Source organism: Bubalus kerabau, chromosome 16, assembly GCF_029407905.1.
Source record: "Bubalus kerabau isolate K-KA32 ecotype Philippines breed swamp buffalo chromosome 16, PCC_UOA_SB_1v2, whole genome shotgun sequence".
In the NCBI taxonomy this organism is placed as follows: Eukaryota; Metazoa; Chordata; class Mammalia; order Artiodactyla; family Bovidae; genus Bubalus; species Bubalus kerabau.
Window position 1 is genome coordinate 54410965 of NC_073639.1, and position 288358 is coordinate 54699322.

At 44.0% G+C, this 288358-nt stretch overlaps 1 protein-coding gene and 1 long non-coding RNA gene across 2 annotated transcripts; one reads left to right on the forward strand and one right to left on the reverse strand.

Moving 5' to 3' along the window:
• Positions 1-1676: 1676 nt before the first annotated feature.
• On the reverse strand, positions 1677-226141 carry LOC129629744 (transmembrane protein 132B). Its single transcript, XM_055549950.1, has 8 exons — positions 225252-226141; positions 170705-170851; positions 78076-78262; positions 37986-38129; positions 9518-9723; positions 7014-7284; positions 4643-4834; positions 1677-3287 (listed from the first exon to the last, which is right to left on the reverse strand). The coding sequence occupies exons 1-8, from the start codon at positions 226139-226141 to the stop codon at positions 2139-2141; spliced, it is 3186 nt and encodes a 1061-aa protein (XP_055405925.1). The 3' UTR covers positions 1677-2138.
• An 11345-nt stretch (positions 226142-237486) lies between these two features.
• On the forward strand, positions 237487-242069 carry LOC129630181 (uncharacterized). Its single transcript, XR_008703588.1, has 3 exons — positions 237487-237601; positions 241091-241156; positions 241954-242069. It is a non-coding gene; the product is annotated as an uncharacterized LOC129630181 (long non-coding RNA).
• Positions 242070-288358: the final 46289 nt, after the last annotated feature.

Genomic DNA, 288358 nt, shown 5'->3' on the forward strand with positions numbered 1-288358 from the left:
AATATCTTATAGGGGGAGCAGGATTCATATGGACAGCTCTGTTTCCATTAGCATGTGAATTTCTCTCCAGCCCTACAGAGTCAGTTTTGAGCAACCTCCCCACCAAGTCCTTTGAAAAGCAGAGGCAGCTTCCTTTGGCTACCAGAGCAGCTCTTCCTACAAGGTGTCAGCCATCTCTTTCCAAACTCCTTTGGAAGCCAATACCTGGGTCTCCTGACTTCATTTCCCAATCAAACTGGAAGATTTGGGCAACCTTACCAGCTTCAGTTCCTAATCCCCATTTTAAACACAAGAGCAACTGAAAACCAGCCCCCAGAGGTCAGGCAGTGCATCACTGATAACTTAGGCGTGGTTTATAAATGTACTGTAGTCCTGTGGGCAAGAGACACATGGAGAATGCTATGTCTGCCATGTCATGGCTGGAGGAGGCTAGTTGTCATGTTCCTGTCCATGGAACCCTATAAGAGAACCACTGAATCACACCTTATAAACAGCCCAGCCAGCAGCCATCGAGAGTCAAGGAACTGTTTCAACACCTCCTGCAGGTCCTGGCCATGTTGGGTCTTTAAAATTCTACTTCTCTGAGATGCAAATGGTTCAAGAAAGCTTGGAATGAGGCATACTCATCCAGAGTCTGTTTTTCCAGCCATCACATCCTAACAGAATGTTGCCACAGTTCCCTAATCTGAACTTCTTGCTCTGCTTGAGACCAGGCATGCTGTTCTTTGAAAAACATTATTTAAAAATTATGCAGGAACCATGCTTTTTTCTCTCTCTCTCACTTGCCATTTCAATTTCCTAATAGCTATGGTTGTTCATCACAACTGCTTCTCAAGCTTCTGGAATAGTCATTTATTTTATGAATTTTGGGGTAGAAAAAAAAACCATTGCTTTTCTTGATTAATGTACACCCTGTATAGGTTTTACCTCTGCCAGAGTCATGACTAGGGATATAGATATATATGTTTATATATGAGCTTTTTCGGTGGTGGGGTGGAAATCATTGAATGGGTATATTTCTATGTATTACTAAGTTGAAACATCATTCCACTTACTGTTCTAATAAAGTTTTGCTCTGGTTAAAGAAAAGTTTGGTCTGAAGGTACTTTCTATGCAATTTCCTTTCTGTGCGTATCATTTCTAGACCTTGATTTCAGTTTGGATAACAAACAGTGTCGACCACAAAGCATTAGTATCAACACAACTATTTTGAGGACTGCTTTGCCCTCGGAAATGCACTCCAAGAAGGAGGTCCTCATGACTCCTGCAAGCAGAAGATAAAAGGTTCACAAGTTCATAATTTTTCTCCAAAGTTTTTAAGCATCATGTAGAAAACTCTAAAGAAGATGGCCCCCCTCACAGTACATCAACATTTTAAGTAAAATCCCACGTCCCTATCTGAGACAACAAAGTTCAACCACAAAAAAAGGAAAGACAGCGTGAGGATTAGCTTCTTAGCTATTGCCCCTAAGTGATGAAGTGTGGAAAACTGGAAAGACCCTGAACTCCCGCACAGACACCCAGGAAATAACAGGATGTGCCAAATCGTGGGGACTAAAACTCATATGTAAATCAAACAGATCTCAGAGAAAAGAATGGCATCTCTTGTCTTCATGTTTCAAAAAGAATTGCAGAGGTCAAAGGAACCAGGCGCGAGTGCAAAGATATATAAAAATAATGAGCAATGCTCGTAACAAATATGGGCGGCTACATTCAGCATCTTTCAGGTATGTCCAATCTCAGGCCAAGGGCAAGAAATGTCCACTGTGCTTTAAAAGGTCTAGGAGTAGAAAAATCAAACCCAAGTCTTTTCTAATTCCACGCGGCTGTTTTGCCACGAGATGATTAACAATGTCTGTGGGGTCAGGTTTATTCTACTGGAACTGAGCTAGTACCAGGCAGCAGATAAAATCATTGTCTTAGAATTTCTCTAGGACCCACATGTGGCCGACTCAGAGACATTGCCTAGCTTCAAACCCAGCTGCCTTTGCTCTCTCTGATACCTGCTTAGAAAGGGATCCCGCCAGACCGCCACAAATGAAGCTCTGTTAAATCATCCCCTATTGCTGATCAGACTCACGGCTCCACCATTCAAAAAACAGAAGGCATAAAGGTGAATACAAACATGAGAAAGGAGTTCACATCTGGTCCTGCAGCCTCTCCATGTAGTCTCTGAAGCCCTGGGACTCCCCCAGCCCCATATCTGGGCAGACCCATTGGATGTTGTCATCACTGTCAAACAGGATGGAGTTGGTATAGGGGCCGCCGTCCTCTGGGAGGATGGTGGTGTAGGAAGTAAACTTGACCCTCTTCCTCTTGGGGCCTGTGGAACTCAGAGGGTCGTTTTTCATGTCCTTCTCATAGACATAGTCAGAAGGTCTGAGCAGCTGACTATGGAAAGTCTTCTGGGAACCACCGTTCAGAAGGAAGTTCCTCTCCTCGAACTGCAGCCCCCTGTCAATCATGGTGGTGCACTCCTCCGACGGGAGGGTCACATCCACTGGGTTCTCTAGAAGCTCCACGTCATTCCCCAGCCAGACCCAGTCATGGGAATGGGGGATGTTGCCTTGCTCGCTCACGGCGAATCTTTTGTGTCTGTATTTCCAAGCAAATGCCACACAGTTGATCAAGAAGACCAAGATGGCTAGGCAGAAGACGCAGAGCAGGGCGTACATGCCAATCTCCAAGTCAGTAAGCCCCCTGGAGGTCACCGTGAGGTCACTAGGATTATGGGGTTCCGGTGACTTCCCTTGAGCGGGGAAGCTTGTGAAGGCATCTGGACCACCGCTCTTGAGCATCTTCTTGTCTTTTCCTTCCATGGGAGACTGTGGGGTTGTGCTTTTGTTGGTATGTTCCTCATGGCCAACAGAGGCACCATGCTGGAACCACTCCTGAACTGCTCTCTCCTGGTTTCCCTCACGATCTATGGTGTTACTGAGGTGGTCTTTATATTCCCGGTTTATGCCCTCAATATCGTTGGTGCCTCCTTGGTGCTCATCAATACTGGGCTCAAATTTGACCTTGACGTTCCCTTTCCCCACGGCAAGAATGCTCTTCCTCTTGGTCTTCTGACAGGGCTCACTGATCATCATTTCCAGTTTAATCAAGGGCCCTTGCCCTTCCCCCTCTGCAACCACAACTGGCCATTTGGACTGAAGGCTTGCCTGGACAGATACCACCATTTCATCCAAAGATGAGACAGTAACTGAAAAATCCTTGGGATCGTAAATGTCTAAAGGTGTCACCGAACCATCGCTGAACAAAATCCAAGAACTGACGATGGCTTCCTAAGAGAAATGAAACCAAAGCATTGTTATAATCGGGTTCCTTCAAAACTTGCAAATGTAAATATGATTTTCTAAGTAATATTATTTAAACATACACACTAAGAATTAATTTCTATGTTTTATCATTGTGAACAGCTCTTGGCTTGCCTGGAACTGGCATGAGCCGTAAGCCACAGCTCTACTAATGTAAGAAATAGACAATATGCTTTAGCAAATGCATTAAAGTGTATTTTACAGTAAGTCCCCTGCATATGAACTTTCAAGTTGTGAGCTTTCAAAGATGCAAACGTGTTCGCATGTCCGGTCACCCAAGTTAGTTCTTGTATCTGGCATATATTGTCACGTGCATGCCTCCTCTACACGTGGCTGTGCTTCTGTGCACTTCCGTGTGCAGCACTGTATAGAGTACAATGGTACAGCATCTTTATTCAAGTCCAGGATGTCTGAAAGCAAGTGTAAAAGCAGAGGCAGTGATGTAGCTGGTACTGTACTGTATGATTAAAAATGTTTTCTTTACTTTTTGCTTGTTTTTTATGTATTATTTGTGTGAAAAGTATTATAAAATGACTGCCTTGCAGTACTATATAGCCAATTGTGTTAGTTGGGTACCTAGGCTAATTTTGTTGAACTTAGGAACAAACTGGACTTATGAACACACTCTCAGAATGGAACTGGTTCGTATGTATGGGACTTACTGTAATTTACCTCATGCCAGACAACAGAATTTGACTTTGACCCTTCTAAAAACATTCTGAAAGATCAAACAATTTATCTGAATCAAATTCAGGTGCAACTAATCAGGCGCCTGCTCAAGAGAATATTGCTTTGAACTTTCCTTATTAGGAAGCCAATGCTGACGAAGCAAAACATGGGCTGGCTGGACATGCTTATGGAAGGATGCATCATAAGACCAGTTTGCTTGAAGGGCACAGTGCCCTAGGATCTTTATCAATGACATGTCAAAATTTAAAGAGGCAGAGAGTTTGAGAGTTGGCAATCATTGTCAACAGTGGCGATTGGATGCTATGCTTGTTCAAGTAGCTGAAATGAAATTTCCAAGTGTCAATAGGCACCTTCTTGGGCAAAAGTAAGAATATGGGAGCCTTTGGTGGTCTAGCAGCGAACTGTGTCTAAAACAGGTAAGGCTGCTCTAAAGCAAGAAGAACATATGAGGAAAATGGGTCTAAGACATTGAGTACTTTTCTTAGAGACAGGACAGATTGGATAAGAAATAGGAAGCAGCTTCAAGAATCACCAGTCCCAGTTATGAGTGCTCTATTTATCTCCTTTGCAAGATGTGACAGAGAAAGAAGCGGTCCCAATCATCCAGCGACAAAAGGACTCTGGTATCTCACCTGCTGTGGGGCCTGAAGAACATCCTGGGCAGCTGCTGTTGAGATGATGGCTCTTTTGTCCAACCTGTGAGGCTGCAGGGAGAGAGACAAGCCGGCCACCAGCTGCACACCCAGGTCCGCGATAGTGACCCGGTCATCCAGGACGGTCACGGTCTTTTCAGCCAGGATGGAGTCAGAGAGAGGCGACAGGACCTGCAGAGTCAGTGGGAAACCTCAGTGTCTGCTCCTCACACCATTCACAGCTCCTGAACTGGTGTTCCCACCAAAGTGTTCTCCTAGTGTCCTGTGACATGAGTGTATGTAGCGAAATCATGTATGTGAGCAAGTCATAGTGTGTGCGTGCTAAGTCATGATCCTGTTCAATTACGCTCTCCAAGTGAAGGGGTTTTAAGTACAAATATCATCTTGGCCCATTTTCTTTCCTTTGATTCATATCATGATAACAGTACTGTATTTTTTTAAGCCTGATTTAATTTAGAGGCAATAACTAAAAATTGCCTACCTTGGTACTAGGCACCAAAGACTGACTGACATTTTTCCAACAAATAATATTTAGTTGTGAAAATGGCAGAATTGTAGTAAAAGCTCTTTAAAAGGTTGGTGCTCAGCCGTCTCTTCCTACTCCTTCCAGTGGGCATTAGATGTTCACTATGGACCACTCACCCCTGGAGAAGGGAATGGCAACCCACTCCAGTATTCTTACCTGGAGAATTCCATGGACAGAGGAGCCTGGTGGGCTATAGTCCATGGGGTCGCAAAGAGTCGGACACGACTGAGCGACTAACACACACACACAAGGACCACTGATCATCATTGTGTGGGCTGCCGTGTCATCACTGGATAAACCAGGTGAGCAAAGTGGGAAAGAGAATCTTACTCTCCTAAGAAACCATTTTTCTTAATTTACCATCTAGCTTGCAAGCAGGTAGTGGTGATGGTTTAGCCCAGCCTGACCCATACTTTGATTGCAGCCTTGCAGTACCCTGAACTTGGTACCCCAAGCTCACCTGGACTCCCAACATTCAGAACTCTGAGTTAATAAATTAGTGGTGCTTCATGCTGCAACCCACTCCAGTACTCTTGCCTGGCAAATCCCATGGACGGAGGAGCCTGGTGGGCTGCAGTCCATGGGGTCGCTAAGAGTCGGACACAACTGAGCGACTTCACTTTTACTTTTCACTTTCATGCATTGGAGAAGGCAATGGCAACCCACTCCAGTGTTCTTGCCTGGAGAATCCCAGAGATGGGGGAGCCTGGTGGGCTGCCGTCTATGGGGTCGCACAGAGTCGGACTGAAGCGACTTAGCAGCAGCAGCAGCAGCATGCTGGAACGTGTTTGATTGCTTTGTTACACAGCAACAGGAGAGTGATACAGAATGTAACACTGAATCCAGCTTTGTCAAAAACTGACTTGGGCAACACCTAAAAATCTGACTTCGTGAACTATGAGCAGTAACTTTTTAATTTGTTATTAAAAAATATGCTGCATTCTTTCTGCAGAATGATCCTGTCCACTGGCTAGAAAATAGTTTTACTGTTACTATAGTAAAGTGGAGAGTAGTTTTTATTATTTTTAGTGCAATACATTTTAAAATTTTTTTGTGTCCACTGTTCAAGGTAAAATATAGCTAAATGGTTAATGCTCAAGTTGAGGAAAATAAAACTAGCTTTCATAGGTTCTACTGTCTTCTGTTAGTGACACATAAAAAGTAAAGGATCACATTAGGGGAAAAATTGCTTAGACTGTGTGTTAAATTTAGCTTTGATAAAAGAAATGAGATATTTTTTCTCAACTCTCTAAAAGGCAAACATTTTTCTTTGATTATTCTTCGAGGTTTTTATTTGCTACTCTAGACAATAAGATTTGAAAATGACTTTGACCTTCTTTGCGGGGAAATACAATATAATTTTATTATCATTACTTTATATTTTTCAATTGTTCTGTGAATTTTTGTGAATTCTATTGTCTTTTATAAAAATATTCATTTATTTAGTTAGTTCATGGGGTCTTAGTTGCATCATGTGGGATCTTTCGTTGGGGCACAAGGACTCTCTAGTTGTGGCTAGTGGACTCTGGAGCCCACAAGCTTAGTTGTTCCAATTCTACTGGAATTCCAGTTCCCTGACGAGGAATCGAATCCATGTTTCTTGAACTGCAAGGCAGATTCTTAACCACTGGACTATCAGGGAAGTCTCTTAGGAAAAAAATGTAACACAAAATTTAATTTGAGTTTGAACTGTTAGAATTAATGAACCCTCTATCACTGCCCATAAATCTTTGATGCACACACATGCTATCCTCCAGCATCTGCCTGGACACTTATCAACACAGACCAGGGTTGGGGGAGGTGGTGAGTGCTGGGTGCCCATACCTGCACGGTGGTGATGCCTGGCTCCCGGCCCACCAGGGTCCTGCCATCCTGTATCTGAGCGATTCTCGGCTCTTCCACCTTCATGAAATCCATCACGAGGTCAGTGATGTCAAACTGCCAGTCAGGGCCCAGCATGTAGCTCAGCTGACCCGAGTCAGGGGACTCGGCCACGAACTGGGTGAGGACGCGCACGAGGGCGTGCTGGTACTGCAGAGAGCACCCTCTCCCCTTCTTCTCCTCATCCTCCTCATCTTCACTGTCTCGGGTGGGCCTGGGACACACACACACAGCAGAGCCAACGTCACCCTGGTGAAGAAGGGTCTCCCCTACCTCCTTGTCCAGATTCCACATGACTGATGCTTCGTGTGAACTGGATTTTCTTCCTGCCAGAGCTGCTCACCAGCAGTCACCCAGCATCTGCTGCTTCTTTCACTCCCGGACCCTTTGCGGTGGTCACTGAGCGTCGCACGTGCTGCCACAGGCTCGGAACACAGAAGCCCAGCACGGCCCCACCTCACCCGCCCAGGGCTAGGGGATCAGCGCCGCCCAGGCTGAGCTGCTAACATAACTGAAACACGTCTGACACGCACATCCTGACATCTCCTCTTTCCTCAGCGCCCCGGCCCTTATCCCTGTCCTGACACAAGTTCTGCTCCACTTGCTTGCCCACGACCTGCCCTGAGAAACCCTCTCTGGCTTCACTACTTCACAAACTTCCCCTCGAGATGAACCGGTCCAGTGTCCCTTATGAGAGGACCTGGCTTGGTGGCTGCTGACGGGTCTGCAGGGCCCTCGGTGGACCGGGTCTTGTGTCAGGGGAGAGAGGGGCAGAGACTCATATGTCCTGAGTTAGAATACGTGCCGGGTCCTGCCTTACCTGCTCCTGTAAAGTGAATAAATGCTATCTTTAGAGCTCTGACTGCTGCAGGGTGTATCATTTCACTGAATTCTTGGAACAACTCTATTCAGTCACTCTACTGTCATCTCCAACTTGTAGATGAAGAAACAGGAAGAGAGAAGTTAAGTAACCTGACCAAGGTCGCACAGCTATACACGGGAAAGTGAAAGTGAAAGCCGCTCAGTTGTGTCTGACTCTTTGCAACCCCATGGGCTGGCTGTAGCCTGCCAGGCTCCTCTGTCCATGGAACTCTCCAGGCAAGAACACTGGAGTGAGTAGCCATTCCCTTCTCCAGGAGATCCTCCCAACCTAGGGATCAAGCCCACGTCCACCACATTACAGGTGGATTCTTTACCATCTGAGCCACCAGAGAAACCCAAAAGCAGAAAATCCAGAGTGAAAACTCAGTGACCTTATGCCAGAGTTCACAGCTTAGCCATTGCACTGTGCTCCACTAAGGATGGTTGACATTTACAAGCAGGAAGCTGAGAATGGATAATGCAGGAAAGAACACTAGGGCAGGGGGAATAGAGCTCTTCCCTAAATGCCAGGCCTTGTGCTGTGCGCTTTTTATGTGTTGCATCATTTTATTGAATCCTAGCAACTATTCTCGGAGAAGGCAATGGCACCCTACTCCAGTACTCTTGCCTGGAAAATCCCATGGACAGAGCATGGTGGGCTGCAGTCCATGGGGTCGCTAAAAGTCGGGCACGACTGAGTGACTTCACTTTCACTTTTCAGATTCATGCATTGGAGAAGGAAATGGCAACCCGCTCCAGTATTCTTGCCTGGAGAATCCCAGGGACGGGGGAGCCTGGTGGGCTGCCATCTATGGGGTCGCACAGAGTCGGACACGACTGAAGCGAATTAGCAGCAGCAGCAGCAACTATTCTATGAGGTAGGTAATATGACAGTAAACCCACTACATACGAATGAGTTCCGTTCCAAGAGGGCATTCGTTTAAGTTCAATTCGTTTGTTAAGTCCAACTACATTAGCCTAGGTACACGACTGAGACAATGGGCTTTAGGGTAGCTTACTGTAAGAGGTTTATAACACTTTTCCTGGAAATAACTCATAAAAACAAACACAGAAAATAAAGAAAATATGTTTAATCTTACAGCATAGGACCTTGAAAAGTAGAGTAGTGCAAAGTAGCGGCTGGCCCTCCTTAACAATACCAGCTACGTCACCACCGCTTCTATGCTCGCTTCCGGACATCCTGGGCTTGAGACAAAGAGCCTGTACTACTGTACTGTATACAGTATGCAAAAGCACAGCCACGTGTAGATGTGCCCATGTGGCAACGCTGCCAGACACGTGAACTACTTTATGGGACTGGACTATCGGACGTGCATTGGCATCTGTGACAGTTCACAACACGAGGGTTCGTATGTAGAGGGCTTACTATCTCCATTATAATTTCCTCCTGTCAGAGTAAGGACCCAAGTCAGACCCATCTTAACTCTGTTCCCGTTACTACCCACTGTAGATGCAGTTTTGCTGGAGCCTCAGTCCCTGAGGACGTTTTGCCTCAGAGCTGAGCCCCGGGAGCCTCAGATCCACAGCCCCCTCTGAGGGTCACCCCCTCACGCTTAGTTCCTCACCTTCGATTGGAGGCCACCGGGATCCTCCATCCTTTGATCTGGCTCAGCTCCGTGTCTGAGATCTCAACCTGCAGGGGGAGTCTGGGCACCCAGACCGTGACTTCTAACTGGGAGGTGAAGTGCTGGTGGGTGAAGTTCACGATCGTGTCCACTTTGCTCTTCATCTCCTTCCCATTCACAAAGATCGAGTCACAGCCGTTGGAGACCTTGGGGGAGGGGACAGAATCGCCAGATGCATCAGCAGAAAAATCGCATGTGCAACCTGACAGTGAAAGTTCATGAACCACAACAGCTCTGAGCTGTGAGGCCCCGAGACAACCAGGAGAACGTGGCTTGAACAAAAGGTAATTTGTAGGCACTAATTGGTGGCAATGCTGATAAATAGACTCCAGGAAAACCATTCTGTATTACAAACTACTGACAAGTAAAACCATAAACATAATTTAATGGCGTTCCATAACCTTTGCTGCCTTTTCTGTGTGTTTTTTCCCTTCTCCTCACCTCTTTTATGTACTCAAACCACCACTAATCAAACCCCAGGTGCAGCATATTTCACTAGTGTGCAGTATCTGAAGATGTTTAAAAGGTATCCATATGTTACTAAAACAACACTTCATGTGAGCCGTAAAAGGAATTTTTTTTTTTCTGAAAAAACCTAGAGAGCTTTGTACTAGATTAAGACCCTTGTAGAAAAACACACTCATGAAATGCATCAGAAATGTGGATACAACTATTTTTGCCCATTACATTTTGCATTAATTTTACGGGATGGAGATGAGGATGTGGCATTCTGCTATGGACTTTTGACTCAGCACGTGGGGCAGGCACCCTTTTAACATGATGCATTCGCAAGTTAGGTATCAGACAAGGTAAGCCCCCACGGCTCTTCACATCTTCCAGGGAAGCAAGGAAAATGTTGATGGCTTTCTTTCCTAGACCATCAGAAGAATGAATGTCTTTTACGTATCTGAGTGGGGAGGGGGAGGAGATCACTTTATGGGCAGAGGACACACAAGCAACAATCAGTTTAGCACAGAATCACACACCTGCCAGGGGCCCGCAAGCTTCATTTTACAGATGACGAACCTGAGGCCACGTGATGCGCCACCGGCTCAAGGCCACACACCACTTTCAGGGACACTGGCCTGCTGGCAGTGGTCCCCGGCTCACCTGGAGTGCCCCCAAGGGGCCTGTTTCCCAAGCCACAAATGAAGGCTCACTCATGACCTTCTCTTCCTCGCCTGAATCGGTACCTGCGACCCAGCCTCCCTTCCCAGCCCCAGGGCACACGTCCAGCTGCTTCCTCCACGTGACCAGGTGAACGGCCAGAGCAGTGCCGGCAGCATCAACGTGCAAACTCTAAGAGCAAACCTCCACGTTGCTTGCGATGAATTATCACCACCTGTCCTCTCCCCCTAGAAAAAGGACATCAATGTGTATTTGCTTCCACAGGAAGGAAAAGATGAGCCTGGTTCACGGTGGAGAGAAATCAAAGACTGAGGAGAAAATAACTAAAATGATGCTTCCATCCTTACATCAGAATCACAGACACAGGTCCCTGTCATTTCCACCTCACCATGTCACTGATATCTCTGGGAATCTTTAAGCAGAATTAAGCAAGGCCAGTAATAGGAAGATGGGATGAAACCACAGTGACACTAACCTGACAACCGTGGGTTACAAAGCAATAAACAGGGGTACTGATGGGTAACTACGCATCAGGCTGAGTTCATTCAGGGAGCACTTTCCCACCCTGTCAGAGCTTAGCCCTCCAGGCTCCCCTGACCTCCAGGCTCCACTACTCTGAGCAGCAAAAATTCTGCCCCCAAATGGCAGTGGAAAGTGGCAGCTAATGTGTCTCTCCCCCTGAAATTCCAGTGGGAGTCGGAAAAGACATTTCCATCACTTTTCAAAGTGTAAAAGAATCCACTTCGCCTATCTCTCTCTCTTTGTCTGCTTTACCTCCTAAAGGAGAGAACAAAAATGATGAACCAAGCAAGTCAGCTGTCTTTTAAGGCATGTTTGTGGGACATAAATCTGTATTGTTGTGCCTAGGATTGTAAAGCGAGCAACCAGAGTAAGATTTTCAATTAAAGCAGAAAAACGAGTGGAGAGCTGTGTTTTTATTTTAAAGTCCTGTGAGGCCGACACAGTGCTGAGCCAACTGCCCTTCCCTGGGTGGCAGACCTGTTTTAGAGAAACTTCTGCCTTCCCTCCAGAGCACTGCAGTGAAAGACATACAATAAGACCCCTAAACATCCCTGGACTCAGTGGCAATAGCAGACCTCTCTCAAGAGAACAGGGTTCCTCACCGACACGAACGCTGCGATGGATGCGTTACAGTTCTGCCCTCACTTTCTCCCAGCTCAAGGGGGCCTCACCCATTGCCAGAACTTTCCTCAACCTACCTCCCTCCAGTACAGACCTCAACTCTCCTGAATCTGCAGGATTATTATAACCTATGTGAGATGCACGTACGTTGTGTGTTTCCTCTAGAAGGAATGGTTTAGTATTTGTTAATTCAGTGTTTGCAGGGACTTTATAGGACATAACTAGTGTAAATAACGAAAATCGATTGCAGTAGGGATCTCTTATGGGTATAGGAACTCACTGCCTGTGAGGTTCCTCCTCTTCTCTGGAAGCATTAATCCTCACAATAATTGCATGTGGCAGGCACCATGACCTTCATTGCACCGAGACTGAATCCAGTGTCAAGAAAGGGAACATCACTTCCCAGGGCTTTGCTTATGTGTGTAATGATGCCAGCCAGCCCTCAGGACTGCTGACACCTGCTCTTTCCTCTGCCTGCTCACGCCAGTCCCCTCTAGAGACTTCCCTCGCTACACAGGACAAAGTCCAAAATCTTGATTACAGCTTACAAGACCTAAGGACATGGTACTGCCAACTTCTGCAGGCTCCCTTTGCATTCCTCTCCCTGCCCCCTGCACAGGCTCTTCCCTCGTGGGTCATGGGTCTTCTCTCCCTGGAGCTCTCCTGAACTTATTTCCAACTGAACACCTTGCCACCACCTTCCCATGACTGAATGACTGAGATCTGTTTGTCATTCATGTCTGAGGCAGATATAACTGTTGTCTTGGGCCACCCAGTCACACACTAGCACCCCTGCCCCATCTCACACACACACACACCTTCCTCTTTTCCGTCCAGCCAATCATAAGAACAGGGCTTGCTTGGTGGCTCAGTGGTAAAGAACCCACCTGACAAAGCAGGTGACACAACAGGAGATGTGGGTTCTATCCTTGGGTCAGGAAGATCTCCTGCAAAAGGAAATGGCAACCCACTCCAGTGTTCTTGCCTGAAAAACCCCATGACAGAGGAGCCCATGGGGTTGCAGAGCTGAACACGACTGAGCGACTGAGTACAGCACTATGTTAGTTACTCTGGATTGCTCTGGGTTGTATTTTATAATGTGCTTTTCAATATTTATCACTCTCTGAATGCTCCTGGCTATTTTTCATTTGTTTCTTGTCTCTGTTCTCCACCTGAAAGTAACCTGCTTGAGGCCATGGACCTGTCTCTTCTCATCTACTGTGTCTCCACTTCCAGCACAGAGGTGACATTTAGAAAGTGTTCAATAACTAGATGTTCAACGTGATTATGTCACCAGCTTCCTCTGGGTCCCCTTCATTCCTCTGCTCCATGAGTAGCCTGAATCTGGGTAGGAAGGGGGGCGAGGTGGTGTGCACCAGGTTATCACATTAAGGATATCATGAGAGGAGGCAGACAAGGAGAAGAAACCTAGTCCAAATGCTCAGGAGGTTGAGGTAAAAAATCTGATAAACCTGGATTTCCAGTGATGAATTTGGCCTTTGGGCTAGGAACTGAAAGGGAGATCTCTGTGTCATGTCACATTGTAGAGGCATGTGTGTTGGGGAAGCAGACAGACAGACACTGCAAGGGAAAGATCAGAGTCAGGTTCCTACCGCTTATCGTAAGGATACCCCCAGGGCTCTCTGAGGCCCTGAAGCAACACCAAACGCTGTGTATTCTAATGTAAGAAGAGCTGAGGACGGGAATGTGCAGACTGAAAACAGCAGTTCGTGCCATGTTAATCTGTGAGCATGGGCCAGACGGCTTGTCAATGTCATCACAGGAAGGCTGCCTCTAGAGGTTCTTTGCTCTACTGTCAAATTACACTTCTGCAGTTACAGTACTTTAGAGTAATAGGGGCAAACAGGGGTCTCCTAGCGTAAATAGTTTTCCTTTGGGTATCTTGTAAGATACACCATTGGCTTCGTTTTCTATTTAGAAAAGAAGCAAGAACTGAGTCTGTGTATCTGCACCCTCCCCGAGTCTGCCACACTGTTGATGTATCTCTGTCTACACCATAGAGGCTTTATAAGGCTTCCCTCCTGACCTCTCCCCCCACCTGGAGAAATGAGTTAGAAGGAAAAAAAAGTCACACAGTCAAGAGTAATGGCTGCAGTCTACTTCCTTGATGACTTGGCAAGAGCAGTTTAAGAAGCGTAAATGGTGTTTGTTTTAAGCTGAATAAAATAAAGGGTGCCTTCTGCAGTGCTGTTTATAAAGAAAATAAAAATATTCTGTATGAAATGCCTAGTTCAATATATAACAGTGCACACAAATGAAACACCAGGAATCATAAAATAAATTTAAATAAAATTTAAGGAAAGGGAAATATAATCAGGAAATAATATTTAGTGAAAACTGATGGAGTTAAAATTATATGGACACACTCATTCTAATTTTATAAATATATGTTATGTGTGTGCATTACTGAAGAATAAAAAGATTTGAATAATGGGGGGAAAGCTATATAATAAAAGAATATATTTCACAAATCATAATAAGTGCTGAATTCCATATGAAGATAACTTTAAACTATGCAGCTCAGGAGGATCTAAAGGATACCCCATTAGACAATCCTGACATGGAAATATTTACAGATGGCAGTTCTTTTGTTCGGGATGGAAAGTGTAAAGCAGGTTACGCAGTGGTGACTGCTGAACAGGTTTTGGAAGCAAAATCTCTCCCCCAGGGAACCAGTGCTCAGTTAGCGGAGCTTGTGGCTCTGACCCAAGCTCTAGAGTTAAGCAAAGGGCAGCGGATGGGCCTGATAACCTACGTGAGTCTTCTTCTGCTGACTCCAAAAATCCTGAGTCTGCCGTTTGATCCTCATGACAATGCCTTTCTGTCCTGGGCTCACTCCTATGCTGCATTCCACAGTCGGTCTAACTGCTGGGTCTGTGGAGCACTCCCCTCTTCATCAGTGGAAGGCTTCCCGTGGTGGACATCTCCACTTCACGGAAAAGACTTTCTCCAAGTCTGTGAATACCTTCGACAACAATCACATGCGATGCCTCTTCTTCATCTGATGACATCTACCAACCCTAAAATGGACTAGTGCAACTCGTTGCACTTTAACTATGGACATAATATGACTTTAAATTTTGATTCTGAATGTTGCGTTTTTGCTGTTTGCTCCCTGCATCTGTAAGTGTATAACTGGGTTTGTTTCTAGCCGCATGAAAGCTTTTAAGTTACAAATGGTTGCTCAAACTCCTACTACTGCTGTAGCTTCCCCAACTACTATTTGGGGCCCCTGGATCAGATATCCTCAATATGAGGATTAGAAGAATATGTTGCCTCACCAATTTAGGGATAACGCCCCTTGTCAGCTTGGAAGCAGTTATGGAACGAGAATGACGCCCCTTTTCCCTAAGCAACATCAGATCAGATCAGATCAGTCGCTCAGTCATGTCCGACTCTTTGCGACCCCATGAATCGCAGCACGCCAGGCCTCCCTGTCCATCACCAACTCCCGGAGTTCACTCAGACTCACGTCCATCGAGTCAGTGATGCCATCCAGCCATCTCATCCTCTGTCGTCCCCTTCTCCTCCTGTCCCCAATCCCTCCCAGCATCAGAGTCTTTTCCAATGAGTCAGCTCTTCGCATGAGGTGGCCAAAGTACTGGAGTTTCAGCTTTAGCATCATTCCCTCCAAAGAAATCCCAGGGCTGATCTCCTTCAGAATGGACTGGTTGGATCTCCTTGCAGTCCAAGGGACTCTCAAGAGTCTTCTCCAACACCACAGTTCAAAAGCATCAATTCTTCGGCGCTCAGCCTTCTTCACAGTCCAACTCTCACATCCATACATGACCACAGGAAAAACCATAGCCTTGACTAGATGAACCTTTGTTGGCAAAGGAATGTCTCTGCTTTTGAATATGCTATCTAGGTTGGTCATAACTTTCCTTCCAAGGAGTAAGTGTCTTTTAATTTCATGGCTGCAGTCACCATCTGTAGTGATTTTGGAGCCCAGAAAAATAAAGTCTGACACTGTTTCCACTGTTTCCCCATCTATTTCCCATGAAGTGGTGGGACCGGATGCCATGATCTTCGTTTTCTGAATGTTGAGCTTTAAGCCAACTTTTTCACTCTCCTCTTTCACTTTCATCAAGAGGCTTTTGAGTTCCTCTTCACTTTCTGCCATAAGGGTGGTGTCATCTGCATATCTGAGGTGATTGATATTTCTCCCGGCAATCTTGATTCCAGCTTGTGTTTCTTCCAGTCCAGCGTTTCTCATGATGTACTCTGCATAGAAGTTAAATAAACAGGGTGACAATATACAGCCTTGACGTACTCCTTTTCCTATTTGGAACCAGTCTGTTGTTCCATGTCCAGTTCTAACTGTTGCTTCCTGACCTGCATACAAATTTCTCAAGAGGCAGGTCAGGTGGTCTGGTATTCCCATCTCTTTCAGAATTTTCCACAGTTTATTGTGATCCACACAGTCAAAGGCTTTGGCATAGTCAATAAAGCAGAAATAGATGTTTTTCTGGAACTCTCTTGCTTTTTCCATGATCCAGCGGATGTTGGCAATTTGATCTCTGGTTCCTCTGCCTTTTCTAAAACCAGCTTGAACATTAAGATTATATAACAATAATGTATCCTGCCTGAGGACAGTCTCTGGATTAAACCTTCTGGCTAATTCTGTTATCTTAAAATGTAAATTATGGGAGTAGACCTGGTCTTTACAAGGATGTATCCTGCCTGAGGACAGTCTCTGGATTAAACCTTCTGGCTAATTCTGTTATCTTAAAATGTAAATTATGGGAATAGATCTGGTGAGGTCTTTACAACCTCCAGACATTCTTTGGATTCACTGGGGAGTATATAACTTCATTGCTAACACTAGCAAGAGGGTACTCTTTCTGCTCCCTTCTGATGCCTATGTCAGAAGCTTTCTCTATCTCCTTTATACTTTAATAAAACTTTATTACACAAAAAAAAAAGAAAAAAAAACATTTTTCAATTCAATTGTCATTAAATCAAACATTTTGTATTTATTATCAAGTTGAGCAAATGCATTATGTCTGAGGAGCAGAGGGTACTCAAAAAATATTTATTTGACCTTGAGGGTTTACATCTCCAAGAAATACAAAAAAAGAAAACCAATAGCTATCATGTATTGAGTGCTTACTAGCATCATGCATATTTTCTTTTTTAGAACTTTACATAGGATGATAGCCATTGATTCCTCTGAATACCCTGTTCATTAAGTGTTTTGTCCCTACATTATAGATGGGGAAAATCAGGCCCAGGACAGGCACCTCCTGCAGGGATCACAGCTGGTGAGGGGGCAGAGGTCCTCTGAATGGGGGCAGTGGGCTCCTCACATTGTGTGTTAGCCTCATCATACAGCCCATAGAAGGAGGGCCTGATTGGGAAAGACGAGACCTAAATACACACACTGGGACTTTTTTATGACCCTCACCGAGGTGTAATTTCAGTTCAATGCACAGTCCATTTGGAGGGTACAGCTGGATGAGTTGGGTGGTGCGTGCACCATGAAACCACTGCCACACTCAGACACAGAATACTTCCACCATCCCAAAAGATCCCTGGTGCCCCTTTTGGGCCCATCACTCCCTCCACGCTGGCCCCAAGCCACCAGTGATGTGTCATTAAGCAGGAGGTATGGATTAGTTCAGACTAGCTTGATAGTTAGTGCTCAAGTCCAGGGTGAGGGAGCTGGAAGCAGCAGCTCGGTGCCTCAGACTGAAGGCCAGTAACCTGGGTCTTCATCCAACCCTTCCCTTCATGACACTGAATAAGTCACTCTCCATCTCCAGGCTCAGATGCCCCACTGGTAAACTTGAGGGTACTTGAAGTTTCCAGCTCGTACACCCTCCCATCCTATCAATGGAGGATGGAGAGAGCAAGCTTGGAGACCCAGTGTAGTTTGACATAGCTTTTCTCTGTCACAGACCTCTCATCTGTAAAATAAGGATAAATCATTCATTCGTTTGATAAATATGTATTTAATGTCAGTGTAGACCCAGGCACTGTCCTAGGTGCTGAGGATAGAGTGAAAAAAATACAGTCCCTACTCTTATGGAGCTGACCGTCCAGTGGAGGAGACAGACAAACTTGACACACATGGATATAAATGCAATACTAGAGAACTCTTCAAGAAAATTGGAGCTACCAAGGGAACATTTGATGCAAATATGGGCACAATATAGGACAGAAAAAGCAAGGACCTAACAGAAGTGGAAGAGATCAAGGAGAGGTGTCAAGAATAAACAGAAGAACTGTACAGTGAAGGTCTTAATGATCCAGATAACCACAATGGTGTGATCACTCACCTAGAGCCAGACATCCTGGAGAGTGAAGTCAAGTGGGCCTTAGGAAGCATTACTATGAGCAGAGCTAGTTGAGGTGATGGGATTCCAGCTGAGCTATTTCAAATCCTAAACGATGATGCTCTTAAAGTGGTGCACTCACTATGCCGGCAAATTTGGAAAACTCAGCAGTGGCCACAGGACTGGAAAAGGTCAGTTTTCATTTCAATCCCCAAAAAAGGTAATACCAAACAATGTTCAAACTATCATACAATTGCACTCTTTTCACATGCTAGCAAGATTATACTCAAGATCAGATAGCAAGATGGGCTTAAAGGGAAAATCACACAAGTTAACAAGACAGTGATGACAGGACTCCCTGGTAGTCCAAGAGCTAAGACTCACTGCCCGCAAGGCAGGGGGCCTGGGTTTGATCCCTGGACAGGGCACTAGATACAACATGCCGCAACTAAAGGTTCTGCATGCTGCAAAGAAGATCGAAGATCTGATATCTGCAGCCAAGACCTGGCACAGCCAAATAAATAACTAAATAAACATAAATGTTAAAAAAAGAAAAACAGTGATGACAGCCCAGTTAGAATTTCCTGTTCTGTTCCATCCCATCCCGTTTCAGCTCACTGCCCTTTGCCCTGTGCCATTTCATTCCAGTCCATTCTGTTCTTCACTTTTCATAAAATGCGGGTGAGATCCCATAAACATTGGCCCTTAATCTGAAAAAAATCCTGCACTTGGGTATTGTGGGAAAGTGATCCTCTACCCATTTTACAGATGAGGAGACTAAACCTCAGTTAGGTCATCTAGCCAGTAATGGAGGGCCAGGGTCCCAAGCGACACGTTCTGACCTGACACTGTCCTTTTCTTTTGGTCAAACAGTTCCTATAGTAACCACTGATCCCCTCTCTATATTCAGTTCATTCTTAGCTTTCACTTAAAGCATTACTTATAAAATCAAGAATAAGGAGCCTGGCTTATCCTCTGCTTGATAAAAATCAAAAACAAAATCATGTCAGCCACATTCCAGTTTCAGTTCAGAGATGTAGTCAGCTGAAAAGAGCACTTCTCCCACCCTTACCAAACTGCAAATTAAAAACTTTTCTTGGCACTTCCCTGGCCGTTGGTGGTTAAAACTGTGTCTTCCAATGCAGGTGGTACAGGTTCCATCTCTGGTCAGGGAGCTAAGACTCTACATGCCTCTGGGCCAAAAAACTAGAACATAGAACAGAAACAGTATTGCAACAAATTCAACAAAGACTTTAAAAATGGTCCACATCGAAAAAAAAAAAAAAAACGTATAAAAAATAAAAACTTTTCTCAAACACATCAGAGAACTGCTGAGGCAGGGCTATAAACTAACCTGGAATCTAGAGAAAGACACGTGCCCACAGGGAGAAAGAGAAATGAAGTCTTTGCTTCCCCAGGGCAGACTCTGCTAGAAGCCATGTAAGCTAGAAAAAAGAATCCAAGTGACAAATTGTACTGACTTAAGAAAGGCCCGGTAGGGGCTCGTGTGAGAGGGTTGAGCTTTTATAGCCTGTAAATACACGGGAGCTTGTACCCACTGGCTTGCTTGGTGAATTCCATCAGCTACTTAGGGAAGAGCCAGCAGTGGCCCCGGGGCATCTCTTGTGTCATTGGCTCCGAGCGGAACAGCAGCCACTGAGGAAACTACACACTCCCATATCCTCTGTTTCCTCTACAAGGCAAAAGTCTCAGTCTTCAGGCCACAGTGTAATAAAAACTGCCATTCCGAGCCCTTAGGGGATTCTGTTGTATCTAAAGTAATCAGTTTGAGTTAAATTTAAGCTGCTTTATTAAAAAGAGGCCTGCATCATGACTCTTGCAAAGAGCTATGTGCTTGTGACGACTAAGTTACCTCATTAAAGTTTATCCAATAAGATTTATACAATAAGATGCTCTAGAACAGGGAATTCCCTTGCAGTCCAATGGTTGGAACGTCACACTCTCGTTGCTGGGGGCCCAGGTCCAATCCCTGGTTGGGGAACGTCATGCTTGTGCTTAGTTGTGTCCAACTCTTTGTGACCTGTGGATTGTAGCCCACCAGGCTCCTCTGTCCGTGGAAATTTCCAGGGAAGAATACTGGAGTAGGTTGCCATTTACTTCTCGAGGAGATCTTCCCGACCAAGGGACCAAATCTGTTATGTCTCCTGCGTTGGCAGGTGGGTTCTTAACCACTACTGCCACCTAGGAACTAAGACCCCACAGTGCAACCATTAAAAAAAAAAACTCTTTTTTCAGAAAGAACAAAGCTCTAGGATGGGGTTTGCAACCTTTGGGATCTAATGCCTGATGACCTGAGGGGGAGCTGGTGAAGTGGTAAGAGAAACAAAGTCACAGTAAACGTAACGTGCCTGAAGCACCTGGAACCCTCTCCCCTCCCCCCTCCCCAGTTCAGCTCAGTTCAGTCGCTCAGTTGTGTGCAACTCTTTGTGACCCCATGGACTGCAGCACGCCAGGCCTCCCTGTCCATCACCAACTCCTGGAGTTCACTCAGATTCAGTGATGCCATCCAGCCTTCTCATCCTCTGTCGTCCCCTTCTCCTCCTGCCTTCAATCTTTCCCCCACCCCCTAGTCTGTGGAAAAACTGTCTTCCACAAAACTGGCCCCTGGTGCCAAAAATGTTGGGGACTGCTGCTCTAGGACATAACAGTGCTCCTGTCCCCAGGGTTTTCCCAGACTCTGCTAGACTTTCCTGGATCAGAGGCATCCACTTCTCGGAATCATAACTGTCTATCCCTTCCCTTCAATAAGTCAACATAACCTCTTGATCGTCTTTTTTTCCCCCAGAACATTACTGAATTGGGCTTAATAGCACTGTGTGGCTCTGAACAGGTAACATAATCAGAGTTTCTGCTCCTTCATCTGTTTTTTCGGTTGGTCTTCACCAGGCACAAATAGAGCATTTGCCTATAAAACACCTCATGCTTTTCTTAATGGCTCACACAAATGGCAGTTGGGTTTTAAAGTGAACTGAAGCAAAATTGCAACTAACCAGTATTACACAATAAAAGCCCTATTTTCATTCACTGCTAAGTCACTTCAGTCGTGTCTGACTCTGTGCGACCCCATAGATGGCAGCCCACCAGGCTCCCCGTCCTGGGATTCTCCAGGCAAGAACACTGGAGTGGGTTGCCATTTCCTTCTCCAGTGCATGAAAGTGAAAAGTGAAAGTGAAGTCACTCAGTCGTGTCCAACCCTCAGCGACCCCATGGACTACAGCCCACCAGGCTCCTCCATCCATGGGATTTTCTAGGCAAGAGTACTGGAGTGGGGTGCCACTGCCTTCTCCATTTCATTCACTAGGCACAGAATTTAAGATTTTTAATATAAAGAATATGCACAGTAACATGTATGCATATGAGATACACACACGTGTGTGTGTGTATATATATATATATAGCATATAATTGCACAGATGGGCAGTATATGCATATTTAACTCTGTGCCCAGAACCCTTGAGCAATTTATAGTGTATTGGTTCTCTCTGTGTACTATTATCACCTACACTTTCTGTAAATGTATCTTCCAGTTCTTATAACATTTTATTAGCCAAGGGCTTCTCAGGGGTCATAATTCAGTCTCTAACGTCTTCCTGAAGGCCAGAGGTCAATGACACCATCACCACTGATTTGCTTAGCCACCAGAAGAAGGCATCACACATCTCTGGAAGATGTGGAGACCCTTACCATTGTGCCCGGGTGCCCCACAGGTTATGCCAATATATACTGATGAATACATGACCAGGCAGAGTAACGAAGGTAATCAGATTAGAAGATGCACAATTTCTACCCATATATGTGTATATGGATACATGTGAAGGTAAGCACATGATGTTATTTGGGGCCAAATGCATATAATTGTGGGGCTTCCCCAGTGGCTCAGACGGTAAAGAATCTGCCTGTGATGCAGGAGACCCTGGTTCAGTCCCTGGGTCGGGAAGATCCGCTGGAGAAAGGAATGGCAGCCCACTCCAGTATTCTTGCCTGGAGAATTTCAACATGAAATTGAATTCTCAGGAGTTCATATTATAAAAAAATGAAAAGGTGCTAAGGCGCTTCAGTCATGTCTGACTCTTTGCGACCCTATGGACTATATAGCCTGCCAGGCTCCTTTGTAAATGCAATGCTCCAGGCAAGAATACTGGAATGGATTTCCATTTCCTTCTCCAAGGGATCTTCCTGACCCAAAAATCGAACGCACATCTCTTATGTCTCCTGCATTGGCAGACGCCTTACCACTAGAGCCGAAAAAATGAATATGCAAAGTCAAATTATTCTCACAAAGATTTCCAGGAGACAAGTCCATGGATCCTGACTCAACCAACCTTCTGTATGTCCACATATGTACATTCATAGACTATGAGTTAATATATGAATGCTTACTTCTCTGCCTCTGAGATCATAAGGCAAGTCTTTTGAGGACAAGCATGCTGTCTTACTCAATTCTCTGCAGCCCAGGCTCACGGCACAGGGCCCAGTACCTTGTAGATGTACAGGAACTGTGCAGAATAAATGAGAGATGAAGTGCTCTGCTCATATCTGCTCATATCATACAACAGTAACAGGCAGGTCTTGTGAGCCTCTCCCCATCCATCCATCATGTCCAGCACCATACTGAAGGCCTCCACTCTAAGGAGACTCCCTCATTCACTGTCAAGGTCTGATCATGAGGCTTTGCTCTCAGACTCATTTATTTTTGTTAATCCTCTTTTCATGCAGATCAATCTCATTTTCCTAGTCAGATCACGGCTGGGACATGTCAGTTCTTCATCCTTTCAAAGCAATGTGCCCAGCGCCCAGCCCAGAACTGACTGATTATCTGGTCCTCCCAGTAAGGGCAGATCTCGGGGCCAGTGTGAGCAGAATGGAGACCATTTCACTTCTTTCCCTTCCCAGATCATCCGAAACACACTCCTCCTTACAGAATCTTAAAGTCTTGGTGCTACAGAGACCTCAGAGAATGCAACTCGGCAGCCTGGTGAGGATGAGGATCCATCTCAAAGGCACAGAGAGCTCAAAGCGCGTCTGAGGTTAAAACTCAGTGATGATACGCACTGAGGTCCAAGCAGGGCTCTGAGGACACAAAGCAAACCCAAGAGTCCTTGCCCTTGAGAAGGCATGAGTGGAGAAGGGAGATGCCTATGCAAAACACTGTCAACAGCAGTGACTGTTAGGACAGTAAGATTTGTTTACAAGATGCTCAGACCTCGCTGGTTGCCTCAGGTTCACCAACCTTCAGCTCACCTTCATCCGAGATGCCCGGGACACCCCTCCACTGCAGACCCACTGATGCCCTGTCAACTACAAATTGGTACTTGCCAACAGCATGTGCCATCCACCTGTGTGTGTGCTTGCTAAGTTGCTTTAGTCATGTCCGACTCTCTGCGACCCTATGGACTGTAGCCTGCCAGGCTGCTCTGTCCACGGGATTCTCCAGGCAAGAATACTGGAGCGGGTTGTCATGCTCTCCTCCAGGGGATCTTCCTGACCCTGGGATCAAACCCGAGTCTCTGTGTCTCCTGCACTGGCAGGCAGGTTCTTTTACCACTAGCGTCACCTGGGAAGCCCGCCATCCACCTCTACAAGTATTAAATCGTGCTGTTGCCAATATTCAACACCCCTGAAAGGAGTTCAGGGTGGAGAGCAGAAATGAGGCACTCTGTATTTCAGGGAAAAACTGGCAGGACAGGTCTGATAGTTAGATGTTTTTCAGGAGCCAATTTTATGAGCCCAATTCTTGTACCTCCTCATATCTAGAAAAGCACTAGAATCTTTCATGGTGATGACCGTTCCTCATGACTAGGTACAACCTTCTAAAAAAAATGTGTGTTTGACTGCATGTGTACCCCCTTCACCAAAATCACACTGGTGATTTTGACCTCCCCCTGCACCCCACCTCTTTGGAGCAGTTTCTCAGAGCTGTCTGAGGTGCTGTCTCCCGGGCTACAGTCCTCATTTTGCCCCACATAAAACTTAACTTGAGACTTTTTACTTCATGCAATTTTTTAAAGTTGACACTCGCTTCCATCCAACTTCATCTTCCCCCTCGTCAGTCAAGCTTCACCACTCAATGACTGCATTCTGCTAGTCAGGCTGCTTCCATGAAGAAATAACAACATTCTGGCTCTTTTCCACTAGGAGAAAAAAATCCCCATCTGAAGCATATTCGACAAGGTTTGATTCTACCTCGACAGACAAGTGCTTCCAAAATTGTGCCCCTTGTCAAAACCACACCAGCAAATTAGGCCCAAGATTACGGTTTGTTGAAAAGTTTAGCATATGCTTCTCTGGGGAATGTTTTCATTTTAGCTTTGTAGCCCTCGACATTGGGAGATTTTTCAAAGCACCACCAACACTTGTGAGTTTAGGAAAAGATCCAAGCGCTTCCTATGCATCAAACGGTGGCCCGGGAGGGATGAAGAGCTGTTTATCTGGTAAGAGCCCAGCATATGGTGCTGCTCAGCCTCCTGAACCAGCTCGGACAGCAGACACTGAACCTGGTGGAGAGAAGCACTCTGAATGAGGTTCCGCTGGCACACAGGCTGGAGTCACAAGCTTAGGTGTCCAGGGTTTGCACAGCAATTAGTCACATAAAAGAAAGGCATTTTGGCAGGATAAGCATATTCTCAGGGGAATGAGAAATCTGCAGGGTTTGTGTTTTCCAAGCTGATTTTGAAAGTACTTCTGAAAATTTCCCTGAGAAACTTTTGTATCAAAGCATGCTGTGAATTGGGGACTCAAGGTATAAAAAGTAGTTGAGAGGGTTTTTGTTTTGTTTTGTTTTGTTTTGTTTAAAGTCTCTGAGACTCCAGGGGAAGGGAAAAAGAAAATGCCAACAATGACCTCATCACCAATTCCTCCAAAATCTGAATGTGGAAAAGACAGGGGATGAAAGGCCCAGCCTAAGATCTGGCAAAGACAGGATTGGCTCAGCGCTGCCAAGGAAAGGCTGGGTATCCAGACTTCTCAGAGGAGATTTTCTGAGAAGGACCGGCGACTCAGAGCCTAGCCAGGCTGAGCCAGTCACAGAGGGAGGGGAGAAGCGCAGCAATGCCTCGGTAGCACAGGAGTCCCTGGAATTCATCCCCTTGATCAACTCGGAGTCCTTGCCAGTGTGACATGGGCTGATTAAAATCCTGGATATAAAAATTTCCAGACTGGTAAGAAAACACAGAAGTAGCCCCATGGCGAAATTACAGCTGTTCTTAAATGACTCTGCCTCACGAAAACCTCTACCTGCGTGAGCAATAAATTACAATAATTGCATCTAATACATTGGTCTAATACATCTCACTTAATACAACTTATTTATCTAAGATATTTGTAATAGAATTCAGTTTATCAATATAATTCACACACCCCGTTTTTTTTTTTCAGCACAACTAGCCTGGGATGATGGAGCTTCTGTGGAGGCTGATGGGGGTTGACGCAACAATCCAATCCCTTTGGGCCCAGGGAGGTGACATAAACAAGGAAAGGAGGTCTTCTCTGAAAGACAGAAAACTCGGGGATTATGAAAAACTCGAGGGAGCACCCCAAGCCCTGCTCAGAGGGGTTAGCCTCCCACTCCCCTGAGCCTTCCACTGCCTCGCGGGAACGTTAGGGCTGTGTGCAGAGACCTTCTGACTTTGCAAGACAAATGGAAGATCCAGGGTTCTGTGAAATTTACTCATGTTTGAATGTTGACATCTAAGAATACATTTTAAAAATACTTTGCTCTGTGTGGGGGCTTGTCTTGGGGACTGTATTTGCCTCAAAGCCTATCATTTTATGGGATTCCCAGGTAGCTTAGTGCTAAAGAATCCATCTGTCAATGCTGGAGACTCAGGTTCAGTCTCTGGGTTGGGAAGATCCCCTGGAGAAGGAAATGGCAACCCACTCCAGTATTCTTGCCTTCGAGAATCCCATGGACAGAGGAGCCTGGAGGGCTCCATGGGGTCACAGTCAGACACTGACTGAGCACGCAAGCACTATCACCTTATGACCTTTGGCCTAAGGACATCCTGATACAGATGATAGTGAGACAGGAGATAGGTAAGCTCTCGGCTAGATACTTACAACTGGCCTCCTGTTCACTACTCCTGGGGTGAGAAAAAGATGGGCTCCAGGTTGGACACTCACTACCAGCCCCCTGTTTACATTTCTTGAGGTAAGAGACAAATGGGCTCCTGGTTACCTTTTTGTGGCTGGACTCTTGTCTACATTTCAAGATCTACACTTTATACAAGAAACGACAACAGGAATAGGGTGGATAACCAGACACTGGGTGCAAAAGAAAGGAGCCAGACCCTATTAGGAGATCAAGAGGTAATACATTTTCCATGCTTGGGGCAAGGGAGATGCTACACGTGTGAAAAAGTCTTCCCAGGGTCAAAAAGGCAGGGGGGTGCCAGACCATAGTAAGTCTTGCTATTTTCCTCCCATATGCCTTTGCAATGAAATCCATCTTGACTAAGAGGTGTGTGAGCACACCCAGGGGAGGGTCCTGAGACAAACTAGCCAGGGAGTCAAAGAAGATGGGGCTTTCCAGATGGTACTAATGGTAAAGAACCCACCTGCCAAAGCAGGAGACATAAGAGACGTGGGTTTGATCCCTGGGTCGGGAAGATCCCCTGGAGGAGGGCATGGCAACCCACTCCAGTATTCTTGCCTGGAGAATCCCATGGACAGAAGAGCCTGGTGGGATACAGTCTATGGGGTCACAAAGAGTTGGACACATCTGAAGCGACTTAGCATACATGCATGCAAAGAAGATGACTCAGCAAGAAGAAGACTCCTCCCCTTAGAAAGGATTTTAACTTCCCAAAGGCTCAACTCAAGCAACTCTCATGCTGAGTTTACCCATGGATATTTCCACATGTACTCTGCTTTTCTAATACATAATATACTTTCCTCTATGCCTTCTGTCTTCTTGTCTGATTCCTCCTTTCAGGGTAGACTAGGATTGCGACTTAGATTCCAGTCCCTGGCCCCTGTCATTTAACAGTTAGGATTCCTGGTTTCCACCCAGACGACCAGGGTTCAATTCCCAATCAGGGAGCTAAGGTCTTGCTTCCAGCTGCTACTTACTGCTATGTCTCCCCGAAATCAATAGGATGTAGTGCAATGGCACAGAAATACTGTGTTTTGCTTCTTTTTCCTCCAATATATCAGATTTTACGGTCCATATCATGGCCTTATTAGCATCATGCTCCTCAATTCTTATGAAAACATTTGCTAGTTCCCCCACAGGCTTTATCAGAAATAGGAAATAGGTTTGTCTCACTTGCCAATTCAAATCACTCCACAGTGGCTGCTCAAGGGACCTCTGCTCAAGAAGAAGCTGGGGCTGTAGAAGGAAGGAGTGCTGGGATGGATTAGTGATGTCTGGACTGGCACATGCTAGGGAGTGGGGTCCTACTACATGTTTTGCTTATTCTATATTATTTACATCCTGTTTATGAAACCAAAATCCTTTGGCCCAATGTCCTTGACCAAAGTCCCTTCTGTCTCAACCTGGGCCAGAATGCAAGCACTGGTATCAAAGTGGAAAATCCTTCAAGATTCTCGCCACTATTCTGTCAGTCAAGAAGGCTGTCAGAAGCACATGCAGGGACTTCCCTGGTGACCCAGTAGTTAAGACTTCGCCTTCTAAACCAGAGGATGCGGGTTTGATCCCTGGCCCACAGCTAAGACCTGATGTAGCCAAATAAAATCAAAATAAAAAAGTTCTTTTTAAAAAAAGCCACAGGGAAATCCACCGTCCACACGAGTGGGCTTCAGACACGCAGCCAGTCTCAGCACACGGCCGCGGACTACTCTTCCTACAACTGTGCACCTAGGAAAAGAAGTCATCAGCGTGTAACCCAAATAGTTATCAAGTGTCAGACACAAAGGATGTTAGGAAGTCATGGATACATTCACCTCTCTGAACACATCCCTTGAGGAGTGACGTGGCCAAAATCCTTGATGATGGAAACTGCTCTCGTGTCCGGAGCATTAAAAGATAACTACATTAGGGCAATCGCTTTGGGCTGGGGCCTTTCATTTTAAAAAGAGCCCGTTAAACTGAGCTTTAGAAGTGGTCAAAAATATCTGAAACATTTGAAGAGGGGCCCTTTAAGAAGGTTAAGGCAACTCTGCAGGGAGAAAGAGGAGTCAAAAGCAGAGCTTTGAAATCTGAGATCGTCTCTTAACATTTCAAGTTAAACCTGAAATGTTTCCTTGGCAAATTAATCCAAGAGCAGTGTAGAAGGAATACACTGAGTATAAGAATATAAATGATCGTTTCCTGCTGGAAGCCCACTGCTCTTGAAAATGGATTAGAAGAGATAAGAGTCCATTTGTTTAATAGGTGGCTACATAATCCAGTGGATTCCCAAGGGGTGTAGTGGTAAAGAATCCACCTGCCAATGCAGGAGGCACAAGAGATGTGGGTTCTGTCCCTCAAGTCGGGAAGATCTCAAGCAGGAAATGGCAAACTGCTCCGAAATTCTTGCCTGGGAAATCCCATGGACAGCAGAGCCTGGCAGGCTACAAGCCATGGGGGTCACAGAGAGTTAGACATGACTGAGCAACTGAGCAGGTGTGCAAACACACGTAATCCAGACCATCCAGTCCCAGGAAAACCCCATTCCATTGTTTCTGGCTAAGACAGAATTTGTATTTCCACCAACTGCTAACAGCAGAGTTACTTTCCCAAAGTCCATATCAGACTAGGGATAAGTATCAACAAAGCAGGAATAAACTGCTCTTGCAAGACGCCTGCATATTCAGGGGACTCTCCGAAGTTTTTTCTCATTTGTGCCCATCAAGTCTGTGCTGTACTAGTCGTTTTTGGCTGAGGAAGTCCATTCTAGCTCTTTCTGGTTGGATTTTCTCTTTAAATAAACATTTATGCATTTATTTGGCTGTGCCAAGTCTTAATTGCTGCATGTGGGATCTTCCATCTTTATTGCGGCATTGGCATATGGGATCTAGTTCCCTGACCAGGGATCGAACCTGGGCCCCCTGCATTGGGAGCACAAAATCTTAGCCACTGGATCATCAGGAAAGTCCATGGATTTCTTTTTATGTTCACCAGTTTCCGACATGAGGAAATTTCCCTGTACACATTTGAAATGTTTAAGAGAAAAAGAGGCTACAGTTTAATCTTTGGAAGATAATCTTAACCTCATGATATGCATAAAATAAGTCAATGTGCAGATAATCTCAAAGTAGAGGGGAGAACCCTGCCCCTGAAATAAGCACCCTAACCACTCCAATGGGGCTAAGTTCCCTGTGAAATTGGGAAGCTATCTGTAAAGCCGAAGCTGAGAACCCAGACTCAGAGTCAAGCTGCCCAAAGTCAAACCCCAGCCCTGGCACTTCCCAACTGGGTGCCCTCATTTCTGCAACAATAATTAAATGCCCCATGCATCGTTTTTCTTAGATGGGTAACTTCTGAAGTTTATTTAAATGGGTGAGGAGGGACATCTAGGGCTGTGGAGTGGGAAGTACAAACTATTGAGTATAAGACAGGCTTCAGACTTCCCTGGTGGTCCAGTGGCTAAGACTCCACACTCCCAGTGCAGGGGCATGGATTCAATCCCTGGTTAGGGAACTAGATTCCACATGCCACAACTAAGAGTTTGCAATGCTGCAGCTAAAAGATTCAGTGTACTGCAATGAAGATAGAAGAGCCCTTGTGCCCCAACTAAGACCTGGCACAGACAAATAAATAAATAATTTTTTAAAAAAATATAGGCACAAGGCTGTATTGTACCACACAGAGAATATAGCCAATGTTTTGTAAATGGAAAGTAACTTTTTAAAATTGTATAAATTAAAAAAAAATTTTAATAAATTGCATTAAATGATTTGAGTTTCTCCAGGAAACTCAATGAATTTAAATATAAAGCTGATACATTCTGCCCACCATCAAAACTCCTGGTAGGAGCTGAAATTGTAAACCAAGCTCCAAAACATCAAGGATAAATGTAGGAGACAGAGGCACTATAGCCATAGTTGACCCTACTTGATACTGATGATACAGTCACAGACCCAAGACCCCAGTGAACCCCCAGGACCTTGCCCTGGGTAGGGCCTGATGGAGAGGAGAGGTGAGAGGTGGCCAGCAGACGAGAAGGAAGCATGCGGGCATGTTTACTGAGGGAGGGAAGCCAGTAGGCTCGCAGACCTACCCTGGCTCATCCCAGGGTTTCTCCGCGTGACGCCAAAACAATTCCAGAATGTCAGTTCTTCATTAGAGATGCTAAAGACAGAAAGGAACAAAAGATCTAATTAATATTGAAATCAGAGTGATGCTGATGGAACAAAAGGTTGGGGATGCAGCAACAGCTATCCTCTGGCCAACAGGAAATATACGACACATCTCCCATCAGGAAGAACAATAAAAGTCCAAATTACCAGCATAAAGAAGGACGAAATTAGGCAATAACATCCAAGCTGCCTGACGGCTTATTCTTAGCTGCCTGGCTCCTGGTGATGGGTGAAGGGAAGGAAATTCATGCCCAGAAATAGAAGAACAGTGTTTTCTGGAGGAAAATTTGCCAAGCATCGCTGAAAGAGAGAAATGGGCTTAAACTGCTCTGGGATTTCTCTCCATCTCCTTCTGATAAAATTAGGATCCATCTGAGGGTTTCTCTGGAAGCTTGTTGGAGCCCATGGCAGACAAGGACCCTTTCAAGGTAAGTCAGTGCAGAGACTGTTCTGAACCCACTTCATCAACATCGTGGGGTCCTCACAAGGTCCTCAATCTCACTCTCACCTGTGACTGGGCCCCATCTTTCATTAGTGAACCTGCTCCTACAGCGCAGGACACACAGAGGTGAGAACGAGAGACCCCGGGCATTTGCACATCTCTTTCCACTGGATGATGTGCCAACATTGAAAAGTCAAAAATCTTGCATAAAAATCTAGATTTTCAGAAACATCTGTCTTTAATTCTGTCTTTAAATGATAAGAAGTAGGAAGGGACTGTTTATCTACTTTTCTGCACCATAAATTTGGACACGAAATGGACTAATATTTATGCACAACCTAGACACTTAAAACTTCTCCAGCCTCAGTTTTCTGGGCTGTAAAATGGGATAATACTGGGACCTACTCTGTGGGGCTGCTAGGTACATTGCAGGCTATAATGTGTTTAAAATCAGGGGAACAGAGTCTGGCCTAGGGTCACCACGGGCTGTGGTGGGTGTCACTGCTCCTTCTAACAGACCCTTCAGGGCAGGAAGAGAAGTAAGACATGGACCTGCCTTCAAGGGCCAAACCTGCCCCCTGCACACGGACGCACAATGCACCGAGTCCCTAATACACACGTCTACAGAGGGGACAGAAGCACAGAGGTGAGGACTGCGGCGGTGGCGGGGCGGGGGGCATGGATTGGAGATGCAGAACAGCAGGAAGAAGGTGGCAGCACAGAGCAGACCCACGTCCAGAAGACAACTGAGCTTTCTCCAGGTACAGGCAGTGGCGGAGGGTTGCTGGGCCCAGGAGGCAGCATGAGCACGGGAAAAGATGCACAAAACCACACAGAAGAAGGCAGAAATGAGAGATGGGGAGAAACTAAGTCTAGATGTATCTCTGGATACACCTTCACCTGAAGTCATCATGGCTCTTTTGGTTGCACGTCAGTGTATTAATATTTCTCCCTTTCGGCCTAAGACGGTTGGATTTGCATTTCCACTGTTGTTGTTGTTTAGTAGCTCAGTCATGTCCAACCCTTTGCAAATCCATGGATTGTAGCCCGCCAGGCTCCTCTGTCCATGGGATTCTCCAGGCAAGGATAACTGGAGAGGGTTGCCATTTACTCCTCCAGGGGATCTTCCCGACCCAGGGATTGAACCTGAGTCTTCTGGGTCTTCTGCATTGGGAAGCCCTGAATTCCTATTACTTGCAACCAAAACAAAGCAAAGCTCACCAATGCAGAATTTCATCCCTGGCCTGCAGATCCCACTACCTACCACACCTGTCCAATCCTGTCCACCTGAATCGTTATGTCTCTGGCTCAGTGGCATCAATGCACACCACGTCTCTAAGGAACATGTTCAGGACATGCCCACCCTGCCACCTCATGCCTCTGTGAATCCAACCACTTAAGAAAATCAGGTCACACAGCATTTTGCAGGGGCTACGTGATAACCTAAGAAATGCAGCTGCTCTCTCAAAGCTTCCTGCGTTCTCCAAAGGTAACATTGGGCTCTGTTTAGTGACCCCACACCAGCAGCAGAAAACTTTATGTTTTCTTTTCAACAGCACATCCGCTGCCTACCCTTGCCCTTTGCAGACCAAGCTTGGAAATAAAGACCTTCCCTGGGGCAGAGAAGGCTTTAAAATGTTAATTCCCTTTTATGAGGCCTTTAGCATCTCATTATTGCAAGTCCAGCTGATATCAGAAGGCTGGAAACTTAATTATTGCAGCCAAAAGTTGGAGGGTACTCTCTTCAAGATCAGCGTGAGTTTACATTGATTTCTCTCCAAGCGTGAATGAGTTCATCGCCTGCTGGTGACGTATGCCAGGCTTCTGTGGTTCTGGAGACCACAGCTCGCTGACAAACAATACAGCTACTGACACATGAAAACAGGAGGCCATCACTTAGTCAGGAAGATAGACACTCAAAGATTAAATCATAATTACAATGTGGAAATTGCATTTTTCTTCCTTCCTCTGAAGACCTTTAAAGAAACTTAGCAAAGAACAGAAAATGTGTTGTTTCTGAAAGCATGTTGCTGCTGCTCAGTTGCTCAGTCATATCCGACTCTTTGCAACCCCATGGACTGTAACCTGCCAGGCTCCTCTGTCCATGGGATTTCCCAGGCAAGAATACTGGAATGGGTTGCCATTTCCTCCTCCAGAAGACCTTCCCGACCCAGGGATTGAACCCATGTATCTTGCATCTCCTACATTGGCAGGCGGATTCTTTACCAATGCATCATCTGGGAAGCCTTTCTGGCAGCATAAAGACCCCCCAGAGCTGTCTGGATCTTAATTTTCAGAATATGTCACTCTACATGGGGGTTGGAATTGTGACCCCAAAATGATACATCCATGTTCTAGCCCCCGGCACCATGAATGTGACCTTATTTGGAAACAGGGTCTTTTAAACATACTTATTTATTATTTATTTTATTTGATGTGCCAGGTCTTAGCTGAGGCACCTAGGAGCTTTGATATTCATTGCAGCATACCAGACCTAGTTCCCCAACTGGGAAGCGAGTCTGGGGCCCCTTGTATTGGGAGCTTGGAGTATTAGCCACTGAACCACCAGGAAAGTTCCTGGAAACAGGGTTTTGGCAGATATAATTAACCTAAGGATCTTGAGATGAGATCATTCTGAATTACGATGGCCCCTAAATCCAATGACAAGTGCCCTTACAGGAGAATAAGGTCACACGGAGACACAAGGGCAAGACATGTGAAGACAGAGGCAGAGACTGCAAGGATATGGGTACAAGCCCAGGAACACTTGGAGCCACCAGAGGCTGGAAGAGGCCAGAAAGGATCCTCCCCTCGAGCTTCTGGAGGAAGAGAGGCCCCGACCACACTTTGATTTCAGACTTTCGGCCTCCAGAACTGTAAGAGAACAAATTTGTTCAAGCCACTGAGTTTGTGGGAACCTATTATGGGAGCTACAGAAAACTAATACATGTGCCAAAGAGACTGCAGATGTAACTGAGAAAAGAACCTTGAGATGAAAGGAGTATCTGGGTTCATGGTCTCCAACCTTTTTGGCACCAGGGTCCAACTTCGTGGGAGACAATTTTTCCATGGACCAGGAGTGGAGGGGGTGGTTTCGGATGATTCAAATGCATTACATTTGTTGTGCACTGTATTTCTAATCTAATGTTGCTGCTGGTCTGATAGGAGATACCGGTTCTGGGACCCAGAGGTGAGGAGCCCGGAGCTGGGTTATCCAGGTGAGCCTAAAGGTCCTTATTAGAGACAGGCAGGAGGGTCAAAGTCAGAGAAACAGAGGTGATGATGGAACCAGTGGTCAGAGAGAGAGAGATTTGAAGATGCTACAGTGTTGACTTGGAAGAGGGGGCCATAGTCGGGAAATGCAGGCAGTCTCCAGAAGCTGGAAAAGGCAAATAGATTTTCTGCTAGAGCTTCCAGAAGCAAGGCAGCCCTGCCAAGCAACCCATTTTAGGGTCCTGACCTCCCATCCTATCAGATAATAAATGTGTTTTGTTTGAAGCTACTAAGTTCATGTTGATTTGTTACAGCACCAAGAGGAAACGGATACATAGGCCTTCCAGGTTATGAGGATGGAAATAAGTCTTTCAAATTCAGAAAAAGTCAATTATCAACTGACTTCATGATGGGAAAGCCATAGGAATGATACTTTGAATGATACTTTGCTACTAGCTCATAAAGGTGCTCCCCATGGAGTCAGCATCTGAATGGACATCACCTGTCTGAAAGCTTACCAACCTCCCAAACTCACTCACTCTGCATTATTTTTATTTATGTTGAGCCCAAGTAGTTCCCTATTGACTTCCACTCTTGGAACCTAAAAAGCACAAATCTCCTCCGTATTCCAGAGGATGGTTCTCAAAAGACTTCAAAAGAGCTGTCACATCCTCCTCGTCACCTCTCCCGGGGCCTTTTCTTCTCATCACCGGGCTCAACACTCACGCTCCTTCAATCATTTCTCCTGCGGTTTGATCTTAAGGACTCTCAGCCCCTCAGACACTGTTTGACAGAACACAATCCAATTTCCAGGCTTCCTCTTATGCCTAGAAAGACATGGACTTCTCTATCAGAGTGACAAGGGACATCTATCATCCGTGACTTATAGAGACCAGGGGACAAGAAGTAGTTCCCTTTCCTCTGAAACCTACTATCAGAAAACCAACAGTACAAGTGTGGTGAGAAATCACAGACGTCCATCCACCTCCGGCAGGGAGACGAGAGGAAGGGGTGGAGTCTGTGGTGATTTGGGTGCAAGGGCTTACACACAGGGGTGTCCGTTGGTCACTTCCAGGTCAAGGGTCACAGGGAGTAGTGTGGGCCCAGGGCTATCTGACCTTGTGAATTTCATAAGAACTTGGAAATCCAGATGTCTATACAATTAGCCAATTTTTACAGGGTGGCAGAAAATTTAATAAGCACACGCACACCCCTGAATCAGATACAGCCTCCAGTCTGCCCACCTGGGACCTCTGTTCTGGGGTCCCACACCCATTAATGCCAACAAAAATTGTATCAACCTGTGGCAGTCTCTTCAGACAGGTGGTTCCATAGGGAATTAGAGCCGTGACCTTGTAATACCTTTTAATGGAGGTTAATCTGTAAAAATGCTGAATCACCATGCTGTACACCTGAAACTTGTATCATATTGCAAACCAACTATACTTCATTAAAAATACAGTTGGTTCATCAGATCTCACTGTGAACAAAAGCGCCACGGTTTCTTGCACACACACACACACACACACACACACAACTAATATGCATCTTCTATTTTTTTTTTAACATGGAAGGAGTTGTCAGCTTACAATGTGACATTGATCCCTTCCAATCTTGCCAAGGTTCCAGCCCTTCAAAATTCTTTATGTTTTCAGATTCAGTTCCCCCAAAGTCCCAAATCAAAGAAGCCAATTTGGACATCACCACAACTTACACCTTTCTAAATTCATTTTTTTCTCCCTTACCCAAGTCATCATGCTAACGCTCAGAATTTCCATCACATGACGATCTTTGGTGAAACCTGCACAACTTTCCCTGGGGAGTCACAGAGTCTCCTGGACCGTGAAGAAGTGACACGGTGACCTCCACAGACCAAGGGTGTCTCTCCCCGGAGTGTTAAGGCACATCCACATCGTTGGGGTGCCCCTGGTGATGCTGAGGCCAGAGGACAGCTCCGAGGCTGACACTGTAACCTTAGTGCTGTGACAGAATGTGTGACAAATGTGGACACGAGAGCTGTGACCAGTGCATCACGGCCACTGAATGAATCCCCCTCCACTGACCCAGGCCCCAGAATCTGCAACAGAGCCCGGGCTCCCTACAAAAAAACGTCTTATGGCAGCCCTGAGCTTCATGACGTGCACCCTCTGGTTTGCCAAGATCAGGCCACAGTTTGCTAGATGGAAGCCCCATCTTCATGTGGCCACGAAAGTTATAGTTGAACCAAAAACTACTGCCTCCCAAAGCAATTCCCCTATCAGGCTGGGTGGAGGATACTTTTAGTATATTTCTGGGAAGGGGAAATAACCAAGTATAAGGCAACAACGGGAACCACAAACTTGGCCTTGCCTATGTAAGGTAGAGCTCTCCAGGACAGGAGAGTGAGGGTCCTGCACCGGGGGGCTCCACACCAGGCTCTCAAGAAGGGATGTGGCTGAGGGGACTACAGAGCTGAGCCATCTGTTTGAGCCCATGGTAGCATAACCACACAGATGCCATCTCCAGGTGCCATCACTAATGTCTCCCTTCTGGAATGATGAGGAGGGGGATGGTAAATAACATGCGTTATCAAAGGCAACCAAGGACAATGAATCAGTATTTTTCATTCTCCACAGATGAATCTGTATGACTTGGCTCAGATCTTTCTAGATTCTGAATATAGAAGGCTTCAGATTTGTTTAATCAAACCTGCCCATGGAGTCCAAGACCTGCCAGGATTAAAGATTAATTTTTTTCTTAATTTTAATTAGAACTCACATCAATTCTTCCTTATCAAAAAAGCCATCTCTGGCATAAGGCACAGCTTCCTGCAGGTCACCATGAGAAGGAATCAAGCCCTCCCAGATCTTGTCCACCACAGGGAAACCCTTGCAGGATTTTCTGTCTACCTCAAAGTTCTTCAGATGGAGACCAAGTTTCATTCAACCTCTGAACAGCAGCCAGTAGAATGGAAAGAAGGCAGAATTCAGCATTACTGTATTTTTTTAAATTAATGAAGACACAGGACCTAGGAGCTCTCTTAGCAGCTTAAAGGAGAAAGGATCTCTCTAAAGATGGAAGTCCTTTCTCCTGGGGTTCTGAGCTGCAAAAGGAAACTGCCAACCAGTGAGCCAAGAAAAAATTGGCAGAAACTCTGAATTCAGTGATTTAAACAGACCCCTGCAAAGAATATGGAGAAAAAAATCATGGGCTGGTTCCTGACTGTATTTGGAGCCATAAATCCAGCTAATTGGATGGAAAATGCAGCAGAAATAATCCATGACCAGATTCTCCAAACTGTGAGCTATGTCCCACTGATACCCCAGTGAAGTTGGGGGCACATGGATGGACTTTTTAAAAAGTTAATCATCATTTATTTTCATGTATATTAAGGAAAAATTAGTACATCAAGCTAATTGGTTTTACAATGGATTTTATTGTCTTCTAATGAGACATTTAAGATATTTAATGTTGAAAAAGTAAGGCATTTAAAGAAAACATGTTGAGTAAATTACATTATTTGGCACAGGATGTTGGCAAAAATTGAGAAGATGGCAGGTAGATTGCTAAACTTCGGAAAATACTGTCCTGTGAGAAAAAGGAGAAAAGGGGCCCCCTCCTCCATCCCGGGGGAGGGAAACAGTGCGCCCAGCTGTCTCTGATCCCAGGCAAGTCCCTGTCATCACTCACTCCCTCCTCAGCACCCTTATCACTCCATCCTCAGCATCCCCATCATCCCCATCAGCACCCCCCTCACTCCCCATCAGCACCCCCCTCACTCCCCATCAGCATCCCCATCACTACCCCCTCAGCATCCCCACTGCTCCCCATCAGCACCCCCATCCAGGTTCTGCCCTTGGGAGCCTGGGATGCTCAGAGCACCATGTGACAGAATGGGAAGGAAAGGCCCAAACGCCTGGGCATCTGGAAGTAAAACCCACTGTACCTTGATGACGTCTTCATCTGCAGACCTGCATTCCACAGCCTCTGACACGTCCACCACTGAACCATCCTCTTGAACCGCCACCACCTTGACGGGAACTGAAACAGCCTTTCCAGTGAGAATGGCCGTGTTCAGAACCTCCGAGTCCTGTGCGAGAAAGAAGAGGACCCGTGTCAGCCGCAGGCATGCCCATTAGTCCCAGGAGGAGTGACCATCAAGCCACCTCCAACCTTAGTAGTTGCTCTACAATTTAAAAAACTGTCTGTGCCCTCCAGACACCCCTCACACACACGCAAGCGTCCTTTTTGATACTGGCCAAATCTTTGGTAAACGATGCCGTATTTTCAGAGCTTATTCACATAATGAACACAGCCTTCATTTTAGTTTCAAATCAGGAAAGACAGCAGCACACAGAGCAGAAGAGAACTGGAAGCAGATTGTAAGCCTCCACACTCCTGAGCTGACCACCAACACCATCTTTCCTCAAACCACTAAGCACCCCCAGAAATTTCCCAGCCAAGCTCAGGTATCGTGAAACCAACACCATGTTAATTTCTCTCCTCCTCTGACATCACTCAAAGTTTTGTAGGTTCTGTCTTCCTAACTTGTCTCCCATCTGTCAAATTCTTTATTTATTTTTTCCTTTTTTAAATTGCGGCGGCATTGGGTGGTGAGGGGGCTTCTCTAGTTGTGGAGCACTCAGGCTCAGTAACTGTGGTGGACGGGAGTTTTAGTTGCCCAGCCTCAGATGGGATCTTAGTTCCCCAGCCAGGATCCAACCTGTCCTCTGCATTAGCAGGCAGATTCTCAATCACTGGACCACCAGGGAAGCACCCCCCCTCCATCTGTCAATATCCTGTCAACCCCAGAATCAGTTCCTCCATGGAAGGAGAATCCCCCCACTCAGTCAACTGCCACTGGCCCCTAACTGACCTTCCTGTGTCCACAGTCTTCACAGCAGTTGGAGATAATCTTTTTTTTTAAGTTTTAATAGAATTCAGATTATTTCTCTCCTAGATTAAAACTCTTTGAAAGCATCCTAGGGTTCTTAAGATGAAGTCCAAACTCACAGATGTGTAGGGACCTGACCCTCGTCCACCTCCCTAGTTCCCTCTTTCCCCCTTCCTGCTGTCCGTCATCACAGTCAAGCCTCACAGAGGTCTTTTCTGTTCTTCCAAGAGTAAACCCCATTCATGCCTTCTGCCCTTACATACGCAGAGCTCTCCAACCCCAAACACACCTCACTGTTGCTTCCATCCTTCAGCTCTCAGCATATATGTCCACTTCTTTGGAGAAACGGGGCTTTTCTGCCTGCTACAATGTGAGCTAGCACCGTATTATCATCTGTCGTAGCATCTAGTCTGTCCTGCAAGGTAATAACCGCAGCTGTCACTGTATATTTATTTTGTGTTTACGTTTTAATCTCTGGCTACTCATTAAGTTGTGAACTCCCCAAGGGTCCCGCTCTCCTATCAATGAATGTGACTTGGAAGGTGCTGACCCACGCCGTTAAATCAGGCTTCACAAATGAGCAGATGAACCAAATGTGGTCCATCAAGGTATTCTAGGCCCATGTCCACAAAGACTGATTCAAGATTGAAACCCAAAGGAAATCAGAGACAACAGAAAGGAAAAGAAACAGATTCCTGGGAAAGATTTCTGGGTTCCTGAATCCAGCTTCATCTGGGTCTGTTATCTTTGGAAATTTAGAGATACAAAATAAACTGTTTTATTTAAGCCAGTTTTAATTGGGTTTTTATCACTTGCAACTGAAAGTCTTGACTAATACACACGAGTTTAGACACCATGTTGGGCTCTAGGGAAAGAGACAAGACAAAAATAAATATCAGTCTCTACACGGAAGAAGCTCACAGCCTTTAAAGACATTATAATAATTTTCCCAAACTGAGTTTCAAGGTAGGTGACTTTATGTTTCATAACAAATCACAACCAATCTTCAGAGATTGTTGCTTTTATTTCAAATACATTTGCAACCACAGTTCCTTCTTTAGCTTTCTCATGTGTGGCTGAGATGTTTGCAACCATGTTTTCCAGTGTCCACCAAGAAACAGCCTTTCAAAAATCCCAAAGGCAGCGTCTACCTGCCTCTGGCACAATGAGAAAGCAATTTGTCTTCTTAAATATTACATTTAAATCATCCCCTGGTGCCAGAGATTGCTAAAAATTCACCGTCTATCAAAATGCAACTCTTTCATTCTGTTCCCATTTGTGCCAGCTCTAGGTTTTATGTCTTGAGAGCATATTTATATTCCTTTATGAAGGTAAGTTTCCATTAATGTGGCACATTAGTGTGGCATCTATAAAAATGGCTAAGTAAGGACATGTGAAAAGTCCTCTGTGAAAGAAATTTAAAAATTGGCCAAAAGAGTAAAAATCCACCTTTTCAGAACTCTGGAAATAAAACAAAGGCTTGTGCAGCCAAGAGAGCATTTATTCAAGAAAAATGGCTGAATCTTGGTAAAAACAGAATTTTGTGGCTTTTTAACTTGATTTACTCCCATTCCCTACTGTCCAGCTCAGTAGTAGCTTTGAAAAATGACAACCCACTTTCACAGAAAAATACCACTATCTGAAAACCACGGAAGAGAGCAGACCAGGGACGGAGATCTTTCAAAACTTCATTCCCAAAGAATTACCATTACCTGACTTGTCTGGTATTTCCTAGAAAATTTCATTTGCAAAGCTTTTTGTATCTGACCTGACTCTGAGTTCATTCCCTGTGAAAAGCTTTTTACTAAAGGTATTTGTTTAAAGCAATTACAGGCAATTAGTTAATTTCATAGCTAGCTGCCTGAAGCAGTGCATAACAGTTGTGACAAACAATAGATTCGTCAATAACTTTAATAAGAAAAGATGAGGAACAGAATTGCCAGAGGGGCTCTGAAATGCTAACACATATTCTGGGGAATCTGTAAGACCATGCTTATACATAGGGCTGTGTGCATGCCCAGGAAGACCTGAGAAGGCCCTCAGCTCTTGCCCTTGGTTGATTTTGCCATTATAGAGAAGCAGGAAGTGAAAGCTAAGGCAGAGCCGTCTAATGCCTGACTGAGGACTGAAAGTGTGTCCCAGCACATTCAAAGAGACCCTTGTGGGATTTCCCTGGTGATCCAGTGGTTAAGACTCTGCCTTCCAATGCAGGGGGTGTGAGATCAATTCCTGCTAGGGAATTAAGAGCCCACATGCCATGTGGGTGTGATCAAAAATCAAAAAACAAAAATTTTTAAAAAGAGGCCCTTGGTAAAGATTGTGCTACTTTGATTCCAGATGCCTAAGGGAATCTCTGCCCAATCACTGGCTGACCACCAAGCTAACCAAACAAAGAATTCAGTGGCCACAGGCAACAAAGAATAGAAACTTTACATAATTTGTTCACAAAAGTCACCAAACAACTACTACCACAACTACTACACAACAACTATAACAAACCTAGGGAAGGGTGGCAGCAACATAGATGGACCTGGAGATTGTCATACATAGTGAGGTCAGAAAGAGAAAGACAAATACCATATGATGTCACATATATTCAATATCTTGTATTATAATAACCTACGATGGAAAAAATCTGAAAATATATACATAAAATTGAATCACTCTGCTAAACATCTGAAACTAACATAATATTGTAAATCAATCATACGTCAATAAAAAAATTTTCTTATCCATATGTTAGGTAGTTAGAATAGGAAAAAGGAGTCCAGAATGGCAGTGGGTAAAAGACAAGGAAGGGAAAAGCCCTCGAAAATAGAACAAAGGAAGGTCCGAGGACCTGAGTGAGGACCTCAGGTGGAACAAACAGCACTCCTGGTTAGCCCAGTTCACATAGGACAGGCTCAGGGGGAGGAGAAAAAAACATATAAAAAGAGGAGCCAAAAGGCCGGGGGTCTCTCTCTTCTCTCTGTGTCTTTTGGGTCGGCATGCCCTCATGCCTCAAGGATGTATTTTCCTTTATTTTCTAAATAAAACTGAGCTGCAACACAGAGCTGTAACACTGATCTGCCCAAGAGCTGTGACAGGGCCTGTCCGAGGGCTTTAACGCTGGTCCATCGCTTTTGTTGTGATGAGACAGAACCAAGGAAATTACACACTCCCCTGACACATATATACATACTGAAACAGAATTTTTGTGTAAATCTCAAGGGAAAGTTGATGGGCTTATAAAAACATCTAATGCTTTCTCAAAGCTTCTCATCTCACTTTTTTTTTTAAGAATAAAACTCCATTGTTTTCAGCTATGAAAATCTAGGAGTTGTATATAACTTTTCAGCACATTATTCTGACTATATACTCTCAGACTAAAGATAAAAATAACTGTAAACACATATTGAATTCCAGTTAGGTTTGTTTTCCACAGTAGTATGGTTCAGCAGTTCCAAAACTACTTTAGTGTACTCTAGGACGGAGCAAATAATGTATCTTGGATAATGAGAGCCAGGTTTCTCATTGCTAGAGAAGTTGAGTTTAAAAATGGAAAGAAGAGTGAATTGTGTGGTCATGAGTCGGAATTAGAAACACCAGCATGAACTCCTGGGGGAATGCAGGTGTAGGTACATTTATATGTATATAAATGTAGGTATGTGTATGTATATGGTTTTTCTAGTTCCATTCGCTGAGAGAACTTAGATACAGGCAATGATGGTTTAACAATCAGCACACCTAGTAAAGTGATGCTTAAAATTCTCCAAGCCAGGCTTCAGCAATACGTGAACTGTGAACTTCCAGATGTTCAAGCTGGTTTTAGAAAAGGCAGAGGGAGGAACCAGAGATCAAATTGCCAACATCCGCTGGATCATCGAAAAAGCAAGAGAGTTTCAGAAAAACATCTATTTCTGCTTTATTGACTATGCCAAAGCCTTTGACTATGGATCACAATAACCTGTGGAAAATTCTGAAAGAGATGGGAATATCAGACCACCTGACCTGCCTCTTGAGAAATCTGTATGCGCGTCAGGAAGCAACAGTTAGAACTGGAACAACAGACTGGTTCCAAGTAGGAAAAGGAGTACATCAAGGCTGTATATTGTCACCCTGCTTATTTAACTTATATGCAGAGTACATCATGAGAAATGCTGGGCTGGAGGAAGCACAAGCTGGAATCAAGATTGCTGGGAGAAATATCAATAACCTCAGATACGCAGATGACACCACCCTTATGGCATAAAGTGAAGAACTAAAGAGCCTCTTGATGAAAGTAAAAGAGGAGAGTGAAAAAGTTGGCTTAAAGCTCAACATTCAGAAAACTAAGATCATGGCATCCGGTCCCATCACTTCATGGCAAATAGATGGGAAAACAGTGGAAACAGTAGCTGACTTTATTTTTATGGGCTCCAAAATCACTGCAGATGGTGATTGCAGCCATGAAATTAAAAGACACTTACTCCTTGGAAGGAAAGTTATGACCAACCTAGATAGTATATTGAAAGCAGAGACATTACTTTGCCAACAAAGGTCTGTCTGGTCAAGGCTATGGTTTTTCCAGTGGTCATGTTTGGATGTGAGAGTTGGACTATAAAGAAAGCTGAGCACAGAAGGATTGATGCTTTTGAACTGTGGTGTTGGAAAAGACTCTTTAGAGTCCCTTGGACTGCAAGGAGATCCAACTAGTCCATCCTAAAGGAGATCAGTCCTGGGTGTTCATTGGAAGGACTGATGTTGAAGCTGAAACTCCAATACTTTGGCCACCTGATGTGAAGAGCTGACTTATTGGAAAAGACCTTGATGCTGGGAAAGACTGAGGGCAGGAGGAGAAGGGGACGACAGAGGATGAGATGGTTGGATGGCATCACCAACTCGATGGACATGGGCTCGGGTGAACTCCAGGAGTGTGTGATGGACAGGGAGGCCTAGCGTGCTGCGGTTCATGGGGTCACCAACAGTCAGACATGACTGAGCCGCTGAACTGAACTGAGACCCAGATTTTAGTTCTAAACATCATTCAAGAAAGGAAACAACTCCTTAGAGAAATGGGTGATTCTAGGACTGAGGGTCAGAAAGTACCCAGACAATGAGCCTAAAGTATATTATCCACCCAGAAGGTAATAAAGTGATAAAACAAATATCAAAAGACCCAGGGAGACAGCTTGAAAGGCCTCCAGTGGCCAACCTGGAGCAATTTTATAACACTACAAATAATTGTAATTGCAAATCATAATAATATAACTTATGTGTAATATGTAATAAGCTATTGAATCCATACTGATATAAACAAACAGAGAAGAAAGAAAACATCACCCATAAGGTAAAATTCCAACTAGTACATGCAAAAAAGAATGATGAAATTAGACTATACCATCGGGCAACCACCATTTATTACTATGATTGTAGGAATCACTATTGATGCTACTGATGATTAAAAGTATGATAAGAGAGAGGATATTTGTAGAGTGTAAATGTACCTCTGTGCAAGAGACTTATTCATTTCAAAGAGAAAAACAGTAACTTTGTGTACCGAAAGTTAGATACATCACATTATCCACGTGATCAAAGATAACATCACTACTAATGAGATAAAGAGACATCATATGTCCTGAAGAGGAAGCAACATTTCCTGTTCTCCTCTCCACAAAAAAAGTGACTCTAATAATGAAGAAACAGCAGACAAATCCAAATTACAGAGCATTCTACAAAATAGCTGGTCTGTATATTTCAAGTATATCATAGCCTGAAAGACAAAGACTAAGAAACTTCCATATTAAAGGAAAATAAGAGACACAACAAAGGTATATGTGATCCTAGATCAGATCCCCAAACAGAAAAAAAATACGTTTATTTTACTTTAATAAGTGTTGGTGGGACAATCGATGAAATTGATTAAACATAGTATAATTGATTAAACATAGTATAATATGAATTGGCATCTAATAACAAAACAGCAGTACAGAGTAGTATCTGGTACATTGTAAACATTTGATAAGTATTAATTGCTCTTACTAATCTCATATAATCCTTAAATATCCCTATTGAAGGATTACTATTTTCATTCTCATTTTACAAACAGGGAAACGAAAGCTAGAAGTTCAGTTCAGTTCAATTCAGTCACTCAGTCATATCCAACTCTGTGACCCCACGGACTGCAGCACATCAGGCCTCCCTGTCCATCACCAACTCCTGGAGTCTACTCAAACTCATGTCCATTGAGTTGGTGATGCCATTCAGCCATCTCATCCTCTGTCGTCCCCTTCTCCTCCTGCCCTCAATCTTTCCGAGCATCAGGGTCTTTTCCAATGAGTCAGCTCTTCACATCAGGTGGCCAAAGTATTGGAGTTTCAGTTTCAGCATCAGTCCTTCTAATGAATATTTAGGACTGATTTCTTTTAGGATGGACTGGTTGGATCTCCTTGCAGTCCAAAGGACTCTCAAGAGTCTTCTCCAGCACCACAGTTCAAAAGCATCAGTTCTTCAGTGCTCAGCTTTCTTTATAGTCCAACTCTCACATCCATACATGACTACTGGAAAGTGTTCCTCATTTTGGCCAGAATCACTCTTCTGCTGAGCAGCTGGGGATGTGCCTGCTGCCCAGGCTGCCTTCTCAGCTCTCCTCCCAGCCCCTCACCTGTGGGATGGAGCTAACAATCCATTTTTTGGCTTCACTCAAAAGCTTTAGGATATAAGATGGATTTGTAAAGCCTTAAAGGATGTTACACAAATGTGAAGATTACATTTTAGGAGAAACAGCCAAGTAGCCCCAAAGCCCCAAGCAATGACCATGTGTGGCTTCTGGTATGTTCCATTCCAGCCTCTCCCCCAGCTTGTAAGGTTCTGAGTCACACTCTTGCATCCTCTGGTCCCTGGCACAGGGATGCCAGTCTCTAAACAGGACTCTGACCCTATTCTGTGTTCAGATACCTCAACTGCTGACACCTAAAACGGCAAGACACGTGTAAACTTCGCTCAGAGACAAGCAAGATGTTGACTCCAACTGAAAGGATGGTTTTCTATCCCACTGTTGTATTATAAAACTCTGAAATCAGCCCCATTCTTCCCCTCTTGATGGCTATTTTTGGATTCTGATCATTTATTATCCAGAAAGTAGTTAAGTGATTTCAAAACCCAGCTCTTCATGAATCCCTGAATAATATGAGGATAGTTATCTCAAACGGGATAACACTCAGAGAGGGTCAATAAAATGTGTGTCTGTGAAAACACTCTCCAGGCATCTCTTGGGTGGGAGCTTTGAGGGAAGAGGCCAAAATTATTTGGAAGGAGCTTCTATCAGGCATCACCCAATGGCCAGGGCAACCTCATTACACCAGGCAACCAAGAGCATGATGTGGAAAATGCTACTTAATGTACATGATCAGGGGCCACATACAGGGAAGATGGTTTGTGCAGTGGGTCTCACAGTCATGTTCACCGTCAGGCCTGACACAACAGGATATCAGTGGGGGAATCCCTACATCTTCGTGTAAGGAGGGAGGTTCTACAAGGAATGGGGACTGAGTCCATTAAAGCCAGGAAGAGACGAAACTCCATGGGATGGGGAGCAGGTTTCTTTTCTTCCTGTGACCCCCTGCACTGCCTGGGGTGCTGTAAGATAGAAATGTAGCTGAAACCTTCCAAAGACAGTCAAAGAGAGAATACACAGCTGTGGAACAGAGCAAAACAGAGAGTAAGAAAGAGAGAGAAGACAAAGAAAACACCTAAGTCTGAAGAAAGCCAGACAGACAGGGTGCGACAGCACACGCGCAGCCTGGAGACACAGAGACAGTCGTATCGAGAACGCGAGAGGCAGGCAGGGAGACAGACAGGGCAAAGAGGCTGAGTCCCACCCTCAGGCTCTCCTGCTTCTTCTGCTTCCCCCGATTCAGCTGGGTCCTGTTTACTCACACCTCTCAGCTCCAACACTGAATAGTAATTATATGTGTTTTCTCCAATTCATTCCTCTACTTAACTATTAGCACTTCCTTAATTATAACTGTAACGTGTAAATAGTGTTTCTTTGTTGTCTGGGGCATGGAGGCTGGGGGACCTTCTCATCCAACTTGAGCTACATTAAAATTTAACACAACTTCCATTTGCCAGAAACCCAGCAAGCAAATGACATCTATTCAATTAAAATTGAAACCAGATCTAATGGTACTAGTGAGATAAACTGTTCCCCAAGTAAAGCTTAGTGCTGGGGCTTTCCTGGTAGTCTAGTGGTTAAGACTCCATACTCCCAATGCAGGGGGCATGGGTTCAATCCCTAATCAGGGAACTAAGTTCCCACATGCTTCATGGTATGGCCAAAAACAAAAACTCCAAAAGATTCTGACACCAAGAAATTTGCGAAGACCAACCACACCTCCTCCCTTTTTAGTATAATAGAAGTCTGAATTTTAACTCGGGTAATTTGGTTCTTCGGGACTCTCAGTCGCCATCTTCTCAGTCTGCGGACTTTGTGAATAAAGTCTCTATGCTTTGCCCCAACAACTCATCTCTCTACTTATTGACCTGCCATATGGCGAGCAGTATGAGCCTGGACTTGGTAACATGTGTACCTTACATATTTCTGCTTGTTTAATTCACAGAGCAAATCTGTGAGCAGGAACTCTCATCTCCATTTCACAGATCAAAATGCAAACGCACAAAAAAAATACACTTGAATTTCTATTACTACATTTTTGACTAATAGAGTAAGCATCTCATTATACTATAGAGATTATACTACTAAACCCCAGAAAGCCTCACTCTCAAGTCTGCACCCTTATCCACTGTGTTATTTACTTAGTAAGAATAATATCTACAGCAAGGACCCAATATATAGAACAGGGAGAGATCTATAAGGCAAAAAAAAAAAAAAACCTGTTTATATATATGTAAACTGAATCACTGTGCTGTACACCTGAACTAACAACACCAAATATATATACATTAATTAAAAATAAAAATAAGTAAACACAAAAATTTTAAGATGAACCATAAAAATAGAATATAGCAATATGAAAATCATAAAACACCCCATGTCAGTAGAATGCTGAGCAATTCACATGTCCTGTCTCACTAATACTCAGAGGGAGGGTTTTTTTTTTTTTTGACTCTTCTCTCCCCTGCACTATTCAGTTCACTTCAGGTCAGTTCAGTCTCTCAGTCGTGTCCAATTCTTTGCAACCCCATGAATCACAGCACACCAGGCCTCCCTGTCCATCACCATCTCTCGGAGTTCTCTCAAACTCACGTCCATTGAGTCGGTGATGCCATCCAGCCATCTCATCCTCTGTCGTCCCCTTTCCCTCCTGCCCCCAATCCTTCCCAACATCAGAGTCTTTTCCAATGAGTCAACTCTTCACATGAGGTGGCCAAAGTACTGGAGTTTCAGCTTTAGCATCATTCCTTCCAAAGAACACCCAGGGCAGTTCTCTTTTAGAATGAACTGGTTGGATCTCCTTGCAGTCCAAGGGACTCTCAAGAGTCTTCTCCAACACCACAGTTCAAAAGCATCAATTCTTCCGTGCTCAGCTTTCTTCACAGTCCAACTCTCACATCCATACATGACCACTGGAAAAACCATAGCCTTGACTAGACGGACCTTTGTTGGCAAAGTAATGTCTCTGCTTTTTAATATGCTGTCTAGGTTGGTCATAACTTTCCTTCCAAGGAGTAAGCATCTTTTAATTTCATGGCTGCAGTCACCATCTGCAGTGATTTTGGAGCCCAAAAAAATAAAGTCTGACATTGTTTCTATTATTTTATTTTATAGAAAGTACCACAAATTGGAAATTTTTTTAACTCCTTTACTTGCTTATGATCAACCTCATTCATTAAAGCTTAATTCCTGGGCTTCTGTTTCCACTTATGACTCAGAATTGCTCCATCTGCTGAAACTAGAAAATCAGATAAAATACATAAAACAACTGTCAATTAGAAAGTGGGCAGAAATTTTCTTTAAAAAAAAAATAAGGTGAGTCCCTTGATTATCATAGGGAAATAAATTCAAATAAAACTCTACAGTTTCATTGAGCTGAGAAAACAGAAATTAGAGTTCAGAGAGGTTGAAGCAACTAGAATTTGTGAGACAGGTTATCAGAGAGAAGGGGCTGCTGTACAGAGAAAGAATCCTTGAGATCTGCAGAGGGGGGCACGCCCTGGGGTCTCTGACTCACTATATCATCCTTAGGATCCATAGGGGATTGGTTCCAGCATCTTCCCTCCCCAGGACACCTAAATTTGTGGATGCTCAAGTTTCATATAAAATAGCAGAGTCTTTGCCTATCAACATCTTCTCATGGATGTTAAATCATCTCCATATTACTTATAATACTCATTACAATGTAAGTGCTATGTAAACAGCTGCTGATGTGCAGCAAATTCAAGTTTTGCTTTCTGGAAATTTCTGGATTTTTTTTTTCAAATATTTTCCATTCGAGGTTGGTTGAATCCAGGGAAATGGAACCTGCAAATATAGAAGGCTGATTGTACTCGTCTGTGTATGCAAGGCCAAGGAGATATTTTCAGAAAGCAGTAAACTGAACAATTTCAGAACTCACATGGAGCTGAAAAGAGTCCACATCCCCACCGGCCAGACTGGAGAGCCTGCGGTATAAGAGGCACTGGACAGAATGCTCAGAAGGGTCAAGCAAGATAGCAGGGCTAAAGCACCCAGGTAAAGGCTGCTCTTGACCTTACCTAAGAAAGCTTAAAGGCAGCCAAATGAATCAAATTTATCTGCAAGAAACTTAACTGGGTTTCCCTGGTGGCTCAGTGGTAAAGAACCCACCTGTCAATGCAGAAGACATGGGTTCGATCCCTAATCCAGGAATATCCCACATGCCTTGGAGCAACTAGGCCTGTGTGCCACAACTGTTGAGCCTGTGCTCTGGAGCCCAGGAGCCCCAACTACTGAGCCCATGTGTCCTAGAGCCCGTGCCCCGAAACAAGAGAGGCTACTGCAGTGAGAAACCCGTGCACCACAACTAGAGAAACGCTCACACAACAACAAAGAGCCAGCACAGTCAAAAATTAATAAATAAATAGTATTGTTTTAAAAAAATAGAGCCATGTTTCCCAAGTTATTTATTTTTTTAAAAGAAAGAAATTTAACCACATGCCAGAACAAAGTCAGCACCATTTAAAGGAATGTAGCAAGACCCAGCACTCAACAAGGTAAAAGTCACCCAGTATGAAAGGAAATCAAAAGGTATCAAGCAGGACTTCCCTGGTGGGGCAGTGGGTAAGATTCCGTCCACCAATGCAGGGGACGCAGGTTTGATCCCTGGCTCAGGAAGATTCCACATGCGCATGTACCACAACTACGGAGCCTGCCCTCTAGAGCCCACAAGCTGCCACTACTGAAGTCCTTGCACCCAGAGTGTGTGCTCCACAACAAGGGAAGCCACGAGAAGCCTGCAGACAGCAACAAAGAGTAGCTCCCACTCACTGCAACCAGAGAAAGCCCGTGTGCAGCAGCGAAGGCCCAGTGCAGCCAAAAATCAATAAAAAAATATTTTTAAGATGTATCAGCTAACCAGGAGGAAAATCAATGAACACAAAAGACTCAGAAATTGTGACAATGATGGAGTTATGAACATGGAGTGGGGGGATTATACATAGAAAATATTAAAGTTAAAAGACAATGGAATGACTATTGAGTGCTTACCCAAGGTAAATGAAAACTTATACCCTACACCAACATAGACGATTTATTCATAAGAGCCAAAAGCCAGAAACAAGTCACATATCCATTAACTGGGGAATGGATAAACAGGTTATGGCATAGCCATATGATGGAATAACATTCGGCAACAAACCACTGACACACATGAAAATATGGATGAACTGCAAAACAATAAAAGAAGTCATATATACTGTATAACTCGACTAATTTAAAACTCTGGGGGAAAACAAAAGGCAAAATTATAGTGATAGAAGGTAGATCAGCAGTCACCAAAGATGTGGTAGGGAGAAAATTGGTTACAGAAAGACAAGAAGGAACGTTGGGGGCTGATGGAAATGTCCCATCTCTTCATTGCAATGGTGGTGACCTAGTTACTCCCGCTGCTGCTGCTGCTGCTGCTGCTGCTGCTGCTGCTGCTGAGTCGCTTCAGTCGTGTCCGACTCTGTGCAACCCCAGAGACGGCAGCCCACCAGGCTCCCCCTCCCTGGGATTCTCCAGGCAAGAACACTGGAGTGGGTTGCCATTTCCTTCTCCAATGCATGAAAGTGAAAAGTGAAAGTGAAGTCGCTCAGTCATGTCCGACTCTTCGAGATCCCATGGACTGCAGCCCACCAGGCTCCTCTGTCCATGGGATTTTCCAGGCAAGAGGACTGGAGTGGGGTGCCATTGCCTTCTCAGAGTTACTCCTAAAACCTATCAAATTATAAAATGAGTTTTACTGAACATACACTTTATCCCTCAAGAAACATAGCAAAAAACTAGATTTCATTTTCTGATTGCTCACTGCTGCAATGGCCTATGTGGCTTCTGACCTATGTCCCTTGGGAAAGTCACTGAAACTCATTCAGACTCAGTTTCCTTATCTGTCAAAGGTGGTCAATAACTGTACCTATGCCTCAGGAAGTAGCCATGAGGCTTAATTAATGTAACACATTTAAAACACTTGGAACACTGCTTGGCCCTTGGTAGCTGCTCAGTGAAGCCTAGTTATTGGTTTTATTACTTCCATCTTATTTTTTTTTTCATGGAGAAACTTCACTCTTCCTTCAATACCCTACCAAAGAGTTATCTCCTATGCAAAGCCTCCCCAGGCAACAGTCCCATGTAAAAAAAAAATGCTGACTCCTCAAACATGTCCCAGGAGTGCCTTATAAATGCATCCTCTTGATGCTGGAGAAGACTCTCTAGAAAAATCCTGAATATTCACTGGAAGGACTGATGCTGAAGCTGAAGCTCCAATAATTTGGCCACCTAATATGAAGAGCCAACTCATTGGAAAAGACCCTGATGCTGGGAAAGATTGAAGGCAGGAGGAGAAGAGGTTGAAAGAGGATGAGATGCTTGGATGGCATCGCTGACTTAATGGACATGAGTTTGAGCAAACTCCAGGAGATAGTGAAAGACAGGGACACCTGATGTGCTACAGTCCATGGGGCTGCAAAGAGTCAGACATGACTTAGTGACTGAGTAACAACAGAGTTTTCTCCTATGCAAAGCCTCCCCAGATGACAGTTCCCTGTAAAAATTAACTGTTTTCTCAAATATGTCCCAATTCAGTTCAGTTCACTTGCTCAGTCGTGTCCGACTCTTTGTGACCCCATGAATTACAGCACGCCAGGCCTCCCAATAGTGCCTTATAAATGCCTCCTCTTCACGAAGTTTCCTAGGTCACATGGCTATCTCTTGGATGTGCTTTTGTGTGTGTTTTGAATGTGCAGAGTCTGGCATCAGCCTAACGTCATTACAGATGTTCGAACAAACTTAATAAATACCGATTTATTTAGTATTTACTGGAACTCTAGGCTACACAGGATGACTTGGGGGAAGTGTAAAGCAGAAAGTCACCTCCCTGGAAAGACAAAATCCGAATAGTTTTATCGGCACTTTAACCCTGAGTCCTCCTATCAAGAATGAAAACTCACTTTGGAAGAACTTATCTAAGAAATTTTCATGAACTCTGTCTGTCAAGAAGAGAAGCCACATGTCATCATAGGTCACCACATGACCCCAAAACCCATATTTTTTTCTCAAAGCATTTTAGAATTTCTAAAGGCTGAAAGAACTCAGTGAAAATTACATCCCATTCTCTGTATTTTCCACATTGAACCTGACAAGAGGAAATGTGTGATGTCAGGATAGAAGCCATTCTTTCAATCTATTTGATAAATTATTCACCATCTTTCCCTATGTAAATGCATTAAGATTAACGTGTAAAACAAGCAGCTTACTATATTAAAATTCAAAGTCACTCTGAAGTGTTGCCCCAGCATTTACGAATTAGTGCCCCCGGACTCAAATTAATGGAACTGCTGGCTGCAAACCTATCTTTGCTTTCCTAGTTCCGTTATATCAAATCCAGCTGCCTTGTCTCTTTGCCTGAATCTTTAAGGCCATACTGGGCTTGTATTTGTTTTCGAGTGCTGCCATAACAAATTACCCCAAACCTGATAACTTAAAATAGCAGAAATTAATTCTCTCACAGACCTGTCAATCAGAAGTCCGAACTCAACATGTTGGCAGGGCTACACTCCCTCCAAGGCCCTAGGGCAGGACTCTTCCTCACCTCTTCCAGCTCTGGGCAGCTCTAGGCACCCCTTGGCTTGTGGTAGCATCACTCTAATCTCTGCCTCCACCTTCACATGGCCAACTGTTCTGTGTTTCTTCTCTGAATCTGTGTGCCTTAAATCTTGCTCTTTTTTCCCCATAAGAACATTGGTTTCTGAATTTACCGGCCAAGATAATCTCTTCTTGAGATGCTTGATTTAATTACATATGCAAAAACCCTATTTCCAAATAAGGTCGCAATAACAGATATGGGGAGGGGTCAGAACCTGGACATATCTTTTAGGGAGATACTGTTCAATCCACTACCTGGCTTGTCTCTTGTTGCACTGTTGAGTGTAGAAAATAAGGTGACCGGCCCCAACCTTTATGTTACAAGGAAAACAGTGACAAAACTCTGGCCCTCATCTGTATTGAGAAAAGCTCAAACTTTCTCATTCTTTAACAAACAAATCTCTTACTACTTTGGGAAAACCAGTAGGGTGGGTTTTCTCCCCACTTTCATAATAAATTCAAATTTCAAAACAAGCAATTGTCTATTGCCTACACCCCCTTACCTCTAAGCAGGAATCATAATATTCAGTACACACACCCTAGAAGATCATAAAGTTTCATTTTTGCTTTCAAAGAATCAGAAAACAATGCTGGGACATTTCTAAGAGAGAGAACCAGTATTAACTCAGAGGTCCCCAGAAAACCACTTTCCACTGTGTGGTGCAGGGGACTCAGGTTCAATCCCTAGTCAGGGAACTAAGATTTCACATGCTGCAGGCAACTAGGCCCACCTGTCCCAACCACTGAGGCCAAGTACAACTAGAGAATCTGGTGTGTGGCAGTTAAAGACCCCACATGAGGCAACGGAGATCTCATGTGCCACACCTAAGATCCGATGTCACCTAATAGATAAATAAATATAAAAAGAAAGAAAGCTGCCTTCCACACCAGTGATGTCAATGCACACACTTCACTGGCTGGGACACAAGGTCTAGGCGGATGGAAGTTCTGAGATGCTGTTGTACAACACCGTGCTAAGGCTATGCATGAGCAGAAAGTGATCAAACAATGTGAATGATGAAGTGGCTGGTGGCTCTGCCTGTCTCCTCCAGAAAAGAAAAATAAGCATAGTCATGAATTTTTGTTTGTTTTGTTGTTTAGTTGTTCAAAAGGGAGCAATTTCCTTCAGACTTGCTTGCGCATATAAATTCTTCTCAATTCCTTTTGAAAGGGGTTCCCTAGACAAGCAGTTTTCAGTATTGGTTTGAGCTTATCCTATTACTAGCCAAAGAAAAAAATCTATGCCTTTACTTGACACTTCAATTAAGGAGCTGTTTTTGATACTGGGAAAGTGGATGAAGCATGACTTAAGCAAAGAGACAGTTACTGAACCCAGTAATTTAGAACATGCAATGTTCACTGAAGCCCAGAGGTAATCTAATTCCTACATTGATATGTCATAATGGATTTTGGAAATTATTTTTGAAGTGCCACTGAAACCCCAAAGAGAGACAGAACAGAGTGACTTATTATTCCAGGAAGAGGGATACTGACCATGCCATAGCACTGGTCCCCAAGTGAGCTCTGATTCTCTTCCATCCTAGGAACTTGACCACTGACTCCTCTCAGCTTCTAATCTTCCCACAGGGCTGATGGACCTCTCCTTCCAGAAATGCATCCTGGGACCCAGGTATACAGCCAATCAGCATCTGGCATTTCTCCTGCCCCAACCATTGGTTCAAGGACTGGCACATGATCCCTGGCTGGTCCAATCATATCAGGCTTCTATAACTAGTAAACAGTAGTCTCCTGGCTGATCCAAAGCCTTTACAGACTGTGCTGTAAACTTCATTTCATGCCTCTGAATTGAGACTGACTTCCTTGTGTTGTGTGTAAGAAGGTGGCAGGAAATGAAGTCCTTTTCAGTGGCTTCTCACAAATGGAGCCAACCACATGCTCCCCTCTCTTATTTGCATGTAGACTCTGAAACAATGTAGTCAATACTGGTCTAAATACAGTTACTGCCTAATTAAGAGAGGGATCCTCACTTAGGACATCAGTCTCAATTAGAGATCAAACCAATACTCTCATGCATAACAGAGCCCTGGGGTTACTGCATGGTGGGCTCTAATCAATGTTTTCTCCTAGTTACACTTGACATTTCCCTCCCCTGAAAGTAATTGTGACTTCACTTCCATAGCACCCATGGCATTCACACCACCTTTACGTCAAGAGATTCACAGCTTCCCTGGGAGGTAAGCAGGGAAGTTAGGACCATTTCCATCATACAGAGGAGGAAACTGAGTCTCCAAGAGGGCACCTGGCCTGCCCAAGGTCTCAGAACTGGTTATGAAATCTTCCCAGAACAGGAACCTATGCCTTCTCTTCTGGGGTGATATTTCTACTGGGGCACTTTTGTAATTACTTATTTCAGTAAGGGAAAGGGTATATTTGCAGTGTAGCACTGTAGTTAAGAGAATACTGTGATAGAATACTATCTCTCTTTCTTGATCTGGAATCCTGGACCTTGTACTTCCTGAATGGACTTGGATAAATGATTTATTTTCTCAAGATCCCATTTACTGAATGTCTGCCTACTGGTTCTAGCAATTACTAAGGGAGAAGGGTTAAAACCTCCAACTATAATTGTAGATTTATTTATTTATCCTCTCGGTTATAAAAGTTTTTGCTTTATGTATTTTGAAGCTTTGTTACTGAGTGCCTACAGGCTTTAAAATAAAGAGGATTCCAAATATGAAGACTGGACTCCATAACCTCAGCAGGATGATACAGATAAAGGTTGCAGACAGGGATCTCAAATGCTTATTTTCCTCAACTGCTGCATGCATCTTTTTGTCACAGTGAAACTGACTATCATGCCTCCTTCCCCTGAGACTTGGTCCATGGAATTGCTCAAAGGGGAAGTTCCAAACTGTAACAGGAATGATTCCGCTCATCCAAAAAGACTGAGATGGATAACAATTCAACTCAATCTTTTATATCTTCACAATTATCTTCTCAAGCACTCCTTTTTTCTTCACAGTCACTTAAGTTAAATGCTTCAAAGCATGTGTTGACAAATGTTTGACAACATCAAAACAATGGCTTTTTAAGGAACAAAGCCCAAATCCTTTTTCAAAGGAAAGAAACTTTCTGTAATGGTAAACAATCAACCCCATTTTGACATGTAGACGTCTGAATTTTCCAATGAGGAAACCACAGAACACTGAACTTGCTAGATACCTAAGAAATTAGCTCTTCCACTCCCCAATCATGTTGCCAACATTGTCAAGAATGAAAACATACGGTGTTGGCAAAGAAGAGACACAACAGACCCTTTCATATGCTGCTGATGGGGATATGAGCCTGGAAATATCATTTATAATTAACAATCCACAGTTCTTTGACTCAGCAACCCCAGTAATAAGGATCTGTAAAAAGTTATTTGTTGCACTACTGCTTGTACTGCAAAAACGTAAGGCAAGAAAGAAAGGAAGGAAGGAAGGAAAGAGAGGGAGAGAGAAAAGGAGGGGGGAGTGGAAGGAAAGGAAAACAACCTAAATGTCTAACAAAAGAAGAATGATTAAATAAATGATGCCCATCCTATGAAATATGATGTGGCTATTAAGGAGGAAAAATGTTTGGGGTCTCTATAAATTGGCCTACGGATAAATCATGATATTACAAAGAAATATGCATAGAATAATTCCGTTTCTTTGTAGCTTTATTCTTATATCTTGTCATTTGTAGGAAGGGACACTAGGAACCAGTATCTAGATCTGCCCAGGACAGCCTTGTAGGTGGTATCTGGGGAAGAGAGTAGAGAAAGTCATCTGTATTCCTTGAGACATTGCCTTGGGGACCACAACCACTCCCGTGTTCAGCCACTGGTATCCAAGCAGCATTCCCCAAACCATGGTCCTTCATGCGTAGGCCTTAAATGTCTGCCATCGTCATGCGCTGTAGTCAATATTTTTTTGACTCAATTCACATTTTACAGGATTTTTACTTAATCATATTTTTAAAAGGTGTTTTCTTTTTATATTTATTTTATTGAAGTATAGTTGATTTACAACCAATGTGTGTTAGTTTCTGGTGTACAGCAAAGCAGTTCATATATATACATACATTCTTTTTCATATTTTTCCATTGTGGTTAGTCACAGGCTACTGAATACAGTTCCCTGTGCCATACAGTAGGACCCTGTGTTTCACCCATCCTACATGTAATAGTTTGCATCTGCTAATCTTAAACTCTCAGTCCACCACCCCTCCCTCACCTCCCTTCCCCACAAGTCTGTTTTCTACACCTGTGAATGTTTCTGTTTTGTAGATTAGTTCATTTGTGTCATATTTTAGATTCCAAATATGAGTGATATCATGGAATTTTTTTTAAAAGATGTTTTTTGTAACATAAATGGAAAGGGTCAGCATTACATGCCACAGGTAAAAAGAAACAAAACTAAATATTCAGGGCTGGAGTATAACCTTTAAAATTGTGAATTGCTATGTTGTACACCTGAAACTTATATAATATTGTATACTCACTGTACCGCAAACCTAAAAAACAGCTAGTCCTCGCTTTGCAAAGTTCCATTATGCACAGATGTCAGTTACCACAGTTTAGTCAAATAACCTGAATCTCCCCTAAAACATGGTTCATTTTTCAGTTACCAAGATCTCCTCCATTCACCCGAGTAAATGTACCACGTACAAACTTCTAACCAGCTCTTTAAATTTGCCAGCTCTTCAGCTCACAAATCACTACATAAACAAACAGATGGATATCATGATGAGTGACCAATTACATCAATTACTTCACAGTCTGTTGGTGACTGATAACTGTGCATCTGTTATTCAGTTCATACCCAGACAGCGAAGTATGAAAGTGTGCTGTTTCCTCGTCTCTCAGTGATAAGACCCCCTACCAAAATGGATCATCAAAAGGTGGGATGGGTCAACAGAGATCAAAGTGCAACACAGAAATGAAAAGCATTGATGCTGAAGGTAAAATGAAAATAAAATGTGGATGGAATCATAGAAGAAATACCTGGGTGATGCGGGCAATGTTGACACTATCAGAGTCAAGAAACTAGAGCTATGCAGTTAGAGGAGCTTAATAAAGGTGAATATCAACATAAATGAAAAAAGTAGTTGTAACAAAGAGATCAAAGATGCCACAGAGGAAATGACACCAGCCAACCAACCCCGCGTTAAAGAAATCTCAGAGATCTTTCACAGCACTGAAAGTGCAAAGGATAAAATGTGAGAAGCTGATTCAAGACCTAATGAGTGTGACAATCTGTCAAAGCATGGAAAAGATGCTCCCTTCAAATCCTAAGTCGAACAATGAGAAGATAAACGCTGCTCAAACTGCTCTTGATAAGTTTTATACAAAGAAATAAAACACTTTCTCAATGTTGCTACTGCTTTAAATTACCAATGTACCAAATCAATATTACTTTTACTGTCTTTTTTAATTTCCCTATATACTTTCTAATCAACAGTGAGAGTGTTTTTAATGTTCTGACAAAACTTTTTAAAGGTCACAAAACAAACACAATTTCGCCCATTGATTAGTAAGATTGCTTTGCATGGTTTCAGTCTGCTGGGTCATTGACGTGGTCTGACACCACCATGAAAAGCCAGGGCTACCTGTAATTAAAACAAAGCACTATTATTAAATGACATTTGGATACTGTTGCCTGTCCAGGGCTTTGGCAAAAGACTCACGGTTTTCCTAGTAAAAATGAGCAAGTTCCTAAAGAATTGTTAAAAAATAGTAGAATCCAAGTGAGACTTGGTTCTTGACCTAATCAAAGGTTGAAAGAACTGAAAGGAAATCATTTTCTCCTTATGTTATTCGGTTTTATTTAACATGCTGTTCATGCCCTATGTACACTCACTTACTTGTTGGGATGTGTCTCTAGGAAGCCTTCAGCTGTCACCTTTCCTTCTACAGACCCTCCCCTCCCCCACACTGTCCAACCTCACCTGCCACCATGGTCCTCATCAACCTTCAGAGCCTCCCCGGGGCCCTCAGCAGATCTGCTCACCCCCATCCATTATATGCTCTTGTAACAACACCCTAGACTTGCCCGTTACAGCACCTGCCACAACTGTGATCACATAACCAAGTACGTCCTTGGTTGTTTCACAAGTGACTTCCTGGTTAGGATGGAAGGGCGACGCTTTTGCTCCTTTCACTCTTCATTGCATCCCACAGGCCTTGCCCTGGGGCTGACATAATAGATGCTCATTTAATATTTGGTAAGTGTTAACGGGCTTCCCTGGTAGCTCAGCTGGTAAAGAATCCACCTGCAATGCAGGAGACCCTGGTTCGATTCCTGGGTCAGGAAGATCCCCTGGAGAAGGGAGAGGCTACCCATTCCAGTATTCATGGGCTTCCCTGGTGGTTCAGGCTGTAAAGAATCTGCCTGCAATGCAGGAGACCTGGGTTCGATCCCTGGGTTGGGAAGATCCCCTGGAGAAGGACATGGCAATCCACTCCAGTATTCTTGCCTGGAGAATCCCCATGGACAGAGGATCCTGGCGGGCTACAGTCCACTCAGTCACAAAGAATCGGACACAACTGAGAAACAAGTGTTGAATGAATGACGAGTCTGGATAATTGCAGGAAATAATACGTTCCCTAAAAAAACATTCACTGCAGAAAAGCTATTGTTAATCCACAGAGAGCTTGACGCAAATTAAAAGATGGTACCTCATCCATCCTTCATAAAATTATAATATACAGATTTTGTTACAGTGAGGCACTTTACTGCCATCTGCTATACAACTGTCCTACTTAATTCCCAACTCTGCAATGTCTGGGGTGTGGATGACATGGCTGTGGCCATGCCCTTGAGCAGTAAGCAACCTGGACAACCTTACTTGCAGTCCTGAGCATGCTCAGGCTGGGAAGCTACTTGGCAGGAGCGGAGCCTGAATCCTCTTCTACAGCCTGGATCACCACATGCCCCTCTCCCAACCTCTCACAGAAGAGTGTGCCCATCACACCCCAGGAAATCCAGTTATTTCCATCAACTGATACATTTCAGACTCTAAAACCACAGAAAAGGATTTCAAATAGCATGAAATGAAATGAAGCAACAAAGCCACTGATCCAGAAGCTTATCTACAATGTGAGGTTAAACCATTGTCCAAGAAACAGATACAGAGAACCTTATAGAGAAATAAAGTAGTGCCATTTCAAGAAAAGGAAGCTGAGAAAAAGGAAGGAGGCCCATCTGGTGGGGTCTCTACAAGCACAAGGAAGGGCCTGAGCGCGTGATGAGGCGGTTTTTGGACGTGTTACTTTTGGTTTTCTTACAATGAGATTACATCACAGCAGGAGTCTCAGGGGCCCTGCTCTCCTGGGACCAGAGCTCAGAAATACACTGACAACATGAAGATATTTTTTAAAAAAGGAGCCAAGGACTTTCCTGGTGGTCCAGTGGCTAAGACTCTGAGCTCCCAATGCAAGGGGCCCGGGTTTGATCCCTGGCCAGGGAACTAGATCCCACATGTCGCAACCAAGAGTTTACATGCTGCAACTCAAACTCCTGGATGCCTCATGAAGATCAAAGATCCCACATGTCACTACTAAGGTCTAGCACAGCCAAATAAAATAAATAATTTTTTAAAAAGGTGCCAGACAAAAGGTGGGGCCAATTTACCCTCATCAAATCTCAGTCTAAATGACTCCTCTCTCCATCTCTGCTGAGAAAAAAAAATCCAGTCCTCCCAGGAGACCACTGAACCTCCAGAGTTCCAGTCACTGGCTTTAACCCAGACTGGATTCTTCTCTTCATTTCCATTTCTGTGGGAAGTTGAAGCTATTCAACATTTTCATCGGGAGCTTAGAGCCCGCATCAAATACAGTACTATGATCTAATAAAGGACTCATTATTTTTTTGCTCATAGTCATCTGTGAAGGAAATTATACAGGTTATTTTATCAGATGGTGTTTTAAATGAGCTTGAGTATACATAGATAATGCAAAGTGACAGGAGCTATTACTGAGAGGAATTCACAAGAAATTGAGAGGTTATTTCTCCTTCGCATGTAGGAGACTGGAGCGAGAGGCAGAAAAGAAAATCATTTGTCCTTTTGTGGCAAGGAGGCAGAAGAAACAATGTTCCAGTTCTCAGCCCAGGCTGCAAGGCACTGCATTTATTTCTGCTTGTCCTCTATTTTATTATTGATTTTATTGAAATATAGTTGATTTACAATGTTGTGTTAATTTCTGCTGTACAGCAAAGTGGTTCAGTCTTACATTTATACATTCTTTTTCATATTCTTCTCCACTATGCTTTATCACAGGATACTGAATATAGTTCCCTGCGCCACACAGTAGGACCTAGTTTTTTATCCATCCTCTATGTACCAATTTGCATCTGCTAATCCCAAACTCCCAATCTATAACTCCCCACCCCTCCTCCCCCTTTGCAACCACAAGTGTGTTTTTGAAGACTGTGAGTCCGTTTCTGTTTTGTAGGTAAGTTCATTTATGTCATATTTTAGATTGCACAAAGAAGCAATATCTTATTTGTCTTTTGTCTGATTTACTTCATTTAGTACGATAATCTCTAAGTCCATGCATGTTGCAGCAAACGGCATTACTTCTTTATGGCTAAGTCTGCTTGCCTTCCTGTGTCCATTGTGGCCATGAATAGAACAGAGCTAGGCTGGTCCCTAGAGCTAGACTTCCCTGGTGGTTCAGATGGTAAAGCGTCTGCCTGCAATACGGGAGACCCAGGTTCAATCCCTGGGTTGGGAAGATCTCCTGGAGAAGGAAATGGCAACCCACTCCAGTATTCCTGCCTGGAGAATCCCAGGGATGGAGGAGCCTGGTAGGCTACAGTCCATGGGGTCGCAAAGAGTCGGACATGACTGAGTGACCTCACTTCACTTCACTTCATGGCCCAGAGGTACCCCCTGAAACCACCCCAGCTGAACTGTCCCCCCCAAGCCCCATCACCACAGCTGTCCAGCCACTATATGAGTGACCCTAAATGACTGTGGTTTTAAGCCACTAAATTCTAGGGAACTTTATTACACAACAGCAGCAAACCAGTCCAACTATAAAAATTTTTTTTTAAATGGAAAGGCTAAAAAGTAAAATACGATCATCTCTTGTTAAAGACCACATAGATGCACAGAAAAGAAACTAGAATTAGATGTGTCACAACACGCCTCTAGGCAATGGGGAAAAAAGATGATTTTATTTTCTTCTTTATAAGTGTCTCCGTTTCATGAATGCTCTTTGATGAGAAAAAATATTGTGAAAAGTGAAATTATTTGCCTGACTCAATTCCCTCATCACTTATATGAAAGACACAGAAAAGAGGTTTCATTCTGTGCTAGAAAAGCAGTTTAGTGGAAAGGAAATATGCTCTTGGATCAAAAACTCAGGGCTTGGTTTCTTCTTTTTTTTTTTTTTATTTTTAAACTTTACATAATTGTATTAGTTTTGCCAAATATCAAAATGAATCCGCCACAGTTATACATGTGTTCCCCTTCCTGAACCCTCCTCCCTCCTCCCTCCCCATACCATCCCTCTGGGTCATCCCAGTGCACCAGCCCCAAGCATCCAGTATCGTGCATCGAACCTGGACTGGCAACTCGTTTCATACCCCAACCCAACCCTTAATCTGCCTACAAGATACATCTCTGAGCCACAAAGCAGTAAAATGAGATCAAGGCATTTAACAGGATGGTTTTAAGGATTAAGGGTGGAAAATGTACACAGAAAGGCCATATAATGATAAATCAGAGTAACTCAGCCTCTAGGTGTGAGACCTAAGAATCCACATTTTAAAGTAGCTCCCTGGGCTTCCCTGGTGGTCCAGTGGTTAACAATCCACATGCCAATGCAGGGGCACAGGTTCGATCACTGGCCCAGAAAGATTTCACGTACCACATGGCAACTAAGCTTGTGCATTACAACTACTGAGCCCGTGTCCCCTACAGCCTGTGCTCTGCAATAAGAGAAGCCCTCACGCAGCAACAAAGACCCAGCGCAGCCAAAAAAAAAACTTTAATAAAAAATTTGGGGGGCTTTCCAGGTGGTGCTAGTGGTAAAGAATCCGCCTGTCAATACAAGTGACATAAGAGACGTGGGTTCAATCCCTGGGTCGGGAAGATCCCCTGGAGAAGGGCATGGCTACCCACTCCAGTATTCTTGCCTGGAGAATCCCATGGACAGAGGAGCATGGTGGGCTACAGTTCATAGGGATTGCAAAGAGTTGAACATGACTGAAGCAACTGAGAACACACATACAAATAAATAACTTAAAAAACTAGCTCCCCATATGATTTCGAAACTAAAAGAGTAAGAATCTTCAGTCTAAATCATAAAGTATATGAAAAAGAAATGGTGTGATTAGTTTTGGGCGTATGTTATACTCTAGTAAAGCTTAAAGATAATCATGCTTTCATTCACTGAAAAGGTAGCCTAAAAGGATCCTGCAGAAACATATTTAAACATGATCAATCAAATAAGAATTGGTTATGGGAAATAAAAATTAATGTCTCTTGGTGTTAATGTTGTTGTTGCTGTTTAGTCAGCAACTATACCCAACTCTTTGCGACCCCATGGACTGTAGCCTGCCAGGCTCCTCTGTCCAAGGGAATTCCTAGGCAAGAATAGTGGAGTGGGCTGCCGTGTCCTCTTCCAGGGGATCTTTCCAACCTAGGGATTGAACCCATGTTTCCTGCAGTGGCAGGCGGATTCTTCCCCACTGAGCCACCTGAGAAACCCTGATGTTAACACCTAACCATATATGGTAATATATCAATCAGAGTCCAGTCAGGAGACAGAAACATCAGTCATTTGATCAGGAAAAATTTAAGATGGAAATGTCTTTTTTTTAACTTTTTATTTTATATTGGAGTATAGCCTGTTAGGGTGCTTCCCAATGGTGCTAGTGGTAAAGAACCCTCTGCCATTGCAGGAGACATAAGAGACGTGGGTTTGATCCCTGGGTCGGGAAGACCCCTGGAGGAGGGCATGGCAACCCACCCCAGCATTCTTGCCTGGAGAATCCCCAGGGGGAGAGGACCCTGGCTGGCTACAGTCCATGGGGTTGGAAAGAGTCGAACACGACTGAAGCGACTTAGCACGCCTGCGCATAGCCTGTTCACAATGTTGTGATGGTTTCAAGCAGACAGCAAGGGGACTCAGCCATACAAACACTTGTATCTATTCTTCAAATTTCCCTCCCAGATGGGGATTTCTAACTAACGAAAGGTGGGTAACTTAAAAAAAAAGAACTCTAGAGAACATAAGAAGGCAGATGTCAGCCCTAGAGACCAGCTCTAGATCTCAGGGAGGGTGTCCAAGAAAGGGTAAAACATGAAGAGCACCCCCTCCCCAAGTCTCCGAGGTTGAGATTCAGACACTGCAGAGGGTGTGGCTGCAGCCCACTGGCCGGTGGAGATTGTACTGAGTGCCATGGGTAAGGTGGTCCCCAGTAGGTGAGCAGGAAATCACCCACCCGTGAGTCAGTGAAACTCCCTGGACAGTGAGCATCGCAGGGTCTTTGCATGATGCTGGGAGCTGTACCAGGGGATGGAAACAAGACCATATCGCAGTTAGAAAGCCCTGTCCCCTGGTACATCTTGCCCTGCCTCTCCAGTGGCCACTTCTGGAAAAGCCCAATATTACACCATCTGACAAAGGCAAAAATGTTTGCACAGTCCAGCTCCAAGAGGCCAAAGCAGGCAGAGAAGGTCAGAGTAGGAGCTGATGGGCATCAAAATGAAAACTGGCATAGGGCTTGCTAAATGTTCTTGAAGGTTCAGGAGCCTTTGTACTCTGAATTTCCCTTCATCTCTTAATATAACAATATGATACCATTTATGATGTTAACTTTCCCTATTCTGGGTGTTCTAAATCTATGATCACTCCTGGGCATATTCTCAGAGAAAACTATAATTCCAAAAGATATGTGCACCCCAATGCGCACTCTAGCACTACTTACAATAGCCAGGATATGCAGGCAACCTAAATGTCCCTCAAGAGATTAATGGATAAAAAGGATGTGGTACATATATACAATAGAATACTACTCAGCCATTAAAAGGAACAAAATTGTGCCATTTGCAGAGATGTGGATACACCTAGATACTGTCATGTAGAGTGAAGTAAGTCAGAAATATAAAAACAAATATCATATAGTAAGACCTATATGTGGAGTTTAGAAAAATGGTACAGATGAATCTATTTGCAAAGCAGAAATAGAGACACGGATGTAGAGAACAAATGTGTGGATACCAAGGTGCTAAAGGAGGAAGGGGAAATTAGAAGATTGGGATTGACATATATACACTGTATAAAACAGATAACTCATGAGAACCCAGAGAACTCTACTCAGTGCTCTGTGGTGACCTAAATGGGAAGAAAATCCAAAAAAGAGGGGATGTGTGTATATGTATAGCTGATGCACTTTGCTGTACAGCAGAAACTAACACAACATTGCCAAGCAACTACACTCCAATAAAAATTGTTAAAAGAGTCTATGATGAGTGAAACGGACCTATCGGAAAAGGTTTCCTAAATGGTTACACTAGTTCATTTCAGCAGAATCTCAATTTTTAAGAAAGGAGATGAAAACAGAGATGTTAAGGAATGTGCTTAACATCACACAGCAAAATAGGAATGAACTAAAAAGTAAAATGTGTCTCCCAGGCCAATGCTGAAGACCTTCGATCATCTCTGGGATCTTTAGTTCAGCATAATAGAGTGACCAAGTGTTCCTGAGGGATTATAGAAAGCTCTGGGCCGTGTCCCCATTGAGCACAGGGCAGAAACCCATTGTCAAGGAGGGCTGCTGCTGACCTGTTTCCCACCTTCTCACCTCAATGAGCAGGAACAAGCACAATTAGCTCCTATCTATGATGCCTGTGCCATGTACAAGAAAGCTCTCCAAGAACTGTTTGACTTGCACAGCAGTGGGACCTGAAAGGCAGGCTGAAACCTAAGAGTGTAGGGGGGTCCACAGATCCAGGAGGCAGATTCGCTGAGAATCAATAGCCCTCATTAATTCCAGAGATTAACCCAGAAAACACCTGCCAGCTGTTTCAACACATTGCTTATTGTCGTAACAAGCATAATTAATCTCCACGATGATAAACAATACATCACAGCAGCGGACAAAGTCTTAATGCAATGATGTTTTCAAATATAGCTGATACCCAGTCACCTCTTCTGAGAAACTTTCCTGGGACTAACCATTTCCCATTATGTGGAGGCAACTTTAAAGGGGATGTTGGGTGATGACAAATGTAGCTGCTTGTCCGTACTTTATTCGTAACTTGTGAGGAATTCCAGAGTCCTCGAACTGTTTTCTCACAGGGCAACAGAAGGAATTAGCTTGAGGGCTCCCCAACAAAAAGGACACTTGCAATTCCGCTCCTTGATAATGTCTCAGCACTGTTCCTGATGTATGCCCCATTCCATCCGGCCTACACCTCTGCAATAACTGCACAGCAGATCTTCAGAACTTATTCATTTTGAGTAACTAAACTTTATATCTGTTAACTGCCTGCCTGCATGCATGCATGCTCAGTTCTGTCCAACTCTTTTTGACCGCATGGGCTGCACCCCATGTAGACTCTTCTGTTCATGGAATTTTCCAGTGGGTTGCCATTTCCTACTCCAGGGGATCTTCCCAACCCAGAGATCAAACTCTCCTGAGTCTCCTGCATTGGCAGGTGGAGCCACTTAGCCACCTCAGAAGCCCCCTAAGTAGTAATATCCCATTTCCTCCTCCCTCCAGCCCCTGGCAACTACCATTCTACTCTCTGTGTCTAAGAGGTTGGCTATTATAGATTTCTCATCTAAGCAGGATCATGCATTATTTTTCTTTCTGTGAACAGCTTATTTCACTTCACGTCATGTCCTCCTGATTCATCCTTGTCATTGCATATGACAAAATTCCCTTCTTTTTTAAGGCTATTAAAAAATATTCCATTGCATGTGTACACCACTTTATCCATTCATCTGTCAAGAGACATTTGTTTCTAGTCTTGGATACTGTGAATAGTGCCACAATGTACATGAGAGTGCAGGCTTCTTTCTGAGATCCTGTTCTTTGTTTCTGTTTGCTTTGTTTCAATTTTTCCTCTCTGGGTTTTATCACTAACGCCTAGTCTCCTGATGTCAGGGTCTTTCCTTCAGATGTAAAGATCATGATCCAACTGGTTCAAGCCCAATCCCACTGCACTTTGGGGATTAGGGTGAGGGAGATGGGAGGAATGAGCCCCGTTCTCCTGTCCCCATCTCCCTCTTTGTTCTCACACCCACTTCCCATCCATTCACGTGTGAACACAGTCCTGCAGGAACTGATGTCAAGCTTCCTGACCTGTGGCATCAGAAGCACTGTTGCAGGTACCATGGAGTTTTATAAACGTGTGACTGTGTGCCTGTCCTCAGGAGGCTGATGATCCCAAAGAGCCCGTGGAACCTGGGGCTGGGGGCTGGGTGAGTTCCTGGCTGTGACTCTTGCTCTTTCCCTGTCCCCATTCACCTGGGAGATGCAGACTGAAGGCCTTCTCTCTGGGGACGATGCCTTTTCATTACCAGCAACTTCTCTTTGGCTCTGACATGTAACCACCCGGGTGGCGGCCCATCACCACCCCGGGGGAGACGTGGCAGCGTCAGCCCCACCTCGAGTTCTGTTTCTTCTCTCCTCCAGGGCCAGAGGAACAGAAGGTCGGGGGCCAGCACACCATGTGGAGGCAGAAGCAGGGCAGCTCTTCCTGTGTGGACACCCCGAACTCCCCGCGCAGCTGTCTCTCCGACGGGATCTCTGGGTAGCCCCAGGGGACCACAGGGAGCTCGGAGATGGACGTGAGTCCCAGGTGGAATGCAGCCCTCTCCAAACTAGACCGCCTTCCATCCAGTCCGATTTCTCTGGATAGGACAGTCCCTGAGGCTGACTCCATCAGCGAGCTCCCCTCCTGCAGAGAGAGCAGGACCTCATAACCTTCACCAGCCAAGGGTGGGCATCTCCTAAAGTCAATGCTCATTCTGGAAAAATGGAAGAGGAGGTCGGAGGGGTGGGTGGCCTGAGGTCCACAGCACCCCGTCCCCTGGTCTTCTCTCAATGCCATGCTCCTTTTCTCAGAAAAGAACCACCAGCTTCTCCTGCTGAGTCTAAATCAATAAAAGCACAATTACTCCACCCAAGGATGTCAGGGTTTTAACTTGGTCTTTCATTGCAGTATAGAATATTTTGTCTTTTGTTAAAGCAATTTCACACACACACACGTTTCTGTTCTTGGTCAGAAAGCCTTTGCTGACATCACCAGTGCCAAGAACTGTCTCCCTTATCCGTCCCAGCTCCCTCCCCAGTGCCTGGCACACAGGACTCTGGCAGGCGTGTGAAGGAATGACTGACAACCTACCCCTTAAATCTGAACCGCGTTCTACAGTTTCTAAAGAATGTTGGGATTATGGTGGATGGACCATCAGACTAGATTTATCCTCTGCTGCTGCTGAGTCACTTCAGTTGTGTCCGACTCTGTGCGACCCCATAGACGGCAGCCCACCAGGCTCTCCCGTCCCTGGGATTCTAGATCACATTAAAATGGGAATAAAGGAATAAAAACATTGCAGTCCACAGCAACAACAGAAAAAGGCCATCAGTAGATAACGGACCCGCACCATCTCTGAGGATGGAAAGAAGCAGATGGCTGGGGTAAGAGATGAAGCAAGCAAGACTAGCTTCCCAGCATCAGAATTAACAAAGGAGACACACAGGAACCAGGCTCCACAAAGGTTATCAACGTTACAGACGTTAACAATGTAAAACTTACAAAACCAATAATATCCAGATGGGGAAATGGCAAGAAATCTCAGAGAGTTATTCCTTCTACTTTCCAATTAAAGAGTTGACATCACTGGCTAAAATTGTGTTGTGGAAGAAACAGAGGTGGTGTGGTGATGACGGTGGAGATGACAAGTAGCATTTTTAGTAATACTAATAATAATGATAATAATAGTTCCAAGCCTTGGTATGTTTTCTTCTACAAACCTTTCTTAAATTACCAAGGTATTTTAAAAATCAAATTTCTTGTCAGCTAATTTTTTTTCTTGTTTGTTTTATGAAATACAAGGAGTCTACTTCTTTGTCCTCTTGCATCTATACATAAAAAGGAATTTAACACTTTCACAAATAAAATACTGCCTAGAGTAGGATTTTGTTGTTATAAAATATGGGGTCCAACCACTATTTATCCACCAGCCATTCCTCTGGCTGTGGATTCGTGGATGTGACCCGTCTAGAATGATGATTCTCTAATATCTCTGATGTCATACGGGAGGCGCTGGGATTTGCCCTTTTTTCTGTTTTAACACTTATTGAATATATATTATTTAAAAGTAAAATGATAAAACCTTTCAGAAAGAGAAGGCACACGCAGGCTTCATTCAGCCGCAGGGCAGGCAGTGGTGCTGGCGGGGAGGCAGCACCTTTCCAAGAGGCCGGATGCTGTGGACCAGGTGTGCACCAGGTGCGTCTCAGGTGCGGTGCTGAGCGCTGGGTAGGGCTGAAGGGGGGACCTACATTTCTCACAGTTGAAGCCAACCGGTACTCCGAGGTGAACAAACGGCCGGATGAAGCCGTCGGCTGACAGGGGTGAACACTGGGCCAGAGGGGCAGGGGTTCAGGGAGCCTGGGGGAGGGGAGCGCAGGGCTTGCGTGGTCACGAGCTGGTCGGTCTGTGAGCTCCATCTAGTGGGCACCCCGGGGACTGCCGCCCGTGATCCCCTCTCCTCGGAAAAAAATTCAAGTCAATCAAAAACGCCATCTTGGCGGTTTGCAAAATTAAAGCGCTTTAGGAAAAGGCGTGCTGGACCATGCAGTAAACTATGCAAAACGGCAACTTTAACTTGCCCTTTCTCTCAGGAAGACTTTATGTACAGTGGTATGCCCTGCGGGGAGGGGAGAGGCTATAACAATTACTTAGAGGCTGCATCCATGGCCATAGGGCAGTGGTTAGTGCCACCCTGTTAGGAAATATTTTAATTTCATCACTATTCTTAAGTGTCTCCTGTTTAAGCACGATGGAATTCTAATGAAAAGAAGCTGATGACATCTATCATATTCTTACTTTGTAATAAAAACTGAATATAATGTTGCCTTATTGAACCCTCAAAGTAACCTGTTGAGGTTGCCCTAGTGAGAGTTTTAGTACCCCTTTTACAGACAGAATGACTGAGGTGCCAAAGGTAGGCTCAGGTCACAAAGCTTAAGTAAATGGCAGGTTAGATTTTAGTTGTGGCACTCTGACGTCTCTCAAGCACACAGTTCAGTTCAGTCACTCAGTAGTGTCTGACTCTTTGTGACCCCCATGGACTGCAGCACGCCAGGCCTCCCTGTCCACCACCAACTCCCAGAGTTTACCCAACTCATGTCCATTGAGTCAGTGATGCCATCCATCTATCTCATCCTCTGTCGTCCCCTTCTTCCCCTGCCTTCAATCTTTCCCAGCATCAGGGTCTTTTCAAATGAGTCAGGTCTTCACATCAGGTGGCCAAAGTATTCACGCCTCCACATTTCCCCAGGTGCGGAGAAGGGGCTGTCCCTTCACTGACCAGGACAGAGGCAGGCAAAGTCTTTTGGTTTGTAAGGATTCTGGTTTGTCATTTCCAAACAAGAGCCTCAGAGGTGGCCCCTGGAAGTCAGTACCCACAAATGCCTGCATATCCCCAACCCCACATTTTGATAAATAATCCAGTTCATCCACCAACAGGAAAAGAAGTTTTTTCCAAAAGAAATTTACTTCTTCAGAATACAGCCTTTTGATGATTTTACCACCTCTAAGGGCATGTAAAACAGAAGCGCAAACCCTTCACTTAATTGCTCTCAATTTTGTCATTCAGGGCTCGTTACCCAACAAAACAGAACAATTCCCAAGCAGGAATCTTTGATGAATGCGCTGGCCGACAGACGTTTTTGGTGAGATAGGTCATAAATATTCATGGTATTGACGCAGCCTTAGAAATTTGTCATGTCACATTTCTGCGACTTCTATCACTTTGTTCCTTCAACTGACAGTCACCAGTTTCTTTCCTGGACTTACTTCTTGGGTCTGTTTCTCCTGTTCATCTTCAGGTATTGTATGGCAGCAAAGTTTGACCAAAAAAGACACAGGTCAAAGGAACCAAATATCTTAATGGGTTTCTTCCTTCTCCTTTTCCAGTTTGCTGACTCCATATCATTCTTCAAGAACAAATCTTTTTATATTGTTATTTTTTAAGTCAGTTAAGAAATGGTAGAGCATCTCCATCCAGCTATGGGGCCATTTCGGAGATAGGTTCTCTGAATAGGCTCACTGGCAGCACATGCTGGCTGTGGGGAGTTGACCTGCATCCCACACTTTAGACAGATGCATACGGCGGCACTTACAAAGTGAGTGGCTTCAGTCTTATCCGACCAAGATGGTTATTTCTGGTCATTTGTAAAGTACATCCACTGGACAAACCTTCAGCTGGACAATTTAAAATTACTCCTTTCAGCTGTGAACATGTTGGATCAGTCAGGTGAAACTGTGTCTATATAACCAGGAATGGCTGTTTCCCGACCATCCTGTTCTTTCTTATATATCAGAAAGGCTCAAAGACAGAGCTGAGTCAGGTTTATTCTGGATTCCCACAGCAAGGTGTTCTATGCAATCTCCAACAAGGAATTATACTGACAGATTTGTTTTGGTGGAAGAAGGGGGACTCCGGTCTTCTGGATGGACTTTTGAAGTCAGGCTTCCACAAAAATACCTTTCAAAGGTACTGGACTCTCTTTCTAGTCCTGGGAAATGAAGTCTAATCAACACTATTGAATGTGAACACTTTGTAGCTGAGTTAATGACTAAGGACCTGATAGCTTTTAGAGTTATTATCCAGAACGTCCAATCTCACTGAAGATGTTGAAGGTGTAGGACGAAGCTGCCCCAAATCCCATCCAGATCTTAGTGCACAAGTCCGTGGCGTATATGCACCCCTCCCCCTTCCTGCCCCATAGTGGGCTAAATAGTGCCCCCTGCCCCCAATTCATGTCCACTGAAATCTCAGAATGTGACCTTATTTGGAAAGAAGGTCTGTGCAGATATAATTAGTTAGATGAAGTTATACTGTTTGAAAGTGGTGAAAGTCGCTCAGTCGTGTCTGACTCTTTGCAACCCCATGGACTATACAGTCTATGTAATTCTCTAGGCCAGAATACTGGAGTGGGTAGCGGTTCCCTACTCCAGGGGATCTTCCCAACCCAGGGATTGAACCCAGGTCTCTCCCACATTGCAGCTGGATTCTTTACCATCTGAGCCACCAGGGAAGCCCGAGACTATTGGAGTGGGTAGCCTGTCCCTTCTCCAGCAGATCTTCCCAACCAAGGAATTGAACCAGGGTCTCCCGCATTGCAGGCAGACTCTTTACCAGCTAAGCTACCCAGGAAGCCTGGTATACTGGTTGAGGGTGGACTCAAATGCCATGACTGGGGTCCTTATAAGGAGGGGACATTCAGAAATGCTGACACACACACAGAGGCTGAGAAGGGAGTGATGTGGCCCCAAGCTAAGGAACACCTAAAGCTGGAAGGCCAGGAAGAACCAAGAATCTTCAAGCCATCAGAGGTAGCCGGGCCTGGCTGACAACTTGGGTTTGGAGCTCTGGCCTCCAGAACTATGAGAGAATCCATCCCTGTTGTTTTAAGCCATCCAGTTGGTGGTAATTCTTCATGGCAGCCTCAGAAAACTAATGTAGCTTGCAAAACACACTACTGACTGATCACCATCCTCATTCCTGCTTCTAACAGCCACTGCCATTTGGCACATGATATAAAACCCACCTTCTACCTCCAAACCAGACAGAATTTTTACAAGAGGCATGGTGGTAACCTCCTCTCGCCCCCCAACAACAACAACAAAAAAACATGAGAGAGAGAGAAAGAAAGAAATGGAAACCACCTAAATATTTACCAGTAGGGAAATAGACTATGGATAAGCCCACAGCAGAATATTATAGAGTAATTTTTTTTTAAATGAATGAGGCAGCTCTATTCATCTGGGTACGAAAAAGCCTCCAAGACATACTGTTGGCTGTAAAGAATGTGATACTCAATGCAATGCCCTTTGTTTTCCAACACAGCCACGCAAAAAAAAAAAAAATCATTTGCTTTCTGCAGCCAGGTATCTGTGTACGAAGGTAGATACAAAGTCTTGGATGAGAAAAATAAAATGATAAAACATAGTTCATTCAGGGAAGAGGGTTGGAATTGCGGCCTTATCTGTAAGGTTTTAGGAGGATGCATTCAAGCCCTCTTTAGATTTGCCTTTTAAGTTTTAAATAAAACAAGACAAGGGACCAGAAAAAACCTTACTGATAAGCCTTCAAAGCTTTCTGAGTTACGCTCATGACTTTATTACTTAAGACCCCCTGGCAGGAGGCCTGGGACCCCAAGAGCCCCAAAGATGCCTGCTGGACCTTCCCTGGGGTGAACCATCTCTCCTTAGAGCTGGCTCAGGGCTGGAAACTCCCAAGACAAAGGCTGTCCCCTCTGAGCCCTAGGCCACATGCAAGCAAATAAGCAACGGAGAAAAACAGCTGCAGAGGGAGGGCAAGAGACACTCCATGAGAGAAAGCAGGAGCTTCACGGGATTAAAGTCTCCAAGTGGTTGGTGCCTTCAGGACAGTCATCCCAGGAAAATAAGGGTGTACAGAGTCCTTGGAGTTTCAACAAGGCAAGTGGAGTGAACTGCAGTCATTGGAGCAGGAGCCTGAACCCTGATGTCAAGGGAGCAGAGTGCCAACAAATCATATATTAAAATGGTTTCACATGCCTCTATCCTGTGTGTGAGTGTGTGTGTGTGTGTGTGTGTGTGTGTGTGTGGCAGTGGGGGCAGGGGGGTGGTGAGCAAGAATCAGGAAAAAAAGAAAGAAAAGCATATCTTTCAGAAATGTAGCTTCCCATGGGCAAGCTGCAGTCAAAATGTTCACCAGCCTGGGCTTCCCCTGACATGCCCCCCCGCCACTCTACCCTCTCCCATTATGATAACTAATCTCTACACATCACACTGGTGTTCTGTCTAATCCAATGACCTCAAAATACCATGGGGCCAGAAATCCCTTCTGTCCTTCACTGTGCGAGCTACTCTTCTGAGCTAACTGCCACCACTTCTATTTCTGATGACTAATATGATGCCAGGCTCTATTCTGAGAAATTCCCACATGTGACATCACCACAATCCTGGGCCAGGTTCCTGATGGGGAAACCGAGTCACCACAGAACACTTAAGTCATTCTCCCGAGGTCATGTGGTTGCTAAGTGTCAGAGGCAGGATCTGAACCCAGATCCAGAGGCTGTGTTCTAACCACTGCACTGCTCGACACTGAGTGGCCCTCAGGTAACCGAGTGTGCCATCCACTCAGTTCAATTTGAAACTCCGTCGCCTGTGAAACAGGGATTAGGAAGTCTGAGTTGTCGCTGATGAAAAGGAGCCAAGGTCCCTGCCCATTATGACCGTCACTGATATCTTCCTGGTCCAAGTCCAAGATGGGCATGGAGCCTGGAGAGTCTTTTCAAAGCAAAACTTGTGCCACAAATACACACAAACACACAAACCCAGCTCCACAGCACAACTAGGTGTGCACCTTTTGGCAACTTATTTATTATTACTGCTCCTCAGTGTCCTTATCCACACGACGGGATAATAGTACACTTCTTATAAGGCTGCTGTCTAATGAATTAATGCATCTAATAGGTCAATACCTTTCCCCACAAATATGCCTGCGTCCTGATCTCAGAACCTGTGAATATGTGACCTTACATGATGAAGGGGCTTTGAAGATGCCATTGACATAAGGATCCTGAGATGGGGAGAGTGCCCTGCATTGTCCAGGTGGCCCAATGTAATCAGCCCTTAGAAGAGGGAGGCAGCAGGGTCTGAGTCAGAGAAAGAGATGTATGATGGAAGCAGAGGTCAGAGTGATGTGGGCTAAGTACCGTGAGCACCTCCAGAAGCTGGAAAGGGCAAAGAACAGATTCTTAGAGCTTCCAAAATAATGCAGCTCTGCTGACACCTTGATTTTGTCCTGCAGACCCATCTCAGACTTCTGACCTCCAGAACTGTAAGATACATTCGTGTTGTTTAAAGCCACTCTGGGATTTCCAGGTGGCACTAGTAGTAAAGAATCCGACTGCCAACGCAGGAGACAGAAGAGGTGTGGGTTTAATCCCTGAGTGGGGAACATCCCTGGAGGAGGGTTCAGCAACCCGCTCCAGTATTTTTCCCTGGGAAATCCCATGGACAGAGGAGCCTGGCGGGTTACAGTCCATGGGGTCGCAAAGAGTCGCACAGGATTGAAACGACTTGGCACCCATGCACACAAAGCCAGTCTGTTAATGGTAATTTGCTATAGCAGCAAGAGGAGACTAATATAGACACCGAGAACTAGAAACTGGAAGACCCGTGAAATGTCACCTGTTACTTCCAAGGCCTGGAAAAGCTGCCCCTGGCTTCCTCTCCAAGCTCATCTCTTTCCCATGCCTTTCCCCAGCTGTCTGCATCCCAACAGCTTGGCCTTCTTTGAGTCCCTCAAGTTAAACAAGCTTATTTCCATTTGAAGATGCACCCTGTTCCCTCTGCCTGCAATGTTCTTCCTCCACAGCCTTCTACAGCTGGTTCCTCTCATCAGTTAGTTCTCAGAGCAAGCATCAGATCCTTAGACAAACGTCTTATTGACCACTTGACACTGCCCACTCCCATCCCTGTCTCTTTATTCTATGACCTAGCATAAATTTCTCCATAGCATACATCATTGTCTGCAGTGGTCAAATGTACTTGTTTCTTGTACTCTGAACTCTCCTCTCCTAGAATGCAAGGACCCAGAGAGCTGAGACTGTGTGTATCTGTTCATCACCATTCACCAGAACACAGAGTAGACACATGAATATTGTTTGAAATAAAGAAGTATTTGTGCCCAAGCCTTGGCATAAAGTTTCAGGTCAATTTGGCTAAAAAGGAGTCTGATTATCTCTTGCTTTTTCCTAGGCTGAACCTGTGTGTCCAGTTGCCTAGAAACTCATCAAGTGTGTTCATTTTTGATTCCAACCTTTTTGAAAGATAACTTTTTTTTATCTGCATGAGTAGAGCTGGGCTTTTTAGTTTTAAGAACTATAGTGGAATGGTGGGCTGCAGCCCTAAACTCCAAGCCACCCCTGGAAAGAAATCTCTAAGGTCAAAGCTAGGTAATTGGACAGAAAACCAGAGAGAAGTGAAAGAGAGTGAGAGACATGGTGAGGAGTTGGGGGTGAGGGAGAAAAGAAAAAACTCATGCTTTCATTAAAAAAAAAGAAGGGAAGGGAAGGGAAAGCAGAGGCAGGCAGGGTAGGGAAGCAGAAGGGAAGGGAAAGAGGCCCAGTTAGCATTTCCCCCAAGTGACTGCCCTCAAACAAAATGCAGATCACTGCTGATGCAGATCATCCCCATCTATCTAGCCTTCAAGAACTAGATGATCCCAGTGGCTCAGATTACAGCATGGGATTCAGTCCTTCATTCGACAAATAGTAAGTGTCCCAGGCATTGTTCTAGGTCCTGGGGACCCAGCTGTGGACAAAACTGACCAGAAGCCTGCCATCATGGATCTCTCCTTCTGGGGAGGAAGACAGACGATGAATCCTAAATCTCAAACACTGATAATATCCATGAAGAAGATACATGAGGGTGAGGATGTGGACAGAGGGTGATGAGCAAGGGGATGGAGAGCCAGTTGGTCACTGTGGTCGGGGATGGTATCTCTCTATCAGTTAAACCGAAGAAAAGGAATCGGATGTGGGGAGATGGGGGCAAGCATGTTTTGGAGGAAAGAGAAGAGTCAAGAACACAGATATGGGAGTTGCAGAGTTAATTGTAGGATAGAGGGTTTTATCTGCAAGGATCTCACCCCTGGTACCCAACTTGAGTATGGATGACAGAAGCACCCCCAGAATGTCCTGAAATCACTGAGTGTGGAGCCTCTCTCTTCGGTTCTAGACAGGAATGTCAAAGCACTGCAGAATACATTTGAACATTCCCAGTGTGGGGAAGGGTATGGGGAATATGGTGCTCCTGGGGTTTATTCCCTGGGACACACCAGCACCATCTTTTAAGGTTCTAGAACCTTGTCCATGACCTTGTTCTCAGATGTGGCCCCTGAGCCTGAATGAATCGAGCTTTGGCTAAGCTCAGAGGAGAAAGCTGGTCACCCCCAAGCCAGAAACAGAAACATACATGGTTTCATGGACTCTGGGACCCTATCCAGGTTCAGCTGGTCAGTTCCCAACAAGGCTCTTTCTGTCCATATACATTTTAGAGTTTGCCAATCCCTAAGCTACGTGGGAACTCTCAAGGCAATTGACCAGCCACTGTCAACTGGTCACTCAGCATAGCCTCAGAGCGGCTGTTCCCATCACACACGCCTGATGGATTTCAATGCAACCATCTTCTCTCAGGAGTACTTGGTCCTGAGATGGATATAGGATGAGACAAAAAAAAAAGAAACACAGGTTCTCCAGGACACGGTTCAACAACATCCACAATGGAAAGGGATTTAAGCAGCAAACCTTGAATAGTTTTTAGGGAGGCATTATGGAAAGCGGGTAAATAAAATATAATTTAAGCGCCTTTCCCTTGTTCAAACAGCTTCATCTGGTGGATAGAAAACAGCAGATTACAAAATGCTCATTTTTTTTTTAATATTAAAAGTACTCAGGGAATTCCCTGGCAGTTCAGTTGTTAAGATTTGGGGCTTTCACTGCTGGGATGCCACTGCTGGGTTTGATCCCCGGTGGGGGAACTAAGATCCCACAAATTACATGGCAAGGCCAAAAAAAAGGCCTCAAAGAAAACATCTTTGCGACACTGATTCTGAAGCCTGACATCTCACCATTGCAAGTGGGACGATGCCCACAAAGGAGGTCTGGCTGATGAAGATCTCGGAGACGACCAGCTCCCTCGGGGCGTCCTCCACGGGGTACTCCACCTGCCAGGTGATCTGCTGGGCACCCGCCAGGCCACTGCTGTTGTCCACTGCGAAGTCCACTTGCAAGATCTCGTAGAAGGAGCCATTTGTTCTGGAAAACAAACACACACAGCAAAGTGCAGTTTAAAACTGCGATTCAGCAGAATGTCAAGCACGAGATGAATTGCCACATTCCTCTTTGTCAAACTGAAGAAGGATCGCCAAGTTCAACAAGTCACACGGCAGTGTCGATAGAGCCTGATTCACAGGCTGCCATAGATGACCCACACCTCAGAGTGGATGGACCATCCGTCTTCAGGGCTCTGTGGAAAGTAGACCGTCCTTCCCCGAGTGAGCAGCTCAGACTACACCGCATCTCTGGGCACTGTCACGGCTCTGTCCTCCCCAGCGCCACGTCTGCCTACATCATGATCCAAGTGCCACACACCCTTCATCTAGGGCCACCATCACTCCAGTCCTGAGACGTAGCCTGGATCTGGCTGCTTCTATTGCTACTTACCTGTGTGTCTATGGACCCATGGTTCAAACTCTGAGCTTTAGAATTTGGGAAGAACACCGGTGACTACATGGACCTGTGGGAGCATTATGAGACCAATCATGGTAAAGGACCCCACAGCGTGCATGGTTCGTGACATCAACTATAAGCCACACAATAAGGTACCATGGTGGATGCTTCATGTCTGCCTGAAATGGGATAGGATGGGAGGTAATGTAAGAAGTCCCCACCTGCCTTCATTCATGGAGTAACAACATGGTACACATATCTGGAGGAGGGGGAAGAAAGCGGACAGGGCATACAAAAGTGAAAAGGACAAGCGCCATTCTCAGCACCTTTCTACACAGGGAGAGCCTCTCATCGCTGACATGAACTTGTAAACTATAGGCTGACTCTTGTACTGACAGGAGAAGTTACTGAACAGAGAGTTAAAAAGCCACCCAGCATGGGATTCGTGAGTGACTTCTCGTCCATAAGTCTATGTCTATCATCCTGAATCTAGCTGTACCTGGATCCAAGGAATGTTAACAGCAAGTGTGACTGATTCATAGCTCCTAAACCTTCAGTCACTCAGGTGTAAAGATTCTTGCCCAGCAGAATCTCCTACCACGGACAGCTCCCTCCCACTTAAAACTTTAGGGGGGAAAACCACAGTATTGACAAAATGGCTATCGTAAATTTGTCCTTTAAATCTTCCATCTAGCTCCTTGTAAGAAAGACAAATATTATATGAAATTGTTATACATGGAATCTAAAAAAAATGGTAAAAATGAACTTATTTACAAAAATAGAAATAGAGTCACGGATACATAATAGAAAACAATCTTATGGTTACCATGGGAAAAAGGGAGAGAAGAGGAGGATTAAATTGGGTGATTGGGATTGACGTACACACACTATTATATATAAAATGGATAACTAATAAGAACCTACTGTATGGCACAGGGAACTTCACTCAATACTCTGTAATGACCTGTATGGGAAAACAATCTATAAAACAGTGGATATATGTGTAACAGATTCTCTTTGCTGTATACCTGAAACTATTAATAACACAACATTGTAAATCAACAATTTTGATGTTCAGTCACTATGTCTGACTCTTTGCAACCCTATGGACTGCAGCACTCCAGGGTTCCCTATCCTTCACTGCCTCCCGGAGTTGGCTCAAACTCATGTCCATGGAATTGGTGATGCCATCAATCAATCATCTCATCCTCTGTCACCCCCTTCTCCTCTTGAGCCCTTGGGGTCTTTTCCAATGAGTCAGCTATATCCCAATAAATCAACTATATCCCAATAAAATTTTTTTAATTGTGGAAAATTTTTAAATGGGGGGAAATAAAAGTTAAGTAATGTCTATATCCTGACTTACTTACAAAATTACACTTAGAATTAAACTGAAGCACCATTAAAATTTTTTAAAAAGTGGATATATGTAACACTGACCTGTCTGATATAGAATTCTACCCCAAATAGCACTACATTAGAATTAGTCATGCCCAATATTTTTTCTACTTAGCCAAGGTTTTAAGAAACTCTCTGATATCACTGTGTCCGATAGAGTGGCCATTTAAATTGAAGCATAAATGTATTAGGGCTTTCCTGGTGACTCATACAGTAAAGAAACTGCCTGCAATGAAGGCGACTCGGCCAGGTTCAACCCCTGAGTCAGGAAGATCCCCTGGAGAAGGGGATGGCTACCCACTCCAGTATTCTTGCCTGGAGAGTCCCATGGTTAGAGGAGCCTGGCAGGCTACAGTCCACAGGGTCGTAAAGAGTTGAACACAACTGAGCAACTAACACACACACATAATGTATTAAAGTCATGCTGCCAGATAGTCCCAGCTGGCTGGTTGTGGGTAAATCATCAAGTATCTATTTGCACAAGTATCTATATTGCACAAGTTTCCATGGGGAACGGAATATGTGTTGGACAAAGGACTGGTCTCAGGAGAGGATAGGAGTGGGCTCACATGGGAACCCCCTAACAGGAGACCCCCTTTTTACTAGGGTACTGCCAGAGCGACTTCAGAATCTAAAGGACTTGGGTACTCAGTTCTTGGCTTCAGTCACCGCCCTTTCCCAGCCACCATACTCCAGCCTAAAGTCACCTCTCTGATCACCGGGATGCTTCACTTATTGGTCAAGTCTCCTCCTGCAAAAGATGCTCGGCCTTATCAGATCAGACCTTTGATTTCTCTTTGGGCTCCTCCGTGCTTGTAACCAGATCTAAGGAGCTGCTTCTAATGCCTCCTGAGTCTCATCATTCAATAAACCTCAGAAAAACTACTGCTAAGAAAGTGAAAATCCAGCACTAGAAGAAAATGAACATAACTCTCTCTGTTACCAGCAGTTTAATCCTGCTAAATCCACTCTGGCTTTGGGGTGCCAAAGTAGCCAGTCCTTGGGCAAAGGGGGCAGGGTCTGTATGGGAGGGCTGCCCCCTTTAACTGTGCTGTCCCCCTGTGGACCAGCTACAGGAACCTGCCCAAGTCCAGGTTAACAAGAATGGATTAACAATCCAGTCAGTCATTTTATGCACAGATTTTTAAGTCATTTCCCTGAAATCAGAGGAAAAGGGTCTTTTACTTTCAGGCAGCTGGCATACCTGGTAATAAGTCCATTTCTATGGAAATGGGTTTATAACTATTAATTTTACCTGCTCCTGATCTATTGTTGATAAGCCTTTCCATTTAGAAAAGTGCTCCATGAGTCTCTCAATTTAATAATTACCCACTGCCTTTAAGGAATTGAGATCAGTCAAATATTCATTAGATATTTTTCTTTTCCCTGGGGTGGAGGTGTGTGTGTGTGTGTTGTGTGTGTGTGTGTGTGTGTGTGTTTGGAGGGGTCAGGCAGGAACACTGCTTGGCTGCTTCTCCCCTTTAGCTAGAACACACAGCCTCCTCCCAAAAGGACTTGCTTCCCAGTTCTATTTCCCTTGAAAACTTGTCCTTTAATATAAATTTAACCTCCTCCATGGGACCCCTGGGGTGAAGCTGAGACACCTTTCAAGTGCACAGTATGGCTGCAGCTCAGCCGTGCCAGCAAGAAGGAAGGGGAAGAGAGACGGGACCCAGAGCAGCAGCTGGTCCCCAGGAACCACATCCAGCCTTGTCTCAGTAGATCCCTTGTGATGACAATGATTGTTGTTTTGCAGAAGGAGGTGGGAGTGGGGGCGGCGATGAGGGGACAGGGAGGGAAAGAGAGAGAAAGGGAAAGAAAGAAGAAAGGAAGGAAAGAGTGTTTGAAAGCTTGAACTGTTCTCCAGCATGTTGGACCATTTACCTAAATTATTTTTCTCCCTACAGATTTCTAGATAATTCTGAGCTACCAGGCTGAGATGCTTTTGCCACATGAGTTTTTTCTAGAAATGGAGAAAAAGGCTGTCTCTGGTCTCAGGGCTTCTGTTTTTTCTTATGAGTCTATTTCTAGGCATTATTTTAAAAGATGACCAAAAAAGCAAGGCAAATACTGAACAATGATCACAGTGAACAAATGCCCCAGAATAAGCCTGCTGGTTATTCAGTGTGAATGAGAGACTGAACCCTGACTTCATGCCTTGACTGTTCACGTCACCTGCACAACAGTGCACCTGGACTCTGCTGTTCTGACCATGGCAGTAGGCATGGCGCCTGGAAAATGGTAGGAGTTCCCAACATATGTGTTTAATTCTCTGAACACACTCAAAAGACCCAGTAGGACACCCTGTAAATTGGGGGGGGGGGGGTTAATTTGCATTCTAAAGCTACCAGTCAGCTGGGTTCTGAGATGCATGTTCCTGCCTGCCCAGTAAGTATATTTATATACTCTGCTTTGAGAAGATGTATCTGTCTCCACTACCAGAATGTAATCTTTAAAAAAAAAAGACTTTAATTTTTAGAGCAATTTTAGGTTCACAGCAAAATTGAGGAGGACGTATAAAAGTTTTCCCCATCTACTTCCTCCCCCTATACACGCAGGCTCCTCCATTATCAGCATCCCCCATCAGATGGTACATTTGTTACAATCAGTGAATCTACATGGACACATCATTGTCACCCAAAGTGCACAGTTTACATCACAGTCCTCTCCTGGTTTTGTATATTCTACGGGTTTGAACAAATGTATAATGAGAAGTGTTCATCATTATGGTCTCATACAGAGTATTTTCATTGGTCTAAACATCCTTTCGGAGAAGGCAATGGCACGCCACTCCAGTACTCTTGCCTAGAAAATCCCATGGACGGAGGAGCCTGGAAGGCTGCAGTCCATGGGGTCGCTGAGGGTCGGTCACGACTGAGCGACTTCACTTTCACTTTTCACTTTCATGCATTGGAGAAGGAAATGGCAACCCACTCGTGTTCTTGCCTAGAGAATCCCAGGGATGGGGGAGCCTGGTGGGCTGCCGTCTATGGGGTGGCACAGAGTTGGACACGACTGAAGTGACTTAGCAGCAAATATCCTTTGATCTCCGCCTATCATCACTCCCTCCCCAAACCCGGGTCACCACTGATCTTTTCTTTGTCTCCATAGTTGTGCCTTTTCCAGAATGTCACAGACTTGGAATCATATAGATTGTAGCCACTTCAGATTGGCTTCTTTCACTGAATAATATGCATGTAAGGTTCTTCCCTGTTTTTTCATGACTTGATAGCTCATTTCAGCACTGAATATCATAATACCCCATTATGTGGATGGACCACAGTTTATTTATCAATCTACCCACTGAAGGACATCTTGGTTGCTTCTAATTTTTTAGAACAAAGCTGCTATAAATATCCATGTACAGGTTTTTGTGTAGGCATAAGTTTTTAATACCTTTAGGTAAATACCAAGGAGCACAACTGCTAGATTTTCTAAACATAAGTTCTCAAAGGTCAAAACCTATCATTACACCATGGTCATTACAATCCCTGGCATTTTCATTTATTCAATGACATTTATTAAGCACTGAATATGTGTCAGCCATGGAGAATTCACTGATAGACAAAATAGATCAGATTCCTCTCTTAACAGTCAGGTAAATAAACAAATAAGGTAAGCCCATGTCATGATAAATGCCATCCTAAAAATAAAAGAGAAGTATGAAGTTTCTTTTTAAAAAGTTAAATACTTATTTTTCAATTAAAAAAAATTACATTTATACCACATGACCCAGCAATTCTACTTCTAGGTGTATACCCCAAAGAAACAAAAACACTAATTCATAAAGATACATGCACCACAATGCTCAAAGCAGCATTATTTACAATCGCTGATATGAAAGCAACCTAAGTATCAATAGATGACTGGATAAAGGAGATATAAAATGGAATACTACTCAGCCATAAAAAAGAATGAAACCGCTGCCATTTGCAGCAACATGAATGGACCTAGAGATTATCATACTAAGTGAAGTAACTCAGACAGAGAAAGACAAACATATGCCATCACTTACATCTGGAATCTAAAAAATACAACAAACTAGTGAATACAATAAAAAAGAAACAGACTCGTGGATCTAGAGAACAAACTAGTGGGTACCAGTGGGAAGAGGGCAGAGGGGAGGGGCAGTATACGGTAGAAGAGGAAGAGGGACAAACTACTATGTATAAAATAAGTTATACGAGTTTACTGAAGACTATTGGACTGCAAGGAGATCCAACCAGTCCATTCTGAAGGAGATCAACCCTGGGTGTTCTTTGGAAGGAATGATGCTAAAGCTGAAACTCCAGTACTTTGGCCACCTCATGTGAAGAGTTCATTCATTGGAAAAGACTCTGATGCTGGGAGGGATCGGGGGCAGGAGGAGAAGGGGACAACAGAGGATGAGATGGCTGGATGGCATCACTGACTCGATGGACCTGAGTCTGGGTAAACTCTGGGAGTTGGTGATAGACAGGGAGGCCTGGCGTGCTGCGATTCACGGGGTCGAAAAGAGTCGGACATGACTGAGCGACTGAACTGAACTGAACTGAACTGAATAGGGAATATAGCCAATATTTATAGTAACTATAAATGAAGTATAACCTTCAGACATTGGGAGTCACTTTACTGAATATCTGTAACATATTGTGCATCAACAAAACTGCCTTTAAAAAATAAAAAGTTTTCATTTTAAAATAGAATATACATTAAAACAGAAGAAAATGAAAAGCGTGTTCAGGGAATGCCTCTGTAAGGAGCTGACATTTGAGCTGAAACCTTAAGGATGCTTAACAGATCTTTAGCAAATGTTTGCTGAATAAATGAATAAATCTATTTTAAGCTTTAAAAAAAATCATGGGAAACATTTATCCCAGAATCATCAGAATGAACACAAGGTGCTAACTGAAAAAGAGCCTCCTTCAAGCCTTTGTTCAAATATTCAGATTTTTCTGTAACAGATTATGGAAGAACCAGTAGAAATTTTCTGGCCAATCAAATACAACCCAAAGACTCTTCTGACAACCCCACTAAAAATATCATCCTCCTTTCCTGCAATTTTGATCCCATTATCCTGCTCTAAGTTTCCCACAGCTTTCACTTTATAACCTGTAAGTTATTCATTTGTTGCTTCTCTCTCTCACACACACACACATGAATGAAAGCAACAGGAAAGCGGGGATTTCTGCCTGTTTTTCTCACTACTGCGTCGCCAGCACTTAGAACACAGCCTGGGGCACAGTGGTGTGTGTTTAGCTGCTCAGTCATATTCGACTCTTTGGACCCCTTTGCACCCCTTTGGACTGTTAGCCTTTCAGGCTTCTCTGCCCATGGGATTTTTCAGGCAAGAATACTGGAGCGGGTTGCCATTTTCCTCCTTTGGGGGGAATCTTCCTGACCCAAGGATTGAACCTGAATCTCCTGTGTCTTCTGCAATGCAGGCAGATTCTTTATCCACTGAGCCAGCCATTGGGGAATGCTGGGGCATACTTGGTGCTCATTAAATATCTGTTGATGGAATCTCTGAATATCAAACACCAGTTTGAGCAAGACTTCAGAGAAGAAAGTGTGCTTAGGAAAACCAGAGAGGCTGTGATATGGTCTTTGGCGGAGAGACATTGGCAGGTCAGGGAAGGCTTCCTGGTAGAGGTAGCTTTTTCAAATATTGACTCAGGCCAATATTTGAAGAATAGGCTCAAACAACAGGCAACTGCTACAGCCCACTGCTCAGGGTCCCTCATCACACCCTCTTTTCCCTCCAGACTTCCCTCCCACTCCGTGACTCCCCCGCCCCCAACATCAGTCCTCCCAGAGAGGAAGGGGGCAAATCCCTGCTCACCAAATCCATCAACAGGGCAGAGGGTCTTTAGTTCATCTCTCTGCCTGTCACTCAGCCCTTTTCATCGTGACCTCATGGTTGGCTCTCAGAATCTAGCATGAATAAATCATTTCTTTCTGCAATTTCACAAAATTCAGGCATTGCCCCTACATTTCTGCTGTCTCCAAAGAACTTGCTGTGGAAAAAATGTTTCAGGTTGACAAATCAGGGTAGCTAGCAGGCCAACATCTAAAAATATTTAAAAGCCCCTCATTTAGAGCAGGGACTTTTAGACTCAAAACCTTCTCTCCTCATTGGTTTAATTTCAAGACTTCTCCTTACACTGCTATCTAGAATCCTGAAAAAATCCTAAGACTGTGTCACCCAGGAATAGACCAAGAACAGGGGTCCTTTTATTACATTTCTAGCTGACTAGGAAAGTTAAATAGGAAACCCAGAGGTTGCAATGTGTGCATGTGGCCAGGGCCATACTTGACTACCTCCACTGTTGTGTTTTCATGAAATCTGACTTGGTTGCTAATGTTTTTCAAGGCAGAATATTCACACCAAAGAACTGGTATCTCTGGTTTCTTGGAAGCAGAGACAACATTGTCGCACATTCCCATGTGGCAATAATCAGCTAGAACAGCAAGATGCTGTTCACACAAAGTGGATCAAAGACCTAAGAGCTAAATTTATAAAAAGTCTTGGGAGAAAACATAGGCAATAATCTCCGTGACTTTGGTTGAGGCAGTGGTTTCTCAGATAAAACAACCCAAACACAGAATAAGAAATAATTTAAAACTTTAGTGCTTCAAATTCTATCAGTAAAATCAAGACACTGTATAGAATGGAGGAAATATTTGCAAATCAATATCTAATAAACAATCGTTATCCAGAATTATCCAGAATATATAAAGAGATTTTACAACTCAACAATTTAAAAAGCAATAACAGCAGCAATTAAAATGAGGCAAAGTATTCGAATAGACATTTTCCCAAAGAAGATATAAAATGGCCAATAAGCACATGAAAAGATGCTCGATATCATTATCCATTAAGGAACTGCAGATCAAAACCACCGTGAAATCCCACTTTAAACTATTAGGATGGCTGCAATCTTTAAAAAAATAAAAGGCAGACAAGTGAGGAGGGATAAATTGGGAGATTGGGATTGACATACACACACTACTATATATAAAATAGATTATTAATAAAGACTTACTGTATAACACAGAAAACTCTACTCAACACTCTGTAATAGCCTATAAAAGAATCTAAAAGAGGGAAAATGTTTATGTATAACTAATTCACTTTGCTGTATACCTGAAACTGACACCACTGTAAATCAATTATAACCCAATAAAAATTTTTTTAAAGAAGAAAAAAATATGTGGGCAAGAATGTGAAGAAATTGCTGGAGAAAATATAAAATGGTACAGCTGATTTGAAAAATATCTTTGCAGTTCCTCAAAAAATTAAACATAGCATTACCACATGCCCTAGCAAGTTCACTTGTACACAAGGTGTCCCTGGTGGCTCAGTGGTAAAGAATCTGCCAGTGCAGGAGACACGGGTTAGATCCCTGACCCAGGAAAATCCCATTTGCCTCAGAGCAACCAAAGCCGGTGTGCCAAAACTACTGAGCCTGTGAGCCGCAGCTCCTGAAGCCTGTGTGCCTAGAGCCCGCACTCTGCAATGAGAGAAGGCACCGCAATGAGAAGCGTGTGCACCGCAGCTGGAGACTAGCCCCCTCCTCACTGCGACTAGAGAAAGCCCTCACACAGCAACAAAGACCCAGCACAGCCAAAAATAAATAAATAATTTTTTTCCTTTAATTTTGCACAAATGTTGATTGTAGCACTATTTTTGATAATGATAGCCGACATTTATCGTGGAAAAAGCTCCAAAGTCTTCAATTAGCTAAACATGAACTGTCTTTCGGTGAGCTGCCTTACTGTGGGTTTTCTACATTCCAGGAACTATGCTAGCAACTTGAACTTCAGTACATCATTCAAACCTCACAGCAATGCCATGAGGAGGATGCTATCATTATCAATCTTGAGTCGTTTCTGCTCCGGTTGCTGAAGGCGCCACTCCACTCAGCAAGCCTTGATAAGGTCAGCAGAGATCAGCTAGTCACCAAGAAAGAGAAGCATTTTCCGTCCTTATCAACCCGGACTGTCCCTTTGCTTTCTCCCCCCACTCCTCTTGTGTCTTCCTTCTTTTCCTCTCTTTCTCATTCTTTTCCCTTTCTCTTTATCCTTCTTGCAGGTAAGTCAGTCTGAGCCATAATGCCCTTCAGAAACACAAAAGTTGCAAAATTAATACCAAAGTTGACTTCACTTCTCTCCACAGTAGGTTTTCTTCTTATAGTTTAATGTCAGGGAATACTTCATTTGGCATCATGGAACACAGCGTTCCTCTCTTCTGTCTTCTCTCAGTGTCTTTGTCTCTCTCTTCTATGATGAGCAAATTTCAACGCTAGGCCAGATTGTACCATTAGCTATGGATTATTTTTTCATTTGAATATGATTTCAACATACATTAATGAGCCTCTAATAAACGTTCTAAGCACAGTGCTGGCTTCTGATCACTGGCGGGGCCATGGTACAAACCAGGTAATATAGTCTCCCCCACAGGCCTTATGAATTTTGTTCAACTCTTCCTATGAATACAGATAAGTGTTGAGAAGAAAGGAGCATCTAACAAAAGACATTAACCCAGACTAAGGGATTTAAGGAACTTGTTCTTTTTGAACTCAGATCTAGTGAAGGAATTGAGAGGAGTTTTCCAGACAGCAGGGAAAAAACATTTGCATTTTCTATACCTGCAGCCTCTCTTTTAAAGTATATATTTATCTAATCTTTCTGCTCTCACAGGTTGCAAGCTAGTTCTTTAAAACTGGTGAGAATATACGTGAAGCATGCCGGCAATTCTGTCCATACGCCCCCCTCAGTCTACAGCTCTAAAATTTGAACTACTTAACTGTGTAGGTTAAACACAAAGGAGCATGTGTGCTCACAGACACACAAATAAAATAACGGAGCTACGTAAAAGGAAGAAGAAAATGATCAACTGAATCACCAGGGTATGTAGTATTATTTTTTAATTGAAGTATAACTAATTCACAATATTGTGTTAGTTTCAGATTTATAGGAAAGCAGTTCAGTTCAGCAATCCTATTTTTTCAGATTCTTTTCCATTATAGTTTATCCCAAAATACTGAATATAATTCCCTGTGCTGTACAGTAAATCGTTGTTGCTTATCTGGAAAATGATCTGAAATGTGTGTGTGTGAGAATGTCTCAATCACTTTGTTATACACCTGAAATTAATACAATATCGTAAATCAACTAAACTTCAATTAAAAAAAAAAGAAAGAAAGCCACCTTTGTCAACTCTCCCTTGCTTGGTTTATTCTCCTTCTGTTAAATCTCCAATTCATTTTTCTGCAGTAAATACTCCCAGAAACTCTTTAACTCAAACCAGCTCATGATCAGTCCACCAACCCACTGCCCTACTTTCCAAACACAGAAAAAAAAGATATTAAATTCCTCTGGTTTTTTCCATTTTTAAATATTTCAAAGTATCTCACAGAGTGGTGTAAGTGACCTTATTTTTGCTTACCAACAATTTCCCAGAGTGGAAAACAATAAATCTTGATAATGAGCAAACAGCGCGGGCACCTCCACTCTCTCAGCTGCCAGATCCTGGACCATTTCTCACACTAACAACTCACCCTCACTTCCAGCTTATTTGATTTTATCAGCATCACTGTGACAAGCCCGGAGACAGCGAAGACAATTGCCACAATTAATTTGTCCCCCTCTGCCTCTGTCCTTCTGACAACATCCCAAAAACCCTTGCAGGAAGAGACAGCCCAGAAATCATCTCCCACCGACTCCCCAAATACAGCTCCTCAGAGTCCTCTCTCTGTTTCTTCCTGTCACCAACTTTGAGCAACATTCTTGTCATGTACAATGACTCGTGGAATCCAGTGCTGTTTGGTTTTTTCCCAATTTTTATTTTATACAGGAGTAGAGTTGATTAACAATGCTGAGTTACCTGCAGGTGTACAGCAAAGTGATTCAGTTTCACAAATACATGTATCTATTCTGTTTCCAAATCTTTTCCCATTTAGGTTGTTGAAGAATATTGAGTAGAGTTCCCTGTGCTGTACAGTAAGAACTTGTTGGTTATCATTTTAAATAAAGTAGTATGTACATGTCAAATTCAAACTCCTGATTTATCCCTCTCCCCCCATCTTTCCCCTTTGGTAACTATATGTTTGTTTTCAGATCCCACACATAAGCAATATCATATGGCATTTGTCTTTCTCTGTCTGACTGACTTCCCTCAGCATGATCATCTCTAAGTCCATCCATGTTGCTGCAAATGGCACAAAGTTATTTGTTCCCTCATTGGTCCTCCAGGGAGATAGTGTGGGCATCTGTGAGCCTGAACATGAATGACTCCTTGCCTCATTTTTACATCAACAGAGTACTTTTTGCCCTCTGTTCTGCCTCTAGAACATTTGATCTCTGACCCACAGGAAGAGGAGGGCTCTGGTCATTCTCTTCCTGACAATGAAGCACTCACTCAAGGAAGTGAGTTTGGAAGCAGTCCCACAGTCCCATCTGATCGTGGGCATCATCAAGAACCATCCTCCGGTGAGTACAGAGGGGAAAGAGTAAGCTACGTTCAAGACTCAGGAACAGGGCGGCCATGGCTGAGGGCGGTCAGCAGGTACAGATAGAGCCTCTGGAATCCACCAGGAGTCTGATCCCAGGGGCCGCGAACATCACATTCCCTCATTCATTCATGCTGGTACATTTATGAAGAGGACCATGTCCCTGACTCTGCGCCAGGCTCAGTGGCATATACAAACAGAGTCCCACCCAAAACTCTAATTATCTTTCAAAGAGTCTGCTTCTCAGTGAAAGCCTTTCTCCTGTCATGTGGCACCAGATTTCTCTGCACCTAAACTGGAAAGGGCCTCATTAAAAGCAGAATCTTCTGCTGCCTAAGGGGCAGGTTGGCTCCTCCAAGGAGAGCAGCTGCTAATGAGGCCAGGGTCCCTGGGTCGCACGTGGTGCTTGCTGGTGAGCTGGGCTCCTCCAGGTGACTGTGGAGGACACCCGTAAGTCCAGCACACTGCAGGCCACCCTGGTCACCAGGGGCCAGCTGACAGCTGCAATCAGTGCTAATTTATCCCCAGTCTTGGTGTATTCCCTGCTGAGAAACGGAAGCAGCATCCTGCCCAAAGGATGACACTGAGCTCCCCGTGAAGGCAACTGCGACAGTCGGATGACTGGAGATGTGTTCGTGGCCAACCCAGCAAAGATCAGGCCAGAGACAAGCTGCCTGCAGAACACTAGATCAGAGGAAAGCTCACATTCCACCCTCGGTATCACTTAGAGACCACAGACATTGACTGTAAATACTACGGGGACTCACATCTCTCAGAGGGGTGGTGTCAGAAGGTGCAAGAATCATGAGGTTTACAGACAGAGAGAACAGACTGGTGGCTGCCAACAGGCGGGGGGCGGGGGAGAAGGGGGGAAGGATGGATTGGGGGGCTGGGACTGCAGATGCAAACTGTTGTATAAACAACAAGATCCTACTGTGTAGCACAGGGAACTACATTCAATATCCTGTGACAACACAGAGGACAAAAGTGTGGACACCGAGGGGGGAAGAGGGGTAGGGGGATGAACTGGGAGACTGGGATTGACATATATACACTGCTATGTATAAAATAGATAACTAATGAGAGCCTACTGTATAGCATGTGGGGGGAAAGGAAAGTACAATCTGTAGGACATGTATTAAGTTAACCTTAAAAAGATGTCCCAATACACATTCAGTTCAGTTCAGTTCAGTTCAGTTGCTCAATCGTGTCCAACTCTTTGCGACCCTATGAATCACAGCACGCCAGGCCTCCCTGTCCATCACCAACTCCCAGAGTTCACTCAGACTCACGTCCATCGGGTCGGTGGTGCCATCCAGCCATCTCATCCTCTGTTGTCCCCTTCTCCTCCTGCCCCCAATCCCTCCCAGCATCAGAGTCTTTTCCAATGAGTCAACTCTTCACATGAGGTGGCCAAAGTACTGGAGTTTCAGCTTTAGCGTCATTCCTTCCAAAGAAATCCCAGGGCTGATCTCCTTCAGAATGGACTGGTTGGATCTCCTTGCAGTCCAAGGGACTCGCAAGAGTCTTCTCCAGCACCATACTTCAAAAGCATCAATTCTTCGGTGCTCAGCTTTCTTCACAGTCCAACTCTCACATCCATACATGACCACTAGAATAACCATAGCCTTGACTAGACAGACCTTTATTGGCAAAGTAGTGTCTCTATTTTCAATATGCTATCTAGGTTGGTCATAACTTTTCTTCCAAAGAGTAAGCGTCTTTTAATTTCATGGCTTCAGTCACCATCTGCAGTGATTTTGGAGCCCCCAAAATAAAGTCTGACACTGTTTCCACTGTTTCCCCATCTATTTCCCATGAATACTGTTTGATTCCACTTATATGAAGTACCTAAAAGAGCCAAATTCATGCCGTCAGAAAGTACACTGGTAGATGTCAGGGGCCAGGGGCTAGCGGGTAGGAAGGGGGAATGGCGAGATGGTGTTTAAAGACGACAGTTTCAGATTAGGAAAGTGAAAAATTTGGGAGATGGATGATGGTAAGGGTTGTACACCAATGTAAATGCAGTTAGTGCCACTGAACCGTACAGTTAAATATGGTCAAAATATTATGTCTTATATCGTGTGGCTTTTACCACAAAAAAAAGTTAAAAAATATCCTGTAATAAACCATAATGAAAAAGAATATATATATATATATATATATGTATTACTGAATCACTTTGTTATAAGCAGAAATTAATACATTGTAAGTCAACTATACTTCAATGAAGTAAGTTTTTAAAAAAGAATCCAACCTACAGCCTGGACTTGTCTCCCAAATTCCAGACTCTTATTGAGCCCCCTTTCAGCAGCTTCAGTTAGGGATCTAAAAAGCATCTCAAACTTGATGCTGAACTTCTGCCCTCCCAAGACCAAACCACCCCCACCATATGCTCTTCCCCATCAAAGACAAGGCCATCCCTCCTTCCAGTTACTCAGGTCAAAACCTTGGTCATCCCAAGCACTCCCCCATCCTTAGTAGCCCAATCTGGGCTGTTCAGAGAGCCTGTCACTTCTATCTGGGAAATATATTTTTAAAATACCTTCACTTTATCATGCCTACTATACCCACAATGGCCCAGGCCATTGTCCCCTGTTGCCTGGTTATTGTCATCACCTCCTAAATGATTTGCTCCCTCCCTCACCCCCAGCCCTCCACTCTGTTCTCTCTACATAGCAGCCGTTAAACCAGAAGTCAGATACATTCACCATCCTATTAAAAATCCTTAAGGAATTCTCATCTCAGTTGCATAAAAGCCCATTTCCTTGCAAGCATCTATAAAGCTTTACACAACTCGGCTCCCCAGCCCCAGTGCCCATTATCCTCCTGAATATCTCTGCCACCATCATCCCCTCAGTCACTCTGTCCGAGCCACACTGGTCCCTCACTGTTCCTCCAGCACTAGACATGCTGCTGCCTTGAGGTCTTCCCTCTGCCTGTCCCTTCTACTGGACCCTCGTCCCTGTGACGTCTGTAGAGCTTACCCCTCACCTTCAGATCTTGCCTCAAAGCTGCCTTTTAGGGGACCCTGATGAAAGACCCATGTCCTATATAGGCCAGCCCTCTCCCCCTCCCCTGCTGTTTCTCACCATCAAACATACTCTATTTACATACTTTTGCTGTGGACCGTCTCTGTCTCTTAGATTGTAACCTCAGTGGGTGCAGGGATTTTTCTCCATGTTTCCTGCAATACCTAAAAAAGTACCTGGCCCAGAGGTACTCCATAAATATGAATGAATGAATGAACTGTGACCCTCAGAGACCATGCTTCAACTGCACACTTCTTTGGTTTCCTCAGAATGTAATATCTGGATCTTTGGGAACTTCCCTGGTGGTTCCAGTGGCTAAGAATCTGCCTTCCAATGCAGACAATGCAGGTCGAGGAACTAAGATTCCATATGCCTTGGTCAACTAAGCCCGTGCGCCACAACAAAGAACCAAATAAACAAATATTTTTAAAAATCTGGATGCTTGTGTGGGAGGCCCTCCGGTCCATCCCTGGCTGGGTCCATCCATGTATCATTCATTCTTACTTTCTTCCAATGTACACATTCATCTTGGGCATCTTCATAACAGCATCAAGAAAGACTGGATTTTCTGAGTTTCAGCTTCCCTGACTGGGGCCTTCCATCAGTCTATAAGTCATAAAATAGGAAATTCACGCAGCGTTGCTCTCTGTCACCAAGTGCCTGCTTCTTTTGGTCACTCCCTATATTCTTCAGGTAGCTGGGTACTTTCTGCAGAGCTTATAGGTATCAACTGTGAGGCTATTAGTGTGATGCCAACTCCTCAGCCATGACTGGACGTGGAATCACCAGTGTTACTTTTTTTTTTCATTGTGGTAAGAACATTTAGCCTGAATCTACCTTCATCACAAACTTTATCTGTACAGCACAGTATTGTTAACTATGGGCGATGCTGTATAGCAGAACTCTAGAACTTACTCACCTTGCATCTGATGCGAATGTTTTGAAGGCAGGTACTGTTACAATGGACTTAATAATATGTAAGGATCATAAGGACCACGTTTCCAAGGAGCGCCACAAATGATACTGATTGCCAGTTTCATCTAAGAAGGTAAAATATCTACCTTTGGTTCTAGCATTCTCAAGGCAAATGACAGCTCCAAATCACCTGAAATTATTTCAAAATCATGAGAGCAAACCAAAAAATTAAAGACAGGGACTTCCCTGGTGGCCCAGTGGTTAAGACACTGAACTCCCAATGCAGGGGGTCTGGGATCAGTCTGTGGTCAGGAAACTATATCCCACGTGCCATAACTAAGAGCCTGCATCCCATAACTAAGACCGAAAGCAGCCAAATTGAATAAATAAAGACAAGCCAGACAGACAGACAAACAGACACTCTGGGGTGTTCAAAAACAAACCCAAACAGAATCCCTATCCTCATTAACTTTGAAACTGAGTAGAGTTAAGAGAATTCAACAAATAGACTGACATTCTGAATGCCATTTGGGTCAAAAATCAGATTAGAATTCCTGTAACCTTCAATTTACCTGGCAGCTTTTCAATAAATGTCAGCTGGGCAGAAATCCAATGGAAGTGATCTGCAGGCCCCTGTAATTCCCATGGTGTGTAAATCTCCGTAAGCGAGGAGCTCTCCTTCAGGAAACAAGAATTCTCCTGTTGCCGATTAATTAAAACCCAATGATCCCATCACATCTCCTACTTGGCCCATTGTATTAATTACAACAGCCTCAAAAATCTTTCTTATAGGCCAATTACTCTATAGTAATTAGCTCTTAAGTCAACCACAATTAGAAAGCATTATGTGCATGTAATTTCTTCCACTTCTCCTTTAATGAATATATGTATTCAAGCACTCCTGAAATTCTTTACATAGAATTGATCCTATCCTGTCGTATTTTAAGAAGGACTAACTTGGTCCGGAAGAGCCAGTATGAACCAGAATCCTGCATGAAGTAAAAGAAAAAAGTGGTTAAAAGCTGAATTTTTTATTTTTTGGTCTCCCAAGGATGCTTGTATACCTGTTATGCATGCATGCTCAGTCGTGTCAGACTCTTTGTGATCCCATGGAATGTAGCCCTCCAGGCTCCTCTGTCCATGGGATTTTCCAGGCAAGAATACTGGAGTGGGCTGCCATTTCCTCCTCCAGGGGATCTTCCTGACCCAGGGATCGAACCCAAGTCTCTTGTGTCTTCTGCATTGGCAGGCACCACCTGGGAAGCCTCATAACCCATTACAGAATACAAAAATAAGATGGTCTGGGACAAGGAAAGACCTCAATGTATGGGTTCCAGGGATGAGGACTTTGAGTTCATGTGGATTCATGTACCAGCACCTTGATCTTGCCCAGTGCTCACACTACATCAATCTCATTTCCCACCTTTGCATGTTCTCATGGATTGAAAACTATTCCAGATAATGATGAGATCCGATGAGGGTCAGCACAGGTCAGACCCTCAGAGGAAGACAACCACTAATTGGCCTGAGACCGTGGGATGAAAGGTGACATCTGTTCCAGTGGCTGAGCCAGGCTGCACTAATGAGCTGCTCTGCAGCCTCTTGATGGCCATTCGGCCAGATGACCTCTGGCATCCTGTGTATGTCCCTGTGCGCCATCCACCACCAGAGGAGGGCACAGCCATGCTGGGAGGCAGAGCACCGCTGGGTGAAAGGGTAGCTTTGGGAATCAGGCCCAGCAACCAAGCAAAGAGAAACTCCTTCCACTTTGCCTCGGAAGCTTCAAGGTCGGTGTCTGTAAAGTCAGTTTCTTTGAAAACTCCATCCAGTCCTAAAGCCACGGTTTGCTCTCTGTGTACACTGAGTGATTTCACTCTCCTGAGAGACGCTAGGAGTCTGGGGACCACGCTTTCTGAACACAGAGTGAGAGCATATTATTGGAGTTTTGTGAGTCTCTAATGGGAAGAAAACATCTGAAGTTAGGACTGCCCTGGAATATCAAGATCAACGCGCCTAGGAAGAAATAAAAAGAGGTCTGTACTCAGTTTCTAATTCCACCAGAGTTTTGCAAACTTATGCTCTTTGGCTGGGTCTCAACTTCTGGACTGTAACTCATTCATTCAAGCATTTGATAAAATGTGTTTGAGCATCTCCTGGAAGCCAAGCTCTATTCCCAGCACTGGGATCAATGGGAGAAAAACAGTTGAGGCTCCTGCTTTCCTGGAGTTTTTATTCTGGTAGAAGGAACTAATTACAAAGCAAATATGAAATTAAATAACACCAGTATTAAATAGTGAATTTGATAGTCATTAGTGAGGTGCTTTAAACACTTTTGGGGTTCCCCATTTTCTGGACACAGGAGAGAAGATTATACTTCTGGCCCACTTGAGGTTGGATGGAGCCTGTGTGTCTCCCCCTTCTGGGCAAGTATTTAATCAACAGTGCAAGCTTCTATTTCAAGATGAGGTGCTATTTTGGCTGCCTTTGAGACTATGATGGTCAGAGTCCCCAGAGCTCATAGCATGAGTGAGAAATAAATCTTTGTTGGCTTTTACATATAACTTTCTTTTATTTTTTAGCCATGCTGTGTGGCATGTGGGATCTTAGTTCCCTGACCAAGGAGGGAACCTGTGCCCCTTGAAATGGAAGAACAGAGTCTTACCCACTGGACCACCAGGAAAGCCCCAAACCTTTATTGTTTTAAACCACTGAGATTTGGGTGTGACTTGTATCACTGCATCATCCAGCCCATCCTGGCTGATGCAGAGATGAAAAGAGCATGCAATCAACTGAGGAGAGGGATCATTTGGATAGAGTCATGAGATATTTGAGACTTGAGATTTTGGTGATGGAGGACATAGATCAGTGTTGCAGACAAGGGGGACACAGGGGCAAAGGCTCTGAGTTGTTAATAAGTTTGCCTTGTACAAGCACGCATGTCCTACACACACACAGGTACTCAGCTGCACACACACACAAACACCGACACAAACTCACGGAGGGAGTGACGAGCAGGAAGCAGAGGGTAAACAGGCTTCCCAGTGACAAAGAATCTGCCAGCCAATGCAGGAGATGCAGTTTCAATCCCTGGGTGGGGAAGATCCTCTGGAGTAGGAAATGGCTACCCACTCCAGTATTCTTGCCTGGAAAACCCCATGGACAGAGGAACTTGACGGGCTACAGTCCATGGGGTCGCAGAGAGTCAGACACAGTTGAGCACGCACACCGCCACTGCCCTGTGGTCCATCTGCAGACACTGTCATGGACCAGCCTTCAGCCCTGAGAGCAAGTCAGCAGTGATACAGGCGCTTTTCATAAAACCTCACACATCCCATCAAGGGATGGGTCTTTCCAGAAACCAGTTGCAAATGTGGACCCCACCCCTGGCTACAGAGACCTAACCCCATCTAGTTCTCTATCAGCACATAGTAAAAGAAAAAATTCTGACCACTGAGACAACAGAGAAGTAAAGGACACTCTGCTTCCACAGAGGGGTTAATTTTCTCTCTGAGTCAAAGTCCTGAGCCTGGGTGCTTCACGGCAGTGCCCTGCTGGGTACCTGGTACATGCCAAGCACTGTGCCAGGACCTTAATCATGTAAGTCTCACAATATGGACTTCCCTCGTGACTCAGTGGTTTGCCTTCAATTCACCTTCAATGCAGGGGACATGGGTTCAACTCCTTGTCCAAGAAGATCCCACATGCTGCAGGGCAACTAAGCCTGAGCACCTCAAGTGCTGAGCCTGTGCTCTACAGCCTGAGAGCCGCAGCTACTGAGCACATGTGCCCCAGAGCCTGTGCTCCGCAACGAGAGAAGCCACCACGAGAAGGCCGTACACCACAGTTAGAGAGTAGTCCCCACTCTCCGAAACTAGAGAAAGCCTGTGTGCAGCAGTGAAGACCCAGCACAGCCAAAAATAAATGATAAATAATCTTTAGGAAGTCTCACCGTGGCCCTCTGAGAGAGGCTCTATTGTTGCCAACTCACATGTGATGGGACAGTCTCAGACAACTGAGTGACTTTCCCACAGTGTCACAGTTAGGAAGTCGTAGAACCCAGGATCCAAACCAATATCTGGCTCCAAGGTCATGACTAGAATATGCTTGTAAGGAAAAGAGCTGAGGCCTGATCCGTGATACGGTCCACAACCTAAAGAAAGTCTGCACTCACAAACAGAGGGTGGTCTTTGTAAAGCACAGAAAGAAATGGGGCGGAGGAAATTGGAAACTTGATCTCTGTAGAGAGGAGATTCCCAGCTCCAAGAATTAAGCTCCCAGCCTCTAAAGATCTCTTGCTTGAGAATGGAGGTAAAAGAGGATGCAGAAGAGGTGATGGAGGCAGAGAGCAGGGGAGAGAATGACATATTACGAGGTCATAGAGGAGGCCAAGGAGCCAGACTCATGCCCTGGACCACCCAAGGACTAGAACCAAAGCATTTGGCTCTTTGACTTTGATATTTGATTATGCTAATTTAAGCCCCTTCTGTTTGCAACTGAAAAAGTTGATATACATCTGACAGCATTCAAGTCTATCAGGAGAAGGAGATGCAGTATTTCATGATACACAAGTGGCATTATTCTACTTGCTTCATAATTTCAACTGTGGTGACTTTCCACTGGCATTCAGCCATGTTTCATCTGATATGTGGGGAGAGCCAAAGACAGCAATAAATCAGTATCAAGTGCTAGCAAACCTCCTTTCTTAAAATCTAATACTACCTTCATTGGGCAGCCTCATATTTTCAGAAAAGGGACCTGAATGCAGGTAGAAAAACCTTGCATGTGTGCATGCTAAGTAGCTTCAGACGTGTCCGATTCTTTGTAACCCTATAGACTGTAGGCTGCCAGGCTCCTCTGTCCAAGGGGTTCTCCAGGCAAGAATACTGGAGTGGGTTGCCATGCTCTCCTCATGAAACCTCCTTAAAATGCCTAAATAACTAACACAATGACGCATCTCCCAGCCCCGTTGTATCTCGTCTTGAAATCCAGGGAGACCCTTTTCCAGTTATTTTTCTCTGTTTCAAAATCTAGAGCAAGTGGCTAGCTTTCCATCATAGTTCAAAAAGTGAAGAACCCATAGAGTTGAAGGTAAGGTAATTTCAGGAGGCCAGGGACTGTGTTGTTTCAACTCAAATGGCTCAAAATAAATTCAACATCTCTCACAGCCTCTCAACCACCTTGTACTTCAAAGGCTCAGGCACATCTCTCAAGCAACCATAGCCAAGTATTAAGTTTTTTTAAAAAAGGACTTCTTATTAAAACTGAAGACATATTCAAGAACCCGACATGAAAGGAAAGCCTGACATCCTTCCAGCCCCAATATTATTCAAAACGCAGTAACCTCAGTGCATGTCCAATCCGCCCAGTGTCCTCAGCAAGACGTCAGCAAGCCCAGGCACTCTGCCCACTGCCCACACGATGATGTCTCAGGGCTGTCGTCTGGTGCACCTGGAGTGGTCCCAGCAGGAAGCAGGGTTCCACTCATACTGGTTTAATGGAACAGTATAGGATGAAGGGATTATTTGCAGAGGAACAAGCAAGGATATGAGCAATAACAAGGGATGCTGAAAAAGACAGAGGTGAGAGAGAGCAAAAAGTTGTCACCTCCCAAGTTTGAAGGGATATGGGGGAAGGAAGAGAATAGTGTTACTGGAGCCCCATGAGAGCTGGAGTCATGGGTGGAAGGCCACCTAGCAGGAGCTGTAGCCCTGGGAGTGGACGGGACCATGCAAGAAGGACTTTCTCTTCCTGCCCTCTGGTCTCCCACTAATGCCTCCCATTGGCTGAGTCTGGCCAGGAGCCAGCAGCAAGGCAGCCCAGGTGACATGATCTGTTGGCATGAACTTCCAAATCACATAGCAAAGTGCAAGGTGGACTGCTTGAGGGCCAAGAGACAATAAGTAGAGAGCTTGTCATTCGAGGTTCTGTCTGGTGGTACCCACATCCTCCAGATGTGTCCCCCTCCAGATGCCTGTTATGGTGCCAGCTCTGCAGAGGCTGAATTCATCTCCAGCATTCCCATTTCTGTTCCAGTTATGCCGGACCACGAGAGAGATTCCAGGGGATGCTGGAGGGCAGTAGGGAGGCATATAGAAATATTGATCCACTGCAAGTTTTACACATTCCAAACATCTTCCCAGATGTCTTTCATACCTTAGTTTGAGCCAACGGACCTAAGACGTCTTAAATGCCTCATTCTAGAATGCTTCAAGCAGTCTGGTCAAGGTCCTCGCAAAGGAGTAAACTGCTCTGCACATAATTATTGTCATGATTGCTGATTTCCATCTGCAGAGACAGGACTTCTCTGTCCCTGATACAGGTCTCCTCCCTTTTACTGTCTCTCAGAGCTCACTGTACTCTCATTCACAGAGCCTCCTGCCATCTGAAATCAGGTTTTTATGTAACTTTACACGTTTATGCTTGTCTCCCTCACTTGAATGTAAGCTTCAGAAGGGAGGAACTGTGTTCTTTTTATTCACATCATGTCTCCAGGGCACACGGTGTCAGCAACTCTCAGGAGCTAAGTGAAACCTTTGCACGACTGAGTGAAGGACAAATGGGGACCAGAGAAACCTGTGCCCCCTAATTTTCTCCAATTGCTGCCCCATCCATCGAGGCTGGCTGAGCAAGGGAAGCAGGGATGCTGACGACAGGATCATGTGAGCCCTTCTGTCCCTCTAGGAGAGTTCCCGCTGCCTCCAGGATCCCGAGGACCCCAACACCTGCCCAGAGCATCACTTGCAAGCCTGACCTGCATCCATAAAGTTCTGGCTGCAGGTCCTCTCAAGGTCAAGAAACCGCAAGGGATGATGGGAGATGGATTTGGAAAGGCCATGAGGGATGTGAGGATACATGATACCCAGTAACAGGAAGTAGGCAAAACAGCAGCCCACATTCACACCGATGCTGCCAGAGCCTCAGATTTGAACTGAACATAGAACGGTTTTCACAGATGACCAAAGACCCCATTTGCTTCCCAGTAATGTGAGATGCACTGGGCTGGAAGAAGCACAAGCTGGAATCAAGATTGCCAGGAGAAATATCAATAACCTCAGATATGCAGATGACACCACCCTTATGGCAGAAAGTGAAGAACTAAAAAGCCTCTTGATGAAAGTGAGAGTGAAAAGGTTGGCTTAAAGCTCAACATTCAGAAAACGAAGATCATGGCATCCGGTCCCATCGCTTCATGGGAATTAGACGGGGAAGCTGTGTCAGACTTTATTTTTTGGGGCTCCAAAATCACTGCAGATGGTGACTGCAGCCATGAAATTAAAAGATGCTTACTCCTTGGAAGGAAAGTTATGACCAACCTAGACAGCATATTAAAAAGCAGAGACATTACTTTGCCAACAAAGGTCCATCTAGTCAAAGCTATGGCTTTTCCAGTGGTCATGTATGGATGTCAGAGTTGGACTGTGAAGAAAGCTGAGCGCCAAAGAATTGATGCTTTTGAACTGTGGTGTTGGAGAAGACTCTTGAGAGTCCCTTGGACTGCAAGGAGATCCAACCAGTCCATTCTGAAGGAGATCAGTCCTGGGTGTTCATTGGAAGGACTGATGCTAAAACTGAAACTCCAGTACTTTGGCCACCTCATGCGAAGAGTTGACTCATTGGAAAAGACCCTGATTCTGGGAGGGATTGGCAGCAGGAGGAGAAGGGGACGACAGAGGACGAGATGGCTGGATGGCACCACCGACTCGATGGACATGAGTTTGAGTAAACTCCGGGAGTTGGTGATGGACGGGGAGGCCTGGCGTGCTGCGATTCATGAGGTCGCAAAGAGTCGGACACGACTGAGTGACTGAACTGAACTGAATGTGAGATGAGGAGGGAGATGGAGCAGGGTGCTCTCATAAACCCTCAGAAACTCGTGTCCTCATGACTGTGAACCACTTCTACTCGAAAGGGTTATTGGGCCTCCTTGATTAAATGTTCTCCATATCCAGGAATTTTCCTGAAAATCCAATCTATTGACTTGGTTTAACTGTCAATCTGATACCTAGCTTTGCGGACTCCTTTTTACCCCAACCCTGTTTCCCAGAGAAAGAGACTGACTTTTCCATTCCTGCTCATTAAAAGTGATCTGTTTTAGACTCACAGACCTAGAGAATGAACTTACAGTTACCAGTGGGGAAGAGCAGGGGGTTGGGATAGTTACAGAGTTTGGGATCAACTTGTGCATACTGCTATATTTAAAATAGATAACCAACAAGGACCTACTTTAGAGCACAGGGATCTCTGCTTGATGTTCTGTAACAATCTAAATGAGAAAAGAATTTGAAAAAGATACATGTATATTACAAAAAAAAAAAAAAAAATATATATATATATATATATATATATCTGTTTTACATATTGTGCTATGTCTTCCAAGGAGGCCTCAGATAAAAACAGAAAAGAAATTTCTCAGTCTTTGAGGCACTGAGAAAACAGGTTTCATTTTCTGCCCATGTCAGGCCCTGCAATTGAGTCAAACAAGCAAAGGTCTATTGATCCACTGAGTCACTTGGTCACATGGCACCTGGACAATGGGTAAGTTCAGTGGGGTCCACATGGGCTGTGGCCACTCACAACAGGATACCCTGTTCTCCTACGGGTTCTCAAGTGTACAGGCAGCCACAATGCAGAAGGTAAAAGGCTAGGTACACAGCTCACAATTCTTAAAGAGGTACCATCTGAAACCTGTGTATGAACGGCTCTCAGTGAGCATTGCCTAAGTGTGCAGAGAATATGATGACAAAGAGGGAAAACCAAACTACCCTCAGTAAGTCAAGGATTTGAGGGGAACTTGACCAATGCAATCCTTACAAGCTCAGGAATTGTGTTCACTCAGACAAGCCTACCTAGGTTCACGTTTACCTTGGAAGGCCTTGTATTTAGTTATTTATTGGCACATAACAAATAAACCCAAATTTTAGCAGATTAAAACAATAAACACTTATTATTTCACAGTTGCTGTGGGTCAGATATTAGGGAGCAGTTGAGCTGAGTGATTCTTTCTTTAAAAGCTTTTTAATTTTATACTGGAGTAGAGCTGATCACCAGTGTCATGTTCGTTTCAGGTGTTCCGCAAAGTGATTCAATCATACGCATACATGTATCTATTCTCTTTCAAATCCTTTTCCCATTTAGGCTGTTCCATACTATACAGCAGAGTTCCAGGGCCACTCATGAGATTGCAGGGAGGATGCTGGGTGGGGCCACATCATCTGAAGGCTTGACTGGGGCTGGAGGAGCCACTTCCAAGATGGCACCCTCACACGGCTGTTGGCTTCAATTCATCACCACACAGACCTCTCCAAAGAGCTGCTTGGGTGTCTTCATCACGTGGTGACTAGCTTTCCCCAGGCTGCGAGATCCAAGAAAGAACAAGGAGGAAGGCCTCCTACCACCTGGTCTCGGAAGTCACACAGCATCACTCCCACCATATTGTACTCTTTAGAAGAGAGTCACTAAGTCCTGCCCACACTCAAGGGGAGAGACATTAAGCTCCGCCTCTTAAAGGAAGGAATGTCATGAGAATGTGTGTACCATCAGGGAAGTCATCAGGAATGACTTCCCTGATGGTACAATGGTTAAGAGTCCACCTGCCAATGCAGGGGACACGGGTTTGATCCCTAGTCTGGGAAGATCCCACATGCCTGGGAGCAACTAAGTCTGTGTGCCACAACTACTGAAGCCCACAAGCCCTACGGTCTGTACTCCGCAACAAGGGGAGCCACCACAGTGAGAAACCCAAGCACTGCAACAAAGACTCAGGGAAGCCAAAAATAAAATAAATAAATACTTTTAAAAGAATGTATATACCTATTTTAAAACTACCACAAGCCTACTGAGCAAACATCAATAAGAGTTGAACTTGGAACTTAAGAGGCAAGACAGACTCAGGTTTGAATTTTCCTTTCATCATGGTTACCTTTGGTTTAACTCCATCATACCGCAGGCTTCTCATCGGTAAATGAGGATAACAACACCTGTATTGTCTAGTTATTGTCAGAATTTAACTAGGTGTAAAGTGTTCAAGACTGTGGCTGGCATACAGCAAGAATTCAACTCTTTTTATTAATACTTTAACTACTATTAACAGTAAAGAAAAACAATTTAGCATTTTTTTTGCATGTTAATCTCTGGTGCAACACTACCCCATCAAGGTCACTAATATATCATTTTATTGCTGTTGTTCAGTCCCTAAGTCATGTTTGACTCCTTGCAACCCCATGAACTGCAGCACATCAGGCTTATCTGTCCATCACAATCTCCCTGAATTTGCTCAAACTTATGTCTATCGAGTCAGTGATGCCATCCAACCATCTCACCCTCTGTTGCCCCCTTCTCCTCTTGCCCTCAATCCTTCCCAGCATCAGGGTCTTTCCCACTGAGTTGGGTCTTTGCATCAGGTGGCCAAAGTACTGGAGCTTCAGCTTCAGCATCAAACCTTCCAATGCACATTCAGGGTTAATTTCCTTTAGGATTGACTGGTTTGATCTTCTTGCAGTCCAAGGGACCCTCAAGTCTTCTCCACCACAGTTCAAAAGCATCAATTCTTCGGCACTCAGCTTTCTTTATGGTCCAACCCTCACATCCATACATGACTACTGGAAAAACCATAGCTTTGACTATACAGACCTTTGTCAGCAAAGCGATGTCTCTGCTTTTTAATACATTAAGTTTGTCATAGCTACTCTTCCAAGGAGCAAGTGTCTTTTAATTTCATAGCTATAGTCACTGTCTGCATTGATTTTATCATAGATGGGGTTATATAGTTAAATAATAGACAATTATTTGTTTAAATGTATAACTCCTAAGTTTTCAGCATCCTACAATAACAACACGATATAAAGTTGCTGATGTCTCCAAGACATTCTAAGTCGTTATTGTACTAGGACAAAACCAATGTCCAAATTTCATGAAGGTTTATAGGTAGATTCTGCCTTCAAAAGATGCCAGAATCAATTAAAGTTTATACTTTTATCCTCTTCCATCTAGGACAATTCTTATTGGCTGCCTTTTTTAAGTGGAAATAAATCAGAAAACCATGACTATGATATTATAGGAGCATGGATTGATCCAGGCATCAAGAAGCCAAGTTTCTAATGTGACACTAATATTTCTACTAATAGCACATACTTTTGCTCTATGCCAGCTGTGTGACCAGGGGCAAGTCTCTTAACCTCTCTTAGTCTCAATTTTCTAAACCATAAATGAAGATACTGAATACCTGATTTCTAATGTCTGTCAACCGCTAACCATCGCCGGCTTCTCTGAATTTGTCTCTGGATGATATCTGAGATTGGATAACAAGCTAGCTTTTGCAGACAAACCCAGAGACAATTAAGGGATGGTTCCATATGCAAATGATGATTGCAAATGTATTTCTTGAGGAAAAAAAGTCTCTCAGGACCAACATCTGGCCAAAAAATGCTGATTGGTATACATATGCGTAAATGTGATAACAATTTCTTCAATGCAGTCTTGTTCTTCACGCTAAGATCTACTGAGTAGACTAGGATATTATCCACAGACAGTGAGAGTGCTGTCCCCTTTCTTCTAATTGTATCAGCTAGATTTCTCTGTGAAGTGAAACATCCCAAACTTAGTGGCTACAACGACCAAAGACCCAGCAGCTGGCCACCAGTACAGGAGCGAAGTCCCAAGTCCATAAAAAGAGCTGTCTAGTTGAGCCCAACCAACGTCACAGACACACATAACTACACACTCAGTAAATGGCTGTCATCTTTGACAGTTTCGTTTTAGGGCGATTTGTTTTGCAGCAAAAACTGATACATCATCTTTATAATTTGTTTCTTCTCCATGTGTTATTTTCTTGGCTAGACACTTGGTACATTGTCAGCCGTGATACTAAGGCACTTCCTCTTCTTTTGTTCTAACTCTGATTTCCTATTAAACATAATGTTTACGGTAAAGTTCTGAAAGATACTGTCTATCAAGAAAGTGCCTTTCTATTTCTACTTGGCTAAGAGTTTTTGCATAAAATTAAGAGCTAAAATAGACACTGCTCTCATTCTGTAGGCACTGAGCCGCAGCCCCTTCCAGACAAATGGAAAACGTCTTCCGGGCAGACCACTTTGGGAACATATTGAAAAGCTGATGATGGCAGAGACAAGACTGAGACACGGAAAATGATTAAAGAATAAGACACACAATAGCTATAGTCAAATGATGAATAAGAAAGATATAAGGTCAGGTTCAACAGAAGTTCAGAGAAGAATGAGAGGTTGATGTTCAAAACAAAAGGAAGGAAGGCAGGAGAAAAAAAGACAAGAAGAAAGGGATGAAGGAAAGAAGGGAGATGGAGGGAGGGAGAAAGAAAGAAGGAAAGAAAGAAAGGAAGAAAGAAAACAAGCAATTCCATGAGGTGAAGACACATAAGGCTGGAAAATGGCAAAATATACTTGACAAGTGCATTAAGGCAGTACCACACATTGACCTCGCTGGCTTTTCTTCCTGGGCACATAGAAAGGCTACACTTGCCAGCCTCCCTGGAAGCCCTGTCTCTGCCTACTGACCAGTGAAATATGGGAAGAGGTAACATAAGCTACTTCCAAACCTGGCCTTTGAAAACACCCAGTGAGATGTTCCAGGGTTTCCATGGAAACTTCTAAAGATGGCATGGCAACAAGCACATTTTCCAGATGGCACAGCATAGGACAGAAGCAGTCCCTGACCACTGCTTGGACTTGGGTATCGCTACCTGGATGTAGCTCAGAAACTCCATCTAAGCCCTGTTGGACTGTTATGCCACTGAGATACAGGGCTATTCGTTACAGCAGCTAGCGTCAATTATCCTAACGAATACAAAAAGCTATGATGAGCAGTGTTCAAAGAACCCAATAACTGGAATATCCCACTGAATTCCTCAGAGACTAGCCACTCTGTGCTAGGCCACTGGCCTGCAATTCTAGCCCTCAGCTTCCATTTTTAAAGACAGCCTTCATTTTTGGAGCTGAGGAAGAAAGAATCTTATTGATTTTCCTGTGAGGAAGAGAGTACCTGCTGTGATAAGTTTACTTCCACCAAGGCTGCTGAACAATGAGGTCATGAAGGATATGCTAAATAGTATTTCAAAAGAAGAGGTAGAAAACACACTGAGGCTGTCTGTTCCCAAGCAGACTGGGGAGTCAGCAGCCCAGGTGATGGAACTATGCTTTCCACATAATCTCAAGACAACGACAATACTACTATAAGGAGGAACAGTCAAGGCTGCTCAGGGATGCACACAGTCTTTGGGAAACTTCAGATTGTTCAGTTCCCACTCCAGCCCCTTAACTTTTTTTAGCTTAAATTTTTATATTGGAGTAGAGTTGATTTACAATGTTGTGTTGGTTTCAGGTGTACAGCAAAGCGATTCAGTTATGTGTATACATATATCCATTCTTTTTCAGATTCTTTCCCCATATAGGTTGTTACAAAATATTGAGTAGAGTTCCCTGTACTACACAGTAGGTCTTTGTTGATTATCTATTTTATATATAGTACTGTGTATATTTACACCCTACATACTGCCTGGTGGCTCAGACAGTAAAGAATCTGCCTACCAAGCAGGAGACCTGAGTTCCATCCCTGGGTTGGGAAGATCCCCTGGAGAAGGAAATGGCACCCTCCACCCAGTATTCTTGCCTGGAGAATTCCAGGAACGGAGGAGCCTGGCAGGCTACAGTCCATAGGGTCCCAAAGAGTTGACATGACTGAGCTACTAACACTTTCAGTGTGTATATAAGTGAGTGAAGTGAAGTCACTTCAGGTGTATATGTTCATCCCCAGTTCCTAACTTATCCCTCCCCTCCACCCACATTTCCCCACTGGTAACCACAAGCTTGTTTTTGAAGTCTGTGAGTCTGTTTCTGTTTTGTAAATAGGTTCATTTGCACCGTTTGCTTTAGATTCCACATATAAGTGATTTAATTTGAGAAAGCAAATTGAAAAATAGTTGAATCAAAGGCAGTACCCTGCTACTTATATTTTAAAACAATGCTGATGATCTTTTTTAAGCAAAGCTTCTTTCTTCCCTATAAGCTACAATATAAAATTTCACTGTACAGTAGGAAGTCTAAGTGGGGTGGCATCTGGCATTCTTTACCCTCTGATCCTAGCATTTAAAACATTATTTATTTGGCTGCTCTGGGTCTTAGTTGCAGCACACAGGATCTTCAGTAACGACATGTGAATTCTTAGTTGTGGCTTGTGGGATCCAGTTGCCCGACCACTTTAAAGAATAAGGTTGAAGGACTTCCCTGGTGGTCCAGTGGCTAGAACTCCACACTTCCAGTTTCGGGGCTCGGGTTCAATCCCTGGTCCAGGAACTAAGATCCCACAAGCCATGAGGTGAAGCCTAAATTAATTAATTAAAGAATAAGGTTTAGAGATAAGACAATATTGAGAACAGAACCTTAAAGCGAATTTCTTGGAATGCCCTCTTCGAGGTCTTTAGAAATACCTTTGTCTCTGGCCTTTCTGGGGCTTCCCTGGTGGCTCAGATGGTAAAGCATCTGCCTGCAATGCAGGAGGCTCAAGTTCAATCCCTGGGTCAGGAAGGTGCCCTAGAGAAGGGAATGGCAACCCACTCCAGTATTCTTGCCTTGGAGAATTCCATGGACAGAGGAGCCTGGTGGGCTACATATGGGATCACAGAGAGTCAGACATGACTGAGCGTCTAACACACTGGCCTTCCTGAAGCTCAGTCCTTTGGTGGATCTCTGAATTTCATGCACTAACCTAGTATCTTTCCAACAAATTATAATTTCTTTTTTACTCATGTCTGGCTTTCTATTCTTCCCAAAACAATGACTCCTGTCTAGTCCAAAGTAAAAATTTTCACCCAGACCTCAGCTAATAAAAAGACAGATACCAAAGTACCTGACGTTTCTTTTTGCCAAAACAAACAAACAAACAAACAAAAAAAACCCAACAACCAATTAACAGAACAAAAATGCTTTTATCTGTGCTTTCAAAGGGAGCAAAATAAAAATCTAAAATACCCAGATAGAAATGTTTAATCTTTACCCCCTCAGAACCTCAATAATTGGTCAATATTAACTAAAGTCAGAATAGAAGAGTCTCAATACCAAAAAATATACAAATTTTTGTCTGAATTGGAAGAGAAAAAATTTAGGTTCCTGGAGGAAAAAATAAAGGGACTTTCTTAAGAGAAAAAAAAACAGATGAAAGCTTGCCCAGTCGTGTCTGACTCTTTGTGATCCCCTGGGCTGTAGCCCATCAGACTCCTTTGTCCATGGGATTTTCCAGGCAAGAATACTGGAGTGGGTTGCCATTTCCTCCTCCAGGGGATCTTCCTGACCCAGGGATCTAACACATATCTCCCGTGTTTCCTGAATTGCAGTATTCTTTACTGCTTGAACCATTAGGGAAGCCCATAGGTGAAGGAAGAGTTAATTAATTTAGCTTAAAGCGCTTCAGAATTCGTCCCCATAAGGAAAGGAGTGGATTGAGCACAAGAGAGAAAATTTGTACTATAAATCAAGCATTACTTGGCTATCCATGTGGCTCACTTTTCTCCAGATAAATTTTTAAAATTATGATAAGATCAGTTTTGAGTTTGAATCTTTTCATAATCCATTTGTTTGCCTTTACTTGAAAGTGAAATATACTGTTCTTTAAAAAAGATATACACACACACACACACACACACACCCAGGTTTGATTCAAAACCCAGTGAGAAGTAAAGTGTGCAGTCGATGAAGACACAAATTATCAATTGCCTGGAGCTGATGAGAGCCCAGTTCTAATAAAGCTGGTCTTAAATCAGGATTGCAGTAATGCTGCTCTGCACCTGATTACAAGTATCCAGGCATATTTTGCTGAAGTATACTCAGCACTCCATATATAATAGGTTGTCATCCAATAATAACAACAGATTTGGCTAGAGAGGAAGATATTTTTATGATATTTTTTGCAAATCGTTGCTCACCCTTTGAGCCTCAACAATGCCAATGAGCCTCAGACTCTGTTCCAATCTCCCATGGAGCTGCATGTCTGTGAGAAAGACCCACTCTACTTCTAGGAAGACCTGTCCCAGCTGGCATTCAAGCCCAAGAATTAGGTAGATATTATTATCATGATTATTATGGGGCTTCCCTGGTGGCTAAGGCAGTAAAGAATCTGCCTGCAACGTAGGAGACCCAGGTTCAATCCCTGGGTCAGGAAGATCCCCTGGAGGAGGAAATGGTCCCCACTCCAGTATTCTTGCCTGGAGAAGCCCGTGAACAGAGGAGCCTGGAGGGCTACAGCCCACGTGTCACAAGGAGTTGGACATGACTAAGCGACTAGCACTGCTACTGTGATCATTTTCAAAAGGCCATCCTGGAAACAGGCTGGCATTTTCTCAAAAAATTAAATATACACATTGTTGTACAGCAGAAACCAACACAACACTATAAAGCAATTACCCTCCAACTAAAAATTTAAAAAAATTGTTTAATGTTAAACATAGAATTACCATATGAACTAGCAACTCTTCTCCTAAGTATATATACCACCCCCTGAAAAAGAAAGCAGGGACTCAAGAAAATACTAGCACATAGATGTTTTATTTTTATTTATTTTTTTGTGGCCACACAGTGTGGCATGTGGGATCTTAGTTCCCTGACCAGGGATCGAAGCCCCTCTCCCTGCAGGGGAAGTGTGGAGTCTTAGCCACTGGACTGCCAGGGAAGTCCCCCGCACACATGTTGACAGCAGTATTATTCCCAAGCCATGAGGCAGAGACAGCCTCAGAGTCCACTGACTTATGACTAGATGAACAAACTGTGGTGTGTCCACTCAACAGACTACTATTCAGCCATAAAAAGAATGACATCCTCATCCACGCTACAGTGTGAATGAATCTCAAAAACACTGTGAAGCGAAAGAAGCCATACACAAAGGTCACATATTGTGTACAGAGCCATTTCTATGAAGCATCCAGAAAAGGCAAACCGGCAAGAGATGGAAAACACCTCAGTGATTCCCAAGGGCACGGAGGGGGGTGGGGGTGGAAATTGGGAAGCAGGTGCTTAAGATGTTTCGTAACTAAATAGAGAAGCTGGTGACACAATCTTGCAATGTGCTAAATGCCACTGAGTTGTTCACTTTTTTTTTTTTTTTAATTTATGTGCTGCACTGGGTCTTCATTGCAGCATGCAGGCTTTCTCTAGTTGCAGAGAATGGGGGCCACTCTCTAGCTGTGGTGCACAGCTTCTCATTGCCATGGGTTCTCTTGTTGCAAAGCCCAGGCTCTAGGGTATGTGGGCTTTAGTAGTTCTGGCATGTGGGCTTAGCTGCCCTGCGGCCTGTGGAATCTTCCCCAAAGAGGGATTGAACTGGTTTCCCCTGTGTTGCAAGGTGGATTCTTCACCACTAGAATACCAGGGAAGTTGTTCACTGTGAAATGGCTAACTTTATGTTATGTGAATTTCGTAACATAATGAAATGAAAGAGAATAACAATTTACCAAAAAAGTCAGTCCTGCCCATTTAAAAAATATATAGGCTCATTCTATCAAACTTGTCTTCCTTAAACACTTTTTGACCTCCCCCTACTCCCCAGACATTAACTCAAACACATTGTGTTTTAATTACAAGGAACAAAAGTAGGTGACAAGGCTACATATCTAATTAATGTCAACATAAAAGCCAGAGATAAATCCCACAGTCACTCTTATACTCAAGATTGGTAATAGCAATCTTTACACAACAGAAAAGCTTAATTGATGTTTCAAATGCTTCTTTAATGTTCTAGAAAGAGGAAATGTGACCACATACGTCTCACCATCACAAAGAAATGTATAGGGAGAATTCATTTATTTCCTCTGCCTTGCCTCTTGGACCTGCAGCTATTTTTTAAATTAATTTATTTTAATGGGAAGATAATTACAATATTGCAGTGTATCAGCCACAGGTGCACCTGTGTCCCCCATCCTGAACCCCCCTCCCACACTCCCCACCCCATCCCTCTAGGCTGTCCCAGAGGCCCCACTTTGAGTGCCCTGCTTCATGCGTCGAACTTGTACTGGTTATCTATTTGACATATGGTAATATACATGTTTCAATGCTATTCTTTGAAATCATCCTACCCTCACTTTCTCCCACAGAGTCCAAAAGTCTGTCTTTTGCATCTGTGTCTCATTTGCTGCCTTGCATATAGGATCATCACTACTGTCTTTCTAAATTCCATATATATGCGTTAATATACTGTATTGGTGTTTCTCTTTCTGACTTACTTCACTCTGTATAATAGGCTCCGGTTTCATCCACCTCATTAGAACTGACTCAAATGCATTCTTTTTTATAGCTGAATGATATTCCATTGTGTATATATATCACAACTTCCTTATCCATTCATCTGCCAATGGACATTGCTTCCATGTCCTAGCTATTGCAAACAGTGCTAGTTCTGCACCTATTTTGAGGGAATATGCATCTTGATACATTTTGGTATATAAAATAATAACACCATAATAATGATGGTGGTAAAAAAGCCAGTCCTACCACCTAAATGATAACTTCCAGTGATGAACTGCTTGCCAGATGGCCCCATACGTACCTCATTTTTTTCAAACTTTCCTTCCAAACTTTTTTTTTCAAACTGTCACCCAGATGAGGTGACATCTATCTGTCACACACCAGAGCTTCTTAAGGACCCACTTCTCCCTTGCTTTGTCCACACTGGTTCAGGTGGGTCTGATTCCACCTCTTGCTCCATCCAGATGTGGCCAGTCAGAACCAACTTCAAGGACTTGACTTGGAGTTGTGAGAACAAACATCTTTCCCAGGGAAGTTGTCCGAGGCCAGGAAGTAAGCCCAGAACTGATGGATGCCCTCTACCATACCCAGAGGAAAGCCCGCCTCAGGGTGGCACCATCTCAGGATCCACAGCACCCAGAGACTGGCAAAGATTGTGTCCTGATGGCAGCCTGGGTCCCTCCTGATGCAGCCATGCCTGAAACCAGACCTGTCCTGTGCAACCTCAGGATTAACTAGAACTGGCAGGGAGAGGGAGGGTGCCTATGTCATCTCAGCAAAGTGGACCAAGATGGTCTTCCTCCTCTTAGCCTGGTTTAGGTGAGAGAAGTACAGGAAAGCAGGATGATAAAACAGGGAAAATGACTCCCAGAGAAAGATGTTGCCTCAAAACATAGCCAGGTATCCAAATTGTTTCCTTACTCTGACACATGAACAAATAAGCAATCCCTGTTGGGGACCCAGACTCTCCACTCATGACCTGGGTATCTGGATTGGCTCCCCACCCTCCTTTCCAAGGGGCTTCCCTGATTGCTCTGTGGTAAAGAATCTGCCTACAATACAGGAGACACAAGAGACGTGGGTTCAATTCCTGGGTTGGGAAAATCCCCTAGAAGAGGAAATGGCAACCCACTCCAGTATTCTTGCCTGGAAAATCCCATGGGCAAGAGGAACCTGGTGGGCTACAGTCCATGGGGTTGCAAAGAGTCAGACACAACTGAGTGACTAAGCATATCCTCTTTCCCAAAGTGACATGAACTTGGAACTTTGCAATTTCTTCTCCTCAGCTCTACTCTTAAAGACCAGCCAATGATGCCACTGACATATGGCTCATAAAGAGTTCAATGGTTCAGGAACAGAAACCATGAGGGACATAAAGAAGAAAGTATTTGGACCCTGGATTATTTAGATGCTCCAAGAGGCAGGTGCTAAAATGGAGCTGGGAGTGAGGAAGTTGAGGGTGATAACCTGCTGGGAGCAGGAGCTCTGCCCCTGGCAAAGGTCATGAGGAAGGAGGCTCGGCATACACAAAGGTGGGATCGAGCCTCAGGAGTCCCCCTGGAAATTCTCGAGCATCTACCCCCAAAACCAGAGTCTGCCTACTTTCTGCTTTGTGCTCTCACCTACACCTCTGACTTTACGGGGGGCTGTCCCCCACTACCTCTCTCTGAAAAAAGAGTTAACTTAGAGCTCCAGTTAATAATTCCTGGGTGTGACAGTGTTTCAACCTACAAACTCCTTTGGAAGTCCTCTAGACTGCCTGAATAGGTTTTTCCAGCACATGTGATTGTTCAGAGCCTCCCAACTGTGAGAGGCATGAGATGTTCTAAACTGTCTGAATACAGATTCCTTTGAGCAGTTAAAAGATTGGTTAGAAATTGTATTGGTGAAGGGTTTTTCACTTGTTGGGCCAATGTTTGCTGCTAAGTTTCCATATCCCTTACCTGCTGTGTCCCTGGCAGTGTATTGATTAATATAATTGGTGTAAGTAGTAGCTTTAGTGTTTGTAATCTTGGACCCTTGAGTTAATTCTTTTTCTTGTTATAGCCCACCACAATAATCTGGGAGAGAGAGAAGGAGGAGGGAATAGGATGGAGCAGGGAGAGGCTCCAGACTGCAGAGCAGATCTGAAAAAGGCTCATCTAACCCAATGTTTAGAAAAGACCCTGATGCTGGGGAAAATTGAATGCAGAAGGAGAAGGGGATGACAGAGGATGCGATGGTTGGATGGCATCACCAATTTGATGGACATGAGTTTGAGCAAGCCCCAGGAAACCTGGCGTGCTGTAGTCCACGGGGTCGCAAAGAGTAGGATACGACTAAGCAACTGAACTGAAGTGAACCCAATGTTTAGCTCTGGAGCAAAGGCCCCTGGGAGGCAAGTCCAGCCTTGGGCAAGGATGACCAGAGCCCAGAATTCCTGTGGTTCACAGCTGATGGCTGGGAGCTGCCTGGGGAGAGAGCAGCCTCAACTCAGCTCTGCAGGCTGTCACACACTGTGTTCCTTGCAGCGAAGGGCAAGCCTTTCCTAAACACTGTTAGATTCCACTTATACAAGGATACCTAGAATGGTCAAATTCACTGGATCCAGAGTACACTGGTAGATGGCCAGGAGCCAGGGGGAGGTGTGGGGAGGGGGAATGGGGACTTCGTGTTTAATGGGGACAGAGTTTCAGTTTAGGAAGGTGAAAAAGTTGGGAGATGGATGATGGTGAGATTTGCACAACAGTGTGACTGTCGTTAGTGCCACTGAACTGTACAATTAAATGTGGTTAAAATAGTGTGTTTATATTATGAGACTTTTACCACAGTAGAAAAAAAAACATTTTTTATACAAAAGAGCAAGTCCTTCCTGAAGAGAGATGGAGCAGCCCCACTGCACGGTCACAGAGCCAGGTGTACAATCCACAACGTGGGCGTCTAGCTCTGCCCTGGTGACCCCAACAAATGCAATGTTCAACCTGCTCATGCCTTTCGAAAATGGTCACTGGAAAGCAAAATAAATGGTATTTTAATGTGGAGGACTTACACAGCCTCCCTGCCTTGAATATGGCTGCTCTTGGATATTTTCTTCTGTGTTCTCACAATACACAGGAGAAACTCTTGAAGGATGTGGTTTGGAGGCTCATGCACGAAGGTCTGGGGAACAAGGTTTTCATCTTGCTTCCAGCATCCTGCACACAATTCCCTCATGCAGATATGAGAAAGACTACTTTTCTTTTATAGCTAAACACATGCCCCAGCTAGCAGGCAGCCGTTTCAAAAACCAGTTGCCTTTGAAGGATTTCTCCTGAAACGCCACAAATAAAACTCAGCGGCTCACCATTTCAGGAGAAAAAGACTCTACACTGGATGATGGGAAACCTGGGGCCGAGTGGCGACTACCTGTCTAGCATCCTGAAAAACTTCTGCACAGCCAATGAAACAATCCACAGAGTGAAAAAGCAGCCTACGGAACAGCAGAAAATATTTGCAAACCATACATCTGATGAACGGTTTCCACAGTAAATAAAAGACTCCTATAATTCAACAATGAGAAAAAGATAATAATTTGATTTTTTAAATGAGCGCAGGACTTGAATAGACATTTCTTCAAAGAAAGTACACAAATGACCAATAAGCATATGAAAAGATGTTCAACATCAATAATCATCAGGCAAAGGCAAATCAAAACCACAATGAGATACCACCTTACTCTTATTAGAATTAAAAAAAAAAAAAGGAAATAACAATAGCAAGCATGTGGGGAAATGGGAACCCTCTCCATTTAAACTGTTGGTTGGATGTAAAATGGTACAGAGTGAAGTAAGCCAGAAAGAAAAACACCAATACAGTATACTAATGCATATATATGGAATTTAGAATGAAGGTAACAATAACCCTGTATACGAGACAGCAAAAGAGACACTGCTGTATAGAACAGTCTTTTGGACTCTGTGGGAGAGGGAGAGGGTGGGATGATTTGGGAGAATGGCATTGAAACATGTATAATATTGTATATGAAACGAGTTACCAGTCCAGTTTAGATGCACGATACTGGATGCTTGGGACTGGTGCACTGGGACGACCCAGAGGGATGGTACGGGGAGGGAGGAGGGAGGAGGGTTCAGGATGGGGAACACGTGTATACCTGTGGCAGATTGATGTAGATATATGGCAGAACCAATACAATATTGTAAAGTTAAATAATAAAATAAAATTAAAAAATAAAATAAAATAAAATGGTGAAGTCCCTATGGAAAAGAGTACAGAGGTTTCTATATTTTTTTAAAAGGTACTTTAAAAAAAAAGTACCCTCAAGAAATGGTGGCTCAGAGGATAAAGCATCTGCAATGCAGGAGACCCGGGTTCGATCCCTGGGTTAGGAAGATCCCCTGGAGAAGGAAATGGCAATCCACTCCAGTACTCTTGCCTGGAGAATCCCATGGACAGAGGAGCCTGGCAAGCTACAGTCCACGGGGTCACAAAGAGTCGGACACGACTGAGCGACTTCACTTTAAAAAAAGAGAGAGAGAATAAAGATCCTTGGTACTTAAAAAACAGAATTACAATATCACCCAGCAAGCTCACTTCTGGATATATTGCCAAAATAACTGAAAACAGGATCTTGAACAGATAGCTGCATCCCTGTGTTCACTGCAGCCTTATTCACAACAGCCAAGAGATGGAAGTAATCCAGATGTCCACCACTGATGGATGGATGGTAAAGAAAATACGGTATACATGTACAATGGAATTCAGCCTTTTTAGAAGGAAATACTGTCATATGCTACAACATGGATGAAGCTTTAGGGCATGACACTAAGTGAAATAAGCCAGTCACAAAAAGGCAAATACTGCATGATTCTACTTATATGGGTATTTAAATAGTCAAACTCTCAGGAACTGAACATAGCATGGTGGTTGCCAGAGTCTGGAGGGAGGGGAAAGGGGGTGTTGCTGTCCACTGGATATCGAGTTTTAGATTTGCAAGATGAAAAACTTCTAGAAATCTGTCACACAAAGTACATAGAGTTAACACTACTGTGCTGTAGATTTTTAAATGGCTGAGATGGTCAATTTTAAGGTATGAATTTTTTTTACCACGATAAAAAACAAGAACTAAAGAAAATGCATCGGCTCCTATGACAGAATATTCCAAAGTGAGCAGACTGGATGTTGCACTCAAATAACATCATCAGGACAGTCGCTCTCTACTGCTTCATGTTGACCCCAGGTTCAGGAGTGGGTGTTTAGGAGTCCGGATTCCATCATCCTTCTCTGATGGACAGCTCAACGGGAAGAGAACCTCTTTTCCAAACTCTTCACACAAAAGTCCATGAATGGAGTCTCATTGGCGAGACTTGGGTGACATACCCAAGCCTTGATCACGTGTCTCGAGGGCTGAAATCACTGGAGGGGCCAAGCCCAGGATATGTGGCCACACTGGGAACAGGAAAAGGAATGAGCCCCACCCTGAACAACCCAGACTGAGTGGGAAGGATGGCTCCCATGACCCAGTAGGGGTGCACTTGCCAGAAAAATGAAGAAGAGATGCTGGACAAGACAAAACTGTCATGGTTCCCCTCAACTACGAACATCCTACAGAGGAAAAGCAGTAAAATTATGGTACTCCCTGGACAGATATCTGCAACACTGCAGAGGTGTTTATGAACAGTGTAACACCAGAAGTTCTTCTGACAGAATGAATGGTAAGTGATTCTATTCCTGCACAGACATCGAGAAGAGACATGTGGACACAGAAGGAAGGAGAGAGGAGGGAGGCTGGGATGAAATGGGAGACTGGGATTGGCATATATACACTACCATGTGTAAAACATATAGCTAGTAGGAAGCTGTTATATAGCACGTGGAGCTTGGCTCAGCGCTCTGTGATGACCTAGGTGGGTGGGAGGGAGGCTCAAAAGGGAGGGGATGTATGAATATTTACAGCAGAAACTAACACAAAATTGTAAACCAATTATCCTCCAATTAAAAATAAATCAAATAAGTAAAATTTTTTAAGTGCATCATTTTATTGTTTTAATTTTTATTTTATATTGGAGTATAGTTGATTTACAATGTTGTGTTCAGTTCAGTTCAGTTTAGTCGCTCAGTCATGTCCGACTCTTTGCGACCCCATGAATCGCAGCACGCCAGGCCTCCCTGTCCATCACCAACTCCCTGAGTTCACACAGACTCACATCCATCGAGTCAGTGATGCCATCCAGCCATCTCATCCTCTGTCGTCCCCTTCTCCTCCTGCCCCCAATCCCTTCCAGCATCAGAGTCTTTTCCAGTGAGTCAACTCTCGCATGAGGTGGCCAAAGTACTGGAGTTTCAGCTTTAGCATCATTCCTTCCAAAGAAATCCCAGGAGTTTCCATTAAATATGTACCTATTCTTCTTCAAATTCTTTTCCCATTTAGGTTATTACAGAAAATCGAGTAGAGTTTCCTGTGCTACCCAGTAGGTCCTTGTTGGTTATCTACTTTCTATACAGAAGTGTGTATATGTTAATCCCAAACTCCTAAAAAAGTGCATCACTTTAGGTGAAAATGCTTGTGTGCACAGGTGTGAACTGGTAGAGATGGTCCAGTTATGTCTATAGCTTACCTACTGTGCACCAGGCATTATGAAAGCTGTGTTCTGTACACTTACTCATTTTAAGAACACGAGAGAGTAAGACACTGATTGTACTGTTTAGAAAGACTGGAGCATAGGTCTATTTCTTCTGTGTTATTCATTTGTTTAGCTTCATTGTACTGTTATATAACAAAAGAGAAATCAGTCAATCATAAAAAAAGAACAAAACAATATCCAAGATGCACACTGCTCTCTAGCAAATGTGGGAGAAATTTAAACCCCTAAGAGACAAGTAAATCTTCCCATGCTGCTTATCATAGTTCTTAGTTTGTGTTTATTTGTTCATTTCATTAGCTAGCCAATGAAAAAAGAAAGTTTTAAAACAATATTTCTCCAGCTAGTCTGCAGTTACTTGATATAAAATACCCTTATTGTGTTGAGGTATAAGCTGCATACTTTGATAAAGTTAAAAAATTAACAAATCATTCCAAAAAATACAACCCCCCCCAAAAAAAGAAAACACAACAAGACCCTAAGGTGTTAGCTTTCTTGATACACATACAATAACTACAAAAAAAAAAAATTTCACTTAGAAAAGGTGTTAGAAACTAACTGCTCAATGAACTAAATCCATCTGCTCATGAAAATCCCACAAGCTCTTCAGTCTAACAGCCAAAATTCCCGGAAACATAAGCTCTCACCATGACCTTTTGGCCTTTCAAGCACCATATTTCCAACAAACAACTTCTGGAACATCCTTTGGGCTTTTCCACCTCCATGCTTCATCCCATGCAGTTCCTTTGATCAGAACTTATTTTTCCTACCATCGCCGCAAGTCAAAGTCATCCTTCCAAAATGCATCAAGTAAAACTCTTCTGGGCAAGAGACAGATAACAAAGTTAAAATAGTCAAACACAAAACAAACAGACATTCATACCCACTAGGATGGCTTTCATTCAAAATAAGAAAATAACATGAGCTGGGGAGAAAGGGAAGCAATTGCAACCCTCACACATGGCTGCTGGGAAACGTGAAATGGTACAGCTGCACAGGAACACAATTTGGTAGTTTCTCCAAAAGGTACCATAGAATTACCATAAGACCCAGTCATCCCACTCCTAGACAGACACTGAGAGAAATGAAAAGATATATCCACACGGCAGAATTCTAATAGAGAAAGAGAAATGTTTGCTTTCCTCACAGTAAAATAAAAGCCTTGCTTCTGGGACCTCCCTGGTGGTTCAGTGGCTAAGACTCCCTGCTCCCAATGCAGTGGGCCCAGGTTCAATCCCTGGTCAGGGAACTAGATCCCACATGATACAACTAAGAGTTCACATGCCACAGCTAAAGATCCCGCATGCCACCGTGAAGATCCTGTGTGCTGCAACTAAGACCTGGTGCATTTAAGTAAGTCAATAATATATTTCTAAAAAGTCTTGGTCCTGGTGTTGGGCAGAACTCAATCATATGTCCAGCCCCACATTCTCACTGTGGGCAGATACAGGAGCAGCCTCTGAGATGTTGTCTTTGACCCACCGGGAAAGTTTGTTAGTACGTGCTTAGACGATCCCTGTACCTCTGTTTTAGCACAGCATCTTCATTTGTTTATGTGTGTGTCCTTCATCAGAACCTAAAAGGCAGGGACATGTCCCCCCCCCCCATCACTTTCTTATGCCAGGTCCAGACTGATGACTCATTGTCACAGAAATACACAAACAAGTTGGTGTTTTGTGGAAAGCTGTCAGAGGTCCCTGTGGAAGGTTCAGCCCCTGCACAGAGCCAGGATGGAGACAGTTTGCAGCTCCAGGTAGTACAGCCTCTGTTCTCAGAATTTCATAGTCCAGCACATTCTTCCTTTCTCCTCAATGACAAAGAATCTCTTTTTCTACTTCTGCCTACTAGCCTGTGAGATTCTCAGAACTCCCCTAGTCTGGGCACAGAGGAGGCTGTATGTGTAAATCATGTAAGTTGCTCTGGAGAGCAGAGCAGTGATGCTCAAAACAGGAAGGGAAGCCCCACAGAGGGGGCTCCAGTTACCCTGGTGAGATCTACTCATAAAAGACTGTATTCTGTTATCCCTTCCCCACTAATGATGAACAGAGTGACTTTCCTCATACTGCGGGCTGCTCTCTCACCACACAGATTTTCACAAAATACACCACTGGGCACTCCATTCATTATGTGCTGAGCTAGGCACTCAGCTTCACCCTGGCTGCAGTCGGTATGTCTACCGACCGAGGCGGAACCTAACCTCACCTTGACAAACAGTGGGAGTAGCCGGTTGACCAGACGCCCCTTCAAGTTAGATGAACCAGCAGACCACTGAGCAGTTGACCTGACAAACTGACAGTAATATATGAAGGGTAGTATTCACTGGAAATGGGGTTAAGAGACAGAGTCTATCCATCCAGGTGGGACTCCCTGGGTCAGCAGGTCCTTAGGTGGTTGGAAGCCAGGTCCAGGCCTTCCTGAAAGGCTATGAACCAGACTCTAAGACTATTAACGCTTTATCATTGTATTGAGAGGCATACGACATTGTCTGTGAGTAGTTCATTTCTAGATACCAGGTAAAGACACACAAAGGCATAACGTACTCATAGGAAGAATTAGTGCCTTGCTGGCTGAAGACATTAATTATTTAGTCGCTGCCTTGTTCTCTTAATCGACTTCATCAGTTAGGATAATATCAATATTAGTTAGAAGTGCCAGCACTTTTCATCATTGGACCGTGCTGGAAATAATAGATGAATTACAATCTTAACTTGCAAATTATTTTTCAGGCAATTTCTGATCATTGGGAGAGCAGGGGGAAACGTGAATCTAAAAGAGGTTTCTGCATTAGGATTTTTGTGTTTCTTTGCCACATTCATATCAAGGGGCCAGGACAGGCATGCCTCAGAGACACTGTGTGTTTTGTTCCAGACCACAATAAATGGAGTCATGTGAATTTACTGGTTTCCCAGTGCAGCTAAAAGTTATGTTTATGGGACTTCCCGGGTGGTCCAGTGCCTAAGACTCCATGTTTCTAATGCAGGGGGCCCAGGTTGACCCCTGTCAAGGAACTAGATCCCACAGGCCAGAAATAAAGACCCTGCAAGCCCCCACTGTAAATAAATATTTTAAAAAACAATAAAAGTTATGCTTACACTATACCATAATCTATTCAGTGTGCAGTAGCATTATAACTTAAAAAATATACATACCTTAATGTAAAAACATTTTATTGCTAAAAAATGTTAACCATCACCTGAGCCTCAGTGAGTCAAAATCTTTTCGCTGGTAGGGGGTCTTGCCTCAGTGTTTCTGGCTGCTGACCAATCAGGATGGTGGTTGCTGGAAGTCAGGGGTGGCTGTGGCAATTTCTTAAAATAAAACAGCAACAAAGTTTGCCCACTGATCACCTCTTCACAAACGGTGTCTCTGTTGCACGTAGCACTGTTTCATAGTGCTTTACCCACAGCAGCACTTCTTTCAGAACTGGAGTCAATCCTTTCAAATCCTGCTGCTACATTATCCACTAAGTTTATGCAATATTCTAAGTCCATCGTTGTCATTTCGACAGTCTTCACAGCACCGTCACCAGGAGTAGATTCCATCTCAAGAAACCACTTCTTCAGGACCTCCCTGGTGGTCCAGTGTTTAATACTTTGTATTACCAATACAATACTTGTGCAGGGGGTACAAGTTCGATCCCTGTTAGAGGAACTAAGATCCCACATGCCATGCAACACAACCACAAATTTTTTAAATGGAATTGTCACTGATTCCGTCATTTCTCAAAAAAAAAGAAGAAGAAAAGAAAGAAAAAAGATACCACTTCCTCACTCATCCATAATAAAGCAAGTCCTCATCTGTTAAAGTTTTATCAAGAGATTCCAGCAATTCATACACCTCTTCAGGCTCCATGTCTACTTCTAGCGTTCTTGCCGTTTCCATCACATCTGCAGTTGCTTCCTTCGCTGAAGTCTCGAACCCCTCAGTCATTCAGGAAGGTTGGAATCACATTCTTCCAAGCCCCCGTTTATGTCGATATTTTCACCTCTTCCCATGAATCATAAATGTTTTTACTGGCATCTAGAGTGGTGAATCCCTTCCAGAAGGTTTTCAATTCACTTTGCCCAGATCCATCAGAGTCTATCTATGGCAGCAATAGACTTAGTGTATTTCTTAGTGAATAAGACTTGAAAGTTGCAATTACTCCTTGATCCGTGGGCTGCAGAAGGATGCTGCATTAGCAGGCATGAAAACACACTGATCTCCTTGTATATCTCCATCAGAGCTCTTGGGTGATCAGGTGCATTGCCACTGAGAAGTAATATTTTGAAAGAAATCTCTTTTTCTGAGCAGTTGTTCTCAACGGTGAGTTTAAAATGTTCAGTAATGGGACTTCCCTGGTGGTCCAGTGGCTAAGACTCCATGCTCCCAATATGGGGTGTGCAGGTTTTAATCCCTGGTTATGGAACTAGATCTGCATGCCACAGCTAAAAGATCCCACAGGCTGTTTCTAAGACCTGGCACAGCCACATAAGCAAGTAAATAAATATCTTTGAAAACTAATAAAAATGCTCAGTAAACCATGTTGTAGACAGTTGTGCTGCTTTGTTGTTCCATTTGTAGACGAGAGGCAGTGTAGATTGGGCATAATTCTTACGGGCCCTAGGATTTTTGGAATGGGAAATGAGCACCAGCTTCAACTTCAGCTCACCAGCTGCATTAGACCCTAACGTGTCAGCCTGTCTCTGAAGCTTTGAAGCCAGGCATTGACTTCTCTAGCTATGAACGTCTTAGATTGCATCCTCTTCCAAAAGAAGTTTCCTTCATCTACAATGAATATCTGTTGTCTAGTGCAGCCACTTTCATGAGTTATCTTAGCCAGATCTTCTGGATAACCTGCTGAAGCTTCTACATCAGCACTTGCAGCTTCCTCTTGCACTTTATTATGGAGACATGGCCTCTCCCCTTACACCTCCTGAACCATCCTCTGCCAGCTTTAAACTCTTCCTCTGCAACTTTCACCTCTCTCAGCCTTCATAGAATTGAAAAGTGTGACCCTGGGTCAGGAAGATCCCTTGGAGAAGGGAATGGCAACCCACTGTGGTATTCTTGTCTGGAGAATCCCATGGACAGAGGAGCCTGGAGGGCTACAGTCCATGGGGTCACAAAGTATCGGACACGACTGAGTGACTAACACTTTCACTTTTTCACTTTCACCCAATGACCTAGTTCCAGAGCTGAGACTCAGATCCAGGACCCTTGATTGTCAGTGGGTCAATCTTTACGACTCCTGGAAACAGCCCTGACACTTGGGATTGGAGTATAATTGCTTTACAATGTTGTGTTACTTTCTGCTGTACAACAATATGAACAATCAGCCATACCTATAAATATATCCTCTCCCTTCTGAGCCTCACCCCCATCCACTCATCTAGGTCATCAGAGCACTGAGCTGAGCTCACCAGGCTATACAGCAGCTTCCCACTGCTATCTGCTTTACACGTGGTAACATACGCATTGCTACTCTCACAATTTGCCCCACCCTCTCTTTCCCCCTCTGTGTCCACATGTCTCTTCTCCACATCTGCATCACTATTCCTGCCCTGGAAATAGGCTCATCAGTATCATTTTTCTAGATTCCACATATGTGCATTAACATACGATGTTTGTTTCTCTCTTTCTGACTTACTTCACTCTGTATAACAGACTCTGGGTCCATCCACATGACACTTAATGCTGGGATTAAATCATCCTGATGACATGGAGACATACAAAGATGGTAGAGATGACATGGAACAATGGACTGGTTCAAAATTGGCAAAGGAGTATGTCAAGGCTGTATATCATCACCCTGTTTATTTAACTTATATGTAGAGTACATCATGTGAAATGCTGGGCTAGATGAAGCACAAGCTGGAATCAAGATTGTCGGGAGAAATACCAATAACCTCAGATATGCAGGTGACACCAACCTTATAGCAGAAAGTGAAGAACTAAAGAGCCTCTTGATGAAAGTGAGAGTGAAAAAGCTGGCTTAAAACTCAACATTAAAAAAAACAAAGATTATGGCATCCAGTCCCATTATTTCATGGCAAATAGATGGGGAAACAATGGAAACAGTGACAGATTTTATTTTCTTGGGCTCCAAAATCACTGTGGACAGTGACTGCAGCCATGAAATTAAAAGATGCTTGCTCCTTGGAAGAAAAGCAATGACAAAACTATATAGCATATTATAAAGCAGAGACATTACTTTGCCAACAAAGGTTTGTATTATAGTCGAAGCTATAGTTTTTCCAGTAGTCATGTATGGATGTGAGAGTGGGATAATAAAAAAGGCTGAGCCCTAAAGAACTGATGCCTTTGAACTGTGGTGTTGGAGAAGACTCTTGAGAGTCCCTTGGACAGCAAGGAGATAAACCCAGTCAATCCTAAAAGAATTCAACCCTGATTATTCATTGGAAGGACAGATGCTGAGGCTCCAATACTTTGGCCACCTGATGGAAAGAGCCAATTCATGGGAAAAGACCCTGATGCTGGGAAAGACTAAAGGCAGGAGGTGATGGGGACAACAGAGGATGAGATGGCTGGCTGGCATCAATGCACAAGAGTCTGAGCAAGCTCCAGGAGTTAGTGAAGGACAGGGAAGCCTGGCATGCTGCAGTCGATGAGGTCACAAAGAGTTGAACACAAATTAGCGACTGAACAAGAACAACAAAGATGATCTGCTTTTACACAGTTAAGTCTTGAAACCCAGGAAGAGAAAACATTCAGGTGTTTCCAAAATACAATGATTTCATGTCCAAAAGATAGTTTGAAAATGTTCTTCTTTCATAAATGACACGGGCACATTAGAAAATCATTTCAAACCAAAGGGTATGGCTGAGTCTTGCCAATAAAAGTGAGCAACGTCTCATTAATGAGACATGGTGACATGGAGAAACACCACCCTTCTTTTTCCCAGTAAAACCACTGTAATTACGCCAGAGCATTGTCTGTGTTATTAAGCAAAATAAATAATTACCGCATGCCCCTGAGGCTCATTGCTAAGCTCAGCCTTGGGCTAAGGCTCTCTCATTGAGTTCTGAAATCCGTTTCAGAACTCAGGTGCAGGGTGACTGAGTAACTTGCACACCCAATTACCACACAGACCAAAGGTGCCCGGTGTCCCTCAGCCCACACAATGCAATGATGGCTGGTTGCCTGTTCCGACTGGCTTTAATTCTGCAGATCAGAAAGGGAAGCCAGGGAGGAAAGGGAACCAGCCCCAGGCAGACATCTGATATTCTGGACTGAATCAGAGAACAGCCCAGAGTCCAAAGGTCACCTTTCACCTCACAGCTGCCCAAGGCTCACTGAAGTCCTATATCTCCCAGCAGAGGTGACCTCTGGCAGAGAAGGAATTCACCAGTTAAATTTTTTTTTTTTTTTTTTTTTTTTTTTTTTTACCATTAGCACTAAGTCAGTCTTTCAGATGGACAGGTATTAACAGTGGATTTCCTGGACCAGAGAGGAAAGGAAACCCCCCCTCCATTCAGCATCCTTCTAACTTTCCCTTCCAGCAGAGAGAGGCCTTGAGGTGAGCTATGGATCCTGAACTTCCTTTCAAACCAGGAAGGGTTAGATTGTAAGGACCCTGCTATAAAGTGACTGGCTGTTTCTCTTGTTCATTTTCTTCAAGTACACACTCATGGGTTTCCAAGGACAATCAGTGCAGGCAATCATAATCGTAGATAGAGAAAATGCAACAGAAATAAAATGGATGTTATACATCAAAGATGTGAGAAGTTGTCAGTACTAAGAGGGCAAATTCTATAAACAACTAACAGAGTGTTTATCTTAGTAAAGGAAGAAGAATTTGATCCTGAAATGCACATCACACTCTGAGCCCACCCCATTAACATCCAATCTATTGTGGCAATATCTTAGCATCAAGGATGTAGCAACTCGGACCACAGGGCAAGCTCCCACTCCAGTGAGGCTCAGCTAACAGAGGACTATGAATATTGCACCTTAAAAATAACCTGTCACTAATGAAAACCCTTTTGCTCACAGGTAAGATTTGAATTAAGTTGTCTGGGTCAGAAGAGGATTGGAAATGTTGTCAAGTGGAAGTTTTATTTAGCTCAGAAGACATTCAATGCTTTCAGTGTAATTAATACTTGGGAGATCAATTGTGACCCTGAAAACTTTAAGTTGGAATCATTGGATCACAAGAATCTCAAGACTAAGGCTGAAAGCTTTAACGTTATGGGGACCAGTGAGCTTTCTAGAGGGAAATTTCATTCTTGGGGCCAAATGCCATCCCTAAGCACAGCTAATCAACTCATAATCACCATCTGCAGAGATTTTGGAGCCCAAAAAAATAAAGTCTGACACTTTCTACTGTTTCCCCATCTATTTCCCATGAAGTGATGGGACCAGACGCCATGATCTTCGTTTTCTGAATGTTGAGCTTTAAGCCAACTTTTTCACTCTCCTCTTTCACTTTCATCAAGAGGCTTTTTAGTTCCTCTTCACTTTCTGCCATAAGGGTGGTGTCATCTGCATATCTGAGGTTACTGATATTACTTAGCCATAAAGAAGAATGAAATGATGCCCTTTGCAGCAAGATGAATGGAGCTAGAGATGATCATACTAAGTGAAGCGAGTCAGAGAAAAACAAGTATCATTTGATACCACTCATATGTGGGATCTAATTTTTAAAAATGATACAAAAGAATTTATTTATAAAACAGAAACAGACTTACAGATAGCAAAAACAAAGTTATGGTTACCAAAGGAGAAATGTGTGGGGTCGGGGGGATAAATCAGGAGCTTGGGATGAACATATACACACTACTATATGGGGAACTCTACTCAATATTCTATAACCTATATGAAAAAAGAATCTGAAGAAGAATGAATATGTGTGTAGGTATAACTGAATCACTTTGTTGTACACCTGAAACTAACACAACATTGTAAATCAACTATAAGCCAATAAAATTTAAAAAAGAAAGTCACAGAAATTACAGTAAAAAAAAAAAAAAAGGAAGAAAGCCATCTCTGACCTCCTAAACTCTATCAGATTTCTCCATTTTACACTGTCAAAGTTCTAATATTTCTCCTTCAAGATTATTTCTCTTAATTATACTTAATTACCTGTGTAATTCTTGAGAGTCCAGCTTCACTGCCAGGCTTGTGAGAAGCTGTCCCTTTCTGCCTGTTCAGCATAGATGGACACAACTCAGCACATAACCCAGTGAATGAAAACAAAAGTATTTATGTATTTATTTATTTCAATTATGAAATGAATTACTATCTACTTAGGGATAAAACTGGTTAAGAGTCTTAGTTTACAAATTCTAAATTTTCTAATTTTGTTGGAGATCCAAGTGTAGTAGACGTGTGAGATTTTAGCCAGGGCCTCTCTGGTAGCTTACACAGTAAAGAATCTGCCTGCAATGCAGGAGACTGGCATTCGATCCCTGGGTCGGAAAGATCCCCTGGAGGAGGAAATGGTGACCCAATACTCTTGCCTGGGAAATCCCATGGACAGAGGAGCCTGGTGGGCCACAGTCCATGGGGTCGCAAAGAGTTGGATACGACTGGGTGACTGAGCATGCTGAGCACATACCCTAGAGAACAGGCTACAGGACACGTGGACTTCAGTACTTGTGGCCACATGTTTAGACCAGATAACTCAGACGGCCCTCCCCTCATCTGAAATTCCAGGGGTTGTATGTGACCCAAGTTAGGACAATCAGTGTGTTCAATTTCATTTGTCACAGTGATTGATTGGTTCAGAGAGGGACACATGACTCAAGCTGGGCCAATGAAATATACGCTGAGATTTTTGATGAAACCACTGGAAAAGAGAAGTACTTATGGTGAAAAGATTGCACTACGGAGAAGGTGAAAGCCTGGAGTTGCTGCAGGCCATCTTGTCACCCCGATGGAAATGAACAAAACCTACACAAAGTCCAGAGGAAATCAATCCTAAAGGAAATTACCCTGAATATTCATTGGAAGGACTGATGCTGAGGCTGAAGCTCCAATACCTTGGCCACCTGATGCGAAGAGCTGACTCATGGAAAAGACCCTGATGCTGGGAAAGATTGAGGGCAGGAGGAGAAGGGGACAACAGAGGATGAGATGGTTGGATGGCATCACCAACTCAATGGACATGAGTTTGAGCAAACTCCAGGAGAGAGTGAAGGACAGGAAAGCCTGGCGTGCTGCAGTCCATGGGGTCACAAAGAGTCGGACAAGACTGAGCAGTTGAACAACAACAACAAAGATCGAGCTGTGCCTGATGTGAGACGTCCCCTTGGATTTTCCATCCCCTTGGATTTTCTTATCATGTGAGCTAACTTCTTTTCTTTATGCATTAAGAGGTGGGCTTCTGTTGCTTGAGAAGAGCCTCACGTAAAATACAAATGAAGCTAAGGACTCTGAGGTTGGTATATTTTCCATCAAACCACCTCATGCACAGAATCAGAGCAAAATGAATTCAAAATCCAGTTGAAGAGGGTTTCTCAGAAGATGATGTTGGAACTGGTCTGGCCCTTGAAGAGTGGAGGAGGTTCGGAAGGACAGAAAGAAGAGGAGGACCTGCTGGAGGTCCAAAGAAGTGCACAGAGGAAGGGAGTGGGATCCAGGTGTGAGGAAGGGGCAGGGGAGAAGCTTCCCTGACTTGGTGAGATGAGTGGGGTGGCACAGTGGGCAGACCTGACAGGAATCTGTCTGGATGTGAGGTTTAGGCTGAATTTTGAGGTCTGGAGAGAAAAAAATAAACACATAAAGTTAAAAGCACCTTCAGCAGACAGTGGAAGAGGGCCACTTACAAAGTTCATGAACAGATCTGAAGATGTGCTGCCCACCATGGAGCATTTTAAATTTTTGTTAATTTATTTATTTTTAGCTGTGCTGGATCTTCGTTGTGGTGTGTGGGCTTTCACTGCAGTGGCTTCTCTTGTTGCAGAGAATGGGCTCTAGGTCATGGGCTCTGTAGTTGTGATGCACAGGCTTAGTTGCTCTGCTGCATGTGGGATCTTTCTGGACCAGGGATCAAACCATGTCCCCCTGCATTGGCAGGTAGATTCTTAACAACTGGACCACCAGGCAAGTCCCTTTCATAATGTTTTAAAGTGACATCATTTCAGGAATTCCCTGGTGTCCAGTGGATAGGACTTCATGCTTTCACCGCTGGAGTCAGATTCAATCTCTGCTTGGGGAATCAAAAGCCTGCAAGCTGTGCATTGTGGCCATAAAAAATAAAATAGCATCATTATTTGAAAATTGAGATGCTTCACATCAAATCCAGATGTGTGTCTTCTCTTGAAACAATTAATAGGAGATGCCCCGAAGTTTCAAGCACCTCCCAGCTTTTCTGTCTTGGGTGTAGTCAGGACCTCCTCCCAGTGAATGTGCTGAACTCATTTTGATATTATTTCTCACTAAGATCAGCTTCCTGATGGCCTTTATCATTCAAATGATTAAGGAAGCCCTTTGCAATAAACAGTCTCATAACTCAGATAGTTCCACTGGGGAGAGACCCACGCCCCTTCCCTTCACTTCATTAATGAAAAACACAGGAGATGTAGGAAAATAAAAAGACAAAAATAACTTTCTGGGAGGAGCTGAATTTTAAAGAGCTTCTTAAAAACTTCTAAAATGAAAAGCAACAAGCATGATGGTCCATCATCTTCAGAAAGAGTAGCATTAAAAGATGACAAAGAAGGGCCAAGATTAGATTTCATGAAAATTTTCCAGCTTCTTGCCTGGGAAGAAGAGGTAGTCCTCAAAAGAAGTGGTTTCTGGGATTTCCCTGGAGGTCCAGTGGTTGAGTCTGAGCTTCCAATGCAGGGTATTCAGGTTCAACCCTGGTCAGGGAACGACCTCCCACATGACATGTGTTGCAACCGAAGGAGAAAAAAAAAAGGTGATTTCCCTTCAAATCCAGTGCCAATGACATGCACCAAAGATCCTAGTGCCTCTGGTCTCAGAGGAACTCAGTTTTACTTCACCATTTGACTCTGGGCTATGGCTGAAGAATGGCCCCTGACTCAAAAAGAAACAATGTTAATACCCCAATGGTTCAAAGAGAAATAGATTCAACTGGAGTAGAGATGATGTGTTTGGTTCAAGGAGAAAAGTTAAGATGCATTCCCAGTAGGTTTAGAAAGATGTGCCTTGGTCAGCAAGATCCCTGGACCAGTAGATGAGATAACAGAGTCAGAGATTGCTGAGAACTGACCCTACCACAACCTCCAAGGTGACTTGAGCCAAGAACACAGTGGGCGTTTCTTCAAGTGCAGAACAGGGTCCCTCTACCAGAACTAAGAGGCAGTTTTCCAGGCAGCCTCAGTCTTAGGCCCCCTCCTCATGTTAATTTGCATGACTCTGTGGAGAGTAGTAACTAGTATGAGTCTGAGGATATCTAGCTGGCTCCATGTAGGCACAAGATTAACAGGTGTTCTGAAAGGGGCTGTGCAGTGGACCAACGCTGAGGTCCTGAGAAGATGCTGGGATCACACCCAGACTGGGCTGTAAGGCAACATCCTCAGTACATCAGTGGCTGATGTGACCTTTGAGTGTGCAGATAATGTAAACATTCATGACTGCACGTAGCCTCGTTTGTATGTTGGAGGTGTTACAGTGAAGAAAGAAGATGAAAATAACCTGGTTGAGCAATGATCCTCCTGCTGGGCAGCTTTGTGAACAGGACTTTGTTCTTGTTGTTCAGTTGCCCAGTTGTGTCCAGCTCTTTGTGACCCTCTGCACACCAGACCTTCCTGTCCTTCACCATCTCCCAAAGTTTGCCGAAGTTCATGTCCATTGCATCGGTGATGCCATCCAGCCATCTCAACCTCTGATGCCCTCCTCTCCTTCTGCCTTCAATATTTCCCAGAAACAGGGACTTTTCCCGTGAGTCGACTGTTCGCATCAGGTGACCAAAATACTGGAGCTTCAGCCTCAGCATCAGCCTTCAATGAGTATCCAGGGTTGATTTCCCTTAAGATTGATTGGTTTGATCTCCTTGCTGTCCAAGGGACTTTCAGGAGTCTTTCAGGAGGACTTTCAGGAGCTCCACAGTTTGAAGACATCAGCTCTTTGGCATTCTGCCTTCTTTACGGTCCGGCTCTCACAACCGTAAGCGACCACTAGGAAGACCATAGCTTTGACTATACGGACCTTTGTCAGCGGAGTAATGTCTCTGCTTTTCAGCACACTGTCTAGGTTTGTCATAGCTTTCGTGCCGAGAAGCAACTGTCTTCTGATTTCATGGCTGAAGTCACCATCTGCAGTGATTTTAGAGCCCAAGAAGACGAAATCTGTCACAGCTTCCACCTTTTCCCCTTCTATTTGCCATGAAGTGATAGGGCAGGATGTCATCATTTTCGTTTTTTTAGTATTTAGTTTTAAGCTGGCTCTTTCACTCTCCTTCTTCACCCTCATCAAGAGGCTCTTTAGTTCCTCTTTGCTTTCTGCCATTACAGTGGTATCATCCACGTATCTGAGGTTGTTGATGTTTCTCCCGTCTATCTTGATTCCAGCTTGTAACTCATCCAGACCGGCATTTCTCATGACGTGGTGCTCAGCATATAGGTTAAATAAACAGGGAAACAGCAGACAGCCCTGTCGTACTCCTTTCTCAATCCTGAACTAACCAGTTGTTCCATCAGGGTTCTAACTGTTGCTTCTTGACCCACATACAGGTTTCTCAGGAGACAAGTAAGATGGTTTGGTATTCCCATCTTTTTAAGAGCTTTCCACAGTTTATTATGTTCCACACAGTCAAAGGCTTTGTTGTAGTCGATGAAACAGAGGTAGATTTTTTCTGAAATTCCCTTGCTTTATCTATGATCCAGCGAATGTTGGCAATTTGAACAGGACTTTACCTGCTTCTCAGGGCAAGAATACTGAAGTGAACAGCATGAAAAGGCAAAAAGATAGGACACTGAAAGATGAACTCCCGAGGTTGGTATGTGCCCAATATACTACTGGTGATCAGTGGAGAAATAACTCCAGAAAGAATGAAGGACGCAGCCAAAGTAAAAACAACACCCAGTTGTGGACGGGACTGGTGATAGAAGCAAGGTCTGATTCTATAAAGAGCAATATTGCATACGAGCCTGGAATGTTAGGTCCATGAATCAAGGCAAATTGAAAGTGGTCAAACAGGAGATGGCAAGAGTGAACATCAATATTCTGAGAATCAGCTAACTAAGAAGGACTGGAATGGGTGAATTTAACTCAGATGACCATTATATCTACTATTGTGGGCAGGAACCCCTTAGAAGAAATGGAGTAGCCATCACAGTCAACAAAAGAGTCCAAAATGCAGTACTTGGATGCAGTCTCAAAAACGACTGAATGACCTCTGTTCATTTCCAAGGCAAACCACTCAATATCACAGTAATCCAAGTCTATGCCCCAACCAGTAACAGTGAAGAGGCTGAAGTTGAACAGTTCTATGAAGACCCACAAGACCTTCTAGAACTAACACCCCAAAAAGATGTCCTTTTCATTATAGGGGACTGGATGCAAAAGTAGGAAGTCAAGAAACACCTGGAATAACAGGCAAATTTGGCCTTAGAGTACGGAATGAAGCAGGGCAAAGGCTAATAGTTTTGCCAAGAGAACGCACTAGTCATAGCAAACACCCTCTTACAACAACACAAGAGAAGACTCTACACATGGACATCACCAGATGGTCAACACCAAAATCAGACTGATTATATTCTTTGCAGCCAAAGATGGAGAAGCTCTATACAGCCAGCAAAAACAAGACCAGGAGCTGACCATGGCTCAGATCATGAACTCCTTATTGCCAAATTCAGACTGAAATTGAAGAAAGTGGGGAAAACCACTAGACCATTCAGGTATGACCTAAATCAAATCCCTTATGATTATACAGTGGAAGTGAGAAATAGATTTAAGGGACTAGATCTGACAGAAAGAGTGCTTGATGATCTATAGATGGAAGTTCGTGACATTGTATGAACAGGAGACAGGAATCAAGATCATCCCCATGGGAAAGAAATACAAAAAAAAAAAGCAAAATGGCTGTCTGAGGAGGCCTTACAAATAGCTGTTAGAAGAAGAGAAGCGAAAAGCAAAGGAGAAAAGGAAAGAAATAACCATTTGAATGCAGAGTTCCAAAGAATAGCAAGGAGAGATAAGAAAGCCTTCCTCAGTGATCATTGCAAAGAAATAGAGGAAAACAATAGAATGGGAATGACTAGAGATCTCTTCAAGAAAATTAGAGATTCCAAGGGAACATTTCATGCAAAGATGGGCTCAATAAAGGACAGAAATGGTATGGACCTAACAGAAGCAGACGATATTAAGAAGAGGTGGCAAGAATGCACAGAAGAACTATACAAAAAAGATCTTCACAACCCAGATAATCATGATGGTGTGATCACTCACCTAGAACCAGACATCCTGGAATGTGAAGTCAAGTGGGCCTTAGGAAGCATCACTATGAACAAAGCTAGTGGAGGTGATGGAATTCCAGTTGAGCTATTTCAAATCCTGAAAGATGATGCTGTGAAAGTGCTGCACCAATATGCCAGCAAATTTGGAAAACTCAGCAGTGGCCACAGGACTGGAAAACGTCAGTTTTCATTCCAATCCCAAAGAAAGGCAATGCCAAAGAATGCTCAAACTACCGCATAATTGCACTCATCGCACACGCTAGTAAAGTAATGATCAAAATTCTCCAAGCCAGGCTTCAGCAATACGTGAATCATGAACTTCCAGATGTTCAAGCTGGCTTTAGAAAAGGCAGAGGAAACAGAGACCAAATTGCCAACATCCGCTGGATCATGGAAAAAGCAAGAGAGTTCCAGAAAAACATCTATTTCTGCTTTATTGACTATGCCAAAGCCTTTGACTGTGTGGATCACAATAAACTGTGGGAAATTCTTCAAGAGATGGGAATACCAGACCACCTGACCTGCCTCTTGAGAAATCTGTATGCAGGTCAGGAAGCAACAGTTAGAACTGGACATGGAACAACAGACTGGTTCCAAATAGGAAAAGGAGTACATCAAGGTTGTATATTGTCACTCTGCTTATTTAACTTATATGCAGAGTACATCATGAGAAACACTGGGCTGGAAGAAGCACAAGCTGGAATCAAGATTGCCAGGAGAAATATCAATAACCTCAGATATGCAGATGACACCACTCTCATGGCAGAAAGTGAAGAGGAACTAAAAAGCCTCTTGATGAAAGTGAAAGAAGACAGTGAAAAAGTTGGCTTAAAGCTCAACATTTAGAAAATGAAGATCATAGCATCTGGTCCCATCAGTTCAGTTCAGTTCAGTCACTCAGTCATGTCCGACTGTTTGTGACTCCATGAATAGCAGCACGCCAGGCCTCCCTGTCCATCACCAACTCCCAGAGTTCACTCAGACTCACGTCCATCGAGTCAGTGATGCCATCCAGCCATCTCATCCTCTGTCGTCCGTCCCCTTCTCCTCCTGCCCCCAATCCCTCCCAGCATCAGAGTCTTTTCCAATGAGTCAACTCTTTGCATGAGGTGGCCAAAGTACTGGAGTTTCAGCTTTAGCATCATTACTTCCAAAGAAATCCCAGGGCTCATCTCCTTCAGAAAGGACTGGTTGGATCTCCTTGCAGTCCAAGGGACTCTCAAGAGTCTTCTCCAACACCACAGTTCAAAAGCATCAATTCTTAGGCACTCAGCTTTCTTCACAGTCCAACTCTCACATCCATACATGACCACTGGAATGGCAAATAGGGAAACAGTGGAAACAGTGGCTGACTTTATTTTTCTGGGCCTCAAAATCACTGCAGATGGTGACTGCAGCCATGAAATTAAAAGACATTTACTCCTTGGAAGGAAAGTTATGACCAATCTAGACAGAATATTAAAAAGCAGAGACATTACTTTGTCAACAAAGGTCTGTCTAGTCAAGGCTATGGTTTTTCCAGTGGTCATGTATGGATGTGAGAGTTGGACCATAAAGAAAGTTGAGCACTGAAGAATTGATGCTTTTGAACTGTGGTGTTAGAGAAGACTCTGTGAGTCCCTTGGACTGCAAGGAGATCCAACCAGTCCTTCCTAAAGGAAATCAGTCCTGGGTGTTCATTGGTAGGACTGATTTTGAAGCTGAAACTCCAGTACTTTGGCCACCTCATGCAAAGAGCTGACTCATTGGAAAAGACCCTTGTGCTGGGAAAGATTGAGGGCAGGAGGAGAAGGGGATGACAGAGGATGAGATGGTTGGATGGCATCACCGACTCAATGGACATGGGTTTGGGTGGATTCCAGGAGTTGGTGATGGACAGGGATGCCTGGTGTGCTGCAGTTCATGGGGTTGCAAAGAGTTGGACATTACTGAGGGACTGAACTGAACTGAACTTACCTGCTTCTTCCTGTTGGTCCTCCCATTCCCAGCATACACACGGGTCACCCCAGTGATGCTACCCAGTGTGACAGCAACTCTGGGCAGGACTCTTCTTCATCAGGATCCCAGTTCAGCCACTCCTAGAGGTAGGCATCCCAGACAGCTGATGCTTTGAACATATGTCACCTCCATAGGGGCATGCTTCTGGCACAGTCCATGTCAGGATTTCCACTCAGCTACTCCAAACTTGACTGTCCCTCACCTCTGGAGAATCTTCAGGAATTACACAGCTCACAGCTCCCCAGTCTCTGCAAGGTCCCATGCAAACCAAGTGACCCTGGCTGGCCTCCTGGGCCTCCTGGGGGTTCCTGCCCTCATGGATCACAGGTGTGTGCTGCTGGTTTAATGTCTGAACACAGTCATTTCATGCATTTTGTCCGCGTTTCAACTGTTTGCAGAGGGAGGGCAAGTGCAGCCAGTAACACCACAAGGTCACAAGCTTCGAGCTACCCTTTAAAATAAACACACATGTGGGACTTCCCTGGTAGCCCAGTGGTTGACCACACTTCCACTGCAGGGGCCATGGGTTTGATCCCTCGTCATGGAATTAGGATCCCGAATGAAAAAAAAATCCTGATTTCTATCAATAGGTCATTCTATGGGATTACACCTAAAATAATAAACAATATTTAAATAAAAAATACATGTGAACCAGGGTGTTCCTCCCTAGCCTCACCCCACGGCCCACATTTTAATGCCCCCATTCTGGTCTCCCACATGGAATCTGTCTCAAGTCCTGTGGATCCTGGCAGATTCCTCTCTGAAATCTCTGCCCTCCTCCCTCCCACTCATCCAACCTCACTGAAGTAGTCTCTCGGTAGGCCTCTGCCTCCCAGTCTTGTCTCCGCTTCCCACAAGCATTGTCCTAAGACACTCTTGCCACACTACTGCTGTGTTCAAACCCCACCCCAGCTCACAGTCAACCTTGCTCTCCATTAGGAGGACATACCGGTCATCTCTTCCCCACCTGCCTGTCTAGACCCAATTCCTGCTCCTCCCATTGCTTGTGCCTGCCTGTGCACACCTGTGGGCCTTTGAACATGCTCACCTGGACATGCACACCTGCAGGCCTTTGAACATGCTCACCTGGACATGCACACCTGTGGGCCTTCGAACCATGCTCACCTGGACATGCACACCTGCGGGCCTTCAAACCATGCTCACCTGGACATGCACACCTGCGGGCCTGTGAACCATGCTTACCTGGACATGTACACCTGCAGGCCTGTGAACCATGCTCACCTGGACCTGCACACCTGCAGGCCTGTGAACCATGCTCACTTGGACATGCACACCTGTGGGTCTTTGAACCATGCTCGCATGGACCTGCATACCTGTGGGCCTTTGAACATGCTCATCTGGACATGCACACCTGAGGGTCTTTGAACCATGCTCACATGGATCTGCACACCTGTGCACCTTTGAACCATGCTCACATGGACATGCACACCTGCGGGCCTGTGAACTGTGCTCACATGAACCTGCACACCTGCGGGCCTGTGAACATGCTCACCTGGACCTGCACACCTGCGGGTCTTTGAACAATGCTCACATGGACCTGCACACCTGCGGGCCTGTGAACATGCTCACCTGGACCCGCACCCCTGCGGTCCTCTGCTCGCCCCTCCGTCTGCCCCAGAATGCTCTCTTCCAGCCTTGCCCTTGGTAAGCCCCCAGCAGCTTCGCCATCACCTCTACAATCCTCCCCGACATCAAATCGACCGTCCCCTCCTCTCTCTCTGACTCTTCCCTTGCGTACATCACATGGCCTCCATGACCCCTTGCGGGTGGAGGGCCACCTGCCTCTCCTCTCAGGATCGCAAATGCTTTGGAGAGCAGGAACTGCATGTTATTTCTTAATTCCCGTGCTCCTGCAAGCGTCCCACCCACGCTACTTGCTCACATTCCGGCTGAACTGAATCAAACCCTGGCAAGCAGCAGAAGCCGACTGTGATTGATAGAGACACCAGGGTGCCCCAGAACGCAGACCCCAATTCCAGCTCTGAGCACGGGGGACCATTCATCCTGTACCCCACGCAGGACCCAGAGTGGTAGAATTCTAACGGCAAAGCCGAGTTTGAAAGAAAATGTTCAAGCCAAGTGAAATCAGGAGGAAAAAGACAGTCATGGGGGTAGAGATGGATGAATCCCTGAGAAGAGCAGGAGGAGAGGGCGGGAGTGGAGGGCCTATTTCCCGGCAGCTCCTCCTGTCTTTCAGCCTCTTGTCACCATGCACACGCAGCTGTGTTATCAAGCAAGAGAACAAATAAGTCTCCTCTGAGTTGCAAAACACACATGAACTTCCTTAGCACAGACAGCACCAGGGCAGAGCCAACCAAGGCCACGTCCCAGCCAGACCTGCCAGCAGGTGGAGGGGAGGGGACAGCATGGGCTGATGGTGTATCTCCGAGGTGTTCCTTTATCAAGGAACTGGAGTGGGGTGGGCCTAGGAGAAATGTTCTCGAGCCAAGGGAGCAGAGATTTTTAAGGAGGGATTTAAAAGTGTGCATTTTGCTTCAGAAATTATAAATAAAATTCTCAGACATGGATTTGAGGGTCCACAGGAATTTCTGAAGTGACAGCCTCTGAGGACACAGAGATGAATAAGCCACTGTCCTCTCCTTGGAGGAGCACGGAGAGATTGCAGGGGAGAGGCACGAGAATAAACACAAGAGGATGCAGTGTGATGGATGGCGTGGCTGAAACAGACACGAGACACAGGAGGAGCTCACGGGAGAGGGTGTTAGCAAGGAGACTGGAAAACAAGTGAAAACCTTTACCTCTAACATCCCCGCAGCCCTGTCAGCATCCCCCACTCTCAGATCATTTTCACAAGAACACATTTTTTGACTGCTCCCTGGGAACAGTTTTAGGGACATCAGAAAAGTACAGTTAGGAGCACACAGCCCGCAATTGATAAATGCAGATTTAGGGACTTCCCTGGTGGTCCACTGACTAAGACTCCATGATCCCAATGCTGGGGGCCCGAGTTCTATCCCTGGTCAGGGAATTAGTAGATCCTGCATGCCACAACTAAGACCCAGCACAGTCAAATAAATAAGTATTTTTTAAAAATAAATGCAGATTTAACTGACGTGATCTGGGGATTCATCCTGATCATCTTCCTAGGAAAGCCACCTCACCTTTATAAATCAGAAATTGACCCCAATTCATGTTCTATCACCTAGGTATGCTGAGGCCATAAACCACCCCAAAGCTGAGAGTTGCTGGAAAAATTAGTTTATTTCTCATGTGACAAGTCTGGCAGGGGCTGGCCGGGTGCTCGACTCTGCAGATCAGCTAACTGCAGCCCACAGGCCAAATTCAGCCAGACTCCCGCCTTTGCAACTGAAGAGCGATCGATCGGAACACGGCATGCTCATTTGTTTACTGCTTCTCGGCAGACTGTGCAAAGCAAAAAATATTTACTATCTGGTCCTTTATAGAAAGGGCTTCCCTGGTGGCTCGGCGATAAAGAATCCGCCTGCAATGCAGCAGACACAAGTTCGATCCCTGGGTTGGGAAGATGCCCTCCACTCCAGTATTCTTGCCTGGAGAATCTCATGGATGGAGGAGCCTGGCAGACTACAGTCCAAGGGGTCACAAAGAGTCAGACTGAGCATGCACACACATCTTTATAGAAAAACGGTGTTGATCCCTGGACTACTGCCTGTCATTTGACTCCAGGACCAATCACCTGGGGAAGAGTTCCAGAAATTTCTGCAGCAGTAAATAAATTCTCTTGCATGAAATTACATGTGAATTACACACAACTCCACTCAGAAATGCCACTTGGCTGTACCCCACCACAGAGGCTGGAGGTGCAATCAAATTCCTAATGAACTACAGGAGTGACCACATACCATACTCCTTCAGATTCCTTTTTTAAAAATAAAGAATTCCAGGGACTTCCCTGGCAGTCCAGTGGTTAAGACTTCACCTTCCAATGCAGGGGTTCAGGTTCAGTCCCTGGTCAGGAAGCTAAGATCCCACATACCTTGCTGCCAAAAACCCGAAACATAGAATAGAAGCAACACTGTAACAAATTCAATCAAGATTTTAAAAATGATCCACTTCAAAAAAAAAAAAAAAAAAAACTTGAAAATAAAAAGAATTCCACAAACCCTAGAAAACAATCTATCTCAGGCAAAAACCATGTATGGAAATAATCTGGCCCAATGGCCTTTTCAGGAAACACAGAAGACAGGTCAAGCAAGAATAAGAACACCCCTTCAAAAAAAAAAAAAATCACAGAAACACACACCTTTCTCTGATTAGAATTTTTTTTCTTATTCAAACCTCCTGGCACTCGCATATCCTTGCAAATTTCTCTCAAGCCTTTTCGGAAAGTCTTCATTGCCTTCCTGAACTGGGCACAATTTCAAATCTGATTTCCTTTAGTCACTAAGTGCAAGCTGTGATTCCCACAAATGTCCCTAAGTGACAGGCTTTATCCTTGTCAGCACTCTGTTCTTGCCTCTGAACTAAGCCCCCTGTTCCCAAGACAACGTTTACCACCAGCACTTATGGCTCTCAACTTTCTTCTCCTCCCCTCCTTTTCTGTCTCCCAGCCGGGTCTTTATTCTCTCTCCTTCCATCCTTCCAATTTCCTTCCACCCCACCGTCCCCACTCCTGAAATGTGTACTTGCCTCATCACCACTCCAGACTCTCCCTGCCGACCCCCCAATTAGGAATCACTCCAGAATTCCCTTGAATCATCAATGGCTGTTTGTTGCAGTCTCTTCAACTCAAACTGCTTATTTCTTCTTTTAATACATAGAGCACCTTCTGTTCAAACTGCTGGAGGGCCTTGGATGGTGAGGTGTCTTTTCAGTTTTTAATGAGTCCAATTCAGTGTAGACTCATTTTAAGATCTACATTTAAAGTTCTCTTATTAGCTTCACGGAGGGCAGGAGGAAAGTATCAGAGCCTGGCATTTAAAATTTCACTTCCTAACCTAGAGATATTTCAGAGTTTCCATTGGGATTAAAAATAAGCATCAAAAAAGACACCATATCCACTTAACAAGAAAAACAGCAAAGGAGATAGCCAAGTATTCAAATGCAGAGTCAACAAACTGAGGAGTTTAACAAGATCACCCAGAATGGAATGGTTTATGCCTCCTTACAACTGTATTTATAAATGTTTTCCTAAGAGATAAATAAGCAGATTTTTGGATGACAGAAATGTTTTTTCCTCTAAGTTTTAGGCAACATGTTTGCCTTCTCAGCTGTATCTTTGCAAATGCCTATACAAAAACCCTGAAATTCCTGAAGAGGCCAAGTTATCTGCTGGCACTTGGCTTCAAAACAGAGGGGGTGCTCACCCAGTCCCCCTCACATCCCATGGGGTGCTGGGAATGACCGGAAACATCACACACACACACACACACATTGTTTTATGCAGAAAACCTCCTGCTGACATTTTTCTAAACAACCGCTGCCTTGAATAGGTTTATGATGGAAAACTGAGCCTGCAAAAAAAAATGCCAGGATCCTATCTAACACCTATTATTTTATTTTAGATGCCACATCAAAGTTAGAATGCAGTGCCTCTTTACTGTAAAGTTGTCATCTTAAGAACTCCACTGCCTGTTTCTGAAAACGCAAATTTGGCATTCTCAACAGGGCACCATCAGCCTAGGTAGGGTCCAAGCCAGAACCCAGAAATCTCTGTTCAAACAAGCCCTACTTGAAAGCTCCATTCAGCTCTCCAGAGCCATGTGCAGAAGCCAAACAATAGTAAATTCAGCGAGGACAAGAGATGTCTTCTGTCAGGTCTGGCCCTGTTCCGGGGGAAGGGGATTAGGACAAGCTGCCCAAACAGTAATTAACAAGACAGGGACAACCCCAAAGGGCAGTGTGACTGGCTGAAGCAAGCGAGGTCTGCACACACCAGGCTGAGAATTCCTGCGTTGTCTGGGGTTTGGTGACAGTCACCTGCCCCAACTGACTGGCAGTTTATGAAGCTAATGTGCATTTGGAATCTCCAAGAGTAGCATATGAATAGAGAATAGAATAGGAGGCATTTTCTCAACGCATTTTCCCAATGTATCCCGAATGTTTCATGGACTATCTCTAAACAGACTCATCTACTGCATGTGGCCTTTGGGGAATAACTATGCCAGAGAAGGTTTTCTATGTTTGTTTCATTTTACTTTATTTCCTTGGTTTTCAATGGGTAATTTACTTTCAGGCCAAAGGCCTTAAGCAACACTGATACAGATCTTTTAAAAGAAATTAACTTCATCCTGCTAGTGTTATAAAAATAGGAGAGCTGGAAAAGAATTTCGAGATTGCAGACTACTGTTCTCTTTTAAGTTAGGGGAAATTGATGCTCAAATGTTGGTGTGTGGATGGACACACAGCAAGCTGGGTGGTAGCCAAGATTCCAATGTTTTCCCTGATGCTCAACCCAAGGTTCTGTAATTGTTTTATGCTACGGCTTCTTGTCATCATTAGAGGAAAAAACTAGAAAGAAGGAGATGTGATGGGAAGAGCAACTTCTTTTGCAGCCTACAAAAAGGTTACCAAATGCTCTTATTTAAAATTCATACCACAAAATCTGAAAGTGAAATACAGGCAGCAAAAGCTTACAATATGTGACTCAACAACAACAACAAAAATTTAATGTTGGATTGTATATCTATGTAAAGTGTTGAAATGCAAAAACATTAGCAGGATTATTAGGAAAATTATGGGCAACAAGCTTTAAGATTTTGGTGTAAGGGTAAAATCCCAAGTCATAAATCATAAGATTGGTAATTTGACTACCATAAAATTTTAAACATATGCAAGACAGAAGACTCCATAGAAAGTGAAGGGACAGGACAAACTAAAGACAATATTGGATACATAAATTAAAAATTAATATCCAACTTACAGAATGAGCACCTATAAATCAGTAAAGAAAAATCAACTCATAGCCAAATGATATGAAAAGAGATTTCCCAGAAATGGAAGTGTAAATGACCAATAAACATATGAAAAGATGTTCAACTTTGCTAGCAGTCACTGAAATGAAAATCATAACAATAAGAAGATATTGTCACTCATCAAACTGACATTATTTAAAAGACTATATAATACCAAGCACCGAGGAAAGAGGAGGGAAATGAGAACCCTCATTCATTGCTGGGAAGAGGACCCACTAGCAGAGCAATTTGGGAAAATAATTGGCTGCTTCAAAATATTAAAAGCATGCAATCCCTTAGATTTAGCATTTAGCATCTGGAACTTTTTACAGAAAAGTACTTAACATATGTTCATAATGAGACGTGTGCAAATACAATTAACCCACCATTACTGGGGGCTCAGTGGTAAAAAAGCCACCTGCAATGCAGGAGATGCAGGTTCACTCCCTGGGTCAGGAAAAACCCTTGGAGAAGGAAATCGCAACCCACTCCAGTATTCTTGCCTAGGAAATCCCATGGACAGAGGAGCCTGGCAGGCTACAGCTCATGAGGTTTCAAGGGTCAGACATGACTTAGCAACTAGACCACATGGGAAAGAGAGAAGATCTGCAAACTAAACATTCACCACTGCAGAAATGGTTAAATAAGCCACGATATATCCCAATTATTGACTCTTTTGTAGCAGAAGCAAGTCAAAGATACATGTATCCCATATACATTGTAGTGTTATTCACAGTAGCCAAGACATGGAGGCAACCTAAGTACCCATTGATGGATAAGTGGATAAAGAAGATGTGGTGTACATATATACAGTGGAATATGATTTAGCCATAAAAAAGAAGAAAATCTTGCCAGTTGCAACAACACAGATGGACCTTGAGAGCACCATGTTATGTCAAATGAATCAGACAGAGAAAGACATATACTTATGATATCACTTCTATTTGGAATCTAAAAAACAAACAACAAAAACAAGCTCATAGTGCACAGAGAACAGATTAGCAGTTGTCAGAGGTAGGGGTGGGGTAGGCAAAATGAATGAAGGGGATAAAAAGGTATAAACTTCCAGTTATAAAATGCATGTCATAGGTATATAATATACAACACAGAGACTATTGTTAATAATATTGCATTGTATATCTGAAGGTTGGTAAGAAAGTAGATCTTAATAATTCTCATGACAAGAAAAAAAGTTTGTAACTGTGTTGGTGATGGATGTTAACTAGATTATGATGATGATCATTCTGCAATAATACAAATATCAAATCATTAGGCTATATACTTTAAACTCATATAATGTTACATGTCAATTATATCTTAATTTTTACAACAGAATCATGCCAGAAGACCCCTGCTTTCAATAATATGTTTGTGTGGTCACTCAGTTGTGTCTGACTCTTTGCAAACCCATAGACTGTAGCCCACCAGGCTCCTCTGTCCATGGAATTCTCCAGGCAAGAATACTGGAGTGGAGAGCCATTCTCTTCTCCAGAGGAATTCCTGACCCAGGGATCAAACTCAGGTCTCATGCAAGGCAGGAGGATTCTTTACTGTCTGAGCCACCAGGGAAGCCACTGCTTTCAATAATGGTTGCCTGGATAATCCCAACCAGCTCTCCAGCTGAGGACACAGTCAAAGCTGCTCAAAATTTAACAATGACTTCATATACATTATTAATACTATGTATAAAGTACTTAACTAATGTGAACATACTATATAGCACAGGGAACTCTACTCAGCTCTACCTAAACAGGTAGTGAATCCAAAAACCAGGGGATTATGTATACCTATAGCTGATCATGTGTACCACAGCTGATGGTACCTAAGCTATGACCAACCCAGACAGCATATTAAAAACCAGAGACATTACTCTGCCAACAGAGATCCATCTAGTCAAAGCTATGGTCTTTCCAGTAGTCATGCATGGATGTGAGAGTTGGAGTATAAAGAAAACTGAGCGCCAAAGAACTGATACCCTTGAACTGTGGTGTTGGAGAAGACTCTTGAGAGTCTCTTGGACTGCGAGGAGTTCAAGCCAGTCAATCCTGAAGGAAATCAATCCTGAATATTCACTGGAAGGACTGATGCTGAAGCTGAAACTCCAATACTTTGGCCATCTGACGAAGAACTGACTCCTTACAAAAGACCCTGATGCTGGGAAAGACTGAAGGCAGGAGGAGAAGGAGATGACAGAAGATGAGATGGTTGGATGGCATCACCAACTGAATGGACTCAACGGACATGAATTTGAGCAAGTTCCAGGAGTTGGTGATGGGCAGGGAAGCCTGGTGTGCTGCAGTCCATGTAGTTGCCGAGAGTCAGACACAACTGAGTGACTGAACTGGACTGACAGCATAGTCACTTTGCTGTACAGTATAAACTAACACAACATTGCAAAGTAACTATACTTAATAGTAAAAATAAAATACAACAGACAAAAAAATATTTATTAATATAAGGATAACTTAATGAAGGCACCAGAGAAACAAACAAAAACATGAAGAATTACTACACCAGAATCCAGGAGAGAACAGAGGGCCAGGAAGATGAGCCTAGGCCTGGAGAGGTCATTCCCTCTGTGGGCATTTGTCAGTATCAGAGGAGGTAGCTGAGGGGCTGAGAGTTTTGACAGCCTCACGGGGCTGGGGCAAATACTGGAGCCCAGAGCTCACAGAAGGGTAGAGGCCTAGGGAATCTACACATTAAACTGCAATCTCAAAGAAACCTATACTCAAATTCAAAAGTCTTAGATTAGCAGAACAATTTTGAAGTAGAAAATGAAAGTTAAAAGAGTTTATACTACCTAGTTTCAAAATAATCAAGATAATGTGGGCAAAGAGACATATAGCTATGAGGAACATAATAGGCAGTCCAGACACAGACTTGCAAATATATAGAGTAAATGAATTTTCAGCAAAAGTAGTAAGGGACTTCAATGGGGAAAGAATTTTTTTCAGTAAACGTGCTGCGGGGAAAATTGGCAAAAACATAGCGGAGAAAGGGATAGTTGGAGAGGAAGAGGGAAGTAGATCCCGAGAGAGAGACAAACAGAAGAGAGAAATAAAAGGGAAAACAAGAGAAGCAGGGCTTTTACCTCCTGCTCTGATGAATTATAGACCTAAACCTATAAAACTCCTGCCAGGAAATAAGGTACACAGTCCTTACGACTTTATGGTAAAATTGATAGGACACAAAGACCATGAACCATAAAATTAAAGATTGATAAATTGGACTTCATTACAACTTTAAAGCTTTTGTTCTTCAAAAGGCATTGGTAAGAAAATAAAATGAGAAATCAGAACAGAAGCCAGGAGAAAATTTTGCCAATGTGCATCTAATAAAACCCTAGTGTCCAGAATATAAAAAGAGCTCTAACAACTTAATAATTAGAAAATAGTTAATAGAATTATTAGAAAGAGTTAATTATTAGAGTTAATTATTATTTTAATTATATATTAATTATATATTTTAATTATATTTTATTATATAGAGTTAATTATTATTAGAAAAGAATAATTAGAAAAGAGTTAATTATTAGAAAAGAGTTAATAAAGGATTTTGACAAACATTTCAGCAGAGATGATAAATGAATGCTAAACGAGCACAGGAAAAGATGGTCAAAATAGATAGTTATTAGGGGGATGTAAATAAAACCACAATGAGATACCCTTATATACACTCACTAGAATGGCTAAAATTAAAGACTGATTGTGCCAAGTGTTGACAAGGAGTGGGAGCAACTAAAACTCTCCTATACTTCTCCTGAAAGTATAAAATGATACAATCACTCTGAGAAACAATTTGGCAGTTCCTTATGAAATTAAACATACACCTACCATATGATCCAGTGATCCTGAGTATTTAACCATGTGAAATGTGAACATCTTTCCACACAAAGATTTGTATACAGATGTTTATGAGAGCTCTATTCATAATAGCAGGAAGCAGGAACAGGCAAATAGATAATAAATTCTATCTATCCCAGGGGGAGGAGAAGGAATGACGTATTAATACATACAACATCATGAATAAATCTCAAAACATCATGCTAAGCAAAAGATGCCAGACACATCTTTCCATCTCTATTATGCTGTAGAAAAGGCCAGTCTAAGCCATAGAGATGGTAACCAGGTCAGTGGCTGCCTAGGAACAGGGGCAGGGAATAGGGAGAACTTTCATTGTCATGGCAACGCTATACATCTTGCTAGTGGTACTTATTGGTCAGGAGAATAAATTTGTCAAAACTCATCAAAATGTACATTTAAAGTGGGTGTGCTTTATTGTATCCAAATTGTACTTCAAGAATTTTTTATTTTTTAGAAAGCAGCTACAGAAAAAGGGAAGATTACCTTGAAAGTAAAAATAGTTAGACTGACAGTAACTTCTCAACACAATGTAAGCCAGAAGACAATATAAGGATATAATAAAAGTGTTGAAAGAAAATAACTGCCAACTTAGATTTCTGCTACCAAGTAAATAATTCTTACAGAACAAAAATAAGATAAGAGCATTTGAATACCAACAAAAAATATTTATGTGGAGCAAGCATTACTAAATAAAATACTAACAAAGGCCAAATAAAAGTTCTCCCAAAGTTTTTCAACTGATTAGATCAGGCCCATCAGATTATCCAGGATCTTCTCCTTTACTTAAAGTCAACTGATGATGAAGGTCAAACACATCGACAATATACCTCATAGCAATACCTAGATTAGTGCTTGACTGAACAACCAGGAGCTATAGTCCAGCCAAGTTAATGCATAAAACTGATCATCACAAGTATTAGCTAATACCTTCAGAGAAGCAATTTTCCAAAGCATTGACTAAGCCTTTAAAAGATCAATATCCTGTACCATCACTTCTGCAAATGAACCTAAGAAAATAAGCTAAAAAACAAAGCGTTATTTAGATGAGAAAACTATTTAGAAACAACCTAACTGGCCCCATTCGAGAAATTAAGTAAATGATACAATACCTGTCTGAAGAAACAATGAGCAGCTATTGAAAGGCTTACAAAAACTTTACAATTATATTTGTAAATGCCTGTGATGAAATACTAAGTCAAGAAATGCAGGAGAGAAAATTGTTTTACAGAATGTAATAAACTTGGAGAATAAGAACATCAAGTGGAACTAGGAAAAAATGGTAACAGTGATTCTTTATGCTTTCTGCTTTTCTGTTTTCTGACAATGACCTTGCATTATTTTTCACACTACATGGAGTGAAATAAAGAAGAATGTTTCATGCAAACCACAGATGTCTGTAAAAGAGAGAGAGATGTCATTCTGGTAATTAAGAGTGTTTTGTTCTATTACAGACCCCAAGTCTTTTGTATGCAAATAAGGTCAATCAATGACCTACTCTCATCTTTAAGAGAAAAAAAGGGGAGAAGACCAAAAGTGAAAAAAAATGACACTTTCCTCAACCCAGCAGAGATCCCAAATAGAAAGGACCTATTGCGACATAGTTACCTTCCCAAGTCACTGTGAAAGTAACTTTAGTAAATTACCAAGGGAAAAAATACACTTGCACCAGCCTTGCCCTTCCCAATTTAGCTCAATTTCACCGTGCACGACTGCCTTCTATTTTATTGTCACTAAGGCACCAGAGAAAACAAATAGAATAAAGACTACCATTGTTAGCAGACGTTTTGAAAAAAAACAAACAAAAAAAATTTTCTTTCTTACAGTTCCAATGGGTTATTTAGTTTCAGTGGCATCTGTTGACAATGAAAAATGTAACCACCATAGCTATAAATCTCCTTTGGTTGTAAATGTTTAATTATAATGTTTCCATTTCAATTTAAGATAAATTCGCTTTCTATCTTAAGAAAGAACTGTTCCCAAGGAAACAGAACAGGGGGAAAAAATCCACAGCCGTGATTGTTACCCAGCCCCTCTCAAACTCCTCTAAAGCGGAAATCCAGTCAGTCCTCCCCAGCAGGTTACCAACAGGTAACCACAGAGGAGATCAAATCAGCACCCCCATTCCATCCTCAGAAAGTTCTCTGGCTCCGCTGGAGTTCACGGAGAAACAGATCACGCTACACTCCCTCCCTGCTGCTGCTGCTGCTGCTAAGTCGCTTCAGTCGTGTCCAACTCTGTGCGACCCCACAGACGGCAGCCCACCAGGCTCCCCCGTCCCTGGGATTCTCCAGGCAAGAACACTGCCTCCCTGCATCACATAAAGCAAGTTTCCAGCCACAGACGCTCAAAAACGTTTTTCCCATAGACCTGAACATTACAAACAGCCCGCTCTCCCACCACAGTTGTATCTGATGGATTTCTCTAGAACCGCAAGGGATAATATCCACTGCAGCCTAGATCTCCTGCTAGGGATGGGGTAGAGGAAACCCAGCAGAAGCCCACTCTCTACCTCGGAGAAGAAAAATAATAAAAGTGCCTTTCTCTGAGAAGCATCACCCAGAGAAGCTGCTCCAGAGACTCCTGGTCCTGATCATAATTATAAATGAAAATCTGAATGTAACCCCAGATAAGGAGAAACTGGACAGTCGGACCCATCCCTCGGGCTACTTCTCACAACTAAGAGGGATCTCTCAAAGTCTGAGAGCTGGCGACTGCAGAGCAGGGGCCTGCTTTGACCCCCAGATCATCTTCATTGGCCCACTCACTCGACATGTGTCAAAACTTAACTTAGTGTCTGGAGATTTCATAGAATGGGATGTATGTCTGTGTCCAAAATTCAACCCTGCTTGCAGGAGAGGCTGTGATTTTACGAACGATGATCAAAAGTTGCTACAGAGAAACACCCCTCTCGTGATCTCAGCTCAGGTGGGGTGGAGTTACTTAAGGAACATTTGCTCCTTGTTCCTAATTAGAACTTCTGTCTTTTTAAGGAGATCATTTATTGAGGGCTTACTCTGTCCCTGGCTCTATACAAAAGACTTTAGACAATTATCTCGTATAGTCCCCACAACACACCTCACAGTAAGCATTGTTCTCTTTTCAAAGTCACAGATGAGAAACTGAGGAACAGAGAGATCGAGTCACCTGCCTGAGGTCACACGGCTAGGAAAGGACAGGGCCTGCATTTGAACCCAGATCTGACTCCAAAGACTGTCATTTTCAATGGCTGTAGTATTTACTTCCCTGAAGACAAGTCAGGCAAATCCCAAAACCACCCCCAGTTCATAGGTAACATTCAGATTCCCAATCGTAGGCACACTGGCTGCTATGAAATTTGAACAACTATCTGCTATTTCCCTATTTCAGACATCACCAGTTTGATTTTCCCAGAGGCAGTAACAGCACACAGATACCAGATTTCACAGCTATTTTCTCTCCCGAAATACCTTCTAAACCTCCAGTCTTTTCTGCTTTTCGATAAATCATGATCCAGGTCCCTAGCAAAGCTACTGCTTTATTTGCTGTTGCCTTTGAAACAAGTAAAAGTGGAATCCAAGTGGGTTTCTAGGGAGAAAAACAGAACATACCTTGAAATTCTCTTTAAGGATCAATCCAATTTCATTTGCCTAATTGTGTATCTGGGGTTAAGAAAATCAGTTTTAGAGGGGAAAAAAAATCTTCGAAAACACTGCATTTGGATTCAGATCTTTACGGTGGATTTTTTAAATTGAAGTACAGTTGATTCACAGTATTATGTTAGCTTTGGGTGTACAGCAAAGTGATACACACACACACACATATATACACACACATACTCTTTTTCAGATTCTTTTCCCTTATCAGTTATTACAAAATACTGAGTATGGTTCCATATGCTACACAGTAGGTCCTTGCTGGTTATCTATTTTATATGTAGTAATGTGTGTCTGCTAATCCCAACCTCTTTAGGGTGGATTTCTGTGGAAAGAGGAAACTGTTAAGAGAGCATGTACAAAGGCTAGGCTGGTCTTTCTATTTTACTTTATTTTAATCCCCACAGTGAGTCTATAAGGAAATTCCCACTTCACAGAAGAGGTTCAGAGAGTTTCTCATCTGACTCAATTCACACAGCTGATCAGAAATGGAGGAACCACGATGGAACTCAGTTCTCGGCTTTCAAACCCCAGGCTACACCTGCCTCTAAAAAGCCCCCTTTTCTCTGGATCTGAGAGATTCTTTCCAGATCACACTGGGGGCTGCTTCTGCCACAGCCAGATGGTGGGCGGTGTGCAGGGGATCTCAAGGCCAGAGCTGGCAGGCATCCTCAGCAGGTGAGACCTGCTCAGGTGAAACATACAAGTGTGATTCTCAAACCAACATTTAGCTTATTTGCATTTAGAAAGAAACCCTGTTGAAATCCCCGCCCTTTTATCAGTTCATTATACTTCCTTCTCTCTCTCTTCTGTGTATCACAGTGGTACAAAGGTTTATTTCTAATGGGTGTTTTAAATTTTCTTTCAACCTGGAAATCTTATTTTTTCATAGCAACCATACGGGAATCACTATGTCTATCTTGATACAGAGGTGAATATAATTATATTAAATCTGCAATACCTACAGGTCACTTGCTCTGTGCCAAACTGTTGTAAGTGGTTTAGAAAGATAAAATAATTTAATGTTACAAGAGTCCTACCAGTAGATACGAAATTTTCTCTAAAGTTGAGGAAATCAAGGCACAGGAGTTCAAATAACTTGTTTACAGTCATATATCTAATAAGTGGTGATATCAAGAAACATTTCCTAAAAGAAGAACATCACCATGTGCTTAACAATAAATGCCAATAGCCAACCCCAGGGTGATACGGCAATTTATAGTAAGAAAGATGTATTTGGTCTCCTTCTCTGTTCCTGACACAGAGCTCCTAAAATCTTTAGAACTCCCTAACTGATGAGAATAATAAAGGTGACTTTTGTTCTGTTAGTGAGGTGACTTTTGGAACTCACTTGGGGATGGTGAGGATGGTTGATTACCAGGGCAAACAACTTGTGACTAGAGGGTTGGAAATTTTAGTCCAGCCCCCCGACTCTGACCTCCTAGGAAGGGAGAGAAGCTGGAGGATGAATCACTTGCGGATGACCAATGATTTTTAATCATTCACGCCTATGTAATGAAGCTTCCATAAAGACCCAAAAGGACAGGCTTCAGAGATCTTCTGGGTTGGTGGATATTTGGGAAGAGTGGTGTCCTGGAAAGAGCATGAAAGCTCTGCCCCCTTGCCCCATACCTTGCCCCTATGCATTTCTTCCATTTGGCTATTGCTGAGTTATATCTTATAATCAACAAGTAATCTAGGAAGTAAAATGTTTCCCTAAGTTCTGTGAGCAACTACAGCAAATCAATCAAATTCAAGGAGGAGGTCATCAGAACCTTCGATCCACAGCTAGTGACTCAGAAGCATAGGTGACAACCTGGACTTGGAATTGGCATCTAAGTGGGAGGAGAGAGGGCAGCCTTGCATGATCTCACACTGACTCTAGGTAGACAGAGGCAGAATCCAGTTGAATCACAGGACCCCCAGTTGGTGTGGGAGCACTGCTCAGTGGTGGTGGGAACCACTCCCCACCCCGAACACACACACATACATTGGAGTTGGGTTCAGAACTTTTATGCAGTTTGGAGGAGACAATAGGGCATGGAGGGGACTGTGGCAAACCAGAGAGCACAGCGCCCCTGTAAGCTGAATGGCCAAGGCAGCATGGTGGGCAGTTGTGATCTCTCAATATCAGCCTGACTTCATGTTAACAGAACTTCCAACTTCCCCAGAGAAGCCAGAAATGTGTATTTGCAGCCAAATCTCCTCATTTTTTTAATATTGGCCCAAACTGAAGGGAAAAATACAACATTCAGCAGGCCACACAAAATAGGTTCAAGGTCTACCAATTTGCCACCTGTATTTAGGAGATTCCAACGAATCCCATGCGAAGTACCAATAGTTTATATGTCTATGCAGTTGAGGGGACCTGGTGGGACTCTTGAAAACAAAAACACTGCTTTGCAACTATCTAATCAAAGAGAAGATACAAGGGGCCTTTATTAACTGGAAAATAACAGTGCACCCTAATGAGTCACTGAGCATCAAAGTGCATCGAATTCATCACTGCTGTTTTTATTTTTTGAAAATCATTAAATATCACTTTCTTTCCCTTTATAGCAAGACCCAAGTGACAACCGATCCATCAGTTTATCTGCTGATGTTTAACTACAGCATTTTGCATTCATTATTTCCTACTTAAATCATTCTTTGAAAAAGAGGAATAACTTCATCTTGCCTCTTGACAGCAGAGAAATTAAATATCAAGACTTTAAGATGAGTGTTTCCCCAACCAAACACCAACAGCAGATCCATAAAATTAAGCCAGAAGGGCATCAACCCAAAATAAGACAGACAGGGACAAGTTTCTGAAAAACTCCTCTCATTTCCAAACATTAAGAAATTTCTAAACTCAAGACACAACTTGCTAATTGGTACAACCACTTTGGAGAGTCATTTGGTGACATGAAGAAAGTTGAAGATATTTACACCCAAGGAGACTGCAATCCCATTGCTAGGACAGACCCTGGAGATTGGGCATCCCATTTTTAAAATCTGGTCCCCAGCAAGGAATAAATTTTGAATTACAACTCAGAAAAATCATACACGAAGGACACTAAAGTTACACGAAATAATATTTTTCTTTATTAATTGCTTTGGAGTCTCATATTTTCTATTCTGTGCTAATCTATTCAATTTCTCTTTTTTAAAATATACTTGTCACTACTCATTAACAGTCACAACCCTCAGTTTAAAACCACTATTCCAGAGGACCTGGTGCAAACCATTAAGATTGCATGCATAAGAATGGGCACTAAAATCTATACGAGCAAAAATTTAATTTAGGAAATGTTACACTGAGGAGAAGAGGCAAGTTGTGGGATGATCCTGATAGCATGATGTCATGTACATAGTTTTAAAACATGACAAACACAGTTCTAGGGAACTGTACCTATCTTGGTCCATCTGGGCTACCCTAACAAAAATGCCACCTACTGGGAGGCTCATAAGCAACAGAAAATTATTTCTCCCAGTTCTGGAGACTGGAAGTCAAAGATCAAGGTACCAGAAATTCCCTAGCTACCCAATGGTTAGGACTCCATATGGGATCTTCCCAGATCAGGGACCCAAACTGTGTCCCCCACATTGGCAGGTGGACTCTTATGTGTTCAGTTGCTTCGATCATGTCCAACTCTTTGTGACCCTATGGACTGTGTAGCCTGCCAGGTTCCTCCGTCCTTGGGATTCTCCAGGCAAGACTACTGAAGTGGACCGCCATGCTCTCCTCCAGGGGATCTTCCCAACCCAGGGATCAAACCCGAGTCTCCTGCATTGGCAGGTGAGTTCTTTACCACTAGCGCCACTTGGAAGTCCTCTTAACCACTGAACCTCTGGGGAAGTCCTAAGAGTTTTTTTTATAAGGGCACTAATCCCATTATGGAAGCGCCATCCTTCCGCTGATAAGGATCTCCCAAAGGCTTCTCCTTCTAATACCATCACCTTGGAGATTAGGATTCCAGCAAATACATTGCAGAAGCAGGGTGTGTGTGGGATGCGGGGGAGACAAACATTTGAACCATAGCAGTATCTACAAAATAAAATTAAGTGAACACTCATAAGAAGGATAAGCATGTAATTCAAAATAGTGGTTAAATCTAAGGAGGAAAGAAGAGGAATACAATAGGGATAGTTTGGTCATTTGTTTTTGCTTGTTTGCCTTTTGTTTTGTTTATTGACTGTACTATGCATCTTGAGAGATCTTAGCTCCCCAATCAGGTATTGAACCCACACCCTGGGCAGTGAAAACACAAAGCCCTAGCCACTGAACTGCCAGGGAAGTCCCTTTGCTTTTGTTTTTTTAAGCTCTACAGCCAATTTGGGGAAATATCAAAGTGTGACAAAGCTATGCAGTAGATAGGTAGATATTTGTTACAATACTCTATATTTTCAAATAGGTTTGAAATTGTTCTTAGAGAAAGCAAAGTAAAGGAAAACAATTTGTCCACTTAGAGAGCAGAGAGCAGTCAGCTTCCTTGCTCTCTGGACAGTTATGGTCCCTCTCTGTTAAGGGGTGGCAGGAAGTCCAGGAGATGAGGTGTTCCTAACTAGATCACCCTTCCTTATTCATGCAGTAGCACCTACTATGCACTAGGCACGGCTCTGGGCAACAGTGACTCCATGTGAGCAGACACACAGTCCTATAGTCCTGAAGCCTATGGATTAAGTGCAATTAGTGTCAGAAGTATAAAAGTGTAGCAGCAAGAAGAACTCCAAATACATTTTGCAGACAGTCCCTGACACGGCAAGGGACCATGACTCCTACCCTTAAGTGTGGGCTGCATTGTAACTTCTTCCAAAGAGGACGGTATAGACAGAAGAGCATGGCGTAGCTTCACAGCAGAGAAACCTAGCAAATACTGGAGGCAACCAGTGACCAAGGTGACCAATATCAACAGTGACGAAGGATGTTGGTCATGGGTACTCTCAGTATGATGTGATGAAACTGAAACTTCACCTCTATAGGCTGCCTCCCAAAACTTATAATCCCAGTCTAACCATGAGGTGGAGAAACCAGGCAAATTGCAATAGGGGGACATCCACAAAATATCTGATCAACACTCCTCCCGACACCGTCAAGGTCAACAAGTACAAGGACCATCTGAGAAACTGTCATGGCTGAGGAGACAAGATGACTGTGATGTGGTGTCCTGGTGGGATCCCAGGATAGAGAAAGGACATTAGGTGAAAACCTTTAAAAATCTGAATTAAGTATGGAGCTTTGTTAATATTGGGTTGGTCAAAAAGTTGGTGCAGACTTTTCTTTATGATGTTATGGAAAAACACGAACTAATCTTTTGGCCAACTCAATAATAGCATATCGATATTGGCTCATTAAATATACCAAATGTAACATACTAATGCCAGGTGTTAATAACAGAGGAAACTGAGTGTGGAGAGGGTGGGGAGTTTCTACAGGAAACTTATTTACTATCAGCTCAATTTTTCTGTAAATTTAAAACTGATCCAAAACATAGAATGTAAAGTAAAAAGTAAAAAGCTAACAAAAATAAAAACAACAAAAAAGAAAAACTAAAGTCTACCAATAAAAAAGGTGGACCATCTGGTAAGACAGAGGAACGTCTTCCTGGGTGGGAGGCTGCACATCCCTCCTGTATGTAGCGTCAAGCGGCCTTAAGTAGTTACGTGCAGATACAGATGACAGAATACGGAGCCACGTTGCACCTGTACCCACGGAAAGCAACAGAGGACACTGGCTATGGGGCTGGATAAAACCAAATCAAACATCCTTTTAAAAGGTTTCTATGCGGAGGGAGGAGGAAGGAGGGTTCAGGATGGGGAACACATGTATACCTGCGGTGGATTCATTTCAATATTTGACAAAACCAATACAATGGTGTAAAGTTTAAAAATAAAATAAAATAAAAATTTTTAATAAATAAATAAATAAATAAAATAAAAGGTTTCTAGGACTTCCCAGGTGGTCCAGTGGTCCCGATGCCACTCTTCCACTGCCGGGGACATGGCTGCAACCCCTGGTCAGGGAACTACGAGCCCACATGCCTCATGACCAAAACAATAGAGGGAAAAAAAGACACAGAGGTTTCTTCTTATACAGGAAAGGAAAGGAAACCAAGCATACTACCTTTTCTGTAGGTATAAAGGAATTGATGCTTGGTTGAGACAGTGTTAAATGAATACTTTCGAATCACAGAGTATTTTCTCCAGGAAACAGTGAGGGGGTTGGGGAAGCACTTAAAGGTTCATTTGACTGCTTTTATCAAAGACCTGCACCAGATCTGAGGAAGGATTCCTGGTTCCAAAGGTCAGTTTGGTCAATGACATCTGTAATGTCATCATAATAAATATGTCAAAATAAGTAAATAAATATATCACAATAAAGACATAAAAAATGATTTAATGGAGCAGCTGGGGTTTCTAACAAATACCAGCCTGAAAAGTCAAACAAAGAGTCATTTCCAAGAGCATGAACTTTGCAGGTTTCCCTCGGTTAATTTCATCAACTGCCTGTCAGAAATTTGGTGCAAAGGCTCTGATCTCAGATCACCATGTGGGCAGACCTTTGGAAAGAAAGCCTCCCATTTCCTCTGACTCAATTTCTGCCTGCATCACGGAACTACAGAAGTCAAATCCCACAGCAGAAATAAACTTTGCACTCAGTAAGAAAGGGCACGTCTAAACCTCAATGATACTTGAGTGTCTGAGAGAAACTCGATTCTCGATCTCTGTTTCACAATGGACCTACCATGTATGAAGCTGGCACTGCAGTAATCAAGGCTGAACTTCCTGCAGCCTCGAACAGCATCGCTTACATTAGGGATTTGCGGAGGCCACCAAAATCCCGCCCAAGTGTTGACCTTTGGCAGAATTTCTCTTCAGCACCTCCCTCTTAGGAGTCTTGGGCTTAGAATGATCTGGCATATATTTGCAGAGTGCCTACTATGTGGCTGGCACTGTTCTAGGATCTTGACATCTGGGTTCATATCCCAGCTCTGCCAGTCCTAGCTCTGTGGCTGTGGACCCTTAAGATCTCTGAGCCTCACTCTTTCCATCTGTAAGTGCAGTTAGTCGTGCTACTTTCTTCAAGGAGATATTTTGATAATTCATGGAGATAATATACAGCATAGAACCTAGCACACAGTAGGAGCTCAGTAAGTGTTGCATTTAATAGAATTTGCTTCCAATACCCCTGAGAACTCCTCCTAAATTGGCACCTCTCCAGGATTATTCAAAGTGGCCCCAGCCAGGTCCATCCTCCACAGATGTTTCATATTCTCCGACAATTCAACCACTATAAAACTTTGCATTAAAGAACATTATGTATCCATTCCTCTGTTGATGGACATCTAGGTTGCTTCCATGTCCTATGTATTGTAAATAATGCTGCAATGAACATTGGGGTGCATGTATCTTTTTGAATTATGGTATTCTCCAGGTATATGCCCAGGAGTGGGATTGCTGGGTACCTATATACAATGGAATATTACTCGGCCATAAAAAGGAATGAAATTGTGCCATTTGCAGAGATTTGGATGGATCTAGAGATGGTCATACAGAGTGAAGTAAGTCAGGAAGAGAAAAACAAATATCATATATTAACAGATATTTGTGGAATCTAGAAAAATAGTATAGATGATCTTGTTTGCAAAGCAGAAGTAGAGAAACAAACAGAACAGACATATGGACTCCAAGAGGAAAAGGAGGGACTGGGATGAATTGGGAGATTGTAAATGATGTATAAATACTATTGCTACTATGTATAAAATAAATAACTAATGAGAATCGGCTGTATAGACCAGGAAACTCTACTCAGTGCTCCGTGGTGACCTAAATGGGAAGGAAATCCAAAAAAGAGGGGATGTATGTATACCTATAGCCGATTCACTTTGATGTACAGTAGAAACTAATAGAACATTGTAAAGCAACTATACTCGGACAAAAATTTTTAAAAAAACATTCTTGAAAATGAATACAATACAGTGTTAGTATCATATAAAGAATGGTTTAATAAGCCGCCTTCCCAGACATGTTTACATTTGAATTTCCACTCATCCTTTAAGGGCCCATTCAAATGTCACTTTCTCTGAGAGGCCTTTTTCCTCCATTGAATCCTCTTCTTTGTTCTTCTGCACTTGGGCTCTTGTCCTAAAACTGTGCAGAGCGCCACCTACTGGCCGAGTTTTCAGACCTAGCCTCTGTTTCTCGCACCAGAGTTCCCAGCATCTTGTGGGAGAGAGAGCCCTGCTTCTAAAAGACGGTAAAAAGTCAAGCCAATTGTTTAGACTTGCTGAGACAGGCAATGGGGAGCCACTAGGTCGTGATGAAAGCGGTATTTTAAGATTACTCTGGCAGCTGGTAACAGAATGGATTAGTGGAGAGAGATCACAGTCAGAGAGGCCATGAGACAGCCACAGGGAATTTCTAGGAATGAGCCGGCATACCACCAGGAATACATTTCCTCAGTCAGTGATGCCAGCCTGGTCAGCAGGAAGACTCAGAGGCATAAAGCAGACACATTTTTTTAGCAACCATACCTGAACACCCAACTATAAAAGTTCCTGCTCTAGGACATCCCTAGTGGTCCAGTGGTTAAGACTCTGCACTTCCAATGCAAGGGGTATGAGTTTGATCCCTGGTCGGGGAACTAGGATCCCACATGCCTTGCAGACTAAAAACATTTTTTTTTTATTTAAAAAATGTTTTAATGTTTCCGTTCCAAGCCAGCATACTGAGAACTGGGAAAACTTCTTAGTCATCTAAATATAGCCACTTTGAAACCTATTAACTTATTCCCTACATGGTATCACTACTGAAAATGAATATTTGATTAAGAGAATGAAGAAAAGCCACAGAGAAGGATAAGACTGTTCAAGAATTGGTATCTAAGCTATACCAAGAACTCTCAACACACAAGAAGGAGAGAAAACAGCCCAATTTTTTAAAAATGGGCTACAGATCTGATTAGACACCTCACCAAAGAAGAGATACAAAAGGAAAGCAAGCACATGAAAAGATGTTCCACATCATATCTTCTTAGGGAGTTGCAAATTAAAACAGTGAGAAACCACTACACACCTCTTAGAGTAAAATCCAAAACACTAACAACCAAATACCCACGAGGATACAGAGCAACAGGAGTTCTTATTCATTGCTGGTGGCGATGCAAAATGGTGCAGCCACTTTCAAAGATAGTTTGGCAGTTTCATACAAAACCAGATGTACTCTTACCATAAGATCCAGCAGTCACATTCCTTGGTGTTTACCCAAAGGAGCTGAAAACTTAAGCCCACAAAAAAAATACACACACAGATGTTTATGGAAGCTTTATTCTCAGTTGCCAGAACTTGGAAGCAATCAAGATGTCCTTCAGTAAGTAAATGGATAAATAAACAGTGGTTCATTCAGACAACAGAATATCATTCAGTTCTGAAAAGAAAGGAGCTAGCAAGCCACAGAAAGACATGGAGGAACCTGAAAAGCATATTACTCAGTGAAAGAAGTAAACCTGAAAAGTCTACATTCTGTGCGATTCAACTTTATGACATTCTGGAAAAGGAAAAACTGGAAGGATAAGAGCAAAATCAGTGGTTATCAGGGTTTGGGGGGAGGAAGGGAGGGATGAATAGGTAGAGCACAAAGGAGTTTTCTGGTAATGAATCTATTCTGTGTGATACTAGAATGATGGATACTTGTCATTGTTCATTTATCCAAATCCAGAGAATGTACAATACACAGTGCGGGCTGTCTCTTCAGTCGTGTCCTACTCTTTGTGATGCTATGGACTGTAGCCTGCCAGGCTCCTCTGTCCATGGGATTCTCCAGGCAAGAGTACTGGAGTGGGTTGCCGTGCCCTCCTCCACGGGATCTTCCCAACCCAGGGACTGAACCCACGTCTCTTAAGTCTCCTGCATTGGCAGGCGGGTTCTTTACCACTAGTGCCATCTGGGAAGTCCCCTTACAATGTGAAGAGTGAACCCTAACGTATATTGTGGACCTTAGTTAATAAGAATGCATGTTTATCATGCTAAGTGAAGTGAGACAGAGAAAGAAAAATGCCATATGACATAGCATATATATGGCATCTAAAATATGCCAGGGATGAACTTATTCACAAAACAGAAACAGATTCACAGACATAGAAAACAGACCAACGGGGAAACGTGAGCAGAGAGGGATAAACTAGGAGTTTGAGATTAACACATACAAACTAATATCCATAAAATAGAAAAGCAATAAGGATTTACTGTATAGCAGGGTGAACTATATTCAATATCATGTAATAACCTATAATAGTAAACAATCTTAATGTATATACACATACACATATATGAATCACTTTGCTATGCATCTGACACTAATACAATATTGCAATTCAACTATACTTCAATTAAAAAAAAAAAAACAAACCCTCTATGGCTTAAGAGAAAGTGAAGTTGCTTAGTCAGGTCCGACTCTTTGTGACCCCATGGACTGTAGCCTACCAGGCTCCTCCGTCCATGGGATTTTCCAGGCAAGAGTACTGGAGTGGGTTGCCATATCCTTCTCCAGGAGATCTTTCCGACCAAGGGACCGAACTCGGGTATGGCTTAAGAGAACCAAGGTTTAATTACCACTCGTGCTACCTGTCTTTGACATGCCAGCAGGGGGCACTTCTGCTTGCTATCACTGACAAAGACTCTCCCTAACTAAACCTAGTCAGCATCTCTGAGCCTCCCTTCTCTGGACCATGGACTTATCCTTGCCCCACCCATGTAGCCTAGTTATAGCAAGAATCCTAAGTCAGTTTAGAAATATCCCACCCCATCCTTGATTCTGATCACCCTCCATCTCCAATCAAATTCCTCATGCCCACGCTAGACATTTGATCTCTCTGGTCTGCCCTCAGCAAGAACCTGGTTTGGTCAGTCTCGTAAGAATCCCTTATTCTCAATGTCTCCTAGCAGTTTGCCATCTACCGACCCCACGCCCACTGTTTCTTGGCTGTAAATCCCCAGCTGTCTTTACTGCGTTGGGAACAGAGCCCAATTCCACCCTGGGGTCTCTCTTCCCTTGCTGAAAAGGTTTCTGAATAAAGTCTTTCTCCAACCAGTCTCTTTCTTTAACCAGAAGAAAGTCGGTTCTGCTTCTCTCTGACACCTCTCAGAAGCCAGGCTGATGGGTGGGCTTTGACAAAGCCTTTTAAGTGTTCTGCTCACCCCTACACCATCCCTCCTCCCAGTGGGAGCACTTGACTTGAAAGAAAATGGTGACTAGATTCGACAACACAAAACCCAACAACATTGCTGCTAAAGTCATAACATAATAACTAAAATTAAAAAACTCAAGACAACAAGTGGGGAAAAACATGTGCAGTTAAACATGAGAAAAATTGTTAAATTTCACCAGAAACAGTCAATGCAAATTAAGCCTACAAGAAGACAGCCATATTTCAACTATCAAATTCTCTTTTTAAGGCAATGCCCAACATTGGCAAAAGAATTGAGAGCTGGGCGTACTTACATAGATCAGGCAGGAAAATTTCACAAAAGCTTCAAAAACTTGAAACACTGTTATGTCTTTTGAACCTACCCATTCACTTCTAGCTTTCTCTCCCAAAGACTTACCTATAGGAATATACAACTTCGTGTTTTAAAAAAATGAATGTTTAAAAGGGGGAAAAATAAAACAAAAATGGCCAGCAGCAATGCTTTAAAGAGGAAAGAAATGAAACTTGGTAAATGAATAGAATACACTTCTATAATATCAATAGAATACCATTCCGCTTTTAGATATTACATTAAAAATTACAGGTTCTGGGACTCCCCTAGTGGTCCAGTGGCTAACACTCCATGCTCCCAATGCAGGGGACCTGGGTTCAATCTCTGGCCAGGGAGCTAGATTCCACATGCTGCAACTAAGAGCTCACATGCCTCAACTAAAGGCCGAAAGTCTAGCATGCCACGACTAACAGTGCAGCCAAATGAATAAATAAAAATATTTTTTGAAAATTATAGTCCATTGAAAGGCCCTATTAATCTTGAAATTGTTAGGAAAAAATGTTTATAGATGCATATTTGTATTGGCTGGGGGGTGGGCGCGAGAACCCACCACTTTTAGCAGTTTTTCAAGTGAAAGTGAAAGTCGCTCAGTCATGTCCGACTCTTTGCGACCCCAGGGACTATACAGTCCATGGAATTCTTCGTGCCAGAATAGTGAAGTGGTAGCCTTTCCATCCTCCAGGGAATCTTCCCAACTCAGGGGTCAAACCCAGGTCTCCCACACTGCAGGCAGGTTCTTTACCAGCTGAAGGGAAGCTCAGGAATACTGGAGTGCATAGCACATCCCTTCTCCAGCAGATCTTCCCAACCCAGGAATCGAAAGGGGGTCTCCTGCGCTGCATGTGGATTCTTTACCAACCGAGCTACCAGGGGTTGATAATTATTTTTATGGTTAAATATCTAATGACATGAAAAGATGTTGCCATATATTTATTCTACAATATCACAGAAAACAACAGCTTTCAAAGGTAAAGAAATTCTAAAAGTGACAAAAGTCACATATTTTTGCACACTCATATACCCATAAACCCATAAGTATATACAAGTAGACTCATCAAAATATTAACAGTGGTTACCTGTGAATCACACACTGATTCAGAGATGACTTTTATCTTCTCTGTTTTAATAAGTAACCAAACATCTATTACTTTGAAGTAAGAAGCTTTCTATTACACTTAGGCTGAAACTGGCCAGCAGCATAAATGAACCGAGTTTCCCACTGGTTAGCAAAAGAGGTGAAATATTTTTAGAACATTTTTTTTTCCTTTTCTTATAGTCATCTGATCCCTTTTAGGGGGAGAGAAGGGGTTCTCCATTTCCTATAGGTGAATTCTGTTGTCACTTTCTAGAAAGAATTAAAAACAACATGATGCATTTCTATACATCAAATCTTGGTTTTGAACTATTTTGACAGCTGGTACTTAGAGGTCTCCAGGTGTGCAGTGACAAACACTACTATAAATCCAAGAATTTTGTATTCTAAGTTCCATTATTTTCCAATCCTAAAATTGTTTTAAAAAACAAGGTACCTCTATCTTTTGATGGTGCTTAAATTCATTAATATTTCATTTATTCCTGGAGCCCTGGCAACACATTAAAATCATCTGTGGAGAGACTTCCCTGATGATCAGTGGTTAAAAATCCACCTTGCAATGCAGGGGACGTGGGTTCAATCCCAAGTCCTGGAACTAAGATCCCACATGCAGTGGGGCAACTAAGCCCCCAAGCCACAGCTACTGAGCCCACACACCACAACTAGAGAATCCCTGTGCCACAACAAAAGATCCCACATGACCCAACTAAGACCCGATGCAGCCAAACAAATTAATAAATGTTTTTAAATAAAAAGAAAGAATCACCTGGGCAGGTTTTTCTCTTTTTGTTTTAATAGTAATGCCTGTGACCCAGTTAGGGCTAAGGTTTAAGGAACATGTGTTTTTAGAGACTCCAAGGCTATTCAGATACACATCCAGGACTGACATGTCTTGATTGATTCATTCACCAAGTAGTCGTTAAGCCCCCTGTATTTGTTTCCTAGGGCTGCTTCAACAAATTACCACAAATGTAAGGGCCTAAAGCAACGGAGAGGGCAGTGGCACCCCACTCCAGTACTCCTGCCTGGGAAGTCCCATGGACAGAGGAGCCTGGTGGGCCGCAGTCCATGGGGTCGCAAAGAGTCGGACACAACTGAGCGACTTCACTTTCACTTTTCACTTTCATGCACTGGAGAAGGAAATGGCAACCCACGCCGGTGTTCTTGCCTGGAGGATCCCAGGAACGGGGGAGCCTGGTGGGCTGCCGTCTATGGGGTCACACAGAGTGGGACATGACTGTAGCAACTTAGCAGCAGCAGCAGCAAAGCAACGGAACTATCACAGTTCTGTAAGATAGAACTCCAAAACCAAGCTGTCATCAGGGTCTCTGGGGGAGGACCCATGCATTGCTTTCTCCAGCCCCTGGTGGCCCCAGGCTTCCTTTACTTGAGGCCGCATCCCTCTCACGTCTGCCTCCATCTTCACATGGGCTTTTCCTCTGTGTGTCGATCTTAGAAGGACACATCATTGGATTGAAGGCCTGCCCAGATACTCCAAGATGATGACCTCATCTCAAGATTCCTTAATTACCTCTGTAAAGACCCTTTTTCCAAATAAGGTCAAGTTCACAAGTTCCGGGCATTCAGATGTAGAAACATCTATTGAGGGACCACCCTTCAATGCACTATGGTGTATATTTCCACATTGTAGATGGCTTGCTAGTGCTGTGGGTGCTGCTTTCTACTGAGTTTTCAGTCCATTTGGGACAAGAGAGCTGAAGGAGTGTGCACAGCATGGGTACGTCCCCAGGCCTTATGACGCACGCAGTGTCGTGGACAAGAGTGGGGACCCAAAGTGCGAACTGCATTGGCTACTCACTGGTTCTGAGACCTAGGGAAATCGTTTAAACTATATCTCAATTTAATAGTTTTTAGCCTCCCAAGGCTCTAATAGTTCTGATTTTTAAACATGTGTGTTTCCTCAAAGACTTACAGTGGTGCTGGGCACCTAATGAGAATGACATAGTTTTCAAGAACTTTTTCAAATGAATAAAGAACAGACAACAAAACTACACAAAATTATCCTCAGAGACACTTAAAATGTTCCATGTGTTCTATTGTTTATGTTTCAGTAAAATATTTTACGGAAGCAAAGTAACCAACTTGAACTAAATCTGGTGGGAAAATCTACTCAGAAACAGAGACAACTATGACCATCACTGTACTCTTTCTCCCTCCTCCCCCTCCCCTTCTTCCTCCTCCTCTTCATTCTTCCTCTTCCTCTCCTTCCTGTTCCCCCCTCCCCTCCTTCTCTCTTTCTCCTCCTCCTCCTCCTTCTTCTCCAACTTGAATAACAGACTGCAAGGAGATCCAACCAGTCCATTCTGAAGGAGATCAGCCCTGGGATTTCTTTGGAAGGAATGATGCTAAAGCTGAAACTCCAGTACTTTGGCCACCTCATGCGAAGAGTTGACTCATTGGAAAAGACTCTGATGCTGGGAAGGATTGGGGGCAGGAGGAGAAGGGGACGACAGAGGATGAGATGGCTGGATGGCATCACTGACTTGATGGACATGAGTCTGAGTGAACTCTGGGAGTTGGTGATGGACAGGGAGGCCTGGCGTGCTGCGATTCATGGGGTCGCAAAGAGTCGGACACGACTGAGCGACTGAACTGAACTGAACTGAACTGAAGCACAACAAAAGATTTAGCCTGGTTCATGTTCCATGGAGCCATAAAATGACACATGACATTTATGTGATTAGAGATGACTTTTCCTCTTACTGCTGTTTGTTCCTTAAGGTTTCCACTGTTCAGTTTCACAACAAGCAATGAAAGCAATGAGTTAGTTGAGTTAGTAAAAAGGATAATCCTTTCTTCTGCTCAACTGGTTATAATCATTTCTGGATTAGAGCAGGTCAAGAAAAACTCCTGAAATATTGGATCCAGATGTTCAAACATGGTAACACTTCATGGTAAACATTTACCTTTGAGGTGGATTTCTCTTTCAACTGGGTTATAGTCATGTGAGGTGTGTCTATTTCTTTCAAGAAATCTATTCTAGGGTTTGGCTTTTCTTTCCTACGGAGACTCCTGTTTCCATGGTGCACTCCCAAGAACTTGTCTCTGTCCCAACTTTCAGAGGAGATGAGTTCTGCAACGTGGTTTCTGACCATACAAAAAGTGGCAGCCTATTTTCTCCAATGTTTGGGTCCCCACAGTCTGATGGAAACCATTGAAGGAACAATCTCACCTCAACCTAGCTGGTTGCACATTGTCTCCATTTGAGTCCACTTCATCCAGCTTTCCTTTCCCTTGGGTTTGCTTCATCTGTTCTGAACACTTTCAAATGTGCTTATTTTTCTAACCTCTTTTCTCCTCTTTGGGCAATGCAACTGTTTACCTTGTGGTTTTCATCTTTATTACTCACATTTCCTCACAATGAGTGTTCATTAAAATATTTTAAATGAAGACCCTTACTGCCTTCCTCATCAAGCCCATCGAATCTTCCCATATGACACATTTTTAATTCTTATCACAGAACTTCAGGCAGTGTGTGCATTATATTCTGTTAAAAACCCTATTCCGCCCAAGGTTGTCACAATTCAGAGATTGCAGCTTTCAGTGGGATGTTTCATTTGGGGATATATTCATAGACTCACTTTGCCAGCCCGGCAAACACGGTCCATGAGCGTGTATTTCACACCTCATTTGATCTCACAATTCAACAAAAAAAAAAAAAGCATAAAAAGAAGCAATTATTTATTTAGATTATGGAATGGATTCTAGAAGGATATTAAATAAGCATAAATTGTCATGCCAAAGCAACAGTCCTTGTCCTTCTAACATCCCCGGGGAGGTCAAAAACAGAAAGTGAAGAAAGAGAAGATGAGGATGCCAGAATGCCTGATAATTATGTAACTCTGGTTATGTAAGGGTTTTTTTTCTCTTGTAACTTTATAAATCTCTTCTAAAGAGAACGCAGAATTGATTCTCTCAAAACCAAAAGTGATAACCACAGCCTGTGCTTGTCCTTCAACTTAAAACATCAGCTCTTGATCAGTCCAATGTTTCAACCAAATCAATTCCATGTGCATAAACCGTGGAGAAGGCCATTTGAGACCCACACAGTAATTTCTGAGGGTGCACGTCCAGGCAGCCCACTGGGGCTGCTCCAGCACAGCAGGAGGGTCCACTTCTTGTTTCTACCCTCCTGTTTCACCCCAAGAACCCTCTCTCATACTCGAAGTCCAAGTTGTTTGGGTGGGCCCAGCCATCCCCTACTTTTACAGCTGGCTGCAGAGATTGGTTCAGGGTGAGTATGAGATCCACGTTACTCCAAGCAGAGCCAGTGATGAGCAGCCCCAAGACTTGCTGGACACCATGGGACAGAGCATGTTCTCCCTGAAGAGACCAAGCCAGCAGGATGGATGTTGGGAGCTGCTGATGGTCAACTTGCCACCAGGAGGGAGAGCCTGCTGGAGATGATAGCAACCCAGAGGAAAGACAGGAGACAGGTTGTTAGGGATACTGCATCCAGACACTCTTGGTTCCGGTCCCTGCCTTGAACTTTTCCAGGTGTTCCTAGGAGCCCTTTTTGCTTGGACTTCATTCGTGCAGTAGCTAAGGGCATCAGTCAAAGTCCACTTGATAAACACCTCAAAAATAAACAGGAAGCCATCCAGTGGAGTCAAAGCAGAACTCAAACCACAATCCTTGACAGGTCCCACTTTTAAAGAGTGTGCCAAACACTGCTAGTTGACCACGCTTCTTCCCTGATAGCAAAGACCTTCTCCCAGTACAAAGCCTGAAAATAACAGCAAATATTCACTTTCCCAGACTGTGCTAATTCTTGAGCAAAGGCATGGAACCCACTGCTTACTGATGATATCTAAAAGGAAGACTTGAAGGGAAAGTCGTCTTTCCAGTTGGAAAGGTCTTCTCTCCCGGCAAAAAAAAGGTACCTGAGGAGAAGCCCCCCTCCCTTCCAGTCTTTGTATACAACTGGATAAGTCTGTGATGTCTGGAACTGCTGCAGCCATCTTGCAGCCACGAGAAAACCAGCTGGAGGATGACAGCCAACAAACTGGGCACGATAGAGTGGAAAGGCAGAGCACACACCCGGGGGCACAACTGTGCTGCCAGAGTAACCAACCACGGAAACACCCACCTCCAAATTTCTCATCACATGAGATCACAAAATCCTACCGTAGCAGCCATTTTAGGTGGCAATTCTAGCACTTGCACCTGAGCCCAAATATGTAAATCCTAAGCTCTCTTCATGTATCAACGCCGGATTCGGGGGCGTTCAGATAGCAAGTAGAGATTTCCAGGGAAATCACGGGTCAATTGAGGTCTCAGACTGAAGTTCTGTCAAGGGATATAAAGGACAATATCCAGAATGTTGATTTGGGAGTGAGAGGCACCCAGATCCCCTGATCAATACCCCTAATAGAAGGCTTTTTGGTCACTCAACCTGAGTTTCTCTTTCCTTTTGAAAGAAATCTTCAAAAGCAGTCAGAACAGAGTTCTAGCAGAGGTTGGCTGAGGTCGCCCAAGATGAGACAGCACTCAGCCTAGAGATCCATTGGAAAAGGCAAATTCCACCCGATCTCTCCATTTCTCATGCTCCCACCACTAACCCCCTCATTTATTCACCAAGTGCTCCTTCAGTGCCCAATATCATGGACCTCATAGCATTTAAAAACAAGAAAAGAGAGACTTCTCTGGCACTCCTGTGGTTAAGACTCTGCACTTCCACTGCAGGGTATGTGGGTTCAATCCCTGGTTAGGGAATTAAGATCCCACATGCCCCACGGTATAGCCAAAAAACAAAACAAAACAAAAAAACAAGAACATAAAGAAAAGAGAACAGGTTATGACGATAGAAGGTGGTAAGTAAGAGATCAGAAAGGGGCTCTATGCCAACCTGAGAAGTTGGGTCTCATCCTGGCTGAAGGGGGAGCTATTAATGGCTCCCACGGTAGGAAGACTTCCCTGGTGGGCCAGTGGTTAAGAATCCACCTTGCAATGCAGGGGACTCAGGTTCAATACCTGGTCAGAGAACTAAGATCCCACATGCTGCAGGGCAACTAAGTCTGCACATCGCAAGTACTGAGTCTGTGCACCACAGTTAGAGAGAAGCCCTCAGGCTGCAGCTAAGCCAAAATAATCCAGCCAAAAATAGAAAAATATTAAAAAAAAAAACAAAACGGGAGTATGGCATAGCCAGCATTGCTCAGTCAAAAGGGAAGAGAAGACAGGCAAAGAGATCATAGAAAAGGCTATTGCAACAGGCCTGAGCTCATTCTGCCTGTTGGGAGCCCGGATGCAACATTATTAGCAATGACCTCCCTCTGCCTCCCAGGTGAGCTCCTCCCTCTGCCTCCCAGGTGAGCTCAGCACCATAAAACCCAAGGGTGGTATCCGAGCTGGAGAAGATCCACCAACGATGTGAAGTTGACCTAACTTCACATTCTGAGCCCATATGCCAATACCCAGGTGTGATATCTGCAAAACAACCACCTTTAAGCACTAAGAGACAATTACTAGACAGCTTAGAGCCACCCTACATTCGCTCATTAAAAAAGTACTTTTCCCCCTTGCCTCTTAAATCATTTCTATTTTACCCATTTCATTCTTCAGTTCTTCGCTGCCAACAGTAACAATAATAAAATTTAAAAATAATGGTTATCAAACCCTGCACCATGACAAATGTGAGTGCAGGTAATGTTTGAGATTGCCAACCTAATCAGGTCATTGATGTAGAAAGAGCATAAAGGATAAAGCCTTCAGCCAGCATCACATCCCATAATGGAGCCATTCAGAAGCTGCAGGACGGAGCTGCGCTGATGAGCTCAAAAGAACACATCGCCCATTAAATGCAGAGGCATTGCTTTATTTATACACACATTATTTTGCTATCAGCGTCTGCAGCCATCCCCACCAAACGGCTGCCGAGGTACCTTGAGGATCCCAGTGCTTACCTGCTCTGTGTGTCCGGGTGATGGCCCACGCATGTGAGGGTGGCTGTGGTCTGAACGCTGTCGTTATCTATTTCTTCCTGGACTGCCCACTGGTCCTCGCTGCTGACTCTCACTGCAGTTATTTTCACACCGGCTGCTGCCTTAATTCTGTCAGGTAGAAAAATATATATATATATGACCATCTTAATTCAAAACAGAGAGTAAAAACAGGGAGCTAGAACCGATCTCCCCTTTCCTCTGGGAGATGCAAGAAAGAGTGCCAGTAAATGGCTTTCCTTCAAAAACTAAGTGTCTTGTTATCTTTACAAGTGCCCCGAAGAAGGAGCTCCAGCGTTCTGCCACGTGTGTTAATTTTCTGTTTGATCGGTGTGTTAGGAACCAGATCACTTTCTTCTCTGGGGGCCCTGCAGGATGGAAACAAAACAGACGTGTGTGCCAGGCATGGATAGGATCTGGGGGCCGGTTCTTCCCTGGGGGTGGATGAGGAAGGGTTCTCATGAAGGAGAAGGGTCTGAGAGGCTGCAGGGGCTGTGCCAGCTGCAGAGGCTCTGTGGGAAAGAATGCCAGAGTCTCACTGGGCATTTCTCACCCACCACTGTCAAGGGCACCTCCTCATGTGCTCCAGGACTTTCTGCAGACCCTACAGCCCAGCACGTTCACTCGTAGGCATATGAGCAACAGAAATGCAGGCGTTTGTTTCCCCAAAAGACCTGCACGAAGAAGTTCACGGCAGCGCTGTCATATGAAACCCAGTAGGGGAATGGCCTGCGTTGTCCATCAAAAGCAGAACTAATAAAATCTACAGTCACCCAATGGAATAAGACAGAAATACCAAGAATAAACAGTGTAGTACCACACAAAACTGGATGCTGAGTTAGTTTCAGATGTACAGCAAAGTGAATCAGTTATACATATATCCCCCCTTTTATTAGATTATTTTCCAATATATGTCATTACAGAGTACTGAGTACAGTTCCCTGTGCCATACTGTAGTCCTTATTAGTTATCTATTTTATATACAGTAGTGAGTATGTGCTAGGGTTTCTTAGGTGGCGCTAGTGGTAAAGAACCTGCCTGCCAATGCAGGGGACGTAAGAGACACGGGTTTGATCCCTGGGTCAGGAAAACTCACTCCAGTATTCTGGCCTGGAGAATCCCATGGGCAGAGGGGTCTGGAGGACTACAGTTCATAGGGTCGCAAGGAGTCAGACACAACTGAAGTGACTTAGCACACATGTGTATGTCTTCCAATTTACCTCCCCGACCTTTTACTCCCTTGTAACCATAAGTTTATTTTTGACATCTGTATTTCTGTTTTGTAGATACATCCATTTGTAGCCTTTTTTTTAGATTCCACAAACCAACTATACCCCAATCAAAAGTAAAAATAAAATAGTGGAGAGAACAATTTAGGAATAAATCTGTGCATACTAACTGACATCTCCAAACAGATATCAATTTAATATTTATTAAAACAAATTTAAATCAATTTTTTAAAAACTACATGGATGAACCTCTTATATTTGGAGGTTGAGTGGCAGATGCCAGGTGTCAAAAAGCACACACTGTATAATCCCATTTATAGAAATTTTGAAACAGTTAAACTCATCTGTGAGGCTGAAGTTAGCATCTGTTACCCTTTGGAGCAAACAGCTGGACGGGCTCCCCGGGGGGCTTCTGGAGCACCTACAATGTTTGTCTCTTCTTTGGGTGCTGATTGCAATACAGGTTGTAAGAATGCACCCAGCTGTGCTCACGCATATGTAGTTTTCTGTTTGTTCCATGTGGACTCTTACGTACACTCATAATCATTCATTTGGTAAAGAATCTGCCTGCAATGCAGAAGACCCGGGTTCAATCCCTGGGTCAGCAAGATCCCCTGGAGAAGAGAATGACAACCCCACTCCAGTATTCCTGCCTGGAGAATTCCATGGACAGAGGAGCCTGGAGAGCTACAGTTCATGGGGTCGCAAAGAGTTGGACACAACTGAGTGACTAACACTTTCACTTTCAATCATTCAGTGTGAAGTTCCAAACAAAGCAAGCAGACTTCATGTTGGTAACAGGAATGCAAGTCAAGGCTATGGAGAACTTTCACCCTTGGACGTGACTTCTCCACTGTCCAAGCTCAATGGGAGTTCCCAAGATGAGTTAGACCGTTGCCACCCTGGACACACCTAGGCGCTTTTCCCCCAATCCTCCACCACCCCTCGAGGTGTCCAGGACACAGTGTAACCTGAGACTTTGACCTTGTCTATGATGGGGAAGAGCCTCAGAGTCCAGATGAGCATTCCTCCCTGTTGGTCCAATGACAGGTGACAATCCAGCAGCTATGGACAAGCAAGAAAGACACCTGGACTGCAGGCCAGACTCCACCCAGCAGAGACAAGAGAGGGCAGAGACCCATAGCCTCCCCATCTCATTCTTCTAGGTCTCTCCAACCCACAGCATCTGCCACCTTGTAGGGCAGAAGAAAACTTGCCTGGTGAGCACATCTAAGTGTTTGTGTCTTATATTTAAGCCATCCACTTTAATGGTTTGGTTGTCCACACAGTGGATGTGTAGTAAAGATGAACTTTGCCCAAAGATGAGTCTTTACCCTCAACTCTTAGGAGGTGACCTCTAAGCCCTTGTGGTGTTCTACCTGATTAGAGTATCTTTGTTTACCTGGGAGCCCTGGGTCATATGGTATCAACTTGAACCTCTGGAGGGATTAGAGACTAAGGTCAACCAACTAGGCATTCAACCATGTCTGCATGACCAAGCTCTGCACATCAAAGCCTCAGTGAGTGTCTCTAGTTGTGGTTGTGGGTAAGTCAAATCTCTCTGTCTGCTTGGGAAGGCATGCAATGAGAACTCTGAGATCATCAATGCCATGAAACAATTTTCTACCACAGATTATCCACCTAGTCCTCTAATATTGAGGAGACTGTCTTGAGATCCAGTTGCTATATATGAAGCACCAGGAAATACAAAGATGGACAAAGCTTAGTCCAGACCAGTGAGTATTCAATGGTTTGGGTACAGACCAGGGAACGGCTCATCTACCACCTGACCCATCATACTGTAGAAAAAGACTTACTAACAAATGCCAAAATATCTTAGGCACCTTCCATATGCCGAGCTGTCTGATACCTTTCATCATTCATGCGTGTAATTCCTATACCACGTGTGAGGGTAGGACTTACTCTCCCATTCAAGGGAACTTGAGCTGTCACAAGACAGGCAAATTTATGTGGGTGTGGGCAGCAAAGAGGAATGTCATATTCTGCCTTAGCCCTAGAAGATAAAGAAGATTAATGTTTGGACAACAAAAGATGCATTCATTCTGGTTACTGGAAACTCACCAGCCAAAATATTTAGAAAAGCACACTTACTAATGTTAGAGTTAACCAAACAACTCACAACAAGGAAAGTGCTCACGAGGAAACTGAACCAATGATCATTCAAAAGCATGAATGGCTGCAACTTTGAAGTCAAAATGATCTGTGGACAATACTGTCCTCCTGTTTAAACTGTCCTCCTCTCCAAATACCAATGGAGGCACAATACTAGGAGCTGCATGCACCCTGACACTGCTCAGAAATTTTGTTGAATTGTAATAACTAGGATTTCCTGAGGCCACACCCATGGGTCAGACCCTTTTCCAGGAGCTTTACCTAAACTGTCTTGTGCTTCACCTGTCTGAACGTTTCATCTCCTAGGAGCACTCTGAATGGAGATTGTTACTTCAGGTTCACAAATGAAAATCTGTGACACCGAAAGACTACAGAAAAGGATTGACATCGAAAGCCGATTCCACCATGGAAGCAGGATCCAGTCTGCCCCTCTGGCAGCTATACCTGAGACACAAGAGCCAGTGTTCACTCCAGGCAATCCAGGTTGGGTCCTAGCCCCGCTGTTCACTTTGTCTGCCATGCTGAGGCTCCTCCTCTCTCAAGAGAGGAAAAAGTAAGGATAGGTGTTGTGGGTTGAATAGGGTCCCTCAAACATTCAGGTCCACCCAGAACCTCAAAATGTGACCTGATCTGAAAATAGCATCTTCACTGATATAATTAGTTAAAGGATCTCAAGAAGACACCCTCCTGGATTTAAGATGGGCCTGAACCAATGAGTGGTGTCTTTATAAGAGAACAAAAAGGAGAAGACAGAGATACAGGAAAGAAGGCAATCTGAAGACAAGGGGAGAGATTGGAGTGATCTGTCCACAAGCCAACAAAACCAAGAATGGTGGGCAACCCACCAGAAGCCAGGAGAGAGGCAGGGAATGGATTCTCCTTAAGAGCCTCCAGAGGGAACCAACACTCCTGACACCTTGATTGCGGGCCTCCAGCCTCCTAAGCTGTGAGATAGCATACATGTGTTGTTTCAAGCCCCCCAGCTTGTTGGGGCAGCCCTAGGAAATGAATACAGTGACCATGTCATAACACTGATACACAGGCAGAGAGATAATACAATATAAAGTGCTGGCATAGAGGAAGTGCTACATACATGGATATATTACGTTATATTACTTTCTGTGAGTAAAGGAGGAAATTAAGAAACTCAGTTGCCTGGGTAAACAGACACTGACACATTAATAAAACAAACTTACAAAATAAAGAGCAGTATATTCTTTTTAATTTTTTTATTTTATATTGGAATATAGTTGGTTAACAGTGCTGTGTTAATTTCAGGCATACAGCAAAGAGATTCACTTATACATATACATGTATGTATGCCTTTTCCAATTATTTTCCAATTTAGGTTGTTACATAATATGGAGCAGAGCTCCCTGTGCTATACAGTAGGTCCTTGCTGGATATCCATTTTAAAGACAGCAATGTGTATATGTTAATCCCAAACTCCCTAATTTTCCTTTCCCCTGACTCTTCCCCAAGAGAAATATATTCTAATTATCTTTGCTTTGGATGGTTGTGAAATACCAGGCATTGCTGCCTGCCTAGGAAAGCTGGATGCTCCCAGAGACGAAGGTCAGGGAGACGATGGAGTTAGTGATGATGGCAACAAACCAGTTTTAAGAGTTTGGATAAATCACTGAACATCTGTGAGGTGGTTTTCTCATCTACAAAATGTGTATGATAAGAATATCTACCTATAATGTTGTTATTATGAAGGTTAAGTGAATCACTGAATATAAAGTGCTCAGAAAAACACCTGGGACAAAGAAACTGATCAGTGTTACCATTAGGATTTTTCTTACCATGGACTATTGCATACTCTCCAGAGATCATACACTTAGGCATCAGGTCCCCTCCCTATGAGATGTCTTTTGCTAAGTCTGCTAAGTCACTTCAGTCGTGTCCAACTCTATGTGACCCCATAGACGGAGCCCACCAGGCTCCCCCGTCCCTGGGATTCTCCAGGGAAGAACACTGGAGTGGCTTGCCATTTCCTTCTCCAGAGATGTCTTTTGAAACTGCTCTAAGTCTTCATGCAGGATCCCAACCACCCCCTCTCCAAATATGATTTCTCTCATCTTACTCTTTTTCCTTGGCAGGAAATTCCTCTCATATCCCAAGATGGGGCAAACCCTCCATTTGCCACAGAAAATTCTTATATAAATATATAAAGGTTACTGTAGAGAACATTCAACCTTTGATACTTTGGGTTCCAAGGACATCAGTGTACACCTGACAAATTCTCTGAAATTTTCTGTGATTGTAGTTGACCAAAGAAATAATCCACTTCTGGTTCATATCTACTTAAATGTCTAGAAGTAGGGCCAGCTTTAGAAGTGACTCATCACAAAGGTTTAAATGATGCCTCCCAGTTCCCTAGGCACTTGACTCTGTTCAGCTCTCACATATGTGGGTTTTGTGCAGTGACAGGCTCTCCTCTAGTGGCCACAATGTGGCTGCAACAGCTCCAGATCTCACATCCTCATCAACCAAGGAAAAGTAAGACTCTCTCAAGATTTTGTTCTTGACTCCAGAACAAAATCCTGGAGCCAGGTTTTCATTGGTTGAACTTGACTGAGGATTCAACCTTGGACCTATAACTGAGGCCGAGGTGGGTGAAAGCACAATGCTCAATGGTGTGGCCCATCAGTGACCATCCTGCACTAGGTAAAATTAACCCCATCTGAACCACAGGGGAGGGGTTAGCAGGGAGTGGCTGCCAAAAGGAAATTCGAGTTATAACAGAAAAAAATGGATGGCAGGAATCAAAAACACAAGCCTGAAGCTAAATTATTGAGGTTCTGCCTCTCTCCTACATGGAAGTTATAAAATTGTCCCTCAATCCTAGTTCTCAGTCCAAACCTTTCCCAATTTTAGATCCTATTTGTTACAACAATCTAAGCCCAGAAAAATCCATGCCTTGAATATTCATTAAGTTTGTTTTAGAGAAATATTTTTAGGCTTAGTGATATTCTTAACTCTTGTTATTTAAAAACTACAATAATCTAAGCCTTGTGACAACGATTAATGGTCTCAGCACTGTAATGAGTTTGAGGGATTTGGGGGCTGATCAAGGGAAAGATACGACCACAAGGTGGCAGTGGCGCGCAAAAGCCTTACCTGGGCGAAGATTCGATAGGTTTGCGTGTTACTGTAGGAGTCCCTCACGGCCTACTGCTCCGGCTACCGCTAAGTCGCTTCAGTCGTGTCCGACTCTGTGCGACCCCATAGACGGCAGCCCACCAGGCTCCCCTGTCCCTGGGATTCTCCAGGCAAGAACGCTGGAGTGGGTTGCCATTTCCTTCTCCCTCACAGCCTAAGATTCTCCAGACTATATGGGGGCCACTAGCCAGAAGGGAAGGAGGGCAGGGAGCCCCAGGAAGAGGAGAATCAGAGAGGGAACTTCCATGTCACCGAGCGGAATGGTGGGAAACCTCCAGGTCAAACAGCTCCAAAGCACCACTGCAGCTTGGAGTCTTAAGGTCTATCGCTAACAGACCTTGGGAACAGTTCTGCAGGGCATGCAAAGCAAGCGAGCTCCAAATGTCTACTATAACATGCTTATTTCCAGTATATTTAAAACAATTAGATGTGTAAAAAATTGAGTCTGACTCTTAAGCTAACAGGTCTTAGTCTACTGTGAAGAAATAAACAATACAAGGACCAACCTACAGGGATCACCTCTGGTTCATTTATACAATTATTTCCTGACATTCACCAAAAGAAACTTATAATTATATTTCCATAGGGTCTTCATCATATAACTATTTGTTATCTGTGTTCTCCAAGTTACGTGATTACATAGACAAAAATAACACGGCAAGCTAAGAAACTGTTAGATGAACAGAGCCTTCAGGAAACCAATCCCCACTCTCACTTGGCGTTTGGATGGCAGTGGCACCAACTCAGCATCTTCTGTCCTTTGGGGAGTGGGGTCGGACCCTGCTGATTGTCAGCTATAAATACAACGCCAGTGCAATGCAGATCTATTGCAAAGTGCAAATGCCAACCTTGGAATATGGAGGATTGACAAATGCCAACCAAGCTACTGAGAAAAAGGATCCAGCAAAGGATCCACCCCCTTTCAAGAGATACTTACTGATGGTTCACAAGTGAAGAAGGGGAAATCAACGGGAAAAGAGATAAGTGCTTCAAAAGAGACCAGCTTGCCTAGCAAAGCAGAGTGAAGCTCTTGGGGAAACTGGGGAAGCCTTGAAATACTTCCGCTAAGCTGGCCCTTTTTGAGATCCTACTGACAACATCAAGTGTGAAATGAAAAATGCAACACCGTGCAGTTCTATAAAATTGAAGGGAAATAACAACAAAACACTGTCAAGAGGCAATGAATGCCTTCTTCATTCTGAGCAGCACCGAAAGGGAATTACTGGATTTTGTTTACTTGTTTATCTTTATTTCATTTCTCAAAGAAGAAGAAAAATCCCAATCAGGTTTCCTTTTTCTCATGACTTTCTATATGATTTTATGTTCCCATTTTCAGTGGATTAGTTTCCATTGGCCAGATATTTTCGAATTAAAGAAAAACCTTCCATAACACACTTGTAGTTTTAAATGTCAATGCTCTGAAAAGTGCATATTTTACATATGTGAAATATACTAACATTCTCTATTGGCGGGGAACTGGCTTCCTCATAGCTCCTAAAACAGCACATGACTTCCTGCCTTTAAACCTTTGCTCATGTTGTTCCCCTCGCCTGAAAAGATCTCCCTTGACACCCACAGGACTCACTCCCTCATCTCCTTCAGGTTCCGGCAAATATCTCTTTGAGCCTTTCCCAATCCACCCAATCTAAAATAAAGCCCTATCTACTACCCACAGACTTTGCTTCTGTTGTTTATTCTGTCTCTCCCGCTGGATGGAAGCACCAGGAGACTGGGTAGAATTTTTTTTTTTTTAATATTGTGTTTCCTGCTTTATCCATTGTTCTGAGAGCCACACCAGGGAAATTGGAAGTGCTTAATAACTGTTGGTAGAATGAAAGGTCTCTATCTAACCATCTATCTCTGGGTGCTCCATAAATATCAGACCTTCAGGGCTGAAAATGCCCAGTAAGAGATAAAAACTATCAACAGCAGGGGGCAGAGTGCAGGCATGAGAATTCTGGACCAGAGGTTCTTAGACTTTCAGGCCATCAGAATCGCCGAGTTACAGCTATCCGGACCCCACCTCCAAAGACCAACTCACTAGGTCTAGGCCGGAACCCAGCACTGCTAGGTTTTTAAACAGGCTGCCATTCTGATGCAGGTGGTCCCCAGAACAATCCTTGGATAACAGTGCTTGGGACATACTTCAGACAATCACATTCTGTCAAGGAGAGTAATGCCAAGGAACATCTGGTGTTCATCTCGCTTTCTGAGATAAGCCCAGCCCTGGGCGCTGGAGCACTTTCAGGATGAGCTTCGGCAAAACTGTAAAGATACTTTTAATTTGGATTCTCCCAGCAAACCACTTTCTCTGTGATAAATTAACCACAGAGAGAGGCATGAATCTCCCACTAGGCACCTGAAGACTGGCAAAGGCAGGCTCTGCTGAGAGCTTGTTGCAGACCATGATTTAAACCTGGGAGAGATTACAGGACAGGAGAAAGAGTCAATGCAAGGAGCCTGCCATGCCCATGACTACAGAGCAGGTGGGGCTCCCTCCTGTCCAGGTGGCTGAACCTGGACCCTAAGGATAGATACTTTTGGTCTCAGTCCTAAAGAGAGCAGGAGTCAACTTGAAGGACAAACAAACAACCCGTGCTGGAAACCCTTCAGAGCAGAGTCCTCGAAGGCATGGATTTCAGCTCTAAGGATAGGCACGCACAAAGTGGGGTTTTAATTCCAGTGAGAACTTCCCCAAAGCAACACGTGCTGATTTCTGAGGAGCTATCTCCCGTCTCTTATCTCACTGTTTAACCTTTCACCTAAGAACGCTAAAAATTCATCAAACTATACATATAGCTTTTGACAAATTGGAAATTTGATGAATTGCTCCCTTCTTTTGCACTTCCTATGGCAGTAAGATAAGTATATCCAAAACTCTGCCTTGGCCCCCAGACACCCAAAACCAGCAAAAAATGACTGCCTCCAGCCTAGGGCATGTCTTCCTTAGCCACTTACTTGTTTACTTCTGGTCCATACCAGGTGCAGCAGACAATGGGGTGGTCCACTATGAACCCGGACTCCAGGGGATCACGTCTTTTAGAATCCTTTCCCCTTGAGTGTGGGGAGGACCTGTGCTTCCTACTAATCAGAATAGTATGATAGACGTGATGAAATGTCATTCCGTGGTTCCAATACATTTTATAGGACTCCATCCTATTAGTGGACTCACTCTGCAGAATCTCTCTCCCAGGTGTCTTTGAAGGAATAAGCAGCCATGTTGGGACACCCACGTGGCAAGGAGCTTGGGTAGTCTCTAGCAACTGAGGCCCAAGAGTCAGTAAATATCCAGGGCCCAAAGTCCTACATCAGCAAGGAAATAAACTCTGCCAACACACCAGTGAGTATGGAAGAAGAGTCTTCCCCAGCTGAACCTCAGATGAGAATGCTCGCGTTTAACGCTGGGATCCCCAACTCCCAGGCCACAGGCCAGTATCAGGCCATTAGGCAGTTTTGTTCTATGGGAGCGTAGGATTAATTAGGAACTGGGCCACACAGCAGGAGGTGAGTGGCAGACAGCTAGCTATCCAGGGACTCTCATCTGTATTTATAGCCACTTCCCACTGCTCTCATTACCACCTGAGCTCCACCTCCTGCCAGATCAGCAGTGGCATTAGATTCTGGTTGTTGTTTAGTCACTCAGTCATGTCCAACTCTTTTGCAACCTCATGGACTGTAGCCAACCAGGCTTCTTTGTCTACAGGATTTCCCAGGCAAGAATACTGGAGTGGGTAGCCATTTCCTCCTCCAGGGGATCTTCCAGACCCAGGGATCAAAGCTGCATCTCTTGCATTGCAGGCAGATTCTTTACTGTCATTCAGTTCAGTTCAGTTCAGTCGCTCAGTCGTGTCCAACTCTTTGCGACCCCATGAATCGCAGCACGCCAGGCTTCCCTGTCCATCCCCAACTCCCGGAGTTCACTCAGATTCACGTCCATTGAGTCAGTGATGCCATCCAGCCATCTCATCCTCTGTCGTCCCCTGCTCCTCCTGCCCCCAATCCCTCTCGGCATCAGAGTCTTTTCCAATGAGTCGACTCTTTGCATGAGGTGGCCAAAGTACTGGAGTTTCAGCTTTAGCATCATTCCTTCCAAAGAAATCCCAGGGCTGATCTCCTTCAGAATGGGCTGGTTGGATCTCCTTGCAGTCCAAGGGACTCTCAAGAGTCTTCTCCAACACCACAGTTCAAAAGCATCAATTCTTCAGCACTCAGCTTTCTTCACAGTCCAACTCTCACATCCATACATGACCACAGGAAAAACCATAGCCTCGACTAGACGGACCTTTGTTGGCAAAGTAATGTCTCTGCTTTTGAATATGCTGTCTAGATTGGTCATAACTTTCCTCCCAAGGGGTAAGCGTCTTTTAATTTCATGGCTGCAGTCATCTGCTTGAATCGTCCTGAAACCATCCTCTCCACCACATTGGTCTGTGGAAAAACTGTCTTTCACGCAACTGGTCCCTGGTGCCAGAAAGGTGGGGGACCACTGATTCCAAGGAGTATGGCCAGGGATGCCAAATGCCCTGCCATGAACAGAACAGTCCTGCCCCACTCCAGATGCCAATAGTTCTCCCACTAAAAAATACTGTAGGCACCTGATATTCAGCCTCCTAGAGATAATAACCCCACCACCACCTGCACACATGCGTGAGATTATCTTTCCCTGGCAAACTGGACTTCAAGCTGAGCTTCAGACACTCCCTCACGACTCTGCCCTTGGTCCCATGTGAAGCACATGCTTATTTTTCAGCATTAGTGGATAGAAGGGGAACAGCTCCCCTACAAACTCTGGATGTGCTGTGCCACAGCCATGAAGCCAGTACCTGCCACAATTTCAAGTCCATTATTGTCCCACTATGAGGAATATCGGAGAAGGCAATGGCACCCCACTCCAGTGTTCTTGCCTGGAGAATCCCAGGGACGGGGGAGCCTGGTGGGCTGCCGTCTATGGGGTCGCACAGAGTCGAACACGACTGAAGTGACTTAGCAGCAGCAGCATGAGGAATATAGTGTGTTCATCCACTTCACTTCTTTGTAAAGCCCCACTGTTGGCTCCCACCATGAAAACCAGTCCCCCTTCAGATCACATTTAAACATCTGACAAGATGAAACACAGAAGGCTTTATCCTCAGATTCCCAACCATTGTCTCAGATCATCATGTCCCACGGAGTGAAGTTAAAGACAGTGTGTGCCTCTCTGAAGTAGAACTGTTCAAAACACAATAGAGAAACACACACACACGCACACACACACACACCATGAGCAGCACGTGGCGGGGGCAAGGAGGTTATTATTTTCTCAGAGCTCAACAAACGGCTTCTCATGATCCAATTAGCAAAGTAATATTGTTTTATGGGAACCTAGGATTAGTCAATGTACAGCAATTAAGAACCAGAAATGCTTTTGCAATGAAGGAACTGGGAAAGCAGATAAGTCGGATTCAGGGCTTTGGAATTCAAATGTGGCCAGGAGGTATTTGATTTAATTTACAATCTACACACTGTTTATCTATTACATGTCAGGCATTAACCACCTACTATGTGCAGGAGAAATACACAGTTCTACGAAACAGTCAGATTCTGACTGAAGACTTTGACTCCAAGAAAGAAAAAGGACACTTAAGATAACACACACATCTTAAAAATATGGGGGTGGAGGGTGTGGAATGGACTCCAGCTCTGTGACCTTGGGAAAGTCATTTAACCTCTTTGTGCCTCAGTTTCCTCATCTGTAAAATGGGACTATTATTACTACTACTACCTCTCAGGGTCCTTGAAAGGATTAAATGGAGACAGTGTATACAAAATTCTTAGAACAGAGTTTGGCATATAAGGACTATGCAGACTTCACGGTGCTGGTGGTAGTGACAAGAACATTCAGATGCTGGCCCTTTCATAAGCCAACTCAGCTCTAAATGCTGACATTTCCAAGAATCATCCCCTTGGTGGTAAAATGCTTCAGAAACAGTCTGAGAAATGTAGAAAAACTGTTGTGAGAATTGTCCAACAAGCTCCCAATCCTGGCCATCTGATCCACAGAACACCAGAAGCTGTACAAGTAGAATCTACCCAGCATTCACCGCCTCTCCTGGTGCAGTGCACCTGCCTGGACTTCTCTTGGGATCCACTTAAGCTCAGTCCAGGTGCCTCAGGCTAGGCTGATCCCCCCCTCGGCTTCAAGGGGTGGTGTGCTGTAGCCAATCAAAGCATTGTGTCCTCCTGGACAGTGATTGGAACAAGGAGGAAGCATGTGACTCAACCCAAAAAATCAGGATGTCTCATCCCCCTGGCCATAATTGATTGGCCCACAAATGGACATGTCAACCATAAATTTTCATGCAGTGTTGAGTCCAGCTCTCTTTTCACTAAGCAATAAGTGTTCCAAGAGCCCACCACCTGCCTGAGAATAAAACCAACAGGGGAAAACAAAGGCAATAGGTGGAGAGAGATGGCTTCTGGATCCAGTCAGACCTGAGGCTGTCTTTCAGTGACATGAGTCAGTAAATTCCCTTCAAGCCACTTTGAGTTGGATTTCTTCTATTAATATTTGCATTTACAAGTGCACTGATAAAAACAGCCAGGACCTGACATTTCTACCACTCAGAGGACCAAATAAAATCCTCCCAAAGTTCACAGATGATACACAAAGTTACCACCGCAGATGGAGGAAGGATGCTCAATATTTCAACCATCATTGTAAGCACAGAAAGCAAATATTAAACAAAGGGAACCTACAGAAACAATCAGAGATCCTCTCCCTTTGTGATATCCATCACTTCAGAATAAATATTAATAAACAAACCTAAGGTATAAAATTCAATTCATAACTCAAAAATAACCTGACCTTTTATGGAATTAAACTCACTTTCTGTCAAGCCTGCTATTTTTTTAGAATGTTTGATGATAAAAATCTTCAAATGCCTAGTAAAGAATCATTTCATTGTAATAATTTAAAGCGTTTTGTGAGCCACTATGAATTTTTTGTCTCCAACCTGGACACAATCAAGGGATCAACCTGGTACATTGGATATTTCATCTCCATGAAGACTTGTCATTAATTTTCAGTAACTTGGTATTTACAGCTCCTGAGAAATAAATACACACACATATATATATACATACACATCCATTTCCCAACTTCATCTACCATCTAGAGTATAACGATCCACAAAGTGATTGTTTACAAACAGAACTTTCCAAGTTCCAAGCGAACACCTGAAATCACCTCTTAGAAGTCTCAAAAGAAATCAAACTCAGTGCATCCAAAACTGAACTCACGATCAACTCAGCCAAAAATAAAAATAAAACCCGCCTCATTCTTCTTGCCCACTTTGAGAGAAGACCACACTCTTAGTGCAGGATGCTATAACAAGATATCACACCCTGGGTGGCTTAAACAACAGAAATTTATTTCTCACAGTTTGGGAGTCTAGGAAGTCCAAGATCAAGGTGCTGGCAGATTCAGCTCCTGAGAGCCCTCTTCCTGGTTTGCAGATGGCTGCCTTCTTGCTGTGTCCTCATGTGGTAGGGAACAGAGAGGTGAAGAAAGCTCTCTCGTGTCTCTTCTTGTAAGGGCACTAATCTCACCTGCGAGCTCCACTCCACTCATGAACTAAATACCTCCCAAAGGTTCTATCTCCAAATACCATCACACTGGGCATTGGGAATCCCACATATCTATGCAGAGTGGGGAGGCAGGGGGATGTGAAAATTCAGCTCATAGCAACCAGCATACATCAAATTGCTCAAATCAGAAACCCAGGGATCAACCTTGACACCCTTCTTTCTATAACGGGCTCTCATGTCTGGTCCATTAGCAAGTCCCCTGCCATCATCCTCACCACTCTACAACCACTGCTAGAAGTAAGCACTCTACAACTACTGCTAGAAGTCACAGAGCAAGCAGGATGATCTCTCCAAATCCCAAGCCATCAAAATGCCAAGACTAAAACTCTGCACTGGCTACCACCATTGTTATAAAAAGTCCAAGACCCTGCATGATATCAACCATGATTGAGAGATCATCAAACTGCCCAAAGGAGGCAGTGGATAGGCTAATAGCTTTGTGGCTAAAGGCACAGACCCCAGAACCAAACTGCCTGGATTCAAATCCTGGCTCTACCATTTATCTACTCTGTGAACAACTAAGATGACTGAGCCTCAGTTTTCTCATCTGTAAAATGGGAACATAGTAACCATATCATACATGTCGTGGGAGGATTGAATTTTAAGCACTTAGCAGGTACAATTTTCTCTTTTTAGGATTCTGCTCTGTCCTCGGAAGACACAGACTTTCCCCGCATATGGCTATACTCACTGGTCTCTGTTTCTCCCACAGAGCCTTTTGCTAGCCTTCTCTTCTTGTCCAGTACTGACAGAGGCCGATGGCTGTGCACAGCATCTCTAGAGGCCCTCTTGTCCTCCCTCTGGCTTCTGGCTGGGTTCCACCAATAGAAGGCACAGCAGATTAGATGATGAGAGGAGAGAAGTTGGGGTATTGATACCCTGGCTTCTTCCTGCTGGTGATGGTGGCTGAGCTTCCTGCGCTGGGACCATGGCTCCTGTGGTCCAGCCCTGTCCCACAACCTCCACTCTCACTGGGTTCTTGCAATTCCTTCCCTCCTCTTGGGCCAGTTACTGCCTTGGCCCTATGCCCACTTAGTCAAGGCCCCCATGAAATTCCCTTTGGGTTACCAGCGCTTTCTCATCTGAGCCCCAAATGCTTCAGGCCTTTGTAAAGCTCTTCCTCATAGCTGAATTTTTTCCTCACACCATCGCCAACCTCCAACAATCCAGTTCATTCCTTTCCATCCTTCAATTCTCAACCGACACCTTCTCTGGGAAGCCTGCACAGGTACACAGGACTGGATTCCTTTTTTCTTTTATTGCACCTTGATTTTTTCCTTCCTAGCACTTATCACAGCTAATATTAAATAATTATCTGTACATTTCTATATACATTATGGTCTTCAGACTCAAAGACTCACCCCAGCAGAGACTACATCAGGCTTGTTGTGATCACATCCCCCACTTCCTAAGCTGCTTTGCACGCATGTTAGGTACTCAGTGTGCACTTGTCGAATTAACCAATCACACAATGAAGTGCAGCCTGTCCCTGCAATTGGAATGATGGGCTTCATTACACCCAGGAAGAAACGAAGCAGTGATGTCCAGCCCAAGCCACTTTTGCTTCTAAACCTAAGGCAGACGCACCCAAAAGAGACCTATGCCCGCAATCTCTGCTGCTAACTGAAAGTGTTAGTCGTGTCCAACACTTTGCAACCCCATGAACTGTAGCCCACCAGGCTCCTCTGTCCATGGGATTCTCCAGGCAAGCATACTGGAGTGGGTTGCCATTCCCTTCTCTGGGGGATCTTCCCAACACAGGACTCGAACCCAGGTCTCCTGCGTTGTAAGCAGATTCTCTACTGTCTGAGCCACCAGGGAAGCCAAGATGCTAAGACAGTTACTGATTATGAAACTTCTCTACTCAAACTTCATGCTGGCGCCTCTGTGGCAACTTTGGCCACCAAGGCTGGCTGAGGGGTAGGGAAGTTGGCATGGATTTAAAGGCCTCGAGACTAGGGGTGATCCCACTCTCGCCTGGCACTTACAATAGCAGCTGAAACAGCGCCTCATTTTCGGTTACCCTCCCCAAACACCTGCTGAGGACTTTCACACATTATCCCGTTTGTTCCTCATGAAAATCTGCGAAACTGCTACAGAGAACGAGTCACATGCCCGCAATCACACAAGTGGGCAGACACAGAACTGGGGCCATCCCCTGTGGTCACGGGTCCCAGCCCACACAGCTCCTCTGGCAAGGACGCCAGCCAGACGCCCCTGCTGGCTCCGCATCCTCAGCGCTGTTTGTCAGGTGAAGTGTTCCAAACCCCTCCCAGGGCCTCTTTAATCCAGATGGAAACTGATGGGAAGAGCAGTGCCACAGTGGAGTTGAGAGCACACCTCCAGACCCCAGTGCCCGGGTCCAAAGTCAAGTGTTGACACTTTATACCTATGTAACTTAACACTAATTATTTTAGCCTCTTCAGACCCATTTCCTGTCTGTAAAACTGGGATAAAGTGTCCACTTGGAGGGCAGCCTTGAGTATTAATTGCATGAGTGTATTTACATCCACAGTAAGATGCCTGACCTGGCTTATAGCAAACAAGTATGAATCACTCATTCTGTGTACCTTCCTACCATCAACAGCTTGACTGTCCCCATGAGATAACCGTGAGCCCCAGGGTAAGGTGGATATCTTATTCCACTTCATTCCACTCCGCCCCCCAGTCCATGGATGGAAGGGAAGACCCATAATGGGTGTGAACATCAGTCCACAAAGTAATTATTTTCTTTACTTTCTAAAACTCAAATTAACTGTGATTCTCTGTGTAGCCAGGCTGATTTAAAATATAAAAACTGAGGGACTTCCCTGGTGGTCCAGTGGCTAAGATTCCACTTTTCCAATGCAAGGTGCTCAGGTCTGATCCCTGGTCAGGGAACTAGATCCCACCACATGTCACAACTAAGACCCAGTGTGTCCAAATCAATAAAAAATTAATTAGTTTAAAAAATAACTGAAAGCAGTCTTGCCTGAGATTTTCTCCTCCCCTCCAGGGATGGAGAAGGAGTGGGATTCTGTGTATGGACAAAGATGGGAGGAAGCAGAGGGCTATGAGAACCTCTATCCTTCACCTGTTGTCCCTGAGATATCCAACACGGTGGTGCCCATCACTCCTTGGGTCAGAGGTGGGAGTGGGGGTAGAGGGGTGGCTCAGCTACTTCTCTGCCAGCCTTGGGGCTAGGAATCTTCCAGAAGGCTGCCCATGTCCCAGCTACTCTGACCCATGGTTGTAAACTCAATTGCCCCCAGGAACCAGACAGGTTTGAAGGTGAGTAGCTGGGCAGGTAGATGCTACAGTGAAAAGGTGACTAACTCACTTGCCCCAACCTAAGGGGATACGGGTAAGGAACCTCTGTCTTCAACTCTGCAAAGGAGACCTCCAGTAACAAGACCTTCCATCCATGCAATTTTGCCCAGTATGTAACAACTTGGTATCCATTGAAATGCAATGGATCTGTAGCCCGGAGGCTGCTTTGTGGGAAGCATTTCCAGAGGAGTTTTTGCTTTCTCTCCACCCCAGGACAATGTTTCTCCATTTACTCAGTTCAGGAACACAGTCTCCCAAGACCAAGACCACACTGACATGGTGTCAGATACATACACCCACATATACACTATTCTGCAGTCAAGTCCCTGTTTTCCTCCTGCTGTGACAAAAAGTGATCCATTAGTTCAGATCCTACAGACGCAAAGGAAGCAGGGTAACACATCAGTTACCTATGGCAGTAACTATGTGAGCATTGAAGACCAGAGAGACAAAACTCCAGGTGACACTGTTTTGCTTGGCGTCCTGCCAGGGACAATTCTGTCCTCTACACACAGACCAGAGGCACATCTGCTCCTTAGTGAACCAACAATCAGAGAACCCAGCTGGGTCCCTGTCTTCTAGGCTCCTATATTTCTAGCTGTGTTTGTAAAAGAAGCTACAACGTTACAGAGACTTGGAAAGTGAGAAGCAACCATATTTCTTAATCTTCCTTTCAAAAATGAAACTTTCTGTGCCATGGACCATGAATGTACCCTGAAGGGGAAAAGCAAGTGCTGTAGAGATCAGATTTCTGTCTGGGGTATTCAAAGTCGTGGTTAACACAGCCTAGGATGTTCAGAACTGTCTTAGGCAAAGTCTCCCCTATCCCACAGGCTCCTTAACTCTGTCATCTCTTCAGAAATATCCTTCAGAGATGGATTATAAATATGACACATCCAGGGTGTAGAGAAAAGGGGACCCTCCTACACTGTTGGTGGGAATGTAAATTGGCACAAACCCTATAGAGAACAGTATAGACGTTCCTTAAAAAACTAAAAATAGAACCACCATATAATCCAGCAATCCCACTCCTGGGCATACATCCAGAGAAAACTCTAATTCAAAAAGATACATGCACCCCAGTTGTTCACAGCAGCACTATGTACAACAGCCAGGACATGGAAGCAGCCTAAGTGTCCATCAACAGAGGAACGGATAAAGAAGATGTGGTGCACCTATACAGTGGAGTATTACTCAGCCATAGAAAAGAATGAAATTTTTGCCATAGAATAGACCTAGAGATTATCATACTAAGTGAAGGAAGTCAAACAAAGAAACACAATGCCATATGTCACTTATATGTGGATTCTAAAACATGATACAGATGAACTTATTTACAAAATAGAAATAAACTAACAGACATTGAAAACAAACTTATGGTTACCAAAAAGGAATGGGAGGAGGGATAAATTAGGAATTTGGGATTAAAATATACACACTACTATATAAAAAATAGATAACCAACAAGACTTACTGTATAGCACAAGGAATGTTACTCAGTATTTTGTAATAATTTATAATGGAAAGGAATCTGAAAAATAATATAACATGTATATATACATGCATATATATGAATTGCTTTGCTTTACACCTGAAACTAACACATTATAAACCAACTATAATTTAAAAAATACTACTGATCCAGAGGCATATAAGAGAAGAAGTCACAGGTCACAGCTGGAGATTTATCTCAAACTTGGCTAGCAGTTCTCCATGTGATACTAGCTAAATCATGACACTGCTTGGTACGACACCAAAACTGCATTTCCAAGGTACGTTCATCTGGGCAATTGTTCTCATCTCTGCAAAAGCAAAAACTCAGTCAGTCAGCACTGGATCTGGGAAAACTCTCCCCTTTTCTGCTCCTCTTAAAAGCCAAGATTATTCCCAACTTGGAGCCTGGCACTCACTGCCTGTGCCCTCTCAACTCTCCCGGGGCTCGCTCTTGATGTCTCACTGTCTCACTCAATTCAGCCTCTTCATTTACTGATGTACCTTGTCGAGTGTCCACAGGCATTTCAAACAGCAACAAACAGGTCATTAAGTAGAGAACAAAAGGCAACAAAGCATTAGGAACAAACAGGCAAAAGCAAGCAGAACCTACTCATTTGCTCTTGTGATGGGCATTTCTTCATTGGCTAGCAGTGCTGCAAAATCACGTTTAACACACTACTCCCCGATTCAGAAGATATCAAGAGCTCCAGTGCTGAGCCACATCCAGACCATTCTTGGCCAGACATTCTTTCTCCTCACCAGCCAGCTGACCTTCCCTCCCTTCCCCCATGGGTCCATCTAAACTTGACTCCATTCAAAATCCTCAAGTACCCCAGTACTTGGGTTGGCTCAGAAAATAGGAGCACCATAAACACCAGAACACCAAGAATTTCTTTGGGCCACCCCTATGAGGATACAGCTTCATAAGGTCAGAGAACTACATCCTCCCCTACTATAGAGTCAATGCAATATCAGTACCGGGCAAATGGAAAGCACTCAAATACCTGTTGAATTAATAAATGAATGAGGGACTTCCCTTGTTGTCCACTGGCTAAGACTCCGAGCTCCCAATGCAGGGGTCCTGGGTTTGACCACTGGTCAGGGAACTAAATCCTGCATGCTGCAACTAAGACCCAGAGCAGCCAAATAAATATATTTTTAAAAATAATGAATGAATGAATTTCACACAAGAGAAATAATATGTGACACTGATTTGCCTCCCATGGGTTAAACGAAACATATACTATTAAGACCTTGGCATTCATACATGTATATGTATGGCTGAGTCCCTTTGCTGTCCACCTGAAACATCACAGCATTGTTAATCAGCTATATTCCAATATAAAATAAAAAGTTTTTTTAAAAGATGTCGGGATTCGTTGGAACCTTGTTTAAATAAATTGCTCATAAAGGTAAGGTAAAATATAAATAAATAAATTGCTCATATTTCCTTTAGTTGCCAAACCTACTCTAAAGTACAGGAAAGTCACAATAATAAAAGCATTTTTCCCTGGGAAACTGTAGCCTGAGAGTTACATCAGGTCTGTGTTGAACACAAATTTTAACCGCATCTGCTCTCATGTGCCCTGGAACATTCTGTCCCATTACTCAAAAGGCTCCTTCTGGACAGAAAGTGCAAGGGGCATTGACCACCACCACCTTAAGGATACACCAGGCAGCCTCCAGCTGCCAAGCCCCTTGGCAGGATGGGAAACAAGGGGCTCGGGGCAGGTGGGGGAGGGTGGCCTCTCTTGAGAGTCCAGAGAAGGGAAGCAAAGAGCTGGGGACCAGGTCCCCACTACCCTTGGTCTTTCAGCTCTCAAGAGGCCACAAACAATTTTGTTTTGTTTTATATTTTTTAAGTGACGAAGGGGAGAGCTTAATTGGCTTCAATTTCTTTTTTTTTAATTTTATTTATTTACTATTTTATTTCTGATTGTGCTGAGTCTTTACTGCTGCGAGAGCTTTTCTCTAACTGCAGCAAGCGGGGGCTGCTGTCTAGCTGCTGTGAGCAGACTTCTCGTCGTGCTGGCTTCTCTCCTCATGGAGCACGCGCTCTAGGGCGAGGCCTTCAGTAGCTGCAGTTCCTGGGCTCCAGAGCACAGGCGCAGTAGTCGTGGCTCACGGGCTTACTTGCTCTGCGGCATGAGGGATCTTCCAGGATCAGGGATCGAACCTGTGTCTCCTGCATTGGCAGGCGGATTCTTTACCACTGAGCCACGAGGGAAGCCCACACACAGGTTTTTATCCCATCAAATGTTGTCAGGAAAGAACAGAGATAGAGACCAAGCTTTCATGTCACCAAATTTTATTACAGAGTTCTTATACCTCATACAGTTTTAATGGCTGAAATTAAATATTAAAATAATGTTTATTTTTAACAATGCTTTTAGGATGTGGGGCAAACACCTCTACATGAGAGGACACATAAGAATATTTTAGGTTATAGGACAAGGACTTGATAGTAAGTTGAAAAAAAAGTTTCTAATCTTTATCAACCATTTTGATTAAATCGGTGAAAAGTTCCAGTTGAGTGTTTTAATGTCTTTAACCTTTTCTGACACTTGCAAATCTCTCCCTTTAAATAAAGAAAACTAATGACCCCCCAAATCAAGGCATTTTAGAGCCTGCCACCTTCTAGCTTAAATGTTACAACGCTGGCTTTCATGCATAATTATATTATTACAGTTGTCTTCCATTTATAGCAAAAGAGACTGGTTTTTCCATTTATAGAAGAGATATAAAGCTTCTGTTTTAGGTCAATTTAGTAAAAACATGAGCTGATTTAAAGAACTGAACATCAGTACTGCTGTTATACAGGGTTTCACAGGAGGCAGGCACAGTGATAAAGAATTCACCTGCCAAAGGGGTGATGTGAGAGACTTGGGTTAGATCCCTGGGTAGAGAAGATCCCCTAGAGTAGGAAATGGCAACCCACTGCAGTATTCTTGCCTGAAAAACCCCATGGACAGAGGAGCCTGGTGGGCTACAGTCCATGGGGCCGAAAAGAGTCGGAGACAATTGGGCAACTGAGCACCACACACACACACACAGTGAAAGAAATAATGACATCAGATGGGGAAAAGACAATGCAACTGCCCAGGCTCTTTGGTCAGGATTCCCGAGGTGACGGGTTTATGTGATAAACCCACTCCTGCCATAGCTACCTGTCTAGTCTAATGTAAACTAGAAAAACAGAATAAAGCCAGAAACTCAAGAGATTGATCTTTTGCCTTAAGGGAGCAAAATAACACTTTCTTTAGAGATAAATTTATTTCCTCCCCCCAATAGGTATTAATTGAGTTTAAATTAAATTTGTTTTTATTTATTTTTTGAGTGTATATAAGTATTTGAGTATATAAATATTTATATATTTATTGAGTATTTAAACTCAAATTAAAATTGAGTTTAAATTAAAAGAGTTTGGGGTGGCGGGTAAGTATGGGAAAACTGAATCCTGGGAAACACCAGTTCCAGGGATGACACGGACCAGCTCTCACAGGTAGCCTCACATCCTGCATGGCCATGCTGCAGCTGCACCCAGGGGTCTCCGAGCTGCAGATCAAAGAGCCATTTTCCACCACAAGAGGCGGTCTCCCTGTCTGGCTCAATTCAGCTAAGATGAGAGCAGAGGAATCTGAGAATTTCACTCCAGGGTGGGTTTGCTCAACAGCTCAGATGAAAGAAGGAAATATATCTGGAGGAGGAATCAAGCTGCTCAAAAGGAACTGAGTTTATCTTCAGTTGTCAAAGCACTCCGCTGGCGAGCACACAGCCTCCTGCCTTCACCTGTCTATGTCTCCTCTTGTCTCTACCACTAGCGAACAGCTGAGAATGGAAGCCACAAACAGAAAGGATTTTCAAGCAAAGACAAGGCAAAGAAAACAGATTTTTCAAGAGCAAAACACCCACAGCTTTCACAAATTTAGACTGAGCTAGAAAAATCTGAAACACATTTCAAAAACAATATTATCAAACCGGGCTTAATGGAATTTCTGGGCATCCATTTACAGCCATCTTACCACCCATGTAAGGGAACAGCATCTAAGCCACTCTAATGGCTTCATGATTAAGAAACTGAGGGTCGGAGAAGTGAAGTAATCTGAGTAAGGACCTGAAGAGCCAGGACCAGAACTCAGATACCCAACTGCTGGCTGTCTTTTGTCTCTGCCATTCAATGTCATGGGTCATTAAGAAGGCAGCAAGAATGCACCTTATTCATTCTCTTGCACCAAATGTCCTGTTAAGAATTATTATCCAATATCCTGGGACCATCTCTTGGAATGAAAAAGATAAAACCTACTTGAGATCACTTGGTTTTATCTTTTTCATTCTGAGAGATGATCCCAAGATATTGAATGATAATTCTTAACAGGACATTTGGTGTAAGAGGATGAAGAAGGTGCATTCTTGCCACCTTCTTATTAATAATAAACTATGACAATGGATGGCTGAGAGAAAAGATACACAGCAGTTGGACATCTGAGTTCTGTTCCTGGCTCTTAGGTCCTTACTCAGATCACTTCACTTTTCTGACTCTCAGTTTCTTAACCATCAAGTCATTAGAACAACTGAGATGTACCCCAACTAGAGGCTTCCCTGGTGGTGCAGTGGTAAAAGAACCCACATGTCAATGCAGGAAATGCAAGAGTAGGAAATGGCAACCCACTCCAGTATTCTTGCCTGAAAAATCCCATGGACAGAGGAGCCTTGCAGGCTACAGTCCATGGGGTTGCAAAGAGCCAGACACAACTGAGCAACTGAGAATGCATGGATGATATTAACTAGAAAAATAAAGATACTAAACTGCGCTGAGAAACTACATTTGCTTTTGAAGAACAGATTAAACCTATCCTACTTTTGTCTCTGTTTTAAGAATCTAAAGATAGTGGGGGTACAATGAAAATTATTTATGTTTGCTATAAAACACTAATCTAAAAACTCAAATACTCAAGGACGGGAGCAAGTACAGTTCTTGGTTTGCATGCAACAGAAACCCCATCTGGCCAGCTTATGAGAAAGAGATTTATAGGAGCAAGACTGGGCATCTCATAGAATGAAGGAGAAGGCTGGAGGTCCAAATCCAGAAATGGGCCCAGATCCAGGGCAGAGAGCTGGCAGGACTACTACAGAGACCATTTGACCAGAATTACCAGACCCCACCCCAAGCATCCACGTCTGCTGGCACCAAACATCCAACAGGAACCCGTGATCTGTAGTAACTGCACTTCCCACGGGTGTCCGGAGAGAATCTCCCTCCACAGGAGATCCCCGCACACCAGCTGTGGACCAGCCATCAGGAGGAACCCACCACTGTGCCCAACCCAACGCTCACACATGCACACACACACACACATGTACATGTACACATATTCACATATGCACATGCAAACAGAGCAGACACGTGTGAAGCACCCCTCCTCAACCCTGCCCCTCAGCCCGCCCAATTTCAGCACAGCCGTGGTGGACAGCTCCATGTGCTCCTGCCAGTGAACAACCTTCACCAGCTTGTTCTTGATGTTTTCTCCCAGTTACCTCCCCCGGGGAATATTTAACCAGCTGGGATGGAAGTCAGCAGATAAGTGCTTCAGCCACCCTATCTTCCAGGGGGACAATTCTGAGGCAACTTCTGCATAGTTCCATGGATGGATGAAGTCCCTAGGGCCCCCTCAGTGCATTTTTATCACCCCTTCCTCCTTCACTGCTCCAGTATCGCCACCTCACATTTCCAGTGTCTGCCATCACCTCCCAGAAGTGAACCACCTGGGCTCCAATTCCTCGTCTCAGGATCTGCTCAGGACCTACATGCTCACTTACGCACCATGCAATGTTCTTCACGGAAGGAGCGTAGGCCTTGGACTTGCAGTAGGTTGGAAGTTGTTGGAATATAAACCCCTATTGTCCTATCAGATCCACCTCTGATTGCCCTGAGCTGGGACAGAGTTGAGGCTGACTTTGGTTTGGGACACACCTTGTGCTTAGCAGCCAGGCTGCCACATAAAATCAGCGCCTCCCTTTCTCTCTCCGTATCTCTCTCTTAAAAGTTTTTATGTGGCCCACTTTTTTAAAGTCTTTATTGAATTTGTTTTACAATATTATTTCTGTTTTATGTTTTGGTTTTTTGGCTGCAGGCCATGAGGGATATTACTCCCAACCAGGGATCAAACCCACACTTCCTGTATTGGAAGACAAAGTCTTAACCACTGGACCACCAGGGAAGTCCCTCTCTCCATATCTCTTGAGCCAGTAAGAATCTTGTCAGGAGACCAGAGCATTTAAAACAGAGGAAATGTAGGTGGGAGGGAGCAGTGGACACAGCCATCTGGACACCAGCCACATCATATCACGTGAGGCCCTACAGGTCCGCCTGCTTATTCTCAGTGCAGTGCAAAGCCATCAAAGCAGAAGGTGCAGATGACTGGCACGTGTTGAAGGCCACTCGGGTTGCTATGGGGAAAACAGATGCGTGGGGCAAGAGAGAAGACTGGGAGGCCGGTTAGGACAGGGTATTGCAATACTCTCCACGTCAGAGGGCATGGTGGTATGCATGGGGGCAGTGGAATTTGAGGTGGAAAGAAGTGGACAATTTCAGACTATAGTTTGGAGATAGAACCAACGGAAGGGTGAACTACTGTATCTCTTTAGCCTCTAGAATCAGGACCTTGGCTGTAAATGGCTTTCTATGTAACCATTCTTTTCTGGAAGGGGAAATGTTTCTTTAATGCCACACAAGCAAGAATAGGAGACTAAACAAGTGAAACAAAGACTTACATACATATGACACACATACATACATAAAAACAGCGGAAGTTTAATTCAGGGAAGGTGTGACTCCCTTACATGCATCTGAGAAGTTCAATCAAGATCAGCACAGTTTGGGATTGGCATGTACACACCGCTCTATACACACTGGTGCTGGTGGTGGTTGAGTCCCCAAGTCGTGTCTGACTCTTGCGACCCCATGGACTATACCCCTCCAGCTCCTCGTCCATGGGATTTCCCAGGCAGGAATACTGGAGTGGGTTGCCATTTCCTTCTCCAGAGGATCTTCTTGACCCAGAGATCAAATCCATGTCTCCTGCATTCCAGGCAGATTCTTTTACCAATGAGCCCCCAGGGAAGCCCACATACACACTATATATAAAATAGATAACTAATAAGTACCTACTGTGTAGCACAGAGAACTCCACTGAGTACTCCGTAATGGCCTAAAAGTAAAAAGAGTGGATATGTGTATATGTGTAACCGATTCACTCTTCTGTACACCTTAAATTAACATGACATGGTAAATCAACTATACTCCAATAAAAACTTTTTTTAAATAAATAAAATAGATAACCAACAAGCATCTACTGTATAGAACAGGAAACTCTACTCAATTCTTTGTAATAACCTAAATGGGTAAAAGAATTTGAAAAAAATACACGTATATGTATAACTGAACCACTTTACTATATACTTGAAACTGACACAACATTGTTAATCAGAGCCTCTTGATAAAAGTGAAAGAGGAGACTGAAAAAGTTAGCTTAAAACTCAACATTCGAAAAACTAACATCATGGCATCTGGTCCTATCACTTCACGGCAAATAGATGGAGAAACAATGGAAACAGTGAGAGACTTTATTTCCTTGGGCTCCAAAATCACTGCAGATGGTGACTGCAGCCATGAAATTAAAAGATGCTTGCTCCTTGGAAGCAAAGCTATGACCAACCTAGACAGCATATTAAAAAGCAGAGACATTACTTTGCTGACAAAAGTCCATCTAGTTAAAAGCTGTGGCTTTTCCAGTAGTCAAGTATGGATGTGAGAGTTGGACTATAAACAAAGCTGAGCACCAAAGAATTGATGCTTTTGAACTGTGGTGTTGGAGAAGACTCTTGAGAGTCCCTTGGACTGCAAGGGGATCAAACCAGTCAATCCTAAAGGAAATCAGTCCTAAATATTCATTGGAAGGACTGATGCTAAAGCTGAAGCTCCACTTAGTCCACCTGGTGTGAAGAACCTTCTCATTGGAAAAGACCCTGATGCTGGTAAAGATTGAAGGCAGAAGGAGAAGGGGACAACAGAGGATGAGACGGTTGGATGGCATCACTGACTCAATGGGCATGAGTTTGAGCAAGCTTTGGGAGTTGGTGATGGATGGGGAAGCCTGGCATGCTGCAGTCCATGGAGTCGCAAAGAGTTGGACATGACTAAGAGACTTAAGTGATTGCTACTCCAATATAAAATGAAAAATTAAAAAAAAAAAAAGATTAATGCAATAGGAAGCTGATAGTCCCCTAGGCTAGAAGGACGGAAGGAAGAAGCCATGGCCCCAAAGCCAAGAGGAGTCACTTGAAGATGATAGAACCACAGAGGGCTCATCAATCAGAAGTGCAGCTGCTGCCAAAGACACCACAGCTGCCCAGAGCAAAGAGGACGGGGTGGAACACCCCAGCTACTCCTTTCCCTCAGCCTTCCAGTCTTCAGCCAGTGCCCCCCAGCTGGCTGCAGGCAGCTGAAGGGGAGCTGGGACCCGCAGGGTCAGCCTTCTGTGATACAGGCAGAGAAAAGGAAGATCCCAGACTGGATCTGAGGGCAAGAGCCAGGCACCGCCCTCCAATCACTGTGCTGGGGGATCAACCCACAGATCCCTCTAGTACCTGGAAGGGCAGGCTGAGTTCTCTGCCCACTGTTGTGAGTGGAGGGCTGGCTCCCCAAAGATGCATACCCACAGAAGCTATGCACGTGACTTTATCTGGATAAGGTAATTTGGTGAGGATCTCGAGACGACATCATCCTGGATGAGGTCGGGCCCTAAACCCAAAGACACGTGTTCTTATCAGAGACAGAGAAGGAGAAGACCCAGAGAGGCTGCAGAAGGGAAGACCACATGAAGACAGAAGCAGAGACTGAACCCGTGTAGCCATGAGCCAAGGAGCGCCTAGCATCGCCTGCCACCACCAAAAACCAGAAGTGTGAAAGACACTCACCCCCGAGCATCCAGAAGGAACCACCCCTGCCCGCACCTTGACTTTAGCCTTCTGGCCCTGAGAGCTGAGACAGAAGACATTCCTGCTACTAGTTTAAGCCACCAAGTTTGCAGTGATTTGGTTCAGGCAGCCCTAGGCAACAAATACACCCATCCACCTATCTTCAGCTTCATTTTTTTCTGTTCCCTGGCAATTGCTTCTTTACAAGTGGAAGGTAAATCCTCAATCAGGAAATAAATAAATAAGGAACAAAACAGGCATGCAGAACCTCTGTCTTTTATATGATATTGTGACCTGGAAAACCCTCATCACTCAAAACCCCAACTTACCGGTGTTTCTCTCAGTATGGCTTCACCTAGGGAGTGCGTTTGCTTCATTCACAATGGAAAGTCATCTGTTGAGTTTTTCCTTCACATGGTGACCAATCCTTCAATCTCAATTCGTCCCCCTTTTCATAATGGGCTCTGCTCACTCACAAAGCCATGTGCCATCTCCTGCTTTTTTCTTTAAATTTATTTGGCTACACCAGGTCTCAGTTGTGGCACACAGGATCTTTAGTTGCAGCATATGGGATCCAGTTCCCCAACCAGGGATCGAACCCGGGTACCCTGCATTGGAAACACAGTCTTAACCACTGGACCACCAGAGAAGTCCCTGCCGCCTCTTTCCTAACTAACTGGATAAGGCACTGTAATAGTTTCCAGTTGCTGCTGTAATAAACTGCCATAAAGTTAGTAGCTTGAAACAACACAAATCTCATCATGTTGGCAGTCAAAAACCCAAAATGAGCTAAGATCAAGGGCTGCATTTCTTCTAAACAGAGATTTGAACCAGTCTTCCTTGCTTATGAGTCCACACTTTCTCCACGATACCACATGGCTTCCTGAAATGAGTGAAAGCTGAAAGAAGGGAGCTACCATTATGTTCTGATGTTGTTCAGTCCCTAAGTTGTGTCCAACTCTCTGTGACCCCGTGGACTGCAGCATGCCAGGCTCCTCTGTCATCCACTAGCTCCCAGAGTTTGCTCAAATTCATGTCCATTGAGTCGACGATACTATATAACTATCTCATCCTCTGTTGCCCCCTTCTCTTCCTGTCTTCAGTCTTTCCCAGCATCAGGGTCTTTTCCAGTGAATCAGCTCTTCACATCAGGTGGCCAAAGGATTGGAGCTTCAGCTTTAGTATCAGTCCTTCCAATGAATATTTGGGGTTGATTTCCTCTAGGATGGACTGATCTCCTTGCAGTCCATCCACCTTCATATCCACTGCTTAATCAGTATAAATCTCATCAGTCTCCTGATCACAACAGCAACATCGCTCCCAACTGGGCTACCCACCACTCCATACTCAGTGTTGTCATCTGTGCTGGGTCAAGGATACCGTTCCCCCTCCTCTCCTCATACTCTCACTTATCCAAACTGTAACAGCCAAGATTAAGTGACACCTCCTTTTCCAGACTCCCTAACCATCTATGTTTCAAAACATTCCTGAAACACCCGTCACATCCAGCTTTGTCAGTTTGTAGGTGTGCATTTCACCCCCCCAAAGAATTTTGAGATCTTTGTGGGTGAGCACCCCATCTGGGATCTCTTGGTAACTTCTAAAACACCAGCTTAGAAGGTGCTTGATGAATGGTTGTTAGTCAGAACCCAAAGCAAGGAGCTAGAACTGCAGGCATGTGCAGAAGAGACGCTCATTAGAGAAAAGCATTCCTTCTACATCCCTAAGGGGTCTATCCAAGTCAATGAGGATCCTTTAAGCATGTTCGTGATGTCCCCTGAGATATACTAGGGCCTATATAAATGGAAAAAAATTATAACAAGGAAAAAATAATCATTAGAGCTATGTGTCAGACCCTGTTCCAAGCTATTTTTGTATATTAATTTATTCCTCACAGTAGTCTTGTGAAGGAGGTGTTATCCTCAGTTTATAGAAGGAGAAACTAAGGCATGGGTACACCTGAGGAGTGACCTCACTCCCTGCTTGGTTCTTAGGGCCTTCTTAGGGGTGATCTCCCTACCCAAACTCTATGTTACCTCTGCTTTCTCCCAAACTCAAATCTACCTCCTAAATTCTCTTGACCTATGACCTGGGCTTCCTCTGGGGCTCTCCCTTTGCTTCAGTTGCCTCATGATCTCCAGGATAAGCCCCCTCCTGAGTCAGCCCACCTCTGAGAACTCTCTTTATTCTGTACCCTCAGGGGTGCTCCCATCAGTCTGAAGTCGACATGCCCTCCAGAAGGACAACTATCACATCCCCCCTACACACCTGCACCGGAGCTTCCCAGCTGAGGCACACAGAGAGCAGGTCAGATTTTGTGGGCAGCAGCACTTTCACCACTTGTAATAATCCTCACACAGAGGGTCTGGATGTGGCCCAGGGATTGCATTTTAGCAGCCTCCTCCAAGGCATTCTGTTGCCAGTGGTCCCCAGAGCACACTGGGAGAAATTTCAAGAGAGAGGTTTTCTGATGACTTAAAAAGCTGGTCACTCAGTCTCATTCTCCCCTCCCCCACAGCAGAAAGGCACTTATTTACATAAATTCTGCTTTCAGATGATTTTGACACCTACATTTTAAGCATAGGTGTGATTGCAGGCATCAGTTCAGCTCCCTGGGGCCTGTGCCAAGTGATCCTAATTTCTCTGTGTGGACCACTCAGCTTCCCTGCTCTGTGATGGACATCCCAGATCAGTCTCAGCCCGCAGAAGGGGCAGGGGATACATTCACCCTCTTAGAACACCTCCCTCACCCTGGGCAATTTGCCCCTGCAGGTGACTCCCTCCAGACTCATCACACGGCCTATAAGAAGTGGTATCATCCTGCCATTTTAGAAGGGAGAGAGCTGGGATAGGAAGAGTGTAAATAGGCCCTGTTCTAGTCAGCTGGCCACTGGTGAAGAGTTGCCAAGTGAAGGGGGTATAAATGTCCACCTCAGAGCCAACTTCTGAAGCCAGGGGCTTCTGAAATGGGAAAGGCATTAGAAAGGCTTGGCTGAAACCCCCCAAGAAGCCCCAGAGGAGATCTCCTCCCACGTGTTTCCCTATTCAAACTGAACCCGGGCAGGAAACACCTAGGACCCAAGAGACTAATTTATTGGTTAAAACTCCCAGTTACTACATCCCAGTTACTCACAAAGAAACAAGTTATCAACCAACTTCCCCAGTCTGCAGGCACCCCCACAGTATGCCACACTCTTTCGCTAAAGTACCATCTGTATTAATTCTTACTTAATATTTTCTTTTAAATCTTCTCACTGCCTTTACACAAATTTATCTGGGAAAGAAGCAAGGTATCAGCACTTAAATTGAAAAAAATAGTATCACTTTCCATAAAGAGAAGAAATCTCTAAAATAAATACAATTAAAACAATATTATTGAACTCTAGCCAGCCACTGCGTGCCTGCTGAAGGCTCCCAACCTGGGCTGTGGGCTCGCACTGTTCAAAACAAAATCAAAGTCAACCAACAAGGAGATGAGCAAGTAGGTTAGGGATGCAAGGGACTCTGGGGCATCCAACAGAGACTCTCTCCTTGACTGAATCATGATAGAAAGAAGATGCAGAAGGAATCCACTCTCACCAGGTAAACTCAACGTTGTGCTCAGTCACTCAGTCATGTCTGATTCTCTGCGACCCTACGGACTGTAGCCCATAAGGCTCCTTTGTCCATAGGATTTTCCAGGCAGGAATACTGGAGTGGGTTGCCATTTCCTCCTCCAGGGGATCTTCCCGACCAAGGAATAGAACCCACATCTCTTGCATATCCTGCATCGGAAGGCAGATTCTTTATCACTGAGTCACCAGGAAAGCCCAAACTTAATGTTACCAAACATCTACGTTTGGTACTAGAAAATCTACACTCATCTCCGGGGGTAGCCTGAAATAATTTTTCCCCTGCATTTGTGGTTCCCAAAGTATAAGATGCAGATTGGTTTTAGGTGGTATCTAAGATGAATTTAAAGGGAAAAGTCATTCTAAAATCTGGTCACTTTGGAGAAAGTGAAACAACAAAATTAAGAACTCATGGGACCATGGAAGGTGAGCGAATTTATGTGTGAGTCTAACCAATCTAACCACTTTCTCCAGACTCCAATGTTACTATGGGAACAAGAGGCACTGGCCAGTCAGACTTTCAAACCAGGTGTGACAGAATGTGATGCATGCTCCTTAAAGGCAGCCACTGCCTGCTCACCCCCCACCCCAGGTCGCTAATTATGTAACATAGCTGACATCCACATTTCTGAGTCCCAATTTAATTTCTTTATGTCAGTTGAGTTTCTTTCAGGATAAAAGCAAAGAGTGTTCCTCTCTTCCTTCACTAGCTATAATTAACTCCAAAAATATTCGTCCTCTAGCAGTGAAATGGTCTCTTTATAGTCACCTGGGGAGTCACAAAAAGAAGGATTGGCACTGGATTCTGAGATTGAATAATAAGGCAAGGCACGGGCACTCCTTCTCCTGTGAAAATTCACCCCATCTCCTAGTCTTTGAGTGACTATTGCATATTTAAATAAGCACGTCCATGGTGATCACAGATTAGATTCAGAGTCTGAGACTGAGTTTCTTAGAGAAAGCAACAATGAGCTGGATTATTCATGGGCGCATACCCACACAGAGATGGCCTTTTCTGTGTATCTTAGCTCAAATGTTACAGTACATTGTGTGCTATCCAGTCGCAGTCCAATTTCTGACACAATTTCCATAATAGCAAAATTTACATACAGATGGCAAATAAATAAAACCTTTCTGCCACTTGGTCTGCCGTTCTTATGGTCAGCAAATCCTATTAGGGACTTTATTAACCTGCTCAGTGATGGAAATGTTATATCTGATCTTATGGAGTTCAGCTGTGCAATCCAGTCCTGCTACAAAATGAAATTTAACTCTCGACATGCAACACCAAACCACCAAAACTGAAGGGTTGTTTTTTTTTTTTTTTCTGTAGGCAGTTGGAAATAGCCACTCTTTTTCATTTCTCACTTGAGCCACAAATGGTCTCTTCTTTGCTCTCCATTTTCTTGAACAGCATGGAATTGCAATTAGCCAATGAGCGCAAAGGGAGACACATGGACCCACACACACAACTGCCAAGCAGGAGTAAAGACACCCTGACATGCCAGAAAGAAAGAGAAGCAGGGGGGAAGGGAGGGTGGTTCTGGAATGGAAGAGGCATTAGAAAGGCTTGGCTGAAACCCCAGAGAAACCCCAAAGGAGGTCTCCTTCCACGTGTTTCCCTATTTCAAGTTGAACCCTGGCAGGAAACATCTAGGACTCAAGGGACTAATTTACTGGTTAAAACCAGCCACCTTCTACATCTACACGAGGAAAGAAATGTGTTTGTGAGTGAGCTGAGAGCTTCACCTCTCTGCAAATTCTCATGAGAATCCTGTAGAATCCTGAAGAACTTCCTGTGTCCCAGGAGAATGTTCCATTTAAATTCTCATCTAAGAAAGATGAGGCTCCAGGGAGAGGACTTTGGGGAGTAAGAAGGTCTTGCTAAGACCTTTTCTTTAGCCCTAACAATGTTCTTCACACCCACAGTTCAGAGCAAGATCCTGGTGGATCAAGCAGTAGCCTCAATAAATCAATTCAACCTGAAGATAAAAATTTGTGATCTTGGAGATCTCAAAATGATCATGAAACAGAATGGAAAACACAAGAGTCATGAAGGAGAGGATGAGAATCAGAGAATGTGAGAAACTTCTAAATCTCCAGCTAACTGTCTTAAAAGTTATTTGTTTTCCATTGTAGAGCGCTGGGGGCTTCCCAGGTGGTGCAGTGGTAAAGAATCTGCCTGCCGAAGCAGGAGATGCAAGGGAAGATCCCTGGAGTAGAAAATGGCAACCCTCTCCAGATCCCTGGAGTAGAAAATGGCAACCCTCTCCAGTATTCTTGCCTGGAAAATTCCATGGACAGAGGAGCCTGGCGGTCTATAGTCCATAGGGTCACAAAGAGTCAGACACAAATGAGCAACTGAGCACACACATTGCAGAGCACTGAATCCGTTTTCTAGGGGTACCATAATAAAGTGTCAGACTAGGGGGTTAAACAACAGAAATTTATTTTTCAGAGTTCCAGAAAATCTAGATCTTTGAAAGTTCAAGATCTAGATGCCACCTCGGATAATTTCTTTGGAGACCTCTCATCCTGTCAGTGGCCAGCTTCTCTCTGTGTCCTCACATGGCTTTTTCTTGTATGTATGTCTGGTGTCCTCACCTCCTCCTCTCATAAAGACACCAGTCATATCAGATTAGGGTCTGTGCTAATGACCTCACCTCACCTATTGAAAGACTCTGTCTCTAAATACAATCAGATGGGGCTAAGACATGTGAGTTTGGTGGGGACACAATCAGGTCCGTAACAGGTATCCACCCTCATAAGCTACCTGCTGTATCCGGGATGTCAAGGTGTGTTTGTTCCCCATTTACTGAGCCCCAGCTACAAGCCAGGCCCATGTCCTACATGAAGCCAACATGTCAGTGTGGGAGAAACAGACAAGAAATGAGTGAACAAATAAGTTTGGCTTATTTCACGACATGATAAGCACCAGGAAGAAAAGAGGCTGGAAAACAGGAGCATTGTTGGGACTTCCCTAGTGGTCCAGTGATTAAGAATCCAGGATTCCACTGCAGGGGCATGGATTCCAACCCTGCTCAGGGAACTAAGATTCCACAAGTCAAGAGGTGAGGTCAAAAAATAAACAAAATTTTTAAAGGGATATTCGAGGTAAGAAGGTGGAGAGGGGCCAGTCCTGTTCACCACAGGGAAACATTCCAGGCATAGTGAACAAAGAAAATGCCCTGGGACTTCCCTAGTGGTCCAATGGTTAAGATTTCATGTTCCCCAATACTGGATGCTTGGGGCTGGTGCACTGGGATGACCCAGAGGGATGGTATGGGGAGGGAGGAGGGAGGAGGGTTCAGGATGGGGAACACATGTATACCTGTGGCAGATTCATTTTGATATATGGCAAAACCAATACAATATTGTAAAGTTAAAAGAATTAAATTAAATTAAAAAAAAAAAAAAGATTTCGTGCTCCCAATGCAGGGGGCTGGGATTCGATCCCTGTTTAGGGAACTAAGATCCCACATATCACTGCCAGAATAAATAAATAAATAAAAAGAGATATTAAAAAATTAAAATGGTTAACTTTATTTTTTAAAATTCTCTGAACTGGAAGTAGACATGCTGGTTTCTGGAACCAAGAGAAGGTACAGGCAGTTGAAACATGGTGGGAGATGAGCAGACAGAAGAGGACCAGGTCTTTATCAACACTCAGTCCACTCTCCTCACATTCTTTCCTGCTTCCGGGGGTCACAATCAAGATCACTGCAAATCTGTAACAGGACAGGTACCATTTTACTTTTCACCTGCCATTTAACCCAATCAGGATTTCAAGTACTGTGTATAAAGTATCTACAATTGTGATCCTCACTGATGCAAAAAGGGCATCTTTATTTCTATTTTTTCCTTCTGAAATAACATCGCTGAACATTGATCCTGATATCCCAGCCTCAAGGGCATGCAGAAAGCTCCTTCAGCTAAACCCACCAGGGTAAGCATCCTGGGAAAGATGTTTGATTTCCCATTTATAGGGAAACTGCCCATGGATTTATGAAGTAGCAGGTGCAACTGCATTGTCGTCAGTAAAGAAAAATCATTACTTGGGACCCTGGAGGTAAGTGGCAAGTTTTCTTATTCAGAATTTCAAATTTAATTCGACTCAAGGGAGATTTCATGAGCTCTAACAGGCTGCCGTTCCTTGCCAGAGACACAGACTGCCAAATCAGCAGTCCCTGACCGCAGAAGTGCATAAGCATAGACACTGACACAAATTCAGTTAATTGCGATGTTCTGGGATAAAGGCTCGATCAGAAGTGTGAATAAAATACTCCAAGAACTTGGAGGAGTGTCTGGTGAACTTCCTGCAAAATGTTTTGTGGATTTAGACCACTCAGATAGGAAGAAATGCAATTAAACATCCATTTAACCTTAAAATTGTGGATTATAGGTCATACCATTACATAATTCATTATCTTTCTCCATCCTGGCTTTATGAAAGGTATCTAAATGACAGTGAATGGTAGTCAGTCTTACCATAATGGAAGTAGAGACTATCTTTTAATTTTTTACTGAAGCAACAGAGATGAACAGCACACTACACTTTTATTGAGAATCCGATGAAGTTGGCACCAAACAATAATCCACCAAACAGCATGAAAGGATCATACAGTGCAGTTTGCATCTCTCTTTAGTACCTCCCGTTTCAATCTCTCTATAATTATTTACTGTCCAAGTCATTGGCAGGCAACTACAAAACGATGAAAGAGCAAACTGAACCAGCTTCACATTAACAAATCACATGGGTCAGATGAACTGTGCCCACAATTACTTATTTTTTTAAATAAAATTCTCAGCCACCCTAAAGTGAGTGGTGGGAGAGTTCCCTGGTGGTCTAGTGGCTGAGACTCTGCGCTCCCAGTGTGGGGTGGAGTGGGAGGAGCTAGGGCCCCAAGTTTGATCCCTGGTCGGGGAACTAGATCCCACATGCCACAGCTAAAGACCCTGCATGGTACAACTAAGACCCAGCACAGCCAAATAAATAAAAAAATATTTTTAGAAACAAAACAAAACAAAAATTCAAATAAAGTGAGTGGTAAAGGTAAGAAGGGCACCCAGTTGTGTCTCAGAAATCTACAAGATACACAGGAAGTTCTTTCAGGCCCTGGGAAATCAAACCACCAGGACTTTGAGCTTTGTTTCAGCATTTAGACATATACAGGCTCCCTTAGCTTTAGGGAAAAGAATTCTCCTGATACCCTAGGTCCCCCTATATTCATCAAATCACAGGTGGCAGATGCTGCTAATTGCTTACCCAGTATCCATCTTCCATTTCTTCCTCTTCAAGAAAACTCGGATTTGAGGTGAGGAGACCGGCAGTATGCCCAGTTAAACACCTACAATTCCCTACTCACTATGGATGGATTTCAGCATGAGAACAGTTTGACCATTGAACATTAATCAAAAGGCATTGATTGATGCTTCTGGGAGAGGTCCCTAAAGCGGGGTAGACACAGGTGCACATGATTTTTCGCCCCTCTCTCTCCCCTTCCTTCCTTCTGCATGGAATGCAGATGTGATGGCCAGCACTTCAGCAATCATCCTGTGACGGTGAGGGAAAGGCCAAGGGAATCATACAATCCTTGATGCTCTGATATCCTTGATTCACCAGATGGATACCTACCTATGGAATTTCTTGCCTTTCCCTGAATCTATTCCTGTCTTGGTGAGGTCAGTGTTCTTTGAGGTTTCGGCTACATGTAGATACCCTTTGAATCTCTAACTAATATGCATCACACCCCCTGCTGCTGCTGCTGCTGCTGCTAAGTTGCTTCAGTCGTGTCTGACTCTGTGCAACCCCAGAGATGGCAGACCACCAGGCTCCCCCATCCCTGGGATTCTCCAGGCAAGAACACTGGAGTGGGTTGCCATTTTCTTCTCCAATGCATTAAAGTGAAAAGTGAAAGTGAAGTCGCTCAGTCATGTCCAACTCTTAGTGACCCCATGGACTGCAGCCTATCAGACTCCTCTATCCATGGGATTTTCCAGGCAAGAGTACTGGAGTGGGGTGCCATTGCCTTCTCCGGTCACACCCCCAAGCCCCTTCAATCTAGCTTTTATCCCTAGGAGTCCAATAATCATCTTATTAAAGTCACCAATAACTTCCAGATATAAAATGCAAAGGGTAATTTTCATTTCCTTGCCTGATTTCTCAGCAGCACTCACCTCTATTGACTCTTGTTTTCTGTCTCTTCTCTTGGCTTGTGTGATGTCACATTCTAACATTTTTCTGCTGTTTCTCTGGCTGCTCTTCTGAAGATTCTCCTCTGTTATTTATCAAATGTTGGAGTCCTTCAGGACTCAGTCACAGCCCTCTTTTCTTCTCAGCATTTTTACTGAGAAAATCTCATTTTCCCCATGGCTTCAATTATTATGATCTGACTGCCCAGAGACTTAAATTTCCATCTCCAGTAGAGACATCTATTTTGATTTTCAGACTCACATTTCTAACTGCCCTTTCCACCTCTCCATCCAAATATCCAATTACAATATCTGAAAATAACATTTCACTAGATAAATTTAATAGCCAAATAGAAATGGCAGAGGAAACATTCAGTGAACTTGAAGACAGGTCAAGGGACGTTACTCAATGTGAAAAGAACAAGAATAAAGACAGGAAAGACAGAAAAAAAAATTAATAGAACCTCAAGCAACTGTTTCGACAATAGCAAATGATCTAAATTATAGTCCATAATTGATGTGCAGAGGAGTAAGAAAATGAGAAAGAAAAAGTCATTTCACTAAATAAAGCTGAAAAGTTCTCAATGTGGATGAAAGACACGAATGCACAAACTCAAGAACACAACAAACCCAAGGCAAGGCGAGCATGAGAAGGTCATGCTTCAACATACTGTCAGCTGAGCTCCAACATACTGTGTCAGTTCAAAGGCCGACACAACAAGCAAAAGGAAAACACACGCCCTACAGCCAAACAATGCCATGCACGGCGGTCTTCCCACTCCCAACTAAGGAGGACAAAAAAAGAGTGAAACACTTTTAAAGTGCTAAACGAAAAAAATAAATCTGCTAACCCAGAATTCTATAAATAGCAAAAAATACTCTGAGAATGAGGATGAGATACAGACATTTCCAGATAAAAGGAATTCATTGCTGGAAGGTTTGCACTACTAGAAACTTCCAAGAGCAGTCCTATGTACTGAATAGAAATGGCACCAATAAAGACTTACACCCCCAGAAGGGAATGAAGAGCATAAGAAATAGTAAATATCTGGATAAGTGCAAAAGCTATTTTGCTTTTTCCTCAATTTTTTATAATACACAAAATTATTTAGGGTAAAAATTATAATATTGTCTTCTAGAGTTTTTAACATACTTGTATGTAATTATTCAAAATAACTTTAGCTTTAAAGGGCATAGGTGGTTAAACAAACCTACTATCTATCTATATTTTATGGGAAATGGTGTGTGTGTGTGTGTGTGGTGTGTTAGTCACTCAGTCATGTCCAACTCTTTGCGATTCCATGAACTGTAGCCCGCCAGATTCCTCTGTCCATGGAATTCTCTAGGCAAGAATGTTGGAAGGGGTAGCCATTTTCTTCTCCAGGGGATCTTCCTGGACAGTTACTGAACCCAGACCTCCAGCAAGACAGGCAGATTCTTTACTGAGCCACCAGGGAAGCCCTTATATTTTATGGGAAATGATACATGAACTTAAAGTAGACTGCGAAAAGTTATGTATATGTCACAATCCCTGAAGTTATCACTAAAAGTATAATGCAAGTGAGTTTACCCTATAGAAAAGTCAAACTAGAATTCATTAAAATATTCAAATATCCCCCAAAAAGACAGAAAAAGAAAAAAAGAGGAACAATAAGAGAAGCAAATAGAAACAAATAATAAAATGCTGCTACTGCTAAGTCACTTCAGTCGTGTCCAACTCTGTGCGACCCCACAGACAGCAGCCCACCAGGCTTCCCCGTCCCTGGGATTCTCCAGGCAAGAACACTGGAGTGGGTTGCCATTGCCTTCTCCAATGCATGATAGTGAAAAGTGAAAGTGAAGTCACTTAGTCGTGTCTGACTCTAGCGACCCCATGGACTGCAGCCTACCAGGCTCCTCCGTCCATGGGATTTTCTAGGCAAAAGTACTGGAGTGGGGTGCCATTGCCTTCTCTGAAATAATAAAATGGTGGTCCTCAAATCTAACCACACCAGTTATCACATTAAATATTAACAGAACAGCCTCTGTGTTTAAAAGGCTGAGATCATCAAAATAAATAAAAATACAAGACACAATTATATGCTGTCTACAGGAGACACATTTTAAGGATAAAAACACAAATAAGTGAATTTGACAAGGTTGCAGAATATGAGTTCAATACTTTAAGTTAATTGTATCTGTACAGACTAGCAATAAAAAAAAATGTCAAAATGAAAATAAAATCAACAACTCCATTTACAATACCATTAAAAATAAAATATTAAAGAATAAAGCTACCAAAGATGTATAAGACCTGTACACTAAAAATTATAAAGTATTTCTGAAGAAAATTAAAGACGGTAAACAAATGGGGGAACATATCATGGTCAAGTATCAAAAGGTTCAATATTGTTAAGAGGGCAGTTCTCCATAAATCAACCTATAGATGCAACGCAATCCCGGTCAAAATCACATGAATATTGAACTCTAGCCAATGATGCACACACTGAACTATTTAGAGGGATGTGAATAAATATCTGCAGTTTGCGTTTCAATACATCAAATAATAAGATGGATTCATGGATGGACAGAGGGATTGACAGATGGACCAATACCTGACAAAGCAAAAACAGTAAAACAGTAATGGCAGAATCTAAGTGGTTGGCATGTGGATTCTTACTATAAATTTCCTTCAACTATGTTATATGTCTGAATTTTTATATAAAATATTAGCAAAAACATAATTATGGAATATTTCCAACACCTAAAAGAGTATGAAGAATAATAAGTTAGTGTTAGTCCTTCAGTCGTGTCCGACTCTTTGTGACCCCATAGACTGCAGCCCACCAGGCTCCTCTGTCCATGGGATTCTCCAGGCAAGAATACTGGAGTGGGTTGCCATTCTCTTCTCCAGGGGATTTTCGCAACTCAGGGATCGAACCCAAGTCTCCTGCATTGCAGGCAGATTATTTACCATCTGAGCCACCAGGGAAGCCCACAAAGAAAAAATGAACACAAAACACCCGTAACTCCCACCAACCATATTAACAAATAAAACAGATAAAGCCGAAGTTCCCTGCCTGCCTTCAACCCACCTCTCCTGATGCTGGTGCTTATTATGTTCATGTTTATTTTATGCACCCCTGGAGAAGGAAATGGCAACCCACTCCAGTATTCTTGCCTGGAGAACTCCATGGACAAAGGAGCCTGGCAGGCTACAGTTCACGGAGTTGCAAAGAGTCAGACACGACTGAGCAACTAACGAACACACACACACACACACACATTTTATTCATAGACTACATATGAATGTATTTATATACAACAAACAGAAACACGTTGCATGTTTTTAAAACTGTATCCCACTGTAAGTCTAAGCTGGCAAAATGTTTCCCCTTAGCCTTAGATCTTAGACATTTATTCAACAATTATAACATGAACTAACTTCCATACTTTCAGAGTATTTCTCTATATAAATATTTAGCTATTTATTTATCCATTATTTATCCATTCTCCTCTGATAGCTGTTTCTGCCATGTCATCTCAAGATGTGGCCTCTCTGAGCATAGCAGCAAGGGGCTCAGATTCTCAGAATGGCATGACCTGGGTTCAAGTCCTGACTTCATGGCTTCCTGTCCCTTGAGGAAGTCACATAACTTCCTCAGCTTCAGCTTCTTGATGTGACAAGTAGAGGTGGTCCTCAGTGAGGAAAGGAAGAAAAAATAAGATGGATGGATGGGAAGCACTTAGCACAATGTCTGCCTGACACACACAGGTACTGATACTCAGAATCAGAAACATAAAATGGGACAGCCCCAGGGTGATGGCCAGCCCCATTTGGCTCAGGCCCCATCAATACCATCAGGCATGAAAACTCCTAGCTCTCCTCACAGGGTTAAATGTCTGAAGAGGAGAGTGACCCTCACAGCATGGCAACCAGATCCTCACTCTCACTGAGGGTAGCACATCAGGCAAACCTTCAAAGGTAGTTAAGGAGCATCCAGAGATCTTCCTTCATCACGACCCCACCAGCTGACTCTCCACTGTGCCCAGCACGAGCCCAGCAGGTCCCAGGAGGGGACTATTCACACGCATGTGGGCAGGGCAGAGGGGGTTGCCTAGGGATGGTGGAGTACCGCAGTGCTGGCAACAGTGGGGACCCTTGTTCAGTTGAGATTGAATTCTTAAATTTATTTTACTTTAGTGAATTTAATGAATTTAAATTTGAAAACTGATACTCAATTGTCAGAAATTCTCTAAGTATGTTTGGAACAAGGTGGATCTGTGTATCTACCGTTATCACCCCTAGTCTAAAGGGATGAAAGCAGAGAGTGATTACTTTATAAAATCCAGAATGACAGGAGATGAACTGCCAACAGTTACTATAGCAACAGATGAAGGGGTGTAAGCAAACCACAGTCTAGCCAGGGGGCAAAGAGGGGGACTAGATATCTTGCCCCATCTCTCTTTTGTTGTCCAGATTCTACCCAAGGCCTGCCATTGGGCAGACCAAACCAGATGATGGAGACACATATGCATGCACACACATACAGAAACTATTAACCAATGAAGTTTCAGCTGCCAAGCTGGGAATGATATGCACAATACATTCCTGGATGTGATGGACCTACACCCTGTGAGTATTTTGATCAGCAAAACAATTCCCAGAAATAGGGCAACCCTGAGCAAGAAGAAGGTCTTGAGGCTGGGTGCCAAGGTCATGCAAGGTCATGCACCAGCCACCTGCAGACAAGCAGCCCCACCACAAACACCTGGCACAGGGGAGCAATGGCTGATACTGCTGGCACTTGCCACCCTCCTTATGCCCACAGGCAGGAGTACGTTCCAGAGAGGAGAGGGCAGTCTGGGTTTCCTAGTCTATACGGCAGCTTTGAAAATAACCACCTCAACCTCCTAACATGACTGCCAAGGTTAGAGCAACAAAACTTCTAAGTGTAGCTTGGCACAAGCTAAGTGTACATCAACTTTTTGGCCACCATCCCAATCTAGGTACACTCCAGTTTTTCCAAACTTAAGATAAAGCAATCCACACAGGTCAAAATCTCCTTTTGTTGGTTTTTGTTTTGTTTGCTTTGTTCATTTATTGTTTGTTTTTTATATTCCACTATGAGTGAAAACACATAGATACAAAGAACAGAGTAGTGGTTACCAGAGGGGAGGAGAGCAGGGACGGGGACATGGGTAGAGAGGACCATCTATTTAAGTATGGATGGAAGCTAAGGTTTTGGCAGTGAGCAGAAAAAAATAAATTAAAAAAAAATCCCCTTTTGAACCTTCACACACTGTTGTTGGGAACGTAAATTGACGCAGCCACCATGAAATCAGTATGGAGGTTTCTCAAAAAACTAAAAATAAAACTAAAAATGTGACCCAACAATTCCACTCCTGGATACATACCTGAAAAAAACAAAAACACTAATTTGAAAAGACACACGCTCCCCAGTGTTCATAACAGCATTATTTATGATTGCCAAAGTATGGGAGCAAGCTAAGTGTCCATCCACAGATGACTGGATAAAGAAGACATGGTGCAGATCCACAGTGGAATACTACTCAGCCATAAAAAAAAGAACGAGGCTTTGCCATTTGCAGAAACATGGATGGATTCACAGGGCACTATGCTAAGTGAAATGAGTCAAAAAGAGAAAGACACATACTGTATGATATCGCTTATATGTGGAATCTAAAACATACAACAAACTAATGAATATAACAACAAAAAAAGGCTGCAGACTCACAGATACAGAGAACAAACTAGTGGTTACCAGTGGGGAGAGGGATGGGGGAGGGGCAATTTAGAGGGGAAAAGGGTTATTACATGAAATCCGATGTGTGAAACTTTTAAAAATTGTAAGCTCAACATTCAGAAAACTAAGATCATGGCATCCAGTCCCATCACTTCATGGCAAATAGATGGGGAAACAGTGGAAACAGTGGCTGACTTCTTTTTTGGGCTCCAAAATCACTGCAGATGCTGATTGCAGCCATGAAATTAAAAGACACTTACTTCTTGGAAGGAAAGTTATGACCAACTTAGACAGCACATTAAAAAGCAGAGACATTACTTTGTCAACAAAGGTCCATCCAGTCAAGGCTATGGTTTTTCCAGTAGTCGTGTATGGATGTGAGAGTTGGACTGTGAAGAAAGCTGAGCACCAAAGAATTGATGTTTTTGAACTGTGGTGTTGGAGAAGACTCAGGAGAGTCCCTTGGACTTCAAGGAGATCCAATCAGTCCATCCTAAAGGAGATCAGTCCTGGGTGTTCATTGGAAGGACTGATGCTGAAGCTGAAACTCCAATACTTTGGCCACCTCACGCGAAGAACTGACTCATTGGAAAAGACCCTGATGCTGGGTAAGATTGAGGGCAGGAGGAGAAGGGGACGACAGAGGATGAGATGGTTGGATGGCATCACTGACTCAATGGACATGAGTTTGGGTGGACTCCGGGAGTTGGTGATGGAAAGGGAGGCCTGGCGTGCTGCGGTTCATGGGGTCGCAAAGAGTCAGACACGACTGAGCGACTGAACTGAACTGAACTGAATAGAATTTAAAGAACATTTCTTTCAATTAAAAAACAAAAAAAGCCCCTCTGTAGCTAGACTCCTCAAGCCTGTGACATTTATATTTGCTCCCTACCAGCCTCCATAGGAGCTCCCAGACTCCAGTGAACTTGGGATGGAAAGCAAGGTAGAGATGGGGCTGAGCACCAATGGAAATACACTCACTGAATTCAGTGATGATTTTTGGAACTAGTTAAACACTGGGCAGGTTATGGTTTATTTGGGAAATAATTGCCTACCTTCTTTCTAAGTTCTGCTGAAATCTAGGCTTGATCTGCGCTTTGACATTGCCGGATGCAGAGCATCTGTATCTGTGCAGAGTTTCCTCAAGGGAAATTGGAGTTTCCTTTGGGGAAAAAAATTAATAAAGCCTGAATTTGGGGCACCACCTGAGGTAATTTCACCAAACAGGTTGCTACTGGGCTTTTTTTAAGGTTTAAGATTTTTTTAACATGGACCTTTTTTAAAGTCTTTATTGAATTTTTGTTACAATATTGCTTCTGCTTTATGTTTTGGTTTTTTGGCTGCGAGGCATGTGGGATCTTAATTCCCTGATCAAGGATTGAATCCACATTCCCTGCAGTGGAAAGTGGAGTCTTAACCACTGGACTACCAGGGAAATCTTCTCAGGTTGCTATTGTTTTAAGTGTGAAAGTGAGCACTGAGATTAATTTTTTTTTTTTACTTTTCTTTTTCGTTCTTTTTTTTGGCCATGCCACACATCTAATGAGATCTTAGTTCCCCAACCAGGGACTGAACCTGGGCCCCCAGCAGTGGGAAGCGTGAATGGCAGTCATCTCAAAACCTTCTGGACCACCTAAGTGCATAGAGCATCTTCTTTCATTTCAGCAGAAAAGGTGTAGTGGCTTCTATAACGACTAATTGCTTCTGGCTCACTTCTTAATAAACAAATAAGCAGTGATCAAGAAGAGCCAAGATTCTCCTGGAATATTCATTTCTGATTCATTTATTTAAAAATTACTGCAAAGAGCTGACTCATTTGAAAAGACCATGATGCTGGGAAAGATTGAGGGCAGGAGGAGAAGGGAACAACAGAGGATGAGATGGTTGGATGGCATCACTGACTCGATGGACATGGGTTTGGGTAGACTCCGGGAGTTGGTGATGGACAGGGAGGCCTGGTGTGTTGCGGTTCATGGGGTCACAAAGAGTCGGACACAACTGAGCAACTGAACTGAACTGAACTGAACTGAGGCAAGAATCATCAACAGATGCTAAAATTCATGGGCAAAAAGTACATGAAAGATGTTGATAGTCACAAATTATCTTCCCAGATGTTATTATTACTAATTACAAAAGGGAAAATCATACTTGTAGTAGAGGAACTGAAAAGATATCACTTTAAGAAGGTAACCTAGGTAAATATCAGTGGTAATGAGACATGTCAACATCACATGCCTCCCATACAACAGGGAGAAGGACAAGCACTTCATTGAGATTCCTACCAAATACACACATCCTCAATTTAATCATGAGAAGATACCAGAAAAACCCAAATTGAGGAACATTGTCAAAAATAACTGGTCAGTATTCATCAAAAACATGAAGGTCATGAAAGAGAGAAAATGCAAAAATAAAACACAGACCACAGATCAGAATTCATCAGACTAAGGAGCTATAACAACTCTCGGCAATGTGGGATCCTGGGACCAAAAAAGGATGCTATGGGAACAGCAGGCACTTTTTCATAATGTCTGTAGGTCAGTTAACAATATTACAGCCATGCTAATTTCCTGATTTTGATATTCACACTGTGGCTATGTAAAAAATGTTTGCATTAGGGATAATCTGCGTTTTCTGCAACTTTCCTATAAATCTAAAATCCTCCCAAGACAAAAAGCTTTTAAAAAATTAAAATAAATGAAATGAAGTTTGAATATACTGCATTTTTTTTGTTTCTTTTGTGGCCCTTAGCTTGGGTTTTAATTGTGTATAATTTAGTTTATTTGCTTGGTTACTGCCTTCCTCCTTGGAAAATATGAGCTTGAGAGGTGGGAGCATGTGTGGTTTTTTTCAAAAGGAAAAAAGAAAAGCAAACCAAAGGTGGACAACTAATAGGTGATCACAAAATATTTGCTCCATCAATGACAGCTAGATTTCAGCCTGCAGGCTCACCCATCCCAGAGTCATCAACTACATTTTCTACCTCCGACACTTCTGATCTCCCTTCTGCCCAGTGCTGAAATGAAGGAAGATGGTCTCTGCAGTCAGGGAATCTAGAAAGATTTGGGGTAATTGACATTCTCAACCTGGAACATATATTAGCAATACCAGGTACAAAAGAAGTCCCTGAGGAAGTGGTGTGGACAGGAAGTGATGTCCATGGGAGAGAGAAAGGACCTCCATGGGGGAGACAGAGGCTGACCAGGAGGTGATGCTTCCTGGTGTCTCATTGATCCCATGGATGAGAAAGTCTTCAGCAGCCAGTTTTCCCAAAGCCTGGTCCTGGGTCTGCAGGTGGTCCTGGTGTCGCACAGACATGGCTCAAACAGCAAGAAGTCACAAAGGGAGACAGTCACCCCCTCCAGGATCTGTGACGATGTACGGGAGCAAGTTTCCGTGGCCATCACCTCTCTGCAACATGTGCTAAACCTCCTTTCAAGCAGAAATCCGACCTCAGCTTGCTTCCACAGGTACTTAGCACTTAGCAGTGTTGTGTTCTTTCCTGTTGTTATTATTGTAACTTAGCTTTATAATACTCTTTCATGTAAACACGTAATACTGATTTCTATTTATGGTGGCTGATGTAAGGTATCCTTTATAACGTGTTTATATAAGTTTTAAGTGATTTCATTTAAAGAAAAAGAGCAAATAAAAATTGCACAAAGAAGGCACGTGGATAGGACTTAACTTACAATGGTAGGATGTGGCAGCATCTGACATGACAAAAAAAAAAATCCTAAAGGGGATGTGTGAATTACCAACGTTCAGACTACACTGGCACTGCCTACAGTTTGATTAGAAACGATGAATCCTTAGTTGCATCATGAAGATTTTTTAGTTGTGGTGTGTGGGATCTAGTTCCCTGACCAGGGATCGAACCTGGACCCCCTGCATTGGGAGCGCAGAGTCCTGACCACTCTTGACCACCAGGGAAGTCCCACGTGCCACAACTAAAGATCCCAGGTACCGCAACTAAGACCCAGCACCGCCAAATAAATAAATATAAACATTTTTTTTAAAGAATAAATGATTAATCCATTCTCACACTGTAGCCAAGACAAAACTGCCAGAAGTAGATCTCTAAGTGTCCCAACCTTCAGTATTTATGAAATTCCTATTTATTTATTCCATTAATTCATACAGTCTCGACAATTCACACCCTTCATCCAGGAACAATGCTTCACAACATTTCCAAATTCACTCATTCATTCACCCAAAACATATTTCTTGAGCACTTAGTCTGTGCCAGACAGTACCCTGGGTCCTTAGTGCACATCAAAGAACAAAGTAGGCAAGAGTCCCCGCCCTCAGAGACCTCACATTTCAGCAGGAAGAGGTGAGCCATAAATGATGATATATTATGTCATTAATATAAATGATAAAGTATGTCCAAAAAATCAGAGCAGGGCAGGGGGCCACAGGAGGAGGTCAGATCATGTCAGGCCTGTGGGCCCACAGGAGAACTTCAGCTTTTGCTCAAGATAGCAAGAGGCAAAGGTGGAGGCTGGGAGACCTGTCAGGAGGCCAAGAGAGGACCCTGGCTTGACACGGAGGGAGTTCAATTCTGGATACTATATAGGAAAATCCTACCAGACATGTAAGTGTGGATGACCCAGAAGAATTGCGGAAGAGCCTGTCAACCTGCCCAGAAGTGCCCCTCCCGGTAGACAGCCTCTCTTGTTGAATGCCTCTACTGATTGGGAGCTCATCACTTCTAGAGAAAACTCAGGATTTGCTGACAGCTCAAATGGAGGGGTATGTATCAGAGAATGGCAAAAGTCAATCTGGTGATTAGACACTTGGCCTGAGCAACCAGAAGGATGTGCTGGCAGCAAATGAAAGGGAAGAATCTGGCTGAGCAAAGCTGACACTTCGTAAACAGCCACTTAAAGCATAAACAGCCCCCGTTTACAAATGGGGAAATTGTGACACAGAGAGGTTAAGTAACCTGCCTAAGGTCACCCAGCCGGCACCCGGTACCTAGGCTGTCTGGGCCACCGGGCTCCACTGCCTAACAGGATGAGAGGTCAGCCTGGGAGGTTCTCTGTGTAAGCCAAGAAAGAGCTATTTTCATAAATCAGGGATAAAGTTTCTCAAGATCACTCTCGGCTTTGGCGACATTACAGATGGAGTGGGAAAACTTTCATAATATGTCAGCCTTTCTTGGTTTGAAAGACTTACCCTGGATCCAGCCTAGCAGCCCCCAAACCCTCCAAACCCCAGTTTTTAACCCTTTGCTAAAAGGGTTTTGAGGACTTCCCTTGTGGTTGAGAATCCACCTTCCAATGCAGGGGACACCAGTTCGATCCCTGGTCAGGGTACTAAGATCCCACATGCCGTGGGGCAACTAAGCCCATGTGCGGCAACCACCAAGCCCCCGGGCATTGCAGTGAAGAGCCAGTGTGCCCCAGCTAAGACCCAATGCGGCCAAATAAATTAATATTTTTAAAAAGAAAGAAAACTCTGCAACTTTAAATTTGAAATAACAAATAAATAAAAGGCTTTTCAATATATGGTTAGTTTTAGATATTAGCGTTTAACAGAGTCTGTGTTAGAGAACAACCAATCCAACTTTTGTTCAGACTGGCCCCAATACAATATGCAGTCAGAAACAGCAATGTAACACATGAAAATTGCACACACCTGTCCCCTGTCCATACGTCTTCAATTCTGAAATTATCTCAGTGAATCCTGTGCACATTCACGCTTTGATCTGCGGTTTCATCTGAGCCAGAATGAAATATGTCACATTTCATTCAAGAAAGACATGATTAAAACAGACAATCAGTTATGTTGGGAAATAACACATCCCCTACAGCCTGAAAACAGTGTTTTATTTTTAAGAGCCTGAATATACAAAAAGACAATAGCCAGACCATTTATGACAAGAAAAGTCTGACCCACAACCTTGCAGCAACCAAGCCAAAATGCCAAACCACAGCCTCAGCAACAGTCAGCCCTGAAAGGTCTGAAGTTGGTCCACGACTGCCAGCTTCCCTTTTGACAGCCTCTGCTTCCAATTCAAGGTCAGCCAGAAAAAGCCAAATATGCTTCCCAGACCAGTCACATAAGATGCTCACTGCTTGGGAGCCCCCTCCTCCCAGCTTCCCCATACTGACAATCAGAGCAGAACTTTCCCACTTCCTTGTCTGCCCTTGGGTCTCTGCCGAACGTCAGTGATGGTGACTGACTCCCTTGCCAAAGCAAGCTCTGAATAAATAACCTCTGTTCTCATCTAGGTAATCTTCATTTATTTCCACAATTTTAGTGCATTCTTCTCTGGGGCTTCCCTGGAGGCTCAGCTGGTAAAGAATCTGCCTGCAGTGCAGGAGACCTGGGTTTGATTCCTGGGTTAAGAAGATCCCCTGGAGAAGGGAATGGCTACCCACTCCAGTATTCTGGCCTGGAGAATTCCATGGACTACACAGTCACAAAGAGTCGGACACTACTGAGTGACTTTCACTTTCACTCTTCTCTGGCCATAAAGTTCAGCATAAGAAATAATAGTTGGACTTCCCTGGTGGTACGGTGGAAGAAAATCCACCTACCGATGCAGGGCATGCAGGTTCAATCCCTGGTCTGGGAGGATTCCATGTTCTTCAGAAAAACTAAGCCTCTGTGCCGAAAACCACTGAGCCCACACTCTGGAGCCTGCAAGCCACAGCTACAGAGCTCTCAGGCCTAGAGCCTGTACTCTGCAACAAGAGAAGCCACTGCCATGCACACCACAATGAAGAAAGAGTAGCCCCCATTCGCCATGACTAGAGAAAGCCCATCTGAAGCAAGGAAGATCCAGTGCAGCCATAAATAAATGTTATTTTTTAAAAGAAATAAGTCATCTGCATTCAATACCCTGTAATAACATATAATGGAAAAAGCTGAAAAAGAATATGTACATATATATGTATACATGTGCGTGCACGTGTGCTAAGTCGCTTTAGTCCTGTCCGACTCTTTGCAACCCCATGGACTATAGCCCGCCAGGCTCCTCTGTCCATGGGATTCTCCAGGCAAGAATACTGGAGCAGGTTGCCATTCCCTTCTCCAGGGGATCTTCCCAATGCAGGGATTGAACCCACAACTCTTAAGACTCCTGAACTGGCAGGCAGGTTCTTTACCACTGGTGCCACCTGGGAAGCCCCGTGTATGCATTTAGGTATGTATGTATAACTGAATCATTTTGCTGTACACCTGAAACTAACAAAACATTGTAAATTAACTCTACTTCAATAAAGAAATTAGAATTTTATCCCCATATAGGAATGCAATTGATATTGATATACTGGTTTTTAAAATTAAGCTCACTATATAATTTACATGTGAATAAAGCTTCTGTAAGCAAACAAACAGAAACAATAGTCATATCTAGGAAAGCATGAAGACAAGAAACTCTAGATGGTGACCCAGAAAGATCTGAAAGGTAAAGCTCAGTCTCCACCTGGACAAGTAGAACCATCCAAAAGAGTGTTTTCAACTCCTGCATGCAGACCCACACACCAACCCCACCACTTTCCCATTGCACGGCTTCAGACAGGTAATACCTAACCTCTCTGAGTCTCAGTTTCCACATTCATAAGATGGACATGAATACTTTGTATGCTGCCTGTGATCATATGAGAGACACAACTGGATCCTGGCACAGTACACATAATTATTTAAAAGCATCAATTAATCATAATAGCATCAATTATAGTATGTAAATAATTGTATCTATTAACACTTACTGAACACCTACAGGGTGCCAGGCACTCTTCTAATTGTTTTACATGAAGCAACTAATTCACTAAATAATACCAGTGATGATGGAGGAATGTTTCACTTCCTTTTTTAAAACATTTATTTAGTTGGCTGTGCCAGGTCTTAGTTTCAGCATGAGGGACCCTCAGTTGCAGAATGCAGGACCTAGTTCCCTGACCAGGGATGGAACCTGGGCCCTCTGCACTGGGAGCGCAGAGTCTTAGCCACCAGACCACCAGGGAAGTCCCTGATGTTTCATTTCCTATAATGCAGTCTATGACCACTTCTGTCTCCCTGACACCCACAGTGAATGAGTCGGTGATGTCTGCCTTCAGAGGTTAGAATTTAGCCCCTCTTTTAAGCACTGCTTTCCCCTTTTCCCCTTTTTCTTTCCCCTTACTCTATCAGGAGTTTCAAAATGCTCACAATAACCAGATAAGTGAGTGCAATGGACCGGGCATGGTGGGGACTGAGTCGCCAGGCAATGCATGATCCATCTAAAGCACGAAGCCACTCCTTAGTTACAGCCAACTGTAGCCAAGTTACCAAATCTTCAAAACCTTCCAAGAAAACAATATGTGAGATCTCCCTATTGTCAGAGGTTGTCAACTCTTTTAAATATTTTAAGGAATGCCATATGAGATTAAAAAAAAAAAACAGCACACATCTCTGGGTTAGACTTGCTGTGACCATCAGTTTGCAAACTTTAAACTAAGTGCTTCCCCTTTGGGAACAGTCTCAAGGCCCCACAACTAAAGGCCCCTGGATAGTATTAATATTTCCTGAAGGCTGACAGTCCATGATTTGACCTTTCAGGGCAAGGTCAGCATATTAAGAGTTCATTTCAGCTCTAAAATTAACTTCTGTGTGCAACAAAAAACTGAAGGGGTTTCTACTTAGCACCAAGATGCCACTTCAGGAGCCTCTACATTCTGGATCTTCCTCCAGTCTCAGCAGCTTCTCTCTCCCTAAATTGACCCTCAGCTCTGGTATGACTGAGCCATGCACAGTCTGGAGGTGCGGCAGCTGCCCCCTCCTATCTTTGAAAGGCAGTTGACTGTGGGGGTGAAGGGCACTGGCTCTAGAGCTTGCCCACCAGTAGGTTCACACCCACCACTCCCTAGCTGTGTCAACTTGGGCAAGTTACTCTCTGTGCCTCAGAAAAATGGGGATGATGATACGTGCCTACTCGAGTTGTTTGCTGTCAAATTCAGTGAGTGAAGGAATGTAAAGCACTTAGAATGTGGTCTGGAGTGTTGCTAAGTTCTCAGTGAAAGCTACCTAGTACTGTGTGCGCCATTCTGCTGGCCTGAAATGCCTTTCTCAGCCAGGTTCCCGGACTTTCCCAACCACCAGGGCATCTGCTCTCCCTTTCCTTGAAATTCTCACTCAAAAACATTCTCTCTACACCCGAGATGGCAAATAAGCTTAGTCTGAAATGTCATACCCTCTTCCCTCACATGAATTTGTAGGGGCTGCCTGCAGAAGGCAATGGCAATCCACTCCAGTATTCTTGCCTGGAAAATCCCATGGACGGAGGACCCTGGTGGGCCGCAGTCCATGGGGTCGCTAAGGGTGGGACACAACTGAGCAACTTCACTTTCACTTTTATGCATTGGAGAAGGAAATGGCAACCCACTCCAGTGTTCTTGCCTGGAGAATCCCAGGGACGGGGGAGCCTGGTGGGCTGCCATCTATGGGGTCGCACAAAGTCGGACATGACTCAAGCGACTTAGCAGCAGCAGCAGCAGCCTGGAGTCCTGGGCTTAATGTGGCAGTATATTAGTAATGTCTGCCATGGCAGAGGGAGTACTAGGTGCTGCAGTTGATTGATTATGTCTGCCTTGGGAGAGTGACTGGCAGGAGAGCAGAAGCCACCCCTATGCCATTCTTGGTCTATAGTGAGCAGCTGGCACTGCCTGGCATTGAAAGAATCTCTGCAGAGCAAGAGCTAAGTTTTAGACCAGACCAGCCCCATCACAGAAGTGACTAGCACAGGGCTGGGTCCACACCCAGTTCTGAATCAATTTTACCACCAAGACTAACTCAAGGGGCTTCAAATAAGAACCCTATTCCCTGCAGGCTACTAAACCCATTTGGGATCTACCAGAGTATTCGGATCCTCTTGGCGGGTTCTGAACAAGGACACCTCCAGACAGGTGTGATCTGGGACGTCAGCCTCCGTCAGAATCAGAAGGACCACAATGGACTCAAGATTAGTTCTTATTTTTCCTCACCTGCAACCAGCAAAACAAAGCCCCACCTGCACTGCAGTTTAGATGTCTACCAGCTCAGCATCTGGGGACAAGGAAACAGCCACAGCCTAACATTCAGTGAAGACTCTCCATGCACCAGGCACTGGTCTAAGAACTTGATTAACTTGTGTAATCCTCACAACCACCCCCAGGAAATAGATCCCGTCATTATTCCCATCTCACCAGTGAGGAAGCTGAAGCCCAGAGAGGTTGGGTGACTTGCCCCAGGGCACACAGCCGGTGCGTAGCACAGCCATGCATTCTACTGCTACCCAGGGACCTTTGTGAGCAAAATAAGCTAAAGACAGATTTGTACCTTTAGTGCAGAGAAGTTCCCCACTTTCTGCAATCCTAAAACCAAGTCTTCATCATACATAGACAGCTGCTTTGCTTTGACAAAGGATTCTTTACTGATTAAAAACTAAGAGGAAGGCTGGGACTTCCCCGGTGGTTCAACGACTAAGACTCCATGCTCCCAATGCAGGAGGCCCAGGTTCGATCCCTGGTCAGGGAACTAGATTCCACACGCTGCAACTAAGGGTTTGCATGTCCCAACTAAGACCCAGCACAGCCAAATAAATAATTTTTTAAAAAACTGAGAGGTAGGAGACACTGTCTCAGAAAACCCCTTTATGGATTTAGAAATTCATTTACAAGGTGTCCACTTCTGGGCATTCATTCTGGGATTCTACCTGGCACATCAAAGGGGGCAGTGAGAGGTTCAGAATATCAGGTGAGAGCCTGAAAGGGACGTACTTGGACCTCACAGCCTGAATCACTGCTTTCCAAGCAGATATTTTAATCCTGGCCTCACAACAGAATTAGTTAGGGAGAGCTTGGAAAACAGAGATGCCAGAGCCCATCCCCAAATACTCTGCTTAAGGCTGTCTAGTCTGCTGGCTTTCATTGGTCTTACGATTGTAAGTTTCCTCACTGTGGTGGAGGAAACTTACAATCAACAACCACTTGATAGAATAACAATTCACTGACAATCAAGAGTGGATTTCCAGCCCATCCAACCCTGCAAAGCTTCTTACCTAAGAGTGAAGTGGTCTGCCACAGAGCCACTAGTCAGGGAGACCAGAAAGGTGGCTGTGTCCCCTTCCCGGATGAGGTTCAGCGGCACAGAGAGGACGACGTTCTCATCCAAGTTTAGCAGGGACCACCGCAGATCGTCTTGGGTTGGGTAGACCACGACACTCCCGATCCTCTCCCGGGCTGGGGGTGCCAGCGGGGGGCTGTCCTGGCCCGAGTGGATGTTATTCTCCCACTTGCCATCCTCTTCCAGGGGACACTGACCAGCCGGATCAGCCGGGTAGAGCGCAAAGAAGAGCTCCATGGCCGTGCCACCAAGCAGGGCCGGGATCTCCTCCTCAGGCTCCAGGTCCAGCCCGGAGCTGAACCACTCGGGCAGCAGCTCCAGCTCGGCCACACACAGCCCCGGGGTCCCTTGCAGCCGACAGCTGGCCGCCACTTCCCTGGCCTCAGGGAAAGCAAACATCTTGACACAGGGTAGTTGTTCCGCAGGGTCATCATCAGCCCAGCCCATCCCCGTGATGTAAAACAAGGTCTGCACTTTGGGTCTGTTGGAGTAAATGGAGCTATCGAGGATGTGGGCTTTCACCTTCCAATTAAAGGGAAACTGGCCCACGTGACCAAAGGGTGTAGAAGTCAGCATGAGCTCCCGGGGGACCGTCTTCTCCACTGAAAATGGACCATAGCTGGCATTGACAACTGGGGGTCTCCTGGCTCGGTAGATAAAGAAGGACTCCACCCGGGTCTGCAGACTGGAGTTCCGCGTGATATCCTGGTTGGCCTCTTTAAGGAAGAAGGACTCTTCTGCGTTAGAGATGTGGAAGCTCGTGGGAAGGTAAGCGGGGAGCGAGGAGAACCTCTGCAGGCTGTCCACGATGGCTCGGCTCTCCATCACTGCACAAGAAAGGAAAGGAAGATTGAGAACGGAGTCTGGATTTAATTAACGCAGTGCATGCTCCACCCACCCACCCCCAGCACACTGCCCACTGAACACCGCATCCGTCCCCTAGGTCTCATAACTGTGGAATTCCTTGCATTACATAAAGTGTCTTCTAAGGATCTTCCAAAATAACCAAGGCAGAGTGGGAAGGAGGCTCCAGGTACGACTGACCCAATCGCCCTGTGGCTGAATTACACCACCAGAGGGAAAACATCACACCCTCTTGTTCTTGCAAATCTCCAAACTCAGAGGATCATGGTCAACTCTGTTGTAATCACCCCACAGAGAGTAGGCTGCCTACCCAGCCCACCACACAACCAGGCATCGGACTGCTGTATATGAGGTGTTGATGCTTTTATTTGATATTTACACTTCTTCCTATCATTCCTAGATGGGACATTGAGACATCTCCTAATTCTTTTTGAAATGAGGGTGAAGCTATGGCTCAGCATTCCTGCTTCTAGAAATCTCTCCTTCTGAAACATGAATGAGACTGCATGAAGATCTATTTATCTACAAGGATGTCCCCTACAGCATCCTTTTGAATTGCAGACAAACTAAAGAATGTGTTAATATATGAGGGACTTCCTTGGTGGTCCAGTGGTTACTTCCTGTTCCCAATGCAGGGGCCCAGGTTCGATCCCTGGTCAGGGAACCAGATCATATGCGCTGCAACTAAGAGTTCTCATGCAGCAACTAAAGATCTGACGTGCTATGATGAAGACTGAAGATCTGGTGTGCGGCAACTATGACCCAGCACAGCCAAATAAATAAATAAAAATATATTTTTTAAAAAACTACTTAAAAAAAAAAAGAACATATGAGCTGGGGTGAGCAGGCTGGATCTAAATCCCAACTCTGTCACTTCTTCACTGTGCAATTTGGGGCAAATTACTTAACCTCTCTGTGCCTCAAATGTCTTCAAATGAAGTAGAATATAAATATAAACTATAATAAGGATTAATGAGTTAATAAATATGAAGAGCTTAGACCAGTGCTGACTCACAAACATGCTCAACCTTTACCAGCTACCATTATTATTATTTATCCGTTTAAACCATTCCAAAGGTTTATTAAGAGGACATTGGATAAACTATACACTTTTACAGTGGGATAACAGGCAGCTGTAAGAATAATGAAACCCAATGGGACTTCCCTGGTGGCCCAGCAGTTTTAGATTCCATGCTTCCAATGCAGGGGGCACAGTTTTGATCCCTGGTCCCACATGTGGTAAAAAACAAATTAATAATAATAATAAAGTTAAATTTAAAAAAAGAAAAATGAGCACAACTGTATCAGTATATTTGAAAAAAAGTCACAATATGTCATTAAACATAAACAGCTATAATTGTAACTCATATAATCCTATTTGGATAACTTTTTAGGATTCTATTTGGGTTATTTTTAGGTACATATGTAAATGTACATATATTTATGTATGGTATCTATAGAATCCGAAAAGGATTTTTTAATTTTATCACTAATGTTTCTCTTTTCTTAAAATTTATCATGATAACTGTGTGTTACTTTGTTAATTAAAATACATATAAATATACATAAACATGTATACATGTGCATGCATATATGTATATGTGTGTGTGTGTTTCTTTCAAACGGTGAAACACAGAAAGCAAAGACCCAAGAAGATTTTTCAAAGTGAAGACAGCCCACCAGGAACCAAGGTCAGCAAATCAAGCCACAAACAGACAGGGATTCTTCCTTGCCCTGAAACAAACCTCTGCCCTTGGAGCCCAGCTTCCAACCAGAGCAAGAAGAAATAAAGCAGGCAGCAGTGTTTAAAATGCAGCATCATCAGAGGATAAAAAGCAAATAAATACTCCATTGACTCCAACTCCTGGTAACACTTTTTTCTGCAGCCATTACAAATTCTACAAAATACAGCTTTCTATTGACTGAAATAATTTTGGGCCTTTTCAGGGCTGTCCTTGGTGAGCTTTCCTTTCCAAGAGAATGACAAAATTGTAATTAGGAGATTGTGAAGCAGACACAATCATTTCAGAGCTGACGCATCCTTTCACCAAGAAGGTGTTCAGAAGGCAAGTTCTCTGCACCATCTCACTTACATGCAGAATCTAAAATAGTCTGATTTGTAGAAGCAGGGAGTAGGATGGTGGTTGCCAGAGGCTGGGGAGAGAGAGGAATGAGGCAGGATGGGGGGTTAAAGGGTACAAAGTTTCAGTTAAACAGGATGAATGCCTTCTAGAGAGCTAATGTGCATTAGCAATGTGATATAGTTAACAATCCTGTATTGTGCATTGTAATTTGCTATGAGAATGGATCTTAGATTAAATCTTTTCCATACACACAAAAACACACTGAGAATGATAATCAGGTAGAGGTAATAGATATGTTAATTAGTTTGATTATGGTGATCACTTCACAATGTTTACATATATCAAAACATCAAATTGTACACCTTAAATATACTTTGTATAGTTCAATGATATCTCAGTAAAGTTATGGGGGGATAAAAGAAGAACAAAGAAAGAAGAAAGTAAGTTCTCAAGTGTCATCAATATGGCCAGTCTTGGGTCAGATTAATTACTAGAGGAGAAGAGTTATTTTTTATTCATTTCTCCAATTACCTATCTAAATATATTTATTACTCACTTACTATGTTCCCAGCCCTTCTATGGAAGTCACAGGAGCAAGACAGATGCAGTTTCTGCCCCAAGGAGTGGTCAGATTTTGGAGAAAAGCATGGCTAACCTACACAAAGCAATTATAAAAGTGAATAGGACCTCGCTGCTGGTCCAGTGGCTAAGACTCCATGCTTCCAATGCAAGGTGTGCAAGTTTAATCCCTAGTTGGGGGACTAAGATCCCACAGACTTCGTGGAATGGCCCCCAAAAATAAGTGAACATTCAGACCCTTTAAAATGACCATCCCAGTAATTCTCTACCTAGGAATTCATGTGAAGGAAATAAGAGATCAAGAAGGAGATTCATGTGCAAGCGTCATCCCAAGTATGATTTATAGCCGCAACACACAGGAAAGAACCTAAGAACTCATCATGAGGGCGGTGATCATATAAATGATGAAAGTCTGACTCTACATGAAATGTTAAGAGATCACCAAAACCACAGTCTCAACAAATATGCAGTGTCGTGAGAAAATGCTTACATCTTCAGTGAAAAAGCAGTCATTAAATTTTGTTTTACATGATCCCAAATCTGTGTTAAAATATATTTTAAGTAGTAAATATTATATGTACACAACATATAGACATGCATAAATATGTATATGATGCATTTGCCCAGACCTGGATTTCCTCCAGAATGCATCCTATAAATTGGGTGGGATTTGGATCAAAGATGGAGGAGGAAGAGATGACTCTGAAGAATGAGCTTCAACCAAAGGAAAGTTTTAGCTGTTGCCGCCACCAAGGGGCAATCTGTATTTTGACAATGACAAGCAATGCAGAAAGACCATCCCAGATGAAATTTAAATTATTTTTTGGTTGGTTTATTTCCCCACTCCAAACTAGGAAGTTAAATTCTTGGTGAATCTGCCCATAAATCAGCTGGCAATGAGGGAAATCTGTCTTCCATAGCCTGACAATATCCTTCAGTAGATATGGGTGGGCACACAGCTGACCAGATTTGGAAAGAGACTCCAATTTTACCTTCCCATAAAATCTATGGGAAGCCTAAGGCAAGGTTTAAATTCTGGCTTATTTATAGATAGGGAAAAGGAAATTAAAATAAATGTAAATTTTAATATAATCTGTTTCCATTGTGGATTAGTTTTTTTCATTATCATTTATATCGATATTTCCTGTCTCTCAAAAATCAATTTATAAGAAATTTAAAACTGTGCTTTCTCTCTTCTTTATTATGGCCAAAGCTTGTATTTCATCCAAAATAGCAGTGTGAGTTTACAATCCTGTCCCACCATAACTCAAGCAAAATGCAATACAAATTTTGTCTGAAGGCATCTATGGAAAACCATAAACATTGGCTGCCAGATTCTCATTTTTGTTCTCAAACTAGATTGCAACAAAATATGATATGCGAATTTAGGAGCATTTTATGGAGCCATGAGACTGTGTCCTTAGAAAAACATCCAGGATCTGAGAAGCTAACATGCATCCCTTCGGTCCCCTAACATCATATAGTGGCCCCATTCTTCTTCCCATTGGCAGGCAGACCATGTGGCCAGAGGTCTGGATGTGAAATGAGACCCTATTCAGTCTGCTGATTTCCTAGAGGGCTTTTCACCACCCGACTGAATGAGGTGGGTGCTGAGAGCAGAAAATGAGGAAGTCTTGGTTTGGCTCAACTTCAAAGCACTTCCCATCACTGCCCTCCTTAAGAGCCAAAAAGAGAATCAAGTCCAGGTTCATCAAGAGCACGAGGTGCTCCAGACAAACGCTCTGTGATTAAAGGATGTTCTGAATCACAGATGGCTCCGGGGAAGTCCCAAAAAGAACTTCGGGTGGAAACAAACAACATCCAGAATGAAGCAACTCCCACAGTATTAGGAATCCCAGTAGGGACTCTGTGACCCAAAGTGCATGGATGGACATCACCGCTGTGCTTGGCACACAAAAAAAATACTCCTGGGCATGTGTCTTGGTCAGGACTGGAGGGACCTATAGCCATAAGATAATGCAGCCCACAGACTCACAAACCTTTTCACTACCATCACCAGTCCTGCATGGAAGCTTATTAACAGTCCTGTGGTTCCTGATAACCCACCTGAGGGTCAAGCCCTGTGGCATTTCTGTAGCTGAGTCTCTTCTAATTCCCACAAAAAAACATGGACAGCCAGAAATAAAAGCTTCTCTTTGCAGTGGACCAGATGGGCCACATCTTTGAAAACCATCAACAAGTGAAACTGCTCACTGATCTGTCGAAGGGTAGTCCTGACGAATAGGTGGTAATTTACTGCCACCATCTGGGTACCCCGCCCCCATGGTCATGGAGACCAGGAGCCACAAGGAAGCCTTTGGGAGCATTCATGTCAGTTCAGAGCAGTGCAGTGGATATTGCTTCTGAGGCAGAGGAAAGAAATAGGAGATCTTTTATACTCATGCTTTCCATTCTATCTCCATGATGTTTGTGTGTCTTTCTCCGTGAACTTCTGCACCTGCTGGGGAAGTCCATCACCCACCTATGAGTACAGCAGGCTCCTTCCCACCAGGATTTCTCAGCTCAGGAAAGGTTTCTCTGAGCAGGCACTCCAGCCCTATCTCTGCTCTTCTCTGCATCATAGGGAACTACATTTCCCAAGCTCCTTTGCTCCCTGGCTTCTGGATGCGATCAGCCAATGTGATGCTCTGGTAGAAGATGGAGCATGGGAGGTATTTCTCCCCCTTATCTCCCAGCATTTACCAGCAGAGACTGTCCAGCCCCATCAGAGCTCCCACCATGAATATAGCTCTCTTAGGCAGTAGTTCTAATACTTACTAGATGGTTCCAGCTTCTGGGTTCTGATAATCCAATTTCCCCACTTTGTCCCTTCAGTCCAATTGGTAACAGCTTCCTGCTATAATTAATTTCTGGATTACTTACCATTCCCAGAAGGTATTTACCACGCCCAACTTCATTTCACAGATCTTTCATCACATGACTAACTGATTCCCTTGATTAAATTCCCTCTGTGGAAATAACTAGTGTGGCTTCTGTTTTCTCAGAAGCCTGAGTCTGACAAATATATTCAGTCACTATTCACTCCATCCTGTTATATTTCTTCAAGGCCACTCTCAGCATCTGAAATTAGCCTTTGTGTTTTTACTTGTTGACTTATTTTCTATCAAGTCTCTCTATTAAAATTCAAGCTCATGAGAGCAGAGACTTTGCCACCCAATTTATGGCTGCATATCCAGGATCTAGCAGAAGAAACTAAACAAATATGTGCTGAAAGCATGTCCATCAATTAAGAGTGCCTTGGCTTAATGCTTAAGAGACTAAATCTCTCTGTGTTATTCTGAGCCTTTCTTTGGCTTCCTCACAGGGTTGTTAATAGATACCATTAATATTAACAAATCATTGGCCCATCACATTATCACTCCATTCATTTCCTCTCAAATATCACATCCCTGTGGTCACTAAGCTGGTTGCTAGGTTTGCCAAGTCAAGAGCTGCAATTTTAATATGGAGGGGGAAAAAAATCACTTAAAGGAGAAATAGCATTTACAGAACACTGGTGATGTGCTAACCTGGGCATTATACAACTGCTACATCCATTGATTATCACAATGGTTGTGAGATGAATAGTCCTTGTCCTTTTTGGAAAATGGTGGAACTGAGGCACAGAGAAATTAAGCAGTTTGAACATGGTCGAAGTTAAGGTTCAAACCAGTTCTGTCCAATTTCAGAGATTTTCCACTTCTCTGTACTGCCCCAGGGCCAACTGGTCTGGTGGTTCTACAATGTAAGCCAAGGAGTTAGCCATGGGAAGGTCAGCGAAGGAGTTGGAGCTCAAGGCTCACAGGGCCAAGTTAATGGACAAAATCTTTGCAGACTTAGTGAGGTTTTCATCACTCTGCAGTCACAGGTGATTGTTTCCAACCCCAGGTATCAGCTTGGATTCCCAGGTAGAGCAGGAATATAGATACAGTTGGTCCAGAGCATCACAATGCAGCTGCTGGCAAAGCAGCCAGTGATCCATACCTTTAAGGTATGGTAGCAATAAGGCAATGGCACCCCACTCCAGCACTCTTGCCTGGAAAATCCCATAGACGGAGGAGCCTGGTAGGCTGCGGTCCATGGGGTCGCTAAGAGTCAGACACGACTGAGTGACTTCACTTTCACTCTTCACTTTCATGCATTGGAGAAGGAAATGGCAGCCCACTCCAGTGTTCTTGCCTGGAGAATCCCAGGGATGAGGGAGCCTGGTGGGCTACCGTCTATGGTGTGGCACAGAGTCGGACATGACTGAAGCGACTTAGCAGCAGCAGCAGCAGCAAAAAATATGGCAGAGCCTTGCTACCTGTAAACCACGTCACATGACCTAAAGCCTCAGGAGGAGGCGCCAATGCAGCAAGTCAGACCAAATGCTTTCAGATTAAGGAGGAGAATTGCATGTGCTTATTTAGTCATTAACAACCAGCCGTGGTGGAATTTATTATACATCCCCACTCAGTCTGCTGCCACCCCCAACTGTATCCCCTAGTTGTACCCCAGGGACCACATGCTTTCCCACCTCTGTATCTGAAACATAAGCCACAGACCACATAACTCAGAAAAGGTAGCAAAAACTTAACTATCCAATTCAAAAGTCACCCATATAAAAGTGAGATGGGGAAACTTGAGTTTGTCTCTCTCAACCAGATAAAATTCACACGGCTGAAAGAGAAGGAGAGACCATACAGACAGAAAGGTATGAGGACACCAGGTCATCAGGCAGGAGGGAGGGATGCTTGCCTTCATCCCAAGATTCTTCTCAAATCTCAAGCTGGGAAGCCCTGAATGGCCAACATGAATCATTCATAAGCGCAAGACACTGATAAAAAACGGACCAGAGGGACTTGCCTGGTGGTCCAGTGGTTAAGAACCTACCTGCTAATGCAGGGTACACAGGCTCAAGCCCTGGTTGGGGGACTAAGGTCCCACATGCCGCAGGGCAACTAAGCCTGTGGGCCACAACCACTGGACCTGCACTCTGGAGCCCATGCCCCACAACAGCAGGAACCACCACATAGAGAAGCAGGCTCGGTGCCACTAAAGTAGCCCTCACTCACTGAAACTAGAGAAAGCCCATGCCCAGCAATGAAGAACCTGTGCACCGCATCAAAAAGACCCAACACAACCAAAACTAAAACAAAAATAAATAAGTAACCTTCATTAAAAAAAAAAAAAAAAAGCAGACTAGAAGCAGAGGAGAAACAGGAAGCAGACATGAAGTAGACAGGAAGTGGACAGGAAGGAGTAGGTCCCTTCTCCCAGCTCCAGTCTTGAAGTCTTCTCTAGCATCTGCCTCCCCACACCTCTTCCCCTGCCAGCATTAGCAGAGACTAACAGGAGACAACTGGCTAAGAGAAATATGGTTTTCTGATTCCAGCCCCAGAATTACAGACTAGAGACCTACTTGACGCTGAGATGTTGAGTGTAGTTTCCAGGGAAGGAACCTGGCTGCCGAGCCTAGTTTCCGGGGAAGGAACCTGGCTGCCGAGCGTAGTTTCCGGGGAAGGAACCTGGCTGCCGAGCGTAGTTTCCGGGGAAGGTACCTGGTTGTATGCCACCCTCCACCCTTCCTCCCTGCAAAACCTGAACACTGAAACAAAACCAAAACACTGAACACTATCATCACTCTTTTCATCTTTTTTTGTAAAAGGGAAAATCCTCTTTAGATTTCTTTCAGATTAGTGAAAAATGGTACTAACGTAGGTCTTTCATAAAACTGAAGTGGCATAAAGTGAACTTTCAAAAAGTAGAGGGGTGTTGGTACTCAAAAATGAATAGTCATTCATCACCTTGAGGGTCATATAAGTCTTGGGTCATATACCAGCAAATCCATTAAGGATTAGATATGGCTTCCCAGGTGGCACAGTGGTCAAGAATCCGCCCACCAATTCAGGAGGTGCAAGAAACTCGGGTCTGATCCCTAGGTTGGGATGATCCCCTAGAGTAGGAAATAGCAACTCGCTCCAGTATTCTTGCCTGGAAAATTCCATGGACAGAGGAGCCTGGTGGGCTACAGTCCATGGGATTGCAGAGTCAGACACAACTGAGCAACTGAGCACAGCACAGCACAGCATAACCATATATTACAGTGATGATAAAAAAATAAAATACAGAGAAATAAGGGTAATGAGAATAGACCCATTATCAGAGTCAACATTTATGTATAATCCTTATGATATACCAAGCACTAGTCTAAGCATTTCAGGGATATTAACACTTTTCATCTTCACAATCTTTTGATTATGAGGATTTTATTATTAGTCCCACTCATGGATGGAAACATTACTTTGCCTACAAAGCATTACTTTGCCTACAAAGATTCGTATAGTCAAAGCTATGATTTTTCCAGTGGTCATGTATGTATATGAGAGCTGAACAATAAAAAAAAAGCTGAGTGCTGAAGAACTTATGTCTTCAAACTGTGGTGCTGGAGAAGACTCTTGAGAGTCTCTTGGACAGCAAGGAAATCAACCCCGTCAATACTAAAGGAAATCAACCCTGAATACTCATTGGAAGGACTGATGCTGAAGCTCCTCCAATACTTTGGCCACCCAATGAGAAGAGCTGACTCATTAGGAAAGACCCTGACGCTGGGAAAGATTGAAGGCAGGAGGAGAAGGGGACAACAGAGGATGAGATGGCTGGACAGTATCACCGACTCAATGGGCATGAATTTCAGCAAACTCCTAGAGACTGTAAAGGACAGGGAAGCCTGGCGTGCTGCAGTCCAGGGGGTCACAAAGAGTCGAACACAACTGAGCAACTGAACAACAGTTCAGTTGCTGTTGGGAAAACTGAGGCTTGGGGAGGTTAAGAGACTTGCCTAAGATCCCAGAGCTAGTAAGAGGCAGAGACGGTTACTGGATCCAAGCTGTTCAAGCTCCAGGCAGAGAGTCAGGTTTGTGCCTTTAGCCACTGTGTTCTGCTGCCAGCTGAAAGCTTAGCAAGCAAACTCTACATTGTAAGAGCTTCGGCAATAACTAAAGAGACTGCAAATGTGCCTCTGAATTGCCCAGCTCTCAAAACACAAGATGAAGTCACTAGTTGGACACCATTCATAAGATGAAAGCAAGAGGCAAAGCTTTTCCTGGCTCTGAGAGAAATCCCTCCAGTGGTAATGCCCCAAGGGACACAGCAGCATCCCTACAAACAGTGAGCTTATTAGCAGGCTCCCTTTGGTGCTGGGCACACGAGGTGCGGTGTAAGAGCAAAGGGCCATCAGGCAAAGGCAATTCTTCAGAAGACAACGGAGTGTGAGCCAAGACAGCTGATACCTCTCAGAAGGTCCAGCTTGACAGGAAGAATAAAATCCAGAGTGAGATCCTGGAGAACACTGTCCTTCAAACTCTCCTCCATGAAATTACTTTCTTACCAAACCAGCCAATGGATAGCAGAAGTCTCAAGACTATATTCTCTAGCAAGACTGGGGAGGCACAAATATTCTACGTAGACCATCAAAGCCCAGTGTATAAGACTTAAAACATAATAAAGGACTTCCCTGGGGGTACAGCGGTTAAGAATTCACCTGCTAATGCAGAGGACACAGATTTGATCCCTGGCCCGGGAACTAAGATCTCACATGCCTGCCGCGGGGCAACTAAGCCCGAGTGCCACCACCCCTAGTCTGTGCACCCTAGAGCCGGTGCTCTGCAGCAAGAGAAGCCACCGCAATGAGAAGCCCGAGCACCACAGCTAGAGAATAGCCCCTGTTGCCACAACTAGAGAAAGCCCATGAGCAACAGTGAAGATTCAGTGCAGCCAAAATAAATAATTTTTTAAAAACATAATGAAGAATATGGATCTTTTTTTCATGATGCCCACCACTGCTTTTATGACAGAAAAAAAAAAAAAAATTCCTCCCCAGCATCCCAGTATCAAACATATATTCACCTGTATTTTCAACTATGTTTCTATGGATGGGTATATGTAGATACATGTATGTGTTTACATTTTTACATTTAATTCTTCTTCGAAAAGCTTTTTTTTTAATAATGAGATTTTTTTTTTTTTAGTATTTTGGTCTTTATTGAATTTGTTACAACCCTGCTTCTGTTTTATGTTTTGGTTTTTTGGCCACGAGGCATGTGGGATCTTAGCTCTCTGACCAGGAGCTCTCACCCCTTACACTGGAAGGCGAAGTCTTAACCGCTGGACTGCCAGGGAACTCCCACATTTAATTCTTTCTTTATTGAGGTATTTTCGACAGTTGAAAGTTTTACATATTCAAGGTGTAGAATTTGATGCCTTACACTGTGAACTAGTCACCACAATCTAGCTAATGCCCATATCCATTGCCTCAGACCCACCGACATATGTGAATCCACTTGATATTTTTGTTGGTGAGGAAATTTAAGATCTACCCTCTTACAGATTTTAAGTATTGGATTGAATTCTTGAATCCATCTGAAGTTTCTTTTGGGGTCCAATGTAAAATGAGGATCTGATCGTAGTTGGAAACAAGCATATGCTGAATCAGCCAGAAGTATTTTATTTGAATCACAGTTTAGGGGTTCTTTAGTTGAAAAAATAACATGACTGCATTTAGGGATAGAGGTTTTAAAGGGGTAATTAAGTTAAAATGAGGTCATCAGGGTGGGCCCTCATCTATTATGGCTGGTTCTTAGAAGAAGAGATTAGGACACAGACCCACGCAGAGGGACAACCACGTGAGGACATAGGGAGAAGATGGCCATTGGAGACAGACCTCATGGGACACCAACCCTACCCACACCTGGATCTTGGCCCTCCCACCTCTAGCACTGTGAGAATAAACTTCAGTTGTTTAAGTCATGCAATCTGTAGTACTTTGTTATGGTAATCCTAGCAAACTAATATCAAGAGATTACTCTTCTTTATCAAAATTCTATCAGCTTGTCTTACCTATTCTTTATCTTTAGATTCATTGCGTCCAATTGTCCAAAACCCAGACTGTCATATTTTTCTATGTGTTTTCAAGTTTTCTAGGATGAACATGTCTTCTTGCTTATTTAATCTAAGAGAAATACTGACTTTTTTTCCCCTTAAAAATAAAGATATGGAATTTGATTTTAAGTGACAGACCACGCACACTCATTTCCTCACATCTCTACAGAAACTCCACTACAGAATATTATAGGAAAAGTATAGCTTCCCTGGTGGCTCAGATGGTAGAGTCTGCCCACAATGCAGGAGACCCAGGACGGATCCCTGAGTTGGGAAGATCCGCTGGAGGTGGGCATGGCAACCCACTCCAGTATTCTCACCTGGGAAATCCCATGGACAGAGGAGCCTGGAGGGCTACAGTCCACGGAGTCACAAAAGAGTCAGACACAACTTAGTAGTGACTAAACAACAACACACAGAGGGACAACCACGTGAAGACACAGAAGGAAGATGGTCATTGACAAGCTATGGAGACCAGGGGTTTCGATGACTTTCAGCAAAATACAATGTAAGAAAGGAAAGTAAGGAGTGTCAGCTGAATTCTCATCTTTTATAGAGAGAGACGCTGCTGTTGAATTTGATTAACTCAAGGAGTAGAGGCATGGGGTACATATTGGGTTGGCCAAGTTCATTTGGGTTTAACAGAAAAACTCAAACATGTTGGCCAATCCAATAGAATGACAGAAATAAGCACAACTAACAGAACTACAAGTGGAAATGGCTGGACTTGGCTGACTTTAGAGAGAGACAGAGAGATCAAAGATACAGAGGGATGGAAAATGATTGCTGGTCTTTGAAAGTTATCCTGAGCCATTCTGTTTTCCCCAAATGCATGCATGACTGTAGGCTTTGTCTACAAGAAGCCCAAACTAGCCAAGCAGGGGAGGACAGCATTGAACAGACGTTGGACATTTGTGTGTGGGGTAAAGGAAGAGTGGCCTTAATGTTGACAATAAGTCATCACGTCTGTGGGAGAGATGGATGGCTACCTGTCAAAAAACAACATGCGAAACAACTGTCCGAGGCCACTGGCAACTGCCAGGTAGCACATCCCTGCGCCCTGCACTTGTTCCATCCTGTGTGCCCTAAAATAAAGGAGGGATTTACCATTCTTCACGCTGATCAAACAAACAAAACAGCAGAAACTTTCTATCCATTGTATTGCATATGGCTGCTCAGTCAGGGACTTCCCAGCCTCTCCTGTCCCCCTGGCATGGCCATGTGACTAGTTCTGACCAATGAAATAAGAGCCTGTCCTGCTTTGAAGCCAAAATTGGTATCTTTTATCTTCAACCAGTGAGAAGCAGGGGACCCTGAGACTCTAGGTCACGGCAGAGCAGCCAGAAGCTGGAAGGGACCCTGGACCCCTGAGTCTCCACCTGGAGGAGAGCCACCTGCCAAATATGGCACCCACATTGGATGGGACCAAGAACAAATCTTACAATGTGTTAAACCACTGCTAGGGTTTTACTTATTACTGTAGCTAGTGACACCTAACTAATACGACACTGTATAGGCTAACAACCTGGACAGCTGTGATCCTGTCCGTATGCAAAAGCTGGAACAAAATTTCACATTTCTTCCTTAAGGTAAACTGTACTTTCATTAGTGAGGAAATGTAGGCAGTCAGAGAAACAAAGCGAAGAGCTGTTAAGCCAACGTGAGAGGTTTCCACGGGGCACCAGATGTAGAAAGAGCGTTATTAAACGGATTATATAGATCTTAGTGACAGTAATTTTGACCTCCTATAGGCACCGTCAGCTGTTAAAACAGTAGGAAATGTTGATGACCTTGTTCTTATTTCCATTTATATTTATTCTAAATTGGACACCTTGGAGATTGTTTAAATAAGAGAGGGAAATTCTCTAAGTAACCCTGACAGCTTTGCCACTCTCTGATAGGGGAGGCAGCTGAGGCTTACAAAAGGCAGAAGACACCCAGGCTGGAGTCCCACGTCTGCCATCAGCCCAATTTATGCACCAAGACAAGTCACTTCATCCCCTCAAGATTCATTTTACAAAGAAGGTGTCACTTCCTGCTGCCCATCAGGGACACACCTCGAGGGAACCCAATAATGTGATTTGTTATTGTGTGACTGCATTACCAAGAATGTCACATGTGGAGTGTCCTTGCTTTGCACTTCTCACTAGTTCAGACTAGCCTTTCTCATCTTCTGGCCATTGTTGATAACAAAAGTGATTCTTTCAATTCAGAGAAAACCCACACCACGCAAGTCTGAACAAAATGGGCATTTAATGGCAGTCGTGGTTGGAGAGAGAGGCTACCTTCAGGTCTGGCTGGAATCGGCATTTAAACAATGTCATCCACATGCAACTTCACAAATATCCTTCAGTTGGTGAAGGGATAAATATATATCTGGTGGTGCAGCCATTGAAGGGGAAACAACTTGATGGATAGTTGTGTCCATCTATCCAATAAAGCAAACAATGGATATTCACACAATATGGATAAATCTCAAATGCATTTTGCTGCCAAAAAGAAGGCAGCCTCAAAAAGCTACCTATCATATGATTCCATATGTGTGACAGTCTAGTAAAAACAGAACTGGAGGCATGAGGGTCAGAGCAGTGATTGCCAGGGATCAGAGGCTGAGCTTTAACTATTTCACCACAAAAACTCAAAACAGAGGATTAGGGATGGGGTGATGGAACTGTTCTGTATCCTGATTGTTGCGTTGGTTGCTGCTGCTGCTGCTAAGTCGCTTCAGTCATGTCCGACTCTGTGCGACCCCATAGACGGCAGCCCACCAGGCTCCGCCATCCCTGGGATTCTCCAGGCAAGAACACTGGAGTGGGTTGCCATTTCCTTCTCCAATGCAGGAAAGTGAAAAGTGAAAGTGAAGTCACTCAGTCGTGTCCAACTCTTCGTGACCCCATGGACTGCAGCCTGCCAGGCTCCTCCATCCATGGGATTCTCCAGGCAAGAGTACTGGAGTGAGGTGCCATTGCCTTCTCCGGTTGCATTGGTTACATGACTCTATATATTTGTCAAAAACTCATAGTGCTATATGCCAAAAGAAACACATGAAGTAACTACAGGAAGGGAAACAAAGATTGCCCGGTTGTAGTTGGGCAACTACTGTAGTCTTTGTAGTCGTTGCCTAGAAAATCTACTTTAGGAAATCTTTAAGACTGTTGTTTAAGGCTTAAGAGTTTAAACAGCATGAGCTCAGATGCCTTCAACATCCCTGCTACAATTCTTTAGGCTATTCAACTGCTTGAAAATTTATTTTTGCCTACCACAAAAATAAGTAAGAGCAGGACTTCCCTGGCAGTCCAGTGGTTAAAACTCTGTGCTTCCTCTACAGGGGCATGGTCAGGAAACTATTAATAAGATCCCACATGCTTTGCAGCACAGCCAAAAGGATAAAAAAGTAAGAGTATTTTCTGTCTGAATTAATTTCTCCAGTTAATCAGGTAAGTCAAGGTACCCTAAGATGCAGGAAGTGCAGAGTTGTGACCAAAATAGACAAGCAGAGGACACAGCCTGCTTTGGGGGAACTAAAAATTGTAACTGAAAAGAGAAGATATCTACACTTTAAAAACTGATAATAAAAGAAGGTAAAAGCTGTATTGTTAACTTGCCTGGTATGAGTTATGTGTGCCGCCAACTTTGAGAAAGAAGACATCAATATTTATGGGGAATTATCACAAGCTTATCATCAGTAGGACCCAGTGAACAAAATAGTAGTTATAGGGTCTTCCCTGGTGCTTTCCAGTTCAGGGGACGTGACTTTGATGCTGTGGGGTAACTAAGCCCTCTGGCCACATCTAAAGAGAAGCCTGCAATCAGCAACCAAGACACAACACAGTCAAATAAATAAACAAATAAAATACTTTTTAAAATAGTAGCAATAACTAGGAACCTGGAAGTGCCTACTATGTGCCAGTCACCATTCTGCTTTATTTATATCAGCTTTTTACCTGATCCTATGAGATAGGATATTATTTTCAGATTGCTATTGTTATTATTATATAATTATATAAGTAATAGTATTATGTCCATTTTATTGATTGAAAAAATGAAGGCACAGAGAGGTCAAGAAAAAACATGCCTAAGGTCACACAGCATGTGAGGGGTGGAGCCAGGATTGGGCTCCAGAGTCCAGGCTCTGACTACTATTCTCCACTGGCTCCCAAAACATTTCTCCTCTGTTTGATCCCATGACAGCTGATGCCCAGACTCAGTCACCTCCCTTCACCAAAGCAAAGAAGGGCTCCATTATTGCTTCTGACTGATCCTATGACCCAGAATAAAACCCACAAAGAACACAAAGAAATAGAAACTTCCTCTGGTGAGTGGTGAGGGGAGTGAAGTGCAGAGGGACCTGTGTGTGGGTGGCGGGGAGGTGGGGGGGTGGGGGGGTGAGGGTGAGGCGGGGTTGGGGGTGAGGGGGGCCACGGGGAGTGTATGGGAAATCTCTATACCTCTTAACTTCACTGTGAACCTATGCTGCTCTTAAAAATAAAGGCAAAAAAGTAAGAAAGAAACTTCCTCCCCACACTGGCCCCAGGGGTTGTGCCATGAACCCCTGTCATAGGTAAAACCAAAACAACCCTGCGGAGTCTTGGGAAAAACAGAACCAAAAAACCCTCAATCCTTTTTTCTCAAATTTAATTCTGAGTTTATTCTGTGTTGGGCAGTCATCCTGGAAATGAAGGAACACAGAGGACAGACAGCATTTCTGAAAGAGGAAGTAGCTCCCTGCACCCAACCCAGGACACCCCCGTTCTGGCACTGGGTTCCCCGCCCCGCACCGGCCGCCCCTGACCCAGGTGCCACAGGTCGCCTCTGCAGCAACAGAGGCCTCGTGCGCTGCAACACTGCCACCTAGTGGCCGAGGCTGTTCCACGCTGCAAGAAGCAAGGGGTTGGTTCCCCATTTCCATAGCTGAAATGGGCAATATGGTTTGATTGGAGACTTTAACCAAGACTCATTGCTGCTTTCTGGTAGAAAACTATTAGACAAAGCACGATGACTCTCTGGGACCAGATTCTTTGTTGGCAGGCAACAGAAACCCCAACTCTGTTGGGCTTAAGTGAGAAAGGGGGTCGTCCCTGCCCCAAACCTCAGCCTGGGACGATGGGGACCACAGGCAGCAAAGTGGTGAGGGGAAGGGGAGCAGTATCCAGCACAGCTAGGGTCCCTGTGCTCTGGAAGGACCCGAAAGTACACCCAGGAGGGAGGAGGCACCACAGACCCCCAGAGACACTGCCGGTTTCCCCGCCACAAACTGGCTACCAAGACCAGTGATCTACAAAGACAGCGAGCCGAGCAGAGCTCCAGGCTGACCCCATGATCTTCTCTCTCCCCTGTCTTTGTCCACTAGTTTCACCCTGAGAAATCGCAGAGAGGAAAAGAAATGATTTTTGTCTGAATCATTCACATCCTTCCAGGGAAATTCTGGCAGTTTTATGAAAGGGCTTTTCTTCCCTCTTTTTCAGTTCTACTTGCCCCAGGAGGAAATCTCTCCAGCCTCTGACTCAAAAACTATCCATGTTCTTCCCTCTCAGTGACCACCTGAGTGCTGAGAGACCCAAGCAGGGGAAGATGTGAAAACAACATTGATGAATTCAGCCTGCGTGGTGACATGGGGACAGGACCACCCGTCCCCATGGAAAAAACACAGCCTACCACCTGCTGTACATCCAACCAGAGGTCACTCAGGTCCTGCTCATGTTCCTGCCTTCCTTGAAGCCCCTCCCCCCCTGCCGAAAGCCAAGGACTAAGGAAGGAACCTGGCTCCAGAGCAAGTGACCTTGGCTGGAAAATCAACGCATTTTTCAACCATCTGGTCACTGTGGTGAGCACCCCAGGCCCTGGGAGGAACATGGGAGAAAAGGAGATAGGAGGATGATCGTAGGAGTTTATGGTCATCAGATGGGATGGATGAGGCATACCCACTACCTCAGTGTTGCTATCATGAAATGTCATAGGGTGGCTTAAACCGGAGACATTTATTTTCTCAGAGTTCTGGAGCTGGGGGGTCCAAAATCAAGGTGTTGGCCAATTTGATCTCTGGTGAGAGCCTGCTTCCTTGCTTATAGATGGCTAGCCTCTCCCTGTATCCCCACATGGCAGAGAGAGGGAGTGCGGGTGTCTCTTCCTCTCTTTTATTTTTTTTTTCAGCCATGCCACACAGCCTGTGGAATCTTAGTTCTCCAACCAGGTATTGAGCTAAAGCCCTTAGCAGTGACAGCATGGAGTCCCAATCACCAGACTGCCAGGGAATTCCGTTCCTCTCTTTTCAAGAGCACTTATCCCACCACGGGGGCTTCACCCTTGTGACCTCGGCTAAAACTGATCACCTGCCCACAGTTCACCTCCTGATACTATCACATTCAGTCCATATGACCACCCATCCATCACTCATTCACTCAGTGCTTATCATGGGCCAGTCCTTGCCAAGCACTGAAGGTAGGGGGGGACAGTGGACCAGTGCAGCCCTGCCCCATGAAATTTTGTCTAGTCTGGGGGTATGAACATAAAAAAGTCATTTCCATAATGAAAAACAAGAGTCATGACAGAAGAGGGGCTTCTAATACAATATTGTTTTAAGATTTTTTTGAGCAGACTATTTTTAAAGTCTTTATTGAATTTATTACAATATTGTTTCTGTTTCATGTCTTGGCTTTTGGGCCCCGAGGCATGTGGGATCATAGCTCACCAAGTAAGGATTGAACTCACACTCCCTGCGTTGAAACGTAAAGCCTTAACCACTGGACCACCAGGGAAGTCCCCTAATGCAATCTTGATGGAACCAATGGAGATGGGACCTGCAGTGGATTCAACAGTATCCACCAAAACCTCATGTCCACTTGGAACCTCAAAATGTGAACTAAGGGACTTCCCTGGTGGTCCAGTGATTATGAATTCGTCTTGCAATGCAGGAGACGTGGGTTCCATCTGATCGGGAAACTAAGATCCCACATGCCGCGGAGCAACTACTGAAGTCTGCTGGAGCCTGAGCAACACAACTAGAGAGCCCATGTGCCACAACAAAAGATCCCATATCATGCAGTGAGGATCCTGCATGCACAACTAAGACCCAACACAGCCAAATAAAAATAAATATTTCTTTTAAAAGTGACTTGCATTGAAAATAAGGTCTTTGCAGATGTGATTAGGGCATACTGAACAAAAGCCAGTGGGTGGTATGTTTATAGGGGAAAGAAGGAGGATTTCCACGCACAGAGAAGCCATGTGGATGAAGATGGGGACAGAGAATAATGGAATGAACCAGGTCAAGGTGTTGAAAGAGGGTCTGGGAGGAGGAGAGCAGCACGGGCGAAGGACCAAAGGTGGGGACACAGAGCACTGCTGCAGTAGGTGTGGGGAGGAGAGAGAAGCAGGCAGACTGGGGGCGAGGGGAGCTCCAGGTCACACATGGCCAGGCGGGGGCCCCTAAATAGTGCCTGGACTTCATCCCAGGCATAACGGGAAGCCTCTAAAGCGGCTGGCGTCACGGGAACATGACACCACACCATGCGGTTGGTAAACCATCGCCCTGGGATGATGGAGAATGGACTGGAAGCAGGAATGACCGAGACAGAGACAGACACAAAGATCCAAGTAATTAAAGGGTAGTGACCTCGTTATACAAATGGACCAAAGAAGGCTCCTGTCTGCTAACCAACCCCCACGCTGTTTATTTCTTGAGAACTCAGCTAGGACCATTAGCCCAAAGACTGCTGATGCCAAACTCAATTTTTTACATATGCAATTGCTTTAAATGTAGCCCAAATAACCATGGTTTTATAGCCATTTAGATTCTGCTTGTTTTGCATATCCCAGGCACTCAACATCTGCTACCTTCCATAAGAAAAACCCTGGGCAATAAAAGATCCCCAGGTGTTATGGCCCTTTGGAGCTCCCTGACCTCCCACTGAGCTCTGGACACGTGAGCCCCACCTCCTCACCCCCCGGCTATTGCCCATCTCCCCAGGGAAAGTGCTGCCTCTCTTGTGGTTCCGGTCATCTCATGGTCATACCTTTTGGTTTATCAGCTCCAATTTCCTCAAAGTCACCATGCTCTCTACTGCAGAAAGGGCCAGTAGGATGGAGAAAAGGTTCAAGACATTTTGAGAGGACTGGGGGATTACCTAGCTATGGTGGGAGAGGAAAGAGAGCTAGAGAGGAAAGAAAGAATTAAGAGTTGTGCTGGGCTGAGGCTCGGGCAAAAGGGTGGGACAGTCACGGAGACCAGGGAGAGCATCCCTGGGGGAGGAGGATGCACTCTACGTGGGGCATAGTGAGTCTGAGAGACGAGTGGGCCCACCCAGTAGAAATGCCCATGAAGTCATACATCAGACACTGCAGCCACAGCTCAGAAGGACTCTGAGTGAGGGAGGGATGTGGATGCTGCCAGAAAGGAGGTGGCAAGTGCAGTCACTTGGGGAAGCAGCCCAAAGAGACACCCACAGAGTGGGAAGTGACACCCTAATGTGGGGGGCTCTGGCAGGTGGCAAGAAGCCTTGAAGAGAAGGCTCCGAGGGGCACTCACAATGTGGGGTGGAGGAGAGATGGATTTCTAGAGAAATGGATGTTTTTTGTTATCAGAAGAGCCATCATTGGGGCACTTCCCTGGGGTCCAGTGGCTAAGATTCCGAGCTCCCAATGCAGGAAGCCTGGGCTCAGTCCCTGGTGGGGAAACTAAATCCTGTATGCCATAACTAAGACCCAGCATAGCCAAATAAATAAATATAAATAAATAGTTTTTAAAAGAACAGCTATCGGAGTGCTAGGAAGACTTCTGAGAAGGAGGGATCCTTCCCTGAGAAGAACCTGAGCATTTGACAACAGCTTGGATGAACTCAGCAGAGTTTCAGTGGAGATGCAGTGGCAAGAAGCAGAATGATGGAGGTGAGGAGCAGGCAGAACACGAGGAAGGGAAGCACTGAAAACAGACAACTCTTTTGAGAAATGTGGCCAGAAAAAGGAGGATCAGACTAGGAGTTAGAGGTCCCTCCCCTTGAGTCTGGTCCGAGACCATCTTCTGGTAGCTCTAACCCATCATGCCCTTTGGATGTCCCTGGTGCAGATAGATAGAAGTGCTGTCTGCCCAGACATCCCCCTGAATATCTCCTATAGAATCTGGAGCTGGGACTAGGGTACCAAATCTCCAGCTTTACTCAAATGCCCCCCAGTTCCTAATTCCTGCCATCACCACTCCCCACTTTAAATAGCAGTAAGCTGATCTTTACCACCCTGGTTGCTATGACAACGGAATGTCAGAGTGTGCTCCATCCTGAGCTCATGCCTTCTTTATTGAAAACAGGTCAATGAAGAGGGCGGGTAGCTTTTTCAGCAGAATCTGAAGTACTGAAATAAAGATTGTTGAGCCCAAGACCAATCACTCAAAGAAAAAGTCATTCTCCCCAAAGCAGTGAACAGATCCCGAATCGAGTCTCCTGAAGTCCAAAGGTACGGGAACTGGCCAACTGCTGGACTCTTGGGAGTCTACCTGTTTCTCTTCTCTCCCTTTGAGGAAACACTTTGGCGATTTGGTCATCAATGGGCATGTAACCCAAACTAGACCATTGGGATATAAACTGCAGAGATACAAGTTCTCTGGACCTGTGCAGAGGCTCCCCAGAGAGACCTCCCCCGTTCCCAGGAACAGTGTGGTATGAGGATAAGAGCCCCAGGGCTGTAGACGGATGTTTCTGCACTGAGCAGGGAGCTCAGAGCTCCGGGTAAAATCAGCCAGAAACTTGGGCCTTAGAGACCCTGAGCTGCTGGGTCGAGTCTCTGTCTCACATTGGAAGAATCCTTGCACACACACACATCTTGAATCTGTGGCATCCTGTGAGGTTCCATGACTTGTATAGGAAGAGGAGAAACTGCCACCAGAGACAGGCAGTTAGAAAGTTCCAACTAAAAAGTTGGAAACGGAAAACAAAAAGTCCTTTTAAAAACAACACACAGGAAGTGAGCATCTCCTTGCACCATAAAAATGAGCCAGCTTCCGATGAGATATCTGAGGCCCCATGTTTCTGGAATTCTTGGCAAAAATGTCACATCTCTGATCAATGACTTTCCAATGCCAACAATCCATAGATTCAAATAATCATTCTTTGAATGTTTAGTGAATAAATACATTGACCAACAGATTACTTTCCAGTCATTTCTCCAATGTGGCAACTTCTTCCAAACAGTTAGAGCCAACACAAGTCTCTGGAAAATCGCGCCAGTCTCCAAAAAGTGTGTGCGTTCCATGTCATTCTCCTCCTGCCTGGACTGTGAACGCCTCTCACATAGCCATGCATTTTACGGTGCCTCAGAACGGTCATGTTTTGATGAGAATTCAGATGCTTTCTTGTCGGCTGGGGTGTTAGTTTCATGTGTTTGTGTTTCCCAGGACATGGCAGCTGTGTCCTGAAAAGTCATCTGCATTCCTTATTCAATTTGCAAAAATCGTAAATGTGATGGAGTTGATGTCACAGGCTATGATGTCCTCCCGTTTCCTAACTATGTCAGTGGAAAGACTCCCGGAAGGGCTCTCTTGTTTTGTATTTATGGTAGATAACTGTCTATGCCAGTGGGCCAAAGGAATTTTGATCAAACCCTATTGACGTTGGGGTCTTTTCCTTCCCAAACTGGGAGATGCCACCTCTTATCTCCAGCTGACAAAAATTCAAAAGATCAGATCTACTGTGGTTTGGTGAGTCTCTGCGGACACAATCTCATTCATCACTCAAAGGTGTAAAAGTGATTTGACAAAATCCATCCAAAATTCATCTGCACATATCCTTTGAGAAACTGGCCTTCCCAGAATTTATCCTAATACACCTGCACACGGGTGAAATGACAGACAGGCAAGGTCCCTCTTGGAAACAATCTTTATAACGCTTACCTCGAGTTTCTGTGGGCCAGGTACTGTTTAAGCACTTTCTATAGATGAGTTCATTTCCTCGTCACGCTTCTGGGAGGTAAGCAGGTGAGACTAGGAGCTCCACTGAGAGATGAAGAAGCTGAGGGACACCATGAGGTGAAGCAATTAGGCCAAGCATTTTTGTAAGCGGCCGAAGCCTGGAAACCAGTCAAGTGTTCATCCATAAAAGAGTGGCTGCATCAGTGCTGTGACAGCCATACCATGAAGTGAAATTACAGGACGTGAAAAAAAAGCAGCTTTTTATGTTAGAGAAAGATCTCCAAGACATACTGCATGTTAAGTGAAAACAGCTAGGTGCAAAACAGTGTTTGTGGTTTGCTAGTATTCGAGAGGGGAAAACAAACTATATATACATATGGAAAGATATAGTTATGTGCTTTTCCACGCATGAAGCTCTCTGAACACACTGCGGAGAAGCGAATAATCCTGGTTGCCTGTGCAAAAGAAAACTGGATCGCTGTTGGGCAGTCAAAATTTTTTCATTATAGTATCGTCACTTTTTTTCATTATCATCATTTGTATACTTTTTGAAATTTCAGGCATATGAATCTATTTTGTCTTCACAGATTTTAGTAGTCCTATTGAGGTATACTTTACATACCATAAGATGTGCCCATCTTAAGTGTACAGTTCGATGTGAATCTGTACAGGTGTGTAATCATCACCACGATCCAGTTCTAGAACCGTGCCATTGCCCCGAAAAGTTCCCCATGCTAGTATATAGGTGACCCCCATCCCCACCCACGGCCCCAGGCAACTACTGATCTGCTGTCTGACTCTAGTTTTGCCTTTTCTAGAAATTCACATGCATATGTAGTCACACCAGATGCATACTTGTGGGGCTGGGTCCTTTTACTCAGCAGGATTATTTGCAAGTCACCCACATTGTTTCGTGGATCAGTGGGTGATTCCTTTTTACTCTGTTGTATGAATATGCCACAGCGTGTTCATGCATTCCCTAGTTGATGGACATCTGAGCCATTTCCAGCTGAGGGCATTGATGAATAAAGCTGTTAGGAACATTGATAAACAAGTCTTTCATTTCTATTAGGTTAGATACCTAAGGGTGGCATTGCTGAGTTATAGGGTAGGTGTCCATTTCGTTTCACTTGCCAAGAAGCAGCCAAACTACTTCCCAAAGCAACTGCACCATTTTACATTTCCATCAACAGGAGTCCAGGTTCTCTACATTCTTGTCGACACTTGATATCATCAGCCTTTTGTATTTTGGCCATCCTGTTGTTCTCATTACAGATTTAAAGATTTTTTGATGTGGACAATTTTTAAAGTCTCTACTGAATTTGTTGCAGTATTGCTTCTGTTTTATGTTTTGGTTTTTTGGCCCCAAAGTATGTGGGATCTTAGCTCCTCCACCAGGGATCAGATCCACACCCTCTGCACTGGGAGGCGAAGTCAACCAGCACCACCAGGGAAGCCCCTTTCATTCCAGGTTTAATCTACATTTCCCTAATGACTAACAGCGTCAAATATCTTTTTCTGTCTTCAAAACATATTTTAAAACCTGAATCTGAAACTACTCTATAGAAACTGAGGAATTTGACATAAAAATCAGGAACTCTGATTTCTCTCCCTAAAATCTGACAAATCTGACATTCATGGAGACCCAACACCTCTTTTCCAGAAATCTTGCTTTCTAACTTTTCTGACATAGGGAAGCAATCCATTGCATATACTGCATATTATAATAGTAATATCTTTAGTGGGATCAGGAGCAGCATCCTTTCATCAAACCAACAGTGGTTCCCAGACTTCCCTGATGGTCCAGTGGTTAAGACTCTGAGCTCCCAATGCAGGGGGCCCAACTTCAATCCCTGGTCAGGGAACTAGATCCCACATCCCACAACTAGGACCTGGCACAGCCAAATAAATTTTTTAAAATAAGAAAACCAACAATGGTTCCAAAGTCAAAGATAGGAACATTCATTCTCATGGTATAAGTCATAAATGAGCTCAGGTGAGGTTTTGCCACCGAATGACTCTGCTAAAAATTTACCCAAAGCATTTCCGTTTTCAGAGCTTTGAGGATTTGGAATTTCACATGAAAGATGATGACCCTGTAACACCTGCTCCCTTGCACCAGGAGAGTCAGTCAGTTCAGTTTAGTTCAGTCGCTCAGTCATGTCCAACTCTTTGTGACCCCATGAACCGCAGCACGCCAGGCCTCCCTGTCCATCACCTACTCCGGGAGTTCACTCAAACTCATGTCCATTGAGTCAGTGATGCCATCCAACCATCTCATCCTCTGTCGTCCCCTTCTCTTCCTGCCCTCAGTCTTCCCAGCATCAGGATCTTTTCCAATGAGTCAGCTCTTCGCAGCAGGTAGCCAAAGTATTGGAGTTTCAGCTTCAGCATCAGTCCTTCCAACGAACACCCAGGACTGATCTCCTTTAGGATGGACTGGTTGGATCTCCTTGCTGTCCAAGGGACTCTCAAGAGTCTTCTCCAACACCACAGTTCAAAAGCATCAATTCTTCGGCGCTAAGCTTTCTTTATAGTCCAACTCTCACATTCATACATGACTACTGGAAAAACCATAGCCTTGACTAGACAGACCTTTGTTGGCAAAGCAATGTCTCTGCTTTTTAATATGCTGTCTAGATTGGTCATAGCTTTTCTTCTGAGGAGCAAGCGTCTTTTAATTTCATGGCTGCAGTCACCATCTGCAGTCTGCACCAGGAGGGTGCATGCTTTCAGATGCTGAAGATCCCCAAATAGAGGACCAGGACATTTTCTGAGGGCATTTTCCTTTGTCATGTGAGCAGGCTCAGGACTGGGGTAAATGCATTTGCTTCCATTTAAGTCAGTCAAAGACCCTGAGATCTGCTTAGACTCCCACCTCCTCGGAACCTCCCCTGTACTTAAAGAATGAAAGGACACCTGCACTCTTTACAAAGGAAACAAACCTGTTCCTTTTCCTACCTGGGTTTACCCAGGATTTCCCACCTGGACCCCCATCGCATCCTCTCCACCAACAGGCCTGCTCCATGCTCACAAAATCTGACGGTTTCAAAACCTACTGGCAAATCTTATTAAAGTAATCCCCCTCCCTGAACCCAGATTATTACAGCCTCCTTTACAGCAGAATAAAAATTAATTTTCTCCACTATAATAAGAACGATAAGAATGAATCACTTGGGACCAAATAAAGATTACAATTAGCCCCAGCAAAATAAATCTAAATTTAATGCAGGCCAGCAATTTCTTTCCACTCCTGTTTCCTCTCTGGTTCCTGTATGAATGAGGCTGCTGGGTTAGACTACCTCACCGGCTGGGCCATTGTTGATACGGTTGCAACAAGGGGCTCTGGGAGGAATGCCAGGATTCAAGCCAACACTCCAAAGGCTGCAGGCTTAGTTCAGGACTTGGAGACATTGTGAAGGAAGGCCATGTCTTAGTCAGAAAGAATGAGCTGTGCTGCCTGAGACAGGTAGCTCCTTCTGGATCCCTGTGGATGGCGTGGTTAGCTAACCACTCTGCATGATTATTTACCCCCTTCTGGTAACTGCATTCCAGTTTTCCTTTGGGAACAATCTCCTTCCCTTCTTGGTAGGTTAGGTAGCTGCAATTCCACTCTCATCTCCAGGAATGGGTACTTGACCCAAGTCTGGCCAGTCAGAGACTCAGCACAGGTCAGTGACAATGAGGCACAGGACTTCTATTTGAAATATTTGGCAAGAACTCTTTATTCCCTCTGGCTTTTACTGAGAGGTCATCTTATCCCCATACGGATGCAGAGAATAAGCTAATCCTCAAGGGAAATCCAAGATGAGGAGAGATATTAGGTCTTGATAACAATATTTTGACTGCTGGATCAAGCCATACCTGAAGCTTTTAAACTGTACGAGAAAATACATTCCTTTTTTTCCTTGTCTAATGTTTTCTGTCTCTTGAAACCAAATGTGCCCTCACAGGCATAACTGTTTCTTGGCATTTCATAGAAAAATGAGCCCATCACTAAACTGGGCCCTCTGTGATAATAAATAGGGTGTCTGATTCCTCAGAGGACTAAAGAAGACAGGATTTCACCCACAAAGACATAATGGCTCAGATCTAGGTCCCAGGCAAACAGGAACGTCATGGGGTGATACAGGAGCATGGCTGTCCAGTTAGGACTTGGAAGTATCCTCAACAAGCTGAACAACAAGCTCAGTTTCCTGAAGGGCCAAGAGTTCTGATCTCCACCGGGAGGGACGGGTCTGAGTTTCCCAAGTGTGTGCTGTTGGCATTTCCAGATGATTTTGATAAACAGTTGGCACTATGAATCCACCCACACTGCCTGGTAACAAACAGCCCTGAAAATTCCCACACTAACAAGGCTGCTTTCTGCCTACTTCCAACAAAAAGTAGGTGAGTCTGGGCAGTGTCCCTCCATGCAATGCAAACCCTGCACTATGAGTCCAACAGAATGGCAAGGACCTCAGAGATCCCTCCACAGGGCCAATGGGAAGGTGGGGTTTGGTTTTTCTTCCCCTTCCTCCTCTCTAGCTTGCTGGTTTCCTCTATCCTCAATAAACTCTATCCCTGTGACCTTGTGGAATGCATCCTACACCCTGGTGCCCAACAGGCGGCCAGCTAGACTGATCCAGCTTTCGTGACAAAGAGGAGCTGTTGTCTTGGCAAGGCTTTGCCCTAGGGCATCTGACTGATCCCCTGAAGAGCAAGCCCCTCTCTGCTCTCTCTCTCTCTCTATTTGAACAGAGAAGACCCCTGTCCTCTGGGGGTCAGAGAGAAAGGCCCACCCACAAGCAGAGGGTGGACAGGCTGCCCCCATCACCCAGGGTCAGCGAGAAGGAGGACAGCCCAGACCCGAGGGGAAGCACACAGTTAGTGCCTCCCCAGTGGCATGGGGAGGTTAGTCTGAGGTCACCATTAGCTGTGGGATCTGCGAAGGGTCAGGGTCAGCCTGCGGCCAAGAGAAAAGAAGCAGTGTGTGCAATCAGAACAGAAGGCTGTGCAGCAGCATGAGTCAAAACCAACTGGTCCTCATGGGGCTTTGAACTTGAGACAGTAGAGCCCATTGACAGGGGAGCATTTGGAGCTGAAAGAGCAGAGGGCCTCTCCTGGGGTGGGGGGCGGGGTGCATGTCCTCATCACTTTCCCTCTTTCCCTCCAACTGTCACTCTTAAGAGCTTGTTCGGAGGTTCTAGCAGGGGAGCGGTCCTCCTCTACCAGGGAAGGTGGTCCTCTTCAACCGAGTATGCAGCTCCAGGAGGGATGGACGTGGAGTGGTGAAGGAGGAAGGGGCACCCGCTTAGCCAGCCAGATCAGCCGAATCCACCCTGGGGATTAATGGGGTGACATGTCATTACCAGATTGCCCTCATGTCCCACCTGCAGCCCTTGAGTTCACTGCCATCAGTAACAGCGTCTACTATGCCCCGCACACTCGTGGCACCAGCTCTGAGTGAAATGCCCTACAGGCTCCATCACTGCAGGAAGGTCCTGCACCAAGCCTGTGAGTACAGTCACAGGGGCTGAATTCTACCCTTTCTACAGGTGAGGAAACTAACACTCAGAGAAGACTCAGCTCTAATCCAAGGTCACTGGGACAGTCCAGCCACTTCTTCTGATTCTCTTACCACTTCTCTGCCCTACTCACCTGGGGAACCAAGGTCTCACTGATGACCTCTGGGAACACTCAGTCAGTGCCAGGGAAGAAACCAAAGACTTTCAGTCCATTGCCTTTCAGGCTTTTCTTTTTTAGCTCTACATATTTTTGCTAAGACAAACTATTTTTTAATCAATTGTATTGGAGTATAGTTGCTTTACAATGTTGTATTAGTTTCTGCTGTACAGTGGAGTGAATCAGTTATAGTATATATATATATATATATATATATATATATATATATATACACACACACACACATGCACATATATATCCCCTCTTTTTTGGATTTCCTTCCCATTTAGGTCACCACAAAGTACTGAGTAGAGTTCCCTGTGCTATACAGTAAGATCTCATTAGTTATCTATTTTATACCTAAGAGTGTATGTATATCGATCCCAATCTTCCAATTTATCCCTCCCCCACTTAACCCCTTGGTATTCATCTACTTGTTCTCTATACCTGTGTTTCTATTTTTGCTTTGCAAATAAGTTCATCTGTACCATTCTTCTAGATTCCACAGATAATAGATATTATACAATATCTGTTTTTCTCTTTCTGACTTACTCCATTCTGTATGACAATCTCTAGGTCCATCCACATCTCTACAAATGACTTGATTTCATTCCTTTTTATGGCTGAGTAATATTCCACTGTATATACATACCACATCTTCTTCATCCATTCCTCTGTTGATGGACATTTAGTTTCCATTGTATTGGAAAAGCTTCCATTCCAATTGGCTGTTGTATTGGCTACTGTACATTGGGGTGCTCAAACTATTTTTAAATGTATGATGTGATATTTAAGATTTGCAAAAGAGTGTTTGAAACAATAAATGCACACATACCACTGAAGAAATAAACCATCACAAATCAGCTGATGGCCCTGGGCTAAGTCCCCATCACATTCCCCTCCTGACCCCAAAGGAACCCCTTTTCTGAACTGGGGGTTCCCCATGATTGCATTTTCTTTTACCTTGGCTACAGTATATGATGTCTACTTACACCATGATATACCGTATTGTTTCTGGAGTTTTAAACATTGTATGAATAGGAGTATACTCTATTCCTTTGCAATTTGCATTTTCCACTACACGTTGTATTTGTGAAATTCACATCTATTGATACACATTCCTGTCACCCACTCATTCCGCTACTGTATTACATCCCATTGTGTGGAAATACCATATGGATCCATTCTCTTGCTGGATATTGAGGGGGGTTCCAAGTTTCTGTGATGAGATATAATGTTTTAAGAAACAATTCTCATACGTGTCTCCTTGTTTACATTTATTTGCATTTCCATTTACAGTGGAGTTTCCAAGTTGTTTCAGGAAAGCACAACTTTCTTATGGGGAAGCTGATAAAGATAAGCACTAAGAGTTTTCTGGATGTAGCAGAGGCAGTTCTGGAGTCCCTCCCATTACTACGCCACCCTCTGAGCATCCCCAAAAGGTGAAGGCTCAGAGCAGAAGCACAGCAGACGGGATAATTTGCCAACAGCCACCCATCATGGAAACGGAAGAAATAGAACGGAAAGCCAGCGTCCTGTTCCTGGCCCAAAAAAAGCCAAAGACAGGGACTGAGAGAGAAGATCACCTCTTTCTCAGCGCTGCCCAGCTGGCAAGCCAGGGATGCAAGTGTCCTGGTGCTTCTGCACATCGACTGCTTATGGGGGGAGGAGGCAGAGCCTCTTTCTACGCAGATGCCTATGAGGCCACAAAAAGCTCTCACTGGGACGTCCCTGGTGATCCAGTGGTTGGGAATCCACCTGCCAGTGCAGGGGATACAGGTTCAATCCCTGGTGTGGGCAGATTCCACATGCCGCAGAGGAACTAAGCCCGTGCACCACAGCATTGAGGCCCACATGTCCTAGGGCCCGTGCTCCACAACAAGAAAGGCCACCACAGTGAGAAGCCCGCACACCACAACTAGAGAGTAGCCCCTGCTCATCAAAACTAGAGGAAGTCTGCACATCAGTGAAGACCCAGCATAGCCATAAATAAATAAATATATATATATATATATATACAAAAATTTTAAAAGCTCTCAGGGAATTTAAATAACAGTATTTAACATTTACACAGCACTCGCTCTGTGTGATGGGACCATCCCAAGCACTTGACATGCAGTAATCCATTTCTACTTTCTCTACAATCAGAGGTACATGGTCCGCTCCTTCATGGGATGAAACAAAAGCACAGAGAGGTGAAGTCACTTGCTCACAGGCACACAGCTAGCAGAGGTGGAGGCAGAATCTGAACCCGGGTACTGGCAGGTTGCCCACTCGGAGCCCCTACTGGTCGAATGCCACCTATGGAACTCATCCTTAAGAAAACACCAAGAATAACGAGAAGGCAGGCACCACAAAGACAAGCACAAGCTGGGCCAGGAAGGTAGTGCAGAATGAAGCAAGCAAGCAGAAGAAAATGGAGAGGCTTGGGAGGAGCCCGCGGCGTAGCCTCTGTAGGAGACATGGCACCCTCACCCAGACAAATTATCGATCGGTTGTGATTTGCAATTGCTCTGTGCCTTTTCTAGCCTGAATCTACCTCCTCTGGGTGCATGCCTGCCTGGTCTCCGGGACTGGTCAAGTTGACAAGCCCAGAAGGATGCTCTCTTCAGTGAGGAAAACAGCAGAAGCCAGGCCAGGGAACCCAAGAACCTGACCCATGTAACAGCCCCGACTCCACCTGCAAGCACCTCGCCCAGCCACCCAGGCTCACAGCCTCCCAGCCTCCCAGGCAGCCAAGGGCAGTGCTTTGCACAAAGAAGACATGTCTCAGTTCAGCTTGATTCTGATCTATGACAGAACAGCCAGGCAGCCTGGGTCATCAGCGCCAAAGAAAGGCAAATCCATCCCCACTTCTAACCCCTGAGACTCAGCCGGAAAATGACAACAGCCCCGGAAATGTCGCTAATTTGCACTGGAAGAAAAGATCTTTGTGCCTCCCTCGCAAGGGTTCGTGACCTTGAGCTGTTCCCAGCTTAAGAGGATTTGCTGGGTTCAGGCCCTTGCTGGCTCAGTCTCGTGCTGGAAGAAGCGGCTGAGCCTCTTGTGAGCCCAAACACGGAGGTGCCTACTCAACAAGAAGCAAGAAGCCCATGGGAGCCCGGTTGTCACCTGTCTCCTAATCCTCTCACCCCACCTAGGGCAGAAGGCAGTGTCTTCTTGAGAACCTGTTCTGAGAAGGACAGAGGGGAGAGCCTGCCCCCTGCTGTCAAGTCGATGCCAAATTTCAGCGAAACCTCCAGCTACTAAGGAGGGGCCATTGTTGCAGAAGGCAAGAACTTGTAAACATTCTCAGATGCCCACAAGGCACATCGACGCTGGTTCCCAAAGGACAAATGCTGAGCGGGCTGCTGGACCACAAATTGGATGGAGATTTTCAGAGAAAGAGAGCATCATGGAATTCCCTCCTCACACTCAGCCAAAGGGTTCTGCACACAGTTATATACGAGCTCGCACACTGCCCAGGCAGATGCCGGATGGAGGGAAGAGAAGAATTCCTAGCCCCACTGATAGGAATTCCATTCAGTTGGTACATATACTGAAAGCCCCTCGTGGGTCAGGAGACAGAGAAATAGAGATGCCCCTACACATGCCCCATGGCTTGGTGATGCCTGGCACCAACTACGGATTTCGTGCAAAGCTAAGATGCAGGAGCCCTTGTTCAACATTTTTTTTTAAAGAATTTCAGCAATTTCCCTGGTGGTCCAGTGGTTATGAATCTGCCTTCCAAGGTAAGGGACGTGGGTTCGATCCGGGGTCAGGGAACTAAGATCCCACATGCCTCAGGGCAATTAAGCCCAGAAGCCTGGGTGCCGCAATGAAGATGCAGCCCAGTCAAAAAAAAAAAAAATTCAAGCCGGCGACAACAAAGCGTTAAACAAAGTATAGGACCCTCCTAAGGGTGGTACCCTGTGTAACTGCATGGGTCACATGTCCACAAAGCTAGTCGAGGATGCACGTGGCAGAAAAATAGTTTAAATCAATGGAGGGACGGAAGGAGAGAGAGAAAGAGGTAAGGGGAAATCAAGAAAGAGGAAAATGTATATTTAACTCCAGAAAAGACAAATCCAATCCGTAGTGGCAGAAAGATAACAATAGTTAGTTACCTGGGGCTGGAGAGGGTTAGATGGAGTAGGGGATGTACTGTATGGGAAGTGGTACAAAGTATTTTAGAGGTGATAAAAATGTTCAGAGCTAAATTATGGTGAAGATTAAATTGTCAACATTCACCAAAATATTATCCACTTAAAATGGATATATTATACTGTATGAAAATGATACTTCAATAAAGTTAACTTTAAAAAAGAGAGAGAGAGGAAAGCAAAGAAAAAAGGAAAAGACAAAAAAAGGAAATACACCGGACCATGCAACTCACAACCCAGAATTGCTTATGCCTGCCTGGACTCAGAGATTGACAGAATCATAAATGTCAATGTTTGTTGAGCCTTGCTGTGTTTTGGCCACTGTCCTAAGGGATTTACATGTATTAACTCATTTACTAGTCACAACAATTCTCTGAGGTAGGTTTTTACTGTCTCTACTTTTTTTTCATTGCAACCTCATGACACATATTTTATAGTGGCAAGTTTGTGCTTTTTCCCCCTTTGATTCTATTTATTTATTCTTAATTAAAGTATAACTGATTTACAATGTGTGCCAATCTCTGCTGTACAGCAAAGTGCTTCAGCTACATATATACAGACATTCTTTTTTATATTCCTTTCCATTATGGTTTATCATGATATTGAATATAGCTCCCTGTGCTATGCATTGGGGCCTTGTTGTCTATCCAATTCTAAATGTAACAGTTTGCATCTACCAACCCCAAACTCCCAGTCCGTCCCTCTCCCTCCCCGCCCTCTTGGCAACCACAAGTCAGTTCTCTATGTCTGAGTCTGTTTCAGGCACAGCTTGATTAAGTAGTTTGCCCAAGGTTCCAAATCCAGTCTGTAGCTAAGCCAGGATTCAACCCCTGGTGATCTGAGCCCAAGCTCACACTGGAGGTGTTACAGAGAAATTACAGAGTCCGTGTCCTCAGCACGAACAGGCTTTTAAATGCCACAGGCAGCACCCGGTGGCCTACGTGGCAGAGGCGTGGGCAGTGGCTGCCAGCAGAGGCAGAAGGTGTTAAGAGAGACCTCTCCATGGGTTTACAGTCTGCATTAGGGATGACCCATTCCAGACACTGCCGCCATCACAGGTCCCCCCATAACTCCACAGTGACAGACAAGACAATGAGCTGGGGACATCGACACGGTCTGTAGAGCACGCTTCATCACTTCCAAATCCACACCTGAATCCCAACAAATGTCTGTGAGATGAACCCTCTAGGAGCAGCTCTCGGGGAACGTGCCTATCAGACGTTTCTTGGGTGGCTGCCCCAGTGGAATGCAGCTGTCCAGACGCGTTAGCTGTGTCATTCATCAGCCCCACAGGCCCCAGGAACAGAGGCCAGTCTCCCGGAAGACGGTGGCACTTGGCCTGGGGCTCTCTAAACGGTGCAGATGCATCTACCCAGGGGCCCCAGGGGCCACCCCAGGAGCAGGTCTGCCTGCAGCCAAGCTTTCGTTCTGAACATAGGTTTACTGTCAACCTTTCAAAAAAGAGCTCAACTCCAGACTTCTTGAAGAAATGGTTGATTCTGGAGCCGGAAACATACCAGATGAACCTAAAACAGCTTGGACCAGGAAATGGGTGAGTGTTCCAAAAGTGACGGGGACGTGTCAAGAGGACACGTGAGCCAGCCTGAAAGGAGCACTTGCCAGCAAAAGCTGGATCGATTTAGAGCATCCAAACAAAGAGCAACTCCATGGCTGAAACACATGGAGTATGTTCAAATCTCTGAGCTCACAATGACTGTCAAAAACCAAAACAGGGCGGATCCACAAGGCTGGATGTCTGGCTTCCCTTGAAAAGCTGGAAGACCTGGCAGCATCAGACCCACTTTCCCATATGACTACAGCCGGCCAGGGCTGGGGAGTCTCTTGACAAGCTGAGCACAAAGTGGTCTCTACTTTGCCACAGTCCTCACCACTCCCTATTACCTGACCTGGAGATAGAACCCCCAGAGCTCTTTGGTTTCCATAGGAGCACCTGCTTCACTCCTTTATATCACAAGCCTGTCACCTTGATCTGAAATGTCCTTGCAATCAGACACATCCCTCATCACTGAAAGTCAGGTCTTGCCTGACCAGCCAAAGGAGATACTACTTCAGCTTCTCCAGGCTGCATCTCATGCAGTCAGGAGGGCAATATCAAGATACTGAAAAAAAGATGGATCATATATCCCTCATCCATGCTTCCTGCCCTCGCCACCTGCCCTCTGAACTGCCCACTCTCTGCCCTGTTGGTATGGGATTTTGAGCAGAGGGGCACCATGATATGATTTACATTTTACAAAGGTTTATTCTGGCTCCTTGATGAGAACAGACTGTAAGGAGACCACCATGAAAGCAGGAAGACGTGATAGGGGTCGTGGCAGATTCCAGGCAGGATGCAATGGGGTTTGGAGCAGGAGGAGGAGAAAGATGAGGTCAGACCCTGAATATATTTGACACTGGGGATGATATGACTTGCGCACCTGAGCCAACCAGAAAGGACAAAGTGCCATCAACTGCCATGTGTGTAAAACTTTCATGTCTATCTCGATTCATTTAAATCCCAATTAACTTTGATTTTAAAACACCATTTGGAAGTGGCAGCTGCCTCCCCTCCTGACCCAGGATTGAAATGGTCTCGCTTTTATAACAGTTGGGCCTGGATCCCCTGTGACTAACAGAGATGCCACACTGGGTGAGCACTAGAGCTGTGAACATCCTTAAGTGAGAACTTCCCTTTGATAGGGCACGGGTTACAGAATTCTTCAGCAAACACCAACACATATCCCCCTTTCGTCATGCTCAATTATGTCTAAGAATATGTGAACATCTTCCCAAAATAGCCCAGAGGAACGAGCAGGAAAAATTCCACCCTGAAAGGTCTCTCACAGAAGACTTTGGAAGCCTGGAAACAGGTGTGTATAATTGAACAGTCTCAGGCACCAGAACTCGGTGATGGGCTGCCTGACATGACGTCGTATTTCATTTGTATAACTGCTCAGTCCCTGCCTTGAGTCAAGGAGACACCTAAGACCATTTCTCAAATCAACAAGCCTATTAGCAGACAGATAGGAGGTGCCCTTCTGAAACCTCTCTCTGCTCAATAAGAGGAAGAACCACTGAGTAGGGAGAAGGGAGAAAGGTCACAACTGACTCTCTGCGTGGCTGGCCACTGTCGCCATGGTAACCAGAGGCCTAGCAGACCTAGTAGCCACAGAGAGGCAGCCCCATGGAGTCCCATGGCTGAAAGATCTGAGAGCGAATGGAGAAGTCCTGCCTCCCTGGAGGATGGGGGTGGTTATGTTGACTTGAGGAAAGGAATCTGACTTGTATGCCTGGGTTCTGACCCAAGCGTCCCTGCTTATTAACTGTGGACTGGGGAGCTTACACAAGGGCTCTAAACCTCAGTTTCTTCATCTGTAAAATGGGAGAGACAACGGGGATTGTGAGGAGTTAATACAAGTTCTCAACGCGGTGGGTAGCGCTCAGTGATTCTGCAATCATCCCAGCCACCGTCCACACGGTCATCTCCACCCTGGTCTCCCACAAGCCATGCCACTGCCACCTGGAAGATCTGGTTCAACACCTACACAGGACTAAGAATGGCTTTGCCCTGCTTATGGTGGGTGGTGTTTTCCTGACATGGCTGCAGCAGTATATCCATGTCACATGCTCTTCTTACAATTGATATGGACACACCTTCATGGGCCAGTGTCCCCTCCTTTTGAGTGGGGATTAGCCTGTGGCTGCAACAGAAGCGACTCCATGTGACAAAGGCAATACATCTCTTCCTGATCCTCCTGGGATGCTGAGCCCTGTAACCGGCCGCCATACTGTGAGGAAGTCAGGTAGCCACAGGGGAAGCCCTCGAGGAGGTGGTCCAGTCACTGCGCAGCTGAGATCCCACAGAGAATCAGTATCAACTACCAGACACGTGAGTGACCAAGTCTTCAGATGATTCCTTCCAGGCACCCCAGAGGATAGCAAATGTTACAGAGACAGCTGTCCCCGCCAAAATCATCAATTAGAAAGCAAAACAAATGTCATCATTGTTTTAAGCTACTATGTTTGGGGTTGGTTTATTATGTGATCAGAACACAGCTTCTGGAAATTTTAATTTTGAACACAGTTCCAACTGATCACCATCCATAAATCTCCTGAGGGTTCAACCAGGGGATAGACCTGGCCAAGGAAACACCATTAGCACTTTAGTAATGAATTCTAGAAGGGGAAGAGCAGGTGCTGATTTATGCCTGTTACATTGTCCATTTCCACCAAGAATGGAAATCCATGACAAGGATTTATATCTGAGAGTTCCCTGCCTAGGACAGAGTCTGGCACATAGTAGGTGCTCAGTGAATATTGGCAGAATTAATGAGAACATCCAACATAAAAAGATTCAAATAATTAAGATTCTAGAGTGTGGGAACATTCCATCTTGATGTCCATTCAGTTCAGTTCAGTTCAGTCGCTCAGTCGTGTCCGACTCTTTGCGACCCCATGAATCGCAGCATGCCAGGCCTCCCTGTCCATCACCAACTGCCGGAGTTCACCCAAACTCATGTCCATCAAGTCAGTGATGCCATCCAGCCATCTCATCCTCTGTCATCCCCTTCTCCTCCTGCCCCCAATCCCTCCCAGCATCAGAGTCTTTTCCAATGAGTCAACTCTTCGCATGAGGTGGCCAAAGTACTAGAGTTTCAGCTTGAGCATCATTCGTTTCAAAGAAATCCCAGGACTGATCTCCTTTAGAATGGACTGGTAATGACAATAACCAAATTAATAAAAGCAAGCTGGAAATATACAGTTCTGGTTAGCATGGAAAGAATCAGCATCTGGCAGGTAAAAGAAGACACATGCACATGAAGTGCTATTTTTCTTTTCTTTTCAGTGTTTCTATGTCTATGAAAAGAAAAAGGATGCCTTATTCTGTATAGTACATAAAAACAAAGCATAAAAAAATACACAATGAAGAATCTGGGGACTTCCCTGGGGCTTCAGTGACTAAGGCTCTGTGCTCCCAATGTAGGGGGCCTGGGTTCCATCCCTGGTCAGGGAACTAGATCCCATACGCTGCAACTCAGAGTTTACATGCTGCAACTAACGATCCCGCATGCCACAATGAAGACTGAAGGTCACACATGCTGCAACTAAGACCCAGCACAGCCAAATATTGGCAAGTATTTTTTTAAAGAAAAAGAATCTGAATGTTTCCTGACTAGGATGTTCATCTCAGGACTGGTTGTAATAGTGAATCACTAGAGTTAGCCTAAATGCCCATCATTTGGAAAAGAGTAAATAAACCATGGTGCAAAGGAATATTACACAGCAGGTAAAAAGCATGAGGGAAGTCTAAATGTGCTAATGTGAACAGGTCTCCAAGATACATTGTTGACTGAAGAAAAGCAAGTTGCAGAATACCATGGCCAATACAACACTGAGATAAAAAGTTTAAATGCACAAAAATAATATATTGTTCATGGTTCTATATGTAAGCAAAATATAAAAATGGTTTCAAGGATGCATGATCAGTTTATAGTTGTGATTGTTTCTGGGGTGGGTGATGAAATTGTGCAGAAGAGAATATCAACTTCCCCAGTAACATTCGGTTTGTTTTTTTTTTTTAATAAAATAATCAAAGACTTGTTGCAAATGTGACAAACCATTAACAGCTGACATTTCTAGGTGCTAAGTACACTGATGTTGGTTACGTTACTCTTTGTACTTTTCATATTATTTTCTTTCTCAAAATAAAAATTATGTTTTAAAAAAAATAAAGTAAAGGCTTTTCACACTCTGCTGGGAGACTGTAAGTGGCAAGACCATTTTAGAGGGCAATTTATTATAATGGCAAATGCATCAACCTTTGGATACAGCAATCTCATGCCTCAGTGTTGACCTTGGAGAAAGGCATGAGCGCTCACAGGGCAGATGCCAGGACGCTAAGAACTGTTTGTAGCAACAGAAACTTAGAAACAGCTTACATGTCCAGCAGTGGGAAAGAGCCACAGAATCTGGAGCAGTCCCATATTCTAGAACAATATCTAGAAGTGACGAAGAGTGACACGGACATCTATGAACTGGTGTGAAATCATCTCCCCAATGTCAAGAGAAAGAAAGCAAGCTGCAAAAACAATTATGTGAAGTATAGCGTTTGTTTGTTGTTTCTGAAAATATATATTGCTGTTGTTTCTTAAAATATTTATTTGGCTTCATTGGGTCTTAGCTGTGGGGTCTTGCAGGGTCTTCATCACATCCTGTAGGATCTTTGATTGTGGGGCACAGACTCTAGGTGTGGCACAGGGGCTTAGTGGCTCTGAGGCACGTGGGATCTTGGTTCTGCAACCAAGGATCAAACCCGCCGTGTCCCTTTCACTGCAAGGCAGATTCTTAACCACTGTACCACAAGGGAAGTCCCCATTTAAGTACTGTATTTTTCCACAGCTATATATGTTTACATTTAACTGCACAGAAAAAGTCTGAAATTAAAAAAAAAAAAAGCTGTAACGACTGTGGTCACCTCTGAAGAGATGGTGGGGGCAGAGAAGTGGGGTTTGTGACGTTGATCATGATAAGTGTGAGGCTTATTCGTACCATTTTATATTCACATGGGTAAATAACAGTAGCAGTAATAATAATAATGCAAACCCTAAGATGATGCTTCCTATTTGCCAGATGCTGTTCTAAGTGCTTGACATACGTTCATCCGTTTGATCTAAGCACAGCCCTGTGAGGTTGGGTGAAGGATGCCAGGGCACAGAGAGGTTAAGAAGGTGACCTGGGAATTCCCTGGTCGTCCAGTGATTTCACTACCATGGCCCAGGATTCAATCCCTAGTTGGAGAACTAAGATTCAAATAAGCTGTGCAGTGCAGCCAAAAAACACAAAGAAGCTTACCCAAATCAAAGAGAGTAACAACTGTGACAGATTGAAACATAGTAACTACATACAAATCCATGAGTTTGTATTAATAATGCTCAAAACCTTTCTGAATCTACACCATTCATTCCCTAGTTTGAAAATGAGCCCTCTCCGTGTGCCAGACAAAAATCCCAGACCTTGTGGGGCAGACATCTTGGTGGGAAAAAGACCATCCACAGAATAAAAAAAAAAAAAAAAAATTAAGGACTTCCCTGATGGTCCAGCAGCTAAGACTCTGCATTCCAATGCATACAGCCTGGGTTCAAACCCTTGCTGGGAAACTAAACTCCCACATCTCAATGTGAGTTCATATGCTGCAACTAAGATCCAGCCCAACCAAATAAATAAAAATATATTAAAAAATTAAATGTATAGCACATTAGCAATTTCAAGGGCCGTGAAGAAAAATAAAGACAAGAAGGAGATAAAGAATGTTGACAGAAGGGAGAAGAATGGTCACAGTGCTAGATAGGATGGCCAAGAACCTTCTCTTAGCAAGGGCCACCGGCAGAAAGGTCTGAGAAAGCAAGGGCAAGAGAATGAATGAGGCTCTAGGATGACGGAACAACACGTGCAAATATCCTGAGGTAGGAACATGCCTGGGAAATGCCAGAGACAGTAGGGTGCTGCTGTCCCCACATGGGTCAAGTAAACAGGTAAGAACTGAAGACCAAGTAGAGAAGCCTGATCACTTAGGATATTCTGGTCCATTTTAAGGATAATGGCTTTTATTTGGAGTGAGACTCATGCCATTGAAACATTGTGAGCAGAAGAGGGTTGTGGTCCAATTAACATGCAGCAGAGCTTCTCTAGTTGCTGAAGGAGAAAGGATTGGGATGAAGTGAGACCAGGGAGCTGGGAGACCAGGCATGAGACTACGGCAACAGTCCAGGCAAGCAATGATGGCAGCTGGGAGCAGGGCCGGGCAGTGGGGTGCGGAAGGGAGAAAGGGTCAGATTCTGGATATATTTATTAGAAGGCAGAGTCCCAAGAACTGCTAATGTCTTGGATATGATAGAGAGAAGAGAAATCAAAGATGGTTCCAGGCATTTCAACCTGAGCAGCTAGAAGGATGGAATTGTCATCAACAGAAATACAGAAGGCTGCAGGAGAAATGGGTTCGGAGCAAAGACCAGGTAAGGAGAAGATACCCTGAGACCTCCAGGGAGAGATGTCACATAGACCGTCAGACAGAGAAGTCTAGGGCTCAAGGGAAGGAGTTGGTTGGAGACAAGACGAATAAGCCTCATGCACCATCTGCTAAAACCTTAGGTTCCAATAGCTACATTGGGCGGCAGGTGTGTTTTATGAAGCCTGAATACTGTGTTTAATTTAGTTTTATTTCCCCCATTTCTCATAAAAGTCCAGATTTCCAGTCATGGTTTGAAAAATTGGAAGATCTGGCAACCCTGGACCCCTCTTCCTGCCTGGAGACGAGCAGCGTCTGCTCTCATTAGACCAGGCAGCCAACGGTGGCCCCCAACTGGCCACACCAACCCATCACCTCACCCGCCTGGCCCCCGGGGTGTCTGAGTTTCTGTTCCTGGCACCAGACTCCAAAAACAATGAACCTCCGCTTTGACAACTGTTATAGCAACAAAACTAGTGAAGCCTGGAACTTTCCACTTTTTCTCCTCCCTCCAAAAAAGCACATTATGAGGCTCTCTCAGACAAAACAAACTAACATGATCTCTAACTTCAGTGGAGTATGAAGTTGTTAAACACACACGGCAACAGAGAAAGAGATTCAATACCAGCCAGCCATGAATGAACACAAACAGCCCCATCTGGTTCTCATTTGCCTCCCTTTCAAACTCAAGATCCCCACCAAAACAAAAATTACAGGTCGGTAATGTGTTAGGAAGTTGTCTGCCACACCACAGCACAGAAAATTTCCACTCCCCACCCCAAATCAGCCAAGTGAAGATCCATGCATCGATAAAATGCAATGACGTGTTAACGCACACCTTAAAAAAGATTAAATGCTTTTTAGCCCAGTCTTAGGAAAACCTAATAAAGAATTAACTGTCCGCAACACCATGGAATTTCACTCAAGGTTTTATACTTTATGTCAGGACTTCTTAGATCATTAACTTTTAACAGACAGGCTTCCCCCAGCTTTGGGACATGTGGCTGCCATCACATGCAGCACTGATAAGTCATTAAAATTGGACCCCTGCTTCCTGTCAGAACTTCAAGTGTGGGCTCCAGCTGATGCAGCGAGGCTAAGACAAATCCCAGCCTCGCAAAGGCACGTGAAGGTGTGCAGTTCAAAGATGTTAGCGGTATTCACTCCCCCAAGCCTCTGAGAGCTGAAGTGGAACTACCCAACTAAACTCCCACCCACGTCTGAACACTGACGGCAACTCCTGGAGGAAGTTGGAGGACAGACTGGAAAGCAGGTGGGTGGTCTCTGTAAGGCTTCGGGAGCATATCCACACACTCCATGGAGCTGGGGCATTCTCTCCACAAAGAACGAAGGAGCTGAGGCAGGCTCTTGCCAGTTGACTTAAGCAAGTTATATACGTCTCTGTCTTCGTGTTCTGTCTATAATACAGGCTAATTTTTATCTCCTCCTATCTCACAAAATTGCTGTGAGGATAAAATGAGTTAATTCTCCCGAAGTGTTTGGACCAGGTCCTAGTATCCACCGGTCACTCCATAAATGGGAGTTACTGTGGATGTTGTTGTTGTTATTATTATGGAGATTTTTTTCCCTTTTTTGGACAGAGTCTCTGCATCACATAAGGTGTAGAGGGGGAGGGCTAATGTCACTGATGGATGACTTCTCTTGGACCACACTTGGAGGTCAAGATGCTGGCTGATGCCAGCTGAGGGCTGACTCAGCTTCCCCACAGCTCCTGGCTATGGCAGGCTGTGACAAGGAATATAAAGAAAACAGAGCAGGCTAAGAGGAGGGGGCAATTCCTATTTTAGGTAGAGAAATGAGGGAAGTAGTAGCTGGTGGGGAAGGATGGAGGAGGGGTGTCAAGGGTATTTCTCTAAGATGGAGCATGTTTGCTGTTGAGAATGGTCCAGAAGAGAGCTGCTGCTGCTGCTGCTGGTGCTGCTGCTAAGTCGCTTTAGTCGTGTCTGACTCTACCTACCTACCCTACCTACGGCAGCCCACCAGGCTCCTTCGTCCCTGGGATTCTCCAGGCAAGAACACTGGACTGGGTTGCCATTTCCTTCTCTAATGCATGAAAATAAAAAGTAAAACTGAAGTCGCTCAGTCGTGTCCGACCCTTAGTGACCCCATGGACTGCAGCCTACCAGGCTCCTCCATCCATGGGATTTTCCAGGCAAGAGTACTGGAGTGGGGTGCCATTGCCTTCTCTGCCAGAAGAGAGCAGGGGCCTATAATACAGGAGAAAGAGCTAATGAAGACAGTCATCAGGTAGGTGGGAGGAGATGGGGATCAACACGTAAGCCTTGCCAGATTTCTCACTCTTTGATTTGTCCACCCATCCCTGGAAGATCTTGTCTCCATCCCTTCCAGGGCGCGTGTTCTGGAAATCACACTGGTGGGTTAGAGAACCATCACTGTGACGGGCTAGTGCTGCTGCTGAACTGGTTGACATTTTGGACACCCCTCCCCTCACTGAGCATCTCAATTCTTTATTCCATTTACTTGGTTGCAGTTAAGTGAGGACAGAAGCTACAACTGCTCCATCTAGTAAACCCAGCATAGAGCACAATGTAAGATGTGCAGTAGGTGTTTAATAAATGTTGATGAGATGAATGGCCAGAATGGGCATCTGCCGAAGGGTCCTATTTGGTTTCCTAAAATGTCAAGGATGGACAGTGTTGGGGCAGCACTAAGCCAGAAGGCTGGCCATCCCCGCACCCCCAACCCCTGCCCGGGTTCTACATGCAGAGGATTGCCGGAAGAGGCTATCTGGTGACAGTGAGCCAAGGCAGGTACTCAGAGGAGGGACCCGCTCACCCGCTTGGCACACGTCAGGTCTTCACCTGCGGCAGGAAGGCTGAAATGACAGCGCCGCTCACGCACCTGTCTGGGGACAGGAGCCAATCCCCTTTCAAGGGGTGGAGGGTCCCTCCTCCTCCCATCCACCCTGGTGGTATAAGGATGCTCACTTCACCAAGTGGGAAAAGCCAGCAGTGACCCAGGCAGGACCGGGGAGCGGACCGAGAATGTTCTGATCTGTGTCCAGCGCAGTGACTTTATAGCCCCGGCCCCCCTCTCTTTGACACTCTCCTATGGGCCTAGAGCACTGCTCCCCACCCCCAGAGAAGCTCATTAACAGTCAGGCTGCTCTCAAAGACCAATTAGGGACAAATGCACATCCTCCATAGCAGCAGCTGGAAATCTACAAGACCAACTGAGCGCCGTTAAGAGATTATCCAGCCAAGGCTGCAGGCTTAACAGCTTTCCTTGGCTCCTCTCACTCTGATCCCAGACTTAAGTGTAAGGAGCCTGATGAGCTTTGGTGCCCTCCAAACAACCTGGTCCTTATTCTGTGATTCTTGGTACCATGCTAAAGAGTTTGTCTGAAAAGACACTTTGCAGCCAACATTCACGTGCACACCCATTCATTGGACAAACAGTTGTGAGCACTTGCTAAGGGGACATGACAAGGCACTCAGGACCCGCGTGGCGCCTGCCTCACAGGGTGGACAGTCTCTCAGGAGGAAACAAACAACAAACCACACCCATAACAAGTGAATGACGTAGACTGAAGAGGGGACACGAGCAATGGAAACACAGGGCAGGACCAGGAAGGATTGGTGTGCTTGGGGGTCAGGTAGTATGACAGCATGAAGAAAGGGATCACTAAAGCCATGATGGGTGGTGGAATCTGAGCAAAGTGGAAGGAGGTGAGGGAGGTGGCCAAACAGGTATCCAGGAAGGGCACTCTTGCAGGAGGGAGCAAAGGCTTAGGGGCGGGAGGTACACACAGGTTTGAAGAAAAGCAAGGAGGCCAGTGTGCCTGGAGCAAGAGGATAAGGAGGACATGGGCTCAGAAACATCCCAGGTCAGATCACGTCAGACCACCTTGAGGATGTGGCTTTTGTTTGAGTGAGATGGAGTCTTTGTAGGTTCTGAGCAGAGGAAGGACATGATCTAACTTAGGCTTTTAAAAGCTCACTCTGTCTTGGAGTAGTTGTGAATTACACTACAAACTCAAAGGCAACCACTAAATAAAGTTTTTTAAAAAGAAGTATAATTGATATGAGAGAAGAAAAACTAGAGTCATATAAAATATTCAATTAGAACCAGAGAAGCAGAAAATAAATGGAACCCAAAACAAAGAAAGAATGAGGGCAACAAGTAGAAAACAGTAAAAATTCAGTAGATATTACCAAAACTTGGAAACAACCAAGATGTCCATCAATAAATGAATGGGTAGAGTAACTGGTACGTCCATACAATGGGAAATTATTCATCAGTAAAAGTAAGCTATCAAGTCATGAAAAGACAGGGAGGTACATTAAATGCATACTGCTAAGTGAGATAAGCCAGTCCAGAAAGGCTGCATACTGTAGCGTTCTGGAAAATGCAAAACTACCAAGACAGTAAGATCATTGGTTGCCAGCATTTCAGTGAGAAGGAGAGGTGAACAGGTGGAAGGTAGAGGATTTTTAGAGCAGTGCAACTATTCTGGATAACACTGTAATAGTGGACACATGACATTTTGCATTAGTCAAAAGCCACAGAATGCACAGCACAGAGAGCAAACCCTAATGTGAACCATGGTCTTCAGGCAGTAATGATGTATCACACCACTGGCTAATCAATTTTAACAAATGTTCCATGCTAATACAAGATGTTAATAATAGGGGAGACTGGGGTACATGGGAGTATATGGGAACTCTTTGTACTTGCTGCTCATTTTTCTGTAAACATAAAACTGCTCTTAAAAAAAATAGTCTGTTAATTAAAAAAAGGATCCCTCTGGCTACTGTGTTGGGAATAGACTAGAAGCAAGAGAGGAAGCAGAGAGACAGGAGGCAGTCAGGGTGGGGAGAGAAATAAACTGATCCTGGACATATTTTGAAGGTACAGCCAAGAGGATGTGGGATGAAAGATCAAGAAAAGCCGAGGATGACTCCAGGGTTTTGGAGGATAGATTTGGCACCAAGTGGGATGAGAATGTCTGGGAAGGACTGTGGGCCAGGAAGTCTGTGCTGTCACGAAGAAAACTACGGGTTTCACCACAGACCCAGGCACGGGTTTCATCACAGACCCAGGCACACAGCTTCAACTCTAAAGCCCCGAAGTTCCTCTCGCAAAAGCCAAGTGTGAACAGATAACCATGTTTACATTGAAGTTTACATTAGCCTTTGTATGTACCTTCAGATCTATACATAGACGCCAGGACCTCCAGCCCAAATGCTGCCTGTGGCCAGGCAGAGGAGGTAAATGATTGAAGCAGACCAGGGGAGAGGCAAAAGGGAGTGGTGAGGACTGTGGTTAACTGCAGAACACACTCCGTCTCAAGGCAGCTCTCTATAGCTCTAGCCCACCATTGCCAAGTGTTTCTCTAGTGGCTCAGATTGTAAAGAATCTGCCTGAAATACAAGAGACCCAGGTTCAATCCCTGAGTCTGGAAGATCAGCTGGAGTAGGGAATGGCAACCCACTCCAATATTCTTGCCTGGAGAATTCCATGCAGAGGAGCCTGGTGGTGGGCTACAGTCCACAGAATTACAAAGAGTCCAACACAACTGAGGGACTAACACTTTTCATCAGAGTGATGAACAGCCAACAGAGAAGACTGGTCCAGGATGGCTCAGTCTTATGATTTTTCAAGAAAAGCTGAAAATCTGGATTTTTATTTGAATCCTCTCTATTTTTAAAGTTTGGCAACTAACTTCCTTTTTTTATTCTCTGTGGGCCAGACATTAAGCAAGCCAAACAAAACACATCCATAGGCAGGATTAGGCACACTCCTACCCATTGTAACTTCTGTTCTAAAGGTTCCTAAAATTTTTATGGCTCTAAAGGGGTTTGATGAAAGTGAAAGAGGAGAGTGAAAAAATTGGCTTAAAGCTCAACATTCAGAAAACTAAGATCATGGCATCTGGTCCCATCACTTCATGGGAAATAGATGGGGAAACAGTGGAAACAGTGTCAGACTTTATTTTGGGGGGCTCCAAAATCACTGCAGATGGTGATTGCAGCCATGAAATTAAAAGACGCTTACTCCTTGGAAGGAAAGTTATGACCAACCTAGATAGCATATTCAAAAGCAGAGACATTACTTTGCCAACAAAGGTCCATCTTGTCAAGGCTATGGTTTTTCCAGTGGTCATGTATGGATGTGAGAGTTGGACTGTAAAGAAAGCTGAATGCCGAAGAATTGATGCTTTTGAACTGTGGTGTTGGAGAAGACTCTTGAGAATCCCTTGGACTGCAAGGAGATCCAACCAGTCCATCCTAAAGGAGATCAGTCCTGGGTGTTCATTGGAAGGACTGATGCTGAGGCTGAAGCTCCAATACTTTGGCCACCTTATGCAAAGAGTTGACTCATTGGAAAAGACTCTGATGCTGGGAGGGTTGAGGGCAGGAGGAGAAGGGGACGACAGAGAATGAGATGGCTGGATGGCATCACCGACTCGATAGACATGAGTCTGAGTGAACTCCGGGAGTTGGTGATGGACAGGGAGGCCTGGCATGCTGTGATTCATGGGGTCACAAAGAGTCGAACACGACTGAGTGACTGAAATGAACTGAACTGAAAGGGGTTTACCTCTGAATCAGCAAATATTAATGAACTGAAAGATGACTTTTTATAATAGTACATCAACAAATAGTATTAAAAGTAAAGCAATGGTTCTGGATAAAACTATGGTTCAAAACAACACATGCACCCCAATGTTCATTGCAGTGCTGTTTATAATAGTCAAGCCACAGAAGCAACCTAAATGTCCATCAATAGAGAAATGGATAAAGAAGGTGTGGTACATAAACACAATGGAATTTTACTCAGCCATTAAAAAAGAACAAAATAATGTCATTTGCAGCAACACAAATAGACCTAGAGATTGTCATACTAAGTCAGACAGAGAATGACAAATATCATATGACATCACTTATATGCAGAATCTAAAAAAAGATAACAAACTTATTTACAAAACAGAAAGACTCACAGACTTAGAGAATGAACTTAGAGTTACCAAGGGAGAAGGGTGGAGAGAGAGGGATAGATTGGGAGTTTGGGATTGACAATGTACACACAGCTATTAATTAAAGCAGATAACCAACCATCTAGTCAAGGCTATGGTTTTTCCAGTAGTCATGTATGAATGTGAGAGTTGGACTATAAAGAAAGCTGAGCACTGAAGAATTGATGCTTTTGAACTGTGGTGTTGGAGAAGACTCTTGAGAGTCCCTTGGACTGCAAGGAGATCAAACCAGTTAATCCTAAAGGAAATCAGTCCTAAATATTCATTGGAAGGACTGATGCTGAAGCTGAAGCTCCAATACTTTGGCCACCTGATGCAAAGAACTGACTCGCTGGAAAAGACCCTAATGCTGGGAAAGATTGAAGGCAGGAGAAGGGGACGACAGAGGATGAGATGGATGACATCACTGACTTTATGGACATGTTTCAGCAACCTCTGGGAGTTGGTGATGGACAGGGAAGCCTGGCATGCTGCAGCCCATGGGTTTGCAAACAGTAAAGCAACTGAACTTAATCTACAAAATGACATTCAATTCGGTTACTAGAAGAACTTGAGTATGAATCTGCTTTTTCAACTATGCATTTTATGCAACCTCAACAGAGCTCAAGCATTTCTGGTGAAAAGTTGGCATCCAAATTGAGAGGTGATATAAATATAAAATCCTCAGCAGAGTTTAAAGACTGAGTATAAAAAAGGAATGTAAGTATCTCATTAATGGTCTGTTCATATGGATTACATGTCAAAAAATAATATTTTGGATAGATTGTGTTAAACAAAATACATTATTAAAATCCCACCTGTTCCTTTTTACTTTGTAAATGTGACTATTGGAAAACATTAAATGACACATGAGGTTCACATTGTATTTCTGTTGGACAGGTCGGCTCTGGGTGGACTCTGCAGCCGACATCAACCATAGATAATGTGGTTACATTCCATGCTACTATCTGAAACAAGCAACAGTGCTTCTCATTTGCTTGATACATCATTTTTATTTCATCCTGGAAATGAATCTGTGAATAAGGTAGCAGCCTTGTTCCCATTTCAAAGAAGGCAAAACTAAGGCTCTATCCTATCTTGCCCAAGGCCAAGCCACTAATTCAAGGTGGAACCAAGTCTCCAATTCAAATCAGAGCCTTAAGCATGGCACGCTGTGGGCCACCTCTGTAATTAGTGCACACTTTTAGAAATTAATTCAAGGGAGAAGTCTAAGCAGACACAGACATGGTCCCAGCACAGCAGCCTGCCCCAGACACCCAAGTCTGTCTGCATCTTTCTAACATACACATGTGAACAAATGTGCATTCATGAAGCTCACACACGAAGCTCAAGGTGAGACAGCCCATGTGACCGGCACCTTCCCGGAATCTCTTCTCCAGCCCGTGACGCATGTTTTTCTCCCATCCTTTCCCTCCCATGTTCCCTTGCAGCTCCTGCCCCAGCGGGCTGGATCTCACCCCTCAGTCCCTGCAGGAGTTGCTGGTAGACCTTACTTCCCGCAACCATGACTGGAGGAAATAACCCTACCCAAGGCTCTGGGGTCCTCCTACCCTGGCCCAGACACAAAGATTTCCCCCATGCAACTTACAGAATAGAGGCAAAACACAACTGTCATAGTAATGGGCTTATTTTAAACTAACAAGCAACTGTATCTCTCTTTTGGCATTTCACTGTTTAATCAGGCTTGACTATTGTTACCTTTCGATCACACCCTCTTTGTGCTTTTGTCTTCTGTGGCATTTGCTTATAGTAGAAGAGTTAAGATGCAGAAAGGCTTAGGGAGGCTCTTCTGCTCACAATCCTACACTTCTTATTCTTTTTCTCTGCATAGTTTTAATCAAGTTGGTATCTTATTGAATATACAGCTTTCGTTCTGCATTTTTCCTCCTACTTAACTGAGCATAAACACTTTCTCCTATTATTAAAAATCCCTAATACACATCATTTATAAAGAATACCTAATACACCACTGAATGGTTTTACCATAGATTTTCTAAATCATTCTCTTGCCTTAAATCAGTATCATGAATATTTTGAATAGCCTGACTTTAGAGTCAGCAGGGTAGATACTTATAACGTTGAGCAAGTGATAAGCTTTCTAAGCCTCAATTTCCACATTCTTAGAGTGGGTGAATTGGGATCATAATTCCTACCTGAAAGGTTGTTGGAAGGATTAAAAAGTGATATACGGACAGCCCTTCCACAGTGCCTGGCACACACCAAGCACTCAATGGCAGCCAAATTATTTGATCAAGGAATCATACTCCCCTCACTGGAAAACTAAGCTGTTTTCCTATTATGACTAGCACTGTAAAGAGCATTTCTGTGTGTAATGCTTGATTCATTTTTCACATTTGAGATTATTTCCTTTTGATAGCTTTCCAGCAGTAGAAATACTGGACCAAATAGTGTACGGGTAATACTGAAATCTCTGCCAGTTCTGGCTTTGTCCAGCAGATACTGCCAGCAATGCGAGCATGCCTGTTCCATTGTTTACTGCATAAAAAAACCATCCCACATTTAATGGTATAGACCAACACCATCTTATTATAGCTCACAAAATCTGAGGTTTAGGAAGTCAGACCAAGCACAGAGGAGATGGGATGTCCACTTCAAAAAGGAGGCAGGCTCAGCTGGGGAGGCCTGAATGGCTGGGTTGACTCTAAGACTTGGACTTGGTTCATCTGAAGGCTCTTTCACTTAAACATCAGAGCATGAGCTTGGACGGCTGGAAGGCTGGGCTCAGCTGTCAACCAGAGGCCTATCCATGGCCTCTGCGTGTGGCTTAGGCTTCCTCTCAGCATGGCGAATGGGCTCTGAGATCAAATTATCACAAGAGGGGACGTTCCAGGAGAACCAAGCTGCATGGCCTTTAAGGACCTCGACTCAGAAGTCACACAGCATCACTCTCACCATCATTGCCACAAGCCAGCCTAGATTCAAGGGGAGGGGACACAGGCCCCATATCTCTCCTTGGGAGGAATATAAAAAATGTATGACTGGTTTTCAAATTGCTGCAATATCTTTTACTATGAATTGGCTTGATTAAGTAATGCAACAAAAACACAACCTCTTATCTATAATGAGCAGTCACAAGTGACCAGAGTCTGGCAGATTTTGCCAACAATGAGAGAAAGATTGGATTGAACCTCCCACCATCACGACTTTCTCTCCATAGTTCCGAGCAGGGGTCCAGCTGGAGGCCACAGAACAGAGCAGCCCAGCTCGCAAACCAATCAAACAGATGACATAGGCTTAAAAACTCCTGGCTGAATGAAATATCCATTGTCTTCGCACACCAAGCAACCATTCCCCAACGTGGTCATTCCACCATCTCAATTTTTATTTGGTTTGGCCTGGCAGGTGACCCAGACCTGACCAATCAGTACTGTCCACACCTCTGGCAACAGTAATGAGTTCAGAGGCAGGAAAATCTGGTGAGAGTCAATCTTGTCACTTCTGCTAAAACAACCAGGAAAGAGAAGCTCTTTTCCATCGCTAGCTATAATGATGGTATGACCCTAGATTGCCACAGGCTACTCCTTGAAGTGGCAACCTGAGAAAGAGCCCAGTAGCCAAGGCAGGAAGAGGGACCAAGTCCTGGATATAGCCATGCCTGAAGCTGTTCCTCCGATATGACAGTTTAGTGAGCCAATCTTCTCCTTTCCTTAAGCCTGTTTTGTGTCAAATTTCTGCCACATGTAAACAAGATGTCTAGCTACTACATCATCATCATCATTTCCTTGACCTTGCTCTTATACCCATCATTCACCCAAAAAATAAAATAAAACAAAATCTTCCTTACCTGCAAACTGCTGAAACAGGAAAAACAGAAACATTTCACATTTGTTCCAGTTCATAAAACCTTTCAAGCTAACACCTAACATCTCTCTCCAATGCGTTCTGTCACAGCAATTTAAAAAATAAAATAAAAGTGTTTCTAAGCAACAAATTATATATGTAATGGGGGAGGGGGAGGAGAATTAGCAGGTTTAATCTAGTTAGAAACTATTTCCATTTCTTTCTGAAGTTGCTACCTGCGTGAAGCCTCCACAGGAAAATGAAACAAAGGTTGAGCTATTTTAATTCTTCTCTGATAAGTTGGTAATAAAGGCACCCTGGAAAGACTTGAATGGTGATACTCAGCATAGGCAAATGAATGACATTATTCTGATGAAATAATTTCTGTAAAAAACGTTACGGCTTTTTTTAATTTATATTTTTTTTGTTTATAATTTACCACAAATGTAGCAACTTCAAACAATGCCAGTTTTAGTGGGGACAGCATTTCATTTGGGGAAGATGAAAAAGTTCTGGAGATGAATTGTGATGATGGTTGTACAGCCATGTGAATGTACTTAATGCAACTGAACTGTACATCTAAAGAATGGTTAATTTTACCACAGTAAAAAATGCAAACCCAGTATTTTGGACACCACATTTCCACTACAGAGTTGGGGAAGGGAGGGTTGGATTTAATCCCTGGTTGCAGACCTAGGATCCCGCATGTCATGCAACATGGCCAAAAAATTTTTTTTCAGTGCAAATTTAATCTACAGTTTCCATAGGTCAGAAATCTGGACATACTGTGTCTAGGTTCTCTGCTCAAACTCTCACAGGGATGTCAACAGGCTGTGTCCTTACCTGGAGCCCAGAGTCTTTCCCAAGCTCACTCAGTTTATTGGCAGAGTCAAGTTCCTTGTGGTTATAGGACTAAGGTTTCCTTGCTGACTGTGGGAAGGGACCTGCTCTCAGCTTTTACAGGCCAGGTGTGTTCCTTACCACATGCCCCTTCCATCTTCAAAGCTAGCAATGGAGACTCTTCCTTATGAAAAATCTGCATAACACCTCACATCTCTCAACTTCTTGGTCTCTAACCCATAGACCTTGACGTAAAGGGTCAATTGATTAGATCCAGTCCACTTGGATAATCTCCCTTTCTTAAAAACAGTGCACCATAAAATGTACCCCAATCTCCAGAGTGATATACCTCCTATTCACAGTCCCAGAAACCATCAAGAACATCTACATTAGGGAGTCTGGAACATCGGAAAACATCTTCAATTTTGTCTACCAGGCATGCCCTAAAACCCAGCAATTCCAATCTTACATATATTTTCCAGAGAAATTCTTGCACTTTTACACAGATGTACAACAACACTCACTGCAACGTTGCTTATCATATAATAAAAATATGATTTTTATTAAATGATAAACACAACATGTGGGAAAATAGCAAGCAGCCTAAATGCCCATCAACAGGAGAATGGATGAATATACTGTGAGATAGTCCTGCAATAGAATACTATACAGCAATGAAAATGAACTACAGCCATGTGTCTCAGCAAAATGAGTCCAACAAACACAGCTAGGGAAACAAGTTGTAGGAGGATGTGTGTAATAATATTCTACTTATATAGTTTATAAACACACCTTTATGCAGTTCGTGATTCCCTACAAGAATAGCAAGTTTAAGAAAAATGCTAAATTCAAATAGTGAATTCCTCTGGGGAAAGAGATAGGGAAACGATATCTGGGAGGAGTAAACAAAAGCATCATTGTAACTGTCATGTTTTATTTCTTTGGTTGGATGGTAGGTCCTTGGTGTTCATTAAAATGTTCTCTATATCTCCTTGGATGCCTGGAATATTTCATAATTTTTCAGGTAGTAAGCTTTCATAAATCAATAAGAGAAAGTTGAAACTGAAACTCTAGAATTGCCTGCTGTTGAGAAGCTTCAGCAGGTGGGTAATTCTGATGTATAATGAGCTACTTGAATGAATTACAGGCCAGTACCAGCTAAGAATCACGAACTGCTTTCATTTTCAGTTTTGGATTTGAAAACATACCAACAAACATACCAATGGCTTCTAATGAAGAAACAATCACCAGCTAGAAAAACACACATTGCATTGCATCTCCAGGCTTCCTCTTACAAATAGAACATGGCTTTGATTTAAGGGGGATGTAAAGCATGATAGACTGGGGAGTTGAAGAATGTCCAGATATGTCACCAGGATAACTAGGGGGATAAAAAATTCTCCAAAAGCCTGGGGGATATTCCCAAGGTGACAATGGCTGAGGCCACCATGGCTTTAGAAATCCTGGTTTCACATGTCCAGAGGCAGTGTGGCCAGATGGCTGCACCCCTGAACCCTGGAAATTCTTGGATTGGGTCCACACTTGGCTACTTCAGCTGTGTGACCTCAATCAAGTTCCTGGATCTCTCTGTGCCTTGGGTCTCTGTCCACAACGTGTGGGTGATGAAAGGACCCCCTTCACAGGGCGGTTCTGAGGATTGAATGTATGAACAGCTATATAGTACCTATATAGCCCTGGCCACCTGCCAACAGCCACTTGGGGCAGGTTTATCAAGTGAACCCCCACTCCACCTTTCCACTGTGAGGAACGGCCCTAAAACAGAGACTCTCAAAGCGGGTGATTTCCTCTCAGGGGACATCGAGCAATGTCAGGAGACATTTTTGGTTGTCACAACTCAGGGAGTGGATGCTATTGGCATCTCATGAGTGGAGACCAGGATGCAGCTCAACATCCTACAACAGGATGGCCCCTGCAACAGAGAATCATCCTGCCCCCAATCTTAAGAAGCCCAAAGTGCTAAAAATACAGTCACGGTCATTGTCTTCGATATGACAATGTCCATGTAGCTCTCTCTGTATTCACTAGCTGGGAACCACCAAAGTGACCAACAACAGGGGACTAGTTACAAAAATAAATGAAGAAAGAAAGTGAAGTCGCTCAGTCGTGTCTGACTTTTTGCGACCCCATAGACTGTAACCTGCTGGAAGGTCCACTGGATCTTCCAGGCAAGTATACTGGAGAGTGTTGTCATGTCCTTCTCTAGGGGATCTTTCCGACCCAGGGATCGAACTCACATCTTCTGCGTTGCAGGCAGACTCTTCCGTCTGAGCCACCCAGGGAAGCCCCAATAATAAATGAAGCATCAGCAACCCAGTGAAATGCTGGGAGATTTTTAAAAGAAAAAGTGATGTCTACCTACTGGGATCAAAAGATCTACAAGATAGAGAATAATGTGGGGGGGAAAAAAAGCAAGATGCATAATGGTGTGAAGACGATCTCTCATATTTTTTAGAAGAGAAGGTATAAATAGATGCATTTATTCTGTTTTACGCATCAGGTTTCTTTTTTTCTGGAAGGAATCTTCTAAAACTGTAAAGTGGTTACCTTGGTGGGGAAAGGATGCTGGGAGAAGAGGACAGCTCTAACTTTCCATCTTGTATCACTCTGTAACTTTGCACTCTATATCCTTCTACTAATATTGCATTTTCTGTTTAAATGTCAAAACAGGAAAAATTATCCCTTGGGGTTATCCAGACATGGAGCTTAAGGCCCTTTTTTGTTTTCTTGTAAGTATCGATCTACACGTGTCTTACAAGGCTAACAATGGTACATTAGAAAAAATAATTACATAGGTGCTAGGTAATGAAACAAGGTGAAATGATCTTAAGCGGGCTGCTATAGAAAAAATTAAATGCTTCCCTCAAAGATGTCCACATCCTAGTCCCCAGAACCTGAGAATAAGCTACCTTACATGGCAAAGGGAATTTTGCAGATGTGTTAAATTAAGAATTTTCTTTTTTTGGCAACACTGCACAGCATGTGGGGTCTTAGTTTTCTGACTCCGAGTCAAACCCATGCCCCCTTGCATTGAAAGCACAGAGTCTTAACCACTGGACCACTAGTGAAAATAAAGTGAAGTCACTCAGTCGTGTCCGACTCTTTGCAACCCCATGGACTGTAGCCTACCATGCTTCTCCGTCCATGAGATTTTCCAGTCAAGAGTACTGGAGTGGGTTGCCATTTCCTTCTCCAGAGGATCTTTCTAACCCAGGGATCGAACCTGGGTCTCCTGCATTGTAGGCAGATGCTTTACCACCTGAGCCACTAGGGAAGTTCTCAATTAAGGATTTTTGAAATGAGAAGATTATCTGGGATTATCCCATGGGTTCAATGTAATCACAACGGTCCCTGTAAGAGGGAGGCAGGGAAGTCAGAGTCAGAGAAGGAAATGTAATGACGGAAGAGGAGAGAGGATGGAGGGAAAGGAGGGAGATACAGGGGGAGTGAGAAAGCCAGATTTGAAGATGCTGCGCTGCTGGTCTCAAAGAGTGAGGAAGGGCCCATGGGCCAAGTAGTGCAGGCAGCCTCCAGATCCTGGAAAAGGCAAGAAAATGAGTTCTCCCCAGAGCCTCCAAAAGGAACACAGCCCCGCTGAGGCATTGATTTTATCCCCGTGAGACTGATTTCCAGCTTCTGACTCCAGAACTGTAAAATAAAACACTTGTGGGGGGGGGGGGGGGAGGTAATTATTTGTTTTGTTTGCATTTTACACTTGTGTTGTTTGAAGCCAAGACTTTTGAGATCATTTGTTATGGTAGCAATAGAAACTAATAAGTGTGCCAAAGCATTTATATTATTTTCCCACAAAAGGTGTTTTTTCTTTTCTTTTTTTGCTAAATACTTTATTTGATCCGTAATGAACTCTGGGCACGGCCAGTACTCCACACTGTGTACGTGGGAACCGAGGCACAGAATTAAGAAATGACTGTCGCCAGTGATCAGGCAGCTACTTGGGGTCACCACAGTCAGCACTTGTACTCAGGTCTGCTCTTCCATTCCGCCTCCTGATACATACGCTGGCACAGACAAAAGAAGGCTGTACGCAGAGCAGATTCTGCAGCCAGACTGCCGGATTCAAATGCTGGCTTGGCCTCTTACTGGCTGTGTGATCTTGAGCAAGTTAATTAACCTCTCTGTGCCTCTATTATCTCATTCCCAAGTGAGGATCATACCAATATTGACTTCAGAAGGCCATTTTACTAATAAAATCAATTCATTTGTGTTAAGTACCTAGCACTAGAATGACTTCAAAACAAGTGAATATCCTCAGTATCATTAATCTCAGGTTAACGTAGAGTTTGGCATGATGTTTTTTTCCCATGACAGGTACTCAGTAAACAGGCGTTGAGGGGAATGCTCTTGCTATAGGCACAGGGTTTTCAGGAGCAGTATGCACCCCCAAAACTCCCTTTTAAGGATGTTTATTTTCCCTAGTCTTTACAACGCCCATCCCCAGCCTCTGCCACCTCCCCGAGGCCTACCATTAAAGGCTGTTCCTCAGCCCCAGGCACTCTCCCTTCCCGCTTCTCACACTTTCCTGGAGTCCTTTGCCTGTGAACCTCAGTATCTGCCCAGCAATGTACTATCGTCCCTCCCACTAGAGAACCCTTTTACTTTCAGGAACCCTTTACCTACCCTCAGTCCTTGTGGTTTCTGATGACATTAACTCCACTCCCTAGCCCCAGGCCCAGGCTGGCCAATCAGCTTAAAGCACTCCTGCCTCCAGCAAAAGTGATTGGTTCAGGGATTGTCACATGACCAAACTGATCCAATAAGATTCAATCCTGAGACTTGTAACTATTGGGAGGAAGGTTTCTTTTTCCTCCAACCTGGGAGAAGATAAACCTTTGACTGGGTAGGCATACAGAATCTTGGGAATGTCAGCTCCAGGAGAGCCAGGATTTGGGTGTGTTTTCTTCTCCAATATATGCTCAGCACCTAGAACATCCAGCCCATTGCACGTATGCAACTGCCAGTGCAATTAATAATACTGAATAAAGATTGAATAAGTCTTCTTATTCTGAGAATGAAGCCATCTTGGGACTGAGAGATCAGTTCCAAGGGATAGGTTTGAGCACCTGGATATAACCATACCTGAAAACCTAACTCTGGACATTTTAGACACATTGCTAAATAAACGGCCAGATCGACTCCCATGTATGCCTATAGAGACATTTGTACAAGGACCTTGCAGCATCATTTATAATAGCAAAAGGAAAAAACACCAAAAAAATCCACCTAAATATCTATCAATTAGGTACTAGCTAAATAAATTATGGTTAATCCACACAATGAAATGCCACACGATAGTTATAAAGAAAGAGGCAACTCCCTATGAACTTGTAGGAAGAGTCTGAAAGATATAAGTTTAAGGTTTAATACAAGCACAGAACTACGTGTAAGCAACTGTAGAGAAAGGTGAGGAGAAAGGGGAGTGGATTGTGAAGTCTAAAGTCAGCTCCATGGCAACAATCCTTGTCTTGCTGCCTAGCTCTGCACCTACAACAGAGCCCGGCACATGGGATGTTCTCTATAACTTGCTGAATGAATGAATAAACAAACAAGATTCTGCTCCTATATGCTGGAAAAGTCTCAGAAAGGATACACAAAACATCTGATGATACCAGTTGCCTCTGGGAAGGAGATCGGAAAGGCTAGGGGGACGGATGGGAGGGAAGGAAACCTCATTTTCAACTTAAACCTTTTGAATTTTGAACCATGTACATGCACATCTGTTCTAAAAAGTTAATAAATAACAAGACAAAATGTCATCTATTCGTAGAAGGAAAGATCTCTTGTCTCTCTCTGGAAATCCACGTCCCCTAGGAAATGGGGTTGTTAACCATGCTTGGTCTCTGCTCTGCATTCTTGGATGGGGTGCAGGGGCAGTAAAGGCAAATCAAAGTCATGAGATGGCTGTTCAGGGACCAACAATGGCTACTGAATCACTGGGAGACTCTGGGAATCCCACTGCCCTCGCTGGGTCTCAGTTTCCTCACCTGTTAAATGGGAGAGTTGGGCAGTGATCTCAAACTCTGTCCTGAAAATCTAGCATCCCCCCAGGAGAGCATGGCAGACAGAGCAGCAGCAGCCTGAGCATCCTCCCTGGAGCCATTAGCACGCATCTCCCTGGGAGGTGGCATGCACTGGGTCTCCACGTGGGAGCATTTGTCTTGGCCTGAATTGGGGCATCACAGGACAGCTGCCGGGAGCTACTCGGAGGCTAAATTATTTTACTCGACATATTACCTCGCCTCCTTCTCTGGTTATTTATGCTCTGGATTTGGCCCTATCAATGCTTCATTATGGAGACTGACACTCGTGGTAATTATGTGTTTCCTTGACCAGATTAGTCATTTGTGGCATCTTCCTGGTTTTTTTTCATTCCTGATCCTTTATCAAGGACAACAGAGCATCTGCTAGTGATGCTCCAGCAAGAGCCAGCACATAATGGGTACAAAAGACCAACCGAGGTAACTCTAGTTTTCTCACTTAATTTTCATGAGTTGGAGATACTGTTCTGGAATATAATGCATATTCAACAGGTTGAAATAAATACCAATTTTGACTACCAAAGCTCAAAAACTTGGCTGGAATATTATAAGGAGGTTTCGCTGTTGGAATAGCACCTATGTTAAGAAAACCTAATATATATGAATCCAAAATCACAAAGCAGAACAATTTGGTGACTCCACATTTTACAAAAGCATTTGTCAAAAAGGTCTCTAATTGGCAAGTTCCCTGAGACTTCTAAAAGGGGGAACTCATGGTGAAGCTAATCAAATTGGAATTGCACACAGTTGTTTGAGAACATAGTTGCTGCCTAAAGCGGGAACTATTAATAGTGCCGGGGGCTCCCCTGGACTTGGGGTTTTTCCATGAGTGAATAGATACCTTTTTTTCCTGCACCCAGCTCTCTGAGACACTCAGACTATACCAGCTCAATGCCCACTACCACACAATCAATACTTGTAGGACCAGCCTAGCAAAAAAGCCACAGTGCGGTGGTCATCTAAGAATAGGGCATAGGGTTCAGAGAGGTCAAGGGACTTAGTTAAGGTCACACCACCCTAAAACAGCTGCTCCGCAATCTCTGATTGCCACCGGTGGACCCCTAAACAATACACTTCCATACTCTGCAAACCAAATCACCCAAATCGCATTCCCTGCATAGGGAGAGGGCTGTGAAGGTTGAGGTCAGTGGGTATGGGGTAACGGGAGTAGCAGACAACACGGGTACTTTGGGGAGCTTACAGCCCAGAGAGGCCAGCCGATGTGCACAAGGAAAGGACACCAGTGCCTACATGAGAGGCTGTTAGAGGCTGTGTGTCACAGCTATGGAAGAGGTGGTGGGTGTTATAGGAATTCAGAAAAAGATGACAACATCTTTGGTCTTGAAAAGACCAGGGCAGGGGTCAGGTGAGTAGAGCTTCCTAACCACGAAGGACAGGACAGATCTAGATGGGCTGGGAGTGAGAGAGAGAGAGAAGGCAGACGGCACCGAGAATGCTCAGGGAGGGGGCAATGAGCTGACCCCTGATCAGTTTAAGTGGAAGGAAGGATGTAGCAAGGGGTGGTAAGAAATAAGGCTCAAGTGGGGACCTCCCCAATGGTCTAGTGGCTAAGACTCTGTGATACCAATGCAGAGGGGCCCAAGTTCAATCCCTGGTCAGGGAACGAGATCCCACACACAGCAACTTCGAGTTTGCATGCCTCAACTAAAAGACCCCACATGCTGCAATGAAGATCAAAGATACTCTGTGTGGCAACTAAGACCCAGGGCAGCCAAATAAATATTTTTTAAAAATAATAGTAAAATAACAAGAAGCCTTTTTAAAAAGGCTCAGAGGCAAAGAGGTTAAACCAAGGACGGCAAATATGTAGCACACATACAGCACCTCCCATGTCCAGGACAGACATCAGTAGCAACTGCACCGTTCTCTCTCACTGAGTTTCAGAATCCTTCTTAACATAGGCTCCAGGGAGCCATTACTCTGAACAGTTTGAGATGGAGTCTCTTTGCCATTATCCCCTAATTAAAGAGAGGAAAATCAGTTCAGTTCAGTTGCTCAGTCATGTCCGACTCTTTGCGACCCCATGGACTGCAGCACACCAGCCTTCCTTGTCCATCAGCACTCCTGGAGCATGCTCAAACTCATGTCCATTGAGTTGGTGATACCATACAACCATCTCATCCTCTGTCATCCCCTTCTCCTCCTGCCTTCAATCTTTCCCAGCATCAGAATCTTTTCCAATGAGCCAGTTCTTCGCAACAGGTAGCCAAAGTATTGGAGCTTCAGCTTCAGCATCAGTCCTTCCAATGAATATTTAGGACTGATTTCCTTTAGGATTGACTGGTTTGATCTCCTTGCAGTCCAAGGGACTCTCAAGAGTCTTCTCCAACACCACAGTTTGAAAGCATCAATTCTTCAGTGTTCAGTTTTCTCTGTGGTCAAACTCACATCCATACGTGACTACATAGCTTTGACTAGACAGACCTTTGTCGACAAAGTAACATCTCTGCACTGAATAGAGCAGTCCTCAGAGCCGCAGCATGCTGGCATAAGGAAAGAGGTCGCCGTTACCACCATTACCCCTACCATAGTTTGGCCTCATGCCAAACTACAGGGAGGGGATACAGCCCCACCCATCAACAGAAAATTGGATTAAAAATTTACAGAGCACATTAAAAATGTACCCGCCCATCAGAACTTAAGACCCAGATTCCCCCACAGCCAGTCCCTACCGTTAGGATACTTCCACAAGCCTCTTATCCTTATCCATCAAAAGGCACACAGAATGAAAACCACCATCACAGAAAACTAACCAAACTGATCACATGGATCACAGCCTTGTCTAACTCAATGAAACTATGAGCCATGCCACCCAAGACAGATGGGTCACGGTGGAGAGTTCTGACAAAATGTGATCCACTGAGGAAGGGAATGGCAAGCCATTTCAGTCTTCTTGCCTTGAGATCCCTGTGAACAGTATGAAAAGAGAGGAAAATACAGGCACCTTATAAAGAGGACCTACTGTGCTGCCAAATACAAGGCTATATTATTACTCACCATCATCCTGCTAATAGCATACCTAGGTAAGAATATTAAGGCTCATCTCCCAATTCATCCCACTCTTCCCTTTTCCCCACTACATGTGGCCAAGTCCACATGCCCATCCTCTAGTCTGCATCTCTATTCCTGATAGCTATTGGGAGGCTGCTGCATAGCACAGGGAGCTCAGCTTGGTGCTCTGTGATGACCTAGCTAGGTAGGATGGGGAGGTGGAAGGGAAGTCCATGGCAGCTATATGTATACATATAGCTGATTCACTTTGTTATACAGCAGAAACTAATGCAACATTGTAAAGCAATTATACTCCAATAAAAATAAGTAAATAAAAAATTTAAAGCAAATATATATGTATATATACATATACTATATATGTACTTATATATGTATATATAAGGTTCAGGGATCTTAAGTTCAAACACAGAAGACAAAACAAAAAAGAAACTGATTTGAAGCCACAGAGTGTTATTTCAAAGCCTAGTTTCTTTCCCCACACCGTGGGACCTCATTCTCTTTTCCTTCAAGTCAGAATTTTATGTCTGTGTGGAAACATTTCAACACCTATTCTAGCAGCCAACCTGTATCCCAAGACCCCACACCTCCAAAGCAAAACAAAGGTGCCTCCCCCTTCCTACCCACTCCAAATTCCTAGCCTCGCTCCCACTCACTTCAAACACCTCCTTTTTCCCTCGATGCTCGCCTCCAAGGTGCAGGGGTGAGCCTCCCAATTAGGGGTGTGTGTCCGCATCCAGGAACTGCTGGGAGCACCCCGCTGGGGCACTTTCTCTCTCCCTCTCCACCCCCAAGGCCAATTCGCCTCGGGTTCCTTTTGGCAATCATTCTCTGGTGTTCCCTTACAGAGAACTTCACGAAGTGTGCTAATTGAATTGTTGTCATGGAAATCACTTTCATTTGCTCTGAAAGGACTGAACTATTCGGGCCCCCCTGATTTCTCACTCCTGCCTTTGACAATAACCAGCTCCCTCCCACCCCTCTGCTCTCAACTGCCTGCTCTTCCTTCCTTGAGCAGTCTTACTCCAAATCTGGAGTCAGGGAAAATAAGTTTTGTGCTTGCTTTTCCAATCCTTGCTGTAGTATTCCATGCACTGTTCACTGAAGAGTTTACTCTCAGGAATT

Excerpts from the sequence above, each read along its gene's own strand:
- LOC129629744 (XM_055549950.1), bottom strand. The coding sequence starts at position 226,141 with ATGGAGAGCCGAGCCATCGTGGACAGCCTGCAGAGGTTCTCCTCGCTC. Across the intron at positions 38,130-78,075 it reads GCATCGTCCCACTTGCAATG|GACTCGGAGGTTCTGAACAC; the intron begins GTGAGATGTCAG and ends TTTCTCGCACAG. Across the intron at positions 9,724-37,985 it reads CAGATGAAGACGTCATCAAG|GTCTCCAACGGCTGTGACTC; the intron begins GTACAGTGGGTT and ends CCCTCCCCCAAG.